The sequence below is a fragment of the Bufo gargarizans genome, chromosome 7 (assembly GCF_014858855.1).
Source record: "Bufo gargarizans isolate SCDJY-AF-19 chromosome 7, ASM1485885v1, whole genome shotgun sequence".
Taxonomy (NCBI): domain Eukaryota; kingdom Metazoa; phylum Chordata; class Amphibia; order Anura; family Bufonidae; genus Bufo; species Bufo gargarizans.
In genome coordinates this window covers 161,605,851-161,872,801 of record NC_058086.1, presented here as the reverse complement: position 1 = coordinate 161,872,801, position 266,951 = coordinate 161,605,851, and the positions used below count along the sequence as shown (strand labels likewise).

At 45.2% G+C, this 266,951-nt stretch overlaps 1 protein-coding gene across 5 annotated transcripts; it reads left to right on the top strand.

Annotated features, from left to right (window-relative positions):
• Positions 1-65,751: 65,751 nt before the first annotated feature.
• On the top strand, positions 65,752-224,120 carry EVI5 (ecotropic viral integration site 5). Of its 5 annotated transcripts, XM_044300502.1 has the most exons (21): positions 65,752-65,983; positions 94,546-94,631; positions 102,299-102,522; positions 117,367-117,559; positions 122,836-123,060; positions 124,253-124,327; positions 125,990-126,115; positions 129,182-129,325; positions 131,658-131,747; positions 131,964-132,061; positions 135,593-135,653; positions 136,813-136,866; positions 140,425-140,457; positions 142,634-142,780; positions 145,682-145,816; positions 155,593-155,733; positions 156,636-156,794; positions 165,732-165,878; positions 171,778-171,873; positions 199,909-200,004; positions 221,347-224,120. In XM_044300502.1, exons 2-21 carry the CDS (start codon positions 94,593-94,595, stop codon positions 221,650-221,652), a joined length of 2,589 nt encoding a protein of 862 aa, XP_044156437.1. In that variant the 5' UTR covers positions 65,752-65,983; positions 94,546-94,592; the 3' UTR covers positions 221,653-224,120. The 5 variants fall into 5 exon arrangements, with proteins under 5 accessions (XP_044156437.1, XP_044156439.1, XP_044156440.1 ...); XM_044300504.1 differs by lacking the exon at positions 142,634-142,780; XM_044300503.1 differs by lacking the exon at positions 94,546-94,631 and having other exon boundaries at positions 65,754-65,983.
• Positions 224,121-266,951: the final 42,831 nt, after the last annotated feature.

The window sequence follows — 266,951 nt, the reverse complement described above, 5'->3', positions numbered from 1 at the left end:
CTGTGGAAGTGCAGGCATCTACATAACTTTGGCACTTCCTCCAGCAGGACGTGCGACAATCTTAAATCTACAGCAGCTCCCTTCCTGGCATAGATTTAAGTAATTTTTTGCACCAAAAACTGGTGTACAAAATAATGAATGAAATGGGCCTGATATAAGCTTTTTTAGACCTGTTAGCAAAGTAGCGCAAGTGGGGTCACAGATTTTGTCTCAAAATGCCTTGCACCAAAATCTGCAAGAGTGCGGTTCCTCTGTCACTACAAAAGTGTCATATACAGCGAATAAATGAGCCCCTAGGTATGTATAGTAAATGTGTCCTCGGTACATTCACTTCCTGACTCTCATTCAAATTATCCATTATGTCAGTTTTCTTAAATATTCTACGATGGGAGAACCACTATAATGTTCCCCTTCTTGCTTATAAAAGTGGTAGTTCGTGCTGCTATTTAACCAGGCTCCGGGGCAAGTTAGACATTTTGTTACTGCTGAGACTGGCTCTGGTCAGGTTGTGGCTCCAGGGGTGGCTACTCTGCATGTCCTCTTGTGGAGACCAATATTGTAGCCTTGAATACTACATCAGCACTCGTTGTACTACCAGCACCTCCGAGGGGAAACCTAAGTTCTAAACACTACAATGGCAAGTACCATATTTTTTGCCCTATAAGACGCACCTGCCAATAAGACGCACCTAGGTTTTTGAGGAGGAAAATAAGAAAAAAAATATTTTTAACCAAAAGGTGTGCTTTTGGTGGGTTTTGAACTACTGGTGGTCTGTGGATGACACTATTATGGGGGATCTGTGGATGATGCACTGTTATGGCGGATCTGTGGATGGCACTGTTATGAGGGATCTGTGGATGGCACTGTTATGGGGGCATCTGTGGATGACACTGTTATGGGGGCATCTGTGGATGACACTGTTATGGGGGCATCTGTGGATGACACTGTTATGGGGGCATCTGTGGATGACACTGTTATGGGGGTGGATCTGCAGATGACACATATATAGCATCTTATGCTATATACTGTATGTGTCATCCACAGATCCTCCCCCATAACAGTGTCCCTGTGTAGTGACCCCCCAATACAGGGGATGGGGGCCGACAACTGGTGCTAAAATCGTGGCGGGGCCTCTGGGATCTGTAGACAATCCATATGTAAAGTGTAGAAATCCTCTGCGTAGGGCAATCCACCTAGTACTCACTATGAAGCTCCCGTACTAGCAGGCAGGCTGGCCGGTCACTCCCTTCGCCATGCACAGGCTCCTCCCACTTGAAGCAGGGGGAGAATGCGCCTGACGAAGTGAGTGACCGGCTAGCCTGCCTGCTAGTACGGGAGCTTCATAGTGAGTACTAGGTGGATTGCTCTACGCAGAGGATTTCTACACTTTACATATGGATTGCCTACACTTTACATATGAATACTGCTGTGTGCGGGGCCCGCCGCGATTCCAGCAGTTGCCAGCCTCCACCCCCTCCTCGCTAATACATTGCAGTCACCACTGTGCAGCATTGCGGCCCGCGATGTATCAGTGTTAGCAGAGTACAAATGGCAGCATTCGCCCCATAAGACGCACTGCCATTTCCCCCCCGAAAAATATGGTATTTGTAAAGTAGTTTATGGTGCACTAGGGGGTATTGTAGGGGGAGATGTCTTCCTGTCACAGTTTGTCATATAACACTATATAAAATACAGTTGTGTCATGCAGTAACATACTGACCTCTTTAATGATGTCTTCAGCGCTGGAGCGTGCTGTATCACATTGTGTAGGATGGTCAGTACACTCACTGGTAATCATTTTATTTAGGATGACACCAAATGAATACCAGTCCACTCCAGCGCCAGTACTCCTCCTTAGCCAACATCTGCCAGAAAGGAGAGAAGAGTTATTACACAGCTCATACTGTGAGACCCACATTGTAATTGCTGAGGCTTTGGCCATTGCCAACATAGTGTATAATGAGTAGCACGAGGTGTTTAGCTGAATGATGTTCTCCCTCCACCCAGCTGCAGACAAACTGCAACCACAAAGTCATCTGCTGCTGTAGGGACAGACATTGCCTTAGGCTCCATTCACATGTCCGCAAATGGGTCCGCATCCATTGCGCAATATCGGGAACGGGTGCGGACCCATTCATTCTCTATGGGGCTGAAAGATCTGGAGAGCACACTATGTGCTCTCCGCTTCCGCATTTACGGAGCGCGTCCACGAAATTCTGGGCTTCGGCCTCAAACTTCCAGGCCGCGGCTCTGCAAAAAAAAATAACATGTCCTATTCTTGTCCGCAGTTGCGGACAAGAATAGGCAGTTCTATGGGGGTGCCGGCCGGGTGTATTGCGGATCTGGAATACACTACGGACGTGTGAATGGACCCTAACAGTGCAAATTTTTCTGATAAACATCTCGTCAAGTGATAGCGACAGAAGGAACCTAACTCTTGTAGGCTCAGTGTGACCAAGTGTTACATGGTGGCTCATTCATTTGAATGGGCACATTAAAATATGAGGTTTCCCCATCAGCACCCAGTGTGGTGGCAGTGGTAACAGGTGATCTCTAATAGATAGAAATGTCATACCCACTGTGTCCTGTTGACTATTGGGGTGGCTTCAATCTAAAATGAGGTGGTCCAGATGGGACAGCCCCTCTAGGTATACTGAGTAAATATCCAATCACAAGAACTGGAAGATCACTTAGCCCTTATACATATGTCTGTAAGTAAAGAAAGTTTCTTGTCCTGGAAAGCAGCCTGTTTCACCCTGTATTGGCCTTAATTCTTCACAATAAATAGAGCTACTTGATGAACACTTGCCGCTGCTACTAAGAGGGGGCCTTCAACCTTACAGAATGGACAGGAAATAAATAATGAATGGTATGACGTTAGAACTAGTCTTAAACAAATTACTTTGCAGGCAGTAATTTTCATGTCTCTTGAATTTGTATTGTCTACATTCCTAAACTTTGCCAGTGCATGGTCCAAAACCATTAAAGAAGTTTTCCTCGTTTAAAATATTGATTATCTTTCATCAGAATAGGCGATCTATATGAGATCTGTGGGACATCCCCACTGGTCAAGTGTTTGTGGAACTACTGTACTACCTGGGATATTGCAGGTTATTGCAGCTTTTTCCCATTCAGTTCAAAGGGTAGAAGCCACAATACGATGCAGATGGCTTTGAAGAGGCTGTAGCCATGAAAGAATCACTGTGACACCTTCAAACAGCTAATCGGTGATGTTGCCAGTAGTTAGACTCCTACCAATGCACTCCCACCAGGTATATTGATACCTAGAAAACCCCTTTGATACAACTGGATCAGTGAAAATGAGGAACATTCTCCTTTTCTCACCTCAGGAGCCACGTAGCCTTCTGTTCCAGCATATTCGGTGGCTGTCCGGTCTCCAAACATGTTCTCAAGTGCGAGACCGAAATCTGTGATCTTAATATGACCATTATCAGCCACCAGGATGTTCTCTGGCTTGAGGTCTCGGTGGATGATGCCCTTAGAATGTAGAAATTGGATGCCACACACGAGTTCGGCGGCATAGAATCTGTCAGAAAAGAAAATAAGTGACTATAATATGGGGATAACACAAGAGACTCACAAATAACAGATAACATGTTCTTCTTATCACTAACACCTGATGGGCCATGTCTGGAGCTGAATGGTGGCTCAAAATCACACACAAAATCACATATTAACACTAATATCACAACACATTGAGGAGATCTGGTTTCCAGTTTTTCATTTAAAGGGATCGTCCCATCTGGACATTTATGGTATGTCAATAGGATCCGCCATAAATGTCCAGTAGGTGTGGATTCTCTTTCTAGCATTGGCTCCTTTTTCAATAATGGGGCCCTGCTATGAAGGAAGAGTACACTGCTCCGTTCACGGCTATGGGACTTTCAAAAATTGTCAAGGGAGAGCGCTCGCCTATGTTTCGAGGTCTCATAGCAGGGACAGAGGTGGGACTTGCACCTATTGAAAATTAATGGCTTAATCCAGGCATGTCCAAACTGTGGCCCTCCAGCTGTTGCAAAACTACAACTCCCAGTATGCCCTAATAGCTGTAAGCTATCCAGGCATGCTGGGAGTTGTAGTTTTGGAACAGCTGGAGGGCCGCAGTTTGGACATGCCTGGCTTAATCTATCGATATGTAATAAATGCTCAGATGCGAATATCCCTTTAATATTAGGAATACCATGGCAGGGCACATGGGAGAGCAGGTCTCATGAGCGTGATGTGGATAAGGCCAGACACTGTATATAATATTTCATGTCATTTTCTGACGGTTTGGCTGAGGTTTTTATTTAGCCTTACCTTGCACTGGGGATGTCAAGCTGCCCCTTCATCTCTAGGAATTGATCAAAGTCCCCGCAGCTCATGTATTCCAGCCCAAGTAGAACAAGCATCTGTGACATAGAAGACACCATTACCAAACCATCTACACATCATATACTATACAGAATACAGCAGTGGCTTCTCTCATCCTTAAAGGGATCTTCCAGTTTCAATAAGTAAAGGTTATTCTTTATACTATATTTAGGGTTACCTGTTGGGTCATTTGATAAAAGTATTCTATACTGTACCTTGGTCTGAAATGCAAAAGGTGCGTGGACGAGGAAGGGGCTCCCAGATGCCAGCCGTAACACCCGGTGCTCCACCAACACATCCGCCTCATCACAGTCGGCAAGCATGGCTTTTTTCTTGATGACTTTGACAGCATACTTCTGATGGTTTGAAGTATCCTCTGCCAAGACGACCTTACCAAAGCTGCCCAGCCCGAGCACATGGTGGAATATTAATCTCTTCCTGATGTTATCGGAGAGTGTGCTTCTAGAGCAGGTTGGCCGAACACCACTGTCCTCGACTAGGGCGAAAATAATAGAAAGACATGAGAAGACATTTAAAGGGGTATTTTTCCATCTAAGGCGTTTATAGCATATGTATTTTCTTGTTGCTTTCTGTAACTCCCATAGACTTCAGTAGAGGGGGCTACATACAAGCACAGCTTCCTTACAGTAGAAGTGTATAGAGAATGTGGCAGCAGGCAGTCAGCAATTGCCAGTCAGCAGGCAGAGGTGGCACCCGCAGCTGTATGGCATTTATGACATTTTCTGTGAACAGGAATATGTTTAACATCTACTTAAACGGATTAACCACTGGAAACATCACACGCATGATATTAGTGATAAATAGTATCAAACCATTAGCACCAATGTCCGATGGTTTAATAGGAATCATTCATGTGTACAGGCAGGTCCGCAAACCCGTCTACCAGTGACGGCCACTAATGGAGGGTTTCGTCCGTCAGCGGCCTCAATTCATTTACACTGGAGGATGGAGGATGTTGATGGATGGAATACTCCATCAGCGGCCATTTGCAGAGCACAGCTCCGGCAGGCAGTATAACGGACCTGGGTGTAAACATGAATTATTCTTAGTAAACCATTGGACATTGTTGCTGATAGGTTAATAATGATTATTATTAGTGGCATGCGTGTGCTGTTCCCACCATGAGCAGAGCATTATATATAGCGGTCAACTTGTTAAAGAGGCCTTTCTGTTTCATGATATTGAAGATCTCTCCTCAGGAAACGTCATCAATATTTGATCGGCGAGGGTGCAACTCCTGTCACCCCCATTCACCAGGCGTTGACCGGCATGTCATCTACATTGTAGCAGTGATACAGGGTAATTACAGCATCTTGTCCCATTCATTAGGAGGGAGATGTACCCCGTAACACTGAGAAAATACTGAGCAAGTGATTATTCTCACAGTGATTACATTCTCATAGGGATCTTACTGTCACCGATCACTCTTGTAGTCAGTTACTTCTGCTTTGCCACCACTGACTGACTGAAGTATAGCGCTCCCTCACTTTATAAAAAGTTCTTCAGCAGCAACAGCAGGTACGGGGCGGCTTTAATACATTGGTGGGCCCAGTGCAAAGTTTCTTGAGTAGGCATCCCCCTCCCGACTCTCCATCTGTCTGGCCTGTGTACTTCAGTTTTCTTTAGGAGTGTGGAACAGCGCAGTAGACGACCCTATCCCATACAACAGAATCCAGCACATCTAAATAAATACAGACTCAGACCAGATCCCAAACTAAATACAGACCCCACACCAGGTGCCTTAAAAGGGTGTCCCACCATTACATGTCACACTCATTTTATAGATGACAAAGTGAAGCCTATGTGCGATTACCATGCTGCTTATCCACTGAAGTTATGACATTTGCTTATACAGAGATCCCTCAAATTACAGTATTAGGGCTCGTTCACGCGAAAGTATTTTGCGTTCCGTATATGGGCCGTTTTCTGCATTCCACATACGGTCCGAATACGGAAGCATTCATTTCAATGGGTCCGCAAAAGATGCGGACAGCACTCTGTGTGCTGTCCGCATCCGTTTCTCTGTCCGTTGCCCCATTTTGCGGATAAGAATAGGCATTTCTATAATAGGCCTCCATGTCCAATGCTGTTTATTGTGCCTATGTCTCTAAGGCTTATTGCACACGAACGTGTGCGCTCCATGGCCGTATTGCGGATCCGCAATACATGGGCACAGTTCCATGTGCATTCCGCATCACGGATGCGGACCCATTCACTTCCATGGGTCCACAAATCCGGTGATGCGGAATGGTGCGGAACGGAAACACGGAACGGAACCCTACGGAAGCTCTACAGAGTGCTTCCATGGGGTTTTGTCCCGTTCTTCCGTTCCACAAAAAGATAGAACATGTCCTATCGTTTTGCGGAACGGCTGGATTAAGACCAGAATACGACATCCCTTGTGGAAAAGACATGCGGATGTTGAAAGCACACGGATAGTGCAGATCCGCGTTTTCAAGCCCCCAAAAAATACAGTCATGTGCATGAGCCCTATTAGGGACCATTAACATAGCAGGTTTTACCTCTGAATTTTGGTGTGGACAGCCCCACCGAAATTTCGCCACCCTATCCTTTCTACCTTTCATTCATTTCAATGGGAGGCAGCATTGAGGATCACAGAGCAGCAGCTCTGAAAAGTCACGGGATCCTCACCGCTGCCCCCCATTGACATGAATAGGAGGCAGAAAGGAGGCAGAAACTGGCTGTAAATTCCGCTGTAAAATCCAACATGTGAACGTAATACTGCACTCCCATAACAGTGACATCCACAGTGCAATCCATAGAGCGCCCCACAGTGCAATCCATAGAGCGCCCCACAGTGCCATCCACAGTGCCCCCCGTGCCAAGTATCCCCCAGTGCCATCCACAATGTGCCCCACAGAGTGCTCCAAAGTGCCAGTCAGAGAGCCCCACAGTATTATCTTCAGTGCTATCCAGAGTGCCTTACAATGCCATCTTCAGTGCCATCCAACATGTGCCCTACAATGCCATCCACAGTGCCCCAAAGTGTCATCCATAGTGTGCCCTACAGTGCCATCCATAGTGCTCCACAATGTCATCCACAGTGCCATCCACTGTGCTCCCCAAAAGTTCCATCCACAGTATGTCCCACAGTGCTCCCTCAGAAGGCCATGCACTGTGCTCCCCACAGTGCCATCCAAAGTGTTTCCCTTATTGCCTTCCAGAGTTCCCCACAGTGCCATCTATAGTGCCCCACATAGTGTCTTCCACAATTTGCCCCACAGTTTTATCCACAATTCCATTCACAGTATTCCCCACAGTGCCAACCAAAGAGTAACCCACAGTGCCATCCACAGTGTCCCCCTAAATGCCATCCACAGTGCCATCCACAGTGTATCCCACAGTGCCATCCACAGTGCCATCTATAGAGCCCCACAGTGTGTCCCACAGTGCCCCCATTTCCATCCACAGTGCCCTCCACAATGCCATCCAGAGTGCCCCACAGTGCCATCCACCATGCCCCCCACAGTGCCTGTCCACAGTGCCATCAACAATGAGCCCCACATTGCCATCCACAGTGACCCCCCTGCATTGCCATCCATTGTGTGCCCCACAGTGCTATGCAGAGTGCCCCACAGCATGGTGACAGCGCAGAGGCTGATCACTATGTGTTGACTTTCAGCTTGGACCCGCCTACAACTTGGGGTTTTTTTCAGGACCACTGTTAGTTCCCAGTCCGCCCTTGTGTGCATGAGTGAGAAAAGTATTGGCGCTACGTATCAGCGTGTGCGCCGACAAGACTGCTGGCTTCCCCGGCACATGCGCAATAGTGTACGGGGGCCGGGAATAAAGAAGGCCGGCAGGAGGAGGTGACGTCAGTGATGACGCGCTGTCTCCTCTTTCACAGAGGAAGAGAAGAAGACGGGCTATCCTTCCCTCCACAGGCAATTTTCAAGAAAGATTTCTAACTTGGGGCTGGAAAACCCCTTTAAGGAAAACAGACAGGAATAGATGCTGGAAGCTGGAAATCACTCTCTATGGTGAGGACATGAGCTTCTTCAGGGTCTTGCATAGTACATAGATGTACCAGACAAGGGGGCAGTACAGAACTTGTAGTACTCCAGAGGAGCTACTAGACAACCGATAAAGGTATTTTACCAGAGAAATAGCCATACTAATTGTTTGGATCTGAGTCTGCAGCATTGGATGTTGAGTCTGGTTTCAACTTACAATGGCCCAGAAAAGACCATTGTATGTGGAAAATACTGTATCCTGAGGCCATTATATCTTGAGGGCTCATTGTATAGTATGGCGCCACCTGGTGCTTAAATCAGCACTTTCATGTACTGAGCTGAGTGCTGCTGGTCGCACGTTCTTCACTGTGATCACTGCAGAGGAGCTAATAAAAAATGGCTTCTTCCATGCAGAAGGTTGTATCTAATTGTCTGCTCTGCAGGGAACAGGGGATCATTATGCAGAGCAGAGTGACTGAGCATGTGTGACCAGCAGCACTCAGCTCAGCAGATGGATCTGCACATTGCTGTATAATTTGAACACCAGGTGGCACCATACTTTCTAAGTAAATGGCATAACTCTTAACTGAATCGTTTATTTGTCTGGTTGTTTCATTTTGGTGACCTATTCTGGAGATAGGTCATCCATTTTAAAATCTGACAAAAATTCCCATTTACCATGTAAAATATGTAAACAATAATAAAATAAACATAATTGTTTTATTCCACACAGTGAACATGAAAAAAAAGCTGCCAGAATTGCTGGTTTTTGGTTACTCACCTTCCAAAAATGATTAAGAGGTGATCAAAAAAATCATACTTACCCCAGAATGGAACCAATAAAAACTAGCACGCAGACTGGAAAAAGCACGTCCTTCCACAGCTCCATGGATGGTGAAATAACAAAGTTATGGGTCTTAGAACACAGTGACAAAGGGTTTTTAAAGCTTTTTATTTAATAAAACATTAAAACTCCACATTTGGTATCACTGTAATTGGACTGGTCACAGAATACAGATAACGTCCGGGGCGGTGTGCGAGGACAGCAGGGCGGTAATTCAGCCTCCGGCCCTGCATTCCTGCACAGCCCTGCAGACATCTGTGTCTTTGGGGATTATTGTACATCACGGTTTCAAACCGCAAAACAAAACCGCGATGTACAATGACCCCCTAGGCCTTGTGTAGATACCACAGTATGGAGGACGTTTGGGATGGAAAGTCAGAAACTCCACAGAGAGAAGATGATGGAAACCTTTGTATTCCTTCTGTATGTTGGGTCTATTCGGAATTGACTTACAAATACTAAACTAAATACACAAGTGTGAAAGTGACTCTTCAAAAAGAAGTTCTGCAGCAGCTGAAGTATCATAAAGAATAATGTTCTCAAATCCACAATGCCGCACCTTTTCCGCAGTGTTTTTTGTACGCAGCTTGCGGAGGAGAATTCAGAATTTCTCACTCACTTTGCTGGTTCTGTACAACGTTGCGGATTTGTCACACGAAAATCAGCGAGATCCAATCTGCAGATAATCAGTCACGTGTGACCGCAGCCTTGGGGCCTTGGGGGAAATCTACATAGATGGATAGTAGAACATTTTTGACATCCTATTCCCTTAAGAAACAGATGTAATCAGTAAAAGCAGAGCCCCCTTTACCTGCCCAGGTATCTGACAGGTGAATAGCGGTGTATTGAGGAGCAGAACATGTCCAGTATTACTGCCTGCAGCAGATCCCCCATGTCTGCAGCGTCTGACCAGAAGCAGATTTCTATCTGGGGGGTTGTTTTTTTCCCCAGTAAACTTTATTAACAACATGACAACTTCACCTAAAGACAAGCATCCATATGAATACACATAGTGATGTAGTAACTGTAATATCCAGATACAATGGTGATTCTACCACTAGTCCTATGTACTGATCACCTGGATGTGTCCTGTGCTCTGACCCAGCACACGTATGTCATGTAACACTGCTGCTTACTGAATGGCAGGGATTATATACATTACACAGGGCTGCTACATGGGCCATACCATTCTACTGCATATAGGGCTCAACCGCCTGATGTTAGAAAGGTATGTAGACATGTGCTTGGTGTGCAGCCTTGTATGTTGATATGGACATGATGGGGGACATTTATCAAACTGGTGTAAAGTAGAACTGGCCTTGTTGCCCATAGCAACCAATCAGATTCCACCTTCAATTTTCCAAAAGAGTTGTCAAAAATAAAAGGTGGAATCTGATTGGTTGCTATGGGCAACTAAGCCAGTTCTACTTTACACTAGTTTGATAAATCTCCCCCGATGACTTCTAATCACTTACAATAGGGGGCAGATTGTCCCATGTCTCAGAATCACTCCCGTGCATGCAGGGTTGTCACTGTGTTATACTATACACAATACAGGCTGCTGTTTGTGACAGCCTGAATTCTCTCCATGCACAGGCTCTGCTGACAACTCATACAGGACACTTTAATAACATTAAAGGAAATAATTGCTGAACATGGAACTGTATAAGGCCCAATTCACACCTCCCTGGCCTAGACCAGTATCTAAATACCCTGACCAAGGCAGAAAGACTTGTTGGCGCTCCCAGGATACATACCCGCTAGCACCCCTCCCCCGCCCCTAGTAACACCCCAGTTATAAATGTGGAATCCCCTTCTTCTGCTTGTCTCAGAACAGATTAATGTGAAGTTAGGGCTCATTCAGAGGGCCGTATCCTATCCGCAAAAAAAAGGATCCGTTTTTTGTGGATAAGGTGCTAACCCATTCACTTCTATGGGACCCTTTTCTATTCCACGGTTCCACAAAACAAATGAAACATGTCCTATACTTGTCCGTGAAAATCTGCAGACAGAATACGGCCGTCTGACTGAGCCCTTATAGCAATGTGTTCAGGATGTGTAGCTTCTGTATTCCTGTATGTGTGCATCTACCTGAGACTCTCTGATCCTCCGGCTTGTCTTCTGCCTTCAGGACGTCGTCATCTTTCTTGATCGGTGACTTCTTTGCCTTGTTTGAAGAGGTCAGGTTGAGTTTCCTCTTCTTGGCACATTTTGACTTCGTAGTCAGATCCTCCTCCTCTGGAACGATCTGTTGTCTAGGAGACATCTTCTCAGAGGAGCTGGGGGTTGTCTTCTTCTTCCTCTTCTTGCTCCTCTTGGGTGTCTCCTCTTCTCCATCTGGTGAGGTCAGGATGGTACGTTGCTTCTTCCATCGTTTCCTCCCAATGATCCTCTCCTCTTCTTCCTCCATCACGTTCTGCTCATCAGCCGATGAGTCAGAAATCTGTCTCCTCTTCTTTCTTCCTCTCTTCCTCGCAATCTTCTCTTTCTCCATTTTTGCGCTTTCCTCGGGGTAAGCAGAAATGTCCACCGTCGCCAGTCAACTCCAACTGCCACTTCCAACTGCCACCTATCATTAGACACACAGTTGCCGTGGCGACACACTTGTGATGTGCCCAGTGACTGACCAATAGCGTTCAGCCTTACGTGCCAGCTTTTTTTTTTTTTTTATATATAAATACTTTGTATGAAAATACATTTCTGATATGAATTATAATGGATTTAATTTTCCATTTTTACTTTGATCTCTATCAAATAAAATGTGCCACTAAGGTGTAGTAATAATTTTCATTTTAAAAATGGCAAGAGAAACAAGCACCAAATATGGAAGAGCTCTGTTTTTATGATAAATCTCTGCATCTTCTACTATTCCTCCTAGAAATTTATGAATAGATTGGCAGCTGGGTGTTACCATTACTCTTGTCAAAGGGCTGAGTCCCTACATCGCCTGATCCTTTGGACAAGGGGAATGGTAACAAGACTTGTCAGTTACGGTTGAGCTGCACAGAAACTTTTGGTAGCACTATTGATTGAGTTTATCACATTTTATCTGCAGTCCACAAGATTTCATACAATGCAATGTATTTCTTCAGACTGTCGCCAAAGTGTGATAGATAAAATCAATTAGATGCATGACAAAAATTCTCCACTGTGAGGGACAATACTGGCAGCAAAGGAGAATTTTTATTACTTCAGACAGTATAAGTGACACTACTAGAGGCACTAATAACATTTTAATACTGGGGCACTATACTGGGATATTTTTTGTAATGGGGACATTATTACTTGGGGGCACTATAGGGGACATTATTGCTACTGGTAGCACTATTACTTCTGCAGTATAGTATTTGTGGACATTGAAGAGAACAGTGGGCACAGTATTTGAGGTAGCAGCAGGATGACACTGTTGGGTCACCATATTGTTAGGAAGGTGAGGAGAATAATAGAAAAGTAAGCAATCCAATATGTCTGTGTGCCAAACTCTGCAGAGACGAGAGGCGGTGGAAAGAATTTGTTATGGCAGTTGTTCCAAGTAATTCACCAAAAACGTAACCGGAAAACACCTGGGGGTGCTGGAGTAGAAATTGCTCAGTGAAATCGGCTTCAGGCTCAGCAGCAGCCATCTTCATGCTGTCCTTCAATTCTCTTTGTATGATTTCTTTCCATGTCGTTTTCACCAAGAAGACATCAGAAAAATAGTCCGCACATTGAATGAGTTTAGGCTTGCATTCTAAAAGTTGGAATGGGTGTGAAAATTTCTCATAGAGCTCTGTAAGGTCCATTATTATCAGCTGTGCCACAGCATTCCCTGTTGAGGATGGGGGTATTTGCACATCAGCAAGGGGCCTGGGCACTTACAGCCATAACACCGGCCCTGGGCACTTACAGCCATAACACCAGCCCTGGGCACTTACAGCCATAACACCGGCCTCTGGGCACTTACAGCCATAACACCGGCCTCTGGGCACTTACAGCCATAACACCGGCCTCTGGGCACTTACAGCCATAACACCGCCCCTGGGCACTTACAGCCATAACACCGCCCCTGGGCACTTACAGCCATAACACTGCCTCTGGGCACTTACAGCCATAACACTGCCCCTGGGCACTTACAGCCATAACACCGCCCCTGGGCACTTACAGCCATAACACCGTCCCTGGGCACTTACAGCCATAACACCGTCCCTGGGCACTTACAGCCATAACACCGCCCCTGGGCACTTACAGCCATAACACCGGCCCTGGGCACTTACAGCCATAACACCGGCCCTGGGCACTTACAGCCATAACACCGCCCCTGGGCACTTACAGCCATAACACCGGCCCTGGGAACTTACAGCCATAACACCGCCCTGGGCACTTACAGCCATAACACCGGCCCTGGGCACTTACAGCCATAACACCGCCCCTGGGCACTTACAGCCATAACACTGCCTCTGGGCACTTACAGCCATAACACTGCCTCTGGGCACTTACAGCCATAACACTGCCCCTGGGCACTTACAGCCATAACACCGCCCCTGGGCACTTACAGCCATAACACTGCCTCTGGGCACTTACAGCCATAACACTGCCCCTGGGCACTTACAGCCATAACACTGCCCCTGGGCACTTACAGCCATAACACCGCCTCTGGGCACTTACAGCCATAACACCGCCCCTGGGCACTTACAGCCATAACACCGCCCCTGGGAACTTACAGCCATAATACCGCCCCTGGGCACTACAGCCATAACACCGCTCTGGGCACTTACAGCCATAACACCACCCCTGGGCACTACAGCCATAACACAGCCCCTGGGCACTTACAGCCATAACACCGCCCCTGGGCACTTCAGCCATAACACCGCCCCTGGGCACTTACAGCCATAACACCGCCCCTGGGCACTTACAGCCATAACACCGCCCCTGGGCACTTACAGCCATAACACCGCTCCTGGGCACTACAGCCATAACACCGCCCCTGGGCACTACAGCCATAACACCGCCCCTGGGCACTACAGCCATAACACCGCCCCTGGGCACTATAGCCATAACACCGCCCCTGGGCACTACAGCCATAACACCGCCCCTGGGCACTTACAGCCATAACACCGCCCCTGGGCACTACAGCCATAACACCGCCCCTGGGCACTTACAGCCATAACACCGCCCCTGGGCACTACAGCCATAACACCGCCCCTGGGCACTACAGCCATAACACCGCCCCTGGGCACTACAGCCATAACACCGCCCCCTGGGCACTTACAGCCATAACACTGCCCCCTGGGCACTACAGCCATAACACCGCCCCTGGGCACTTACAGCCATAACACCGCCCCTGGGCACTACAGCCATAACACCGCCCCTGGGCACTACAGCCATAACACCGCCCCTGGGCACTACAGCCATAACACCGCCCCTGGGCACTTGCCAGACCTAATTTGCACATGTTTCTAACCTCATTTGTGCAGCTTCTCTACATGGGGACAAATGCATGAAAGGTACTGTTTTATTCATGGATATGTGCGCAATAACGCTATGTGAGCAGATTTAAAACATGAAAACGTGGTGACAGACTCCCTTTATATCACCTCGACAGGCTAACCACGTTCACTTTCGCACTCACTTTTTAACACTTAAATGAGTGGTGTAAAAATCAAAGGGCTTGATAAAGCACAGGTCACTGCAGCACTGTTTCCATTCACTTAAATTGGAGCAGCATTGCAGTAACCAAAGCAGTACCCTAGACCTAGGGGTAACACCAAATTGCTTGTTATATTTTGTTTTAGTGTCATATTATGCTTATATATCTGCCGCATGTAGGAGCAATGATAAGGTATGGTTGGCATTAAGAAAGGAACTTACCATTCCATTTCTCCCCTCTTGGTAGGAGTAGGCTAGTTCTAAAGCTATTGCCCGTCTGTGAGGACCAATACTCTAGGGAGACTGCGGGTCCCGGGCCACCAAAAGATCTGCCAGGTGCAGCATTCACAGTCAAAACACCTAAAGTAACAAAATAACACCTTGCAAGAATATAGAAAAACACATCTTTAATAGTATATTTAACAGATAAAATTACAATAAATATGTTGTGGCAGACATCCACCCACATAGACAGAAGAGGGCACCATTGTCATTCGGCAACAAGATATCAAAACTGCTATAACCAGAACAACATCTACTAAAGTGCACAAGCCTGAAAAATGTTACCAATTGTCATGATGAAAATGTATCGGAATACAGTTAAATAAAGTACTGAAATAAAGAAACATAATGAAAGGTACAATAATATAGCGAATAACTGAGGGACACCCTCCTCCCAACACTGTTTCACCGAAAGGCTACTTCCGGGGGTACAGCAGAATAATCAACACTACAGCTATACAGACTCTGCTGCAGGTGAGGGGATAACCAGTTAAGACACCCAACAGCACAGTTCAGGACAGGTACACTCAAAAGCCTGCACAAAAGGACACCAAACGCCACAAGTGCCAGCTTATTGCTGTTAGTGAAGTGAAATCAGGATAGAGAAGGATTACTATAGAGTGCTTTGTCTGCTGTCTTGGCTGCCACCATACCTCATTGCCTGAGCATAGAGACATTTCATTTTCTAAAGACAACAGCTGGATGGACGCAGCTGTGCAGTTCTGGTGCCTATTTCCGATGCCAGAGCTACTGCAGGACAGTTGATTGGGGGGTACAGGATCCCACCAGGTTGATATTGGCCATCAATCTAAAAGTTCTGGAGAATGCCTTCAAAGTCCAAAATATGCAGATTATGTGGTAGTCCACACACAATCGGCAAATTATGATTTCTTATTTGGCCGAGGGTGGGCCCAAGCTACTGTGTTCCTCCAATTTTCTCTGCTGGCCCCTCCCTCTCTTACTTGAGAGATAGGGCCAGAGTCTGGCATTGTCATGTTGCTATGTCAATCAAGAATGAGAGACAGAAGCTGGCAAAGGAAGCAGGAGCAGCGAGGCTGAAAAAATGTGGCTTGGGGCCACCCTTGTTGCACTTTAATGCTCATTTGCATATGGATAAGTAATTTTTCTCCAGAATGGAGCAATGGATCACTAAGTGAAAGCTAGCTCTACAAGCCCCTGTCCCTGGATTCAAAAAAAAAGTGGTGGTGGGGCTAAAAGGAAAGGAAAAATCTTCTTGACCACAGTATTCCCTGAATGTCACAGGGAGGCAGAGGCACAGACAAAGCAGCTTTCCAGTATGAGAACTTCCCCAATATCTTATATAGCTTCCCAGTCGTCTGCAAGTATGACATTGGGGAGTGGGATATTGGGGTTACCTGCTGTCACATATAAAAATGTCAAGTTTTGAGTAGAGTAAAGGCCATTTACATAGCAAGATTATCAGGCCTTATGTAATAGGGTTGTGCTGCCGAGGAGCAATAAAACCGGAGGGCCGCTATATGCGGATGCAGGACTGATTCCCTTGAATGGGGTCTGCAATCCGCATCCGATGGTCCGCACCACAAAAAAAATAGTGCATACAGTCATTTTTTTATGGTGCGGAGGCACAGATCTACAGGGAGTGCAGAATTATTAGGCAAATGAGTATTTTGACCACATCATCCTCTTTATGCATGTTGTCTTACTCCAAGCTGTATAGGCTCGAAAGCCTACTACCAATTAAGCATATTAGGTGATGTGCATCTCTGTAATGAGAAGGGGTGTGGTCTAATGACATCAACACCCTATATCAGGTGTGCATAATTATCAGGCAACTTCCTTTCCTTTGGCAAAATGGGTCAAAAGAAGGACTTGACAGGCTCAGAAAAGTCAAAAATAGTGAGATATCTTGCAGAGGGATGCAGCACTCTTAAAATTGCAAAGCTTCTGAAGCGTGATCATCGAACAATCAAGCGTTTCATTCAAAATAGTCAACAGGGTCGCAAGAAGCGTGTGGAAAAACCAAGGCGCAAAATAACTGCCCGTGAACTGAGAAAAGTCAAGCGTGCAGCTGCCAAGATGCCACTTGCCACCAGTTTGGCCATATTTCAGAGCTGCAACATCACTGGAGTGCCCAAAAGCACAAGGTGTGCAATACTCAGAGACATGGCCAAGGTAAGAAAGGCTGAAAGACGACCACCACTGAACAAGACACAGAAGCTGAAACGTCAAGACTGGGCCAAGAAATAGCTCAAGACTGATTTTTCTAAGGTTTTATGGACTGATGAAATGAGAGTGAGTCTTGATGGGCCAGATGGATGGGCCCGTGGCTGGATTGGTAAAGGGCAGAGAGCTCCAGTCCGACTCAGACGCCAGCAAGGTGGAGGTGGAGTACTGGTTTGGGCTGGTATCATCAAAGATGAGCTTGTGGGGCCTTTTCGAGTTGAGGATGGAGTCAAGCTCAACTCCCAGTCCTACTGCCAGTTTCTGGAAGACACCTTCTTCAAGCAGTCGTACAGGAAGAAGTCTGCATCCTTCAAGAAAAACATGATTTTTATGCAGGACAATGCTCCATCACACGCGTCCAAGTACTCCACAGCTGTCAGGAAGCAGGGGGTGTTACCCCTACTCTGGGACCACGGGCACGGCGCAGGGCACGGGTTCCCCTTCAGCTCGGTAGAACACCTGGTGCCCGAGGTGCGGGTGCACGGCGTGTGCGCAGTACACAGGCTGCTCGCACATTTCCGGGTGCATAGAGTTCCTGCATTATCCGGCTGTCAGGTGTGAGCCTTGCTGAGGGAGATTCCCAGTACACACCTTCCACCTTCCTCGCCTGCCAATGGTTCCTGGGGAGGGTGGTTCCTACCTTCCCTGGCTATAAAGACCTGGCCTGAGCTCTGGTTCATTGCTGAGTTATTCCACCTTATGGTGAACACCTAGCCTCCCTGCAGATCCTTCTATTGCCTGTTGTTTCTTTGTATCCTTCCCGGCTACTGACCCCTGGACTGTCTTCCGCCTTGAACCTTCGCTGCCTGCCTCGACCCGGATTGGACATTGACTACCCCTCTTGGATTATCCCTAAACTTGTACCGCATTCTGGGCTGTCAGCTGCTTACTGCCAGTGGGTTCCTCATCCCACTACTGGCTCCCTGGGAGGTTCTGACAACAGCGTGGCTGGCAAGAAAGGGTATAAAAGAAGAAAATCTAATGACATGGCCTCCTTGTTCACCTGATCTGAACCCCATTGAGAACCTGTGGTCCATCATCAAATGTGAGATTTACAAGGAGGGAAAACAGTACACCTCTCTGAACAGTGTCTGGGAGGCTGTGGTTGCTGCTGCACGCAATGTTGATGGTGAACAGATCAAAACACTGACAGAATCCATGGATGGCAGGCTTCTGAGTGTCCTTGCAAAGAAAGGTGGCTATATTGGTCACTGATTTGTTTTTGTTTTGTTTTTGAATGTCAGAAATGTATATTTGTGAATGTTGAGATGTTATATTGGTTTCACTGGTAAAAATAAATAATTGAAATGGGTATATATTGGTTTTTTGTTAAGTTGCCTAATAATTATGCACAGTAATAGTCACCTGCACACACAGATATCCCCCTAAAATAGCTAAAACTAAAAACAAACTAAAAACTACTTCCAAAAATATTCAGCTTTGATATTAATGATTTTTAGGGTTCATTGAGAACATGGTTGTTGTTCAATAATAAAATTAATCCTCAAAAATACAACTTGCCTAATAATTCTGCACTCCCTGTATAAGGGCTCATGCACACGACCATTGGATTGAACCGATTCGGACTAAGGGTACTTTCACACTTGCGGCAGAGGATTCCGGCAGGTATCACGTATGCAAACTGATGGCATTTGTCAGACGGATCTGGATGCGGATCCGTATGAAAAATGCATTGAAATGCCGGATCCGTCTCTCCGGTGTCATCCGGAAAAACGGATCCGGTATAAAACATTTTTGCATTTTTTTCCGGAATGCCGGGTCCGTTTTGCCGAAACACTTAATGACAGATCCGGCACTAATAGTAAGGCTGTTAACAGCCTGCGTTTGTGGGAGGGGCGTCTGGTACTTAAACCCCTACCAGCCGCTCAACCCAGCGCCCGAGCCTCACGCATTACTTGCGATTCGAGCTCCCTCCTCTTCCGGCCGATACGCACTTCCGGGTTCGCGCTCACGTGCCGCCGGCGTCCTTCGCAACGCACAGGTAATGGAGGCGCAGCTGGCTCCGTCCTAGCTGCGTCTCTCTCCCGACCGGTCTCTCGCCCCCTGGTGGTGCTGTCTTGGTTGCCGCTCTCCCCCAGCGTGATGCGCTCGCACGGGTGCGGGCGTCAGGGCTGGGGGAGCGGCATCCCGGTTTAGTAAACTGCCGGTTACATTCCGGCTCTGCATGAGTGTCCAGCGCACAGGTGGCATTTCAGCGCCAGGATTCTCAGGTCAAACTGTATATGGGGGACAGGACAATCAGCTGCAGCTGATCACCATGACATCACAATATAATACACTGTATACAAGTGTCAGGACAATCCGCTGCAGTTGGTCACCATGTCTCCCTATATGATACACTACATACATGGGACAGCAATCTGCTGCCGCTGGTCATTATGACATCCGCTTTTGGGGGTCATCTGTGGGGAAGGCTATTTCAAGGGCCTTGAGGTATAGTTGGGTTCTGGTTTGGGGATGCAGGCAGCCCTCCCCACTTTTTCAGGAGGGGGCGTAGTTTTCTTTATTTTATCTGCCTTGCATCGTCAAATTAGAATCTGCGGTCTACACCTTACTGTTTCAGGAAGCAGGGGTCTTGTGTCCTAGTTCAGTCCTGCTCCTGTCTCCGGGTTTTGTATGGCCAGGGTCCCCTGGCCCTCCCGGGGGCTCAGGGCCCCCGGGTCACCCAGGTTGCCAGTGTTCCTGGTTCGCCCAGGTTGTCAATGTTCCTGGATCGCCCAGGTTGTCAATGTTCCTGGATCGCCCAGGTTGTCAGTGTTCCTGGATCGCCCAGGTTGTCAGTGTTCCTGGATCGCCCAGGTTGTCAGTGTTCCTGGATCGCCCAGGTTGTCAGTGTTCCTGGATCGCCCAGGTTGTCAGTGTTCCTGGATCGCCCAGGTTGTCAGTGTTCCTGGATCGCCCAGGTTGTCAGTGTTCCTGGATCGCCCAGGTTGTCAATGTTCCTGGATCGCCCAGGTTGTCAATGTTCCTGGATCGCCCAGGTTGTCAGTGTTCCTGGATCGCCCAGGTTGTCAGTGTTCCTGGATCGCCCAGGTTGTCAGTGTTCCTGGATCGCCCAGGTTGTCAGTGTTCCTGGATCGCCCAGGTTGTCAGTGTTCCTGGATCGCCCAGGTTGTCAGTGTCCCTGGATCGCCCAGGTTGTCAGTGTCCCTGGATCGCCCAGGTTGTCAGTGTTCCTGGATCGCCCAGGTTGTCAGTGTTCCTGGATCGCCCAGGTTGTCAGTGTTCCTGGATCGCCCAGGTTGTCAGTGTTCCTGGATCGCCCAGGTTGTCAGTGTTCCTGGATCGCCCAGGTTGTCAGTGTTCCTGGATCGCCCAGGTTGTCAGTGTTCCTGGATCGCCCAGGTCGTCAGTGTTCCTGGATCGCCCAGGTTCTGTCTTTGTTTCTAAAAGTTGTCACACATGTTCTGATGTCAGTTGTTCCTTCCCTTAGATTGGGGCAGTTGTTGTTTTCCTTCCTGTCTTTCGTGTCATCTAGGAATTTCAAGGCAATATCAGGTAAGTCGGTTCAGAAACGGTCACTGGGACGGGGTCAACCGTCAGTTTAATACTCAAGTCGGTTCTTTTTCATCAGTTCCATTTAAACGTTCGGGGGTTTTTTTGGAGCCGTGTTTCCAATCCGTCCTAATCCAGTCAGGTAGGTTCTCACGTTGGCCTCTGTCACACACGTTCAGTCTCACACCTTCTCTCGACCGCCTTCTTCGCATCGTCTGTGTCTCTCTCCGTTATTTAGGTAGGCATAAGTTCGCTTTTGTTTCTCAGGTCGACATGTCTCATATGTCCGAGTTGGATGACAACCTCTCCTTGCCAGGATCGGCCATTTCGGAGCATAATAGCTGCACGTCTCTAAGGAGTTGGACGGTGCCGAAGTTGATCGCCGAGCTCAGACGCAGGGGGATTCGGCATCCCGCAACTGCCCGCAAGGCTGAACTATATCGCCTGCTGATGACTACTCCGGGTTCGTCAGCTGAGCAGTCCGATAACGACTCCATCCGGCTGGCACTAGCGCAGATCCAGTCATCCATCACCGGACTCGTTAGCTCAGTCGCGGACATTCAATCCAGGGTCGCGGTTTTAGAAACCAGGCCAGCGGCTTCACCGCAATATCCGGGTTCGGCAGTCATCCCTGCCATTCCCCCGGACGTTGCAGGTAGGCCTTCTGCCACCCCCCAAATTGCTCCTTCCCATTTTGTGCCAGAACACATTAAGAAGGATATCCTGGCAGGCAAGGACGTCAATTTGGCATCCATTTTGATTGCCTCCCAGGATATTTCCGAAAACCGGGTGATCAATTGCGGAGAGGTTTCCGTGGTTTTGAAGGCCAAGGATGCTCGTCTAAACAGGAAATTGTCCGTTTCCGAGTTTGTCCTGGCCTTCAGCCTCTACAGGGACGTGGTGTGCTCCGCCCAGCCTAACCGCAGGGAGGAATTGGATACCTACTTGTACCGGATTGCGGATTTAGGGCATAAATACGGCGGCTCGGCATTTTACGATTATCATCGTTCGTTCTCTGCCAAAGCCGCCGCAGCCCTGCATCAGTTTCAGTTCATGTCCAATTGGGCAGACTTGGACATGGAGTTATTCTGCCGGCACTTCGCGGGTCTGAAGGCTCCTTTGTGCGCTATCTGCCAGTCCATCTTTCATTCTACGGAATGGTGTCCCAATCCGGTACAAGATCCACAGTCAGCGGCCAATCCAGGTCCTTCCGGGTCCTCCAGGACTTCCTCTTCAACAGACAAACTGGGCAGGCCAATTGTATATCTCGGCAGTAGCCAGGTATGCAACAATTTCAATGCCAAGGGCTGCGCCTTCAATGCTTGCCGAGCACTGCACATTTGCTCCCTTTGTTTTCGGGCCCACCCTCGCCCTTCCTGTCCCAGGAAGTCAGCCAGGGACTCCTGACTAGCCGACCTCAACTTGGATTTACTGGCTGCTCTCCTGCAGGGCCATCCGGATCGTTCCTTTGTCACCTTCTTGTTGGATGGGTGCAGAGAGGGGTTTCACACCGGCATTATCACACGTCCCCAGGGCTGCTGGCTGGGCCCCAATCTGCTTTCCGCCTCCAGTGACCCTGAGGCGGTGACCACCCTCATTCAAGCAGAGGTTGACAAGGGGTTCGTCATTGGTCCCTTCCTAAAAATCCCGTTCCAGTCATGGCGCATAAATCCCATCGGCCTTGTCACCAAATCTTCATCTAATAAAAAACGTCTCATCTACGACCTCTCTGCGCCTCATATGTCCTCCATCCCCAGTCTCAATTCACTCATTCCCTCTGAGGAATATTCCATGCAGTATTCCTCAGTTGATGAGGCCATCCAGCATATCCTTCAAGCAGGTGCCGGGGCTTGGCTGGCCAAAGTAGACATTGCCGATGCTTTCAAGCTGCTCCCAATACACCCTCAGCTTTGGAAGTACTACGGCATTCAGTGGGCAGACAAATTTTACTTTGCCAACCGGCTCACCTTCGGGTCCAAGAGCAGCCCCTGGCTTTTTGAACAACTGGCCAAGGCCCTGCACTGGATTCTCATCCATCACGGTGGCTTATCCAGGGTCGTCCACTACTTGGACGACTTCCTTCTCATTGAAAGACCCAGTCAGGTCCCGTCCATTCCCCATTCACTCCTGGACATTTTTTCCCGCCTTCAGGTCCCTGTGGCCACGGCCAAGACGGAGGGCCCGGCCACCAAGGTCACCTTCCTGGGCATCATTCTGGATACCATCAAAATGGAGGCTAGCCTCCCCAGCGAGAAGTTGCTCAGGATTCGCTCCGCTATTTCCCGGGCGGTCCAGTCTCATTTCCTTACCAGGGCGGAGCTTCAATCCTTGCTGGGGATGCTCAACTTCGCCTCCAGAATTATGCCTCAAGGCAGGGCCTTCCTTTCCAGGTTGTTGTGTCTCCTGCCCTCTGCCCCAGAGCAGGATTCTGTCGTCCATCTGGACGGCCAGGCCTTTGCAGATCTTGACATGTGGAGTAGGTTTCTCTCTGATTGGAATGGCATTTCTTTGTTCGTTCCTCAGTGGGATTCCTCTTCCCCCATGGTTTTCTCCGACGCCGCGGGTTCCTCCGGGTTCGCTGCCATTTTCAGGTCTCATTGGCTGGCCGCCGGATGGCCGCTAGAATTAGTCGCAGACACAGCAGCGCTCAAATCCTCCCCTCTTTTGGAACTATATCCCATTGTGGCGGCTGCTCAGGTCTGGGGTCACCATTGGGCCAACTCTTCAGTAACGTTCGTTACGGATAGCCAGACTTTAGTGGACATCGTCAACAAGGGCAGGGCCCAGTCTCCCAGGATCATGGCGTTGTTGCGCAAGCTAGTCTGGTTATCCCTCCTCCACAATTTTCACATGCGCTGCGTACACATCTCAGGCGAGCAGAATAGGGCCGCAGACGCTCTTTCCCGTGCTAATTTTGCGTTTTTTTTCCAGGAAATGCCCGACGCGGATCAGTCAAGCACGCCGGTGCCCCAATTCAGCACTCTCATCCTGGCTTAAATTCACTCCTAGAGGAGGCCAAGGGTCTGGTCGCAAAATCTCTGTCGCCCAATACGGCGAGGAACTATCAGGCTGGCCTAAGGGCTTTTGAGAAATTCACTAAGAGTCATCCGAGGGGTCAACACTCCGAAATCTCTCACATCATGGCTTTCTTGGCCTATTGTCACTCGCATCTCTCTCTATCACACAGCACCATCAGACTCTATTTAGCCGGCATTCAACATCACGCCATGCTGACCACTCCTCACCGCAAATCCCTCTTCTCCGTTCAAGCCATCAAGGCCACCCTTCGGGGTATTCAAAAGGAGGGGAAAGGGTCCGTGTCCCATAGGCAACCGGTATCCAGCAAGTTGTTCAGGGATCTCTCCTCTTCATTGGACGGCAATCCTTTTGGGCCCTCCACTAGCCTGATCCTGAAAGCAGCCATGTATCTGGCGTTTTACGGGTTCCTTCGGCCCGGAGAGGTTTTGGCCGGTCCAAATCGACATAACCATCCTCTGAAGCAGCACCTGTTATGGGGCCAGGGCCATTTCACTCTCCTGCTGCCCTCCACTAAAACCAATCAGACGGGTCCCCCGTCCGAGGTCAAGTTCTATCCAACATTGAACGACTGGTGCCCAGTTCAAGTGCTGCATCAACTGCTGGTACACATCCGTGATTCATCTCCTGACAGCCCGCTCCTGCCACAGGCAGGCAAGCCTCTCGGCGCCTCACAGTTCGTAGCGTACATCCGGGCCCTCGCCCAGGGTCTAGGCTATGATCCCAAGGTCATTTCGGGGCACTCATTCCGCATAGGGGCGGCCTCCGCTGCTTCTCGGCACCAGGTGCCTGCCCACGTCATCCGGTCCATGGGGCGGTGGCGGTCCTCCTGCTTCACCCGGTATATTCCCAATCCTCAGGTAGAGATTTCACGTGCCTTTCGATCTCTGGCTTTGTAATTGTAATAAAGCATTGTACCTAACCGATGGCTTTTTGCCCCCTTTTTCACTGGTGTACCCGCGCCCGTGGCTCCCGGCACAATTCAGCCACTATGTTCAGGGGCAGGTTTCTCTGCGTACGCCGACGTTGTCCTAGCCCTGACCATAAATAGTAAGGCTGTTAACAGCCTGCGTTTGTGGGAGGGGCGTCTGGTACTTAAACCCCTACCAGCCGCTCAACCCAGCGCCCGAGCCTCACGCCCCTCCCTCCCGCCCTTTTTCTCAGGCTTCCATCAGGTATGCCCCCTTTTTCACTGGTGTACCCGCGCCCGTGGCTCCCGGCACAATTCAGCCACTATGTTCAGGGGCAGGTTTCTCTGCGTACGCCGACGTTGTCCTAGCCCTGACCATAAATACACTTCAATGTAAATGAATGCCGGATCCGGCATTCCAGCAAGTGTTCAGTCTTTTTGGCCGGAGAGGAAACTGCAGCATGCTGCGGTATTTTCTCCGTCCTGAAATGGCAAAAATACTGAACTCAAGACGTCCTGATGCATCCTGACGGATTGTTCTCCATTCAGAATGCATTAGGATAAAACTGATCAGTTCTTTTCCGGTATTGAGGACGGAACTCTATGCCGGAAAAGAATAACGCCAGTGTGAAAGTACCCTAAACTGATGAATTTTAGTATGTCCCTTAATAGTTAATGTATTGGCCTCTCTGAACTTGGAGATTTGTCACCGCACAAACTCAATCTTTTCCATGCAACTGTCTATTGTTACATCGGATTACAGGCGGATATGCCAGGTAATTATATTTTCTTCCATGAGAGCGGGGGAGTCTGTAAGGGGCTAATTGCTTTTGAATTTAATATGTTATAGATGTTTCTGAAGCACACGTGATTAATGACCAGATAAACCTGATTATGAGTCGACTGTGCGATTGTTATAGGAAAAACTACCAGGACATTATGTGCTGGCATTTATGACCAATCTTATTTTAATTAAAGGGGTTATCCCATGAATAATATCAAAATGAAAATCAGACATCATGTAGCACATGACAATCTCTTTCTAACAAAGCTAGAACCAGCCCTGAACCTCCCATGGATCCAGAGATCTCTCCTTTCATTGCTCTGCTAGATTTATATCAAGCTGACAGCTCAGGGGGAGTGTCTGATCTGCTACAGCTAAGGGGGCGTGTCCATGCTCTCCCTATCACAGCTCAGGGGGCGTGTCCAGGCTCTCCCTATCACAGCTCAGGGGGAGTGTCTGATCTGCTGCAGCTAAGGGGGCGTGTCCATGCTCTCCCTATCACAACGCAGGAGGCAGATAAAATATGAAACTGAGCATGTGCAGCCATCCTAATGAGACGGTCAAAGAAATTAGAAATTAAGTGGCACTATACAGATATATTTTATTGAATAACTCAGTGGCTATATAAAAATTTGAATTGCATGCAATTACAAAAGTATTCAGATCCAGGTGCTGGTTTGAAAACTGTAGAATATTTTTCGTGGGACAACCCCTTTAAGGTCCACTTACATGGGTGTATGATTGGAAACAAACACATATAACAGTAACTGACTCATATAAATGTGCCAAAGCTCAGCTGATGCTCACTTGTTGGTCCATTTAATAATTTATGCAGCACAAGGGATACGCTGCCTACAAATGTACTACTGACATTTAAAGGGATGTTCCAGGTCATTAATATCTCAGTGAGGATCTGACATCCCGCACCTCTACTGATCAGTTGTTCCCTGCAGCCTTCAGCTCTGAAACTAGTCCTCTGAATGGAATAGGAAGCACAGCTCCGTTCAAAGTGTAGTGGCCATTCCTGGTTACTGCGGTTTGGTTCCCATTCACTTCAATGTGAGCTGAGCTGCAGTAACACAGTACGGCCACTACACTTTGAACAGAGCTGTGCTTCCTTTTCCATTCACAGGTATAGTTTCAGCCAGGGCCGAAGCTATAAGGGGTGCAAAGGTAGCAGTCGCTACCGGGCCCAGGAGCCTGAGGGGGCCTAAAGACCCTTATGCCACATAAGAAGACACTTGTATTATAGAATGTGCATGCTGGTCAAGTTACACCTCTGGCTGGAGGGGAACGGGTTAGGCCAAGAATTTGGCATGGGGGAATGGAGGGGGTGTTGTTTCAATTTTTGCCTCAGGCTGCACAAAGGCAATGTGCTTCCCTGGCCACAAAGCACTGAGGAAGGGGGGCCCAAGCCGAACTCTTGCACCAGGGTCCATGAACCCCTGATTCCAGCACTGCAGGCTGCTGGTAGCAGCTGTTCAGTTAGGGTGTGGGGTGTCGGACCTTTACCAATCAGATAATAACCGCTTCATTACCAGATGATTTTATGTTTTTTTTGTTTTTGTGTCTCACTCCCTGCCTTTCTCTTCCATAACTTCTTTTTCTTTTCAAATGGCCGTATGAAGGCTTATTTCCTTGCAGAATAAGTCACATTTTCTAATGGCAACATTTAAAGAGGACCTTTCACCTCTCCTGACATGACTGTTTTAATAGTTTCATGCATCCCCATGTAATAACAATTCTGGAGCATTCTGTTCTTATGGCTCTATGTTGTACCATTCCTTTATTATTCCGGCTAGAAGTTATGAATGAATTGCTAGCAGTCTGCAGTAAGGGCACAGAGGGGAGGTAACCAGTTGGGGGGTGTCCCTGCACAGACTACTCTATCCAATCATTGCTGCCATTTTCAGACTGTGCAGGGACCCCCCCCCCCCCAACTTGTTACCACCCTTCTGTACCCAGGGGTGGGATTCAATTTTTTAACAACAGGTTCCCTACTCAACGGTGGACATGCGGCATCACAACACATGTTTACATTTACATATACCATATATATGCAACATAAATATACATGGTACACTTACATAAATACCCCATATATACACTACACACACACCACCCAACTTTTAAAAAGCCTAAGGAGCTAAACTATGGAATGGAAGCGCTCCTCTCCAGCTGCCGCTGTAATTTTAGCAAATGGATCTGGAGAACCTGATGGAACTGGCTGAATCCCTGCCTGTCTGTACCCTTACTGCAGACTGCTAGCAATTTATTAATAACGTCTAGTGGAAATAATAAAGGAATGGCACCACGTAGAGACATAAGAACAGATGTTCCAGAATTGTTATTACATGGGGAATGCATGAAACTATTAAAACAGTGGTGAAAGGTCATCTTTAATATCACATACATTGTAGTGGAAAAAAAATCTAATATGGTAAAATTAAAAAATAAATGTCTAAAAAAATTCTACCACAGTTTTATGGGTTTTATTCATATGGCGCCCCCTATGTGATAACAGTGACCTCTTCCCTTCATTCTCTAGGTCAATACAATTATAGCAATACTTTTTACCTTTTTTAAGTCTCCTCGGACGTTGTCTCCTGGTGTCTGCTGGTAAAAACAGCACCATCTTTATAGACCCTACCACCGACATATATAGTCATATGGCTATCCTGATCATTTCCCAGTGTATTGGCCCCAGTGTTAATGTGTCCTAACTCTCCAGCTGGCATTTAACATAAAGAATTAGGATTTTATTTACCTAATGGACACTTGGAACATCTGTTCACAGACAGCATATTTATTTCAATGATTTATCCAGTGGTGGTGCTGGAGGGTCGCTGAAAACTTTCTGCCGGGTTCCCCTATACCTGTGATGGCTAACCTCCAGCTCTACCGCTGTGGTGAAACTACAACTCCCAGCATGCTCCTTTCATTTCTATGGAGTTCTGAGAACATCCAAGCAAGTAGAGTGCTGGAGGTTAGCTATACATTATAGGTGATAATGGACAGTTCCAGCAGCGTTACAACCTGTGATCATATTATTTTCTCATTTACTTTTCATACAGTAGTGAATTTCTATTATTTTTTATATTTTCTGAGTAATATATTGTACGTTGTGTGGGGACTCGCTCTGGTAGACAGGATTAGCGGACGCAGTATAGAGGCAACAACAAGTTCTTTGGATCAAACGGTTCAGTGTTTTATTCACACTTTAGGCAAGTGACAAAACAAGCAGTGATTATTAAACAAAAAGTCACCTTGCAGTGTTGGTGGTAATTCACACCATGCGGCAATTCTGCATCAAAGAGTCCTCGCTGATAGCAGCACCAACCTGTTTTCACGCCAAACAGGTAGCAAGCCTTCATCCAGACACAAGTCTCCCAGATCCCAGCACACAGACTTGGCTTCTGGGCCCAGCTGCTTATTTAGGGACAGCCAGTTGCTGCCAAAACCCGGAGCGGCACTTAAAATCCGGTCCGGTATTTGACCTCACCTGGCTGTAAATCAGTCCAGCAGCACATGCTGGGAGGAAAATACCTGTTTTCCCAGACTAAACCTCTCACTGTGTCACAATTGTTACTATACAGTGTATATTTAATTTTCTGTATATTGTTACTATGTTTATGGAAATATTCTAATAAAACATTACAAATTTGTTAAAAAAAATTATGACTAGTATGCAACATGCGTCCTGAATGTGGGTCCTGTCATGACCTGTAAGGAATGTCTGTAGGCAAAAAGATATTCATAGCCTGTACTCAGTGCTTGAATATAGGTCCATATATAGGTCCATACTGCATCTTCTGAGAGATTTTCCCAGGGGCTTTTCTTCAGCTTGCCATGGTCTAAATCACCGCGTTATCCCAACCGTACCTAAAAAACAGTACGGACATTTACAATTCATTTGAAAACAGCATCAATTTCTAGAAAAACTGCAAGAAAGCATGATTTCTGGATGCATTGCAGCTTTAGGGTTCATGCACACGAACGTGTACTGGCCGGGCCCGCATTGCGGCCTGCAAACAGCACACTTGAAAGGGTCCACAATCCAGTGTGGTGTGGAACAGAGGCACAGAACCCGTACGGAGTGCTTCCATGCGTTATGTCCGTGCCTGCGCACCGCCAAAAAAAAAAATAGAACTTGTTCTATTCTTTTGCGGTGCAGATGGATCACGGGTCTGCGTCAGCCACAAGGACGGTGCCTCTGCATTGCGGTCCCCAATACGCAGAACGGATGGCACACTGCCTTTACTGTGATCACTACTTTTTGTATAATTTTTGAAGGCATTTTAGTGGCATTTGTAATGGTGCTTTTATATTACAGGGCTGAGATTCAGCCCTGTTTTGATGTTTATATTAGACACATGGTTGAGTGAGTAAAATCACTTTGCCATGTGGTTCCATAGCCATGACCCCGCCCCTTCCTGTGCTTACATCACAGGTACAATGAATTGGGGGTGGGCATCTGTTAATATAGAGTCAATATACCTAGCCACGGGGGCTTTCCTCAGCCAGACCAGCTTCCTGTGAGGTCTTAGATGGAGGAAGTGGGACCACCATACAGTTGAAACCAGAAGTTTACATACACTATATAAAAAGGCACATGTGCATGTTTTTCTCAATATCTGACATGAAATCAGAATAAACCTTTCCTGTTTTTGGTCAATTAGGATTACTATAATTATTATTATTTGCCAAATGCCAGAATAATAAGAGAATGTTTTAAGGCATTTTTATTACTTTCTGCAAAGTAAAAAGTTTACATACATTTCATTAATATTTGGTACCATTGACATTAAACTGTATGACTTGGTTCAAACGTTTTGGATAGCCTCCCACAAGCTTCTCACAATAGTTGGTCGGAATTTGGGCCCATTCCTCCTGACAAAACTGGTATAACTGAGCCATGTTTGTTGGTCGCCTTGCTCGCACCTGCCTTTTCAGCTTTGTCCATAAATTTTCAATAGGATTGAGATCAGGGCTTTGTGATGGCCGCTCCAAAACATTGACTTTGTTATCCTTAAGCCACTTTGCAACCAGTTCTGCAGTATTCTTCAGGTCATTGTCCATTTGGAAGACCCATTTCCGCCCAAGCTTTAACTTCCTGGCTGATGTCTTGAGATGTTGCTTCAGTATTTCCACATAATCTTCTTTCCTGGTGATGATGTCTATTTTGTGAAGTGCACCAGTCCCTCCTGCAGCAAAACTACCCCACAACATGATGCTGCCGCCCCCGTGTTTCACAGTTGGGACGGTGTTCTTAGGCTTCCAGGTTTCTTCCTTTTTCCTCCAAACGTAACGATGGACATTATGGCCAAAAAGTTCAATTTTACTTTTGTCAGACCACAGGACGTGTCTCCAAAAATGTAGGTCTTTGTTCCTGTGTGCATCTGCAAACATTAATCTGGCTTTTTTATGTTTCTTTTGAAGTAATGGCTTCTTCCTGGCAGAGTAATTATGGTAATCCTAATTGGCCAAAAACAGGAAAGGTTTATTCTGATTTCTTGTCAGATATTAAGAAAAGCATGCATATGTGTATTTTTATATAGTGTATGTAAACTTCTGGTTTCAACTGTATATTCTAAGGCTCAGTATCTTTTGTCTATATTATTAGACTATAGGCCAGTTACATGGTGTACGTATACTGATGACCATGATATTGAATGTTAATAGACATTGCCTTTAAGTAAAGGTGTCTTTTATGTTATACTGGCAAAAGGAGTCGGCTTCGCACAGGTATATTTCATCTATTTCATTTAATGCTGTGTTTGTCATTAAAAGATATCGACAGTATCCCCCATAACAGTGACATCTACAGTACCCCGGCCACTCTACACTAGCCTGTCCCTTTAACAGTGAGTTCCACAGCACCCCACCCCCTTAACAGTGATCTCCACAGGGGCCCGCCCCCTTAACAGTAAACTCTACATCATCCGATCCACACCCGTTCCGCATTTTGCGGAATAGATGCGGATCCATTTATACCTATGAGTGAATACAATGTGCGGATAACATTCAGTATGTTGTCCGCATCCGTGTTTCCGCATTTCTCGTCCGCAAAAATATGAAGCTTGTACTACCATTGTTCACATAGATCGGTCCACAGCCCGATTCAAGTCAATGGATCCGCAAATGGCGGAAGACATACGTAAACCATTCCGTATGTCATCCGTTTTTTGCAGATCCGTTTCTGTGTAATTAAAGCCCCTGCTCCCTGACCTTGGTGCAAAATATTCTGAGGCAACATATTGTAGCTGAGGTATAAACTGAGAACAATCCCTCAAGCTAGGGGGGGAAGGGGAATATTGACCATTGTCATCTGATAATTGGTAATATTCTAACAACCACTTTTTGTATCATTTTTTAAGGCATTTTAGTGGTGTTTGTAATGGTGCTTTTTATTTTATTTTTAGATTAAAGTGTGTGTTCCCTGTAATGTTACTGCAGAGCAAACAAATTGCACTTTTTTTTTAAGCTGAAACAAAAAAAAAAAAACAGTGCAGGACTATGGGAAAAAACAGTGTTGTAGGGACTGAAATAGTTAAAAATATATGTAGAAACCTACAATTCCATTAATATCAACCAGAGTGTGAATACTGGATTTCTGCACTCTGATACTCACTATATAAGCACCCTAAAATGCATGTACATTATTTTGCCACTAGGGGGCCCCAGCAACCATTATTTTGAAAATAGATCACTATGGAATGAAAAACACATTCAAAATACTGTATTATTGTAATATACATGCAATAAATTGGTGTTTATTTTTTATGCACATTTCATTACCCTCTCTGGTAACAAACACCCCCCAGCTGTGTCTCTTGTGGCTGAAATTCTGTTCCAATTCCTGCATTCAGTGGTGGACTAATATGTTCAGTAACTTCCTTGCTCCCTCCTTCCTATGCAAAACCCCTGCTGCGGGGGCGACTTCCTTCTATGCCATTGGCATGTAAGGCCCCTTTCACACGAGCGAGTTTTCCACACGGGTGCAATGCGTGACGTGAACACATTGCACCCGCACTGAATCCTGAGTCCTGTTTTTTTTTCACGCATCAGTTCTGCGTTGCATGAAAAGCGCAGCATGTTCTATATTCTGCATTTTTCATGCAGCCCTGGCCCCATAGAAGTGGATGGGGCTTCAGTGAAAAACGCATTGCATCCGAAAGCAAGTACAGATGCAATGCGTTTTTCACTGATGGTTGCTAATATCACGATCGGTGTGACTATCACATACGTGACACAGAGGGAGGGAAAGAGGAAGGCCCTGCCCAAGTGAGAGGGAAGGTGGTGACCCCTGACTCACCTTGCGGCTGGCACCTGGCTGCCCTGACGTCCCTAGACGGGTTCCTCACCCGTACGCCGATCACGTGCCTAAAACCCTGGCTTTCCCTAAGATGAGCCCTAGATAGTGAACAGGGCGGTGGGAACACTAGTCCGCACCACTAGCTCTAAAGGAAAACACCAAGGGGAGGACAGACAATACAGACTCAACATATAATCCCAGGTGGGCGACAACAGGAGACAACAAAAAGCCCAACAGGGATCCGGAGGGTAGCACTCTGGAACAACAACCAGGATTCACAGCTCCAGTGGGTCAGCATAGATGTCCAGGCAGGAAGCTCTATATCTGGCAACTAGAGAAGTGTGAGAGGGGAATATAAGGAGGTTGGGAGTGACAGACAAGAAACAGCTGAGGAGGAGAAGCTACGGATCCCTGAGTGAGACAAAAAGGATTGCAAGGCAAACACAGAAAACAATCACTAAGAAACAACGTGATCTCTAGACACAGAGCGCGCAGCCACCCGCTGCGACTTCCTGACCCCGGGTATAACGGAGTCAGACGTGGCTCTTGACACCCTCGTGACAGCTAATTGATGTTAGAGTGGGTTCACATCTGCATTCTGGATTCCGTTATGGCTTTCTGTTATAACATGGTTATAACATGGTTATAACGGAATCCATATTACGAAACTTGTATTATGACGGAATTAAAAATGGAAGCCTTTAAGAGGCATTCCATCTTAATAGAAGTCTATGGGAATCATAACGGATCTGTCCCATTTCCATTATGCAGAACAGAGAAAAAAGTCCTGTCGACAGGACTTTTTGGTCCGTTCTGCATAACGGGAACCAGACGGATCCATTATGATTCCCATAGACATCTATTAAGACGGAATGCCTCTTAAATGCTTCCGTTTTGACTTCCGTCTTATGGATTCCGTTATTTTCCGTTATAACCATGTTATAATGGAAAGCCATAATGGAATCCAGACCGCAGATGTGAACCCACCCTTATTTGTAGGCCTTCAGTTTTTTATCAGGTGAAAAACGCATCAAAACGCATTACACCCGCGTGGAAAAAACTGAACACAATCGCAGACAAAACGGACTGAACTTGCGTGCAAAATGGTGCAAATTTCCCTAAACGCATCTGGACCTAATCCGTCACTTTTGTGTGAAAGAGGCCTAAGGGGCACTGCAGGTTACAGATTTTCTTTGTGGCCAGTGAGTGATATACGTTTGTCTTTCCACAAGAATGGCGGAGGGAATCAGACAGACACAGTAATACAATTTTTACGGAACTTACGTAGAGCAACAACCGTGACGGCTCCAAGAGTCCATGGGGGAGATTTAACAAGACTGGCGTTCCCATACACATGTCTTGGTCCCTTGTGCGTTGGAGTAAGATGCACCTTATTTATTAGGAAGGAGATGTTTCTGAATATTTTAGGCGCATCTCTGCCGTGCACCAGAAACTGAAGTCTACACAAGCGAGGAGCTGGCTGAGACTTCAGCTATAATTTATGCCAGTCTCTGGCATAAATTATAGCAATTATTTATGCCGTATATATAGTAATTATATCATGGTGGCCTACCCAACACCTGGCACCCCTATCAAACACCTGTTTTGGGCAGTGGATGGTGCCATAGCTCTTGGAGCTGCGGTACACTGTTGTCACAATAGGTAGGTAAGCGGGGAAGTAACTAAACACGGGAAAACAAACAGAACCAACGACTAAGCCCAAAAGCTAGGGAGAAAAGGGTCACCTCCTAGCGATCCCTAAAAGCTTTCCCTAAACTACTGTGCCCATGTGCATACCCTTAGGGTGGATATGCACATGCCCTCGTGACTAAACCTTAGCACCCTGGGCAAACCCTAAGCAGCAGGGAAAAGGGAAGAGGCAACCTGCTTCTTCAAACCAGGAGGAAGCAAGCGTCTCCCTAGAGGCCTAGATAAAACACACGAAGGGAAATGAAGGACAGTACTTATCTTGAGCAGAGCTGGAGCAGACGATCCACCACAAATCAAGAGCTTCCAGGAAAGAACTATAACCCGCACAGGCCACTGGGGGGGGAGGGATAAAAAGCCTCACTAACAATGAAGCCCAGTACACCTGAGGGAAGGTGGATCCAGCTCAAACCCAAATCAAAACAATCAAAGAAGTCAGACATGTGCAGCCAGTCTGACAGATCTCCGCACATTCACAGGGCAAGGCGTGACAACTGTTGCCGGTAAGTACAGATAGTAGGGCATCTACCCAAAAAGATTTGGGGTATATTTCATCAATACACCCTTGCCCACCCATCTAGTTCCCATTGGCTGGTCATCTCCGTTGAGGGGTCCTCAAGGTTACACAACTATATCAGTTATGGTTTGGACCAATTGTTCTATATTTGGTGAATTTCATTTATGTATCAATAAAAGTTACGTTGTAAACCACAGCTCGTTTCGACAATATGTATGGTCACAACTGAGTCTTTCCATTCAGTGGAAGGTATGTATTTGTGTCAGTACATACTGTATGCACTCAGTGAATGTGTCTATGTAGGTGTTTACATGTAATTAGTTTTCTCCTGATATGTGTATGTAGCAAGTAGGTATATCTGCTCATATACACTAAGGGCCAGATTTATCATTACTCTGACAGCTTACTCCACTTTCACCTATGGCTAAAGTCAGATTTATGATCAGCCCTTTAAGACTGTAATAAATGTGGTTTGACGGTAGCAGTTTATCCGTCAGTAAGCAGCTTTACAAAAGTCGCACGTCTTTACGAAAAAGTCGCATGTTCTTTTAAGATCGCTAGTGTCAGTCAGCGAAAAATGTCATACTCTGGTGGTAGAAACCTTTTAAGGTGAATAGGACAAGGGATGAAAAGATCCCAGGTTCTAGCCCCTAAGGGGGGAAATAGTTATTAAGTAAAAAAAAATTATGTAAAAAAACAAACACTAAATTATATAAAGTATAAATCATTAGAAATGGCCTTGCGGTCGCGTCACGGTGAACTTTGCGTGTTCGCGATTCGCCGAACATATGGAGATATTCGCGCCGCCATATTCTTTTACATTGTGAAGAACTTTGACCCATGACACATCCATCAGGTGGTAAAGGTCAGCCAATTGAGACGTTTCAGCTCATAGACATACCCCCTACCTTATAAATAAACCTGATCTGGCCATTATTTTACATTCAGTGTTTTGCCAGTGTAGAGAGAGGTTGCTGTGTGGAGCAGGGACAGGCTGTTAGGGACACCATACGCTAGATAATATGGCCACAAAAGTCCTTTTAAGGACTAGTATAGGTGTGCTATCGATAGGTGTGATACACAGAGGGGTGCGATATACTTATAATATACTTTTATAATGAGTCAAAAACACATAGATCTTTATAGTGATCACCTGGAAGTCGGGGGTCTAGGGGCTTACTAGGGCCATTTTGATATAGGGTAAGGCTCCGGACAGGGTCGCTCTTATCGGGGTGGGTGGTCTGTGGTTAGGCTATCAGGGCCAGAATAGCACCCCCCTGTAGGGCAATATTAGGGACAGTTCTTTTCCCACCCTGTCCTTCAATACCACATCATCATCTATCCCAGGGATAGATGTGTTTTGCCTTTCCTCCGGGATTCATAGATGTGCACTGGAACCCCCCGGATTGTGGTAGGACACATGGTTTCTGATTTAGTGCCGCCGAGCTCTTCTTATTGCCGACCACATCTATGCTTTTTGCTTAACTTTAATCATTTATTTTCATTTTGAGGGATATCTTTTCCATTCACACATCCACAAAATGGGTCCGCATCCGTTGCGCAATTTAGCGGAACAGGTGCAGACCCATTCTTTTTCAATGGGGCCAGAATGTACTGTCTGCATCTGCACTTGCGGATCCGTACTTCCGCATCTGTGCTTCTGTTTCCGCAAAAAAATAGAACATGTCCTATTCTTGTCCGCAATTGCAGACAAGAATAGGCGGCATTTTCTATTATAGTGCCGGCGATGTGCGGTCCGCAAATCGCGGAACGCACATTACCGGTGTCTGTATTTTGCGGATCCGCAAAACACTTACGGACGTGTTAATGGACCCTCATAGAAACATTATTAAAGGTTACGTTTTATCTTTATGTGTATTCTAATGGATTGCCTTCCTTGTACAATGTTATAATATACTTTAAATGTTAGAAGGTATATTATAGTGCATTTGTATTGTGCGGCAGTTGTGTGCGGTTCTGCTGCGATACTGCAGGTATATAGAGGGACAAGCGTTATTGGGACAAATCATTTCTACTGGTGTGATATACCAGTCGTCCCCCAAAAAAACTGATTGAAGTAGGGTGTTATATACCAATATATTTTCTTTATAGTGCATTTGGGTATTGTATAGTGCATTTGCGCATGCGCGTACGCGAAAATTATATTGCCGATATTTCACATTGAAAAAAAATATAGAATGGAGATCGCAAATTCGAATAATACATCTGGTATGTCACTGTCCATGTTGTGGGACTATTTGTGCACTTCTAGTAATTATTTCTTGGCTGCAAATATGAGCTGAAGGTTTTTCAGGTTCGCCTGCCATTAAAATGAATGGGACCCGCCACGAACTTGCGGTTCGCGAACATTTGATCATGTTTGTGCAATCGCGTTCGCGAACCGTCCCGGCAGATGTTCGTCCATCACTATAAATCATCCTCCTTTCCCAATTTTACATATAAAATATATAAACAATAAATAAACATATTACATATCGCCACATCTGAAAAAGTGTTAAAATATAAAAAAAATCTACTATGCGGTGAACGCCGTAACATAAAAAAAAACAAAAAACGTGCAATTCGCCACTTTTTAGTCACCTTGTCCCCCCAAAAAATAGGATCGGACTGTTCGATTATGGGCCGGTTGTTCCATAAAATGCGGAATGCACGCTGCTTCTTTGGTATTTTATTTTTTTCACGTGGTATCGAATATCACAATACTTTTTTATGGTATCGAAATCGAATCTAAATTTTGGTATCGTGACAATCCTAAGTAAAACGTAACCTTTATACACCATAAAAGTCCATTAAAAATTGGGTTGTCTCCGGATAGGTCTTCAATGTCAGATTGCATATACGAAGCAGAAGGCTACGTACAATGTGTAGTTTCCAGGGCTGACATACTGAAGCTCAGCTCCTATCCACTTGAATGGGTGATGAGCTGCAGTACCTCAGTCCGGCCACTACACAGTGTATGGCGCTCTCTGCTTCTTCACTGTACAATGTGTAGTTTCCAGCACTACAGCTGCCCAAAACAGTTGATCGGCGGTGGTGCCAGGAGTCAGGCTCCCTACCAAACTGATACTGATGATCTATATGGAGGACTGGTCATCTATATCTGTAGCCCAGAGAACCAGCAATTTATTGGTTTTCATAGCACCCTGTCAATATTTTTTACTGGCTTCAGCATATAGTTGGGTTCACAGACCCTCACTGTGGACAGAGCTCTGATTTGTACAGGCAGACAATCAGTATGACAGGAAATCTTCCTGCACGCCGCTCCAGCCCCACATACTACATACCTCCCAACCATCCCAGATCCGGGCTGTTGCTGCTTCAGCAGAGACATCTGCCTGTAATGATGAAGCACAGAGTGGTGGGCTCCCTGCTCCATCATTCCTCCCCCTGCTGGCGCTCCACACTGCTGGTCTGTGCAGGGGGCGGGGCTGGCAGTCAGCCGCTGCTCCTCCTCCTCCTTTATCAGAGCAGCCGATCTGGATCCTGCTGCTAAAGGAGGTGAGTATGTAAAGTATTTCTTTACTTTCTATGGAGTGGCACAGTCCTGGGCATATTTCTGAGGGGGCAAAGTCCTGGGCATATTTCTGTGAGGGGGCACATAACTGGGCATATTACTGTGAGGGGGCACATAACTAGGAATGTTACCGTGAGTGGGCACATAACTGGGCATATTACTATGAGGGGGCTCAGTCCTGGGCATATTTCTGAGGGGGCACAGTCCTGGGCATATTTCTGAGGGGGCACAGCTTGGCATATTTCTGAGGGGGCACAGTCCTGGGCATATTTCTGTGAGGGGGCACAGTCCTGGGCATATTTCTGTGAGGGGGCACAGTCCTGGGCATATTTCTGAGGGGGCACAGCTGGGTATATTTCTGAGGGGGCACAGTCCTTGGCATATTTCTGAGCGGGCACAGTCATGGGCATTATTCTGAGGGGGCACAGCTGGGTATATTTCTGAGGGGGCACAGTCCTGGGCATATTTCTGTGAGGGGGCACATAACTGGGCATATTACTGTGAGGGGACACATAACTAGGAATGTTACCATGTGTGGGCATATAACTGGGCATATTACTAAGAGGGGGCTCAGTCCTGGGCATATTTCTGAGGGGGCACAGTCCTTGCCATATTTCTGAGCGGGCACAGTCGTGGGCATTATTCTGAGGGGGCACAGCTGGGCATATTTCTGAGAGGGGCACAGCTGGGCATATTTCTGAGAGGGGGCACAAAACTGTGAATATTACTGTGAGGGGCCTCATAACTGTGCATATTACTGTGAGGGGCACATAACTGGGCATATTACTGTGAGGGGACACATAACTGGGTATATTACTGTGAGGGGGCACATAACTGGGTATATTACTGTGAGGGGACACATAACTGGGCATATTACTGTGAGGGGCACATAAATGGGCATATTACTGTGAGGGGCACATAACTGGGCATATTACTGTGAGGGGCACATAACTGGGCATATAACCGAGGTGGCACAAAACTGGGTATATTACTGAAGGGGCACATACCTGGGCATATTACTGTGAAGGGGCACATAACTGGGCATATTACTGTGAGGAGAACATAACTGTAAGGGGCACATAACTGGGCATATAACTGTGAGGGGGCACATAACTGGGCATATAACTGTGAGGGGGCACATATCTGGGCATAATCTGTGAAGGGGGCACAATGTTTACATAAATACTGTGTGGTGGCATAAAAGGGGAATAATTGGCAGTTTTAGGACTGGGTGGGATTAGGTGCTTAGTTATGTTTTGGGCGGAGTTAGAGGCGTGGCCTAGGGTCCCTCTTTCTTCTTTTCAAATATGGGAGGTATGATACTACACCCTCCACCCAGAGTTGTCCTCCTGGGCACAGAGGCCTACTCCTCCTAACCATCCCTCATGGCCATCGCTTTCTAATCAAAGTGTCCGTCTCTTCTCAGCAAAATGCACATCAGGACAAACACCCAGGGCAAGGGGTCTTGTCATAGGTACTGGTCTCAGAGGTGGTACCCATATAGGTTAGAGCCCTTTGACCCCAATTTCGGAGACCCTGCCGATCCTGAGTATGAACGGGCTGTGGCCCCTTGACAGTTTTCCCTGCACAGCCACACTGTGATAGGGCGACAGATATAAAGCCAGCATAGCAGCCCCTTCCTTCTAAGGAGCCTAGTGATACCGTATTGGCTTACCGCCAAAAGAGGCAGACCAGGCAGCCACTATGGGTTCCAGGCTCGGACTGGCCCTCAGGGATACAGGGAAATCCCCCGGTGGGCCCCTGAGCAAGTGAGACCCTAGCCTCCCACCCGCTGCACAAGTGGCACATAACACAGTAGACCAGGCATGGCCAACCTGCGGCTCTCCAGCTGTTGTAAAACTACAACTCCCACCATGCCCTGTAGGCTGATAGCTATATGCAGTCTGGGCATGCTGGGAGTTGTAGTTTTGCAACAGCTGGAGAGCCTCAGGTTGGCCACCCCTGCAGTAGACTTACTGCACTACATACATATATTCAGTGTTCAGCACCTCCACCAGCTTATGTTCATATAAAAAACTTGTTAAATTATTTATTATATTTGAATGTATCCATTCGGCGGGCCCCCAAAATAAATTTTACTGGTGGGCCCTAGGTACCCCAGTCCGACACTGATGGGTTCTGTGAGGTTAGGGGGCCAGGTGACCTGCCTGGCTGCCTCTGAGGGGGGCGACATTTTACGGTGGGACACAGAAGCCTATGGCTCCCGTCCCTGCTGTTCAGCCTCACTGGGCCTGAAGCCTATGAGGTAGTAGAACAGCGCAGGAGATTGCAATGATATCACGGCAAGCTTCTGCTCCAGGATGTGAGAACCCAGGCTGCATCGCAGAAGGTGACGGAGAGCGGAACACAGGTGTGTATTTTTTTAAATGTATGTATGCTAGTAGTACTGAGGGGGGCAGGAGAGCATTTTATATTTTACAATGGGGGCCATTTTATATAATACTGAACACTACCTCTTTATTGGTAGTGTGTGTGTGTATATATATATATATATATATATATATATTGGCCCCTATGTATATACACACTACCAATAAAGAGGGGCCATCATATACCTGGCCACTACGGGGGTCATTATAACTACAGAGAAAGGTTAGAAACGGCCCTGACACTACTAAACAATTGCCTTGCCCTCGCTAATAGCAATACAGCAGCAAGACCCATTATATATATATATATATATATACATGCACACAGTGGATATAAAAAGTCTACACACCCCTGTTAAAATGTCAGGTTTCTGTGCTGTAAAAAAAATTAGACAAAGCATGGCCATGTGATTGAAAAACTCTATGAACGAGTTCAGCGATTTATGAAACGATCTTTCAGCTACACTCGAATATAACGTGAGAAGAAATTCGGCCGTGATTTCGCATTCAAGTTCTCGTGGGAATTATATACGGAGCCATACACAGAGCGGTTTGAACAACTGCACGCCAGCCGGATCTCACCACAGGTTATTGACCTGCTCCCAGCCAGCGTGAAGATCGTATGTCAGGTGGGGTGAGTGCTCAGTGAGCAAGATTTTATTACCCGCACGTTGACACTTTATGGCGGCTACGAATTTCTTCAGCCTACGGTTCTGAGACAGTTCACATACAAATTGCAACGCTAGACCATAGCCTGCATGAGCCGTTACATATAGGCCACCATTGAATTAGCTGCTATATACAGGTTGTCACGAAATTAGCGGGAATATCAGATGCGCAAATAATGACATTACCTGGAATAATTTCTTCCTTCCGAAGCCTCATTACGATTATTTTAATACGATTTTTTATCGATATTGTGCCATATTTATCGCGATTGCATTGGTATTGTATTGTATTTTATCTATTTTATTGTGCTTATTATTGTTGTTGTCTATTTTATTGATGCAGTATTAAATATTGTCAGCTCCATGATGTTTTGAGAGCTTGCCCACCAGCGTTATTGTAAAGATAAATCATTTCAGAACTTTTTCCACCTTTAATGTGACCTATAAACTGTACAACTCAATTGAAAAACAAACTGAAATCTTTTAGGGGGAGGGAAGAAAAAATATATAAATAAAATAATATGGGTGCATAAGTGTGCACACCCTTAAACTAATACTTTGTTGAAGCACCTTTTGATTATATTACAGCACTCAGTCTTTTTGGCTTGGCAAGATTTGCCCACTCTTTGCAAAAACACTCCAAATCTGTCAGATTGCGAGGGCATCTCTTGTGCACAGCCCTCTTCAGATCACCCCAGATTCAGGTCTGGGCTCTGGCTGGGCCATTCCAAAACTTTAATCTTCTTCTGGTGAAGCCATTCCTTTGTTGATTTGGATGTATGCTTTGGGTCGTTGTCATGCTGAAAGAGGAAGTTCATCTTCATGTTCAGCTTTCTAGCAGAAGCCTGAAGGTTTTGGGCCAATATTGACAGGTATTTGAAACTGTTCATAATTCCCTCTAGCTTAACTAAGGCCCCAGTTCCAGCTGAAGAAAAACAGCCCCTTGGCATGATGCTGCCACCGCCATGCTTCACTGTGGGGATGGGGTTCTTTGGTGATGTGCAGTGTTGTTTTTGCGCCAAACATATCTTTTGGAATTATGGCCAAAAAGTTCAATCTTGGTTTCCTCAGACCATAACACCTTTTCCAACATGCTTTTGGGAGACTTCAGATGTGTTTTTGCAAAATTTAGCCTGGCTTGGATGTTTTTCTTCATAAGAAAAGGCTTTCCTCTTGCCACTCTACCCCATAGCCCAGACATATGAAGAATACGGGAGATTGTTGTCACATGTACCACACAGCCAGGACTTGCCAGATATTCCTGCAGCTCCTTTAATGTTGCTGTAGGCCTCTTGGTAGCCTCCCAGACAGGGGCGTAGCTAAAGTCTCATGGGCCCTGGTGCAAAAGTTCAGCTTGGGCCCCCCTTCCTCATTGCTTTATGGCAAGGGGTAGAGAAGCACATAGTCTTCACGCTGCGCACTCCCACTCCCCTCCAGCCAGAGGTGTAACTTGACCAGCATGCACTTTCTATAATACAGATGTCTTCTTATGCACCACAACGGTCTTTGGGCCCCCTCAGGCTCCTGGGCCCGGTAGCGACTGCTACCTCTGCACCCCCTATAGCTACACCCCCGACTATGTGATTATCAATATAGGCATGCAAGCAAAGGGCCAGTCCGAGTCTGTGTAGGCGGATACAACTTGACAGAAGGCAAGGGCAAAACAGGTAGTCAGGGGCCAGTGATACACAGTGCAGCACAAAATACTGCCGCCCCCACTGCAGTAGAATTCAGGAGGGCACCTGGTGCTCCTAGCATTAAATAATGCTGACAGCACCAGAGTGTTATGTACCCATCCAATGGCTGTGAGGAGGGCTCGGGCGGCCCCCAGGGGTAGGCAACCTCCGGCACTCCAGCTGTTGTGAAACTACAACTCCCAGCAGTCATAATTGCTCTGCTCTTAGAACTGCTGGGAATTGCAGTTCGACAATAGCTGGGGTGGCGAAGGTGGCTGACCCCTGATGTAGGGTCTGTGACAGGTCTGCCCTTACCCCCCCCCCAACGAGTTCTAGCCAGGAGCATGATATGATGGCGGTTAGGGCTCATGCACACAGCTTTCAAATATATATAATGAAAGCGATAATTGGGAGGAATATGCGGTGTCAGGCCATTGCTGAAATACATGAAGCCCACGGGGGCACTCGGGAAAGCGGCATTTGATATTTGCCATTCGGTGTTCTTGGAAAGGAGGGTGACCACTTTTTTGCGCGCAGTAATGGCGGACATATTGCTTAAGACTCATAGTCATTGGTTATTATTTTTTAACTTTTATTTTTGAAGAAAATTTTCCACAGCTCACAGATTACATTTTCCCTCAGAGCCTATGTTCATTTTTGAGGGCTATTTTCCCTCAGCACAGTTCAGTCATTAATCCCAATTAATCCCTGTTTACTAAAAGATCCCCCAACGTTAGTCTCCACACCTCCCCATTGACTGCGACCTTCATCTGTATTATAAAGTACTGTAGAGGGCCCGGCCAGAGGCTATTCAAAACTCACCTCGCGCCGCCAGCCACCGCACGTCCGCACAGCCACTGCCGCCTGCTGCTTCTGAGTGTCTGACTGGGAGGGAGCCGGAGATGCGCGGAAACTACGCCTCCGGGCGGCTCCTCCTCACTCAGACCTCACTCAATGTCTGCTTCCGCGGCCGCCCCCTCTGACACACATGAGCTGCCTACTGCGCTGCGCCGTGCGCACTGTCCCCGGCACTATTAGATCACATTTTGAATAGGAGGCGGTGGGGGGGCCGTGGGCAATTGCGACCGCTGCGACCCCTGTAGCTACGCCACTGCTCCCACACCAGTCTTCTTCTCGTCTTTTCATCAATTTTGGAGGAACGTCCAGTTCTTGGTAATGTCACTGTTGTGCCATATTTTCTCCACTTGATGATTACGGTCTTCACTATGTTCCATGGTATATCTAATGCCTTGGAAATTCTTTTGTCCCCTTCTCCTGACTGATACCTTCTAACAATGAGATCCCTCTGATGCTTTGGAAGCTCTCTGTGGACCATGGCTTTTGCTGTGGGATGCGACTAAGAAAATTTTAGGAAAGAGCAACTAGAGCAGCTGAACTTTATTTGGGGTTAATCAGAGGCGCTTTAAATGATGGCCGGTGTATGCCGACTCCTATTTACCATGACTTTGAATGTGATTGCTTAATTCTGAACACAACTACATCCACAGTTATAAGAGGGTGTGCACACTTATGCAACCACATTATTTAGATTTTAGTTTTTGTTTTCTTCCCTCCACCTAAAAGATTTCAGTTTGTTTTTCAGTTGAGTTGTACAGTTTATAGGTCACATTAAAGGTGGAAAAAGTTCTGAAATGATTTATCTTTTTCTCACAAAAACCTGGCATTTTAACAGGGGTGTGTAGACTTTTTATATCCATTGTATATATAAAACCAAAATTGTACTTTATATTTGGGGAAGGGGGGCAATTCTGGGTCTTGCTATGGGGCCCTATGATTTCTATGTACGCCCCTGGCAATACGCTACCACTTTCTATGATGGTAAAACCGCTTTAAAAGAATAATAGAAAATGAATAGAAAGTATTCTCTAATGAGATGTATTTTTAACAGGGGGAATGCCATAAAAATATGAAATGTGAACACTTTCCTTAGATTCCTGCTGGTAAGACTTTAATCACTACTTTCAATATGATAGAGCACTGAGTTAGAAAGTCTCTGCCTTCATGTCCTAAAGTTAATCGCCAACGGAGCTCTGTTAACATTCTGCTTACATGGCAATGTCAGGCCGTACGCTTGAACGTCAGTCTGGTGAGGAAACAGGAAGTGTCCAAAATCACGCTGACGGAGTAGAAAAGTCCCTGTGTAATAACAAAAAAATACAATTACTTATCTTTCTTCTCTTTTTCTGTAGTTATTGGAAAAACCAAAAATACCTCTGTTAACAAGCCAGGAAAATTTCTTATTTCTGGGTAATATTGCTTAAAGCTTTGGTACAGGGTTTATTCAGTGTGAGTAATATATTTAGGAATTACCATTGTATATCAAATCGACTTAAATATGTACCCATACATTTGCACGCCATTTTTATAGCCTCATGCACACGGTCGTATTAAAGGGGTTGTCTCATCTGGAACAACAGGGACATATTGCTAGGATATGCCCCCACTGTCTGATAGATGCAAGTCCCACCTCTGGGACACACACCTATCTCCTATAAGGACCCCCGAAAATGGTTGTGCACAGCCGACCTCCATTAATTTCTATAGGGGTGCCGAAAATAGCCAAGTGCTAGAAGTTTATGGGAGCAGTGGCCTATGGGGAGAGCGCTTTGTGGTGGCCGGACCGGAGTCCTCCAGCCACCACTTTGCAGGGCTCCATTTAGGAGATAGCCACTGCTGGGATCCACACCTATCAGACAATGGGGGCATAGCCTAGCGATATGCCCCCATTGTCTGAGATATGAATACCCCTTTAAGGGTCCATTCACACGTCAGTATTTTGTAATCCGCATAATGCGGACCCATTCATTTTAATGGCCCGGCAAAAAGTGCGGACAGCACTCAGTGTGCTGTCCGCATCTGTTGTCCCGTTCTGTTATGCGGATCCGCAAAAAAAATAGAGCTTGTCCTACTAGTCTCCGCAAAATACGGTCCATGGTCCCATTGTAGTCAATGAGTCCGCAAAAATGCGGATGACATGCTAAATGCAGATGCACAGTTGGTAAAAACTGTAGGTTTTTGCAGAAACACGGATCCACAAAAAAAACGGAACGAAAATCTGGAAAAGAAAAATACTGACGTGAATGGACCCTTAGGCTCCATTTTATTAGGGGCAGACATAGAGGTATATGAGGTGTCTACTCTACCTAGATGTACCTTCAGTCTCAAAAAGCGGAGGCGTCTGGAGGTTAGTTTCCTTTGGAAGGAGCTGTGATAAATGAAAGGTGGAATCTGATTGGTTGCTATGGGCAACTAAGCCAGTTCTACTTTACACCAGTTTGATAAATCTCTCCCATAGTTTTTCCTTAAGGCCTCCTGCACACGACCGTATGGCTTTTTCAGTATTTTGCGGTCTGCAAAAAAACGGATCCACAAAAAATACAGATGGTGTCCATGTGCATTCCGTTTTTTTTGCGGAACAGTACTATCCTTGTCTGTTATGCGGACACTAATAGGACATGTTCTATCTTCGAACGGAAATACGGAAATGGAAGGCATACGGAGTACCTTCAGTTATTTAAGCGGATACATTGAAATGAATGGTTCCGTATACGGAAAGTAAAAAACGGAACGTAAATGGAAAAAAAAACAATCGTGTGCAAGAGGCCTAAACCTAATTTTTACAATGTCTATGTGTAACACCTCTTAAAGGGAACCTGTCTGTCATGGTAGGGAGCAGTGAACACTGAACTATCCATCCCACTGTCCCTAACTACTTGCACAATCCACCCTAGGCAGTCGACCACAACTGGATGAAAGTCTCTTCCTAAATAAGTGCAGGGGCCTTAATAGAAATAAAACCTATTGACAGATCAACGATCACGATAAAAAAAATTGGCAGTACAAACTAGCCGGGTCAAACCAGGAGAGATTAATATAAGCCGAATCAGAACCATTGAGACAGGAATCAAAATCAGAATAGCAATTAGTGCAAACCAGAATCAGAACCGTTACCAAGCCAGAAGTAAGAACCAGAAGGTCGCGTCCAGATCCAAATCGTCAGCCAAGAATCGGAGGTCACAATCCAAGCAGGGTCAGAATACCAGGAGAGTCAGAATAAGATGAGCCAGGGAACGCTAGTGAGGAATCCAGAAGACACCAATCCAATCACAGGCAACCTGTGCCTCTTTGAATATGTTGCAATTCCTTGTTACAGTATGTGACGTGTCCGGCGCCACGTGACTGATGACGTCAGCGTTGCTGAACGCATCAAAGGCACAGCTGATTGATTGGCGCTTCCTGGACCAAGAAGCCCAGCCCCATCTTCATCAGAGCCGAACACCAGTGGTGCTGCGTACTGAGGAGAGCCAAGCGTAGGCTGTGACACCAGCTCCGTCGTCCTGAAAATAAAACGCCAGCGGTGCTGATAAACCGGTCACAATGTCTTGTAGGGCTGAATGTAATGATACCTTTTACTCAGAGTGCAGGACCTTCGTTCTGGAGAAAAAAATATATTTTTAATCCGTATGCAAATGAGCAGCTAGGTGCACCGAGGGTGGGCCTAAGCCACTCTGTGCACCCTTGCTCTTCCTGTTTTCTTTGCCATCCCCTCCCTCCCCTTCTTAATTGCAGGAACCTGGCCCTGTCAATCAAAAAGGCGAGGGAGGGACTGGCAGAGGAAGCAGGAAGAGCAAGGGTGCACAGAGCGGCCTGGGCCTGCCCTCAGTGCACTTAAAGGCCCAAAGGGGGGAAAACAACTGGGTCAGTTCTGGTAACCTTGCCTGAACAAGGGGCTTCCGTGCTCCAAAAATATGTAGTGATATTTTTTTGGGATTAACCAATATAGGGATGAGTTTTATAATAAATGTCTTCTTTTAGGTATAAGTGGCAAGGCCGATTTATTGGCCTGTATTTGTGGGAGGGGCGTCTTGGCCTATATCTATCCCACAGCTCCTCAGGTAGCACTGGACGGCAGCGATATTCCTGGTTCCAGCAAAGCTTCAGCGTTTCCTAGACTACGTGACGTCACTTCCGGTTCGCGCTCCCTCCGGCGGTCCTGCATCCTGGTGCGGCGGGTAAGTGACTGCTGCCTCAGCGCAGCATCGGCTCGATCAGTCCGGTCGGTGGGGTCGGTCCCTCTAAGGTAAGAGAGGGATATCCCCACACCGGAGCGGCAGTCTGGCAGCACGCCCCGCTCCCACGTGACTTGCACGCAGGTTGCAGGAGTCAGCGAGACTCCGATTTCTTGCAGGGTTTTTCTCCTTTTAGGTCTGGTGAGGGTTTCAGAGTGTCAGCAATCGGCGGCACGGGGGAGAGGGGGGAGAAAGTGACCACAGCGAGGCGTAGTCGGTTAGGGAGTGAGTGGCAGCCGGCTCATGGGTCTAGCGAAGCACTGACATGCTTGTTACTTCTGTCTGCAGCCAGATAGTTTAGCGCATGGTTGTGATGTTACTTAACCTGTTGTTCCGCTGATGTGTAGTATTGACAGGCCAGGGCAGGTGGAGCATGGGGGCTGGTAGGAGCCGCACAGCACCACTGTTTCACCTGCATGTAAGCCATCTCCGAGGGACGGTCTCATGACATCTTGAGCCCGGTTTTGTGGAGGTTAAATAAAAAAAAAAAAAAGGGGTAAAGTCTGGCACGGGCCGCCGTGCTATCAGTTAGGTAGGGGAAAAGAAATGAAAAAAAAAAAAAAAAAAAAAAAAAAAAAACAGAGAGGGGGGGGGGGGGTCATGCCTTGCAATGTGGTGGTGAGGAGTGCTTGGGGGACACACCCCGGTGACATGTGCTCGATAAACGGCGCACGCCAGACCCGGCACATTGCGTGGCATCTCATACGTGGTTCCACCACAGCTGGGTAGCTTCAGGTGCGATCACTCACCATTTCCTGCGTAGTTTCTGGCACAGGCTCGTCAGCCATTCGGCCAATCTCGCGTTCACCACAACACAGGCAGTCGTGACTCGCCGCCCAGTCTGGGCATCTGCAAAAAAAAAAAAATAAAAAAAACAAAAACAAAACTCTTATCTTGTCCATTTATACGTACAGGTTTTTCCTCGGTCGATCCTTTGTATTCTCCTTATAACAGCGTCTTGTCTGGTTTGGTAAGGTTGATTGCTTCTGTTTTCATCCACTGTCGTACGTCCTCCCTCTTTTCTTACCTCAGGTGATCACCAGGGTCAGTTTCATGCATGCTGAATTTGCAGTGGCGGTGGTGGTCTGAGCACGGTTGTTAGTCTGTCTTGGCTTCCCAACACTGTTAGTGACAGTCCGTCAATTTTTGATTATTTCAACAGTCCGGTCATGTCTCACGGCTCAGACATCGTGGATGCCTCCGGCGAAGATCTGGGTTCCAGGGCTTCGGAATCCGGCAGTATTCCCTCTCTGCGTAGCTGGACCTGTGCCTAAACTCATGTCTGAGTTAGCCAAGAGGGGCATTCCTTTTCCGGCTGGGGCCCGGAAAGCAGAGCTGTATAGGTTATTGGTGTCCAACCCCGCAGATCCGTCTCAGCAAGAGGTCTCCATGGCTACAGTACAGACCTCACTGTCCCAGCTCCATGTCATGCTGAACAGCCTTACCTCCTCCATGTCTGGGGTACAATCCAGGTTGGAGTCAGTAGAGGCCAAGGTCGCTGGCTTGTCCTCACCTCCAACTCCCTTGCCAGCCGTGGCGGCGCCAGTTGCCAGTACGTCAGGTAACTTCGTCACGGTACCCAACGTCACTCCAGCTCATTTCATTCCGGCCAACATCAAGAAGGATATCCTCGATGGTAGAGATGTGAACCTGGCCTCCCTCCTGATTGCCACTCGTGACTTATCGGACAATAGGGTCATTGCGTGCGGCGATGTTTCTGTTGTACTGAAGGGACGGGATCTTAGGCTCAGTAGGAAGTTGACAATCCCAGAGTTCGTGCTTGCCTTCAGTCTTTTTCGAGACGTCATCTGTTCGGTACGACCAGATAGGAGGGAAGAATTGGACCTGTATCTCTTCAGGGTCACGGAGTTGGGCTACAAGTACGGAGGCTTCGGCTTCTATGACTACCATTGCTCCTTTTCTGCCAAAGCCGCAGCTGCGCTCTGTCAATTCCAGTTTACCACCAATTGGGCTAATATTGACACAGAAATATTCTGCAGGCATTTCGCGGGGCTGAAGGCACCGGCTTGCTCTTCATGCCAGTCGATCTATCATACTGGAGAGTGGTGTCATAATGCCGCGAGTGCCCCGAGGTCCAATCCTTCTCCTCCTATTCCTGGTCCGTCGGCTGGCACCCAGCAGAATTCGGCGGTCGATAAACTCGGCCGACCGATTAAGTATCTGGGCAGATCGCAGATTTGCAACAACTATAATTTTGCAACTTGCAATTATAGTCAGTGTCGGTTGTTGCACATCTGCGCAAACTGTTTCCGAGCCCATCCGAAAGTCGCCTGCTCATTAAAAACCGATAAACATTGCATGAGCGTGGTAAATGTAGAACTGTTAGAGTCATACTTACAGGGGCACGAGGACGCCTCCTTCTGCGACTTCCTGGTGTCAGGTTTCACCCATGGTTTTCACACAGGTCTGGTGGCATTACCGGAACACACCCATGAGTGTAGGAACTTGCAGTCAGCATCCCTCAACCCCGGGTCCATAGATAGACTTCTCCAGGCAGAGCTAGACAAGGGGTACATCATCGGCCCCTTCTTGTCATCCCCATTCGAACGCTGGAGGGTCAGCCCTATAGGGGTAGTTACGGGGAAGTTCAGCCACAAAGAGAGGCTGATATTCGACTTGTCAGCGCCACACGGGTTATCCACCCCCAGCGTGAATTCACTCATTCCAGCGGAGGAGGTCAGCATGGTGTACGCCTCCATCGATCAAGCCATTGCACTCATCCTTGCCACAGGCCCGGGGGCGATCTTGTCTAAAGCAGACATATCAGACGCCTTCAAGTTGATGCCAATCAGGCCAGAACTTTGGCGGTGGCACGGGATTAAGTGGAATTCTCTCTACTATTTTGCAGTCAAGTTGACTTTTGGATCCCGCAGCATCCCGTGGATTTTCGATCAACTGGCGAAAGCCTTGCACTGGATACTAGAGAACAGGTTTGGTTGCGAACACGTCATACATTACCTGGACGATTTTTTGTTGATCGAATCTCCACAGGGCTCGGCCAAGGATCTTCAGAGCTTGTTAGCATGCTTCGCCCAGCTAGGGGTCCCCGTTTCCCCCAAAAAGGTGGATGGTCCGGCGACCACCATCACTTTCCTGGGCATCGTGCTGGACACGCAAAGCATGTCAGCCAGGTTGCCAGAAGACAAACTGGCTAGGGTCCAGGCAGTCATTCACAGTTTTGTCACCAGGAGGGTCGCCACCAAGGTTGAGCTACAGTCATTATTAGGCATGTTAAACTTTGCCATGCGCGTTATTCCCCAGGGCAGGTCATTTGTAGGTAGGTTACTGCCACTCCTCTCAGCAGCTCCCTGTCAGGACAGCCCAGTTTTCCTGGACAGTCATGCGCGAGCAGACTTGGGCATGTGGGACCACTTCTTGCGTCACTGGAATGGCGTATCCATGTTTGTCCCGGCGGTCTCGCATGACTCCCCCGTCATATTCTCCAGCAGCGGGATCAGCACTGGATTCGCTGCCATATTTGGCTCCCATTGGCTGAACGGGGCGTGGCCGGGGGAGGTATGCGAGACCGCAGGAACCTCTCAGACAACGGAGGCCAGGGACTTGTATCCCATAGTAGCGGCAGCTCGCGCTTGGGGTAACCTGTGGACAGGTCGCACCGTGGTCTTTGCTTCTGCTAGTCCTGCCTCCTTGGCCATCCTCGACAGTGGCAAATCCAGATCTCAGCTAGTCATGGCATTGATGAGACGTCTGGTGCAGTTGTCACTGTCACACAACTTCTTGTTTTGTGGTACCCTCATAGGTGGTTCGCAAGTGGCAGCAGTTAACGCTTTAGCTGAGATGAATTACTTTCTATTTTCTCAGGTTTGCCCCGAAGCCGACGCATCGAGAACCCCGTCTCCTCGTCCGGCCGCACTCTTTCTCAGTTAGACCGGTACCTGAACACAGCCCAGGGGCTGTTTGCCAGGTCGCTCTCAGCCAACACCACCCGGGCGTACAACACGGGCTGGCAGTTGTACCTCAAGTTCCAACAGGAACACCCCCCAGGCGACCTGGGCCACATAGACTTCATACTGGCATTCATCGGGTACTGTCACGAGCACATGCACCTTTCTCCCGGCACCGTGAAAACTTATCTGGCCGGGGTCCAGCACCATTTGTCTCGCTCACAGCCAGAAAGACTGTCGTTGTTCTCCAGTCACGTGGTCAAGGCCACGTTGAAAGGTCTACAGAATTGCACCCCAGGTGTCAACCCCCGTAGACACCCCGTGTCCGGCCCCACGTTCAGGGGCATGTCCGATCTGTTGGACCTCAGGCCTTTCGGGGTTCTGCAAAGCTTGGTGCTCAAAGCCGCCATCTATTTGGCCTTTTACGGCTTCATGAGGCCAGGTGAGTTTACGTCACTGTCGCTCCACGGCCCCTTCCTATCCCGCCGACAGTTGGTTCCCAGACCAGAGGGCTTTGTCCTATCCTTACCTGTCACCAAGACTTCCCAGTCAGGTCCCCCTACCCTCATCAGGTTCTTCCCCACCTATCACAAATGGTGTCCGGTCCACGTTCTACGGGAACTGTCAGAAGCACTAGCCAGTCACGGGGCTGACTCCCCACTGTTACCCTTCGGGACAGCTGCATTGTCCACGTCCCAATTCGTAGCACACGCACGCTTGCTAGCGGCCAATTTGGGTTTAGACCCCCTCTCAGTTTCAGGACATTCGTTCAGGATAGGGGCAGCCTCTGCCGCCTCCAAGAATCAAGTACCAGCTCACATTATCCGCAAGTTGGGCCGATGGCGGTCCTCATGTTACAGCCGGTATGTGCCGAATCCTGTCAGTGAGATTCAAGGTGCCTTTCAGAATTTGGCGTTGTAGATATGTCAATAAATATATGTGTATTTTCATGCTGGACTTTTTGGCCTCTTTCAGGTATACTCTCGTCGGTAGCGGTTATGCCACAACTCAAGCCGCCAGTTTAGTTAGGGGAATTTCAGGGCGGTAGGTTCTTTCACACATAGCCCCGACCACAAGTGGCAAGGCCGATTTATTGGCCTGTATTTGTGGGAGGGGCGTCTTGGCCTATATCTATCCCACAGCTCCTCAGGTAGCACTGGACGGCAGCGATATTCCCCTCCCAGCCCGCCCCATTCTATTCACTCTCCCATAGGGTATACCCTCTTTCAGGTATACTCTCGTCGGTAGCGGTTATGCCACAACTCAAGCCGCCAGTTTAGTTAGGGGAATTTCAGGGCGGTAGGTTCTTTCACACATAGCCCCGACCACAAGTATTCAGTATCACCTACACTATGCAGTGTTATCAGGTCACTCTGCCTCGGCTTATGTGAACACAACCTCCCAGGAGGTTAGGAACAACTGGTTTCATCCCTTTGAAGAGGGACAGCTGGAATGGCATACGGGAGGGGGTTGCACAAGGGTGTTACGTCTTCCCTTACTTATGTCAATTGCACTTATTGATTTGTCCTGAAAAGTCATTGAAGACTACAGCAGCATCAATAAACTAAGAAGGAGAAGATAAGGATAATAAATAAAAAAAGACCAGGGAAGATGGCTGGAACAGATAAGAAAAGGAATGAAAACTCTTTAGCCAGCAGCTATGGTAGGTATGTGATAATCCCCAAAACAAATACTAGCTAAGCAGGTAAGTACAGCCTGGGGTGGAAACTGTCCCATAATTTGTTTCGGAACAAGGAATCAATGCAAAAGGAAGTGTTTTACCTAGAAATCATCTGCAATATACTGTACACTCCTCAACACTGAAATTGTAAGAAGAATAAATTGTGGAATTATGGAAATCGCAGGATTGATCTAATGATATGCAAAAATGAACAGTGCTGACATCTCGGCCTAAGCGATCTGCCGGAGTGATAAACCAAGGTCTCTCGGTTCAAGGATTCTGTCCCTCTAAGGCCCCCTGCACACGATCAGGATTGCGTGCGGATTTTCCGCGCGGATTTGCGTGCGGTAAATCCGCACCGTAGGTCATGTCCATTGTATTCTATGAGAATTTGAAATTCTCAATGCACACGATGCGGATTTTTCGCGCGCGGATTTTGACCTGCGGTGCGGATTTTAAAATCCGCGACATGTCAATTAATTTTTTTTTTCCTGTCCGGATATCTTGCGGATTTTCTCCATTCACTTCAATGGAGAGGCTAAAATCCGGATGGTACACGCACACAGTGCGGATTTTGATGCGGATCCGCATCAAAATCCGCATGTATGTAATAGGAAGGGGAAATGATGTAATAAAGGGAGGAGAATCAGCCACCATTTTGTGTCTGTTCATTGCAGCAAGAGAAGGAAGCAATATACTACATATAGTATATGGAGACGCAATATACGTCTCCATATACTAGAATGTACTGTCGGATTTGAGAATTACTGTACGTTGAAATCGCGATGCGATTAATTTAACACGAAATAATCGCATGGCGATTTCAACTTAGTACTGCTATATTCCATATTCGCCGAATATGGAATATAGCAGTACTAATGGAGCGTCCCCATCACCATGGGAACGTCTCCATATACTAGAATGTACTGTCGGATTTGAGAATTACGTTGAAATCGCGATGCGATTAATATAACACAAAATAATCGCATGGCGATTTCTACTTAGCACTGCTATATTCCATAGTAGGCTAGAATTAACGAATATGGAACATAACAGTGCTTAAGTTGAAATCGCCATGCGATTATTTCGTGTTAAATTAATCGCATCACGATTTCAACGTACAGTAATTCTCAAATCCGATTCTCAAATGATGTCACAGGAAATGATGTTAAAAAAGGGTGTATTTTTTGTTCTAGAGAGATGTTGAAAAAATCTGCATGCAAATCCGCACCAATTAATGCGGATTGACCACACGGATTTGCCTGTGAACACCTGCGGATTTCAGTGCGGATTCTCCGCATATGAATCCTGAACGTGTGCATGTAGCCTAAGGCTGGGTTCACACCTGAGCGTTTTACAGCGCGTTCCTACGCGCTGTAAAACGCTCAACAGGCAAAAACCAATGTTTCCCTATGGGCATGGTTCTCACCTGAGCGTTTTACAGCGCGTACGAACGCGCTGTAAAACGCCCTACGCCCCAAGAAGTACAGGAGCTTCTTTGGGGCGTATTGTCGCGTGTTCCCGCCCATAGACTTCAGCGGGAACGCGCCTAAATGGGCGTTTGCTTGTTTCCGCCCATTAAAAACGCTTGATACAAACGCCCGATAAAAACGCCTGTAAAAAGCGCTTATCGAATACGCTCAGGTGTGAACCCAGCCTCAGTCTGTGACGAGTGGTGATAACTGGCATGTCGATGAACAGGAGGCATTGTACAATCATCCCACACAACTTGATCAGATTTTCTAGGTTTCAGTGGGCTAAAAAACATTGCTTTCAATCTGGCTTTTATGCCCCTCTTACATGCCACCGGATCGGAGCTATGTGCTTGAAAATTGGATCATCTGCAGATCTTAACGACACCTGCTACTTTCTAAATTTGCATAACCTTATGGCTTGTCCTTCTTGGTGCTGCAATTTCATTGTTGAGAAGCGTGGATGTCTGAAAATTAGTTCCATTCTTGGGATCACAAGCCTTAGAAGTCCAACGACAAAAACCCTAACAATCAAATGATGTGTCCATACTTTTTTAGCAACTGAAGATCCCACCCACCTCCAGCTATAAACACCCATTGCAAACTGCTAGTAATTCTTTTATCATTTCTATCAGGAATAATAATGGAATGGCACAACCTGGAGTTATAGGAATAGATGCTCTGAAATTGTTATTACATGGGGAACGCAGGTAGTTACTCAAACAGACATGTCAGGAGAGTGGACGGGTCCTCTTTCAGCATAAATTCTTGGGTGGATCACACCAAACTTACATCTCAAGTCCATTTCAGCATTGCTTCACGAAGAATTCTGAGTTCAATTCTTAAAAGACACATTATCTATCGTCTCTTCAGACTTCTGTTACTTCCAGGTTCTTACACAGTCCAAAAATAGCTGGCTTGCTAACTGAGTGAATGACTTCCAAATAAAACGGTAAATGAGGCTTGTAATGTATGTCAGCCTCTTGAAGAAAATTAGATTGTAGGCTTCACCAAGACAGGACTAAAAAAAAAAGGCTTAAATCAGTATAATGAGCGATGATGAGAGGGACTTGAGGTCAAGGACAGTCATTGGGAAAATGGTGTTGGCCTTTATGGCTTGTGGAGCCAACATGGTTAAGGAGGTGAAGCAATGTTCCACCTGAACAGGTGTGAATTACTGGTGGTGAGGTGGAAACAATGAAGGAAGCATGTTGGTGGATTACACAATTGGTGCGGAGCAACTGGAAGTGATTAAGAAGACTTTTAGGTATTAGCTATTGTAATTCAGAGAAGAACCCACCTAACTGTTTGTAGCAGAGGCAGACACAGACAGCAGAGGGCCCCTGTGCAAAGAATGTACCTAGGGCCCCCCCCCCCCCCCCCAAACCACACTTACAGATATAAACATATATGTGCAAATAAAAAACATCTTGGTAATATGGGCCATTCACACCTTAACTGCTCCAAAGCATAACTATACACACTCAGTCACATTAATGCCCCCACATAGTAATTATTCCCCCTTTGCACCAGCACATAGTAGTAATGCCCACACTGTGCCCCTTCATAGCAGATGTCCACATCTAAAGGGCTGTTTTGTTTACATTTTTACACTGCATGGCTCATCACCGGCTCTGATGGGTGGCTTTACAGGCTAGGGCAGCGCTAAAGCCCGTCCATTAGTGCTGGTGACATCACTGGGCTCACTTCTAGGCGGAAGCCCCCCCCCCCCCCCATAGTACCCCCAGTGGTAATAAGGCTCCCTATAGTGCCCTTAGTAATATGGCACCACTAATAGAAATAAGACCAATTTATAAGGCACTTCTATAGAGCCCTTAGTAGTAGTAATGCCCGCCACCACTGCCCGCAGTATTTATAATGTTCCTTGCAGTGCCACCTGTAACTATAATGCCCTCTGCAGTGCACCCTGGAATTATAATCTTCTCTGTAGTGCCCCCATAAATTATAATGCTGTCCTCTCCCTACAGTCTTCTATACAATACAGTCCTATGTAAATAATATCACTCCTCTTCCTCCAGTCTTCTATACCATACAGTCCCATGTAAATAACACCAGTCCTCTCCCTCCAATCCCATGTAAATAACATCTCTTCCTTACAGTCTTCTATAACATACAGTCCCATGTAAATAACTTAAATCCCCACCTTCAGCCCCCTCAAACACATACTCCCATGTAAATAACATCACCTTTTACCCTCCAGTCTTCTATAATATCCAGTCCCATGTAAATAACACCAGTCATCTCCCCTAAATAATTTTTTTTGCGGTGCGGACGGATCACAAACCCATTCAAGCTGGCTGGGTCTGGATCTGTCTGCAGGATCCATCTGCGGATGTTGCCCATGCATTTGGGACCGCAAATTGCAGTCCCCAACGCACGGAACAGCCAATCAACGGCCGTGTACATGAGGCCTTACTCACTGACTATGGGAATTATACATGAGTACTATATAAATAAAACTGTCTATGAACATAATGGGGAAGATATGTCAATGTCACTGCACCTGGAAAGTGTAGATTTGCACCAGAATTTGTGGTGCACCAAATAATGTATCTGAAGTTTCATTTAGAACATGCTAGACAGATTTAGAAAGCTTCCAAACCAAATTTTTGTCTAGTCCTATTTTGGGTCTTTGACATTTTTTATTTTTTTTTATCAGATCATTTTTATTAAAGATTCTACATGCAGCCAATTGTTCAGATAAACCATACATTATATGACAATAGGATATCAATACAGTAAAATCAAGGGTCTTTGACAGTTTTTAGCATGTTTTGCATAAAAAACTCCACCAGCTCCAAAGTGGTATAAAAGTGGTGTAACATTCTGATAGCTGAAAGCCCTATGGCCCATTGTGCCATATCTTCCCTCAACTATTTTCTGAACATCATAGATATCTGTATGAACGATACATGTCGTCTTTCTCATTTGTTACTATTGCTATGAGTGCATGACTAACTTGTATTGGGACTAAAAATTTCAATGAAAACAGTTTAAAAAAAAAAAAAACATCACAGGTATAGACACGTTTAACAATCTAAATCATAAACTTGGTGCAAATTGTGGTACAGACACAAGATTCTTAGAATTTTTGGAGACTTTTAAAAACATTTTCCATGTCCAAAATCTTAAAATCGGTTGCTTTTTACACTGGCCACTAGGCCTTAAATATGTCAGCACTTCCTGTTCTTTGAGAGCAGCTACATGGACTATAGACGCAATCACCAGGCGATTACCCCATTGACCCCTACAGGAGAGTTTTCTAGGAATGCTTTGTGTCCTGTGGAAAGGTCTGTGCAATACCCCAGAGGTCTACTGCAAAGTGTTAATTATCGCTAAAAGAGTTCATGCCTTCTGTTATGTCTTAAGTGTGATCCCAAGAGCTGTCTGTAGTTGGCGCTCTATTCAGAAGGAGGAAAGGCCCATTTTAGTCCTGTAAGATGCATCCATAGGAGAGCCGGGGAGGACTAAACATGGCGTCAGTCATGTGACCCTCACAAGTATCATGTGACTTTGCTTTCAGTTAACTGCCCAGGTACCTAACAGTAGTGTTTCAGGGAGCAGAACATGTACAGTATATACGGTTTTACAACCTGCATCAGTACCTCAACATCAGGATTGTCAGTGTCTTTGTAGGAGCAGATCAGTTTATTTTTTTTAACACTAAAAGTTATTAACAACATGACATCACCTAGAGACAGGCAGCCATTTTACAACATCACCTAGCGGCAGGCGGCCATCTAAATGCACACAGTAATGTAGTTATTCCAGTAAAGCATTAAATCACACAGTAAACCATTATCCCACCAGTAGTCCTATTTACTTATCACATGGATGTGTCCTGTGTGCTGAGCCAGCACACGTATGTCATGTAACACTGCTGCTTACTGAATGGCAGGTATTATATGATATGAAGAGGGTCACATGACTGATGCCATGTTTCCATTTGGCCATAGATACATTGCACAGGACAGATACATGGGCTATACCATTCTAATGTATATTACAACATTTTATGATTTCCTATTACATAAAGTAATACATTTAAAAAAATAATAATGGAATACCCCTTTAAAAGAGAGACTGTAGGATTTTCAGTATGGATAGTGACATGGAAAATTAAAACCCAAAAAATCTAATAAAATCTTTAATATAAAATATGATGTTCACAATAGCTCATTTTGTGATGACACATTTCCTTTACTGTATCTGCCCCATACTAAGGCCTCTTTCACACGGGCGTCCCGGATTTGCGGCGGATGTGTTGCGTGTGCATTGCGGGAAACCCGCACGAGTGCGCATGCAATTTCAGTCAGTTTTGACTGCGATTGTGTTGCGTTGTTCAGTTTTTATCGTGCGGGTGCAATGCGTTTTGCACGTGCGTGATAAAAAACTGAATGTGGTACCCAGACCCTTGAGGGTTAAAAGGGCCTTCAATCTTCATTCAGCAGGACCTGCGCCGATCGAAGGTCCTTTTGCAGGTCCTGCAGGAAGAAGAAGACGATACCGGCTGCGCGATTAAGTGGATGAAATGAGTAATTTTTTTTTTAACCCTCAAAGAACATTTTACTTGGCATTCTGTATGAAAGAATGCTATTATTTTCCATAATAACCATGTTATAATGGAAAATAATAAAGTGAATGGACCTCATCCCTATTTATTATCATCTCCTTAGCAACCATCCATGAAAATCGCATTGCATCCGCACTTGCGGATGCAATGCGATTTTCACGCAGCCCCATTCATTTCTTTGGGGCCTGCGTTGCGTGAAAAACGCAAAATATAGGACATGCTGCGATTTTCACGCTACGCACAAGTGATGCGTGAAAATCACCGCTCATCTGAACAGCCCCATTGGAGTGAATGGGTCCGGATTCAGTGAGGGCGCAATGCGTTCACCTCACTCATTGCACTCGCGCAGAAAACTCGCCCGTGTGAAAGGGGCCTAAGTGGTTGATGAAAATAGACAGTTTTTTTCTTCTGATTCAAATCAATACAATTTATCTTATATAAAGTATAAAAATTCCAATTAATGCACATGGCAAAATCCTCTCTTAAACTAGGCACGTGTTTTCCTCTTTATTTCAGAAATTGCCCTGGTGCCATATTCAACAATAACCCATTAATAGTTAATAATAAAACACAAACTTTAGGATGGATGAAAAGGCCGCAGTCTTTATTAAATTCTTGGGGGTTACATAACTCAACCACTTTAAACCAATATAAAACCATATTGAATAATATTAAAGTCCATATACTGAAATAATTTAAGTCCACACAGAATTCTGAGCGACTGACCCCCCCTAAAAATGAAACAAAGACCGCGACAAAATGCAGGGAGGGCGGGCGGGGCAAGCTTCTTCACATCTTCTTGACACGGCGACTGATCTCCACAGGTACGATACCTTCTTAAATAGGTAAACTTCCCGCCACACCGCACTATTAGCCAATCGAGCACCTAGATAAAAATAGAACAAGGCCCAGCAACCGGACAGCAACAGATTAACCAATGACAAAGACTGACCCTTCAGCTAAACCGACCAATCCTGAAGCTGCCCTGTATCCAGCTGGCTTACTTCACCTGAGGAGAAATAAACACATACACCACACGACAGAAAACCAAAATGGGGGGGGGGAACCAAAACCTACCAGCCCCATATGTCTCAATGGCACCATGAGGTGCAAAGCCCATTCAGGCCATGCCCCTATCATTCTCTTCAGTGCAGAGCCCATTGACCACTCCCTGGTTATGTAAGTAATGTATGTTGTTCTGCAGAAAGTCATATTTTTTATTTTTTTTGCAGTGATGCCTTGCTGTAAAATGTGTGAGTAGTGATTAGTAAGGGATTTGTAGCGCATACGCAGTGACTTTTAAGCCGCGCTCACGTTTTCTGACTCATTCATACATGTTGAGTGGATGCAGGAGCTTCATAAATATGGAGACAGATGCCAAGCTAGGAAGCTAACATAAGTAAATTAATAAATGTGTTCCAACAACTGTAGAGTCCATGTGATGTCACCTCCATACAATGTTGTAGTCCTCCTGACCTCCGCTGTACATGTACTGTGGAAGTCAGGACTTTGAAGATGGCACCCGCTCCAGAACACAGCAGGTACCATAGTCTCAGGTATCTGCTGTTTTAAACCGCAGACACCCAGGGTTAATGTCTACGATTGGCGATAACGTCAATTACAGACATTTAACACCTCCGTTGCTGTGGTCAGTTGTGTCCACGACATCCCCGGAAGCGCTAAGCTATGAGGCCGTGAACGGCGTCCCCATGCTGAGATTGCGAAAGCCATTCATTCGTAGTAGTAGCTTCAGTTCCTCTGAAGGTTCTGAGGCTACCATAGCAATAGTCCATACAGATCCCAGCCTGTGGCAGGCCTCCATCGGAAAGTATTGAATGTCCCATAGGCTGCAATGGTAATTCACTGCAGTTTATGGGACAATCAATCTAATGATCGCATGTTCAAGTCCCCTAAGGGGACTTAATATGAGTTAAAAAAAAAAAAAAAATATATATATATATATATATATATATATATACAAACATTCAATACATTATAAAAATAAATACAAAATAAAGATCATTTACTGAGAAAATCTAAAGGTATCTATCCCTTATTAACGAAAAATAAAAAAATCTAAATGGCCAATTCGCTGTTTTTGTTTTTCTAAATGCCATTTGCTGAAGTGAGGCAATCCCTTTAAGTTTTCAAGGCGTTGTTTTTTTATTTCCTGCTAGTATATATTAGTAAACAGCGTTAGGCCTCATGCACCTGACCGTATCCATTTTGTGGGCCGCAAACCACTGATCTGCAAAATACTGATGCGATCCTTGTGCCATCAGCATTTTTTTTATTGATTTCAGTGGTTCCGTGGTCTGCATTTTGTGGACATAATCTTTTTGCAGAATGGATATACAGATGATCCGTGTGCTTTCTGCATCTGTATGGCTGTATGGCTGTCTGCAAAAAGACAGAACATGTCCTATACCTAGCCACAAAATGCAGACCACAGAGCCACTGAAGTCAATAAGTCCGCAAAAAATTGCAGATTGGACGTTATCCGTATTTTTCAGATCCGCAATTTGCGGACTGTAAAATAATATGGTTGTGTGCATGAGGTCTTAAAAGCACAGGAACACATACACAACCTAAGGGCTGTTCCACACAAGCGGATGCCGCGCATGTCATCTGCAGAGTGAATGACAGCCAAGCCCCGCACTGGACAGCAGAGACACGACTGATAACGCTCTGTGCCTCTCTGTGATCTTTTTACTACAAAATCATAGTGGTTGATGAAAATAGACTTCTGATTTAAATCAATAGAATATATTTTATATAAAGTATAAAAATTCCAATTAATATACATGCCGAAATTCTGTCTTAGGCCCCTTGCAGACGAGCGTTTCTCCCACAGCGAGTCTGCGGCTCCCAGCGCTGCCGGGGGTCACATATCATTATATTGATTTATGATGCTATGTAACCCTTACAGTTCTGGAATGTATTGGATAAGGCCTCATGCACACGACAGTGTTTTTTCACTGTCAGTGATTTGGCTTCAGTGGTCCGTGTCCGATTTTGCTTCAGTTGTGTTTCCTTGTGTCTTCCTTTTTTTTTGTCTGACAGTGGGAAAAAAAGGAAGGTTAACGAAAAGTGTAATTTTATTGCACCAAGGTCTTGTCGAAAAAAACGGACACGGACGACATACCAGTTGTGAATCCGTTTTTTTTTACGGACCCATTGACTTGAATGGGTCCGTCCTCCGTTTTCCACGGACAAGAATAGGACAGGTTATATTTTTTTGACAGACTGGCATCACGGACGCGGAGAAAAAACGGAGGACTATCAGTTTTTTTTCACAGCTCCATAGAAATAAATGGGACCTCCGCTAAACTGTGAAAAATGACGGAATGGACGCGGATGCACACAGCGGTCGTGTGCATGAGGCCTTAGTCTGTGCACATTTTTCACTGATCATCTTTGCGTTCAGGACAAATCCCAGCATGTTCTATAGTGTGAGTTTTTCACGCAGCCCTGGCTTCATAGAAGTGAATGGGGCTTGTGTGAAAAACGGAAGGCGTCTGGGTACAATGTGTTTTCCACTGATGGTTGCTAGGAGATGTAGATTGTTATTCTTCAGGTTTTTTTTTTAACGCATGTGAAAAACACATGCAATCCGGATGGGAAAATGCAGACACGAAACGCAGTCGTAGAAAAAAATGATTCAACTTGTCTGCAAAACCATGGGTTTTTCCCTGAACAGATCCGGACACAATCCGTATCCCTCGTGCGAAAGAGGCCTAACTTTGTGACATATTTACTTAGTGCAAATCTCTGCCACAATTTATACCCTCTGGCCTTGGTATGAATATTCTCTCAAGATGCGCTAAGCCTATCCCCAACGGGCACCGGAGTGATGGGTTCAGAGCGCCTTTACACTGCCGAGGATCAGTAAATCTGCCCCATATTCACAGTGACCATAGGACCCGGCGCTGGAAAGTTGGTTAAAGATAAACTGAGGGTGAGTTTTTTCCACTTCTTCCTGTAAGGAACTATGGAGCTTGTTGCTGACGTTCTGCTGAGGAGACATTGCTGACCGAGCGAAAAAAGAAAAAGCACACAAAAAATAGAAACAGCTGAAGTGATCATCTTTACTTACAAAACAGTCACATTTCCACCAGGAAACCCTTTGTATTCAACGTCTCTTAGAATTGGCAGACATGAAAGATAATCAGTGAAAAGTATTTTCTCCCCACTAGGGCTCATTCAGACGGACGTATGTTTTTTGCTGTCTGCAAAAAAGCGGATCCGTTTTTTTTGCAGACAATTCAGGATTCAGCATGAAAGCTGGCGCATGCGCGATTCCCCTGGATGAGGCTGCTGCCAGGACATCGCACCGGCCCAGACGTGTGTAACATTGGCGCATGCGCGAGATTACGGCGCCGAAGAGAGGAGTGAATAATTAACAGCGGGGCGGCGCTGGGCTCCAAGATAAGAGGGCGCGGCTGGGCTCCAACGGCCAGAGGGACAGCCCCTCGGGCACCTTATGAAGGTAATTAGCATATAAATAAAAGCAATTTTTATCAAATCCTTATTTAAGGAGACTTAGATCATGATATGAACAGCTCTGTATCGAACATTATCTGCCTGACAGAATCCCTTTCAAGTTAGGAGAGAAAGTGAATACAAGGCGCTTACTAATGTATTGTGATTGTCCATATTGCTTCCTTTGCTGGCTGGATTCCTTTTTCCATCACATTATACGCTGCTCGTTTCCATGGTTACCACCCTGCAATCCATCCCTGGTGGTTGTACTTACATATTATAGAAAAAAGCACTGGTCTCTCTGGTGGCCGGGACCACGGGAGCTCACATAGGCCGGCACTTTTTCCTATAGTGCGCAAACACGGCCACCGCTGCTGGATTGCAGTGTGGTCGTAACCATGGAAACGAGCAGCGTATAATGTGATGGAAAAATGAATCCTGCCAGCAAAGGAGGCAATATGGACAATCACAATACATTAGTAAGTGCCTTGTATTCACTTTCTCTACATGATAAATGCCATTTGCTGAAGTGAGACAATTCCTTTAAATGATGATGTGAGTACAGTTCATCAGACCCACAATCAGATAGGATCTGACTTTATGATATCTCACTGAGACGCAGTCTGTATGGGTCCGGGGACCCGCGGTCGGTCCGGGAGACGCAGTCTGTATGGGTCCGGGGACCCGCGGTCGGTCCGGGAGATGCAGGGGGTACTGGCCATAGACTCTACAGGGGAATTTGACTTCAATGGGTCCAGGATCCACAAGATGCAGCCATTGAGGGGACACAGATCCGTGGTCCCACAGGCATGTCACACCACCGGCTGCCCACACAGCAGTGGTGTCCCCCCACCACCCAGATGCCGCCAGAATTTTGGTGCAGAGTTCCATTGGCATGACCCAGTGTGAGTGGGCCCTTATATGTGGATTTGGCAGCGTATTTGCCATGCGTTCTAGAAATCTGCAGCCGGAACTGACACCCTGCAGATATAGGTGACCGTATATATATGACAGAACCAAGAGGGCAGCAGCCGGGCCCTTCTAGGACAACCCCAGGTGACCCCGGCCTGGGTATGACCCTCAGGCTGTCAGAAAGAGGCGGCGCCAGCGTCCGGCAGCAGCGGAGGGGTTAAAGGGGCTGTGCGCTTGCGCGCCGACGTCACGGCTGGTGTATGGTGGCAGCAGCGGGCGCAGTGTGAGGAGAGGCGGGGAGTCAGCTCAGGGTTCTCGGTGCTGGAGGAGGACGGGACCGGCGCTCTTCTCAGTCTGTACCGCGGGCGGTGTGTTCTCGGCTGACGCCGGCCTGGATGGGAGGAGCACGGTTTCCCTGATCGGAGAGGTTCGGGAAAGGTTTCCAAGGTACCTGGGGGGCACCGGGACCCATCACCGCGGCGGGCTGTGCCGTGCAGACCGGGAATGTTGTTTCCGGTGCTCGGAGAGGAGGAGGAGGCGGCCGGGGGTGTTGTGAAGGAGCAGGGAGGGGGACGTGCTAAGCCTGGGGCCTGTACCGCTGCGGTACCCGGGGGCCACTGCTGCCTCCCCCGTACACAACCCCTGCCCAAGGGCGACAACCAGCAGGGCATGCTGAGACTTGTAGTACCTCCACACATGCTGCAGGCTCCATAAGCAGAGCGTATTGTAACTCCTTGTGGCATTGCACTTAGTTACTGTGTGCATTTAAAGGGGAACTCCATCTGACTGCTGCTGCCCTGGTCCTCAGTCCTGTCATCTCCACAGGAGGATTTCCCTGAGGACCTGTGTTATCCTAATGTATTAATGACGGGTCTCCCTGTGTGATGTGACTGCTGCCATCGCTGGTCCTGGGGCAGCGGTCAGACCCGCAGCTCTGCGCAGCCCGTCCAACTATTGCCATCGGTCACTTGCTTCATTGTGCCCACTGGGCTCCTACGTATGATTTATCGTGATTGGAGCTGTGCCTGCTGGGGTCTGTCTTATGATTTATCGTGATTGGAGCTGTGCCCACTGGAGTCTTATGATTTATCGTGAGTGGTGCTGTGCCCGCTGGGGTCCTACTTATCTGAATTATCAGTGATTGACGCTGTGCCCACTGGGGTCCTACTTATGATTTATCGTGATTGGAGCTGTGGCCACTGGGGTCCTACTTATGTTTCATCGTGATTGGAGCTGCGCCCACTGGGGTCTTAGTTTTCTGAAATATCAGTGATTGACACTGTGCCCTCTGGCGTCTGTCTTATATGATTTATCGTGATTGGAGCTGTGCCTGCTGTGGTATTTCTTATCTGAATTATCAGTGATTGGTGCTGTGCCCACTGGGGCCTTATCTGATTTACGAATGACCTCTCCCCAGTACATGGATTACTATCATGTGAGGCCCTGTTACTTGGTCGCCTCGATAAAAGGGGCTTCCAGAGGGCGGGCCGCACTGTAAATGCATCTGATTGGGGTCTGGCCGCTGTAATCGCCAGAATTCTTATCATGGAGGAGGGGGTTCTAGTGGTTACCTGCAGGGATACTGCGCCATTCATATTGGGATATCAAACCCCCTGATTATAGGTTATATTAAGGTACTTTCACACTAGCGTTATTCTTTTCCGGTATTGAGTTCCGTCCTAGGGGCTCAATACCAGAAAAGAACTGATCAGGCATATCCCCATGCATTCTGAATGGAGAGCAATCTGTTCAGTATGCATCAGGATGTCTTTATTTCAGTCACTGTACGGTTTTTGGACAGAGAAAATACCGCAGCATGCGGTATGAAAAAATGCATGTGGGGAAAAAAAACACCGGATCCGTTTTTCCGGATGACACCGGAGAGACGGATCCGGTATTTTCCAATGCATTTGTCAGACGGATCCGGAAACAAATGGCATCCGTTTGCACGCGGATTCCTCTAACGCTGGCGTGAAAGTACCGTTATATAGATGAAGCCTGGAGACTGTGTGGACTCTTACTTTGTAATATACCCTGAGCTTTAGGCTCGAATAAGGTGGTAGAGGTGCCACTCACAGCCAGATGTGCTCTGTGTTGAGGAAGGGGCGCTTATGCCAGCTTCACACTTTGGGTTTTGGTGCAGCAACCAAATACACCACAATGTTGTTTTTAAAGGGAACCTGTCACCTGGAAAACGCATATTAAACCGACCACAGTACCTTACAGAATCCCCCAGTGTGTTGCTAATCATGTTTTTCTGATGCCGGGATCGCGCTCTTCTAGCGCATGCGCGGTACGCTGCATGTTACAGCGTGACGGCTGGGCGCGAGAGAGTCAGCAAAAGGCAGGCGGGTGAGTGAGGATCGCGCTGTAACAGGCAGCGTACTGCGCATGCGCTAGAAGAGCGTGAGCACGGCAGCACGTCCATCTAATTGTAGAGAGGAGGGGTAAGGGGCGGGCTTAGCTTTACTTGAGGCAAGGAGGCTGCTGCCCCCTTGACTTCAAGCCTGACTCAGAGAGAGCGCCAACCGATATTAAAACTGCGTTTTTAACAAGTATGAAGAAACCCAAAGAGGAAAGAAAAACAAGATTAGCAACACACTGGGGGATCCTGTAAGGTACTGTGGTCGGTTTAAGGGTCCATTCCAACGTCCGTTGTTTCTTTCAAGATCTGTTCCGTTTTTTGCGGAACAGATCTGGACCAGATCTGTACCCATTTATTTTCAATGGGTCCTGAAAAAAAATCTGACATTGTGCTGTCCGATTTTTATTTTGTATTTTTTTTATTTTTTCCCCAGGACCTATTGAAAATGAATGGGTACAGATCTGATACATACTCATCTTAGGTAAATTTGTATCAAATCGTGTTTTTGACACAATAAAAGCACACAGAGCTATGGGGACTGGGTATTGCGGATGTGCTAGCTGCCATCTAGCAACCCATGTCCTCAGCTCTATACCCAAAATCCCGGTGACAGGTTCCCTTTAAGGCCGAGTGTATTACTGTAGTGCAGCGATGGCATGAAGCGCACGGCGTCATAGCAACCAATGACGCCGTGCGCTCCTGCTGTTAGCAGGAATCCAGGCCGGCATACCACGAACTGCTCACGGCCCCGGAACACAGCCGTGTACATTCGGCCTTAGGCTGAGCTCTCATTTTTGCTGGGGTTTCTGGTTTTCTGATGTGTGTAGAAATTTTAAGCAGAGGACGGTTCCATCAATTTTAAGCAGAGGACGGTTCCATCACCTGATAGACACCGATGGATCCAAATGACCATAACTGGGTGCGTTGGATTTTATCATACCATCTTACCGGAAAAAATATTGTAGCGTGCTATATTTTACTTTACAATGAAGCCTCCAGCCAGTTGTGTCCACACCCGAATACATATGGTTTTGTTCTAGGAAAGGCTTCAGAGCTCTCTATGGGAGTCCATGGTGTTACATTTAAAGGGGTTTTCCAGTATTATGGGCTTTTATACCTAGCCCACGAAGCGCGTGGTACCTATTGAAAATTCATACTTACCTGCTCTCCGCAGCTCCATCTTCTGGTCTGTTCACTTCTAGCTGGGTACGTGGAAGAGTCGTGTCTTCTAGTCAGTGACTGGTGTCAGTCATTGGCCAGTGCGAGATAACACTGAGAGTAACGTGTGCGAGATAACATTGAGAACCTGGGGGAGGATATTTTTGGGATTTCTTATCAGTAGTTCCGTGGAGGAACAATGCAGCCAGTCCTCCCCCAGGCTAGGGTTTCTTCAGAATAGGTGGCATTCATCTGCACAGTAGATGTAGATAAGAGGCCAATTGACCGACCTGTTGTCCCTGGTTGTCAGACGCCTTCAGGCATTCGATTTCTGGATGGGGTCTTAATGGTTTTATCTTCCTATTTTCCCCATCATGGGAAATGTCTGGCAGATGATCAGCGCCCCTTCGGAAATAACATGGGGGATTTGCCTAATTGGACATCCATGAAAAAGGCCAGTGATCGGGAACTGTTCGTCCACATGTTCATCTGTCTGTATGTGCAGCGGTCATCCCCTCTGTATGAGGATCCCCACATGTACACGTAGATGATGCACAGCATGTCAGCCCTCAGCATTTTTCATAGGATGCCCTTTTGAAAATTTCTCACGAGCCACATTTAAACTGGATGCAGACATCGGCTATGATCACAATGGCTTCTCTTTATAAAGGATCCATACTGTCACTATTTGCCCATGTTGACTGTAATGGAGTTGCTGAGGTTCCATTATTTTGACGGTAAAAACTGCACTGCAAACTGCCAAAAGTGACAAAATCCCTGATAAAGGTGCTGCGTGGTAGTGTGAACAGAGCTTTATTGTGTCCTTCGCGCTGATTCATCACAAGGCTATAATTTGTTATACAGAGGTCCTAAACACGGGGCTTATAGTAAATTTGGGAATGGGCTCCATTCTGAGCTTCCTAAATTTCACTCCACAGGAGCTGTAGTAAATCTGGGAATAAGCCCCACGCCATAGGGCCAAGGAACTGTCTGCGATGAGCTTTCTGAGCCCTTATCCATGGGGCCTATATTAAATCTAGGAATGGGCTCCACTATGAGCTTCATGAGCCCCACTCCTTGGGGCTTATATTAAGGGTTCATTCAGGCGGCCGTAGTGTTTTGCAGACACGCAAAACACTGATACTGGCTGTATGCGTTCCACAAGTTTCATGTCCAAGTAGTAAATAAGGGAATGGGATCCACTCTATGGGTCCTGTAGTATTAATTGGAATGGGATCCACTCCATGGGGCCTGTAGTAAATCTAGGACTGGGCTTCTCCTTGCTGAGCTTCCTGAGCCCTTATCCATGGGGCCTGTATTAAATCTGACAATGAACTCCACTCCACCATGTGTCCCACTCCTTGGGGCCTGTAGTAAATCTAGGAATGGACTCCTTCCCAGTATGAGCTTCATGAGCCCCACTCCATGGGGCCTGTAGTAAATATGGGATCCCCTCCATGGGGCCTGTAGTAAATATGGGATCCCCTCCATGGGGCCTGTAGTAAATATGGGATCCCCTCCATGGGGCCTGTAGTAAATATGGGATCCCCTCCATGGGGCCTGTAGTAAATATGGGATCCCCTCCATGGGGCCTGTAGTAAATATGGGATCCCCTCCATGGGGCCTGTAGTAAATATGGGATCCCCTCCATGGGGCCTGTAGTAAATATGGGATCCCCTCCATGGGGCCTGTAGTAAATATGGGATCCCCTCCATGGGGCCTGTAGTAAATATGGGATCCCCTCCATGGGGCCTGTAGTAAATATGGGATCCCCTCCATGGGGCCCATTCTACCAGCTTCATCAGCAAATCATTTCAGGACATGCGTGGTCTCACTTTATTCCGGATTTTTTTGTGATGTCCATTAAAACTTTTCCGCATGTTGTCCATGCTATTACTATGGTCTGATACTAAAAATATTTAGTGTTTAGTTATGGCATACCGTAACAACATGCCAGATTCGTACTAACGTTTGCGCGCACATAATGGGAGGCGGCGGGACAAAAACCGCAGCATGCCGGACAATCCTAACGCCAGTGTGAAAGAAGCCTAAGATGCCCCTGCTCTCTGAATTTTCTAATATCTGCTATTGAGGGCTTTATGCCTGTGAAATGGTTTCGCACAGGCCCTGCTGACGGGTTATGCATGTTGCAGCTCTGCTCTTCTTCCTCAAGATAAAATTATAAGGTGATGAAATGTCTTTGCTGCACCCGGATATTGACTCCAGGCTTCCAGCGCGCTGTCCCAGTTCACATTCTGCAGTATCTAAGGAGTCTTGGGTTTCCTGTTTTTAAATGGAATCAGAAGCATGTGAACCTTCTCAGCAGCTCATTTGGTGACAGCCTCCACCTCTAGACAGGTTACGTCATGCAGGTGTCGCCTGTGACTTGTGGACAGGTGTAAGGTGAGGTGCTGGTGTCGTAATGTGAGTTGCCGTGTTGTTTTCATTGCTATGAAAGCCGTCCCTGTATACGTCCTGGCTGCCGAAAACTTGCTTAGTGTCAGGTGTAACTCTGAAAGAGCCGTGTCCTCTGGGAATGTAAGAACACAAGACCTATGAGGGTATCTGCTTCAGAGTCCTGCTTACCACTCATTTATTAAAGGTCCCATTGCTGAATTTCCAAAGAATCTCCTATTAGACTTCAGTGAAGAACGGCTGCATCACGGATACAACACAGATTCCTTAGACTTCAATGGGTGTGCTTGGTCCGCATCGTGCATGTCCCTGTGATTTTCTTACTGACCCTCCTGCATCTTTATTCCACATTCCTGTCTTATGCTAATGAGAATTTTGAAGTCAATGATTCTGGCTCTTGCATCCTTCAAGTCACGTCCTCCGCGCCTTCTTCCTGCCTCCTGCACCTTGATTGACATTTCAGAGCAGAAGTAACGTCCTCTCCTTGCTTAGCGCAGGTGCACTCTGTCTTCTCCTGGGCGCCTGCGCAGTAAAGCTAGATGTACAGTGCCTGGCTTGAGTGCTTCTCTGCTTAAACGCTGTGTGCCGTGATGAAGTGCTCCCAGTCCTTCAGGATGAGCGCGAACCTTCCAGGTGCACACTGTCTCCCTTCTCTGAAGCTAGGCACTGTACACCCAACGTCACTGCGCAGGCCCCCTTCAGAAAACAGAGTGCGCCTGAGAGGTGGGGAGGCAAGGGGGCGACCTTGCCACTGCTCTAAAACATCCATCAAGTTGTAGGAGGCAAGAAGAGGGTGCAGTGAACTTGAAGGATGCAAGAGCATAAGATGGGAGCATGGAATAAAGTTAAAGGGGTCGGCCACCATACACCTAAAAAAAGTGTCCCAGATAATAACTAAAGCCATGAGGTATTTGTATCATGAGATATACTGTGTACATATAATTTTTCTAATGTGTTCATGTGTTTTTTTTTTTGTTTTTGTTTTTTTTTCTGCCTTGTGCATGGGCTCATTTTTTGCGTGAAGAGTTGATTATTTTATTGGTACCATTTTTGGGTAGATTTTTTTAGATCATTCAATATTACTCTATCAGGCAAAGTGACCAAAAATTAGTTTTTTTTTTGCACAGTTTTTATGTTTTACGGCATTCACCTGAATGTGTAGATCATGTGATTATTTTATAGAGCGATACAGAGAATGCAGCGATAACTAATGTCTTATTTTTTATTTTTTTATTCTGTTTTACACACAAAAAAGAATTTTTTGAAAAAAAAATCATGTTTTAGTGTATCCATTTTCTGAAAGCACTTTTTTTATGTTTGGGTGATTTTCTTGTGTAGAGGCTCATTTGTTGCAGTTTTTATTTATTTCTTGCCGTTTTACCTAAGGGGTTGGATCATGTTATATTTTTATAGAGCGTATGGATGCAGCAATTCCGTGTATATAGCAGGGCGGCAGGGTCAGATTCGTTTGCAGACAACAGGATTAAAGTCCAAATTGATGCTTTATTTTATGACACTCCGGCAAATCCAGGTATAATCCACTAGGTACGGTGAAGTTCCAGCACCACAAAACATAAACCAAACGAAATAAACTCCTGCCCTTCTGGGCTCTAACTAAGGCTACTTTCACACTAGCGTTCGGGCGGATCCGTTCTGAACGGATCCGCTCATAATAATGCAGACGGAGGCTCCGTTCAGAACGGATCCGTCTGCATTATTTTTAGCATATAACAGCTAAGTGTGAAAATAGCCTAGTACGGATCCGTCCAGACTTTCAATGTAAAGTCAATGGGGGACGGATCCGCTTGAAGATTGAGCCACATTGTGGCATCTTCAAACGGATCCGTCCCCATTGACTTACATTGTAAGTCTGGACGGATCCGCACGCCTCCGCACGGCCAGGCGGACACCCGAACGCTGCAAGCAGCGTTCAGCTGTCCGTCTGTCCGTGCGGAGGCGAGCGGAGGCTGAACGCCGCCAGACTGATGCAGTCTGAGCGGATCCGCTCCATTCAGACTGCATCAGGGCTGGACGGCTGCGTTCGGGTCCGCTCGTGAGCTCCTTCAAACGGAGCTCACGAGCGGACCAGCGAACGCTAGTGTGAAAGCAGCCTAAGGCCTCATGCACACAACAGTATTTTTTTCACGGTCCGCAAAAACGGGGTCCGTAGGTCCGTGATCCGTGACCGGTTTTTCGTCCGTGGGTCTTCCTTGATTTTTGGAGGATCCACAGACATGAAAAAAGTCGTTTTGGTGTCCGCCTGGCCGTGCGGAGCCAAATGGATCCGTCCTGAATTACAATGCAAGTCAATGGGGACGGATCCGTTTGACGTTGACACAATATGGTGCAATTGCAAACGGATCCGTCCCCCATTGACTTTCAATGTAAAGTCTGGAGTCCCTTTTATACCATCGGATCGGAGTTTTCTCCAATCCGATGGTATATTTTAACTTGAAGTGTCCCCATCACCATGGGATCGCCTCTGTTAGAATATACTGTCGGATATGAGTTAGATCGTGAAAACTCATATCCGACATTATATTCTAACACAGAGGCGTTCCCATGGTGATGGGGACGCTTCTAGTTAGAATGTACTACAAACTGTGTACATGACTGCACCCTGCTGCCTGGCAGCACCCGATCTCTTACAGGGGGCCGTGATCAGCACAATTAACCCCTCAGGTGCCGCTCCTGAAGGGGTTAATTGTGCGTATCATAGCCCCCTGTAAAAGATCAGGGGCTGCCAGGCAGCAGACCCCCCCCCCCCCCTCCCCAGTTTGAATATCATTGGTGGCCAGTGCTCCCGCCCCGCCCCCCCCCCTCCCTCCCTCTATTGTAATAATAGCATTGGTGGCAGTGTGCGGCACCCCCTCCCTCCCTCTATTGCATTAACATTGGTGGCAGTGTGCGCCCCCCTCTATTGTTTTAATACGTTGGTGGCACAGTGTGCCGCCTCCCCCGGCCTCCCTCCCTCTATTGCATTAACATTGGTGACAGTGTGCGCCCCCCCCCCCCACCCGCCTTCCCTCTAATGTTTTAATACATTGGTGGCAGTGTGCCCCCCCTTCCTCCCTCTATTGTTTTAATACATTGGTGGCAGTGTGTGCCTCCCCCCCCAACCCCCCCCCCCCCCCCCCCACACTGGCCACCAATGAAATTTAAACTGGGGAGGGAGGGGGGTCTGCCCCTCTGCTGCCTGGCAGCCATGAGCTCTTACAGGGGGCTATGATGGACACAATTAACCCCTTCAGGTGCAGCACCTGAGGGGTTAATTGTACGGCTCACAGCCCCCTGTAAGAGATCGGGTGCTGCCAGGCAGCAGGGGGCAGTCATGTACACAGTTTGTTGTATATTCTAACTAGAAGCGTCCCCATCACTATGGGAACGCCTCTGTGTTAGACTATACTGTCGGATCTGAGTTTTCACGAAGTGAAAACTCTGCTCTGAAAAAGCTTTTATGCAGATGGTTCTTCGGATCCGTCTGTATGAAAGTAACCTACGGCCACGGATCACGGACACAGATGCCAATCTTGTGTGCATCCGTGTTCTTTCACGGACCCATTGACTTGAATGGGTCCGTGAACCGTTGTCCGTCAAAAAAAATAGGACAGGTCATATTTTTTTGACTGACAGGTCATATTTTTTTGACTGACAGGTCATATTTTTTTGACTGACAGGTCATATTTTTTTGACTGACAGGTCATATTTTTTTGACTGACAGGTCATATTTTTTTGACTGACAGGTCATATTTTTTTGACTGACAGGTCATATGGATCACGGTCTCGGCTGCAAAACGGTGCATTTTCCGATTTTTTTTTTTTCCACGGACCTATTGAAAGTCAATGGGTCCGCGAAAAAAAACTGAAAACGGCACAACGGCCACGGATGCACACAACGGTCGTGTGCATGAGGCCTAATACAGATAAGATTCTAGCTTCACCTATTGAGCGCAGGTCCCAGACAGAGGGCCAGATTTATCATTAGCCCAAGTCAAAATAATGGATTGAAAAAGTCGCACATTTTTGCTCAATCGATAAAACTGTGCAAAAATTTGCAACTTTTATTGGCTCTGCGTTATGCTCGCCAGTTTTCTGAAAGTGGGCATGTTTTCTTATGTAAATGAATCTCTAGACAGATTTAGACTGTCTCTAGACAATTTTATGCAACTTTTTAATAGAACATGCAACTTTTTCGTAAAGACATGCGACTTTTGTAAAGCCACTTACTGAAGGATAAACTGCTACCGTCAAACCACATTCATCACAGTATTAAAGGACCATTAATAAATCTCACTTAGCCAAAAGTGACTTTGGACATATGTAAAAGTGGAGTAAGATGTAATAATAAATCTGGCCCAGAGAGTCTGGTGTCTCTAAGCCAGCAAGGCAGCCAGCTCCCTAGACTTCTTCCAGGCATAACTCTCTCAGGCCTCATGCACACAACTTTTTTTTTTTTCCCCGTTTACGGGCCGTTTTTTACGGTCGTATACAGAACCGTTCATTTCAATGGATCCGCTAAAAAACTGAATGTACTCTGTATGCATTCAGTTTCCATATTTCCGTTCCATTAAAAGATAGATGTCCTATTATTGCCCGCAAATCACGTTCTATTGCTCCATTCAAGTCAATGGGTCCTCAAAAAAAGGAACACATACAAATGCATCCGTAGGTCTTCCGTATCCGTTCCGTTTTTGAGGAATCATCTATTGAAAATGTTATGCCCAGCCCAATTTCTTCTATGTAATTACTGTATATGCCAAACGGAAACAAAAAACTGAACGGATCTGTGAAAAACGGCCCGCAAAACACTGAAAGCCATACGGTCGTGTGCAATAGGCCTCAGACTGACAGCCTGGGATGTGCTTTTATTTCCCCCCCTAACGATCCCAGCTGGCTACACCTGGGGATCCCTCAGGCTAGGGGAAAACCTGGCCTGTAATGGGGGTGGACTGGGGAGGTCCCACTACCAAACCTACCTTCCCAGTCCAAATAAAATCCAGCCCTTGAACTTTTAACAAAACTGTCTCAACAACCTACACCTTGCTGAAACTGCTTTAGCTTTTCTGGATTCTACTTGCCTCAACCAGTTTGTCCCCCCCAAAAATTTGCCACCTGGATTTGACTAGGGAAATAGTTAGGAGCCTCCTATTGGATGGTCCTAGTTGGTCAGGTCTAGGTTCAGCACCAGTATGTGCTCCGCTGTCTACCTGAACATACTGAATGACCAGGTTATTCCATCAATGGATTTTCTTCCCTGATGGCACGGGCATATTCCAAGATGACAATGCCAGGATTGATCGGGCTCAAATTATGAAACAGTGGTTCAGGGAGCATGAGACATCATTTTCACACATGGATTGGCCACCACAGAGTCCAGACCTTAACCTCATTGAGAATCTTTGGGATGTGCTGGAGAAGGCTTTGCGCAGCAGTCAGACTCTACCATCATCAATGCAAGATCTTGGTGAAAAATGAATGCAACACTGGATGCAAATAAATCTTGTGACATTGCAGAAACTTATCGAAACAATGCCACAGCGAATGCGTGCCGTAATCAAAGCTAAAGGCTTTTTTTTTTTTTTTTGTACAGGCAGTGTGTATAGAGACACCATATTTATATAGACTATAGACACACTTATATACACATGTATACATACACGTGTGAAAATATATATACCGTATTTTTCGCCGTATAAGACGCACCGGCGTATAAGACGCACCTAGGTTTTTGGGGAGGAAAATAAGAAAAAAAATATTTTGAACTAATTGTGGTCTGTGGGTGATGCACTGTTATGGGGATCTGTGGGTGACACTTATAGGGGATCCTCTCTGGATGGCACTGTTATGAGGATCTGTGTATGACAGTTATGGGGGGATCTGTGGATGACACATATATAGCATCTTATGCTATGTGTCCTCCACAGATCCCCTCCATAAGTGTGGGGGTCGCATTTGCTTTTATAATGGGGGTGGGGGTCGCATCTGCATTTATAATGACAGCGGGGCCCGTGCAGTGACTGTATTCTACTACACGGGCCCCGCTCACTGTATAATCATATCCCTAATACCGTAGTTAATTGTTGTGTGCATTGCATGTAAAAGCATAATGAGCGATGATGAGCGCTATTACTTACAATTAGAAGCGCTCGCTGTTCGGAGGAGGCAGGCCGGGCGCTGGCAGTGTGAGTCATACGTCACGCGCCTGCGCCGCCTGCTTCATTCATGAAGCAGGCGGCGTGGGCGCATGACGGATGACTCACACTGCCAGCTCCCGGCCTGCCTCCTGCCTCCTCTCTGCTCCGAACGGCGAGCGCTTCTAATTGTAAGTAATAGCGCTCATCATCGCTCATTATGCTTTTACATGCAGTGCACACAACAATTAACTACGGTATTAGGGATATGAATATACAGTGAGTGGGGCCCATGTAGTAGAATACAGTCACTGCACGGGCCCCGCTGTCATTATAAATGCAGATGCCGCCCCCAGCCCCTCCTCCCTCACAGCTGATATACCCGCCGCACGGCATCGCGGTGGGTGTATAATTGAAAACTAAGCAAAATCGGCTACATTCGCCGTATAAGACGCACTGCTATTTCCCCCCCACTTTTGGGGGGGGGGGGAAAGTGCGTCTTATATGGCGAAAAATACGGTATTTACTTTACAGCGGCTTTGGAGTTTGTAAATTACGGCCAGGGGATCAGACATCTTCCAGCTCCGAACTCTGACGGGAATAAGCTGTACAGACAGAACAAGCAGGGTCGGAGCAGGGAGCGCGCTAGTGGCAGGAGCAGACTGGACATGCGCTGCTCTTAGGCAGATAAGGAAAAGAAGCGCATGTGCAGTTACACTACAGGCATGGATGCAGAGGTCACAATAATGCCTGTACAAGCGTCAGACGCTATGTTCAGGCCATTTTACTCGCTGGAAAAAGTCTAAGGTGTACCAATACGCCTTAGACTTTTTCCTGCCATTCATCAGTGCCGTGAGCGCTGTGAACGGCACAGGCAGCGCAGCGATGCTGCTGCCTGAAACAACCAATAACAAGGCTCCTTACAGTGAGGAGCTTTGTTATTGGTCAGTTTGAGCGGCTGCTGTAGTTTATGGCACCCCGATCTGAAGTGAGGAGGAAGGAGGCGCGCAATCCTTACTGGCGGGGTAAGTGGACTTGCTGTGTAGTGGGGGTCTCGGATCTGAGCGCCTTTTTACCCTATAGTGATGAGTCTGAAGCGACCAGCCGAGCGCTCTTCCCTGCTGAGCGCGGTACTGAAGACGGCCTCAATAGAAGGTCTTGGGGACAGTCTTCACTACCGCGCTCAGCATTGGGGAAAAGTGGCTGAGCGCTTCAGACTCCTGCTTATAGAAGTCAGCGAGTGTCCCAGCCCTGGACACGCCAACAGGAGACCTCCATACAACCTCCATAACGGACAGACCTGTCACCCGTAGACCTCTGTCACCAGTCAGCTTTCTTATGAATCCATCAAGGATTCATTGCAGCATGTTCCATCAGACGCTGCTATAAGGATTCCTTCTGTAATGTGGCGGCACATGGTGCTACAAGGACTGCATGTGGCCATTTACAGCCTCCAGGACATGCAGTCCCTCCGCCAACTTGGTCATGGAAGACAAACTCCCCTTTATAGCAAGATCACGCATAACACAAAATGACAGCCTCTAGATCAGGGATCAGCAACCTCTGGCACTCCAGCTGTTCTGAAACTACAACTCCCAGTATCCTCCTTTCACTTTTTTGGGAGTTACAAGAACAGCTGAGCAAGTGTGCATGCTGGGTGTTGTAGTGTCACAGCAGCGCTGGAGTGCCAAAGGTTGCTGCACCCTAGATCAGTGGTTATCACTGCGTGATAAAATCCATATCCACAACATGTGGCGGTGCAAGGTATGTGCCCGGGTCTTTTGTTGTGCCCTTGGCACCAGCATGCACCACCATCCATTGTGCCCGTGTCCTGCTCCGCCACTGCCTCAGGTCTCTTCAGAGTCTACCAACAGCTCCGGTGGCACGACATACTCACCTGAGAGCTCATCTATAAGGACGTAACTTTGGGCAGCAATGGCCATGTGATGGATGACGTACCCCAGTGGCACAGAAACGGCAACAAAAATTAAAGGGATTGTCTTCTGTCAACACTATTTACCTATCCATACTTGACCCAGAGAACACTAGAACATGGTAACCAAGGTGGGGCCCCCAGCGATCATGTACTTGAAGGGGACATGTCTGTTTTAGTAACAACTTGGAAATGCAATAACAATTCTGAGGAGTCAATTCTTGTGACTCTCTATTGTACCATTACTCTATTATTCCTACTAGAACTTATGAACAAATTGCTAGTAGTCTGCAATAAAGGTCCAGCTGGGTGTTACCAGTTTACAGCACTGATTGAATAATGTCAGGCTGTGCAGGGACACCCCCATCTGGACCTTCACTACAAACTGCCAGCAAGTCATTCATAACTAATAACAGGAATAACAGAGGAATTGTGCAACATAAGGTCAGAAGAATAGATGCTCCAGGATTGTTATTACATGGGGGGGTGCAAGTAGTTACCAAAACAGACAAATCAGGAGAGGTAAGCGGTCCTCTTTAACGACAGGTGATACATATCAATCTTGGGACAAACCCTTTCAACCTCATAAAATCAAGAGCAACAGTGACCTCAGTGATGCCGACCCCCTCAGCACAACTGCGACCTCAGTGGTACAGACTACCGCCACCCCCCCCCCCCCCCCCGAGCAACAGTGACCTCAGTGGTACCAACCCCCCCCCCTCCTCTGAGCAACAGTGACCTCAGTGATGCCGACCCCCTCAGCACAACCGCGACCTCAGTGGTACAGACTACCGCTAGCCCCCCCCCCAGAGCAACAGTGACCTCAGTGGTACCAACCCCCCCCCCCCCCTTCTGAGCAACAGTGACCTCATGGGCACCGACCCCCACCCTCTCCTCAGAGCAACCGCGACCTCAGTGGTTTTGCAGACCCATTGACTTGAATGGACCCACGGAACGTGATTTGCGGGCAATAATGGGACATGTTCTATATTTAAACGTAACGGAATGCATATGGAGTAAATTTTTATTAATTTTTTGCAGAACCTTTGAAAAAAGTCGTTTTTATGCATTGTTATATAACATTTTTTGGCCTCCTTTGCACCATTTTGTACATGTGCTTTTTCTGTACTCCCCGTATTGTGATTCCTCGGACGTGCACGTCGGTTACTGTTTTGTTCTCATTGTTATCTCGAAGACATCTCGGGCACCAGTCGAAGCTTCTCGTCTTCCAGACTCAACACTTCTCTAGCGATTGACCTACAGACTACACACTTTTATTTTTTATTTATTTTTTATCTGAAGGCCAGAACACCTACCAAATTGCTCTGGGCTTCGGTCTGTTAAATATGTATACAATAGCCCTTGGTTGCTTAACCAGTTCATGTATGGTTCAGTAGGTTTATAGCTGAACTTTTGTGCTGTGCTGGATCCAGGTTCTGCTTTTTTTTCCTTAATGCATACTGGGGAAACTTCCAGCTAAATCACTGTGAAATACATAAATGAGTAACGTCCTTCCCCTTGAGAGAGACCCATCTCACTAGAGCAGGCATGTCCAAACTGCGGCCCTCTAGCTGTTGCAAAACTAGAACTCCCAGCATGCCCTACTAGCTGTAAGCTATCCAGGCATGCTGGGAGTTGTAGTTTTGGAACAGCTGGAGGGCCGCAGTTTGGACATGCCTGCACTAGGGCCACCTTGTGGGAGTCGCTGCCTGAGTCTGACTTTTTAACAGGTCTTGGAACATGACAAGGGGAAAAAAAGCTTTGGGGTGCTTGCCCCTTACCAGTATGGAGTAGGATTCTGTCTGAGTTTGATGCAGCTTAGCTTGGGTACTGACTCTCCTTAAAGAGCCTCTGTCGGCATGATGAACCCCTATTAAACCAGGTATACTGGGTAGTAGGGTTGATCATGCTGATTAAAACAATACTTATGTTAAACAGCTGCAGAGTTGTATGTATGTATTCATATGTAAATGTTCATATTGGAGCACCAGGGGGCATGTCTGAATCCTTGGAGCACTGCTTTTGTAACACCCCTGTGCTCTACATACTAACCCCTCCCCATGCTTGATAGGGCTTTGATATCAGCATGCTGAAGGCTGAGCTGTCTTAGCATGTACATATCATACATACTACTTAGGCCTCATGCACACGACTTTTTTTTTTTTTTTTTTTTCCGGGATCCGTGTCCGTTTTTTCTTCCGCGGGTCTTCCTTGATTTTTGGAGGATCCACGGACATTAAGGAAAGTCGTTTTGGTGTCCGCCTGGCCGTGCGGAGCCAAACGGATCCGTCCTGACTTACAATGCAAGTCAATGGGGAAGGATCCGTTTGATGTTGACACAATATGGTGCAATTGCAAACGTATCCGTCCCCCATTGACTTTCAATGTAAAGTCAGGAGTAGGGTTGTTGCGGGTATCGAAATTTCGATACCCAATCAATACTTTTGTCCCGGTATCGATACGATACCGGGATTTCCGTTTTTTACGATACTGGGCTGCGCTTCTGCGCAGCCTAGTATCTCTGAACATGAGCGCGCTGCTATCGGCGCGCTCATGTTCTCTCAGCAGCACGGGGAGAAGGAAGCTGTCCTCCCTCCCCCTGTGCTGCTGCCGCTGCCACCAATGAGGAGAGAGGGGCAGAGGAGGGGCAGGCGCACTGCGCCACCAATGAGGATAGAGGGGTGGAGGAGGGGCGGGCGCTCTGCGCTACCAAATAGGACTATTCCCATTTCCCACAGAGCGGCGCCCAGCGATGCCCCAGCACTCACCATTAGTCCTGGGCGCCGCTTCGTTCGCCCGCAGTGCCCCATTACTGTCTCCTCTCCTGCTCCACATGCTGCTCATTACTATCGGAGCGATGGGAGGAGACATCAGCTTCACTAGTGGGCGTTCCTTCTCCCTGCGCTGCGATTGGACAGCGCTACAGCCAGGAAGAAGGAACGCCCACTAGTGAAGCTGATGTCTCCTCCCATCGCTCCGATAGTAATCAGCAGCATGTGGAGCAGGAGAGGAGACAGTAATGGAGCACTGCAGGCGAACGGAGCGGCGCCCAGGACTAATGGTGAGTGCTGAGACATCGCTGGGCGCCGCTCTGTGTGGCCTGATGGTGAAAGTCAGTCTAACACAATACAGGAGGCGGGTGCCGGCAGCAGAATCGCATTGCCGGCACCCTGCCCCTGACGGGGAGCTGCTATGAGGCAGTTAACCCCTTAGGTGCCGCACCTGAGGGGTTAACTGCTGATCTGCCAGTACCCGCCTCCTGTATAAAGGGGTAATTTATCATTGGTGGTTCAGTGTGCCCCCCCCCCCCCCTCAACCCCCCATCCCATTAAAATCATTGGTGGCACAGTGCGCCGGCCCCTCTCAACCCCCCAGTATTAAAATCATTGGTGGCACAGTGCGCCGCCAGCCCCTCTCAACCCCCCCAGTATTAAAATCATTGGTGGCAGTGGCCACAGGGTCCTCTCCCCTCCCCCTCATTGGTTGGGCAGTGGCAGCTTCTGATCGGAGCCCCAGCTGTGTAAGCCTGGGGCTCCGATCAGTTACCATGGCAGCCAGGACGCTACAGAAGCCCTGGTTGCCATGGTAACATCCCTGATGCTGTGTGCACAAGGCACAGAGCAGCAGGGACAGTGTGAAGTCCTATTCACCCTGATAGAGCTGAATAGGACAAGGGATGAAAGATCCCAGGTTCTCGCCCCTAAGGCTACTTTCACACTTGCGTTCAGAACGGATCCGTCTGAGACGGATCCGCTCATATAATGCAGACGGTGGATCCGTTCAGAACGGATCCGTCTGCATTATATTGTAAAAAAAAAAATCTTAACTGTGAAAGTGGCCTGAACGGATCCGTCCAGACTTTTACATTGAAAGTCAATGGGGGACGGATCCGTTTGAAGATTGAGCCATATTGTGTCATCTTCAAACGGATTCGTCCCCATTGACTTCCATTGTAAACATTGTAAGTCTGGACGGATCCGCTTGCCTCCGCACGGCCAGGCGGACACCCGAACGCTGCAAGGAGCGTTCAGGTGTCCGCCTGCTGAGCGGAGCGGAGGCTGAACGCTGCCAGACTGATGCATTCTGAGCGGATCCGCATCCACTCAGAATGCATTAGGGCTGGACGGATGCGTTCGGGGCCGCTTGTGAGAGCCTTTAAACGGAGCTCACAAGCGGACACCCGAACGCTAGTGTGAAAGTAGCCTAAGGGGGGAAATAGTTATTAAATAAAAAGTGTAAAAAAAAAAGTAAAAAAAAAACCCACCAAAATATGAAGTATAAATGACTCCCTTTTCCCAATTTCACATATATAAATAATAAACATATTACATATCGCCACGTCAGAAAAGTCCAAACTATTAAAATATAAAAAAAAATCTAGGTGGTGAACGCCGGAACAGAAAAAAATTAATAAAAACTGCGCGATTCGCCATTTTTAAACATGCGGAATGCACGTGGCTTTTTTTTTTTTCGCGTGGTATCGAATGGTATCGAGTATCGCAATACTTTTTCATGGTATCGAAACCAAATCAAAAATTTGGTATCGCAACAACTCTAGTCAGGAGTCCCTATCGGAGTTTTCTCCAATCCGATGGTATATTTTGACTTGAAGCGTCCCCATCACCATGGGAACGCCTCTGTTAGAATATACCATCGGATTTGAGTTACATCGTGAAAACTCAGATCCAACAGTATATTCTAACAGAGGCGTTCCCATGGTGATGGGGACGCTTCAAGTTAGAATATACTAAGAACCGTGTACATGACTGCCCCCTGCTGCCTGGCAGCATCCGATCTCTTACAGGGGGCTGTGAGCCGCACAATTAACCCCTCAGGTGCCGCACCTGAGGGATTAATTGTGCATATCATAGCCCCCTGTAAAGTCAGGAGTCCCTATCAGAGTTTTCTCCCATCCGATGGTATATTTTAACTTGAAGCGTCTCCATCACTATGGGAACGCCTCTGTTAGAATATACTGTCGGATCTGAGTTTTCACAAAGTGAAAACTCGGGTCTGAAAAAGCTGTATGCAGATGGATCTGCGGATCTGCTAAAGTAGCCTACGGACGCGGATGGCAATCTTGTGTGCCTCTGTGTTTTTTCACGGACCCATTGACTTGAATGTGTCCATGAACCATTGTCCGTCAAAAAAATAGGACAGGTCCTATTTTTTTGACGGACAGGAAACACTGATCACAGACACGGATGACAAACGGTGCATATTCCGAGTTTTCAACTGACCCATTGAAACTCAATGGGTCCGCAGAAAATCACGGAAAACGGACACGGATGCACACAACGGTTGTGTGCATGAGGCCTTACTATGGCCTTGCCTTGTTGAGAATAGAGGATTTCTATGCTTAGAAAGTTAATACATATGATTATAAAGACACTAGTAATATGTATTAGCATTAGCAAGTACAGAAAACCACTCTACTCAATATAAGGCCTCATGCACACAACGGTTGTGTGGCCGTTACATGCATTGGGGACCGCAATTTGCAGTGTGCATGAGGCCTTAGGCTGTAGCTTGGAGGCAAGTGGTCAGCCTTGAATGGAGATGTCCCAGGTTTAAATCCCAAACAAAACTTCTAGATCACCGGAATTTTGTGTAGAGTTGAGGGCATGGGTTGCTAGATGGCCGCTAGCACATCCGCAATACCCAGTCCCCATAGCTCTGTGTGCTTTTATTGTGTAAAAAAACCCGATTTGATACATATGCAAATTAACCCGAGATGTGTCCTGTACGCAGGGCTGTGGAGTCGGAGTCAATTTTGGGTACCTGGAGTCGGAGTCGGCAAAAAATGAACAGACTCCTACTAAATTTAAATTGGAATAAAAAAAAGCAAGTTTAAATGTCCGAATTCATAAACAGTTATAATTAATGACTTCTCTACTGTAAGAATAAAGGCCAATGCATGCAGTGCCTCACGTAACCGCAAAACAAACGCGTTCAGTGATGTGAAGAAGCATGCTTTTCATATGCTTCACTATATGGCACGCAATGCACAATTAAGAGTGGCAATACATATACTTTCCATTGTGTTGTGTTCTAATGTTACAGGGAACACAATGCCCATGGTTTACCTAGCCTCTCACTACAATACAATACTGTTCAATACAGTAGACTGTTGGCTTCCCAGCCAGTAGTCATTTGGTAATGACATGTATGTTGCCTTTCTTTCCTTCAAGGAATGTATAAAATACATTCACATAATAAATACAGAGGAGTCGGAGTCGGAAGTACAAAAAACTGAGGAGTCGGAGCATTTATCTACCGACTCCACAGCCCTGCCTGTACGTGACTCATCTCACGTACAGGACTCATCTCAGGTTAATTTGCATATCTTTCAAATCTGTTTTTTTTTACATAATAAAAGCACACAGAGCTATGGGGACTGGGTATTGCGGATGTGCTAGCGGCCATCTAGCAACCCATGTCCTCAGCTCTATACCCAAAATCCAGGTGACAAGTTCCCTTTAAGAGCTGGTAACCTGCATAAGCTGCATCCCTCCCCTTGAAAAACCTGCCAGGCGGGGTGCGTGTTACCTTCTGCTCAGACAGAGATCTGTCCAATTACCGTATACGCAGTCCTGTGTGCTCCAGGTTACGGTAGACTGTGGCAGACTCCGTCATAAAACCTCCTGACATGCTCAGAATGTCTTCTTTTGTCTTCCCCACCTATAATCCGCTCTTAGCCCTATTTGGTTTTTTTTTGTTTTTTTTTTTTCTCTCCGCTTTCCTTGGCATATGATTTGTAAATTATCACACAACTTATGTCCTGGATTATGTCAGTTTTGCTAATTTATAGATTGGCACTGCTGCTTGGTTTGTACAGATCACTTTACTGCAGTTACCTACTTATCTGTCATTCTAATCCTGCCTGTAATGGTATCACCTCTGTGTATAGAGTGGTGTCCATTAACTATAATGGGGTTCAGTGGTGATCTGCCTGAAATCCTGCAAACATCTGGACAAATACCGCTACACACAGCAATTTTTGTCCAGCCGATTCCCATCATTTGATGCTGGAAAAGCTTGCTGCAAGGCTCGGCAGTGTGACACAGGCCTTAGGCCTCCTTTGCACATTGTTTTTATGCAGCAGTTGTCTTGGTCGTGTAAAAATTAAATGAGTGCATTTTTTACAAGTCTTTTTTCAATGTAATATTTTTTTTATGGTCATACAATTCTGACGAGCATTTATTTCCCTATAGAGAAGTCTGTGTGAAAACACCTTAAAAAAAAAGCCATATTTTCAGAGCATGCTGTAATTAAAAAATAAAAAATCCTGGACCCAAGCAATGCACTTGCAAGTGAAGAAAACCGCCATTACAAAAAAATGTTTGTGCTGCATTTCATAATTCTCAGACATACAGCTAACATCTGGAGTTGGTGGTTTTTGCCCTTTTGAGGGAGCGCCTTGGTATCTGCTTCCTTTCTTCTTGACTGTGAAGGCGGCCTAAGGCCCCATTCACACAACCGTATTTTCGGTCTGCATCCGATCCGTGTTTTTTTTTTATTTTTTTGCTGATCGTGTATAAACCCATTCATTGCGCTGTCTGCATCCATATGTCCATTCCACAGCCCCACAAAAAATAAACATAGGGGAAAATGAGGGATGCACACGGGCGATTCACAATTTGCGAACCGCAAAAACAAATGCAGTTGAGTGCATGGGGCCTAGGGGTGAGCATCCATCTACTAGGGTTTATGCACACCAATTTTTTTATTTATTTTTTCGTTCCGTTCCGTTTTTTTCTTTTTTTTTTTTTCCAGTTCCTATGCGGAGCCATTCATTTCAATAGGGCCGCAAAAAAAATTGAAATTACTCCATGTACATTTAGTGTCCAAATATCCACATGCCAAAAAATAGAACACGTCCTATTGTCCACATTTATGGACAAGACAGTTCTATTAGGGCCCGGCCATTCTGTTCCGTGAAATGCACACGGCCAGTATCCGTGTTTTGTTAATCCGCAATTTGCGAACCTCAGAACACCGGTCATGTCCTTGAGCCTTTAGGGAGGGCGGAATAAGCCCCTGCTGGAAGTCTGAGAACAGAGGGTTGGGCATGTTGGTCTCCAACTGCTTGACCCCTATATCTGCTGAGCACATTAGACAGTTGGCCGCTCCCATGGACGTGTATTGTGTAGGACTGGTATTAGCACTCCTGTACACTGGGAAAGAAGCTATATGACCGTCCTTTCAGTTCGGTTCCATACTCTTAGATGTCATATATGTATAGGATACAGATGATGTTTGGGAAAACTTTTTATTTTTTTTATTACTGTCCATTATACCAGGTCTGACAAAAAACTTGTCTGTGATTCTTTGGCCGTTTCCTATGTGTATTTATGAGATAAATTACCTGATTTTCTTTGGAAACTCCTAGATGCAGCGATGTGGCTTATCTGCATCGGAGATATTTTAGTGTGTGGGAATGAAAGTGGATGATAGGTGTATTTCCGGACTTCGCAGTGTCACCGCTGGTGATGGATATAGGAGGGTGAGAGTAGTGGAGTAATTACTGTTTTGTCTGTTACTTGGACACTCCACGACTTGCACTTTTATTTTTGCCCTTGAAGAATGATGTGACGGTATTTGCCTTAAAGGGGTTGTCTGCTTTATAGAAATTGATGACCGGTCCTCTTGATAGGTGATTGATATCAGATTGGTGGGGGTCTGACGCCTGGAACCGCAACAGATCTTTTCTTTGCGGCAGGTTCCTCAAACTATACAGTGGACAGAGCCGGAAGTACAAGGCTCCATCCACTGTGTGCTGCCATGCCAGGGTACTGCAGCTCCCCTCCCATTGAAGTGAATCCGTAATCAATTCTTAAAAGATGGGCAACCCCTTTAAGGCCTCATGCACACGACTGTGGTTTGGGTCCGCCAAAAATGCGACTCTGATGGAGACCGACTCATTTCAATGGGGCTGCAAAAGCTGCAGTCGGCAAACCATGTGCTGTCCGCATCCGCACGTCTGATCTGCAAAAAAAAAAAAATAATGTCCTATTCTTGTCTATATCACAGACATGGATAGGATTGCTCTATGGAAGGCAATAGTTCTGCAAAATGTGGAACGCACACGGATGGGCACGGCCATGCGCCTAAGGCCTAAGGCGATTTTTACACTTGCGTTGTTGTTTTCCGCTATTGAGATCTGGCAGAGGATCTTAATATTGGAAAACAACTTTTCCGTTTTAGTCCTCATGCATTCTGAATGGAGATCTGTTCAGGGTGCATAAGGATGTCCCCTGCAAGCTGCGGTTTTGTGTCCGGTCATGAAAACAATGTAAGTCAATGGTGACTGATCCGTTTTTTATGGAGCCTAAAAAACCACATCCATCACCCGGTGACGAATCCGTTTTGATTTCACACAACCACATTCTAACGGAACGGTGCAAAATCAAATTGGATCAGTTTAATTCCGGTATTGAGATCCTCTGCTGGAGAGGTCCTCTTTAATATAGTCTACGGGAGTTATGGAAGGAGTGAGCCGCGGCTTGCTTGGCTCTTTCCGTAAATCCCCTAGACTATAGTGGAGAGGGCCACGATAGTATCGAGGGATGTCAGGGGACATTGAGACCCCTTGTATAGCTGTGCCCTGTGTCTCGTTGGCTTGTAATCTTCTCTTGAGCTTGCCATCCTTTGAGGATATGCTTGTGGCATGTGTACTTTGTTGTGTCCTTTTCTCCTTTACTAGTTGAAGCATGTTATTTTATTGTGGCACTGTAATTATTCCCAGGAGCGCAGGATGAGTGGCGTGCGTGTTTTTTGCCTGACTTCAGACATGGTGGTTTGCATTATGGTTGTGCTTCCACAGTTAGAAATGATGACCCTAGTTTAGCAGTATGTTCATACGTGGCGCAATTGCTAGTGGACAATCGTCAATGTATTGCAGTCCACACTCTACAGAAAGAAGTCTGCGGTGCGTGTTTTAAATCTGTCTGTTTATGCTGCTCATTTTCATTGCAAATTTCACCCGTTGTGATGCATAGTGGCAAATGCACATGTAACACATGCAGATTGGTGCGTTGCAGATGTTGCCAGTAATTCCTATGTTGAAATCCGGCCTGTGTGTCTTTGCCTTGAGAACAACCCAATCCGTGGAAAAAATTGTGTGGAACAGTCTTCATCTTGCAGATTTTTTTAATTCGCAGTTTACTCCAGCCATCATTCTTATTACTTTTACTAAAATTCTTAACGGTCCCATTCACACGTATACCACACATCAGTTGGGTTCAGTGCGCACTTCTGTCATGTTATCAACCCGCTATGTCATAAGCATGTGTGAGCACCCACAATAAGAAACTGATCAGCGAATAACTTTTTGAAGAAAAAATGCATTTGTTTGAGCCTGCAGCGTTCTACTGTTCCAGAAAAAATAAAAGATCACCCCTCTGCTGTGGGTAAGTGCTAAAGAGTCCTGCTGCAGCAGTGGAAAAGAACGACACTGATTTGTTGGGGAAGACCGCTACATATACCAGAGATGTATCTTCTTTCCACAAACCCAGGGTCACTGGGCCTCAAGTGGATCTTATTCCTTGGCTGTCTGCCAGGCCCAGGGAATAATGGACTTGGAGGGATAGAAAATGGCGACTCCCCACTGGAACTAGGATTTAATAGACTGGAGCTTCAAGAAGTAGACCCCAAGCTAAGACACTTGGAGTCTGGAGAAGACTATAACATCAGGAAGGTCCACCTTGTGACTGAGTGAATATGGACTGTATGTACACTGACCGAAAATAAAAAAGGAATATGTTGTTCAGCAGCTCCCCTAACAAGCTTAATCACCAGAATCTCCCCCATCGAGAAGGTCTAGGACTGGTAGGAGTGATGGATCTCTTGTCCGTAGCAGCCAACAACCACCTTGGATAAGCTACCGTTCCAAGTTGAAAGATCTTGGAATGACCACAGGAGGATATCTGCATCTGTGTGGCCATTACCATGCCCCAGACTGTATGACAACAGGGGAAGAGCCACCCAGTATTAATGTGACCCTACATCAACCTTTACTCTGCTCTAGAACCCAATATAAAGGGTGCTCCACCTTGGTTGTGTGATCATTGACCAAGCACCACTAGCAGTTTATACTTTTGCAATCTCTGCTCAGTTGCATTACGTTTTTCGGTGGGTTAGTATTAGTAAAGAAGGCGGTGGAACTATTACAGAGGTGCTGGGTGCTGTACACTTTATTGATCAGAGCTTTGAGGTGGACATGTCAGGTAATGCTGGCAGAATGTGTTCATTCAGTTTCAGCTAAATCTTCTCGGACATGGTGTTCTGTACATGTAGGATAATTCTGGTGAGGAGCTGGAGGGGTAGAGAAGTGAAGCTGTCAGCAAAGTCCCAGAAACCATTATTCTGCGGAAGGGAATATGATGTTTGGTGGCGGCAGTGTGGGCTGTAATCTGTGTACTGAGCAAGGTCAGCCGATGGGTAATGTAATATCTGGATGATTATCATGCTTTTCTAGACATCGTTCCCTCAGATGTCTGTATAGTATATTTCTTTATTAGAGGTATGTTTCTTGGAGAACAGAACATTGTGCAGCTCAGTGGAATGGTCAGTTTGGAAACAGAATTTAAAGACAAGGTGGGAATTTACTTGAAGACTAACATTCGGGTTGGTGGAGGTAACGAGAACTATAGGACAGAGGTCTTTTTTTTTTTCTTAAAGGGATTGTGCAGGGGTTTTATATTGATGACTTATCCTTTAGAGTAGGTCATCAATATCAAATTGTGGGAGGTCAGACACCCGGCGCCCCCCGGCCGGCCAGCTGTCCATGTGAGCGCAGCTTCTTCATTACACTATGCATCATCTCCCATCAGTTCTCCACCAATCAGATATTGGTCATCCGTATAAAACCCCTGCACGACCCCTTTAACCCCTCCATATCGGGTGGACTGTAAGTGTCGCAGTGACGTTATGGCCACCCATGGCGTGGGAAGTCCACAGTGTGCCAAATGATATCGATTTTGTTGCAGATTTAAAGGGGTTATCCAGGAATTACTGTTGATGACCTATGCTCAGAGTAGATCATCGGTATCGGATCAACGAGGGACCGACCCCTGAAACTCACACGAATCGGCTGCTCTGAGCACCATGGCCTCTTCCTAGGCCATATGAAATTGCCATCGGTCACATGGCCTAGTTCAAGTCCAGCCTCATTCAAGTCAATGGGGCTGAGCTGCAGTACCAATCACTGACGCTATACAATGTATAGCGCTGTGCGTGGTAAGCGCCCGGAAGATCACCGTGCTCACCAGAGCTCCGGTTAGAACCTCTGCTTCCTAAAACAGCTGATCTGCGGAGCCAGTGCTGGGACTCCGGCCCCCGCCAGTGGGATATTTATGACCTATCCTGTAGATGGGTCATAAGTATTTCCCGGATAACCCCTTTAATGACAGAATTACTGCAGGTTTGCCACATGTATAAATCTCTGCATTGCAACGGGTGAAAGCTGCAACATAAGGGCTCATGCACATGAACGTGTGCTGGCCGAACTGCAAGTTGTGGTCCCCAATGCACGGACATCATCCGTGCGGCTGCCGCAGACTAATTCAGACCCATTAAACTTGAATGGGTCTGTGATCTGTCCGCACCGCAAAAAAATAAAACCTTTTATTTATTTTTATTTTTTTTCTTCAGTTTCCGAGGCACGAAGAGAAACCCCATGGAGCCACTCTGTTTCTCCGTTCTGCACCGCACCTTCCGGACTGTCGCCCACTTCAGATGAATGGGTCCGCATCCGCGATGCAGTGTACAAACGGCCGGTGCCTGTAGATTGCGGACCCTCTAGGCCTTGTGCATGAGCCCTTAAAAATATCACAAATGTTCCTCCTGCGACTTTTTGACTCTTCAGATTATATTACTGTCCACTAAATGTTCAACTGTTGAGACTTGAGGCATTTTGTCCTTAGTCCCCCCCATCCTGTGCAGGTTACGGCAGGCACTAATTATACTTTGCACACAAATATGCTCCTCTGATACGGGTTCTGTCTCCTGGTGGCGGTATGTGAGGTTTTGTACAGACGGGGATTGTTGATGGTGGCATGCAAATTCTGTCTCTGGTTTCTTATGTTCTCTGCTTTAGGACTGCAGATGTGGATGTGAAACGTGAGATTTTCTGCATCGCTCGGCATTGCTTTTTGCATACAGTTTCGGAGAACTCGTGCAGTTCTTTGCAATTTTGTATGTTTTCTAATTGGTGTGTGATCACTTGTGACTGACTCCCACTTACCATTAGAGTTGTCCGCTGTACAAGTCTGCAGGTCATTGAATATGGCACATATTTTGGTAGCTTTATCACAATACCTTTTGACCCAGTTTGTTGGGCACTTTGCAGTTTCTTAGATAATTGGGCATTCACATCAGTGCCTATTCCCAAAAATGTACCCATGTAAGAGCACGCGCTCAGTTGCATCCCCTTTGCATTGCGCTGGGTGAGAGCTAGGGGCAAATCTGCGACAAAATCTGTGAGTAAGGCCTCATGCACACGGCCGTTGGGCAGGCTGGCCGCGTGCACCACGCATCACTGATGTAAACCTATTCACTTGAATGGGTCCGGAGATGCGGAACGGAGTCACGGAATGGAACACCGGAAGCACTACGGAGTGCTTCCGTGGTGTTTCTTTCCGTTGTTGCACAGTGCAAATAAATGACATGTCATTTATTTATTTTTTTGCAGTGCGGAGCGGACAGACCACGGACCCATTCAACTTGAATGGGTCCGGCCCGCTGCACGGATGTTGCACGTGCATTGGGGACCGCAATGCATGTGCAATGAGCAAGAAAATGACTGGTTGCATGAGGCCTTAAGGCCTCATACACACGACCGTTGTCTTGGTCCGCACCCGAGCCTCAGTTTTTGCGGCTTGGATGCAGACCCATTTACTTCAATGGGGCCGCAAAAGATGTGGACAGCACTCCGTGTGCTGTCCGCATCCGTTGCTCCGTTAGGTGGCCCCGCAAAAAAATATATAAATCTGTTTTGCGGACAAGAATAGGCAGTTATATCAATGGCTGTCCATGACGTTCCACAAATTGCGGAACGCACATGGACGCCATCCGTGTTTTGCGGATCCGCAATTTGGCCGCCGTGCTTATGTTGCAGACCGCAAACCACGGCAACCTACAGCAAAAGGTAGGATATGTTTTATCCTTTGCGGAGCGGAGGCAAGGATAGGAAGCCCAGGGAAACGCACGGAAACCCTTCTGTGGGCTTCTTGATCCGTGCCTCCGCACCGCAAAAGATAGAATGTGGCCTCCCTGCCGTATGTTGCAGATTGCAAACCCATTCAAGTCAATGGGTGACAGTGTTTTGTGGACCCCCTGTTTTCGGTACACAACACTGGCATGGTGGCCATATGGTTGTCTGAATGGGGCTAAACGGACAAGGGGTGATCCACATGGAACCTGCCTCCATAAGTAACATACATTTCACCTCTGTGGATTTCTGAATTAAATCAACAGGGGGGCGTTCTGTGGATGGATTTCAGGCAGATGTCTGCAGAGCAATTCCATTGTGTGAACATGCCCTTGTCAGCCACTAGGGGCAGTCACTCAGAATCCCCCAGCTTTCCATACACAGCATTATGCTCCTCCACCCCTGCTTCCCCCGGTTAAAAAGAATATTCTGCCTTGTCGGCTGCTGTCATCTGTAGTATCTGCTGTTCTGAGAGCCACAGCGATAGATTTTGACAGATTGGGGATAGGTTTTGAGGGCTCTTAGCAGTGGTAGCGTTTAGATGGACTCCACAAAGATGTGATTTTCTTGAACTACGATAGCCGTATTGCTCGTGCACAGATCAGTGCTGATGGGGTTAATTGTCTGCAAAAAAAAAAACTTTTTTAAATTGGGATTTTGAAAAATTGAATGTAAATTGTCCCTTGGGAAACTGTCTCACAGACCTACTGGAGGTAGCAGTGTCTCAACAGCCAGAACTCCAGTCTCATCCTCTTAACCCCCCCCCTTTTTTTTTTTTTCTCCTGTTATCAACAGCAACCATGGCATCTTGGTGATTAAACAAAGGAAGTGACTCCCACACAATGCAATTTCTGGATGCCGGAAGTTTTTTATGGCAGCAGGTGAGAACGGTGGCTCTCACATCTTAGTATGGCTGTTATGCCTCGCCAGAGACCAGGCGTAATAGGATTGCCTCAACTTTTTTTTTTTTTTGTTACATTTTAATTCCCCCCCCCCCCCCCCCCCCCCCCCCCCATTTTCAGCAGTGGTGGTGCATAATGTGATGTGTAGCCACCAGCATTTCCATGATGCCTACTATCGCCTAACTCTGATGGTTGAAGGGTGAGGTTTGTGGGTTAAAGATGATCTGTCACCATTCCGGACATGTCCATTTTAGAAATGACTAGCATTCATCAAGTAATAATAATTCTGGAGCATCTGTTCCTCTGACTCTATGATGTGCCATTCCTTTATTATTCCTGCTAGAAGTTTTGCATGAATTACTAGCAGTTTGCAATGAAGGTCCAGCTGGGGGTGTCCCCTTGCACAGTCTGACACTATCCAATCAGTGCTGTCAGACTGTGCAGGGACACACCCCAACTTGTAACTCATTCATAACTCTTAGCAGGAATAAAGCCCATCATAGTCATAAGACTAGAAGCTCAGGAATTATTAGCGTCTTCACGGGCGGCAGATTGTGTTGCTGACAATTTCTGCGACTGAAAACCTGTTCCATTCATTTCAATGGGGTTGTCTTGGCGGGAAGCACATAGATTTCTGCAAGCCTCATTTGGGTGAATGGAACTGATTTTTGGTTTCAAAAATTTCTGCTACAACATCTTCCGCGTTTTGAAGGCAGCCCTGACATTGAGAGTGCAGTTGGCTTCCAAAACAGGCATGTCAGGAGAGGTAGCAGGTCCTTTTAGGATGGTGCAATCTAGCTTGAAAGGCCTTAAAAAAAAGTTTTCTGGGGTTTTGATAGTGATGACCTAGCCTCAGGATAGGTCATCTGTATCTGATCGGTGGGGGTCTGACACCCGGGACCCCCGCCGATCAGCTGTTTGAGAAGGCGCTGGCGTTCCTGTGAGCTACATTGTATAGCGGCTGTGCTTGGTATCGCACTCAGGAGCAGCTCAGCCCTATTGAAGTGAATGGGGCAGAGTGCGATACCAAGCACAGCCGCTATACAATGTACAGCGCGGCGCTGGCTTTTGAAAGCTGCAAGAAGGCCGAGGAGCTCACAGGAGCGCTGCTGCCTTCTCAAACAGCTGATCGGCGGGGATCCCGGGTGTCAGACCCCACAGATCACATACTGATGACCTATCCAGAGGATAGGTCATCAGTATAAAAATTCCAGCAGTAAAGACTTTCGCTGGAAAATCTGCTTTACATGGGGTCTCTGGAGCGTGCGCTTTCTGTGGAGCGTATATTTCACTGGCTTTTTGAAGATCTGATGGCTTCTTCTTACTATTTTGTTCCAGGCTGTGAGCCACACTGAAGTATGACAGGTTGAGGTGAGCCATATCTGGTGTTGCACTGTCAAAGCTTTAATAAAGGGGTCGTCCCATGAAAAATATTCCACAGCTTTCAAACCAGCACCTGGATCTGAATACTTTTGTAATTGCATGTAATACATTTTTTTTTTGTACAGCTACTGAATTTCTTATTTCTTTGACCTGCTCACTGAGAAGGCCGCACATCCTCAGTTCCTTCTTGAAAATCAGACATCATATAGTCCATGACAATGCCTTTCTAACAAAGCTAGAACCAGCCCTGTACCTAACATGGATCCAGAGATCTCCACATTCATTGCTCTGCTAGATGTATATCAAGCGTGTCCATGCTTGAATAACTCAGTGCCTATACAAAACCTTTACATGCAATTAGAAAAGTATTTAGATCCAGGTGCTGTTTTGAAAGCTGCAGAATATTTTTTGTGGCACAACCCACAAGTCATACAGAATACTTTCCCAGCTCCTCCTGCTCTATAACTTGCTGCCTGCAGCTCGGAGGCCATAACAGGTTCCCTTTAAATTTAGGCAAATATCTGCACTCTGTTGCTCGCTAAAGAGCACCGATCTTGTTTCTTCCTCTTACTGGATGCAGGTTTCAGAATATTTGGCTTCTGCCTGTAGAAAGCCGTTCACATGTAGTGCAGATAGTGACCCTGTGGCGGTCACGGTCTCAGAAGCCTCTTTGTTCTGTTGTTCCTCGGATATTTGCTCAGGAGATCATAGCAGAAGCTTCGTGGTGCCATATGCAGGGATGGGCACACACCCCATGCTGGCTTGGCTGCCAAATCGCTCTAGAAATGATGTATGAGCACCACACAGACCTCAGTAGCTATTTTCAGCTTTGTACATTTACATTTGGCTCACATGAAAGAGGCAGCGCATGGGGTTCATGGTGTGACAATGTCTCACTGCAGTTTATTAGATCCTGGTGAGATCTGTCAGCAGATTTTTACCTATGGGACTGGCTGGCTTGTATGTGCACTTGGCAGCTGAAGCCATCTGTGTTGGCTCCATGTTCATATGTGTCTGCAGTGCTGAAATTTTTTTTTTTGTATATGCAAATGAGCCTCTAGGAGCAACAGGGGCGTTACCATTACACCTAGAGGCTCTGCTCTCTTTTCAACTGCTGCACCATCTGCACTTTGACAGAACCGGCAGTGAAAACATAATAATGTCTGGCCCTAACCGTCAAAGTGCAGAGTGCACGCAGTTGCAGAGAGAGCAGAGCCTAGGTGTAACGGCAACGCCCCTGTTGCTCCTAGCTGCTCATTTGCATATATTTAGACGTCATATTTTTCTTTTCTTTCAATAATGCCGGCACATATGAACATGGGAACAACACAGACGTCTTCAGCTGCCGAGCACACATGTAACAGGTCAGCCAGTGTCATAGGGACAAGACTGCTGACAGATGCCTATTAAAGAGGAGCAGTCCCCTCTCCTGACATGACTGTATTAGTAACCACTTGAATCCATGTGTAATCACAGTTCTGGGGTATACGTTCTTATCACTCTATGGCCAGTTTCACACGAGTGTATTCTGTGCAAGAAATTTTCTCCATGTGTCAGAAGTATTTCCAGGCCTGAATGCTGCTCCTGTGACATGGACCTACGGCATAATAATTTATAATGCTGTGTGTCTCTGCCCGACCTCAACTCTGATATGTACTGACTGCCTTATATGAGCACAGATTATTAGAGTTGAGGTTGGGCAGGAACACTCGGAATTATAAATCCTTATTATACTGTGGGTCCATATTGCAGCCGGATCGGCACTCAGGCCGGGAAATACCTCTGACACACAGCGCGCATGTTTTGCACAGAGTACGCTGCTGTGAAACTGGCCTTTTTGTACCATTTATTTATTTATTCTTGCTAGACGTTTGCACTGAAGGTCCAGATGGGTGTTACCAGTTGGGGGGGTGTCCCTGCACAGTCTGACACTGATTGAATAGTGTCAGACTGTGCAGGGGCACACCTAGCTATAAACAGCCACAGCTAGGCTACTTTCACACTTGCGGCAGAGGAATCCAGCAGGCAGTTCAGTCGCCAGAACTGCCTGACAGATCTGGCAAAACGCATGCAAACTGATTGCATTTTAAGGCCTCTTTCACACTTGCGTTGTCCGGATCCGGCGTGTACTCCACTTGCCGGAATTACAAGCCGGATCCAGAAAAACGCAAGTGTACTGAAAGCATTTGAAGACGGATCCGTCTTCAAAATGCTTTCAGTGTTACTATGGCAGCCAGGATGCTATTAAAGTCCTGGTTGCCATAGTAGGAGCGGCGAGCGGTATACTTACAGTCCACGCGGCTCCTGGGGCACTCCAGAATGACGTCAGAGCGCCCCATGCGCATGGATGACTTGCCATGCGATCACGTGATCCATGTGCTTGGGGCGCCCTGACGTCACTCTGGAGCGCCCCGGGAGCCGCACGGACAGTAAGTATGCTGCTCCCCCGCGCCATGGTAACCACTCTAAAAAAGCTAAACGTCGGATCCGGCAATGCGCCGAAACAACGTTTAGCTTAAGGCCGTATCCGGATCAATGCCTTTCAATGGGCATTAATTCCGGATCCGGCCTTGCGGCAAGTCTTCAGGATTTTTGGCTGGAGCAAAAAGCGCAGCATGCTGCGGTATTTTCTCCGGCCAAAAAACGTTCCGTTCCGGAACTGAAGACATCCTGATGCATCCTGAACGGATTTCACTCCATTCAGAATGCATTAGGATAAAACTGATCAGGATTCTTCCGGCATAGAGCCCCGACGACGGAACTCTATGCTGGAAGACAAGAACGCAGGTGTGAAAGAGCCCTAAGACTGATCAAGCAAGTCTTCAGTTTTTTTTTTTTTACCAGAGATAAAACCGTAGCATGCTGCGGTTTTATCTTTTGCCTGATCAGTCAAACTGACTGAACTGAAGACATCCTGAACGGATTACTCTCCATTCAGAATGCATGGGGATATGCCTGATCAGTCCTTTTCCAGTATAGACCCCCTGTGACGGAACTCTATGCTGGAAAAGAAAAGCACTAGTGTGAAAGTACCCTTAGTGGTGGTATGGACTTAATGATGTAGTCCAAACAGTATCACAATAAATATACAACCAGGAGCATGCCTCCACTATAAAAGACAATATCTTTATACTTTTAAACAATATTGGTAAGGTATGAAGCCCAAAATTACCGGTCATAAAATATGACAAATAAAGCGGCAACAGTCTGCCCAGCGATGGTGGAACCCATGAAACATCCAGGTGGGATCTCCTGACTGCCCCTAGTAATCCCTACATATACAGGTGAGAGCAATGACCACCCTTGTGAGAGTGATCCCTCAAGTTCCCCTACTCACTACCCATCGCAGAGCCCTGGCTCCCACGGGCAATATACAGTATTTTTCACCTTTTTATAAGATGCACCTGCCCGAAAGACGCAATTAGATTTTAGAGGAGGAGAATAAGAAAAATATTTTTCATTAGACCTCCGCTCAGACCCCCAATGTTAATAAGACCCTCAATCAGAACTCTGCTCAGATCCCAATGTAAATAAGACCCCAATAACACCTCAGGTCAGACCTCCAATCAGACTCTGTGAATGACCCCCAATCAGACCTCAGATCAGACCCCCAATATGAATAAGAACCCCCCCCACACTATTCAGACTTCAGATTAGACCCCCAATGTGAATGACACCTAGATCTCAAATAACAGCCCCATTATGAATAAACCTTCCCCATTCAGACCGCAGATCAGACCCCTGAATGTGAATGACCCCCAGACCTCCGCACAGACCCTCTTGCTCAGAGCAAATAAAAAATAAATAAAAAAAATCCACTTCCCTCTCCTGCTCTGGATCAATGGAGTTAAACAGATCCGATGGCACTGCACATAACCCCGCTTCCTCCTGCAAGTACAGCTACGGACAATGTTCAGTGTATCCCCGGGTCAGGCGGTGCTCAGCTGGTGTCAGGCGTTAATAATTCACGTGCAACATAAGAAAATAATCCAGCGGCACTCGCCAATTGATGTTTTCATTTACTTTATTCACCACGGGTCAGGAGCAGACACGATACAGTGCAACCAAACAGTAAGCGGCGACGGCCGTTTCGCGCATGAAGCGCTTCCTCTCGCCACAGCTCTCCTGCTCCCGATACTGCCTCCGCTCCCATGGACCAGCTCCATCTCTTCTTGCCGCATGCTCTGCTGTGACCCGACGCGCACAGTTTGAGGTCACAGATCACTGACGTCCTCACGCTGTGCGCAGTCACAGCACAGCCGACTGCAGAGGACTAGGAATCGGTGAGTACAGAGCCCGGGGAGTGCTGCAATCACCGCTTGCCGGTCCTAATGAGCGCTTCTATAATGGAAGCACTCATTAGTATTTACCCCAGAAGATGCACTCTAAAAAAAATATATATATATATATTCTAACAGGACTAATAAAGGAATGGCACAACATGGTGTTGGATAAAAAAAAAAAAAACTCTAAAATGGACATGTCAGGAGAGGTGACGGGTCCTCTTTAAAGGGAACCTGTCACCTGGATTTTGGGTATAGAGCTGAGGACATGGGTTGCTAGATGGCCGCTAGCACATCCACAATATCCAGTCCCCATAGCTCTGTGTGCTTTTATTGTGTAAAAAAAAAGAAAGGATTTTATACATATGCAAATTAACCTGAGATGAGTCCTGTATGTGAGATGAGTCAGGGACAGGACTCATCTCGGGTTAATTTGCATATGTATAAAATCCTTTTTTTTTTTTTTTTTTTTTTTACACAATAAAAGCACACAGAGCTATGGGGACTGGGTATTGCGGATGTGCTAGCAGCGATCTAGCAACCCATGTCCTCAGCTCTATACACAAAATCCTGGTGACAGGTTCCCTTTAAGTCTACCTATGTTTATTGAGCTGCTTAACCAGTTATTGCAGACTGAAGCTGATACGGTATATATTACAACCGCTACACAAATAACCTCAAGCTAGTATATATAGAGCGGAGTAACCCGAATGATGTCTCGTGCACAGCTGTATGCTGCGGCTTGTTTCCTGGGGCATTGTGTATAAGCAAACATTTACAAGAATGAGTGAACTAGGACGCTATATTTTCTCATGCAGACTGGTAGCTGTATCCGAGGCCTTGTGCCCTGAGTGTATTCCCAGAAGGTCTACTTGGCCAGTCTCCAGCAGGCAGATCATAGATGATCTGCATTCCTAAACTCGCCCACAAACATCAGGACTGTCACCCAGTGGGTGAACCTCTTGTTGGGCTTTTGTGTGCAGCTCCTGCCTACATGGACAAAATATGCATCGGGTGGGCGATCCTTTGGTTGGAAAGTCCAGCTGATCAGCAGCGCGGGTCCCGCCAGTCTGAGAGGTCTGGAAATTAGTGCACATCCCCCTTTAAAGTCTGTTGGTTGTTATTACTGTAATTATCTCTAATTGCTGTCCAGGTTTTTTCTCCCATGAAATATTGATTCCATTGCTCCTGTGGTTTGGATTCATTTTCTCTAATGTAGTAATCTTTGAAAAAGGTCAGGACTTTACAATACAGACAATCCTCAGAGGCGGCACATGAAGTCCTTAATATAGACCCATAGCCGCTCCGTGCGCGGTGTACGTAATTACAAGTGCTCATCCCAAGTGAATGGAACAAGTACTTGCAATTACACTGCACTGCCGCCAAGACGACGCGCAGTGTAAACTCGAAAAATAAGGAGCGCTCATACAAGCCCCGTCTCCTCTTCAAACAGCTGGTGGAGGTGCCGGGATACGGACTTCCACCTATCTGATATTGATGACCTAACCTGCAGATAGTTAATCGGTATGCACTGGCTGCACAAACCCTTTAAAATCCACGTGGTGGGTCAATTTACTATTATTATTCTTTTTTTTTTTTTTTTAACACATTGCTCTGTGTGTAAGATTTAAAAAAAAATCTCATCCTATGCTGGTGCCGTACAATGCCATGGGTTTGCTGCACACATCCACAACGGCATGTCCACAGTGTATCCACGATCTGCACTATTTGATGTGGATTTTGGCTATGTATGCTGCAGATTTCCCACCGTGGAAAACCCACATGGGACCTTCCACGTGTGGCCATACCCTTGAGCTCAAGGCAGGCTGTCTTGTTAATAGAGGCAGCTGTAGTTAAGTTAAAGCTCCCAGTGAATAATTTAGTTCTTGCTCGGTAATATATGAGGCGTCAGCAGATCAGGAACATGAAGTGAAATACATCTGTGACATTTTTTATAATTTTTATTTTTTTCTGTTTCAGGTGGCGACAGACAGGGTTGCAGAAAAATTGAGTTCTACTCTCTCATGGGTGAAGAACACAGTGTCACACACTGTCAGTCAAATGGCCAGTCAAGTGGCGAGTCCATCAACTTCATTACACACTACGTCCTCCACCCTGTCTACACCAGCACTTTCCCCATCTTCTCCGGTACAGCTAAGTCCAGACGAAGTAGAGTTGTTGGCGAAGCTAGAAGAACAGAACCGGTAAGTGGAGCGTCAGCTGCTTCTTGTGGTGGGACTTTTTTCTTCGCATTGATGTCTTATTTCAATTCCACGTTTCAGTTCTTCTGATCATCAACCTCTACATTGAAGGGGTTGTCTCACTTCAGCAAATGGCATTTATCACGTAGAGAAGTTTAATACAAGACCCTAATGTAGTAGTAGTGTCCTTTTTGCTTCCTTTGCTGGCTGGATTCATTTTTCACATTATGCACAGCTTGTTTTCATGGTTACGACCACCCTGAAATCCATCAGTGGTGGTCGTGCTTGCATACTATAGCGAAAAGCGCCGGCCGGAACAGTGGGAGGCTCACATAGGTTGAGGCTTTCTTATTGTGCGCAAGCATGACCACTGCTGCTCGATTGCAGGGTGGTCGTAACCATAGACACGAGCCGTGTATAATGTGATTGAAAAATGAATCCAGGGTGTGATTTTTTTTTTTTTTTTTTTTTTTTCCCCACCTTTTTATCCAGAAGAGCATTTGTCAGATCTGACATGGATGTTGGAGGAGAGGGTCTGGATCACAATCTCCATTCTGGTTCATCCCAAAGGTGTTGGATGAGGTTGAGGTCAGGGCGCTGTGTGGGCCAGTCAAGATCTTCCACACCAAACTCTCCCAACTATGCCTCTATGGACGTTGCTTTGGGCACTGGGTACAGTCATGCTGGAATGGAAAAGGGCTTTCCCCAAACTGTCCCCCACAAAACTGGATGCATACAGTTATCTAAAATGTCTTGGTACTTGGAAGCATTAAGATTTTCCTTCACTGCAACGAAGGTGCCTAGGTCAACCCCTGAAAATCAATCCCATAGCATTATACCTCCTAACTTTACAGTTGGCACATCGCAGTTGGCGTTCTCCTGGCATTCCCGAAAACCCAGACTCATCCGTCAGACTACCAGCGAAGCGTGATTCATCGCTCCACAGAGCATGTTTCCACTGCTCCAGAGCCTGGGGCAGTGTGCTTTACACCGCTCCATCTGACTTCTGGCATTGTGCTTGCTGATGTAAGGCTTGCATGCAGCTGCTTGGCCATGAAAACCCATGTTATGATGCATCCGGTTTAAAGTTGGTGCTGATTTTACAGGTTCAGTTTACAAGATAGGTGCTGGTCCCAGGTTATGGCGCACACCATATTTGTACCATAATTGGGACTTATTGAGCTGCTCCACGTGTGGTGAGAAAAAGGACAGGACTTAGGTTCCGCCCCTCCTGCTATCATGGCCTGCCAGATTTACTATAACTTGTGCCAGAAACTAGAGTAAGTTATAGCTCAAGTCTACACCAGCCCCTAACTGGAGTAGATTTGAGTCTCTCTGGCCCATGGATCTCACTCTGGCGAACAGGGGATCAAGGCTGGCGTGTGGGAACGCCAATCTTGAATAAATGTCCCCTATGCTCCTCAGCAGTCGGTGACCTCTGTAACTTTCTGTGGTCTCCACTCACTGTGGCTGAAGTGCTGTGGTTCCTAAAAGATCCCACTTTGCGATAATACGACTCGCAGTTGATGGTGGAATATCTAGGAGAGAAGAAACTTTGTGAACTGACTTGCAGCGGTGGCATCTTATTACAGACTCACGCTGAGATATTTAGAATGACCCGTTCCTTTACAGAGGCAGTCTGTATGGCTAGTGACTGGATTTTATACACCTGTGGCAATGGGACTGAAAACCGCTGATTTTAATGATCACGAGGTGTCCCAGTACTTTTGTCCATATAGTCTATATCAGGCATCCTTAAACTGCGTCCCTCCAGCTGTTGTAAAGCTACAACTCCCACAATGCCCTGCTGTAGGCTGATACCTGTAGGCTGTTCGGGCATGCTGGGAGTTGTAGTTTTGCAACAGCTGGAGGGCTGCAGTCTATATTGTTGTTGTTGCCTATTAACATAAAGGTTTCTGCTTGTGTCGTGCCATGCAGTACATGAAGACAGCAGGGGGACAAGTGTTTTTTATTTTGGAGCAATGTTATTGGTAGACTTGTCGAACAGTCATTGCAAACTGCTTTCATTTGTTATTTCACTACCTCATACAATTACTAGATCCGAGGCGACCAAATGAATCCGTGCTCTGGGAATGGTATTTTTTTTCCTTGTACTGGCTCTTGGTTCTGAATGGGTTTTATATTCACTTTTATGTGGTGCTGATATAGTCCGCAGCACTTTACATCACGCTGTCCCCAATGGAGCTCACAATCTAAATTCCTGTATGTCTTTGGAGTACCCGGAGCAAACCCACTCAAACATGGGGAGAACATGCAAACTTCATGCAGATGTTGTCCATGGTTAGATTTGAACCTAGGACCTCAAGCGCTGCAAGGCACCAGTGCTGACCATTGGTTGCACTGTAAGTGGCAGGCATGTGTACCATTAGGCATTAAATTGCCTGTAATTGGTACTGTAATTTCCATGGCATCATAAATGCCACAGATGTTATGAAGACTAACTTGTGATGATGCTATGAGCGTTGACAGTCAAGGTACTAAAAAGTTGGAGCTCCTTTTTGCAAAAGGTCTTCACATCATCTTTGCAGGTTCCTGGACCCCATTCAATAGGCGCGTTATCAGGGGCCCAGGAGAATAATGGGTTTCCTGAAGTGCACAGACCCCTTTACTTCCTCCCTGTGTCAGTCCATGGAACCCTATAGCCAGGTTGTTTTGAGTGTAGTTGAGTACCCTTATCTCTCCGGGATCAGTAAAGCTTGCCTAAATTACAGAAGTTCTGGACTCTACCTCTTGAGGCTACAAGCAGTCATCAGGCTATTATTCAGGGGGTGTAAAATTTGAGCCCTTTTGACCTTACCCGTTCAGGAACCAATGTGTTTTGTCTCCACTCAACAACATATACATTATACAGTAATATATTTTGTTGCCTACATGATACACATCTGCTCATCTCATTTACTCCTAAAGGGGTTGCTTGAGATTAGAAAAATATATCTGGATATGGTTCCGGTATTGCAGGTCATCCCAGTTCACTCTACTGAGACGGTCTTGCAGCACCTGACACAGTCAATGGACAGGAGTGGCGCTGTTTCTCAAAATAAGCAGCATTGTTTTTTTTTGTATTTTCACCAAGCGAAGCTATGCGGTGTCCGGTGCAGGTAGTGACTGTGGCTTATACCACAAAGGTGGTAGTACAGTAGAGATGCGAAACCAAGCAGCAATGGCTTCTGTGAACTAGTGTTAATTTTCTGATGTGTTGACAGAATGAGTTCAGCAGCGGAGGTTCTGTCTTCTGCTTAGTCATGTATTTTTAAGTCGCGCCAAGTGTTGTGGCATCAAAGACGTCTTTGATTCCTTCCCTTTGACCCTCTGGTCTGAAGACTTTGTTATATAATTGTTGTTTCTGGTTGGATCTTGGATTGTATGGTTTCTGCTGGTTGCCTGTAAAAACATAAACCTATCAGAATAACACTGAGTATCTCGTAACAATGGCATTGATGATCGTAGGACCAGATGTGGTGGCATCGTAACTGAACCAGGGAACAATGGCAGGAGGCCTGGTCTGATGAATCATGTTTGTCGGGTCGCTTACCCAGGAAAGCGATGGCATCAGGATTCACCGTGGAAGCAAGAGAATCTGGCGGAAGTGGTGGGATGCTCTAGGCCAGGGATCAGCAACCTCTGGCACTCTAGCTGTTCTGATGGCCCATGCTACTGGGATATACTGGGCCATGGCCTTCCTGTGGATGTTAGCTTGACACGTACCATCGAACTAAATCAAGTACACCCCTTCATGGCAAGGGTATTCCCTAATGACTGTGGCCTCTTTCTAAACTGTTCAGCAGCAGTGTAAGGCTACTTACATTGGGGGAACAGCCTGTCAGATCCGTCCTGCCGCTAGTGACAGTGTGCCCCCGGACTGCTGCTCCGTCCCCATTGACTATAATAGGGTGGTGCGGAGGCACGGCAGCCCACAGCGAGAGGCTGCTGGAACAAATGTCGGACATGTCGTAGTTTTATTCCGGCAGCCTCTTGCCGTGCCTCCACCGGAACTCCGCCCTCATCCCTATTATAATCAATGGGGACGGAGCGGCAGTCAGGGGGCACACGGTCATTAGCAGCAGGACAGATCTGCCAGGCTGTTCACCTAGGGCTGCAGCTAACGATTATTTGAATAATCGATTAGTTGCCGATTAATTTCTACGATTAATCGATTAATCGGCAAAAACGACAAAATTACAAAACAGAGGTTTATATGATCTTACTTGAAAAAATATATGTTCAAAGGCCATATTAAAACAAATTGTGGACGACACTATTATGGGGGATCTGTGGGTGGCGCAGTTATGGATAGGGGGATCTGTGGACGGCGCAGTTATGGAGAGGGGGATCTGTGGACGGCGCAGTTATGGAGAGGGGGATCTGTGGACGGCGCAGTTATGGAGAGGGGGATCTGTGGGCGGCGCAGTTATGGAGAGGGGGATCTGTGGACGGCGTAGTTATGGAGAGGGGGATCTGTGGGCGGCGTAGTTATGGAGAGGGGGATCTGTGGGTGGCGCTGTTATGGAGAGGGGGATCTGTGGGTGGCGCTGTTATGGAGAGGGGGATCTGTGGGTGGCGCTGTTATGGAGAGGGGGATATGTGCGTGGCGCTGTTATGGAGAGGGGGATATGTGCATAACAGTGCACAGATCCCTTTCCTCATAACAGTGCACAGATCCCCCTTCCCATAGCAGTGCCATACACAGACCCCCCCTCCACCCCATAGCAGTGCTATACACAGACACTCCCCTCCCCATAGCAGTGCCATAGACAGATCCTCCCCCCTCCCCATAGCAGTGCTATACACAGACCCCCCCCCCCCTCCCCATAGCAGTGCCATAGACAGATCCTCCCCCCTCCCCATAACAGCCCCGGCCCCGATGCTTATAAGTCAGACTAATCACGTCTGCATCTTTATTTTACCTTTTACAACGACGCTCCTGTAACAGCCAGGCAGAGCGGACGGCGGCGTAACGTCACTCACTCACGTGACGCACCTGCTCCGCCCACCTCATGAATGAAGGAGGCGGAGCAGGTGCGTCACGTGAGTGAGTGACGTTACGCCGCCGTCCGCTCTGCCTGGCTGTTACAGGAGCGTCATTGTAAAAAGGTAAAATAAAGATGCAGCGCCCGCCCGCATAGCAACGAATCGGCGATTATTCGATATCTGGATTCGTCGACAACGAATCCAGTTATCGAATATAATCGATTAATCGTTGCAGCCCTATCCAGTTCACCCGACGGGACAGCCTGCCGAAGGTTCGTGCCGCTAGTGTGAAAGTAGCCTAAGGAATCAGATCCATAGAGGTCCACCTCAAAGCTTGCAGGACTTAAAGGGTTTGTCCAGCAAGAAAATAATCAGAAGGCTCAAAGTGGGTTAAAAAAAAAAAATGTTCCCTGTGTGATTGAGTCTCTGCTGGTCTCTACTTCCCGTTCCCCTTCCTACAAATGGGAAATTACCAAAAATGCCCTTTAAGCTGATCACTGGCCACAGTGGTGATCTCAAGGTGCGATTGAGCTGGCATTTCCAGTATTGAGATGGGTCCATGAAATAGTGACCTGTGGGGAATTTTTGAAGAGTATTGATTATTTATTTTATTTTTACACCCACTCTGAACCCAGATTATTTTTTTTTCTTTCTTTCTCTCCACTGGGTAGCCCCTATAAAGAAGACATGTTACCTCTTCTGATATGTTTAGTAGCTACTTGCACTCCCCATGCATTAGCAATTCTGGTACATCTGTTCTTATGGCTCTATGGTGTCATTCCTCTATTATTTCTTCCAGAAATTAATGAATGGACAGCGTTTTGAAATGAAATAAAGTGGAGTCCAAGCTTTGATGGCTTAGAGCTGTTTTTTTGGCTCAAGGAGGAACCTACACAATATAGGGCCTCATTCACATGACCGTATTTTTGGTCTGCATCTGATCCACACTTTTTGCGGATTGCACATTGTACCGTTTGTTCTGCAGTCCCGCAAAAATGGTAGTACATGTCCTATTCTTGTCCATCTTGCGGACAGGAATAGACATCGTTACAACGGGTCTGCAAATAAAATGGATGCAACACAGACGTCAACCATACTTTTAGCAGTCTGCAAAACTCATACGTTTGTGTGAATGCACCCTTAGGTGGATTTAATGCTGTGGCATGCTTCTTGATCTGTGTTCACACTCTCGCTTTATTGCAGTTAGTAATGTGAAGCAATGTTGTCCTCGCTGTCATTAGTGTGTTTGATACAGAAGGACAAAGGTTGCTTTTGTGTGTACATACGACGGCTTCCCAAAGTTCAGCCATTGCTTAGTCCATCCTCGTACATCGCACTGTTTGGAAAGGTAAATCATTGCGCACACAAAAACCAGGGGCATAGAGAGCAGCTGAACAGTGAGTGGCACGGAACTGCCCGGGTATGTCCGTACTCAACCTTCTCAGGTAAACCGTTCACTGTCCCGTGAATGACTGTGTAATCCAGTGCTACTTCTGTCTTACTTTTATCATTTTTACTTTGTTTTTGCATCTTGCATTTTTTATAGTTGTTGTAATCTTTTTGCCGTCAGCGGCATTTGTGTGGTATTACAGCTACACATTAGTGAACAACACCAGATTGTTTCCAGCTAGTCTGGGCCTAAGTGCTCATTCACGCTTGCGTATAGCAGATCTGTCTTAAAGGGCATCTGTCAGCAGTTTTGTACCTATGACACTGACCTGTTACATGTGCGCTTTGCAGCTGAAGGCATCTGTGTTGGTCCCATGTTCATATGTGCCCGCATTGCTGAGAAAAATGATGTTTTATTACAATCAAATGAGCCTCTAGGAGCAACGGGGGCGTTACCATTACACCTAGAGGCTCTGTTCTCTCTGCAACTGTTGTGCCCTCTGCACTTTAACAGAGCCAGGTGTAATGCCTGGTCCTGTCGAAGTGCAGAGCACACAGCAATTAGAGAGAGCTGAGCCTCTCGGTGTAATGGCAACACCCCCGTTGCTCCTAGAGGCTCACTTTCATATATAAAATAACTTTTTCTCAGCAATGCAGGCACATATGAAGATGGGACCAACACAGATGTCTTCAGCTGCCAAGAATACATATAACAGGTCAGCGAGTGTCATAGGTACAAATCTTTTGACAAGGTGCCACTTTTTTTTTAATTTATTTTTTATTATTATTATTATTATAGATCGTGGCAGTACATATTTAAAGGGGTTATCTGGGATTTTCAGGATGGGTGATTAGTATAGATTGTCAGGGAGTCTGACACTTACTGATCAGCTGTTTGAAGAGACGCTGCGCTCACTAGAGCTCTGCAACCTCCTCGCAGCTCACATAGCGCCATCCATTTAATATTGGCTATGCTTGGTATTGCAACTCAGGTGCCTAAAACATGGGAGTGTGCTGCGAACAGCTGATCGACTGTGGTGCTGGGAGTCGGACCCCTGCCGATCGGTTATTGATAACCAATCCTGAGAATAGGCTATCTATCAATAAGCTGGACACCCCTTTAAGTGATTTTATTCAAATTTGTGTTTTTATATATTTTATTTACTTGCACTGTATTGTTTTTTTTTACAATGTGGCATGTCCCAATAGATCTGCCGTGGTACTTTCTTAGCCCAAAAAAGTCAATGGGTTGAATTTAAAAAAACAATTACATTTTTTTTGTTACAGTCAAAATGACCCTCTGGTTCAAGAAAAATCTCATTAACTCGGGAATTGGCAGGATGCTTACCTAGTGTCCTCCTTTTCATCTGCAGATGTGTCATTCCCTGGGATCCTCTTCTGTCTTCCAAGATAGCTGCTCCACTTCTAAGATTACCGGATCACACTGCATCTGTAGTCCAAGACGCCTCCCGTAGAAGTGAATGGGGCTTCAGTGAAAAAAAGCATTGCATCGGGATATAATCCGGATGCAATGTGTTTTTCACTGAAGCCCCATTCACTTCTATGGGGCCAGAGCTGCGTGAAAAACGATTCTCACGCAACGCAGAACTGATGCATAAAAAAAAAACGCTCATGTACACGGATCCATTGAAATGAATGGGTCAGGATTCAGTTTGGGTGCTATGGGTTCACTCTATTTGCGCTGAAAACTCTTGTATGAAAGGGGCCTTATGGAGGCCTGATGCAGAACATGGTCGCAGGTCATACAAAACTTGTCTTGGGTTAAAGGAGAAACTTGCATCCTCCAAAGATGTGTACCAGCGAGCGGCAACCCTCTTGGAGTGCAGTCCTGAGCAGACAACGTGCTAATGGTATTAGTTCTAAATGAATAATGTGTAGCCAGATCCCCCTTTAAGGGAGCGTGATTTAAAAAATATATATTTATAGAATATGTAGAAAAATGGCTCTGCAACAAAGCTTGGTACAGTTCTGCAAACATCAATGTTCAAGGACACTGCGGTTACAAACACGAGAGCGTCTCTCCAGCCTCTCGTAATGTGGCCACAAACCCGACCTCTCCGCTCCGCCAATCATCTTGGATTCAATTTTTGTTCTTTCAATGCACTAATACTTTGTATAGGAATAGAATATTTTATGCGTTTATCTAAGTGGTTTTCCCATCTGTGATCCTATTCATAATTATTCCTTATGTAAAGCCGTTTCCACCCCCCCTTTTTTGGCCCCCCTTAAAGTTGACGGTCTTAGTGGAAAGGGAGCGTTCAGCTCATGGTATTTGAATCTGTCACCCGTTTAACATTCCTCTATCTGAGGGCGACATAAATTGGTGACATAGACCTGATTGTAATCAGTCACTTTCCTGTTTTGATCCAGTTCTTTTCTTAAAATCCTTATTGAACAGCCCCAGCACCAGCCAGTTGCTGGAGGTTCATCATAAGCTTGGGAGTCCTTGTATTTTTTGCTCTCCTGGCCTCCCCAGCCCACTGCTGCGGACTTGGTAGCCTTTTTCCTATACACAGCAGAGAAAGAGCTGTATGTCCTCCACAGTAGAGGACCTGCAGCCGGAGCTCACGAGTATTGGACTCAAGCACCTACAGATGCAGGATTATTCTGGGGAGTTCAAGAAAATTACCTCCGAAAGGGTTCGTGACCCAGGGTCTCTGTCACTAGGTTATGCTGCCCTCATGATGGCATATAACTGCCAAGGGAACGGATTCCCTTTTAAATTAAATCTGCCATCCTAAAATTATTTTGGTGATATCTTCTCCCCCCTCCCTGCACAATGATCTTTGCACAAAGCATGTCTAAGAAGCTCACAAGTCCACATCTCATGTCTACTTTGTCTATGGTCCGTGTGACTGCTGTAAAGCATATCTTTGAATGCTTTTAAAGGGGTTGTCCAGGATTTGCATGTTCCTGACCCATTCCCTCCAACGGCTGATTGGTGGGGTGAGCTGAGTTGGACCCCCTACCATTCAGATATTGATGAACATTTCATAAGGATAAGTAATCTGTATTACAAGGCACTTTCTAATGTATTGTGATTGTCCATATTGCTGCCTTTGCTGGCTAGATTCATTTTCCATCACATCATACACTGCTCATATCTAGGGGTTATGACCACCCTGTCATCCAGCAGCAGTGGTCGTGCTTGCATACTATAGGAAAAGACATGTACAGCATCTTCCTTCCCAGACGCCTTGTATCTGCACTGCTGCGGTGGCCGTAACCCCCTGGATATGAACAATGTATGTGATGGAAAAATGAATCCAGGAGGCAATATGGACAATCACAGTACATTAGTAAGTGCCTTGTATTAACTTTCTCTACATGATAAATGCTATTTGCTGAAAAGAGACAACCCCTTTAAGTCCTGCACAACCTCATTAGCAGCTTCTAAGGCAAGATGGCTGCCACCTTAATCATGTATATACAATAAAATAAAATAAATCAACAGTCATAATAAAAACAGATTAGGAAAAAGGTATGTGCATCACAAAATGGTTTTAATGATAATAGGGGATTAATTCCCTTTACGATCTACTTTCTAACAGGAAGCCTTTGTGTACCGTATTGTCCTCCTATCTGATTCTGAAGTATAAAGCCTGTGTTACTGGCACATATTCTGCCAGATCGCTAACAAGCATTTGTAGTAAGGCTTGTTGGAGACCTTCTGTCAGTCTAATACTGCTGCTGAAGATCGGGCATGCTGAAAGATCACGATTTGCCGGCGGCAGATCATGCTGTGTAATCGCGATCCGCTGCCGGCAAACCACTATACAGCAAGGGGACAAGCTATGGCATAACTATCGCCCCTCCCCAAGCTGTGGAGGAGATCGCTGCGTGCAGTCTCCTCTGCTAGCGAGCAGGCGATTGCCAGGAAGGAACGCTTCCCTCCCGACAATCGCCTGTAGAATCGGGCTGTGTAATAAGGCATAAGATGGCACAGCCAACAGTTTGACATGAGTGTTACCACGCCAATTATCTTAAATTTAATTTGGATGAGGCAACCTGCATGGATGACTAATACTCTGGCTGTGAAAGCAAAGTGGTTTACTCCATGACGAATCTGACCCTGAAACTACGACTGTCCAGGTCACTGAGCGCTCAGCTGACGACCTATCCCCATTCCTAACCCAGTGCTCATGTCTATGGACGGTATCCCAATTCCACTCCATGCAATTTAAAGCTTTATTACCGTATCAGTTTAGATACATGGCAAAGAAGATGGGTCGCCACTGCGGTTTGTACGTGGTGAACAAAATATATATATTATAGAGAAGGATCGGCACTCACTTTCTTGACGGTATGAAGAGACTTTTATTCAAAGCATAATGGCCTCATCAAGGACTAGTTTTGGCTCAAGCCTGAGCCTTTTTCAAACTGCAATGTTTAGACACACGTGACTCTTTCAGTTTAGACATACATTTGAAAAAGGCTTGTGCTTGAGCCGAAATGCATCACGCGTATCTACACTGATGCGATAATAAAGTGTTAAATTGCATGGAGCAAGTGCCCTTCATTATCCCCATTAGTTTGCTCAATAAAAAAAGCACTCCATTCTTTAAAAAAATTTTTTTTTTTTGGGGGATATATTACAACTCCTTCCCCAGTATTATAGCAGGGTAATTTGTTCCAGCCTACCTATGTTGCATCCGTACATTTTGAACCTTTTCATTATGGGGCGCTGGTCAAACGTGTAACCAGGAACTCTGTCTCTTCCTGTAGCTGATTTCCTTTAAACTCCTAGATGACCTCACCAATGGCACCTTTCTGGCAGCTCTCAGGCCCCTCTCCACCCTTTGTTCGTCTATAAATCCCTGTATTCTGCTGGATATATAATGTCTCCCCTATACAAAGCACCAGGAGTCCAGATGTATAGTAGATGAGGGTATACAGTGATTACCCGCAGTTACATAAACCTGGTTCTCACTGCCTGTACCATCTGTGTGCTGACTCTCCAGTGTAGTTCTATGAGATGTAGCTTCACACTGGTCTCCCTGCCTCCTGCATGTAAAAGCTGACAGTGAATGGAGATGACAGGGCAGACGGGCTGAAGCGGCATCACATGAAGAACATGGAGACCCTGCTGTGTGAGGGGAGAGCAGTTCTGCGTCACTTCTGTTATGGCTGCTCTGAGCGGTGCAGTGTGGTGAGACTCCGCCCCCTCTGTCTCTGCAAAGCCGGGCATGATGGGAAATGTAGGATTCATTAGGAAAACCATATCTAAGAGGAGAAGGAATCAAGATGGCTGACAACCCACAAATTACATATCAAATAAGACAGGTATACACAAGCCTCGATCATAAACGTTAATAAACACACATTCTGTATTCTATAGGCAAAGAAAAATAAACCCCGGAGTGCTTCTTTAAAAGGAATCTGGTGACTTCTGGTGACTTCGGCCACCCTATCTGAAGTGGAGTATGATGGTGCGATTTGGAGCAGGACGTGGGAGTGAAGCTGAGTAAATGCTGACAGGACTCCTAGGAGCCACAGTGAGAGTCCTAATTAATCTGCTCACACAGGCTGCCTGACACGCTGATACAAGAGGAGCTGTCAGTCCCTGTGGGGGCAGGGTACTCCGGACTCTTACCGTCTCCCCTAGGAGTCCTGTCAGGATTTACTCTGCTTTTTACTCAGAATCCTGCTCCAAACTTCTGGAGCACCCCAGCTGGATTCCATACAGATACTTTCTGTAAAATGCTGCGGATTGTCCGCCCCCTGTTCCGCAGTGAGAATCCTCCGCATGTACCGTATGTCTTGCGTGGATGTTCCCATAATCCTGACTTTAGTTCTCAGATGTAACTACGTTTTTGCCAGTAAGAATTTCCAGCTGGGATTATGTGGTATCTGAGCGTCACTATCAAATTCCTCTGAAAAGTGAAATCCCAGCTGTGGAATTACTGGCGTGTCAAAGGGACTAAATTATGTTAAGGAAATTATCTCAGAGCTGGAAAATGGAGACGTCAACTCAATTTAAATAATTCGTTGTTTTTTTTATTTATTTATTCTGTTACTTAGTTTTAATATAGATTTGTTCCAGGCATTCCCGGTAAAGGGTCTCAATACCAGAAAAAACGCATCAGTTTTGTCCTAATGCATTCTGAATGGAAAGCAATCTGTTCAGTATCAGGATGTCTTCCGTTCTGTCCCTTGTATGGTATTTGACCGAACAAAAGCCGGAGGTATTTTTTTCCGGACAAAATCCCGGAACACTACCGCACTTGCTGGATCTGGCATTAATTTCCATAGAGATGTATAAATGCTGGATCCGGTACAAAGTGTTCCGGAAATTGCCACGTTGCCGGATCCGTTTTTCCGTTCTGCGCATGCGCCGGGACATAGGAGAAACTATTTTTGCTTTAGATCTTTGGAAAAAAAAAATTAATACCGGATCCATTTTTCTGGATGAGACGGATCCGGTATATCACCAGATCTGTCTAACGCAGGGATGCTCAACCTGCGGCCCTCCAGCTGTTGTAAAACTACAACTCCCACCATGCCCTGCTGTAGGCTGTTCAGGCATGCTGGGAGTTGTAGTTTTGCAACAGCTGGAGGGCTGCCGGTTGAGCATGCCTGGTCTAACGGATAGAACCATATTTCTGTTTGCATAAGGTTTGCTGGATTCAAACAACGCTAGTGTGAAAGTACCCTAATTAATACTTTTTCTAGGAGGTATACCAGAGGAATGACACAATGCAGAATTAAAATAGATGTTCAAGAGTTGTTATTTTAAGGGGAATACAAGTATTTACTGGAACGCACATCCTCTAGAAATGTGTGGACTGTTACATTTTGTCGGCGTTAATTTAGAGTTACCCCCGTGCGGCTATTATAAAATAATCCGAGAAACAATTGAGCACAGGCTTCATAAGACTTTTGATAGAACTCAGACTGCCACAGTTCAAAACCTTTTGTCTCTGAGACTCCCCTAGAACGAGGAGAGAGAAGTGCTCTCGTTACGCTCTCCCCGCTGCAGGCGAGGTACAAGACTGGCCCATAGACTTTGTATCGAGTCCGTCTCATAGGATCAGAGTTCAGGCCGGGAAATCGCGCCCCCACATGGAACATGTTTCCCGCAGTCAACTTGCTCGACTAGGACTGTCCTGAGTGCCTATTAGAGATGTGAAGAACTTTTCACTACTTCAAACTTCTATGTAAAGCCTTATTCACACATCCATGTCCATGATGAAATCCGTGCAAAGTTTTCACTGATGCATCCGCGAAAATGTCCGTGTAGGATGCATGTTTGGTCCATGTGCCCGTTTTGTGCTCTGTGTGTCATCCATGTTTCATGGACATTGCTCAGCTGAAAATGTATTTTCATAGAATCTTCTCCTAATGCTTCCGTGCTAAAACACGGATGTGTGAATTCACACATCAAAATGAATGGATAGATGTGCTGTCCGTGGAGAACCCATATAGCGCATGTCTGTGAATCACTGACGTGTGAAACTGCCTTCCGGATTCTTCTGTTGCTGGAACTACCGGCCATCCTGTTATCCACATGCAAACGGATAGAATTTGTATCTGGATGCGGATATGTCTGACAAATGCATTGAAATACCGTATCCGTCTCTCCAGTGTCATCCGGAAAAACTGATCCGGTATATATATTTTTTCAGATGAAAAGGTCTGTGCAGGCGTAGACCGGGAAACCAAATCCGGTTTTCCCGAACACTTGGTACCGGATCCGGCATTAATACATCTCTATGGAAAATGTGTTTCTGAATTTTGGCTAGAGAAAATACAGCAGCATACTGCGGTATTTTCTCTGGCTAAATACCGTAAGAGGGACTGAACTGAAGCATACTGATCAGTTTTATCCTAATGCATTCTGAATGGAGAGCAAACTGATCAGTTTTTTTTACGGTATTGAGCCCCTAGGACGAAACTCAATACCGGAAAACTTTAACGCAAGTGTGACCGTTTCTCTGTTGCAGTCTGCAAAATACTGACCTCTTCTGTGTGCACAACATTTTTCTCACTGAAAGGCCTCATGCACTCGACCGTTCCGTTTTTTTGCAGTCCGCAAATTGCGGATCCACAAAGCACCCGAGCCGGACCAGAATAGGACATGTTTTATTTATTTTTTTGCGGCGCCATGGAACGGAGCAACGGATGCGAATAGCACACGGAGTGCTGTCCGCATCTTTTGCGGGCCCGTTGAAGTGAATGGGTCTGCACTCGAGCCGCAAAAAATGCAGCTCAGATGCGGACCAGAACGGTCGTGTGCATGAGCCCTAATTGCCACAAATGACTGTTGTCTGAAATACGGCCAAGAATAGGACATGTCCTATAGGACACACAGATGCGGCCTGCACTGACATTTATGGCCTAGCAATCCTATCCTTTATCTGAAGAGAAGTGGCCATGCGTGTGCAGGGACGCGTCAGAAGACGCTGATATTCTTGGTGTATGGCTTATATTGATCTATCCATTTTCCAGGCTGCTGGAGATAGACACGAAGTCTTTGCGATCCGTTAATGGCTCAAGAAGAAATAGTGGCTCCTCGCTGGTGTCGAGCTCCTCAGCGTCCAGTAACCTCAGCCACCATCAGGAAGAAGATGCCTGGCTGCTCTGGGGGAGAATCGTCAATGAGTGGGAGGAGGTCTACAAGAAGAAGGAAAAGCAGATCAAGGTAACCTTGCTCCTGACTATCAAAATGGTGGTAATTAGAAGCAAATATTGAGGTGGTATTGAGCTTTGGTGAGGGACTCGTATGTAGGAGTCACCTGAAAAGAACATTCCCTGAGGCCACACAGCATTTCAGAACTGCATTGTGTGAATCTGGCCTTATGATGATGATCTAGCGGGTGCAGTTTTCCCTACTAACTAAATGTGGTTTAGGGGGATGGCTACATGGCGCCATTTCATTTAATGTATTTCCGTGGTGCTGCAGTGCCACATACTGCAGCTCGACACTATAAAAAAAAATATATATATACAATCCGGTGTAGCATGTTCGCAACACCATTGAAAAATACATTATTTCAAATATTGCAGGGTGGATAAAAATCAATATTTTTTATATATATATATATATATATATATATATATATATATATATATATATATATATATATATATAAAAATATCTGATTTTTATTTAAATCGATTTTTTTAAAATATAAAATGCTTTTTGAGGAAAATATATTACAATCCAAAGGTTATTCCATCATGAAATAAAGATTAGTTTTTTTAATTATGTAGAATAAGGCTGTGCGTGGACTCCCATATTGTTGAATGGATTAGGCAGTGGCTGAGGGACAGACAACAGAGGGTTGTAGTCAATGGGGTATGTTCAGAGCATAGTCTTGTTAGCAGGCGGTTACCTCAGGTATCTGTTCTGGAACCCATATTGTTTAATATCTTTATCAGCGAAATTGCAGAAGGCCTCGATGGTAAGGTGTGTATTTTTGTTAATGACACACAGATTTGTAACAGGGTTGATGTTCCTGGAGGGATACACCAAATGGAAAAGGATTTGGGAAAACTAGAGGAATGGTCAAAAATCTGGCAACTAAAATTTAATGTTGATAAGTGCAAGATAATGCACCTGGGGCGTAAAAACCCAAGAGCAGAATATAAAATCAGTGATACAGTCCTAACCTCAGTATCTGAGGAAAGGGATTTAGGGGTCATTATTTCAGAAGACTTAGGCCTCTTTCACACGACCGTTGCGGGAACACCCGCGATTTTTCTGCGAGAGTGCAAAACATTGTCATGCGTTTTGCACTCGTGTGAGAAAAATTGCGCATGTTTGGTACCCAAACCCGAACTTCACAGATCGGTGTTCTGTAGATATAACATGGTAATAAGGGGAAATAATAGCATTCTGAATACAGAATGCATAGTAAAATGGAGCTGGAGGGGTTAAAAAATAAATAAAAAATTAAAATAAAATTGAACTCTCCTTAGTCCACTTGCTTGCGCAGCCGGCATCTCCTTCTGTCTTCATCTTAGCTTTGAGTAGCAACAAGGACCTTTGGTGAGGTCACTCCGGTCATCACATGATCCATCACCATGGTAAAAGATCATGTGATGACTGTGACGTCACCAAAGGTCCTTGGTGCTACACAAAGCTAGGATGACGACAGAAGGAGATGCCGGGCTGTGCGAGCAAGTGGACTAAGGTGAGTTAAAAAAAAAATTTAACCCCTCCAGCGCTATTTTACTATGCATTCTGTATTCAGAATGCTATTATTTTCCCTTATAACCATGTTATAAGGGAAAATAATAATGATCGGGTCTCCATCCCGATCGTCTCCTAGCAACCGTGCGTGAAAATCGCATCGCATCCGCACTTGCTTGCAGATGCTTGTGATTTTCACGCAACCCTATTCACTTGGGACCTGCGTTACGTGAAAAACGCAGAATATAGAGCATGCTGCGATTTTCACGCAACGCACAAGTGATGCATGAAAATCATCGCTCATGTGAACAGCCCCATAGAAATGAATGGGTCGGTATTCAGTGCGGGTGCAATGTGTTCAACTCGCGCATCGCATCCGCGCGGAATACTCGCCCGTGTGAAAGGGGCCTCAAAGGTAGCCAGACAATGTCATAGAGCAGCAGGAAATGCTAGCAGAATGCTTGGGTGTATAGGGAGAGGCATTACCAGTAGAAAGAGGGAGGTGCTCATGCTGCTCTACAGAGCACTAGTGAGACCTCATTTGGAGTATTGTGCTCAGTACTGGAGACCATATCTCCAGAAGGATATCGATACTTTGGAGAGAGTTCAGGGAAGAGCTACTAAGGCTGCTTTCACACTAGCGTTCGTCGGTCCGCTCGTGAGCTCCGTTTGAAGGGGCTCACGAGCGGACCCGAACGCAGCCGTCCAGCCCTGATGCAGTCTGAATGGAGCGGATCCGCTCAGACTGCATCAGTCTGGCGGCGTTCAGCCTCCGCTCGCCTCCGCACGGACAGGCGGACAGCTGAACGCTGCTTGCAGCGTTCGGGTGTCCGCCTGGCCGTCCGGAGGCGTGCGGATCCGTCCAGACTTACAATGTAAGTCAATGGGGACGGATCCGTTTGAAGATGCCACAATATGGCTCAATCTTCAAGCGGATCCGTCCCCCATTGACTTTACATTGAAAGTCTGGACGGATCCGTCCGAGGCTATTTTCACACTGAGCTTTTTTTTGCTATTTTTATGCAGACGGATCCGTTCTGAACGGAGCCTCCGTCTGCATTAATATGATCGGATCCGTTCAGAACGGATCCGTTCGAACGCTAGTGTGAAAGTAGCCTAAACTGGTACATGGATTGCAGGATAAAACTTACCAGGAAAGATTAAAGGACCTTAACATGTGTAGCTTGGAAGAAAGACGAGACAGAGGGGATATGATAGAAACTTTTAAATACATAAAGGGAATCAACAAGGTAAAAGAGGAGAGAATATTTAAAAGAAGAAAAACTGCTACAAGAGGACATAGTTTTAAACCTTTGCCCCTCTAATTTAAAACTAATATCAGGAAGTATTACTTTACTGAGAGAGTAGTGGATGCATGGAATAGCCTTCCTGCAGAAGTGGTAGCTGCAAATACAGTGGAGGAGTTTAAGCATGCATGGGATAGGCATAAGGACATCCTTCATATAAGATAGAGCCAAGGGCTATTCATAGTATTCAGTATATTGGGCAGACTAGATGGGCCAAATGGTTCTTATCTGCCGACACATTCTATGTTTCTATATGTGTAATTTTTGGGGGTAAATAAATTCCATTAATCCATTCACAATGTCATGCTCTTCCAAAGGTTTTTGTAAGATTATTGGGCAGTTTTTCTGCCTACAAGATATTATCACAGATGCTTGGTTTACTTTTGCAGTTCTCAAAACTTAATTTGACTCAGCAGAGATGACATGCCGCCTCTTCACAGCAAAAATGTTATAACATGAACAGAGTTGAGAAAAATACCTTAATCCTAACTTCTGAAAACCTATGAATGCAGAATCCACCCAATCAAACTAATATGAAAAGTTGTTATAATATGCAAGTTGGTGAAGATTTTTAGAATAAGTTATACCAGCAAGAATTAGTCTTTATGTAAAAAACTATGATTTAAATCAATCCTTACTGACTAGTGATTTAAATCATTTTGATTAAAATCAAATCCACCCTGAAATATTGCGTGACAAATGTTGCCATGTAGCCATATCATTTTGTGTCGTGCGTCACATCGCTGAGTAGCCATACCCATAAAGGGGTTGTCCCACGAAAAATATTCTACAGTTTTCAAACTAGCACCTGGCCAGTGAACTATTCTATAGAATTTATCTGTATAGCGCCACCTGCTGTTTGGCCTTTCTTATTTCTTTGACCTGCTCACTGAGGAGGCCGCACATGCTCAGTTCCATCTTTCAACTGCCTCCTGAGCTGTGATAGGGAGAGCATGGACACGCCCCCTTGTCTTCAGCAGAACAGACACTCCCCTTGAGCTGTCAGCTTGATATAAATCCAGCAGAGCAATAAATGGGGAGATCTCTGGATCCATGGGAGGTACAGGGCTAGTTCTAGTTTTGTTAGAAAGGTATTGTCATGGACTATATGATCTCTGATTTTCATTTTTTTACATTAGTCATGGGATAACCCCTTTTAAGGGGTCATGCACAGGAACGCTTTTTTTGTGTGGCCTGTATGCGTAACTATTCATTTCAATGAGGCCGCAAAAAAGGAAATTACGCCATGTGCATTCCATGCCCACATGGCCGTTCCACCGATCAACATATGTGTGTGTGTGTGTGTGTGTGTCTGTGTATATGTGTATATATATATATATATATATATATATATATATATATATATATATATATATATATATATATATATATATATATATATATATATATATTATATCCAAAGAATAGGCAGCACTCCAAATGCGATAAAAGGTGATGACCCTTTTAGCCCACTCGATGGGGCCTTTCAAGCAATACAATAGTGTCACACGTGGGTATATATACCCGAATCAAGTCATGTGATAAAGGTGAACAATTTAACCATTCAGTGCATCAAGTACTTACAACATATAGTTATACAATGAAACTTATCAGAATAATAGTGAATACATAATTATATATAAATAGACAATGTCTCCATGATTAAAGTCGTGATAAAATATAAATACAAAACAGCAATTGTATATACTGTACATAAAGTAAAAGTAAAGTGCCAGTGCCTGGGAATAAACGGGTCATCACCTTTTATCACATTTGGAGTGCTGCCTGTTCTTTGGATATACTATATTGGAGGAAAGGTTGCCTACCTTTTCAGAGGATTTGCACCCTAATCACGTTTTTTTCACTGTGCATATATACACACACACTACTATTCTATAGGGGCCGGATGTTCCGTTCCGCAAAATACAGAAATGCACACGGTCACTATCTGTGTTTTGCGGACCTCAAAACAGCCAACGGGCGGGTGCATGAGCCCTTAAGCATACTCGTCAAATTAGACAGGTCCCCAGCTTGCAGTAATGTGTCTCAGCTGGACAGCGATGTCCACAGCCTCGCTTGACGTGTTCTCCACACTTTCCTGAAGACAAGTCGTTTATTCGAGTCCAAGTGGTGAACAAGCTGACATTGGAGCCCTCTGGATGCTGCTGGCTGAGAGGGCTCAGTGAAGAGAAGACAGATGGTTTGTAAGCCTGTGGGCCGGTTTGGTTCTCTTATCCAATCTCGTAGCTGTAGATGCGCTAAAATGTGAGTGGCACAAAAGGTTATAATTGGTTTAAAATGATCAGGGAAACCAAGAATGTAAGTACTGAAGATTTCCCAGTATTTACCAACTCCTTTATAAATGCCGCCCTGCAGCATCCATCTGATGCTCTGGGCCTGTAAGTGGCCGCACCTTTTTATTTTTTTCCCCCTGCTCTGAAAGATTACATTTTCCTGTTTTTCTTTTCATTGCAGGAACTTGTCAGGAAAGGCATCCCACATCACTTTCGTGCCATTGTATGGCAACTATTATGCAATGCCCAAGATATGCCAATTAAAGAGCAGTATTGTGATCTCCTGAAAATGACCTCGCCGTGTGAAAAACTCATCCGGAGGGACATTGCCAGAACGTACCCAGAGCATGATTTCTTTAAAGAGAAGGATAGTCTTGGGCAAGAAGTTCTGTTCAATGTCATGAAGGTTTGTCTTGTCTTCTTATGACAGGATCCTTATTCTGCTGAATCTTTACGCACAAACCTATGTATCAATCTGCTTATGTCCAGCTACTCTAGAATATGCTGCTGCTGGTGACAGGTTCCCTTTAACCTCTTCCAGGCTGCCCCTTGACTGTATACATCTGTGCCTATCTCTGCAATAACATTTCTGAATGTGCTTGCAGAGTAAGCAGCGGCATGCTAATCATGCAGGGATAGGGAGACGGCTGTCGGTGACAGCCAGGCCCCCCAAAGAGAGGGCTAGGATGTTTTTTTTAGCCATCCCTGCCTTCTCCATTGCTATATGCATAGTGCTCAAGGAACACTGTCTATACAGATTAGGAAGCGGCAATGCTGCTCCCTGCTCCAGTCCAGGCAATCATATGATCTCTGGTATCTGTGTGAGCTGGTGGGTCTCAGCAGATCCATATCTGCTCTGCAGTGAGGCTGTATTACCCCTGTAACTGGGGCTAATATGTCAGTCTCACTTCCAAGAAATCAACAATAAAAGAAATGCAATGTTAAATGCCCTCCGAAAGTCTTGTATGACCTTATGGACGGCACAATGTGTAAAATACAGAAAAAAGTACAATGAATAATAAAAGCCACTACAGCTCCTAGCTCCAGCGACCATAGCCCATACATGGCCTATATCCAAATGACCGTTACAAAAAGGGGACACCTTTTTCAAAAGTATTTGTCGCATGTGGTGCTAGTAAAAAATAAAAATAAAGTGAAAAACAGACAATTTTTTTATTTTATTTTAACATTTTCCTGGATATAAAAAAAGGAATAAAAATTACGGAAAATAAAAGCCTATATATTACTAAAAAGGAAAAGTTATGGCTTTTAAAGATGCATGTAAAAAAAAAAAAAAATGCGTGTGGGTAAAGTGGTAAATGGCCCAGTCTTGAACTGGTTAAACAACGAAATCCTGGCAGTCAGCTAGAAATGCTTTGCCGAGCAATAACACTAAGCAATTGGGGTGTGTGCTGGAAGGGGGCGAAATTATATATATATATATATATATATATATATATATATATATATATATATATATATATATATATATATATATATATATATATATATATATATATATATATAAATTTTATTCTGATATTGTGAGCAGTATACACATGTGTACATCAATGTTGTGACTTTCATGTATTTTCCAGGCATATTCTTTAGTGGACCGTGAAGTTGGTTACTGCCAGGGAAGTGCTTTTATTGTGGGTCTTCTTCTTATGCAGGTAAGGCCTCTTTCACATCGGTATTCTTTATTTCCATTGTTCTGCTCGGTTATAGCAGCAGAACAACGTTCATCGTGCAGTCAGCGGCAGTATTGCACTGCAAGATGATCGCTAACGAGCGCTCATTGGGTAGAAAATTTGCCCATCTAATGCACCCTTTAGACGGTCCGTGCTGAAGAACCTTCTGATGTGTCCAGATTGAAACAATCCTGCGAAGAACAGTGGCCAGAATTCCTTCACACCAAAAAATGTGCTGTATAGAACCATTAACAGTATTTGCTTTCTCTGGTCCTGACAACGACTTCTGCTCTGTTGGTTGGAAAACCTATCGTTCACGCTTCAAACAAATTCTCTTGTCTGCTAGTATACAAAGCGGTACAGTTGTCATGGTGCGTGCAATGCAAATATTTCACACAGGACAGTTTTTTTCCGTAGGAAATGTATTTCTTGTATGTCCAGTTCCTGATCATGATTTAAAGAAAATAAATTGCAATGCTCTATCATGATCTAATCTTTACGTCTGCGGCCCGTGGAGATGGATACTGCAGCCCTGCTCCCATTCACTAGAATTTACCGACTTGTCGTTCAAGTGCCTATTTCCGGCGCCACAGCGGCTAAAAAATAGTTGATCCTCCGCCAATCAAATATTGATAGCCTATCCATCGATATAAAAGTCCTGGAAAACCCCTTTAAAAGAACTGAGCCATTCCAGAGCCTTGTGTACTATTTACAGCAGTCCGTTTTCTTCTGTAATGGCAGTCCCTGTGTTAACAGGCTGTTAATAAAAGGAACACATTTGGCACATCTTGGGCCGCCCTAAAGACAGAAAATGAAATTTACACCTGCGAGGAGGTGTAGTTACGCTATTTTTGCCATTTTCTGACTTCAGTGATAAGTTTGTCACATTGGGCCTGATATCTGTGCTATCTCGCTATACATCAGAGCATGTCTGCCCTACATAGGCCGCCTACACATGTCCGGCTATCCGGCTCAGTCAGCCTCCAGTGTGAAGCAGAGAACACCTTAGCAGAGCTGGGCTAGAACTGATCCCACAGTTTTCTATGGGATCATGTACAAAAACACTGCATGCTTGGTTTTTCTGGCCGGCGCTATCAGAGGGGTAGACGCCGGCAGATCTGTGCGCACATGTCCATAGCTGGCCGGACACAACTGATCTATGTGAAGGTAGCCTTAGGCCCCTTTCTCACGAGCGAGTTTTCTGCACGGGTGAAATGCGTGACGTGAACCCCATAGCACCCGTGGGTAGCCTCAGTGAAAAACGCATTGCATCTGGAAGCAAGTGCGGATGCGATGCGTCTTTCACTGATGATTGCTAGGAGATGTTGTTTGTAAACCTTCAGTTTTGAAAAGCGCATTGCACTTGAAAAACTGAGCACAATCGCAGACAAAACTGACTGAACTTGCTTGCAAAATGTTGCGAGTTTCACTGAACGCACCCGGACCTAACCCGTCACGCTCGTGTGAGAGAGGCCTTACTCCTAATGGTGTATACTGCCTGGAGACCTGCGGGTACCAGAATACAGATGGACCGCAGTAGGCTGTGTCACCTTCAGCATCCTTGTTGCTTCCTAAACTTGTGTAGATGTTCCAGATTTGACGATCTTTGCATTATGTCTTCTTTCACTGTCTTATTCCTTCTAGATGCCGGAAGAAGAGGCATTTTGTGTTTTTGTTAAATTAATGCAGGACTATCGTCTTCGGGAGCTCTTTAAACCCAGCATGGCTGAGCTGGGCCTGTGCATGTATCAGTTTGAGTGCATGATTCAGGTGAGTCGGTCATCACACTACTTGCATTCCATCTTCATTAGATGGCAGAACATGTATAAAATCACCCATGTACGTTGCACTTCTGGAATGTGGTGTGCACCTCCTTTTACTTTAATGTCTTTACAGTCATGAGATGATTGACGTCACTCCTCTGACTGATTCCAGCGAGCACAGGTTACCAGGTACAGCTCGTTACCTTTGGTAGCTACTGTACCAGGGGCTGAGTAGCAATACCAGGTACAGTCCCTACCAAAAGTAAATGGGACCGAGTTGTAATACCAGGTACTGTGACAAGTACAGAGCGGAGACCGCAAAACCTATAGGGGATGCAACACTCCTGGTCAGCTGATTGGTGGGAGTGCTTGTAGTTTTATCCCCAGGTGAATAATTGTTCACTCAATGCATTCTTTCTTCTTCTTTTTTATTTTTTTTCAGGCATTTTTCTAGTCCTGTAAAGATCCATACGGAAAAAATGCCTGAAAAAAGGCATACCAAGGGCATGCTGAGTTTTCCAAAAACCGCATGGTCTGTAGTGAATTACGGGACATAATTCACTATAGACTTTAAAGGGGTTGTCGCACCTCAGCAAATGGCATTTATCATGTAGAGAAAGTTAATACAAGGCACTTACTAATGCACTGCGATTGTCCATATTGCCTTCTTGCTGGCTTGATTCATTCTTCCATCGCATTATATGCTGCTTGTATCCAGGAGTTAAGACCACCCTGCAATCCAGCATTGGTGGTCCTGCTTACACACTATAGGATAAAGTGCCAGCCTATGTGCAATCCCAGCTGCCATAGTGTCCAAGGGAGACAACATGGACAATCACAATATGATAAATGCCATTTGCTGAAGTGAGACAACCCCTTTAAAGTAGCATCTCTCCACATACATAAAACACAAAAAACATGCTGCAAAAAAATGTTAATGATGCCAGAAAACTGTGTGAAACAGTTTTTTAAAGGGTTTTTCTTTTTAGTCAGTTTTATTTTTTTGTGACTGAATAGGGATGATCTAAACTACTACACATTTCTGTACTTTGTATACACGACCTAGGGCAGTGATGGCGAACCTTTTAGAGACAGAGTTCACAAACTGCAACCCAAACCCCACTTATTTATCGCAAAGTGCCAACACTGCAATTTACTCTGAATACCAATACAGTATATCTTTCATGTACTTTATCATTTAGCTATAATAGCTTGCCTAGATTCAATGTGCTGCCTGTGCCGTTCATGGTGCACCCTGCGCTGATAAATGGCAGGAAAAGTCTAAGGCATATTGGTACACCATATGCCTTAGTGCGGGTGCCCACAGAGAGGGCTCGGAGTGCCGCCTCTGGCACCCGTGCCATAGGTTCGCCAGCACTGACCTAGGGTGATGGTGTGTGGCCATGCTACCCATCAGTTAGGATTTCTTGAGTCTCGGACCTGCAGCGGGGATAAGAATCTGCTTGGATATTAAAGGGGTTGGACAGTTTCCTATATTGAGAAGCTATCCCCAGGATAAGTCATCAATATCAGATCGGCGGGGTCCCACTCCCAGCACTTTGTAGTTGCACTTCGTAATTACACCTGCTTGCTGCTGCGTTATCAATATCGGAAACCGGACGACCCCTTTAAAATACGCAAGGCTGCACAGCATTACATGCTGCAATTCTACCTGCTCACCGTCGACATTGCAGCGGTTTGCAGGTGTGATTGCAGCTCCTCTGTCCCCATTCATGTCAATGGTTAGGAGCTGTTGCGCTCCATCTCCTCCATCCCATTAAAGTGAATGGGGATGAAGGATTGGCAGTTAAACCTGCTCGCTGATTGGGGCTGGTGCCGGGAGTTAAACCCTTACGATCTGATATTGATGATCTATCCTGAGGATAGATCATCAATCTAGAAAACTGACCAAACCCTTTAAGGCATGTTGCAGGTTTTTAATCTGTAACATACCTGTAAAGTTGTGGGGTTGGATGCTTTGGAAGGAAAAGATTGAAATTCATGGCAACTAGACATTTACCACCCGCACATTGTAGTGCCATGCTTGATATGATCTCCGCCAGCTCTAGGTGTCCATTCTCATGCATAGTATGTGGCGACATAGTAACATAGTACATAAGGCCGAAAAAAGACATTTGTCCATCCAGTTCGGCCTGTTATCCCGCAAGTTGATCCAGAGGAAGACCCCTCTCTAGTAGCTATAGCCTGTAATATTATTACGCTCCAGAAATACATCCAGGCCCCTCTTGAATTCCTTTATTGTACTCACCATCACCATCTCCTCAGGCAGAGAGTTCCATATTCTCACTGCTCTTACCGTAAAGAATCCTTTTCTATGTTTGTGTACAAACCTTCTTTCCTCCAGACGCAGAGGATGTCCCCTCGTCACAGTCACAGTCCTGGGGATAAATAGCTGATGGGATAGATCTCTGTACTGACCCTTGATATATTTATACATATTAATTAGATCTCCCCTCAGTCGTCTTTTTTCTAAAGTGAATAACCCTAATTTTGATAATCTTTCAGGGTACTGTAGTTGCCCCATTCCAGTTATTACTTTAGTTGCCCTCCTCTGGACCTTCTCCAGCTCTGCTATGTCTGCCTTGTTTACAGGAGCCCAGAACTGTACACAGTACTCCATGTGTGGCCTGACTAATGATTTGTAAAGTGGTAGGACTATGTTCTCATCACGGGCATCTATGCCCCTTCTGATGCAACCAATTATCTTGTTGGCCTTGGCAGCAGCTGCCTGACACTGGTTTTTGCAGCTTAGTTTGCTGTTTATTAAAATTCCTAGATCCTTTTCCATGTCAGTCTTACCGAGTGTTTTACCATTTAGTATGTACGGTTGACTTGCATTTTTCCTTCCCATGTGCATAACTTTACATTTATCAGTGTTAAACCCCATCTGCCACTTATCTGCCCAAGCCTCCAGTCTCTCCAGATCCACAGATTTGTGTTGCGCTGACCATTTTAATATAATATGTCTAGTATGATTATTACTTGGGATTGGTGTCTTCTGTATAAATGTTGTCCTGTATTGATCGTCCCCAATCTTTTCTTTTTCCTACAGGAACAGTTGCCAGAAATATTTGTGCACTTTCAAGCCCAGAGTTTCCATACCTCTATGTATGCATCTTCTTGGTTTTTGACTATTTTTCTTACCAGTTTCCCTCTACCGATCGCCACTAGAATATTTGATATATTTATGTCTGAGGTGAGAAACCATTCATGGTATGAATTACAAGAACCACTGATCTGTCCACCCTCTATCACTCACTTTTATATTCACATATTGGCTTAGAACAGGGATGCAATTGGCTTAGAACAGGGATGCCCAACCTGCGGCCCTCCGGCTGTTGCAAAACCAAAGCTCCCAAAATGCCCTGATAGCTATATAGGCAGTCTGAGCATGCTGGGAGTTGCAAAACTACAACAGCTGGAGGGCTGCAGGTTGGGCATCCCTGACTTAGGCCTCATGCACATGACCGTGGTATGTTTTGCGGTCCGCAAATCGCGGATGGTGTCCGTGCACGTTCCGCAATTTGCCGAACTGCACCGACTGCCTTTAATATAAATGCCTATTCTTGTCCGCAAAGCGGAATGGAGCAACAGATGCGGACAGCACACGGAGTGCTGTCCACATCATTTGCAGCCCCATGGAAGTGAATGGTTCTGCATCCGAGCCACCAAAATGGATGCAGACCAAAACAATGGCTGTGTGCCAGTATCCAAATGGTGGGGATCTGACACCAGGCACCCCACCGTTCAGCTGTTTGTGGCTAGTAAAGTAAACATGATAGTGGATGGAGTTAAAAATCAGAAGGCTCTGTTCACTGTATAGCGACCATGCCCAGGTACTGCAGCTCCGCTCCCATTCAAGTGATCATCGATAACATAAAGGGTATTCTAGGACTTATTGATGACTTATCCTTAGGATAGGTATGTAGTTCCGGTTCTGCATCTGGTAAAGACTGATTGTTGGAGGTGTCAGTCAAACACTCACTGATGTGATATTGAGGATTGGTTTATACCAGGGATGCCCAACCTGTGGCCCTCCAGCTGTTGCAAAACTGCAACTCCCAGCATGCCCAGACAGTCTACAGCTATCAGCCTACAGCAGGGTATGATGGGAGTTTTACAACATCTGGAGAGCCGAAGGTTGAGCATCCCTGGTTTATACTAAAGGCAACTGGGCTAAGTCCTGGAAAACCCCTGTGGTGAGCAGAAATTGCCTAAAAGCAGAGCTTAACCCTGCTTTCACACCTGAGCGTTTCTCAAACGTTTTTGTCGCGCGTTTTTTGTAATAGTAAACGCACGTTTGACGCGCGTTTGTGTGATTGATTGCAGTGTCCTATGGCCACAAACACGCGTCAAAACGCCCCAAAGAAGCTCAAGTACTTGTTTGAGCGTCGGGCGTTTTACAGCGCGTTCGTACGCGCTGTAAAACGCCTAGGTGTGAACCATTCCCATAGGGAAGCATTGCTTTTCATGTCTTGAGCGTTTTACAGCGCGTTTGAACGCGCTGTAAAACGCTCAGGTGTGAACTTAGGGTAAAGGGGTTGTCTCATCTCGTCATTACTAAGGCGAGATGAGACCCAGTCTTGACTACCTCCCGGCCGAGAAACAGCAGAGTGCTCCAGCGCTCTACTGTTTCAGTAGCTCTCATTGCCGTGCATGTCAGCTACGGAAGCAGTGTAGTACAACCAGCTGGGCTGTTTGAGTTATGGATACAGTACAGCTTGTTGTGCTATGCCGTTTCCATAGCTGTCATAAACGTCAATGAGAGCTGCTGGAGCACTCTGCTGTTGCTTGGCCAGGAGGTAGTCGAGACTGGGTCTCATCTCGCCTTAGTAATAACTCAATGAGACAACCCCTTTAAGCTCTGCTTTTGGGCAATTTCTGCTCACCACAGGGGTTTTCCAGGACTTAGCCCAGTTGCCTTTAGTATAAACCAATCCTCAATATCACATCAGTGAGCGTTTGACTGACACCTCCAACAATCAGTCTTTACTAGATGCAGAACCAGACCTACATACCTATCCTAAGGATAGGTCTTCAATAAGTCCTAGATTACCCTGTTACTGATGATTACTTGAAGATTAGTATTAGGTTGACTCATTGCAACAACCCCATGTACCTATGCTATATTATGGAGGCCATGCAGGGGAGCACGGTGCTCTGTTCCCTCTCTTTGAGGGAACAGTGGGTTTTGTCCTGGGTGAGCCAGCGACCACTGCAGTGTAAGTGTATGTCCTTCTGGAGCTTCCCCGCAGGAAAGTCCATAGCCCAGCCTGGTTTAGTATAAAGAGGGTTGTCATTATGAAATAAACCCTTTGTCTTCTCATAGTCAGCCACTTTTATAGTCGGGAAGAGGCTGCTGCTAATGGAGGGGATCCCGAGCAGGGAACCCCCATTGGCCTTACTTCCCAAAAGGACATGCAAAGGAACACGAAAGATGAATCACTCCTAACTGGAAAAATGCATTTGTGTGTGAATTGTTTTCGATGAGCTTTTCAATCCTGACTATTCCCTTTCTTTATCCCCAGGGCTTAGAAATTGTGTTTCGGGTAGGCCTTGCAGTTCTTCAGATGAACCAGGCAGAATTAATGCAGCTGGATATGGAAGGGATGTTACAGGTATTGTATTCTGGACTAAGCTTCATTTTCAATAAACCTATCCGAGAACCCAGTAGAGATTCCTGCAGAGACCCTTCACTTAAATTACTGTATAACTGCATTTTGCTCTCCAGTCCGATGTGATTGGCCTTATTAAGTAAACCAGCATTCGTAGACGTAGGCATCTGTAAATGGCTCTCAGCATGGGTGTAATTGAACGCTCATTTTCTCTTGCAGCACTTTCAGAAGGTCATTCCACGTCAGTTTGACGGCGGTCCTGAGAAGCTAATACAAGCTGCTTATCAAGTGAAATACAATGCAAAAAAGATGAAAAAGTACGTGCTGAAGCAGCCGCCAGCTTGTTAGAGGTGGAAGTTAAGGATAAAGTACAAACTGGAAGTGCAGGATGGCACAGAAGTTCATGCCGTTGCTTTCTAGAATCTTGGTGTTAAAGGGGCGTTCCATTTCAGATGGAAATGCTGGTCATATGTGGTGGATGAAAATAGCTGAGCTAGCTTTTCTATTGCCCCTTGATAGTGAATGGGAGTTACAGAAACATCATTCACACAGCCAGCTAATCGCTTTTCAAATCTCATAAGTTAAAGGGGTTGTCCGGGTTCACAGCTGAACCCAGACATGCCTCCATTTTCACCCCGGCAGCCCCCCTGACTTGAGCATCAGAGCAGTTCATGCTCCGATGGTCTCCTTTGCCCTGCGAAAAGCATTTTCAAGAGTTCTAGTGATGTACCGGGCTCTCCATGGGGCTGCCATGTGGGCATCTTAGCATCTCATCAGGGGGGCTGCCTGGGTGAAAATAAGGGTATGCCCGGGTTCAGCTCTGAACCCGGACAACCCCTTTAAAAGAGCGCAGCTTGCTGTGTAAGGCTACTTTCACACTGGCGTTTCTGGGTCCACTTGTGAGATCCGTTTCAGGGCTCTCGCAAGCAGCCCAAAATGGATCAGTTTAGCCCCAATGCATTCTGATGTATATGCATCCGTTCAGAATGCATCAGTTTGCCTCTGTTTCACTCCGCTCTGGAGGCGGACACCAAAACGCTGCAAGCCGTCTGATGAAACTGAGCCAAACGGATCCGTCCTGACTTAGAATGTAAGTCAATGGGGATGGATCAGTTTTCACTGACACAATATGGTGCAATTGAAAACAGATCTGGCTCCCATTGACTTTCAGTGCAAGTCAAAACTGATCCATTTGCATTATCATGAACCAAAAAAAATAATTTTTTTATTTTATTTTTTTCTTAATGGTAATGCAAACTGATCCGTTCTGAACGGATATAAGCGTTTGCATTATAGGTGCGGATCAGTCTGTGCAGATACCAGACGGATCCGCACCCTAACGCAGGTGTGAAAGTAACCTAATGCTGTTTCCATAGCCCCTGTTCCCTGGAAGTTAGACACAACTTGGACAGCTCACTTGACAGTATCCATAAGCCTGGGCTCTACATATGATTGGTACTGCCATATCGGCCACGTGTGGCTGAGATGGGAATATCCCTATAATAAACCACATTTATCCATACCTTTTTTTTTTTTTTTTTTTTTTTTTTTTTTTTCCTTCTTTTACCATTTAGCCTACGCTGGGCTCGCTTGATGGTTGCAATTAAATGTGTCAAGTGATTGCAATTTTTTTTTTTACAGTGTTGCATTTGTCTTTAGCTGATAGTGTTGTTAGTAGTGGCTAATGTTGTGAGTTAAGGCCCCTTTACAGGTGAAACACAAAAAATGTGAATATCGTGCAAAGTTAATTTCAGTAATGCAACTTAAAAGGTGAAACTAACACGAGAGACTCATTACAGGCAAAGCGAGATATTTCAAGCCTTTATTTGTTATAATTTGGATGATTATGGCTTATAGCCATAATCATCCAAAGTCACAATTTTGAGGTCCCCTTTGCTCAGGGGGTATAGATTAATTAGCGGACTAGTGTGTGACACTTTGAGCCTAGAATGTTGAACCTTTTCACAAAATTCAAATTTTAAGCATGCAGCATTACTGAAATAAATGGACTTTTTTGCACGATATTCAAATTTTTCTAATGTTTCACCTGCACACTGCTTAATTGAGCAAGTGATTGTTGGGAACGAAGTGCTCCCTCCTGACAATCTCCTGCACATCAGTGAAGGGGAAAGCTGTATCACCTCCACAGTATGGGGAGTAGCGATCGCTAATGCCGTTGCTCGTCCCCATACAGAATCCTTGTTTGCTGGCAGCAGAGACTGTTTAGACATCACAATCTGCCGCCAGCAAATGACGATTTACATGACCGCACAAACTATTGTATTGGCTAATGAAAGAGCTTTTCACTGGCAATCGGCGGCCTTTTATAGAAAAAAAAAAAAAAGTATAGAGACATGGAGACATTAAAACATCATTTTTTTTTTTCAAAAATGCTATTGTGTTAAAGTGAAATAAATAAGAAAAAGACATATTGGGTATTGCCACGTCCGTAACTATCTGCTCTATAAAAATGTCACATGATCGAACCCCTCAGGTGAACGCTGTAAAAATAAATAAAAACTGTGCAAAAAAAGAATGTTTTGGTCACCTTGCCCCATAAAGTGTAATAATGAATGATCAAAAAATCATATGTATCCAAAAATGGTACCAATAAAAGCGAGCCCCTGCACAAGACGATCGGCAGAAAAATGAAAATATGGCGTTCAGAAAATGACATAAAAACATATGCTTTTTTCAAAAATGCATTATTATGTAAAACTGAAACAGACAAAGAAAGTAATGATATTTGCTATCATTGCATCTGTAACAACCTGCTCTATAAAAATAGCACATGATCCACCCTGTCAGATGAACGTTGTAAAAAAAATAAAAACTGTGCCAAAACAGCCATTTTTGGTTACCCTGGCTCACAAAAAAGTAATATAGAGCAATTAAAAAAAATATGTACTCCAAAATAGTACCAATAAAACTGTCACCTTATCCCGTAGTTTCAAAAATAGGGTCACTTTTTAGGAGTTTCTACTGTAAGGGTGCATTAGGGGGGCTTCAAATGGGACATGGCATCTAAAAACCAGTCCAGCAAAGTCTGCCTTCCAAAAACCATATGGCGTTCCTTTCCTTCGGCGCCCTGCCGTGTGCCCGTACAGCAGTTTATGACCACATGTTAGGGTGTTTCTATAAACCGCATAATCGGGGTAAAAAACTGAGTTTTGTTTGGCTGTTAACCCTCGATGTGTTGAAGAAAAAATGGAAAATCTGCCAAAATTTGAAATCTTGAAATTTCATCTCCTTTAATACTTGTGGAACTCCTAAAGGGTTTACAAAGTTTGTAAAATCAGTTTTTAGTAACTTGAGGGGTGTATTTTCTACAATGGGGTCATTTATGGGGGGTTTCCACTATTTAAGCCGCCCAAAGTGACTTCAGATCTGAACTGGTCCTTAAAGTGGGTTTTGGAAATTTTCTTAAAAATTTTAATTGCTTCTAAACGTCTAAGCCTTCTAACGTCCTAAAAAAAATAACATGACACTCACAAAATGATGCCAACATAAAGTAGACATATGGGGAAAGTTAAGTAATATTTTATGAGGTATTACTTTCTGTTTTAAAAGCAGAGAAATTGAAATGTTAAAAATTGCAAATTCTTTTAAATTTTTGGTACATTTTGGATTTTTCCATAAATAAAGGTGAAATATATTGACTCAAATTGAAGTACAAGTTGTCACGAGAAAACAGTCTCTGAATGGCTTGGATAAATAAAACTGTTCCAAAGTTATTACCACATAAAGTGACAAATGTCAGATTTGCAAAAAATTGTCTGGGCAGAAGAGCGAAAACTGGCCCGGGGTAGAAGAGGTTAACCTTTACCGAGTGTTTTGTGTAATTTCAGGTTAGAAAAAGAGTACACTACAATAAAAACTAAGGAGATGGAGGAGCAAGTTGAAATCAAGGTATAGTGTTCAAAAATACTGATGAAAATGTTCTACATAGGAGAAAGTTGTATACTGTCCGGCTCAGACTATTTGGGTAGTGGGATAGGGATCGTCCTATACTTTGCCAGCACTTAACACTTCAGTTTTCTGTCATTGCAGCAACACAGTCCATTGCAATAATTACAGGTGTATTCACACTGCCATAGTATATACCAGTGGTTGCTCCTAGCTTAGGCTACTTTCACACTCGCATTTGGTGCGGATCCGTCATGGATCTGCACAGACGGATCCGTTCAGATAATACAGCCGTCTGCATCCGTTCAGAACTGATCCGTTTGTATTATCTTTCACATAGCCAAGACGGATCCGTCTTGAACACCATTGAAGTCAATGGAGGACGGATTCGTTTTCTATTGTGCCAGATTGTGTCAGAATGCGTTAACTCTATCCATAGGCTCTCATTCACCCATTGGAGGCCAAAGTAGCTAATTGACTGTGCTGTTCTACAAGGAGGCATCCCACAAGAAAACATATACCATATTTTTCGCTTTATAAGACGCACCTAGGTTTTAGAGGAGGGAAAAAAAAAAATTATATATATATATATTATGAATAAATAACGAGGCAGCACTTACAGCTTTCAGTGTACGGGTGAAGATCCCAAACTTTAATCCAAGCGACGTTTCGGCCTGCTCAATGAGGCCTTTATCAAGCTCGATAAAGGCCTCATTGAGCAGGCCGAAACGTCGCTTGGATTAAAGTTTGGGGTCTTCACCCGTACACTGAAAGCTGTAAGTGCTGCCGCGTTATTTATTCATTGTATATCGTGGAGGAAGAGCCGACCTCTGTGGGGATTTGCACCCAGTCCACCAACTCTGACTGTGCTGCTGCACTATCTGTGTTATAGATAGATATAATTTTTATTTATTTTTTTATTTGACCTCTGATCTATATCAGACCTTAGATCAAAGCCCCAAATAAGACACCAAATATTAGACCTCAGATTAGACCAAAAAGAACTTGCCTCTCTAGAGGGCAACACCACTACACAAGACAACCCGGTAGATGGTTATGCGGGTGGCTTGCTCTTATTGCTATGTGACAACCTTCTTGCTTTTGCAGTGCTTTCTAATGTGATCCGTATGGCTGAAGTCTGTTGTTCCGTTTTGTCTTTCAGAGGTTGCGCACTGAGAACAGGCTCTTGAAGCAGCGTATTGAAACCTTAGAGAAGGTAAAATGTAAATTATATTTAACTTTAAGCTAGTAGATTTTCCGTTATCACCATTTCTAGAACTATAGACCTTGCTGCAAGTTTCAGAATTAAACTCTGCTCCATCTTTAGTGTTTTCACATACCAGGGTCATTGTATTTCCCCACTGGTCCACAGCACACTTTAGGTCTGTTGGCCCAAACGCAGGGACAACTACTGCTGCATGTTATCAGGCTTTATGATGGCGGTTTCCAAAAGTCTGGCCGGCGCTATGACCTCAGCTCTCACACTGACCTGCTTCCCATGCACATAGCACTGTTAGTACTGACGGCTTTCTGCTCGCTTTTTAGCTTTTTCCCCCCCAAAAAGAATCCAGTAAAATCTGGGTAATTCATGGCATCAATAGCTAGGCTTATTCTAATGACACGAAGAGTAAACTAACAAAGAATGGCAAAGGCTCATTTAAAAATATATATTATTTTGTGTAATTTCTCATATTTGCACCCTTTTGAATGGGTTAGGAATAGTAGACCTGAACGCTCCCCTCACCCCAGTAACACTTGGAATCGGCATGGGTTAGTCCTGTGCCCTAAAAGTGACTTGATATGACTTATCCTTGGACTGATACATAGAGGTACTCCGGTCTAACCTGCTGTAGAGGAGGCAAATTCCTAAAAAAGGACAATTCGTTGGAGTACGACAGAGCGCTTCTGTGTTTGACCGTTCATACGTTGCGGTTAAGGTTCATTTACACTGGCAGAGCGAGCAGGCAATTATTGGAAAGTAAGCGTTTCTTTGCTTGATTGCTGATTGCTGCTCAGTGGAGGTGAAGAGCTGTGTTTCCATGCTGCGATCCCCTCCACTGTATGAGAAAGAGTGACGGCTACTGCTGCTATTGTTTCTAGGCAGCAGATCACTGTTTACTCAGGACAATCTGCTGCCCAGAAACAATGATTGCGGTGTCCGTATAAAAAATTATTTTGCCCGATGAATGAGCATTTTCTCGATCATCGGGTGATCTGCGTTAGGGTCTGGGGAATGTTTTTGTGGCATTCTCTGGCCCCATTCACAAGCCAATTTGGCTATGAATCCATCCTTTGCAGATCACGTACACCCATACATGTTGATTGTCTTCCTTGGGGTGGATGGGATCTTCCAGCAAGAGAATGCATCATGACCAGGATTCCAAGTCCTACCCTGGCTCCCTAATTCCCCAGACTTGAACCCAACTGAGCATCTGTGTGTCCGCCTCGATAGTCATGTTCACTCTATGAATTCTCCCCCATGCACCCTCCAGCAGCTGTAGGATGCACTGCAGTCAGCATGGCTCCAGATATCTGCGACTACCAGGACCTTGTTGAGTCACTTTCTGTCCATGCTGCACATAGCGGTTACTCTGGACATTAGTTGTTGGTCATAATAATGTGACTCGACTGTGTGAGAAATGGCTTATGTTCGACACATGCACAAAGTGTGTGAGTAATTTGCACAATGTTCCAGTGAGGTCCTAGAGCCTGTAGATCCACAGATCTATTGTGGTGCTGATGTACACGTACATTCTCAGAAACACTGACCTACTAGTTTTGTGACCGGATTGAAGAACGGTGTACATTACAGCGTGACATGAGTACAGTTTTCACATTGGAGAAATGGAATTAGTTTATGAAGTTGGCTCCTAAATGTATGGTTACCGGGTAAGGCTTAAAGGGGTTATCCAATAGTACAAATACCCCTCCTATAGACGATAGTTACCCAGTCCCCGGTACCCTCTGCATCTCCCAATTGCCCCGAGCAAAACATCCGGTGGCAGCGGCCAATAGCAGGCCGTGATGGTGAAGAGCTCCTTCGCCGGATGTTTTGATCAGCGCAACGGGGAGATGCAGCGGTGGCCTATTGTCTATAGGAAGGACCCGTGCATTGTGGGGGGTATTTGTACTATTGGATAACCCCTTAAGGGTATGCACACGTTCAGGATTTATGTGCAGACAATCCGCACTGAAATCCGCAGGTGTTTGCAGGGAAATCCCTGCCGTCAATCCACATCAATTGGTGGGAATTTTCCACATGTGGAGTTTACTCTTCCCATTGAAGTAACTGGAGAAAATCTGTTCAGGAAAAATAAAATAAATGGACATGCTGCGGATGATAGAATCTGCATTGTGTACAATATACATGACCTACGGTGTGGATTTCCTGATCGTGTGCATTTAGCCTTAATCTCTCTGCATATCCCTTTGCATTCCTGCACTGTCAGAGCAAAGTGCTGCATGTACAATAGAGCACCTGTTCAGCGTAAGACATGGAGCACAATACAACTTGAGTCAGTCGGAAGTCATCTGCCCGGACTCTTCAGGAATGCCTACTGTATATAAGTCATGCTCTCTACATCACTCGCACATGTCATTGTGAATGAGCTCACTCCTCTGTCGCTTTGGCACGACATTCTGTGCACAAATAATGCTGCCTCCTTTGAATTTTTTTTTACTTTCCACCTGCCTGATCCTTCTACCCGAAGGGAGAGTTGGACAACCTCATATACATTAGATAAATGGCTGAACGCACCAATTTTGGTGGGACCAGCTGACCATCTAATATGTATGACCAGCTTAAAGGGGTTCTCCAAGATTTTTGCCATGCTGCTGTGTAAAATAAAAAAAATACAAAAATAAAAAAAATACAAAAATAAATAAAAACCCTTTCCTTTAAAATGTCCTGTTGCTCTGCTGTTCGCTGTCAGTTCCCTGCTGGAGCTGCAGCGATCCCATGCTGTTTAGCAATCTCGTGAACATTGCAGCACAATGACGTTCCTGCACATGGGACATCACCACGTCACTACAGACCCAGTGGGGACTAGAGCGGCGGCATGGAACCAGAAGGACATTTAAAAGCCTTCTGATTAAAATCCAAGGCATATGAAAGTACAGGAGGGACCCATGGACTTCTATGGTCCATACAAGGTATGGCATGGTGTATGAGCCCTTGGTTAGACTTGGAGAGGCAGAAACATTTTCCTTTTTTTTCCACTCAGAATTATTCAATACATTTCAAAGAAGGTAGCATCGCCTGCTCACTCTGCACATGATTTTTCCTTAAGGAGGACCTGTAACCCCTCCTGACATGTCTGCTTTAGTAACTACTTGCATTAGTAGCATATAATAGTAATTCTGGAGCATCTATTCTTATGGCTCGGTTTTGCCATTCCTTTATTATTCCTGCTAGAAGTTATGAATGAATTACTAGCAGTTTGTAGTGAAGCTCCAGATGGGTGTCACTAGTTGGAGGGGTGCCCCTTCACAGGCTGACACTGGCACCGCTGATTGGATAGTGTGGACACAACCCCCAACTGGTAACACCCATCTGGACCCTCATTGAAAACGGGTAGTAATGCATTCATAACTTCTAGCAGGAATAATAAAAGAATGGAATCGTGGAGACCTAATAGATGCCCCAGAATTGTTGTTACAAGGGGGATGCAAGTAGCTGCCAAAATTGTCAGGAGAGGTTACAGGTCCTCTAGGTATTTTCTTGTTACTTTATTTTTCACCTCTTAAATTCCTTTCTGAATTTTCCCTCCCATAGGAAAGTGCATCCTTGGCAGATAGATTGATCCAGGTATAGTCCTTACATTTTGTCCTCAATAACAACCAATCCCCATTAATACAGCATTTTTTGTTATAACTTTCCTGTTATTTTCTGGGGTGTGATGCATGCCGGATTATTACATGCATCTCTGTGGACAATACGCCCCTGTTAACATATATTAGTCTTAGATTGTCTTTGTCTTAATTACTAAATCATGGTGAACTTGCACGCTGCCTAATCCGGTGTGTTTAACCCATTTTTTATTTTTATTTTTTAAATAAAAAAAAATTCATAGTTCCACAGAATTAACATTTTTCTTAATTTTTCAAACCAAGCTATCTGCATGATCCAGGTTCAATCATTTTGCATGATTCTAATCCTAATGGGAATGTCAGATCATATTCATTGTGCTTGCTCCATTTCCGCTTGTGTAAACCACGTTTAATAACGCAGTCCAGAATGTAAAGTGCGCTTGAGATGATGATGATAAAGTAAAGCGGTCGTATAAATTTGAGGCAGCCATTTTGTGAACAGGACCAAGAGCCGTGAGAAAAACATCTGCTAAATTTGTTAGGAAGTAAACATAAACTTATGGCAGTCCGGCGGCATAGCCATTTTGTGGAATTAAAGAGCTTTTCTCCTTAAAGGGCATCTGCCAGCAGTTTTGTACCTATGACGCTGGCTGACCTGTTACATGTGCGCTTGGCAGCTGAAGGCATCTGTGTTGGTCTCATGTTCATATGTGCCCGCATTACTGAGAAAAATTAGGTTTTAATATATGCAAATGACTCGCGGAGCAACGGGGGCGTTACCATTACTCCTAGAGGCTCCTCTTTCTCTGCAACTGCTTCACCCTCTCCACTTTGACATAGCTAGGTGTGATGACTTTTTCACTGCCTGGTCCTGTCAAAGTGGAGAGGGCACGGGAGTTGCCGAAAGAGCTGGACTTTTAGGTGTAACGGCAACGCCCCTGTTGCTCCGTAGAGTCTCATTTGCATATGATAAAACATAATGTTTCTCAGCAATGCGGACACATATGAACAGGGGACCAACTCAGACGTCTTCAGCTGCCAAGCGCACATGCCCATAACTCAGGAATTTGTACCTAACGATTATTAAATGGGTTGTCACATAATCCGCTTATTTTTTGGCGTAGGGCTTCTGAATCCCCCAGCGATCACTTGACCAGCCGGACACTTTCCATGCAGTGACCTCTACAGGGGAGAAGTAGTATTACATTGGCAGCCTTTCAGATGAATGGCTATCTATGTAATATATATATGGATCCATTGGGTCCTCCACAGCAAGAATCACTGATAGTACAGGTGGCCATACACATAAGAATAAAGTCGGCCATTCCGGCCAACTGCCGTTTTAAAAACTAGCGCGAGCGAGCATTCACAATCGCCGACGGCAGGATCTGTTGAAACTGCACGTTGATGGTATGATTGGCTTAATTCAGCCGATCACTTCCCATTGTGCTCAAGCACCAGGGAGTCTGTTTTTATTTAATTTTTTTTTAACTGACCCCCTGGTCAGACAGTTTTTAGCTGGTGGGATAGTTTATACAAACAATCCCATGGACAGGGGATCGGCCGAAATGCGTCCAATCATTATTTCTGAATGTATGGCCATCTTCCGTGCCTCTCCAGCTCATCGTATAGATGTGCCCCCATAAGGGCTGTGGAAAGGGGCTTCCTTATGGAGGATTTACACGTGACTATTATTGGGCCAATGGTCGGCAACGAACGTTACTGATAAGTAGCCATTTTAAAGGCGCCGCCAGTGGACGACCAAATGCTGCATTTTATGCAGCACATTAAATCATGCCATGTGAATGGCGACCTGCAGCTCAGAAACATTGAACCTGCGTGAGGACGGACAATGGAAGTAGTCATTGCTCGTCCCCAGACCGTGGAGGTAATTGCAGCATGACCATGCAGCTCTCACCTCCTCTGGCGAGCAGTCCGTTATCTGGAAGGAACGGTTCCCTCCCGATCATTGCCTGCTCGGTCTGTGCTTGCCTTCAGTGAGACATCCCTATCCATTAACTGCCACAGTAAATAATGACTTCTCTGACAAAATGGCTGCCCATGTTTAAGCGACGCTTGCACTTTAAGAAGCGCTCTTTGAACGAATGTGCATTCAAACCAAACTCTCAAGGCTTTGTCTGGATTGCTCAAAAACCTTAAAATTATGTCCAAAGGGACAAGTGACAAGGGCCCAGGAGGCAGAGGAAAACTACCTCATTAAGCGGGAGCTGGCTACCATGAAACAGCAGAATGATGAATCCGGCTGTAAGCTGGAGCAAGCTCACCATGCCATCAGCGAGCTGCGGCAACAACAGCAATTGGTAAGGAGGCCGCTGCACTTTGTCTGACCTGTGCTTCACTCTGCTTTCCTCTCTCTGCAGACCTCACCGATGATTTAGTTTCTTGCGGTGTTTGGAAATGATTTTGTTCTTCACTTAATAATTAAACAGCGTGTAGCTGCTGATTTGTACTTTTTTTTCCCACTGTCTGAAAACTGTACCTGTGATTTCCTCCCGTTAGATCCACGCGCAGTTTGCACCCGGAGTCGTGCTTGTGTAGGTTGGGTGCACGTAAGCCATACATCATTAATCCTCTGAGAACATTTATAGCCTTGGAGGGTAATGACTGTAAAACATCAGCAACATCCTCCCCCCACCTTTTTAGATGCTGTTACTCGGTGGGAGTACAGACTGTTGGTCCCACACCAATCTAATGTTGAGGATCTAGAAAAACTCTTTAAAGGGTTATCCTGGAAAAGATGGTGATAATGATGACCTATCCTGAGGATAAATCATTACATCAGCTGTCACGGCATCCCCGGCGATTAGCTGTTTCAGGGAGCCGCTGCGCTAGTGAGCGATGCAGAATCCTGAAAGCTTTCCAAAGACAGTGCTGTACATTGTGTAGTGGCTGTGTGTGGTATTGCAGCTCAGCCTCATTGGCTTGAATGGGACTGAGCTATAGCTAGGCCATGGGACCGATGTACAGTGATGTCACTGGCCTAGGAAGAGACTGTGGCGCTCAAGGCCTCTTCTAACAGCGGATCAGCGGGCGTCCTGGGTGTCTCACCCCTGCAGATCTGATACCGGATCGTGGACCCATTCACTTGAATGGGTCCGCAATCACTTAGATGCGGAACAGAGGCACCGATGGGAAGCACTACGGAGTGCTTCCGTGGTGTTTCTGGCTGTGCCTCTGCACCACAAAAAAGTAGCGCATGCACTACTTTTTTTGCAGTGCGAAGCGTCGGATGTGGATCGCGGACCCCTTTCAAGTAAATGGGTTTGCGATCTGCATGCGGCTGCCCCATGGTCTGTGCCCGTGCATTGCGGACTGCATTTTGCGGTCCGCAGCATGGGCACAGAGCCCTTATGTTCGTGGGCATGAGTCCTTAGTCTGTGGGCATCAATCACCAGAATGAAGAGGTCGGGGAGTTGGCTCTGCAGTGGTAATGTGTTCTAATGACGTGTAATGGAAGATGCTCATCAATTATACATTTGCTCAGGTTCATTACATGGCGTAGATCAGGAAGTGCGTGTAAAGCTCTCAGATGGTTGCAGCGTTAAATTACATTATGTAGTCCGAGGTTCAGAGTGACGCACACTCGCAGAGAAGCAGTGCACATTTCACATCGACTCCATGTGGCAATTTTCATGCTATTACATACTTAAACCAATATTAATATCTAGTATAAAGCTTAATTTAATAATTTATTTTGTGCATTGAGATTTTTTTATACTTCATTAAATACAGGTATAATGCACTTTATTTTTTATTTTTATTATTTAGTACCTATGTTAGTTTGAGCTTTAATGACCAGACTATTTTGCTCACCTACTGGTTAAAGCTTTTAAACTTAACTTAGTATTGTTTTAGCAAAAACATTACCTATTGCTGGGGAACGGACCCTCAGATCAACAAAATAAAACCGTATTCTAATCGGGTGAATAAGGCACTTACTAATGTATAGTGATTGTCCATATTGTCGTCTTTGGTGGCTGGAATCATTTTTTCATCACTGCTCGGTTCCATGGTTATGACCACCCTGCAATCCAGCAGCGTTGTTCGTGCTTGCACACTATAAGAAAAAGCGCCGGCCTCTGGTGGCCAGGCCAGTTGGAGCACACATAAGCTGGCACTCTTTCCTATAGTATGTAAGCATGGCCACCGCTGCTGGATTGCAGGGTGGTCGTATCCATCGAGATGAGCATTGTATAATGTGATGGAAAAATGAATCCAGCCAGCAAAGGAGGCAATATGGACAATCACAATACATTAGTAAGTGCCTTGTATTTACTTTCTCTACATGATGAATGCTATTTGCAAAAGTTGCGGCTCAGTGGTTAGCTCTGGTGCCTTGCAGCGCTGGGGTCCTAGGTTAGATTCCGACCAAGGACAACATCTGCATGGAGTTTGTATGTTTTCTCTCCGTGTTTGCAGGGGGGGTTTCCTCCCACACTCCAAAGTCATACTGATAGGGAACTTACATTGTGAGCCCCATTGGGGAGCAGCGTGGTTGTCTGTAAAGCGCTGCGGAATATAGTAGCAATAAGTGAGACAGCCCCTTTAAGGGGTAGTCCTAGATTAAATATTTATCGGGCAATCTGCAGGGAGGCTGTTAAGATTTTTAAAAGCAATAAAACGCTTTCCAGAGTCCCCGCCCCTCCCCCCTCCTATCCAGTCCTGCTGCTACGTCCTCAAACTTGCACATGCGCTGTGGGCTCTTAACGCCAGGCTGGGATCACGTGCACAATGTATGGCATGTGTTCCCGGACGTGTCCACCGCACGGTTTGATTTCATTCATTTTGATTTCTATAAACTAGATCTTCAAATGTCCATTTTAAGGTTCCAAACCGTAAAGAAGAAATAAGCTGACAACCTGCAAAAAATTAGCATTTTTTTTTTAAGTCCTTGTTTTAAATTGCCTAATTGTCACAATCTAAATTCTATGTTGAAGTGTTTGTTAAAAGCACTAGGTGAAATTTGCATGTTCCAGTATAAATGTTTTTCTGTCATTTCATTTAACTGTTTTTGCTGTGCTGAATATTCCATCTGACACTGAAAACGCCAAAATATTTTTTTCTTCTGTTGGCCATTTAACATTATTGTATAGGATCGTTTTTCGTACAGCTGCGCAGTCAGTTCATTGGACGAATTCCTGTTTTATTCATTTTCCTTAGTGGTCAGTTATGTACACGGCTCATTATTGTTGTTTCCACAGCATAAGTGTAGTCCTCGCTACTCTGAGGAGTTTGTGCTGCAACTAGAGAAAGAGCTGGTCCAGGCACGGCTAAAAGAGGCGGAATCCCACTGTGCCATGAAGGACATGCAGGACAAGATACTGGAAATCGAGAAGGTACTGGCTTGTGTTTAATGTAATATTCTACATTTTGTTCTCTAGCTGACCATTTTTCTTCATTTATGTGGCTATGTAAGAGCTGCGCTCCGAACTGTTCCTTGAGTCACATGTGGGCCCCAAGGGTCGGACCCCTTCAGATACAACTATGGACTAGTGGCATCACAGAGATCATGTCTAGCCTTACTAGGAATTAGTACAAAAAGTACCTTTTCTAGTTTCTCCCTAGTACACACAGCCAGGAAGAGAAGCTTTTCTTTTTGCTCCTCAACTTTTCAAACAAGTGCTGCACCCTGAATATTGCCTGGTATCATTTAAAAACTAAGATTACGGCTTCTTAAAATGGGTTATCTTATGATTGATGTGAAAAAATTCAAATCTGTTATGCACATATAGGATGTCAATCTTCTTCTATCAATGCTAGAACCAGCCCTGTACCTCACATAGGTCCAGAGATCTCCTCATGCATTGCTCCAATTGTTCTGCTAGATTGATTTCAGGCTGGCAACTCGGGGGGCGTGTACTTTCTGCTGTAGCTCTTCCGCCTGTAACTGCCACAGCTTCTAACTGAAGATATGGCTGGTGACAGTTTATTTAAGGGTACTTTCACACTTGGGTTGTTGGATGCCGGAATCCATTGGACTGCCTGCCGGATATCTGTGTGCAAATGGATACCATTTGTAGACTGATCCGGATGCAGATCCGTCTCACAAATGCATTCATTGCAATACCGGATCCATCTCTCCGGTTGTCATCCGGAAAAACTGATCCGGTATTTATCCTTTTCACATTTTTCACGTTTTCCCGGACCACTACCGGCATTAATGCATTTCAAAGGAAAATAATGCCGTATCCGGCATTCCGGCAAGTGTTCTGGAATTTTGGACTGAGAAAATACTGCAGCATCCTGATGCATACAGAATGGATTAGGATAAAACTGATAACTTATTTTTTCTGGTATTGAGCCCCTGGGACTGAACTCAATACCGGAAAAGTTGGACAAGAAATAAGGAAAAGAATAAATAGCGCCACCTGCTATACAGATACATTTTATTGAATATCTCACTGGCTATCCTGAATGTTTAATTACATCCAATTACAAAATTATTCAGATCCAGGTGCTGGTTTGTTAGGTTGCAGCGGTGACATGCCCATACACCATGTGACCTCTTGCAGCATCGCTGGATCAAAGAGGGCTCAGGAAGGAGTTTAAGAGGGCTTTTTACATTTAAGAGCTTCTCTGCAGTTTGCACTTGGACAACCCCTATTAAGTCATGACTTACATTGGGTCTTTGCAGTGAAGGATTTATTCAACTTGAAAACCATCTTAAAACTGGGGTCCCAGTTTTAAATTGGTTCTCAAGTTGAGTAATCGAAGTCCGAAGTTATTTAACTAATTCTCGCAAGACTCCGGACATAACGAATTTCACTTCCACAAAGCCAATACATTTGCATGCTGTACGGATACGGGTCTCCATACTGCATTCAAATGAAGTTTTGAACAAAGTGACTTCTGATCTATAATACGAAGTGCGCTTTGCTCAACACTTGTGGATAACACTAAATATAGTTGCAGAGGCATGAATTAGAGTTTGGCTGGGTTCACATTACGCTTTTTTGTTTTCATCTGTTCAACGTATATAAAAAACTTATACGTTAACCACTTACCGCTACGCTAACGCCGAAAGGCGTCATCTCTGCGGCGCTCCCAGGCTACGCTAACGCCGATTGGCGTCATCTCGCATGAGCCGAGATTTCCTGTGAACGCACACAGGAGCGCGCGTTCACAGGAACGCATAGTGCACAAGTTCATCTGCGGCCTGCCGGCCGCGATCATTGGCTGGCAGGCTGTAGATTTTTGAATCGTCCAATGAAATGGTTATGTCAGACGCTATTTTGAAAATAGCGTCTGATATAACTGCTGCCTGGTCCTCTGGTGGTCCCTTTCGCTTGGATCGACCACCAGAGGACACAGGCAGCTCAGTAAGTAGCACCAAACACCACACTACACATTAGATATTACCCTGTCATTTATTAACCCCTTATTTAGCACCTGATCACCCATATTAGACTCCCTGATCACCCCCTTGTCCACCCCCCTGTCATTGATCACCCCCCCTGTAAGGGTCCCTCATCCCTGCCAGGTAGTTAGCTACTTGCTAGGTAGTTTAGCGCCCACCGCACCGCAGTCACCGATTAGTCGCTGATTAGAGTCATCGCTGTCGCTAATCAGCACTAGTACTATATAGTATCTGTAAGTGATCAATACTGATCGCAATCAGATCTATATAAGTACATTAGGGTCACCTTAGGTTCTACAAAAAACGCAGTGTTCGCCCAATCAGGCCTGATCTTGTGCGCACACTTGCGTTCAGTCCGCCCCGCCGCAGTGACAGAATTTTTTTTTTCTGATCACTGCAAAAACACCGTAAAATCGCTGCGGCGCTATAAAGATCACTTTTGAGCTTTTTGGATCTTTATTAGCGATCGCAGCTTTACTTCGCAAGCACTCCCTTTTACTAGGTAGGTTTGCTCTTTTTCCTGGGTAGTCTCAGAGGAATACCCCCTAAATTTAGTGAACCCAAAATGTCAAACAAGGGGTATTCCGCTGAAGAGGCCTACAGGATTCTGGCCGTGATGGATGAAAGCGATGGGGACGCCTCATCCGCTGAATCCAGTGGTTCAGAATATGAACCTGTAGACAGCAGTGGCACTCTAACGGCTAGTGAGGATGACGAGGTAGAGGTCCCTGCTACGGCCAGACGTACCCGATCCCATGTAAGAGTTCTGCCTACCCTGCATGATGATCCTCATTTGCAGCAGAGTGGTGCTAGCGCTGATCTTGTTTATGGTGCGGCATACACCAGCAGCGCAGCACAGCCTGGACCTTCTACCAGCACTGCCGTATTCCCTGGTGAAGTGGCGAGCACCAGAAGGGCAGTTCCAGCTGGTACGGTGGCACGTGCAATAACTCCCCTGTCGCAGCCACCGCGTTCACAGGCCCGTAGAACCCTTAGTCTCCCAGAGGTGCTGGCAAATCCTAATTGGCAATCCCCTGATTCCGCCGCACCCGTATTGCCCCCTTTCACCGCCCAGTCTGGAGTTCGCGTGGAGACGGCTCATTTAGGATCGGCCCTTCAGTTTTTTGAGCTGTTCTTCACCGCGGATCTCTATGACCTAGTTGTGGCAGAAACCAACCGCTACGCCACACAGTTTATTACCGCCAATCCGGAAAGCTTCTATGCCCAGCCTTTCCGGTGGAAACCAGTCACCGTTTCCGAGTTTAAATTTTTTTTGGGCCTTCTCCTCAGCATGGGTCTAACTAAAAAAAATGTATTGCGGTCATATTGGTCTAAAGACCCAATACATTTCATGCCCATGTTCTCTGCTGCAATGTCTAGGGCACGTTTTGAGGCCATCATGTGCTTTATGCATTTTACGGACAATAGCACCTGTCATCCAAGAGGCCACCCTGCTTATGACCGGCTCCATAAAATTCGGCCCCTCATAGACCATTTGTCATCCAGATTTGCAGATGCGTATACCCCTAATCAAAACATCTGCATAGACGAGTCCCTAGTACATTTTACCGGGTGCCTTGGCATAAAACAGTACATCCCCAGCAAGCGCGCCCGGTATGGGGTCAAACTGTATAAGCTCTGTGAAAGGGCCACAGGCTATACATATCGTTTTAGGGTCTATGAGGGAAAAGACTCAAAACTGGAGCCGGTCGGATGTCCTGACTACCTGGGGAGCAGTGGCAAGATTGTCTGGGACTTGGTGTCACCCTTACTCCACAAGGGGTACCACTTATACGTGGACAATTTTTACTCAAGCGTGGCCCTCTTTCGGCACTTACATCTAGTCGGAATTCAATGCTGTGGCACCGCGTGACCTAGTCGCCGGGGCTTCCCCCAACGGCTCGTTAGTACCCGACTTGCACGGGGGGAGAGGGCTGCCTTGTGTGACCAAGAACTGCTCGCGGTGAAGTGGAGGGACAAGAGGGACGTTTACCTTCTGTCCACCATTCACGCAGACACGACTGTCCAAATTGAACGGGCAACTGGAGTCATTGTGAAACCCCTCTCTGTCCACGACTATAACCTTCACATGGGAGGGGTGGACTTCAATGACCAGATGTTGGCTCCCTATTTAGTTTCCCGCAGAACCAGACGATGGTATAAGAAGGTGTCTGTTTATTTGATCCAATTGGCGATGTACAATAGTTTTGTTCTCTACAGTAAGGCTGGGAGAACAGGATCCTTCCTAAAATTCCAGGAAGAGATCATTTCGGAAATCCTGTATCCAGGAGGGTCCGTGCCCCAAGGCCCTGATGTAGTGAGCCGGCTACATGGCAGACACTTCCCGTCTGTCTATCCTGGTACCCCAACTCAACGTTCCACAAGAAAAAGATGTCGTGTCTGTAGCAGGGGTGGAATAAGGCGTGACACCACCTTTTTTTGTCCTGACTGTCCTGACCAGCCTGCCCTATGCATAGGGGAGTGTTTCCGCAAGTTCCACACTCAGGTACACTATTAGCATAGGGATTGCGTACACAGGACAGGCACACAGGGGTCTTAGGGCCCTTTCACACAGAGCTGCCACAAACCTCTCCTTTCACCTGGGACAAAGTGCATAATGTACTTCGCCGCATCTCTGGGCGATTTGCGCTTTGCACATTGTCCCATGGGGAAGGAGAGGTTTGTTCAATAAAGGTAAAAAAAAATAAAATAAAAAAAAAATCACCGGTAAGCAAAAAAGTTATTGTTCTGTTTCAAAAGTTTATAAAAGTTAATGTTAATAAATTTATTGCGTTGCGGCCTGTTTTTTTTTTTTTTTACCTTCTAGGTGGACCAAGCGATCAAGCAGCTGCAGCACTGATGTGCATTCTGACAGAAGCATTGCGCTGCTGTCAGATTACACAAAAGTCAGTGTATGCGGCGCTGCAAGACGAGATTTCTACTCTGCAGTAACAGATACGTTTGCCGAGGCATACGAGCTGAGGAGGAGGCGGCGTTCCTATGCTTTGGCAAACACTTTGTATATATAAAAAAATATAAAAAATCCCGGCAATGATTTATTCATCCACATCGATTGATGTGAATGGAGAAATCTGGTTTGCCAGGGCATACGAGCTAAGTGGGTATGGATGTAGGGCGGAGCTCCTATGTCCTGGCAGACGCCTTTCCCCTCCTTTTTTTTTTTTTGGGCAGAGATTTTTTTCATCCACATTGATCGATGCGAATGAAGAAATCTGTGCCGTTCATTTTTTTCTTTCAGCCCAGAGGCTGAACGGGAAAAAAATCTCATTACCTGTATGCTCAATATAAGGAGAATAGCAGAAACTCCTAATGCTGGCCATACATGTAATGATTGCGGAGACCCTCAAATGCCAGGGCAGTACAAACACCCCACAACTGACCCCATTTCGGAAAGAAGACACCCCAAGGTATTTGCTGAGGGGCATATTGAGTCCATGAAAGTTTTAAATTTTTGACCCAAGTTAGCGGAAATTGAGACTTTGTGAGAAAAAAACTAAAAAAAAATCAATTTCCGCTAACTTATGCCAAAAATGTTTTTTTCTATGAACTCGCCATGCCCCTCATTGAATACCTTGGGGTGTCTTCTTTCCAAAATGGGGTCACATGTGGGGTATTTATACTGCCCTGGCTTTTTAGGGGCCCTAAAGCGTGAGAAGAAGTCTGGGACCGAAATGTCTAAAAATGCCCTCCTAAAAGGAATTTGGGCACCTTTGCGCATCTAGGCTGCAAAAAAGTGTCACACATGTGGTATCGCCGTACTCAGGAGAAGTTGGGGAATGTGTTTTGGGGGGTCATTTTACATATACCCATGCTGGGTGAGATAAATATCTTGGTCAAATGCCAACTTTGTATAAAAAAATGGGAAATGTTGTCTTTTGCCAAGATATTTCTCTCACCCAGCATGGGTATATGTAAAATGACACCCCAAAACACATTCCCCAACTTCTCCTGAGTACGGCGATACCAGATGTGTGACACTTTTTTGCAGCCTAGGTGGGCAAAGGGGCACACATTGCAAAGAGCACCTTTAGGATTTCACCAGCCATTTTTTACAGATTTTGATTTCACACTACTTCTCACGCATATGGTCCCCTAAATTGCCAGGGCAGTATAACTACCCCACAAGTGACCCCATTTTGGAAAGAAGACACCCCAAGGTATTCCGTGAGGGGCATGGCGAGTTCCTAGAATTTTTTATTTTTTGTCACAAGTTAGTGGAATATGAGACTTTGTAAGAAAAAAATAAAATAAAAAATAAATCATCATTTTCCGCTAACTTGTGACAAAAAATAAAAACTTCTATGAGCTCACTATGCCCATCAGCGAATACCTTAGGGTGTCTACTTTCCGAAATGGGGTCATTTGTGGGGTTTTTCTATTGTCTGGGCATTGTAGAACCTCAGGAAACATGACAGGTGCTCAGAAAGTCAGAGCTGTTTCAAAAAGCGGAAATTCACATTTTTGTACCATAGTTTGTAAACGCTATAACTTTTACCCAAACCATTTTTTTTTTTACCCAAACATTTTTTTTTTTATCAAAGACATGTAGAACAATAAATTTAGCGAAAAATTTATATATGGATGTCGTTTTTTCTGCAAAATTTTACAACAAAGTGAAAAATGTCATTTTTTTGCAAAAAAATCGTTAAATTTCAATTAATAACAAAAAAAGTAAAAATGTCAGCAGCAATGAAATACCACCAAATGAAAGCTCTATTAGTGAGAAGAAAAGGAGGTAAAATTCATTTGGGTGGTAAGTTGCATGACTGAGCAATAAACTGCTAAAGTTGTGGAGTGCCGATTTGTAAAAAAGGGCCTGGTCACTAGGGGGGTATAAACCTGTGGTCCTTAAGTGGTTAAACGGATGCCTCAGACTGATGCCATACAGTGGTATGTGTTTACTATAGAGTTCCATTAATATATATATATATATATATATATATATATATATACACATCAAAACTATGAATTAACACGTGGAATTATATACATAACAAAGTGTGAAACTGAAAATGTCATATTCTAGGTTCTTAAAAGTAGCCACCTTTTGCTTTGATTACTGCTTTGCACACTCTTGTCATTCTCTTGATGAGCTTCAAGAGGTAGTCACCTGAAATGGTTTTTCACTTCACAGGTGTGCCCTGTCAGGTTTAATAAGTGGTATTTCTTGCCTTATAAATGGGGTTGGGACCATCAGTTGCGTTGTGGAGAAGTCAGGTGGATACACAGCTGATAGTCCTACTGAATAGACTGTTAGCTGCTTTTTTCTTGCCATAATACAAATTCTAAGTAAAGAAAAACTAGTGGCCATCATTACTTTAAGAAATGAAGGTCAGTCAGTCTGAAAAATTGGGAAAACTTTGAAAGTGTCCCCAAGTGCAGTCACAAAAACCATCAAGCGCTACAAAGAAACTGGCTCACATGCGGACCGCCCCAGGAAAGGAAGACCAAGAGTCACCTCTGCTGCGGAGGATAAGTTCATCCGAGTCACCAGCCTCAGAAATCGCAGGTTAACAGCAGCTCAGATTAGAGACCAGGTCAATGCCACACAGAGTTCTAGCAGCAGACACATCTCTAGAACAACTGTTAAGAGGAGACTGTGTGAATCAGGCCTTCATGGTAGAATATCTGCTAGGAAACCACTGCTAAGGACAGGCAACAAGCAGAAGAGACTTGTTTGGGCTAAAGAACACAAGGAATGGATATTAGACCAGTGGAAATCTGTGCTTTGGTCTGATGAGTCCAAATTTGAGATCTTTGGATCTCTGGGAACTCCAAGACTGTTGAAAGACCATTTTAGGTGACTACCTCTTGAAGCTCATCAAGAGTGTGCAAAGCAGTAATCAAAGCAAAAGGTGGCTACTTCGAAGAACCTAGAATGACATATTTTCAGTTGTTTCATACTTTTATTATAAGTATATAATTCCACATGTGTTAATTCATAGTTTTGATGCCTTCAAATTATATATATAATTTTTTTTTATATATATTTTTTTTTTAAACCAGACTGTGCAGGATACAAGAATCTAGTGTGCTGCGTTTATTTTAATAACTTGTATGTCAAACGAAACATACAACGTGATGTGAACCCACCCTTACATGAGTAATGCAGTATGAAAGAAAAGGGCTCAAGACTCTCCCGGCCTGAAAATAAATAGGGGGGAGCTAGCAGGCAAGTCCTCCATGGGCAAATGTAGGTATTCAAAGAGACAGGGAAGTTGGGAAAATTTGCCCAGTTTATCCACGGATTCCGTATTTTTGAGCATCCTTTCCTGGAATCAAATTGGTGTCATTAAGTTTCTAATCTAACATGATATGATTAACCCTATGACTGCCAATACAGAAAGTGAGGGAGACCTCACATGGATGCAACATGAATCCTCGCGGACATCGGAATACATTGTAGAAGCTTATATGCAGTATTATTAAATGTTGGTGTTTAAGATCCAGCAAATACACAGGTGCGGACAAGGGAGGATCTCTCCAAACACTTCAAATAATCCTCTTCTGATGTTGGCCCAGAACAGACTCACTATGGGACAGGTCCAGCATAAAGGGTGACATGAAGGGCGTTACCAATTTCTCTTCTACCCTAAAGCATAAAGGGGAAACCATTGGGTAAATAAGGTGTCATCTAGAAGGTTACCATGTACTCTGTGAAGTGTCTGGGAACCTCTCACCTAGAAAATGTATATTAAACCGCCAGCAGTACCTTATTGCAGCCTGTAGCATCATTATAAGGGTGTCTGTGTCTTTTCTGTACAATGCGCCAAGAGTCTGAAAAAATACTTTTATTCAACTGGCCACGCTATGTAAACGATAGTCTTGAAGTCAGGGGGGCAGCTGCTTTCTCGCCTGAAGTCGAGCGTGCCTGCCCCCTTTCCAGTCCCTTAGCAATTGATAGGAATTCCAATTCCTTGACCACTGGACGCCCAAACGTAGTCTTGCGCGTGCGCTGTGTCCCTGCAGTGCTGGCGCCTGCGCACTGTTCTACTCCGCTGTGAGGTAGGCTCAATGATAAGGCACTCGCAGATGAGACTGCTCATGCGCGAGACTACGCTCAAGCGCCCAGCAGTGAAGGAATTGGACATCCTATCAATCAAATACTAAGGTGGCAGGGCACGCTTGACTTCATGCGAGAAAGCCGCTGCCCCCTTGACTTCAAGACTATCGTTTGCATAGAGTGGCCAATTGAATAGAAGTCGTTTTTCAGACTCTTGGCGCATTGTACAGAATTACAATATGCATTTTCTAGGTGAGAGGTTCCCTTTATAGAAGTCTCCATTACGGTTACTTGCCAGCTGTCTGCTGATTGCTGTGCAACATTCATGCCATTGCTCCAGTGTGAGGGTCTCCCCCAAATCCACCTCCCAGCTATGCATACAGTGCCAGTGGTGCGTTTGGGGTAGTATAAAGAAGGGAAATTATTCCCCGCTCCAAGGCTCGATATTTGCAGAATAGTCCAAACGTGTATTTTACAGAGTTTTTTTCTATTGTTTCATTGTTCAGTGTGGCCCATCACCAGCTCCAAAGATGGAGATCTGTGCAGCACGTTACATTTGGAGTATACTGCTGGTTATAGTATTGTTCAGACGGGGCACAATATTCGGCTTGATGATACAATCACTGTGCCCTGATCTAGCTAGAGGTTAATGCCTACAGTTATATAACCTTGATTATCACAATAAAAGCCAAGAGGAATCTTCTAATGGAGTTTGTTGCTTTGGTACTCAGAGAAATAGTTCCTTGCCAGATGAGAACAACATTGCGAGACTTCAAGAAGAACTTATTACAGTGAAGATAAGAGAAGCAGAAGCCATAACCGCCATGAAGGAGCAGAGGCAACAGATCAAAGACTTGGAGGATCATTGGCAGGTAGGACAATCACAGACCTTACCTAAGCTGATCAAGCTAAATATCTGTGCAATCAGGCAATGATCAGGAATGGATGTTCATTCCTGATCATTGCCTATTTGTTAGCTGCATTTACATGCAGCCATGATTGCTTCTGTATGGGGATGAACAATTGGTACTACGATCATTCATCCCCATACAGCATTGTCTGCTGCCCTTCTCAAATTGACTGTTACATTAACAAATTGGCTGATCACCGGCCAATTATCGGGAACAAGTATTCATATGGACGTTCCTTCCCAATAATTTACCTAGCCATTGGTATGTGGAAAAGGGCCTCAGGGGTCCTTGTGCATGGGTATCAAGCATATTGTTGACTGGTGCAAGTCGGTGGGTCGTCGTTAATTTCATTTTCACTGTTAATTGATTCTAAAGGAAGGGTGAACGAGCAATCATTAATGTGACCATCTCAACTTATTCTCCTTATGCTACGTCAGCAGCACATCCCCTGTTTACACAGGGAGAAGTGCTACTGAAAAGCCAAAATTTTTGCTACCACAAACTGGCGTTTGGTTATTTACTGGCTGCTCTTACAGGATAGGTAATAAGTGTTTGATCTCTGGAAACTCCACCAGTCGGTATTCTGGGGCTCTTGAGCAGCGGTCCATCATGTGCACTGCTGCTCTGTTTACATTCTGTGGGACCATGGAGATACTGACACTGAAGTTACCTCTTTTGGTCACTAGGTGTCAGTGCAACCTTTGGCGATATAGAAAATATTGTTATAGAAAAAAAACACAGAATTGAGCCTATATTGTAAACATTGTGTTCTGAATATACCATTCAGGTTTTCATAAATGGCTTTCATGGAAAAATATATAATCTTTTTTTGAGCTCTTAACTTACAGCATTATACATTGCAGAGACATTTAGCGCGCACCACTGGCCGATGGAAAGATCCACCCAGGAAGAACACGGTGAATGAGCTGCAGGACGAGCTGATGAGTGTGCGTCTTAGAGAAGCGGAGAGGCAGGCGGACCTGCGAGAAATAAAACAGCGGATGATGGAGCTGGACACTCAGGTTTGTGTTTGCTTATTGTACCAACTAGAGATGAGCAAATCCATTTTGCTTTATCAACAAGAGTTCTTCACCTGCAAGAGTCTGTCTCCGCTGCTGGAGAAGATCCCTCTGCTGCTTGATGGACAGGGCCGAACATCTCGTCTGGTCCTAACAATCATACGCCCGCACCGCTCCAACTAGTAGCTCAAGCGCAGCGCCACATGCACAGTTGCTTCTGGTGCAGTCTATAGTGTCTGCATGTGTCAGACTTGGCTGTTGTGTGTGCATGCTCACTGTGCCTGTCTGTATTTTCCTGCCCCCATGCCTGTCTGTTGTATGTGTGTGCCCCCATCGCCGGTCTGTGTGTCTGCACACAGCGCCCCTGCCTATTGTGCTTGTCACTTAAAGGGTGAGAAGCCACTACTCTGCACTTGCCCAGGGGAATTTTACTGTGTCTGCCCCTCAGAATCATGAGGTTAACATTTTATGGAACTTTGTGGTGGATTCTACAGTCTGTGTAAAACAAAAGAAAATTGAAAATGCTGCAATATTGCTGGAAATGACTTTATGATTTCTTGAATATATCCTCCCTTATCCGAGATGCAAGAACCAGAATCTTGTGAGTTTATGGAGCTGACCGTTTCATAGTATTTCACTAGTGAACAATATGCAATTGCTATTGTAATGTGTCAAACATCCATGACCACATCCTTCCTTCTGCACCTGATTTATAACTTGTCCTTAGTTGATCCTTGGTTTTGTCACCGTCAGACTAACCACTCTTTCTAATTGCCGCTCTTCTATAGTAGGTTGCACAAAATCATGTACATTGAGTAACGAGAGGCGGTTAAATTGTTCTGTGCAACTACAACTAGAAGCCCAGAAATAGTGCAATTAAGTTTCATAGCGTTTCTATTTTCCGGTATTGAGTTCCGTCATAGGGTCTCAATACTGGAGAAAAACGCTTCCATTTTGTCCCCATTCATTGTCAATGGGGACAAAACATAACTCAACAGAATGGATTGCTCCAAAATGCATTCCGTTCTGTCCTCATACCGGAGAGCAGCATGCTGCGGTTTGCTTTCCGTCCTGGGATGCGGAGCAAAACGGATCCGTCATGACCTACAATGCAAGTCAATGGGAACGGATCCGTTTTCTTTGACACAATAGAAAACTGATCCGTCCCCCATTGACTTTCAATAGAGTTCATGACTGATCCGTCTTGGCTATGTTAAAGATAATACAACCGGATCCGTTCATAACTGATGCAGATGGTTGTATTAGTAACGGAAGCGTTTTTGCTGAACCCTGCCCGATCTAGCAAAAATGCTAGTGTTAAAGTAGCCTTACATGGCACATGGAAATCATAGGAAGGGTTTACCACTTGGGGTCAATTCATTCTGCAAAATGGGTTTGCATCCGTTCCGCAATTTTGCGGAACAGGTGCGGACCTATTCATTTTAAATGGGGCCGGAATGTGCTATCCGCATTTGCGGATCCGCAAAAAATAGAACATGTCCGCAATTGCAGACAAGAATAGGACAAGAAAAGGCATTTTCTATGAGAGTGCCAGCGATGTGCGGTCCGCACAATGCGGAACACACATTGCCGGTGTCCGTATTTTGCGGATCCGCAAAACACATACGGTCGTGTGAATGGACCCTTACTTGCTGCTGACTGAGACACTGCTGTTTGTGTTCATGAAAGGCACAAAAGCACTGGAGCTGTGCTGATAGGTGAGCGCTTGTGAAGGCAGCAGTATCCTGGACGTGTTCAGCATGCTTTACTGGGAGGGACACATCCTCACGAGAAGAGCCAGAAACTAGGAGCAGGTTGCAAACTGAACATCAGAAGTTCTCAGTGACTAAAGGAATGAGCATTGCTGTCTGAAAGTAGCCACTAGCATACGTAAAGATATATTTTTTCCATGTCAAAGATGCCCATAGCTTTAGATGTCACTAGACTAATACATAAATGTTCCCACAAAATACAGTATCTTGATTCTAAACCACATAATCTGCACATAACTTCCAATACTGTGAGGGGTTGTTTTACAAGGATAGCGAAGAATAGATGATTGTAATCGGACCATAATGGTATTTTGTGTATGTAGTGATGTATATGAAATAGAATTTTAGTATGTAATGTGCTGCTTGACCACTAGATGGCGTTGTCTCATTGCCTTCTGATAATGAGAACATGCAGATCTCTCCGCATCGGCAATGTGTTAAGAATTCAAATGCTAAATTGTAAATGTGAATGAGAAAAGATCATTGGAAGATGACCTATTGTTTAAATCACGTTTTTATATTTAACATATTTTTAAAGCATTTTTGGTGATTTTTAACCACTTCAGCCCCGCTAGCTGAAACCCCCTTCATGACCAGAGCACTTTTTACACTTCGGCACTACACTCCTTTCACAGTTTATCGCTCGGTCATGCAACTTACCACCCAAATGAATTTTACCTCCTTTTCTTCTCACTAATAGAGCTTTCATTTGGTCGTATTTTATTGCTGCTGACATTTTTACTTTTTTTGTTATTAATCAAAATGTAACGATTTTTTTGCAAAAAAATGACATTTTTCACTTTCAGCTGTAAAATTTTGCAAAAAAACGACATCCATATATACATTTTTCGCCAAATTTATTGTTCTACATGTCTTTGATTAAAAAAAAATGTTTGGGCAAAAAAAAAAAATGGTTTGGGTAAAAGTTATAGCGTTTACAAACTATGGTACAAAAATGTGAATTTCCGCTTTTTGAAACAGCTCTGACTTTCTGAGCACCTGTCATGATTCCTGAGGTTCTACAATTCCCAAACAGTAGAAAAACCCCACAAATGACCCCATTTCGGAAAGTAGACACCCTAAGGTATTCGCTGATGGGCATAGTGAGTTCATAGAACTTTTTATTTTTTTGTCACAAGTTAGCGGAAAATGATTTATTTTTTTTTATTTTTTTCTTACAAAGTCTCATATTCCACTAACTTGCGACAAAAAATAAAAAATTCTAAAAACTTGCCATGCCCCTCACGGAATACCTTGGGGTGTCTTCTTTCCAAAATGGGGTCACTTGTGGGGTAGTTATACTGCCCTGGCAATTTAGGGGCCCAAATGTGTGAGAAGTACTTTGCAATCAAAATGTGTAAAAAATGACCGGTGAAATCCAAAAGGTGCACTTTGGAATATGTGCCCCTTTGCCCACCTTGGCAGCAAAAAAGTGTGACACATCTGGTATCGCCGTACTCAGGAGAAGTTGGGGAATGTGTTTTGGGGTGTCATTTTACATATACCCATGCTGGGTGAGAAAAATATCTTGGTCAAATGCCAACTTTGTATAAAAAAATGGGAAAAGTTGTCTTTTGCCAAGATATTTCTCTCACCCAGCATGGGTATATGTAAAATGACACCCCAAAACACATTCCCCAACTTCTCCTGAGTACGGCGATACCACATGTGTCACACTTTTTTGCTGCCAAGGTGGGCAAAGGGGCACATATTCCAAAGTGCACCTTTCAGATTTTGCAGGCCATTTTTTACACATTTTGATTGCAAAGTTCTTCTCACACATTTGGGCCCCTAAATTGCCAGGGCAGTATAACTACGCCACAAGTGACCCCATTTTGGAAAGAAGACGCCCCAAGGTATTCCGTGAGGGGCATGGCGAGTTCCTAGAATTTTTTATTTTTTGTCGCAAGTTAGTGGAATATGAGACTTTGTAAGGAAAAAAGAAAAAAAAAGAAAAATCATCATTTTCCGCTAACTTGTGACAAAAAATAAAAAATTCTAGGAACTCGCCGTGCCCCTCACGGAATACCTTGGGGTGTCTTCTTTCCAAAACGGGGTCACTTGTGGCGTAGTTATACTGCCCTGGCAATTTAGGGGCCCAAATGTGTAAGAAGTACCTTGCAATGAAAATGTGTAAAAAATGGCCTGCGAAATCCGAAAGGTGCACTTTGGAATATGTGCCGCTTTGCCCACCTTGGCTGCAAAAAAGTGTCACACATGTGGTATCGCCGTACTCAGGAGAAGTTGGGCAATGTGTTTTGGGGTGTCATTTTACATATACCCATGCTGGGTGAGAGAAATATCTTGGCAAAAGACAACTTTTCCAATTTTTTTATACAAAGTTGGCATTTGACCAAGATATTTTTCTCACCCAGCATGGGTATATGTAAAATGACACCCCAAAACACATTCCCCAACTTCTCCTGAGTACGGCGATACCACATGTGTGACACTTTTTTGCAGCCTAGATGCGCAAAGGGGCCCAAATTCCTTTTAGGAGGGCATTTTTAGACATTTGGATCCCAGACTTCTTCTCACACTTTCGGGCCCCTAAAAAGCCAGGGCAGTATAAATACCCCACATGTGACCCCACTTTGGAAAGAAGACACCCCAAGGTATTCAATGAGGGGCATGACGAGTTCATAGAATTTATTTATTTTTTGCATAAGTTAGCGGATATTGATTTTTTTTTTTTGTTTTTTTTTCTCACAAAGTCTCACTTTCCGCTAACTTAGGACAAAAATTTCAATCTTTCATGGACTCAATATGCCCCTCACGGAATACCCTGGGGTATCTTCTTTCCGAAATGGGGTCACATGTGGGGTATTTATACTGCCCTGGCTTTTTAGGGGCCCTAAAGCGTGAGAAGAAGTCTGGAATATAAATGTCTAAAAATGTTTACGCATTTGGATTCCGTGAGGGGTATGGTGCGTCCATGTGAGATTTTATTTTTTGACACAAGTTAGTGGAATATGAGACGTAGTAAGAAAAAAACAAAAACAAACAAAAAATTTCCGCTAACTTGTGCCAAAAAAAATGTCTGAATGGAGCCTTACCGGGGGGGGGGGGGGGGGGGGGTGATCAATGACAGGGGGGTGATCACCCATATAGACTCCCTGATCACCCCCCTGTCATTGATCACCCCCCCCTGTAAGGCTCCATTCAGACATCCGCATGATTTTTTACGGATCCATGGATACATGGATCGGATCCACAAAACGCATGCGGACGTCTGAATGGAGCCTTACAGGGGGGTTATCAATGACGGGGTAATCAGGGTGATCACCCCCCTGTCACTGATCACCCCCCCCCTTCCTGTAAGGCTCCATTCAGACATCCGCATGATTTTTTACGGATCCATGGATACATGGATCGGATCCACAGAACGCATGCGGACGTCTGAATGGAGCCTTACAGGGGGGTTATCAATGACAGGGGGGTGATCAGGGAGTGTATATGGGTGATCACCCGCCTGTCATTGATCACCCCCTGTAAGGCTCCATTCAGACGTCCGCATGTGTTTTGCGTATCCGATCCATGGATCCGTAAAAATCATGCGGACGTCTGAATGGAGCATGACAGGGGGGTGATCAATGACAGGGGGGTGATCAATGACAGGGGGGTGATCAATGACAGGGGGGTGATCAATGACAGGGGGGTGATCAATGACAGGGGGGTGATCAATGACAGGGGGGTGATCAATGACAGGGGGGGATCAATGACAGGGGGGGATCAATGACAGGGGGGGGATCAATGACAGGGGGGTGATCAATGACAGGGGGGTGATCAGGGGTTAATAAGTGACGGGGGGGGGGGGGGGGTGTAGTGTGGTGTTTGGTGCTACTGTACTGACCTACCTGAGTCCTCTGGTGGTCGATCCTAACAAAAGGGACCACCAGAGGACCAGGTAGGAGGTATATTAGACGCTGTTATGAAAACAGCGTCTAATATACCTGTTGGGGGTTAAAAAATTTGGATCTCCAGCCTGCCAGCGAGCGATCGCCGCTGGCAGGCTGGAGATCCACTCGCTTACCTTCCGTTCCTGTGAGCGCGCGCGCCTGTGTGCGCGCGTTCACAGGAAATCCCGGCCCTCGCGAGATGACGCGTATATGCGTCGTTGAGCGCAGGGCTGCCACCTCCACACCGCACATCTGCGTTAGGCGGTCCGGAGGTGGTTAATTTTCCATGTCAACATCTATATTTAAACAAAAACCATAAAATCCTGCAGTTTTCGCACCGACCGCGGCGCCACTTCTTGGTCTGTACGATTCACTTTACTGCAGTTACCTGCTTATGTCATTCTAATCACCTGTGTATAGATAAGACAGGATCCTCCATTCACAATAGGCGATTGTCACATCTTCTCAAGAGATGTGTTACTATCTGGTTTTAACTGGATAGGTCATCAGTATCTGATCGATGGGTGTCTGACACCCGGAACCCCAGCCGATCAGCTGTTCTGAGAAGGCACCAGCGCTCCATGGCCTTCTCACAGCTTACCAAGCACCGTACATTGTATAGCGGCCATGCTTGGTATTGCGCTTAGCCCTATTCACTTGAATGGGGATGAGCTGCTCCTAGGCCACGTGACCGAAGAATGTGACGTCACTGGCCTAGGAAAAGCTGAGAGAAGGCCGCCATGCTCACAGGAGTGCTGGTGCCTTCTCATACAGCTGATCGTGGGGGTCCTGGGTGCCAGACCCCCACCGATCAGATATTGAGGACCTATCAAGAAGATAGATCATCAGTAAAAGAAAAGTGTTTTTTTATGAAAACACACTGGGGGAGATTTATCAAACTGGTGTAAAGCAGAACTGGCCTTGTTGTCCCTAGCAACCAATCAGATCCCACCTTTCATTTTTCACCACCACTTTGGAGAATGAAAGGAATAATCTGACTGGTTGCTATGGGCAACAAGGCCAGTTCTGCTTTACACCAGTGTGATAAATCTCCCCCACAGTGTCTATTTGCCCTTGTACCTTCAGGAATCTTGTCAGAGTTCTTGTCACATGCTCTCCCTCCCCTCCTCAGCGGCCATCTTATGGACAGGTCCTCTGTTTAGATGGCACATATGACTTTCTGAACAAGGAGGTATGGCTTATAAAGTTTGAAGAGGCCACAACATTCGGGTGAGCGCTACAGCATCCTTGCATCTTGCCAAGAACAGTGCCATAGATTGTGTAGTGGGCATGCTTGGTATTGCAGCTCATGCCCATTCACTTGAATGGGATTGAGCGGCGCCTAGGCCATGTGACGGATAAAAGCAACACCATTGGCCTAGGAAGAGGCCTAATCACTAGTGTTGATCGAGCACCAAAGAGCACAATGGAAGTCTATGGGAGAACCCCAGGCACCCCCTGCTCGGAAGAGAAGAGGGTACCTGGTTCTCAAAAAAAGGTTAGAAGTTGATGGAAACCCCATCAAAATGGTTTGGAACCAGCATTAAGAGGATAGCTGGATGTGTCTTAGACTCCTATTATGTACAACATAAAATAGACAACCACACAAAGGCTATATGCCAAAAGCCAGGTATGTGCAAGCCATCCATCTATCCATGAGACAGGTAACAGCCAGCATACCTTACAATGGCAGACTTGTGCACTATGAGATATTCCAAACCAGCTCTCATCTGACCAGTAAACTTCAAAGTTATTTTGCATCTGTTGTATGGCTTGGGTGGACCTGCACACCTAGATCAATATCATTAGGGCGACAAAAAAAAATTCTTATTGTCCAAACATAATATTCAATAACCTTTCTATACAGTTTTGTCATGTAAAAACTCATTTGCATATACATGGGCATATGGAAAATTGGCGATCTACACTACTCATGAACAGCACCAGCTATTGGATTCATAGTCTTGTCCTAAAACTATGAAGCCAATAGATGCCGCTGTTCAGGAGTCATTACAAGCAGGGCAATAGTCCTCAGATACTCTAGCAAGCTTATATTACCGCAGATAAAGTGCTGAACGATGTGTGAATGATAGCAGCAATCCGATATACACCTCAGTGTTGGCTCAGGCTATAATAGGCTGAGTGCTACATGGTGTGTGGACTCTGAGCAGTGTGCCCTGACAAGATGAACAGTGCCATCTATTGGTTTCATAGTCTTATGACAAGACTATTACTCTTGTCATAAGACTATGAAACCAGTAGATGGCACTGTTCATGAGCAGTGTAGATTGCGAATTTTCCATGCAAATGGTTTTTCAGCTGAAAAACAAGGCACATTATGCTCATTTGCATGTCTTTCCCATATGTCCATGTTTATGCAAATTAGTTTTTACATGACAAAACTGTATAGAAAGGTTATTGAATATTATGTTAGGACAATCAGAAAACTTTTTGTCACCCTAATGATATTGATCTAGGTGTGCAGGTCCATCAAAGCCATCCAACAGATGTGAAGTAACTTTGAGGCTTACTGGCTCTTAGTCAGATGAGAGCTGGTTTGGAATGTCTCATAGTCCACAAGGCTGCCATTGTAAGGTATGCTGACTCAGCCTGTCATCTGTCTCATGGATAGATTGATGGCTTGCATATACCTGGCTTTTGGCATATAGCCTTTGTGTGGTTGTGCATTGTATGTCGTAGATAATAGGAGTCCAAGATGCATCCAGCTATCCTCTTAATGCTGGTTCCAAACCATTTTGATGGGGTATCAATCAATTTCTAACCTTATTTGGGGAACCAGACACCCTTTCCTCTTTAGAGAAAGGGGTGCCTGGTTTGATGCTCGGGTCTCCCATTGACTTTCATTGTATTTGTACTCGAGCACCCGCAGTATTCGGCTAAGCACTCCGACGTGCCGAGCATAGCGATGCTCAGGCCAAACAGTTCGGCCGAGCATGCTCGCTCAACACTACTAATCACTCAAGGAGAGCCAATCAGATCAACATTAGACACTTGGAAAACCCCTTCAACGGTGGCCAGCCGCTTTAATGTCTTCCGTATATACTGATTGTTGCTGACCGTTTTTGTCTTTTGTGACTAAAAAGAAAAAGTATTTGGAGAAGTGTCAAAAGCTGGATGTATTGCAGAGCTGTTACCTGTTATAATGTATCTGCTCCTGGGTGTATAGTAAAGCGCTAAGGTGCGAGCCTTTGACACGCCGCTAGCTCGCCTCATTCAACTTGAATTAATTTTCTTTGACCTCATGACAGAACCAGATAAACAGCAACCATCTCCGACGATCAGAGAAGGAGGTCAACAGTCTACAAGCCAAGGTGCAACATCTGACCACCGAAAACAAGAGCCTGCAACATCAGCTGTCTGAAGCCAAACGAAAGCAGGCAGAGATCGAGTGCAAGGTAACGCACAGTCCCTATAACGGGCGAGATCGGTGTAATATTGGTGGACATTTATTGTTTGACTGATTATATTCTGACAATTCCAAACACACACAAATATATGCAAACATTTTTACTTCAGTTTAATTTTGCATCTTTAATAGCGGGTGCTTTCTGTTTTTATTTTCTTTTGCTCCAAATCCCTTCATTATGTTTTCACTTTAAACATATTTTTAAAGAATATTTGGTAATAGTTTTTTCCATGTCATGTCTATTTTTTTTTTTAAATGCAACTCCTGAAACCTTGCTGTTTTCACACTGGCCTCTGAGGCTTTTTAACAGGCTCTGCAGAGACCACACTTAAAGGGGTTGTCACTTTAGCAAATTGCATTTATCATGTGGAGAAAGTTAATACAAGGCACTTACTAATGTATTGTGATTGTCCATATTGCTTCCTTTGCTGGCTGGATTCATATACACTGCTTGTTTCCAGGGGATACGACCACCCTGTAATCTAGCAGAGGTGGCCATGCTTGAACACTATAGGAAAAAGGGCCTGTCCATGAGCATTTGCGCTGTCCCGGCCACCAGAGAGGTCGGAGCTTTTTCCTATTGTGTACTAGCACAACCACCACTGATGGATTGCAGGAAGGTTGTAACCCCTGGAAACTAGCAGTGTAATCTGATGGAAAAATGAATCCAGCCAGCAAAGGAGGCAATATGGACAGTCACAATACATTAGTAAGTGCCTTGTATTAAAGGGCTTCTGTCACCCCACAACAGTCATATTTATTTATTTTTTTGGCTAGTTACATTCATTATAGCGCGATATATGAGAATATAATGTTGTCACTTACTTTCATGCGGCCGTTTCTTGAGAAAACGAAGTTTTATAATATGCAAATCCGGTCTCTACCAGCAAGTAGGGCGTCTACTTGCTGGTAGCCGCCGCAGAAATCCGCCCCCTCGTCGTGTTGATTGACAGGGCCAGCCGTGATCTCCTCCTCCGGCCCTGTCAGTATTTCAAAAATCGCGCGCCTCTGTTCATTCGGCGCAGGCGCTCTGAGATGAGGAGGCTCGTCTCCTCAGAACTCCCTCAGTGCGCCTGCGCCGATGACATCACCGAAAGAGAAGACGTCATCAGCGCAGGCGCATAGAGACCGAATTTGCATGTTATAAAACTTCGTTTTCTCAAGAAACGGCCGCATGAAAGTGACAACATTATATTCTCATATATCGCGCTATAATGAATGTAACTAGCCCAAAAAAAAAAAAGACTGTTGTGGGGTGACAGAAGCCCTTTAACTTTCTCCACGTGATAAATGCCATTTGCTGAAGTGAGACAACCCCTTTAAAGGGGGTTATTCAAACCCTATAATGACCCTGCCCCAATGCCCGGGCCCCTAATATATATTATATTTACCGGCTCCCCAGCGCCTGTGTCGCTTCGGATCCCTGCACAGCCGCCACTGCATCTCCCTGCTGCTCGGATCAAAACATCCGGGGACGGGGGGGTTAGCCAATCGCAGGCCGTGACTGGGTTGAGCCTCCCCAGCATCGCCTGCAATGCTAGGGAGGCTCGTTCCCGTCACAGCCTGCTATTGGCTGTATCCCACCGTTGCTGGATGTTTTGATTCGAGCGATGGGGAGATGCAGCGATGGCCGCACAGGGATCTCAAGTGACACAGGTGCCAGGATGTATAATGTATACGAGGGGCCCGGGGATCAGGGGGGTTATGGTCACCAATCCGCCCCCTCCCTGTACAATGACCTCTGCACAGAGCACGCCCTCAATCATCTCCATAGAAATCTGTGAGGAGCATCTCCAGATTAGTTTCCTACGGTCCTTGTGGCTACTGTAAAGCAGATCTCTTAGGCAAGATTGCCGCCCTCATAATTATGAACTAGAAATAGAATACAACTGCAATCAGAAAAAAAGTAAAATTGTAATGTTTGGCTAATCACAGATTATTGTGAAGGATAAGATTGTGCCAGGCTTTACTTTACCCTACCCTATTATTTTAAAGAAGGGAATCATCTTACTTTCTTGGGCAACCATGTAAAAACCTATAAATTCTTATCAGGTATCGAGATGCAATAATTAACACTTTGAGCTTTTCTCGGTTACATTCATGTCCTCTATGTATTGTATCTGGTGGTAGCAGTGATGCCCAAGAATAGAAGTAGTATTGTAAGCGCGGCTTCCTTTCCCTGTTGATCTGTTTCTGCCCATGTCTACAAGTAGTTTCCTACTAACTGCTGTATAGAGCCAGGGCTGTGTTTTTGCAGTGATGGAGAAGTGATTACTTTCACAGTGTCCGACCAGATTTTCATGCCAAGATTATGGCAATATTTGAGTGCAAAATTGGCTTCAAACCTAGATTTTTAACCTTTTGATGTAATGGCTGGAAAACTTTGAAGAGTATCCCAAGCCTTTCAGGACATTCACCAAAGAATGGAAAGGTCCAGACGCTCCCTTAGAGTTTGTCCGCACTTAAAGGCTATGGACACCTTCAGGGCTATTTTTTATTATTGCATTTCACTCATTTTGGGCGAAAAAATGTTTTAATTTGGTCTTTATTTAAAAATTTCAGTAGTTTTTGAGATGCAAGAGTTAACAAATGGGTTTGTAGAGTATTACGCCTCAGTCTCCTCAGCTGATGGCTCATGTGAAGCCTTATCTCTGATGTCCTGACCTCTTAAATACTCATTTAAGCCATTTTATCAGTACGATTGTTTAGCTATAATGGGTGTTTGAGGTCAGGAGATCAGATATGAGGCTTCACACGAGCGGTCAGCTGATGAGACTCAGGAGATCAGAGATGAGGCTTCACATGAGCCGTCAGCTGATGAGACTGAGAAGTGATACTCTGCAAACAAATTGATTTGTAACCCTTGTATTTAAAACATTTCTGATAACTTTTACTAAAGACCAAATGAAAAAAAGATTTTTAGCCCAAAATGAGTACAATGCAAGCATAAAAATATTGCCTCAAAGGTATCCATAACCTTAAAGGGCCCCTTAGTGTATTGTCTGCTGAACCAGTGCTGAGAACAGTGGGTTCAGATGACAGTTTAAAAGGGTTATGCAAAACTATACTTTGAGACCTCTTCAGAATGGCTGGACTCGCGGTGGGGTTCTTACCTGGTCCCTGCTGCTGGATTCCGCCTGCATTGCTCCACATCTCTGGGAATGAACATCCTGTTTACAGGTGTCATGTGACTGCTGCAGCCAGTCACTGGCCACAGCAGTGACCTGTCATCTTTGCAGTCACATATGACAGGTTACCGCTACAACCAGTGATTGGCTGCTGTGGTCACGTGACACCCATCAACAGGATGTTGATTCCCTAGGGCCCCTTTTACACAAGCAAGTTTTCCGCACGGTTGCAATGTGTGACGTGAACACCTAGCACTCGCACTGAATCCTGACCCATTTATTTCAGTGGGTCTGTGAGCGTTTTATTTCACACATCAGTTCTGCGTAGCGTGAAAATCCCAGCATGTTCTATATTCTGCGTTTTTCACGCAGCCCTGTCCTGATAGAAGTGGATAGGGCCTCATTGAAAAACTCATTGCATCGGCAAGCAAGTGCGGAAGCAATGCATTTTCACTGATGGTTGCTAAGAGATGTTGTTGTAAACCTTCAGTGTTTTTTTGTTTGTTTTTTTTTATCATGCGCGTGAAAACGCATTGCACTCACGTGGAAATAACTGAACGCAATTGCAGACAAAACTGACTGAACTTGCTTGCAAAATGGTGTGAGATAAGGGGTTGGGATCCCTGGATTTGTCACAAGTCGTACTACTTGATGGAGATCTGCTGTCACCAATATGTGGCTTTAATGGTGATGAACTGAAAGCAAAACCTTAAACGTGGAGGAGAGGGGTGATTCATTGCACACTGCTATTGTGATTGACTGTAACCCTAGTTGTTACCTCTGAGATGGAAAGTTTTACAGTCATAGTGAATAAAGCGGAGAAGTTGACAGTAAAGATCTAAAGCATCAAACAATCGAGTAAAGTTCAAGGATCTTTTCTCCATTTTTTGCAAAGTCTTAACTCTCCTCTGAATTTGACTTGTCTTGCATCCCTCAAGACATGATCAGATGACACCAATGTCTTGCTTTTACAGTCTCTGTACAGCAGTGTTTCTAATGGCTTCTGATCCCCATGGACCCTACCTATATGCCGTGTCTAAGCTGTTACATGCATATTGCATTCCTTCAGTCTATAGTTCTCATAGTCTGTGATGTTGATGGCACAATTCTGGGCACATAGCTTTCAATCAAGATTTGGGATCGATATTATTATTATTATTATTATTATTATTTATATATTACTGCACAACAGTCAAACAGTTTATTTCACTGCTTGCTGCGGCTTGCAGTTTTTTCAGCATTCTGCAACTGCTTCCATGATATGATGCAATTTATACAATTTCTTTTATTTTGTTAGATGCTTCTTTTTTTCACAAGTGTTAGGCCAACTGACAGTCCCTGACAACTTCTATTAGGGCATGTCGAGGACTATCTTTTTTTTTTTCATGGCAGGGATAGAGACACATGTTGCGGTATTCTTGCTGTCAGAATTGATAGAACTCCTCCCGGTGAAGGATCTGTTCACACTTGGGTCCATAAGTTTTCACACACTGTTTTCCAGCATATTGGTGCAGTCTACAGTGCTGTTTTACCTGTAAAAATACTGGGAGCCGGACTGATCTCTTTTAAAGTCATCTGTCAAGATTCACCGGTATCCTTCTGAAAAACTTATACGGCATAGCCACAGTTTCTCCATTATACACTGAAGCTGTGACATTGGTGTGAACAGAGCCTTATCCATCCAGTTTAGAGTGGCTTCTTAGCCTGAGCCAGATGTCGGAATATACAATACACAAACAAGGGCCCAGATTTACTAGTGGCACAGTTTTGGGTTTCTATACTTTTTTCGACATTCACAATAAAGGGACTTAGCAGGAAGGGGACAGAGCTTCACGAGAAATGGGGTGTGTCCTACGATGTACCATTTTGCTAAAAAAAAATAAAAAAATAATCTATCTTACTGTAAGCCAGGGATGCACAACCTGCGGCCCTCCAGCTGTTGCAAAACTACAACTACCAACGTGCCCGGACAGCCTAAAACAGGAATGGCCAACCTGCAGCTCTCCAGCTGCTGTCGTTTTGCAACAGCTGGAGAGCCTCAGGTTGGCCATCCCTGGCCTACAGCAGGGCATGGTAGGAGTTGTAGTTTTGCAACAGCTGGAGAGCCTCAGGTTGGCCATCTCTGGCCTACAGCAGAGCATGGTGGGAGTTGTAGTTTTGCAACAGCTGGAGAGCCTCAGGTTGGCCATCTCTGGCCTACAGCAGAGCATGGTGGGAGTTGTAGTTTTGCAACAGCTGGAGAGCCTCAGGTTGGCCATCTCTGGCCTACAGCAGGGCATGGTGGGAGTTGTAGTTTTACAACAGCTGGAGGGCCGCAGGTTGAGCATTTCTGCTGTAAGCCAAACAATAGTTGGTTAGAGCCAGAGAAAAGTGTCTATCCCCTGAACCAGATTTCCCATCCAGCCTTCACCCTGTGATGAATCTGGGGCAGGTCTGGACAGCCGGTCTATGCTTACACCATCTTTAGGATTAGTAAGTCTGGGCCAAAGTCTTGTGACTTGAACTAAAATTCTAATAATGTTTCAGTAATGAATTATAGCACAATGGCTTCTATTCACTATTGCTCATGAATAGACACATTACAACCACATTTGGAAAAAGTTGCTTTTCCATATTATTGTATCTGAACATTTTGGGGGGTTACATGATTCCTTCTGGAAATATTGGCTATGCATGTTCTAATTGACCTGAAATGATACCTATATAGAAAACTATATGTACATGCTGAATTGTCTGACCTAGTGTCTGTACTTTTTGCAGAACAAGGAGGAAGTGATGGCAGTGAGACTCCGAGAAGCAGACAGTATTGCGGCTGTGGCTGAACTCCAGCAGCGTATAGCAGAGCTAAGATTTCAGGTAATGCATCTTATGCGTCTTAAGATGCCTTCAATAGTTTTCAGGCAAGCACTTGTTCGGCCGAATTTCTCTCTCCTGACTCATCCATACATATACACGCTTGGCTCGGACTTTGTTACCCACCGATCTGTACTGCCTGCTGCAGAAGTAACACGTCCCACGCTTGACACATGTAGCTGCTGCAGCCAATCGCCATTTGTAGCTGGTCTATTCTTAACCAGTGATTGGCTGCAGCAGTCATGTATCTGTGTGTCATTGCTGCAGCAGTCGGAGTGGCAGGGATCGGTGATGTGAGTATGCTGAGCCATTTTAAAGATAGTTTCTTTGTTTTTCCCCACTCGACAACCTCTTTAAATACGTGGTTTACATCAGTTAAGAAAAAGCATCTCTTCCCCTTTCAGTATGTATTGGAGAAACCTGTTTATTGAAGAAAACAAAACGGCTGATGCATGAGATGTAAGGCTCCTGTAAAGAGATCTGATAATGTGACCACCAGATCACATGTTTAGCATCAGATCTATTACTTGTTGTGGTCGCTGAATGGAAAGCTACTGATGGAGGCAGGCTCTGAACAGGCTTAGCAGCTTCCATGCAGGAGGTGATGGGGCCCGTCAGCCAAAGCATCCATTATTTTTCATAAATTGATCAGATCTGTACCTTTTCAAATAAAAAGGATAAGGCCGAGTTCACTCTTCAGTTATTTGGTCAGTTATTTAGATCAGTTATTGTGAGCCAAAACCAGGAGAGGGTCAAAAACACAGAACAGGCGCAAGTCTTTCCCTTCTACCTTGTTTCTGAGTAGGCTTCACTACTGGTTTTGGCTCACAATAAGGTTCCATTCACACATCCGTATTTCTCGGTCCACATCCGTTCCGCAATTTTGCAGAGCAGGTGCGAGCCCATTTATTTCAATGGGGCCGCAAAAGTTCGCAGACAAGAATAGACATTTCTGTCATAGGGCCAGCCATGTGCAGTCCGCAAAATGCGGTACGTACATGGCCGGTATCTGTGTTTTGAGGATCCTCAATTTGCGTACTGCTAAACACTTACGTACGTCTGAATAGACCCTTAGGGCTCATGCACGAGACTGTTTAGCGGTCTGCAAATTGTGGATGTGCAAAACGCTGATACCGGCCATATGCATTCCCCATTTTGCAGAGTGACTGGCCCGTAATAGAACAGTCCTAATCCGTGTCCATAATGTGGACAGTACCGTAATAGGACATGTTCTATTTTCTTCCGAAATGGCCATGCGGAGATACGGAATGCAAAGGGGGTCATTTCCCTTTTTTTTTTTTTTTTTTTTTTTTTTTGCAGCCTTAATGGAACGAACACATTTGTGTGAATGACCGCTTACTGATGGACATAACTGACGAATAACTGAAGTGTATACTCGGCCAAAGTCATATATTGGCGATTTTGAATAAGGATTTTTTTTTGTTCAGTATGCCTCTGTATATAAGGCTGCCTTCACATGGCTGTGGGCGGTCCGTGTGACGGCCACATTTCCTGCCATCGACCGTGGCTGATGTGAACCAAACTCGCTGCACAATAGTGATCTATGAAGTTGAGAGTTCCAGCCCAACTGTGGGTCTACTGTACTCTCAGCGTTATTTCAGTACAGGACTGGTTAGGCTGGAAATCAGTGTCCTAGATCAGTGATGCACTGCGTTTGGCTCACATGAGCAGCGGTCAGTCCAGGAAATGCGAATGTCACACGGACTGCCTAGAGATGACTCTGATGACTTCAGAAGCCAAGGTTAGAAATGGTATATATTCAATATATACAGTATATATTGTCATGTGCCTGTAAGTTATACACAATACGTATTTTCGGTACAAATGCTCTGTCTGCATGCGCTTGAGCTCTTCATCTGGTCAGACTGAAACTTCTTTATTTGACCACCATTCTATTCCGAGATATGTCGATACTTGAAGCTAACCACATGGTCTTTGCAACATATAGGGTATAAGTCTTTGAACAGTGCTTGATATTTGAATATGGTTTTAGAACCTGCATATTATGGTTTCACTTACATATAGACCATAGTAGAACATGCTGATGCCTGGCCACGGCTCCCCACAGCTAGTTTTTTCACACAGTACGTCAAACCAAAACCGTGAGCAGCTCCTTGAGAAGCTAAATAGAATAGTAACATGAAACACTTTGAAGCACAAGCTCACAGACTAGAGCTGGACAAGTCGGACTAGCTTTCCTTGAGCAGTGAGTTTATGCTGTAGTCACACTTTTTTGTATGGAACAATCTGCCACTAAAGCGACAGCCGAAATCCTGACTGTTCTCCTAGTTACCCCCATAAAGATTGAGTGGGCACAGGTGTGAACACTAGGCTTGAGCGAATCGACCTTCAGATCATAGATTCAAAGTCAATTCGTTCAAATACTTACATTTTAATTCTGTACAGAAACGGCATTAAAATCGATCGGTGCCGTGGAGCCAAAGTTTCTCGCCCGAAGTCACGTAAGACTTCAGTGAATTTCTACTGTATTCATATGTAGTATACGGAATCCGAAGTGGGCCTTGGTACCAAGGTACCACCAGCCAGTACCAAGGCCCACTTCGTATTGCTGTTTTTAAATTGTTTTTAAATACGCAGGTATGAAAACAGTAAGAATTCACCAAAGTCTTGTGCAACTTCGGGCGAGAATAACTTTAGCTCGACAGAGCCAATAAATTTTGATTCTGTACAGAAACGGCCTTAAAATCTAGGTATTTGAAGAAATTAACTTCAGATCTATGATCCGAAGGTCAATTCGCTCAAGCCTAGTGAACATCATGCCATTCAAATGGGGGAAACTCAAGCCCAATTCTTGTGATCAGAGGTCACACTACATTTTTTCTGGAAGAGTAAGAATTTTTACCCGAGCAGGAGTATGAAAGTTGCGGTAATTCAAATACGTAATACGTAGACCTGCACTTGCTCACATCTGCGTTGCAGGCTGTGTTTGGAGCCTCTGTTGCAGATTCTGTTGTCAAAAAGACTGGACAAAAAAGCCTTGTATGGTAAAATGACAGGCTTTTAAAAGGAAGCTGAACGGACTCCATCATAGTCAGCGGAGTCTGTTCAGCTCTGTTCCTGTCAGGCTGGGCTCACATAATATTTTTGTACACAAAAAATATATATATGTTAGCAGACGCCTCAAACAGATGCCATACTGTGGCATCCGTAAAAAAAATAAAAATTTTTTAGCTTAGGGCATCTGTCTGAGGAGTCCGTTAATGTATACGTTTTTTGTGTACATTGAATGTATGACAAAAACCCACCCTTATGTACCCGATCCAGCACTTCCGTTATTTTCGTTCTGCTCCGTTAGCTGAGCAGAACAACAGAAATTAATAGCGGTGATGTGAAAGGGCCTAAGAGGTGGGTATTTATGCAGGTGAACTGCAACCACCATCATTCCTTCTGAGCTGCAGACATGACTGTGAGCTTGGGAAGTGATGCCTTGGTGCAGTGACCAGGCTGGAGACTCTTCTACTATAGTTGGCCATTATTTAGAGAGATCTGCGGGATCAGGGAAAATAAGGAAGACAATCTGCTCTGTGGGGGTTGTAGTCCTGTCATCCTGTCCGGCCACAGATCTGCCAGAGCCTCTCCTCCTGTCTCCCTGCCTCCAAACTGCCCACATCTCCACCGCTAGGTGTGACTGCAATTATCGGGTCCAGGCATAGCGCACAGTGTCAACTCCACTGAACCCCGCAATAAATCCGTAACTGATTTTGTTTCCAGGGGGTTATTTATAGAAATCCCATTATCTGCGCTCCGCATCTTGTTGCAAAACTTACTGGTTCAAGTTGTAGGGGAAGGCAAAAAACTGTGGCTTTACATGGTGAAAATATGACATCGCTGTAATACTGGTCATCGCTCCCTGGCTGTAGTCATCAGCTCCACCGCTGCAATGTTTTTGGGTTTCTTGGGCAGTGCGTTCCACTCTCCTCCAACTCCTGGGATCCAGCCTCTCCTCCTTCCAGCTTCTGCCGGCTTCCCCTGCTGCAGGGGCGATGTATAGCTCCAGCGTCTGCCCAAGCCACGCCCGTCTGGTTTTCGCAGGCAGCATCGTTGATCTGCCTGTGCCATTCACAGAGCGCCCTGTTCTGATAAAAAGCAGGGAAAAGTCTAAGGCGTATTGGTATGCCTTAGGCCCCTTTCACATGGGTGAGTATTCCGCGCGGGTGCAATGCGTGAGTTGAACGTATTGCACCTGCAATGAATCCTTACCCATTCATTTCTATGGGGCTGTGCACATGAGCTGTGATTTTCATGCATTACAATGTTTTGCACTCGCGCGGAACAATCGCCCATTTTCCCGCAACGCACCAGCATCTTATCCGGGAGAAAAAACATGACGCCCGTGTGAAAGAGGCCTTAGACTTTTTCCAGGGAGTAAAATGGCCTGAACAGGAGTTAATGACTCTTGTACAGGCTTTACTGTGACCTCTGCCTGTGATGGTGGTTCCAGTGGTCAGACCCCCAGCTATCAATTTATTGCCAGTGTTTAAGCCCTTTCTCTGAAGTGCAGATTACGATGGTAGAGTTTGGTGTTAGAATTCATAAAATTCTGAAGAATTTAAAGAGAAATATGTTGGTAAAACTTCAGGGAATGCATGATGTATTTAATTTTATTTTTATTTTTTATACATTTATATTGAACATCCCTGTAGGCAGCCGTTTTTATGCTTGTGTACCAGCATCAGCAACCTGTGGCACTCCAGCTGCTGTGAAACTACAACTCCTAGCAGGCAAACATCCTCGGCTGTTCTAATTCCCACAGCAGTGAATGAAGCATTCTGGGATGTGTAGTTTCTGAACAGCTGGAGTGCCAAAGGTTGCTGATTCGTAATCTAGAAGAAGGGAAATCCACTGTTGACTCGAGTAAACATTTGTCATAAAGTAGGAACAATTCCTTCATGCCGCCCTCCATCAATATTTTGTTATTAACAGTAATAAGGGGTAGATCTGCTTAGTCTGTCCCAGTCTACACAGCAAAGCTGGAAAATGTAGTGCTGAAAACAGACATGGTCAGTCTATGGTGTGTATTTCAGTGGTAAATAAGTAAACTGAAATATTGGCCACATAAAAAAACACTACCGGGTGGTGTGGCCAGCAGCCAAGGTGGCTGGACGTGGGTGAGATGAGCTCCGTAACAGGCGCAAAACTACTGGATAAATCCTGAGTTTCCCCGGCCAGCAGCAGCAAATAAAGACCTCCTGGAGGGTCCATAATATCGTCAGGAAGCCAGCACAGACCCAATTCACCCTGAAGAGAAGCTGAGGAAGCGGCGCAAACACCAGGAGCACGTGTGCCAGGAGGGACAGCTGCACTTGTGAAGAGGTGAGCGGCACGGGGAGAAGAGCAGGAACGGAGGAAGATTGGGCGCAGTCTGCGCTGCAAGTCCCCGCTGATTTTCCCGCCAGTCTTCCATCTTGCCAGCTCCTCCGGCACCATGAGGAGGAGGGGGAGCCCTGTGCAGGGCAGTAGTCAAGCACAGTGGCGACCCCCATCTCCCCATAAAGTGGTCAGCACGACAAACAGTCCTTTATCATCTGTTCTGGGACGATAACCTTATTGTAGGGGGCAAGACAGCCTCAAGATAACCCCTGCACACTCCTCTGGCAAGCACCATAGCCACAAGAAAGCTAATTGCGCTATTTAAGCGCTCACAGCAGCCCAGCTTCGGATACATTAACCCCTGACTCAATATAATAATGGGGCAACAAAAGACACAAAGTGCTGCAGATAAACTAAACTCCTTTACCAGCAGTGAAATGTGCATACTAGGGCTAGTAAAGTTTACTCCTGTCACAGTAGCAGTCACAACTCCTTAACTAGGATAGACTATGTACTAGGCAATGAACTTGTATTGTTAAACTTACGGTCCGTAACTTATTTGCCCAGAGGAACATCAGACCACTCGCCAATACTAGGCATACTCGTACGTAGTGTTCCCTGAATATACATCCGTTCTGGCTGAACCTCACGGGATCAACAGACGGGATAACATATCGACTACAAGAGTTTCTAAAAACACATGAAAATGAACGCCATACCGCACTTCTGTGGGACACATTAAAGACGTTTTTACGTGGGGCACTAGATTCTAGTATATACTATATTAAAAGGGACCCTAAACGCTCAGAAATGGAGCTGGAGTTCACAGTGCACCACATTGGAACAACAGTACATTAGTCACCCGACTGATGCCAATAGATCTGCATGGCTGCAAGACAAAGCTGACACGAAAATGTTTTTTTATTAAACTGACTGCTTTCGAACTGGGAAATCAAGCGGCCAAGCTACTGGCTCAGTCAATTCGACACACTTAGCCTTCTACGGCAATCCTAGTTGTTAGGAATCATTTGGGACAAAAACTTAGCACTCAAGAATTAATCATCAGTACTTTTACACATTTCTATCAAGATCTATATAAATCTAACCTAACAGCATCCGAAACGGAGATAGCTGCCTACTTGGAGGGCATCCCTCTCCCTAAACTCACTACATAATGCGCCCAATAGGACCCCAACCTATTTGTTTGGAAGAAATACTCCAAGCAATAGATGACCTTAATAATGTGTAATCCCCAGGACCAGATGTATTCCCCAAGGAGGTGTATGCCAGATACACACAGGTGTTGGCCCCCCAACTGTTAGGAACGTTCCACTCAGTGTTGGAAATGGGTCATATAGGGAAGCCACCATAATACTTTTACTCAAACCAGATAAGGGTCCCCTTGACTGCGGATCCTACAGACCCACTGCTAAATGTGGATTACAAAATACTAACCAAAATATTAGCAACTCTCCTTAACCGGGTAGTTCCATCCCTGGTCCATCTGGACTAAAATGGGTTTTATGCCAGGGAAGTCCACCACAGAGAGCATAAGAAGGGCACAGGTGGTCACTCAGCTGGGACTTTCACTGAATGCAGATAGGACACTGGATGTCACCAAGGCATTTGACTCTATAGAATGGGCATATTTGTTTTGCTGCCTACGAGATTATGTGTTTGGTCCTCAATTTCTCAAATGGGTCAGCATCCTGTACAGCAACCCGGTAAGCAGGCTATTAGTTAATGGAGAATTATCAGAGAGCTTCCCCTTTACAGAGGGACGAGGCAGGGCTTGCCCCCTGTCGCCACTTATGTTTGCTCTGGCAATTAAAACCTTGGCCAATAGGGTGAGAAACGGTAACAACACAACCGGAGTGACTATGGAAGAGAGGGAGATTCGTATAGATTTATATGCTGATGCTACGGTCCTGTATCTCTCTTCACCTGATTCGTCACTCAGCAGTGCAGTGACCTTAATAGACTAATTTGGGGATTATTCAGGCCTGAGAATTAACTGGGGGAAATTGGTATTTATGCCACTGGGCAGGACCGATTGGATTGGCCCGTCTCATGTAGCTCAACTGAAAGCAGTGGACACATTTAAATATCTAAGAGTCATAATCGCTAAACGGCACTCTCAGGTGCTGTCACTTAATATAGGCCCACTAATTGAACACATACGGAACAAATAAAAAAAAAAAACTGACATTCCTTACCTATCTTTGTGGCAGGACGCATTAATTTAGTTAAAATGATCATACTTCCAAAGGTGCTGTATGCGGTCCAGCATGCCAAAACAGACACCCAAATTAATGTTCAAAGAATTGGATGCCATGACCAGGGGTTTTATATGGGGCAGATCCCGAGCTAAACTCGGCCTAGATACACTGAAACGCCCAAAATTAGAGGGAGGACTGGCCTTACCGGACTATTTTACACACTACTTAGCCGGCCAGATACGGCTTAACACATGGTTTACAACAGCAGACATGCCAACCTAGGAGTACTTCCTAAAATGCAATAACCCTATGGTCGGTATTAGAGGGGGGTCACATAAATTTCAAAGGGCCATGCTGCCACTGCATAAATTGGCACAGATTGTCTGGAAAGAGGCTAAATCATTGGCCGAATTCAGAGGTTGTCTCAGATATACCTTTATGGGGCAGTCAGTCCTTACCAAACATACAGGTGGTGATGGGAGCGGAGAAATGGAAATTTTCGGGAGCTAATCCCCTAGGTCAGTGATGGCTAACCTTGGCACTCCAGCTGTGGTGAAACTACGACTCCCAGCATGCTCCATTTATTTCTATAGACTTCTGAGAGCAGCCAAGCAAGGGGGGCATCTTGGGAGTTGTAGTTTTACCACAGCTGGAGTGCCAAGGTTAGCCATCACTGCCCTAGGTGATATCTGACCAAAGAATTATGACTTTCGAGGACTTGGCACAAAAGTATGACGTATACCACCTACCCATTTCTTCTCATACTTGCAATTTAGGCCGGCAATACAGAGTAAATTTCCACATAACAGCACCAGAGTATCCACATACCCACTCATAGGAGTTGTCAAAACCCAGGACCCCAGAGGATTAGTATCGGCAATCTATTCGCATTTGGTACACGCAAAGATTAGTGAAAAACCTCTACCAGTAATTGAATGCTAACCCACTCTCACTGATGAATCCATAACGGCTTTATTAGAATCTCATATACAGGGATCTCCCTCAAACAACAAAATGAGCCAATGAAACATTATGCATCAGACATATTTAACACCAAGTAGGATGTATAGAATGGGCAGAGTGTCATCCACAGCATGTCCGCGGGGAGCTGGAGGCGAACTTCTGGCACGTGATATGGACTTGTAATCCAATAGCCATTTTCTGGAGGGAAGTGACTGACTTTCTTTCCCTTCTACTGCCGGTCCAAGTACCTTTCATACCTGAAGTCTGCCTATTAGGGGTACTGAATGAAGACAATTGGGCTCATTATATGACAACACTCTTGAGGGAATCCCTGTTTATTGCACGTAACTGTATTGCTTTGAGATGGTACAGCCCTAATACACTGAACTTGACCATGTGGAAAATGCAGATAAATCAGATTGTAGTCCAGGGTGGATAAATGTTTTTTTTTTTTTTTTTTTTAGAAAAAATCGTTTTTTTTTTATTTAAATCAGATTTTTTTATATATATATATATATATATATATATATATATATATATATATATATATATATATATATATATATATATATATATATATATATATATATATAATATATATACAGACGTGGACAAAATTGTTGGTACCCTTTGGTCAATGAAAGAAAAAGTCACAATGGTCACAGAAATAACTTTAATCTGACAAAAGTAATAATAAATTAAAATTCTATAAATGTTAACCAATGAAAGTCAGACATTGTTTTTCAACCATGCTTCAACAGAATTATGTAAAAAAATAAACTCATGAAACAGGCATGGACAAAAATGATGGTACCCCTAGAAAACACAGAACATAATGTGACCAAAGGGACATGTTAATTCAAGGTGTGTCCACTAATTAGCATCACAGGTGTCTACAACCTTGTAATCAGCCATTGGGCCTATATATATGGCTCCAGGTAATCACTGTGTTGTTTGGTGATATGGTGTGTACCACACTCGACATGGACCAGAGGAAGCAAAGGAAAGAGCTGTCTCAAGAGATCAGAAAGAAAATTATAGACAAGCATGTTAAAGGTAAAGGCTATAAGACCATCTCCAAGCAACTAGATGTTCCTGTGAGTACAGTTGCACATATTATTCATAAGTTTAAGATCCATGGGACTGTAGCCAACCTCCCTGGACGTGGCCGCAGGAGGAAAATTGATGACAAATCTAAGAGACGGATAATCCGAATGGTAACAAAAGAGCCTAGAAAGACTTCTAAAGAGATTCAAGGTGAACTTCATGCTCAAGGAACATCAGTGTCAGATCGCACCATCCGTCGTTGTTTGAGCCAAAGTGGACTACATGGGAGACGACCAAGGAGGACACCATTGTTGAAAACGAATCATAAAAAAGCAAGACTGGAATATGCCAAACTACATGTTGACAAGCCACAAAGCTTCTGGGAGAATGTCCTGTGGACAGATGAGACAAAAATCGAAGTTTTTGCCAAGGCACATCAGCTGTATGTTCACAGACGAAAAAATGAAGCATATCAAGAAAAGAACACTGTCCCTACTGTGAAACATGGAGGAGGCTCTGTTATGTTCTGGGGCTGCTTTGCTGCGTCTGGCACAGGGTGTCTTGAATCTGTGCAGGGTACAATGAAATCTCAAGACTATCAAGGAATTCTAGAGAGAAATGTACTAGCCAGTGTCAGAAAGCTTGGTCTCAGTCGCAGGTCATGGGTCTTGCAACAGGACAATGACCCAAAACACACCGCTAAAAACACCCAAGAATGGCTAAGAGGAAAAAATTGGACTATTCTAAAGTGGCCTTCTATGAGCCCTGACCTCAATCCTATTGAGCATCTTTGGAAGGAGCTGAAACATGCAGTCTGGAAAAGGCACCCTTCAAACCGGACACAACTGGAGCAGTTTGCTCATGAGGAGTGGGCCAAAATACCTGCTGAGAGGTGCAGATGTCTCATTGACAGTTACAGGAAGCGTTTGATTGCAGTGATTGCCTCAAAAGGTTGCGCAACAAAATATTAAGTTAGGGGTACCATCATTTTTGTCCATGCCTGTTTCATGAGTTTATTTTTTTACATAATTCTGTTGAAGCATGGTTGAAAAACAATGTCTGACTTTCATTGGTTAACATTTATAGAATTTTAATTTATTATTACTTTTGTCAGATTAAAGTTATTTCTGTGACCATTGTGACTTTTTCTTTCATTGACCAAAGGGTACCAACAATTTTGTCCACGTCTGTATATATATATATATATATATATATATATATATATATATATATATATATATATATATATATATAATGCTTTTTGAGTAAAATATATTACCATCCAAAGGTTATTTCATTATGAAATAAAGATTACTTTTTTAATTATGTAGCATAAGGCTGTATATGTTTAATTTTTTGTTTAAATTTCATTAATCCATTCACAATGTCATGCTCTTCCAGAGGTTTTTGTAAGATTACTGGGTAGTTTCTCTGCCTACAAGATAGATGCTTGGTTTAATTTTGGAGTTCTCAAAACTGAATTTATAACATGAAAAGAGTTGAGAAAAAGATCTTAATCCTAACTTCTACAAACCTATAAATACAGAATCAACCCCTTCAGTGCTAAGTTTAAAGTTCAGTGAATAGAATATAAACAATATTTTTCTGATTGTTTGGAGTGGAATAGATCTGCACAAGAAGAAAGTGAAACTAAGTGTAAGGAGGAAAAGGCAAGCAGACAAGGAGTACTACAAAATGAAAGTGAAACTTTCTGAGCACAGTACTGCACAGCCACAGACAGACAAGTCTTTGGATCTTTTTGTGTGTATGACCTGAGGTTTATCACATTCTTTCCTTGGAGGAAAAAAACTATAATGGCAGCAGGCCGTAAAAGAGACCCAGTTTGGCAATATTTTAATGAAGTTCCTTTACCTATCGGTAAGGCAGGCATGCGTGCAAAATGCAAACACTGCAACAAAGAAATGCAAGGCCTGGTGGCCCGAATGAGGCAATATCATGAGATGTGCTGTGATGAAGATGACCAAAGAAACACATTTTTCTCCTTCCTAAGTACAACAGAAAAATTGTCCAAATATGAATCTTTATGTAAAAAACTATGATTTAAATCAAGCCTTACTGACTAGTGATTTAAATCGGTTTGATTTAAATCAAATCCACCCTGGATTCTACCATATATATAATACTAGTATATAAACATCGCAATAAACCGCAAAAGTTTGATACTTTGGGGCCTACGGTGTGGGACAGCACAAACCATGTACTTGACCTCGAGATTGCGACAAGCTAGATCGGCAGCTCGAGGTAACGTGGCTCAGTCGGTTTAGTGGTTTATCCACCTGTATGGATTAGAATCTGCAATAAAATATCTGAGGGAATGGCTGAGTGCAAAAAATGTTTAGACTATTGCGGTTCTTTTTCTCTTGTTTGTTTTTAAGATCTGTCTGTATTTAATGAGAAATGGACCACATACGGTAGGTCTTCTGTCTTATTTTTCTACACTGTATTTGGCAACAAAATGTCTAAACTTGTTACACCTGACATCGCTGCCAAACAATTGGATACCTCCTGTGTCGTTATGACACGAATGCGGAAGAGAGAGAGGTCAGAAGGACGTCGGCCTCCTGCCACTCCAAGGCAAGATGGCGCTGCATTAGAAGCAGAGGCTGCGGCCCGCTTGGGTAAATATGCCTGCTCATCCTTGGTACCCCCCCACGCCTGCTGCTATAACTGCTGCTACTACAGACACACCATCAACCTGCACGCACCATCCTGCACACCTTTAAGGTGCCTCCACTGGGAATGGTCATATACCTGCTGGTGAGCCTACTATAAAGGACATATATGCTGCTGTACAGTGTTGCAGCAGTGCATTAAGCATCCTTAGCTCTTACATGGACAATCTACAGGAATAAATCTCCCTTATCAGACAGGATCTGAGAAAAGTCAATGAGAGGATTAAAGTGATGGAGGAAAGAGTGAGCAATGTGGAGGACCAATTACCCCAAGTAAAACTGGATCTTGGCAGGATTATATATAATGTGTCTTTACTGATGTCCAAAACTGATGACCTCGAAAATAGGTTGCGCAGAAACAATCTGAGATTGGTGGGGGTCCCTAAGAGGGCAGAGGGGTCCAACCTAGTGATGTTTTTTGAAGATTGGCTCACATACATGTTTGGCAAGGACTCATTATCTCATGTATTTGCCATTGAACGGGCACATAGAATACCATTCCGAGCTCCACCACCAGGCCCCCCCCCCCCCCCCCCCCCGCATCCAGTCTTGATGAAACTACTATACTTCAGGTATAGGGACTGCAGTCTCTGAAAGCCAGGGATCACCCTGACCTCCTCATCAATGGAAACAAAATATCCATCTTTCAGGGGAAAAACCCGGAAGTGCAACGCAAAAGGGCAAATTTGAAACGCTGCCTACGGGACTTACAACTTCCCTACACCATGCTATATCCCACCAAGCTGAGTGGTTGCTCATGGAGAAGTCTGCATGTTTGATACTCCTTTGGATGCTGCGCAATGGTTAGAGACTAATGAACACTCCCTCAAGGCATTGAAAAACACCAGAGGACGTGTACACCTCTTTACCAGGGGCGGGAGACTTACAAAACTGGCGTAGTGCTGAATGGACGCGCTGGATAAGTTTCACATATAATTTTTTTTTTTTCCCTTTTCTTCCCCGTTTCCTGTATGATGTATTCTATTTTCTCCTGCTTTTTCTACTATCCTTTTCCCCACTTCTTGGAATATTATACTCAGTGTTCTCTTTATATGTGGGGTACTGTAATCTTGTTTGGCACATGAGTACTAATGTACATAGCACTGGTTAGGTGCCCTATTTCTATAATGGCACTGTTCACTGCAGAATCTATTCTTTGGGAGGTGGTACCTTAGTACATGTCTGATTAGTTTCTTGCTGTTGATTTCCTTATTTAGCCGCTACTCGTCTTCAGGAAGATTTTTTTTTTATTTATTTTTTTGCCTCATTCATATTACTTTCCTTTTTTTTTTTTTTTTATAGGATACATGCTTGAGAAATACTGTTTTATGTTTGTAATTTGTTTGCATGGAGGGTTAGGGAGTGTCTAGTTAAGAGACTGTTGGGCTAACAATCTGGACCAATGAGCGGTCATGGCTAATTCCACACTGTTCATGGCATGTCTATCCTGTCACAATATGTCAGCACCCAGATTATGGCTGAAAAACTTAGTTGTGGGATGCAATGTTAGAGGACTGGGAAAGGCAACGAAACGCACAATATATCTTGCACTCCAGCAATGTCAGCCGGCCATTATTTGCTTGTCTAAGACACATTTGGTACCAGCCACTACCCGCCTGCTGAGCAGACCATGGGTGGGGTCAATCCTTTCATTCTACATTTACTACATCTACACACTCGGGGGTGAGCGTCCTCATTCATAGTTATTCTGTTTGCCATTCCTCATGACTAGATCCTATGGGCCGATGTCTGCTTACAGTGCACTTATCACTTTTTTCTTTTGTTTTAATAGCGGTATATATTCCTCCACCATACAATAGTGTGGTCCTAAAGGAGGCGCTTACAGAGGTGTGCTCCCTATGTCCGATCCTTTTAATAGTTGACTTTAACACATGCCCCTCACCGCGGTTGGATAGGTTGGTGGTAACAGACTCCAGGGGCGAACAGTGACACTGTATTTGCTAAGCTTTTAAGGGAATTGGATCTGTCTGATATCTGGCATTTCTATCCCCAAGCTCTCGAGGGAGCATCCGTTCTGCCTGGACCAGACTCTTAGATTGAAGGAACTGGAGTTGGCGCTTCGGTCGTTCCCAAATGAAAAGGCCCCTGGTATAGACAGCTTATAAGCGGAGAGCTTTAAAAAAAATATATATATATATATATAATATATCTATATTAGCACTGTCCTACTACCTCAGCTTTTGGAAGTATTTATAGAGGCCTTTCAGAGGGGGAGACTGCCTGATTCAATGAGCGAGGCAATAGTCGTGGTTCTGCCAAAACTAGGAAAAGACTCGTCTCGTCCTGATTCATACAGACCTAGATTCTAGGAAAGGTCCTGGCAAACAGGCTGTAATTACTACTATTATTCATGAGGACCAAGCTGGTTTTATGTCTAATAAATCAACATCCGTTAATCTTAGGCGTCTGTTTCCTAATATTCAGAGGCGGTCGGGTGTCGGGCAATACTATCTCTGGACACGGCTAAGGCCTTCGATAGCATTGGACTGTCTCTTCCCAATCCTTGGCTTTAATTTATCGCCTCGCAGATTCGACACCTGGGGGCCTGGTGACAGGCTCCTAGAGGAAGCGTGTCAGCAAAATTAGTGGCCCACATTATAAAGTGTAGATCGCCTATAGTCGTATTGAAACAGGGTGGCCTCCCCGCTCATGTTGCGGGAATGCCTACAATTAACTCAGTAGGGTTTGGCACAAGTGCCGGAAGTGGTTGTCCATAACGGGCTTCACCTAGGCTACACCGCTCTGGAGCAACCCTCTGCTCGAGAAGGCAGTGACATTCTTATATCGGCTGCAGAAAGATGGGGAATTCAAGTCATTTGATCAGTTTAGTGGAGGTGTTTTCTCTGCCTCGTACTGCCTTCTATCAATTTCTGCAACTGAGACACGCGTTCCAGTCGCAGGCTAAATCTATCCCAGTGACCTGTGTGAGGGTTCCACTCCTGCAACAGATCCTTACTAGGTCCTCTACGAAGGGGCTGATCTCTTTCAATATATAGGAATCTTTTTGTAAAGTCCATTGGAGAGGGATCCGTCCCGGTTAGGATGGAGGAGGTCGGCCCCATTTCGGATGAACAATGGAATTAGATTGGTATGTGAGAGACATTGCATGTCCCAATTGTTGCTGATCTAGCTAGTATGCAGAACTCCATCCTTTCTGTTCAAAATTGGGGCTAGAATGGATGCCTCCTGCCCACGGTGTGGGTGAGGACCTGCATCTCTAATGCACATGTTTTGGGAGTGGGATGAGCTCTCAAGCTTCTGGGCATGGGTTTTAAAAAGTATTAAAGATGCATACCAAATTAAAGGGAACCTGTCACCCAAAAATCGCCTATTAAGCTGTTTACAGTACCTTATAGTGCTGTATAGTCGTTTCCTGATGCACTTTTTGTTAGTTTTGCAGCATGTATGCTCAGTCAGAAATCGATGTTATATTCAGCTGCTGCCCCGTGCTTCAAGTCAGGCTTGAAGTCACGGGGGCAGCGGCCTCGGCGTCTTACATGGCCCTCTCCCCGCCCCCTGCCTCTGTGACTGACAGCCGAAATCCGATTCCGGGACCGCGCTCAACGGCCGCATGCGCAGTAAAGGGCGGCAGGAGCGCGGTCCCGGCTGCCGCGCGTACTACGCGCCGTCTTACTTTCGCCGCACTGCGCATGCGCCCGACATCCTGTATCAAACGCGCCCGCGCCCGGCATCTGGGCGCGGGCGCGTTTGATACAGGATGTCGGGCGCATGCGCAGTGCGGCGAAAGTAAGACGGCGCGTAGTACGCGCGGCAGCCGGGACCGCGCTCCTGCCGCCCTTTACTGCGCATGCGGCCGTTGAGCGCGGTCCCGGAATCGGATTTCGGCTGTCAGTCACAGAGGCAGGGGGCGGGGAGAGGGCCATGTAAGACGCCGAGGCCGCTGCCCCCGTGACTTCAAGCCTGACTTGAAGCACGGGGCAGCAGCTGAATATAACATCGATTTCTGACTGAGCATACATGCTGCAAAACTAACAAAAAGTGCATCAGGAAATGACTATACAGCACTATAAGGTACTGTAAACAGCTTAATAGGCGATTTTTGGGTGACAGGTTCCCTTTAAGGTTCCGGTTACTCCTGGGGCCTGTCTAGCATGGTTATAAGGGGAAATAATAGCATTCTTAATACAGAATGCTTAGTAAACTGTAGATTGAGGTGTTAAAAAATAAATTAAGTTACCTGTTTCAATTGATCGCGCAGCCGGCATCATCTTCTTGCTTCTTTCAGGACCTGCAAAAGGACCTTTTGGTGATGTAATCGCGCTCACCATGTGCGGGTGCAATGCTTTCACCTCACGCATTGCACCAGCATGGAATTCTCGCCCGTGTGAAAGGGGCCTTAGGCCCTGTGCACGTACATGGGAGGGATATGTTTTTTTTAAATGACAATTGGACAGTATAATGAGATGCGATATGGTTATTACAAATGGCGGACTGTCTCTTTGCTCGGGGGTGGGGGGGATTGGGAGGGTTTATTTCTTAGTTTGTGTGGGTTTTAATAACAGCTCTGTATGTCATTCATTTTATCGTCTGTAATACTATTTGTAAAGGAGTACTTATTGTTTGTGTAATTTTGGAAAAGCTGTTTAATAAAAAAATATCTGATTAAAAAAAAAAACTGGCGCTGCATGCGTGGAAGTTATGGAGAGGCCTGCAACTCTTCAAAACTGCGGCAGATCCTCCGCCACCCTAGGGCTTTATTAATACCGGCATCTAAATAAATGTGCCCCCATGTATTTTTGATTCTTGCCATTCTTTGTAAGCATCTTTAACAGCCTCTCTTGTTTTCATTTTTTGAACTTTGTAGTACTTATTAGAAATTAATAATTTCTCCTTCTCTGTCTTTACGCTTTATTTCCGGCTGTAAAATAGAAACTGTGAAATCTCAGATACTTGTGCTCTACAGAAACTGCATAAGGTTTAGTGAGCATTGGAAGGAATCTTCTGCGCATACAGAGATTATTATAATGTGATGTATTCATTTCTTTTGCTACCTCTCGTTGGGCTGTTTGCGTTCACAAATGACCAACACATTCAGTGGCTTCTGCCATGATGAAATCTGACTGCAGTTACATACTTTTAGATGGCAGACACCGGGTATAGTTAGCTGTTCGTGATTCACTGTGTTTCTTCCTCCTAACCACCACCCCTTCATCTACTTCAGAAATGCCCTTTTTACTTTTGAGAAAGAACTAACCCAAATTTCAGAAGAACTTACAAGAGATAACAGTTTGTATGCATCAGGGTAAAGAGGAGAAGTGAGGGAAGTGTTTCCTAAGCGTTCACTATAGAGGGTATATTTCCATCACGAATGGTGACCAGTGATCTCCAGTGTTATCTGCTCTTATTATGTGTCAGTTTATTAAATATCCAGTGTCCTTTTTTTTTTTACCTAAAACTAGTGGTATCATTGGAGAAAATTCTAAATATAAAAAATATTTACAGGCACATACTTAATTGTACTGAATCATCATACACGGTCAAGTCACATTATTATGACCACATCTTACATTCGACATCGGCAGCTCGTAGCTCCTGAAGGAAGTCCAGTGTGGTGAGCTGGCATGGTGGGTATATACGGTGTGTGATAGGCTGTCTGCTCACACATCCCTCCTTGCTTTCATGGGTAAAAGGGGTGATTTTATCAGAGTTGCGTAAATGGATGATTATTGGCTCTTGGGCCAAGTGTGGCAGTGTTTCTGAAACTCTGCAGTGTGAACTGTTCTTGTCCTGCTGTGGCGAAAGCATATTGTGAGAGGACAAATGCCAGCATTGTGAATAAGTGACATGGAAACAGAGCACTACGCGTCATTGATGTGAGAGGTGAACGTTGGCTACGAAGGTACGCAAGGGTGGACTACAGTAGAGCAGCTCAACGCTAAAGTAACCCAGGGGGCTACCAGATGTGTGTCTAAAACAGTACTGCGTATGGGGCTCCGAAGCAGATGGATGGTCACTGGACCTCTGATAACGACGTTGCATCAGCAAAAAAGGTTTCAATTTTAAACGGCAGGTTCATAATTGGACCTCTGCTGATTGGCAAAGGGTTACATTCTCTGATGAATCACATCTTCTGCTTTATCGCCTGGATGGATGTTGGCATGTCAGGTGAAAAACATTAGAGAACAAACACCCTGCAGCCACTTCTGGAAGAACACAAGCTGGTGGTGGCAGCATTATAGGCTGGAGAATGTTTTTGTGGTATTCTATGGTCCACTGATCCATGTGAAAGGCGCACTCAGCCGATTTGGCTATGAATCCATCCTTTGCAGATCAAGTACACCCACACATTCTGATTCTCTTCCCTGGGGCGGATGGGATCTTCCAGCAAGACCATATGACATGTCACATGACTGGAAATGTACAACATTGGAAGAGCTTGACGATGACTTCCAAGTTCTACCCTGTCCCCTAATGCCCCAGACTTGAATCCAACTGAGCATCTGTCGGACCACCTTGATCGTCATGTTCACTCTATGAATCCTGCCCCACTCACCCTCCAGCAGCTGTCGGATGCACTGCAGTCAGCATGGCTCCAGATATCTGACTATCAGGACCTTGTTGAGACCTATTGTCCGTGCTGCACATGACTGTTACTATGAATATTAGCTGGTGGTCATAAGGTGACTATACATCTTATGAATTCATATACACTGTCAAAAGTCACACAAATTCCTACAGAATTCATAACCTTCCCTCCCCTTATTACACTTGTGTTCACTCTGGAGTATATGCCCGATTGCACGCCATAGTTTTGAGATACTTCTGCAGTGTATCTCTCGACCAACTGAAGGTGCAAAACCAGCTATACCATTATTTCCATGCTCTCTTGAACCAGCTCCGACCCAGTGTTAAGAGCCCAATACTTTTGTCAGTGACTCATCTGAATAGTTCCAAACAAGTGCAAGCTGCAGAAGGTCTCCACACGGGGGGTCACACCTAGGACCCACACAGTGGTACCTTGTTTACATGTTCCACAATGTGGTGCCCCTATATTAGTGTGGGCAATAAGCTGATGCCAGCACAAAAATCATCGTTCTGCTCAACGAACATTACCCATGAATGGTACCAAGCAAATGTCAGTTTCCACCTCAATGACCTATCTCTTCCATCTTGATAGATTCATAGCTTCTGAGACCATCTCCTGGGATTGGGGACTTGGGGGGCCTACACCCTCAGTGTGCCTCAGCTTCATTGTGGCCACCCTCTGAATAGACTTAGCACAAGAGGTCAGCTTATTGAATATTTGAATTCATAGGCATTTTTTCAGTACTATTTAAGGGAAATACTTTTTTTTTTTTTATTTTTTTTTTTTTTTTAAGGCCGCTCACAAAATTTGAGCTCGATACCTATAGGTATGATGAAAAGCCACTGATACTTAGCACAGTGCGTAGCTAGTAAACTTGAAACTGCAAGTGGTCTTGACACCCACCATTCTGCAGCTCTCCAGTCATCACACAAACCCAGAATTTCTGCTGTGATTAGGTTGGTTAAAATTTGCTGTAAATTGCATTTCTCACGCTGGTTAAGAAACGAGAACGTTGTGTGCGTGTGGTATGGAAACGGGGGCTGCAACGGCAGACGGCGCATGTGATTTTCACTTGTGTTTTTACACCTTGGTTGTAAGAATACCCATCGACCTGCCCTCAGATATTCCAAAGGTCTACATTTCTTAAAAGGCATCTCCGCCGATGGTTGTTCATTTAGACAGGACAATATCCTACTTCTTCTTTACCCCAATCAGTGCCTTGGTTGGTTCTGTTTATTTCAGGTCTGTCATGATCTTTTCTAGACCCAGACCTCAAGGTTTATTTTCCGTCCTCTGCCTTACAGGAAACACTTTTTAGCTTTTTATTTTTTTTCTAAATCAACCCCGATGCATGAACTTTTTTTTTTGCACTTAAAATGAGTCACCACAATGTCACTGATAGGACACCTCACCACATTTTCTATACCCTTTTTTGTCATAATTTTTTTTTTAAATCTGGTCTCCATCTCAGAAGACCGCAGAGCAATATAGACACATATATAAGCAAGAGGTAATTCTGTGTGGTCTGCACTTCTTGCTAGCTTGTCAATTGGTAATTGCAGGAACCAATGTGCATATAGATGTCTGAGCTCCTTCAGCAGATTTTCCTAGACTTTAAAGGTAATGGGTCATCAGAAAATGTACCTATTGTTTAAATCACTTTTTTGTCATTTTTCATTTTCCATGTCAAGAAAAAAAAGTAAATCCTGCGGTTTTTGAACTGGCTACTAAGCCTAATGGGCGCCACTTCTCTCTCTGTACAAGCTGCAGTTGTCTCCTTTTTATTATAGTCGGGTTTAGGATGGCATACATCACCTGTGTATAGGTAACACAGTATCCTCTGACAAAGACCTATCGTGAATAAAGCTTATCTACTCCCTCCTGACCTCTGCACAGGTCACAGCATGCCTAGAAAACTCTCCCATAGAAGTCAATAGTCAGCTCCAGACCATTGTGTCTATGGCCCATTGGGCTGCCTTTAAAGCATTTCATTAAATGCTTTCTAAATACTTTTAAGAACCGCTCAGGCAAGATGGCCGCCCCCATAATCATGATCAGGAAGCAGAATTAAAAAAATCTGCAATCAGAAAATAAGGAGATAAGAAAAGTACCGTATGTGTGCTGCTATCTGGTTTTATCTGAGAAAACTATTTTGGTGACGCATTTCCTTTTAAGGGGAATGTTTCATCAGAAAATAACATTGTTTAAATCAAGTTTTTATGGTAAACAGATTTTTTTTTTTTTCTTCCCATGTCCCTATCTAGATTTAAACAAATAGTAAAAATATTCAATATCCTCACGGTCCATTAGGCCTAAGATATAAGAAGACTTCCAATGGACAGGAGCTTACCTCATTGACTTCTATGGAAGAGCTTTCTAGGCATGCTATAGGACCCGTGCAGAGGTCAGGAGGGAGTAGATAAGCTCTGATATCACCTAATATGAATGGTGGATCCTGTGTCATCTGTACAGAGGTGTTATCTGTCATTGTAATCATGCCTGTGATGATGAGATGGGTATTGAAAGGTTAGGCTAATTTCGCACACTCGCGTTTTGTGTGGATCCGTCATGAACGGATCCGTTCAGATAATACAACCGTCTGCATCCGTTCTGAACGGATCTGTTTGTATTATCTCTAACATAGCCAAGACGGATCCATCTTGAACACCATTGAAAGTCAATGGAGGACGGATCAGTTTCCAATTGTGCCAGTGAAAACTGATCCGTCCCCATTGACTTACATTGTGTGCCAGGACGGATCCGTTTTGCTCGGTTTCATCAGACAGACACCAACATGCTGCAAGCATCGGTTTAGTGTCCGCCTCCAAAGTGGAATGGAGACAGAACTGATGTATTCTGAGCGGATACTTTTCCATGCAGAATGCAATAGGGCAGGGGTCAGCAACCTCCGGCACTCCAGCTGTGGCAAAACTACAATTCCCAGCATGCTCCATTCATTTCTGTTAGAGTTCTGAGAAGAGCAGAGGAAGTATGCATGCTGGGAGTTGTAGTTTTACAACATCTGGAGTGCCGGAGGTTGCCTACCCCTGCAATAGGGCTAAACTGATCCGTTTTGGACCGCTTGTGAGAGCCCTGAACGAATCTCGCAAACGGAAAGCCAAAACGCCTGTGTGAAAGTAGCCTTACCTGTACAGAACAGGACGTCTCTGCATATTAGGCCTAGTGGTCAGTGCAAGGACTGCAGCATTTTAGATTATTTTTTTTATTTTATCACCAAAAATTTTGTTCAGATACCGCAGTGGCCCATGAAGAGGACGCACTTGTCAATCCAAAGGCAAGGAGCCCTGTGCTGACCAATGTCCTAGTTCTGCTTCAGCTTTCTTTGGTCATAATTCATTGAAGCGGTCAGTCAGGTCATGCGTTTTTATAGAAGTTGTCAATTTTCTTTCAAGCATACGCAATACAATAAAGGAAGAAACAATCTCGATATTACAATTTTGTTTTTGGCCTCCACCCACGTTCATACGGTATATCATTTTGACATTTATTACAGAATGATTTACGTAATTGCAAAATTACTGAACAGCCCTGCTACCCTTTTTTCAGTGTAATTACAGCTCCTCCATCACAACCGGTTAACAGTGACAGTCAAACGGCAGGAGGTGCTGTGCCGAACCCACGCTGATTTGATATTGATGACCTATCCTGTGCATAGGTAATCCATATTGGAAACACAACAACCCCTTTAAGAGAACGCCTCCTTTGTTGTCTCCCAGGTCCGCACAAAAATCTGCTCACCATTCTATGGGATTTAGATGCAGCTTTTCGAACCCTGTGGAGTTCAGAGGAAAGAATCTGCGGCAAATCTGCACGCGATCCTCAAACTAACGAACCTGCTGCAGAGTTCAAAATGGAGTCCACAAGAAGGAATACCGCACAAGCAAGAAATCTGCAGCATGTGTAAAGTGTGAGCAAAACTTCTTTGACTTGCACTGCGCTGTAATTTCATACAAATTTGCAGCGAGAATCCGCACGAATTCTGAGACGTCAGTTTAAACTTAATTAAATCACTTGAGGTTGATTTTAAGTCTGGTTTATTTTACAAAAATTGTGCAGTTTTTTTTCTTTTTCTTGTGTGTCTGGTATGGCAACTCAGGGAATAGAGTTGAGCTGCAATACCAGACACTGTCCACGGACTAGGGTGGCACTGTTTCTGGAGATAAAGACCCCTTTCTTTTTCTAATACCGTTGCTTACTTTAAAGAGGACCTTTCATGGGATTATGAGTTACCAACTGGTATGCTTACCAGATGGGGCGGCCCCTACAGATGCCAGTAATTTTTTCTAAAATACCCCTCCTGGTGCTGTCCAACACCCCCCCCCCCCACAACCCCCCGCTGTTTTTGGCAGCTCAAATGTTAATTTAGAGCATCTGTACAGGGAGGAGGAGACGCCAGGGTTTCTCAATGGGCGTCTCCTTCTCCCTGGCTGTAGCGCGGTCAAATCACAGCAGAAAGGGAGAAAAAACAGCTTACCATCTTTCTGCCTGTGACGCTCTCTGCTGTGATTGGCCCGCGCTACAGCCAGGGAGAAGGAGACGCCCATTGAGAAACCCTGGAGTCTCCTCCTCCCTGTACAGATACTCTACATCAGGGATGGCCAACCTGCGGCTCTCCAGCTATCAACCTACAGCAGGGCATGGTGGGAATTGTAGTTTTACAACAGCTGGAGAGCCACAGGTTGGCCATCCCTGCTCTACATTAACAGATCAGGCACCAAAAACAGCGGGGAACACAGCGCCAGAACAGTGGGGTTTAAAAAAAAATGTGCTGGCATCTGTAGGGGCCGCCATATCTGGTTAAGCATACCAGTTTCTAACCAATAGTTCCTTCAAAGGTCCTCTTTAAGGTTTGAATGCTATACTTTTGTTGAGTTTTTGGTTGGATGCCATGATTTATTGTGATTTCCATTGATGGGTAGAGCTTACCTGACGTGACTGCCGTAAGGGGGACTTCTGTGAATGGGAAGATTAGCAACTACTTTTGCTCTGATAATCTGCATTGGGGGGTATGCAGTGACTAGGCCAGGCATGGCCAACCTGAGGCTCTCCAGCTGTTGTAAAACTACAACTCCCACCATGCCCTGCTGTAGGCTGATAGCTGTAGGTAGCATGGGCATGCTGGGAGTTGTAGTTTTGCAACAGCTGGAGAGCATCAGGTTGGCCATCCCTGGACTAGGCCATCATCTAGATCTATGTAACAATAGATGTGACTACTCCTTACAGCAGGGTTCAGCAACCTTCGGCGCTCCAGCTGTTGGGGAAACTACCAATCCCAGCATGCATGCTTTCTCAGCTGTTCTCCTGACTCCCAAAGAAGTGAATGCGGCATGCTGGGAGATGTAGTTTCTCAACAGATGAAGTGCCAAAGGTTTCTGACCACTGCCCTACAGTTTGATGGGTTCTTTTTGGGAGATAGCAAGGGTCTTCCTTGTGAATTTTACATTTATAATCTGTCATTACAATGATCCTGTAAATTAAAATCTGACATTTCGCAGCGCCACAAGCTTTATTGTTGAAGTGTCTGTGTTCGAATCACACTTTCTTCTCGACACCTGTTCTAGGAATTAAGTGTCGTTGTTTTTTTCTCTTTTTTCCTTCTCGAATGATGTTCATGTTGTGGCTGCAGCCCCCTAAAGCCCCCAAACACCTGTATTTCCTTTTAAGAAAGCTCAGTGTTAGGGAACTTTGATTGCTTTTATGTGTTGCCAGATGAAGAAAAGCACAGGATGCTAATTTGAAACCTTTGCTTTTGCTTCTTAAGAAATCTTTATAACCCTTTAGCTGAGAAATTGCAAGATTTTTCACCACAATGTGCTAAAACTGACTGTTTTGCAAAGTTACTTAATGCCTTCTGCAGTTGCTTCACTGTACTGAAAAGTTGCACTTGTGTCTATCTGATCAGTGTGTGCCATTTATTTCAGCAGAGAGAGCTTCTGCTAATGGCTACGAAACCCGAACCCAGACATACCCATAATTTCACCCAGGCAGCCCTCCTGACATGAGCGTCTGAGTGTGAACTGCTCCGATGCTCTTGTCAGGGGGCTGCCTGGGTGAAATTATGGGTATGTCCGGGTTCAGCTCTGAACCCGGACAACCCCTTTAAAAAACTATTTGTATTTCCCGTGTGATTGTAGCCAGCCAGCTAGTCATTGCCCATGGGAGACTACAGAAGGCCACAGAGGTTTTATGGTTCCAAATACTTCCCAACAGTATCTGACGTTAAAGGGGTTGTGCAGCCAGTCAGGATAGGTCATCAATCTGATCGGTGGGGGTCTAACTCTTTACACCCTGCCGATCAGCTGTTTGAATCTGTAATTATGAAGTGGATGTGGTGCTTGCACCCTCTTCAAACAGCTGATCGGCGGGAGTGCCAGGAGTTAGACCCCCACCGATCAGATGTCATCAATATGTGCTGGCTGCACAACCTCTCTAAAGTGCTGGACATGGCCATTGAATGGAGCATCTGGATGCATGCTCTACTGTGACTACGATCACAGCCGTGCAGTGGAGAGAAATGGGGTACTCGGGGACCCCCATTCTTGTGATCATTGGGGTTCTCAGAGTTCATACAGTTATCAACTATCCTGTGCATAGGTGATTTAATGTCAATTGTGCTAAAAAAAACACGTTAAGGCCGTTCCATGCATTGGGGACTGCAGTTTGCGGTCTCTAATGCACAGGCTCCATCCGTGCGGTGCTGCAGACGGATGCAGACCCATTCAACTTGAAAAAAAAAAAAAATGTTCTGTTTGTTTTTTCGCGTGGCGGAGGCAGGGAGAGAAACCCCATGGAAGCACTCCGTAGTGCTTCCATGGGGTTCCGTGCCTCCGTTCCGCAATGCACCTTCTGGATTGCGGACCCATTCAGATTAATAGGTTTGCGATGCACAAACGGCCAGGGCCCATGTTTTGCGGACCCGCTGATTGCAGGCCGCAATACGGGCATGGCCGGGCAATGACTGTGTGCATGAGGACTTGGGGAAACTGTTGATTTCTGCTGCTAATAAGAAGTTTATTATATAGGGAGAGTAGTTATAGGTTTGTAGGATTTGCAGCAGGATTTCTGGAAGAAAAAAAGCAGAGTAAAGCCTCATGCACACGCACCGTGAGATACCGGCCTGGGTTCCTGCTAAATGTAGGAGCGCGCGGCGTCATTGGTTGCTATGACGCAGTGTGCTTCGTGCCGCCGTTGATGTACAGTAATACTCGTATAGATAATGTGTATTACTGTACAGCAGCGGGCGCATGGCATCATAGCAACCAATGACTGGATAGGGTGAGTCTGGGGTGAACTGGTTACCTTCCCTCTGTGCCCTTACTGCAGACTGCTAGCAATTCATTCATAACTTCTAGTAGAAATAATAAGAGAATGGCGCTCCAGAATTATTACATGGGGAACACATGCCAAATAGGTGTCTCACCTGATGCTGTCCTAGTCGGAATACAGAGCCAAGTGACATGTCATCTGTACTGCTTCTGTCCTTCAATGGTTTGTGGGAAAGTCAAGGAGAGTAACGGTACCACGCTCGTGGCACCAGAGGCCCTATTAGCATATTTTTAAAAAGCTGAATTTTCTGCAGGGGAGCCATGGATCGTCAAGGAAAACATTGTCATCCGGTGAGAAATATTTGACAGTGGGCTTTGCTACATAGCGGTGACAGACCATTCATCACAAAATCATATTTGCTAATTATTTCAAATGGAAAAAAATATATAGATTCCCTTGCCTGTGTGCCATGCACCTGCATGTGAAGGAAGTCTGTTAACTGACGGCCTCCGTTAAACCTCCCAGCGGTGCAGATTCGTGGAAAATGCTTGTGGCTGGTTTCTCATGATGATTTTAGGAAATGACTAGAAGATTGATGTGTGTGGCAAATGTTTGTCCTCACCGGCTTTTAATAATTCACACAGATATTTACTGTAGGAGAATTAAATCCAAAGGGGTCTTTAATGCACTTCTGAAATCCCTGTTTGTAATGTGTATTTGTCCCGAAATATGTTGGATGAAAAAACTTACTGGAATGTTACCATTGATATTAAAGGGTATAATATTTCTAGGTTTGTTACATGCCAGCAGTTTTTACTGTACTGGACACGGTGTTACTATTTGGTTTAATCTGGCAGCTTGAACATAAAAATTTGATTTAAATAATAGGTTATTTTCTGATGACACGGAAAGCAAAGAGCGCTTCTAAAATGTAGTGTAAGTCAAGGTGTTAAAAAAAACTACTAGATGGAGGTTGCACAGAATGTCTTTCTCCCTGTAAGGCCTCATGCACACAACCATGTATCGGCCTTGTCCGTGCTGCGGACAGCAAATTGCGGTCCGCAATGCGCACATGTCCACCATTCACGGACTCATTCACTTAAATGGGATCCGCATTGCATAAGAGTAGTGAACCTTTTCCGGTGCAGACGCACAGACGCCGTAGTGCTTCCGATCCCTGCCTCTGTTCTGCACCGTACCTCCCGGGTTGTGGATCCATTCAAATCGAAGGGTCCGCATCCATGATGAGGTGTGCACACGGCCGGTGCCTGTATATTGCGGACACTGACCTGCTCTGGACTTGTGCATGAGGTCTAATACAGAGTTAAAGGGGCTCCACGTACACCGCTCTGTCGCGTCCCTAAGGCTGTGGCTGCCTGGCTAGGAAAAATTGCTGTACTTGAGATTGGTGTCCTATTGACAGCACCACTCTATGGCTCAGATTTACTAATCCAAAAGATGGTGAAGACGAAAAGCAGCAGATTCATCACAGGGGCTCAGGCTGGATGGTAAATCTGGTGCAGGGACGGACACTTTTCTCTGGCTTTTACTTATAGACAGATTTTTATGCCAAAATTGAGGAGTAATCGTGGTGCAAAATGTTGCATATTAGGCCCCACTTCATTTCCATGAAGCTCTTAGTTTCCAGCCCTTGTTGAGTATGTCGGAAAAAGTGTGCAAACTCTAGATACGCCAGTATGCACCACTTATTAGCCAGATTTTTGGTGCAGACATATTAGTAAATATGTTCTCCTCTATTATTTTGTGTAGCCAGCAAATAGAAATTGTTGTTCCAGGTTCACAAGTGTTTCTGCTCAGGGCGTGTGCCATATTTTTATGCATAGCTGACTAGACTGCTTGACTGACCACCGAGCCATCTTTTTCCTGTTTTTGTTTTCTCTTTATATAGAAAGAAGAAGGGAAAATTCAAGGACAACTCAACAACTCAGACTCCAGCCAGTACATTCGTGAGTTAAAAGATCAAATTGAAGAATTGAAACAGGAGGTAAGCAGTGTGCGCCCATGTTACTGCCCGATTCTGAACGCCGCCATGTGCTGTAAGGCAAGCAGAGGGCCAACTGCCTGCCATACATAATACTGTGTATGCCATTCTCACCAACGGAGAACTAAAGTAGGTTTAACAGGCAATTTCTAGAATCCGAAGGAAATCCTGAGGATCTAATAGATCTGTAAAGTTTTAATAACTTTTTGAGCGTTTCCAGAATAAAAGTATTCTACCTGGAAAGTAGTAGAAGTAGTAGTTCAGAAGAAGAGAGATTGGGGGAATTTATCAAAACTAACTTTTGCCAAACAGTAGAGAGAACAATCTGGTTGCTGCTATCTTTTTCCCAAGGACCATTCAAAAATAGGTTAGCATCTCATGGGTTCTTGGGAATTTCTCTATTTTTTATGTGATTTTAATTTAAAGGGGTTGTCCACCTTTTTATTAAAGAGGTTATCCTGGAAATAATATTGGTGACTTATCCTTAGGCTGGGTCATCAGTATCAGTTTGGCCGGGGTCTGACTCCGAGGTCCCCTGCCGATCAGCTGTTAGAAGAGGTCGGGTTCTCCGCAGCCTCTATCTGGGCCATATGACGTCACTCTACATCGCTCACTTGGCCTAGTTGCAGCTCAGCCCCATTAAAAGGAGTCGGTCACCTCCATATGGCCATATACAGCGCTTACATGGCTCTGTAGCACACTTATACAGGATTGTAACGGTACCTTTTGTCTTAAGACTAGCACCAGCAGGAAAAACAAAGTTTAATTCATATGCAAATGAGCAATCGCAAGTGCCCAGGGGCGGCGTTCAGTGTGTAGGTGCCCAGGCTGCTCTGCCTTCTTTTCACTTTACTCCTCCCCAGCCTCTGCCTTTGCCCGCCCTCCAAGTCTCTTGCCTCATTGAAAGGTCCGGACTTGGAGGGCGGGCAGAGGCTGGGGAGGAGTAAAGTGAAAAGAAGGCAGAGCAGCCTGGGCACCTACACACTGAACGCCGCCCCTGGGCACTTGCGATTGCTCATTTGCATATGAATTAAACTTCGTTTTTCCTGCTGGTGCAAAGAAGACAAAGGTATTGTTACAATCCTGTATAGATTTGCTACAGAGCCATGTAAGCACTGGATATGGCCATATGGAGGTGACAGACTCCCTTTTAAGGTGAATGGCGCTGAGCTGCAATACCAGACACTGCCACTATACTATGTATGGTGCTGTGCTTAGTAAGCTGCAGAAAGTCTGGGGCTCCCTAAAGCAGCTGATCGGTGTTGCCAGGACTCTGACCCCTGTCGATGTGATAATGATGACCTATCCTGAGGATATGTCATTTTTATTATTTCCTGGATAACCCCTTTAAGTGATGGCCTGTCTTTAAGGGTCTGACACCCATGCTGCGCTGGGAGCAGAGAGCTCCATTAACTATGTAGGGGACTCGGGTTGTGGCTGCAGCGGTGCTCCTATTGACTTCAGCAGCGCTTAGTCAACTACAAAGTAGACGGAACTGTCTGCTTCTGGAGCTATTGCCGAACAGCTTATTGATCGGCCATTGCCTAAAAAGGTGGACAGCCCCTTTTAAAGGGCATTTGCCCGCGGATTAGTATCTATGAAACTGGTTGACCATGTTACATGTGCGCTTTGCAGCTGAAGGCATCTGTGTTGGTCCCATGTTCAAAAGTGCCCACGTTACTGAGAGAAATTGTGTTTTGATATATGCAAATGAGCCTCTAGGAGCAATGGGGGCGTTGCCGTTACACCTAGAGGCCCTGCTGCACCGTCTGCACTTTGATTGACAGGGCCAGGCCTGATCATGTTTACACTGCTTGGTCCTGTCAATAAAAGCGGGTGCAGCTTTTGCAGAGAGAGCAGAGCCTCTAGGTGTAACGGCAACTCCCCCGTTGCTCCTAGAGGCTCATTTGCATATATTAAAACATCATTTTTCTCAGCAGTTCGGGCACATATGAACATGGGACCAACACAGATGCCTTCAGATGCCAAGCGCACATGTAATAGGTCAGCCAGTTACTGCCGATCAGCTGTTTCAGGGAGCTGCCGCGCTCACTAGAGCTCTGGTGAGCGCAACTAGCTCCTGTCAGCACACCAAACACAGTGCCATACATAGTATAGTGGCCGTGTTTGGTATTGCAGGGATTCACTTCAATGGGGCTGAGCTGCAACTAGGCCACGTGACCGGTGATGTCACACGGCCTAATAAGAGGCTGCGGTGCTTTGGCAATGCCAGCCTCTTAAAACAGCTGATCGGCGGGGGTCCCTGTCTATAGAATATTGACCTATCCTGAGGTGTAGGTCATCAATATATATATTTTTTCAGGGTAACCCCTTTACCTATTGAGTCAGTATCGCGAAAATGACATCTCGTGTATTAATTCACACCCTGCAGTTTTATTGGCTTTCCTATAACCCTGCAGCTTGTAGACGCTGGGCTCATAGCATTTGACTTGTAAATAAATGGAGCTGAATTACGGATCCGGACTCTGAGAGATGACTTGTTTGCTGCAGTCTCTTCACACCTGATTAGGTGGAAAGTAACCGTTTGGTTTAGTCTCCTGAGAGCTTCTTAGAGCTTTTTGTTTGCTCTGTTGAGTAGCCTGTCACCTTCAATCCTGGGGTGTCTAAATGGTTGAGGTTTATGTGAAACTCATGTGCTGTTTTGCCTAAAGCACATGTGCTGATTTGTGGTTGCTTACCGTTGTGGAGAAAGTGCGTGCGTTGTGCTGGTATGACCGAGATTGCATAAAAGGATACTTGCCTAATGTCAGTTGAACAATGAATTAGAAAGCAGATTTGTACATAAATGTGTTATATAATAACCGTTCTCCTCATTGACGGCGTTACTCAACGACACCTCTTTCTAGTGCTCTGATGTTACTCCAGCGGAGTGACCAGGTAGCGGTTTATAAGGCACGTGGTTTTTACATGAGCGCGCAGTGTCTGCGTGTGACCAGGTAGCGGTTTATAAGGCACATGGTTTTACATGAGAGCGCGCAGTGTCTGCGTGTGACCAGGTAGCGGTTTATAAGGCACATGGTTTTTACATGAGCGCGCAGTGTCTGCGTGTGACCAGGTAGCGCTTTATAAGGCACGTGGTTTTTACATGAGCGCGCAGTGTCTGCGTGTGACCAGGTAGCGGTTTATAAGGCACGTGGTTTTTACATGAGCGCGCAGTGTCTGCGTGTGACCAGGTAGCGGTTTATAAGGCACGTGGTTTTTACATGAGCGCACAGTGTCTGCGTGTGACCAGGTAGCGGTTTATAAGGCACATGGTTTTACATGAGAGCGCGCAGTGTCTGCGTGTGACCAGGTAGCGGTTTATAAGGCACATGATTTTTACATGAAAGCGCGCAGTGTCTGCGTGCGACCAGGTAGCGGTTTATAAGGCACATGATTTTTACATGAAAGCGCGCAGTGTCTGCGTGCGACCAGGTAGCGGTTTATAAGGCACATGGTTTTACATGAGAGCGCGCAGTGTCTGCGTGTGACCAGGTAGCTATGTTCAGTCTTGTGAGCTGGGTGGTCTGCAGCATATTGGTCAGGCCAGTACATGTCCTTTCCTATGAACTCCTAGATCTAAGGTTTACATAGTGACGTGTAGGTTTATGCCGTATGGACTATGTTCATCCACAGTATGTGATGAAGAATTATAATTGATACAAAGCAATTCCGGCAGGCCATTATGGCAGATAATAGCCTGCTGAAATTCTCCGGATCTGGCACTGATGGATGCAAATGGATCGCCCGACGACCCCGTTAACTATATGCAATCCATCAAATATGCAGCAAATTGGCCAAAGACCACCGCATGCTGCAGTTTGTGTCCGGCCGATTCCCGGCATTCTCTGCCGGATGACCAATGCTGGAGATGTGAAACTAGTCTAATGTGCTCTTTCTAGTTTTGTAACAGATGCATGAAAATTGCAGACAATTACATGGATGCATCTGACAGATGACCTATAGTGGTTATTAGGGGGCATTCACACAGCTGTAAGTGTTTTGCATTTCACAGGCAATGGATCCACAAAGCACGGATAGCGGCCGTGTGCATGCCGCATCAATGGGTCCATGGTCCACATGTTAAGGCGAAGTAAAGAGCGTGTCTTTTCTTTTCACTGTGTACAAACAGGCCATTATCCATGTTTCCGTGCTTAGTGGATCCACGGTTTGCGGACTGCAAAGAACTTCCGGTGGTCTGAATGCCCCTTAATGTGTTTGTTTTTTTAGTTGATCTCGCTAAAAACAGTGTTTGGCAGCCATTTATCTAAAGGCTGGCCATTCCAATAACATTTTTATGAACAGCTGATGTGTGTGGGGGAAGCCTGATACTTCCCCAAAGTCTCCTGGAATGAACAAAGATCAAGCAAGTTGGCTTCCAGTCTATCTGATTCTTTTGGGTTTTTTGTGTTCCTCCTTTTTCTTCGGGTATGTCTGAATATGGCTTTGCTGGAGTTTCACATACAACCCATGTACTGAGTGGTTCTATGAATGGTACAATTTCTGGGGTACAAAAGATGAAGTGTCCATATTATTTCATGAGTTAGTCTTTCATTCTGAAATGCCTTATGATACAAATCATTCATTCTTAGAGTGCCTGTCAGGAGGATCACCCCTATTAAACCAGGCGTACTGCCTAATAATGTTGACGTGCTGATTAAATTGATATCTGAAATCTCTTGTGATGTTCCTGAAAGAATAGACTTTTATTTTTCTGCATATCGCAGCTGCAGTGCACTGAGAGGCATGGTCAGCACTGAAAATCGATGGAGCGAAGATACCCTGCGGGGGCCAGGCCTTGTTCCTTGGTGCATTGCATTAGGATTAGCCCTACCAGACAGAGTATCTGGTTTAATAGCGTTGATACTGCTGATAGGTCTTCTTTAATGGAATTTGGGAATGTAAGTATTTATTGTCTTTTTTCTTATTGTTGCCATTTATTAAAGAATTAAAAAAAAAAATTATAAATATCTTGGTCATTGGTCTAGGGGCACATGGAGATATTTCAGATGGTTATCTGGAGCGAAGGATGTTCTTCACACATTGGACTTAATGTTTGATTTGAAGAACCTGCAACCAACCAGTTCATGAGGGGAGAAATGAAACCATCATCACACTTGGCAGTGCTGAAGCTATAGGTGCTCACTTCATGACCATGCTGTTTCCGCAGTATACAATATAACTGTGAGAAGGTGAAGTGGGATGAACCGTGGTGCAATCGGGTGGGAGCCAAACGATGTGTTCCTATAAAGCAGGCACCCTCAAACTGTGGCCCTCCAGCTGTTGCAAAACTACAACTCCCACAATGCCCGAACAGCCTACAGGTATCAGCCTACAGCAGGGCATTGTGGGAGTTGTAGTTTTACAACGGCTGGAGGGCCGCAGTTTGAGGATGCCTGATTTAAAGAGTATCTTTATTGAGGTTTCTTTTGAAGAAACTAACTTTTATATAAAGATAAAAGTTTTGGATCTTACCAGATTGCACCACAGCTCATCCTACTTCACCTTCTCACAGACCTACAGCTCACACTCACTGCCCGAGGGATCAAGCCTGGCTGCAGCAGCCTCACTGGCACCATCTTCAGACAGTCTTGGCTGCTGCGCTCCTAGCGCACTCGTATAGATATCTGTTAGACTGTATTGCCTTTGGAGAGGAGGCAAAGACCTCCCCAGTACTGGTATACTTTTATGCCAGTGCTGGGTACAGTAGCAAAGACTTTGTATCACCATTGCATCTAGCGGTGGCTTAGTGCCCGTAGATGGAGGCCATGTGGTCCCTTGTATGAAGAACAGTTTTCCAAGATCTTAAATTAGTATTATTGTGCAAAAAATAAATAAATATAAAGCAAAAGTGTCCCAATATCGTGTGCATCAGGGAAAAATGAGGCTTGCTAACTTGGGGGTAAGTTCCATCAAGATTCACCATAGAAGTCCAACATGTGAGAATGTCCAAGACACCACCAGATACATTTTTCAATGTTTTATTGTGTAGCAGAAATGCACATGGCAGTGATGTTTTGGCACGCAATCCTTCCTCCAGTTATACACTGTATAAAGCACCACATACAGGTCCTTCTAAAAAAAAATTGCATATTGTGATAAAGTTCATTATTTTCTGTAATGTACTGATAAACATTAGACTTTCATATATTTTAGATTCATTACACACCAACTGAAGTAGTTCAAGCCTTTTATTGTTTTAATATTGATGATTTTGGCATACAGCTCATGAAAACCCAAATTCCTATCTCCAAAAATTAGTATATCATGAAAAGGTTCTCTAAACGAGCTATTAACCTAATTATCTGAATCAACTAATTAACTCTAAACACCTGCAAAAGATTCCTGAGGCTTTTAAAAACTCCCAGCCTGGTTCATTACTCAAAACCGCAATCATGGGTAAGACTGCCGACCTGACTGCTGTCCAGAAGGCCATCATTGACACCCTCAAGCAAGAGGGTAAGACACAGAAAGAAATTTCTGAACGAATAGGCTGTTCCCAGAGTGCTGTATCAAGGCACCTCAGTGGGAAGTCTGTGGGAAGGAAAAAGTGTGGCAGAAAACGCTGCACAACGAGAAGAGGTGACTGGACCCTGAGGAAGATTGTGGAGAAGGACCGATTCCAGACCTTGGGGGACCTGCGGAAGCAGTGGACTGAGTCTGGAGTAGAAACATCCAGAGCCACCGTGTACAGGCGTGTGCAGGAAATGGGCTACAGGTGCCGCATTCCCCAGGTCAAGCTACTTTTGAACCAGAAACAGCGGCAGAAGCGCCTGACCTGGGCTACAGAGAAGCAGCACTGGACTGTTGCTCAGTGGTCCAAAGTACTTTTTTTGGATGAAAGCAAATTTTGCATGTCATTCGGAAATCAAGGTGCCAGAGTCTGGAGGAAGACTGGGGAGAGGGAAATGCCAAAATGCCTGAAGTCCAGTGTCAAGTACCCACAGTCAGTGATGGTCTGGGGTGCCATGTCAGCTGCTGGTGTTGGTCCAGTGTGTTTTATCAAGGGCAGGGTCAATGCAGCTAGCTATCAGGAGATTTTGGAGCACTTCATGCTCCCATCTGCTGAAAAGCTTTATGGAGATGAAGATGTCATTTTTCAGCACGACCTGGCACCTGCTCACAGTGCCAAAACCACTGGTAAATGGTTTACTGACCATGGTATTACTGTGCTCAATTGGCCTGCCAACTGTCCTGACCTGAACCCCATAGAGAATCTGTGGGATATTGGGAAGAGAAAGTTGAGAGACGCAAGACCCAACACTCTGGATGAGCTTAAGGCCGCTATCGAAGCATCCTGGGCCTCCATAACACCTCAGCAGTGCCACAGGCTGATTGCCTCCATGCCACGCCGCATTGAAGCAGTCATTTCTGCAAAAGGATTCCCGACCAAGTATTGAGTGCAAAACTGAACATAATTATTTGAAGGTTGACTTTTTTTGTATTAAAAACACTTTTCTTTTATTGGTCGGATGAAATATGCAAATTTTTTGAGATAGGAAATTTGGGTTTTCATGAGCTGTATGCCAAAATCATCAATATTAAAACAATAAAAGGCTTGAACTACTTCAGTTGGTGTGTAATGAATCTAAAATATATGAAAGTCTAATATTTATCAGTACATTACAGAAAATAATGAACTTTATCACAATATGCTAATTTTTTTAGAAGGACCTGTATATCTAGCTATACCTTGGACCAAGATCTTATATTGAGGAAATGTGCCCAGTTATCAGCTATGTAAGCATGTGCAATGATTGCAAGATCAGCAAGAATTCACCCATAGGTTATATCCACCCTTGTATCTGCTAGTTAGCATTGCTAGTAGTTTTGAGCATAGGCTCCTAGATCCAAAGTCGATTCGTTCAAAACTTAGTTTGAATGCTGTACAGAGATTCATCTCCACACAGCATTCAAATGTGTGGGCTTCAGGGAGGGAAATGTATTACTACCAATATTAGATTTTTCAACTGTTTTAAAACATGGACCTGAAGTCTGCTTTGGTACCGAGGTACCAGCCGGTACCAAAGCAGACTTCGGATCCATGTTGTAAAGTTTAAAAATCGATGGCCAAAGTTATTTACCGTAGCCAGGAGAAACTTCAGTGATAACGAAGTTTTGATCAAATCGCCTTCGGATCTAGGATCCAAAGCTCGATTTGCTCAACACTAATTGCTAGCAGTTTGCAGTGAAGGTCCAGCTGGGTGTTACCAGTTGGGAGAGGGGGTCTATTCCCTACAGTCTGACACTGGTATGACTGGATAGCATCAGACTGTGCAGAGACATACCCCAACTGGTAACACCCAGCCGGGCTTTTATTCCAAACTGCTAGTAACTCATTCATGACTTCTAGCAGGAATAATAAAGGACTGACATAACATAGTTGTAAGAATATATGCTCCAGATTTATCACATGAGGAATTCAAGTAGTTACTAAAAGGCATGTCAGGAGAGGTGACCGGTCCTCTTTAAATTCACAGCATCTCGATTTATGCTGCATATTTTCAATACAGATTTTACCCTTTTCAATCCATGGTGTGAAACCTGCGACAAAGCCACAGGAAGTTCTGCATTACATCCACATGTAACTCATGTGGATTTTGCTGTATATTTTTTTTTATTATTTTTTGTAGTTTTACATTCACAATTTACATCCGATGTGGAAGTTGCTAAAACTCACAGTTGCAAGAAAAAGTATGTGAACCCTTTAGAATGATATGGATTTCTGCACAAATTGGTCATAAAATGTGATCTGATCTTCATCTAAGTCACAACAATAGACAATCACAGTCTGCTTAAACTAATAACACACATGGAATTAAATGTTACCATGTTTTTATTGAACACACCATGTAAACATTCACGGGGCAGATGGAAAAAGTATGTGAACCCCTAGACCAATGACATCTCCAAGAGCCAACTGGAGTCCAATCAATGAGATGAGATTGGAGGTGTTGGTTACAGCTGCCCTATAGAAAACACACACCAGTTCTAGGTTTGCTTTTCACAAGAAGCATTGCCTGATGTGAATGATGCCTCGCACAAAAGAGCTCTCAGAAGACCTACGATAAAGAATTGTTGACTTGCATAAAGCTGGAAAGGGTTATAAAAGTATCTCCAAAAGCATTGCTGTTCATCGGTCCACGGTAAGACAAATTGTCTATAAATGGAGAAAGTTCAGCACTGCTGCTACTCTCCCTAGGAGTGGCTGTCCTGTAAAGATGACTAAGAGCACAGCGCAGACTGCTCAATGAGGTGAAGAAGAATCCTAGAGTGTCAGCTAAAGACTTACAAAAGTCTCTGGCATATGCTAATATCCCTGTTAGCTAATCTACGATACGTAAAACACTAAACAAGAATGGATTTCATGGGAGGATACCACAGAGGAAGCCACTGCTGTCCATAAAATACATTGCAGCACGTTTACAGTTTGCACAGGAGCACCTGGATGTTCCACAGCAGTACTGGCAAAATATTCTGTGGACAGATGAAACCACAGTTGAGTTGTTTGGAAGAAACACGCAACACTGTGTGGAGTAAAAGAGGCACAGCGCACCAACATCAAAACCTCATCCCAACTGTGAGAATGGTGATGGGGCATCATGGTTTGGGGCTGCTTTGCTGTGTCAGGGCCTGGACGAATTGCGATCATCGAAGGGAAAATGAATTCCCAAGTTTTATCAAGACATTTTGCAGGAGAACTTAAGGCCATCTGTCCAACAGCTGAAGCTCAACAGAAGATGGGCGTTGCAACAGGACAACGACCCAAAGTATAGAAGTAAATCAACAGACTGGCTTAAACGAAGAAAATACGCCTTCTGGAGTGGCCCAGTCAGAGTCCTGACCTCAACCAGATTGAGATGCTGTGGCATGACCTCAAGAAAGCGATTCACACCAGACATCCCAAGAATATTGCTGAACTGAAACAGTTCTGTAAAGAGGAATGGTCAATAATTACTCCTGACCGGCAATTAGGTTCTGAAGGTGCCCAGGGACAGCGTTTATGCGGCCGGTGCCCAGGCCCCTCTGCGCTTTGCTTACCAAACCCCTCCTCTTTCACCCCTCTGGCCCGCCCTTGTTTAATCTGATTACCTCCTCCTCTCCGTCTGAAATCCCGTGCCTCCGCCAGCCGGATCGGGTTGCGCAGGCTGGTGCATGCGCATTCAAAGTCCCTGTTCCTCTGCCCATAATGGGCAATGCAATGCGCACGCGCCAGGAATGTGTGGAGCGGCAAGGACGCGGGATTTCGGACAGAGGGGGAGGTAATCAGATTAAACAAGGGGCGGGCCTGAGGGGTGAAAGAGGAGGGGTTTGGTAAGCAAAGCGCTGATGGGCCTGGGCACCAGCCACATGAACGCCGCCCCTGGGCACCTTCAGAACCTAATTACCATATGGTATAAAAGTGTTTTTTGGAGCAAATCGGCGATGGACTCCAATATGAAAGGTACCATAGTAATCTGGGGAAAGTAATGGAGAACCTGATCTGAGTGGTCTGTAATGGTCATATTCGGTGAAAGGCTCTTTAAGCAGACTGTGATTGTCTATTGTTGTGACTTTGATGAAGATCAGATCACATTTTTATGACCAATTTGTGCAGAAATCCATATCATTCCAAAGGGTTCACATACTTTTTCTTGCTACTGTAAATAGTCGACTAGACCCTTGAACCTCCAGAGCTGATGTACTTGTTGAAGATCTAGACAGAATTTTTTGGGGCTCAGTAACTATTTCTCCTGCTGGCTTTCTGACAGTTCAGTTCCAAAAGTAATTGGATATGGTAAAGAGCTGCACTGTACGACTCGATCAGGTTTTTTGGACATTTATCCATTGGTGAGTTATTTTAAAATAGACAGGCTTGATAGAAGCTCACGCGGGTGGTAAGAAGATCTCGTTCTCCATGCCAAACCCAGCAATATAAGCTTTACGCCATGAATTATACAGCGGCTTGCAATGGATCCTCGCACATCTGTGCCCTGGGAGACATTGAACTCTGCTTCAAGTCATTCACTTTCAGTGTCTGACTAGGGCCCACCAGTAAAATACATACATCTTTTGATTGTTGGGGGTTCCAGCGGTAGAACCCCCACCGATCTAATAGTTTATCCTTTGTTATAGCTATCCTGTGCATAGAGTATAATGTTAAACAACTGGAATTCCCCTTTAAAGACAGGGGGGCCCCACTGTAAAGGCAGGGGATTTAACAGGTGAGTAATGTTTATTATTTTGACATTTACTACTGATACTTGTACAGTCTGGCACACTGGTACAGGGAGATTAGTGGTCTGTGTTAGGTCCTTCCCTGACCTGTGAAGGAATATAGCATGCATAGATCCAGCCGTGCTACATGGGCCATGCTCATGTGCTGTGGTTACTATTTCTAATGTGCTAAAGCACAGAAGAACCAGAAACACTGCACATGGAAGCCGCACCTCTAAAAAATGTATAATTTATTAAGAACACACAGTCATAGACATCTAAAATCAATTGTATACAATTAACAGACCCATGTGTGGACTATAGATCTGTCCACCACACAAACCTACTACCATCGCAAATAACTGCCAGAGTAACAACATTATGTAAATAAGGCAACAAAAAGTACCAATACTCATCAGATATCAGGGCAGGCAGGTAGGCATGATATGTAGGTAAGGCAATATCCCCACGCGCATCGCCAGTAAGATTTGGCTTCCTCAGGGGTCCATGTTCATGAACATGGACCCCTGAGGAAGCCAGATCTTACTGGCCATACTGCCTTACCTACACATCATGCCTGCCCTAATATTAGATGAGTATTGGTACTTTTTGTTGCCTTATTTGCATATTGTTACTCTGGCCGTGTCTATGAATTATTTGCGATGGTAGTAGGTTTGTGTGGTGGACAGAGCTATAGTCACATGGGTTTAATTGTATACAATTGATTTTAGATGTCTGACTTCGTGTCCTTTAAAATTTTTTATAATTTATTGAGGTGCGGCTTCCATGGGCGGAGTTTCTTGTTCTTCTGTGCTTTATCTGTTTTATATTAATACCGCGGCCTGCACTCTTTCTAATAGATCAGGTGTGCCCCCATTGTTATTTCTTTCAATTGTATTTCTAATGTGCTGCCACATTTTTGTCTGTTTGGGACAAAACCTTTAGCTTGCTATAGACCAGAGAGAAATGTCAACTGAACGGCCATTTGTGACTTTCTCCGTATTTACATTATGGGTTCCTTTACGATCCATTTACTGCCTGTTAATGCAGTGTTAATTGGTGCACGCTAAGTGCTATTTAGGCAGCAATGGATTGTTTGTATGGAGGCGAACAATCGTTAATACGATCATTTATTCCCCATACAGTTTTCATTTGTTGGCAATCATTTTGAATGCTGCTTAAAGGGACTCTGTCACCACTTTCTAACCCCCACTTTTAAAACTATAGTTCTGTCCATGGAGCCCCTGTGATTACAATGGTGTTGTTATATGCGAAATCTGCTGGCTCGTTTTGATAAAAAAAACTTTTATCTAACCTGTCAATCATGAGGATAAGGTGCCCAGGGCGTTTCTCCTGGTCTGAACATGCCGCCCGCCGCCGTTGGTGCCCAGCTCCTCCTCTGCCTTGAATTAGCGCCGCCTGAATGTGAAGAAATACGCCTCCGGCTCTCCCTCAGTCCCCCCTCGTTCTTTTCTAAGATCCCGCGCGTGCGGCAGTGTTCGCGTTATCGGGAGGTTGAGCGAAGTGCGCATGCGCACTTCGCTCAATGAGGCTGAATCGAAAAGTCCGCACGGGCGCATCAGGCACAGAAAAGGAGGGGGGACTGAGGGAGAGCCGGAGGCGTATTTCTTCACATTCAGGCGGCGCTAATTCAAGGCAGAGGAGGAGCTGGGCACCAACGGCGGCGGGCGGCATGTTCAGACCAGGAGAAACGCCCTGGGCACCTTATCCTCATGATTGACAGGTTAGATAAAAGGTTTTTTTTATCAAAACGAGCCAGCAGATTTTGCATATAACAACACCATTGTAATCACAGGGGCTCCATGGACAGAACTATAGTTTTAAAAGTGGGGGTTAGAAAGTGGTGACAGAGTCCCTTTAAAAGATCAGACCCCCCCCCCCCCCCCCCCCCCCACCCCCACCCACTCAAAAAAATAAATAAAATAAAAAACAAATGGGCGTTTTCTTGTCGGGTGATCAGTGGTGTGTTTATAGGTGACAATAATCGGGTGAATGAATCTAGCGTATCGTCGGCCATGTTCATCTTGGGTAAAGTGTAACTTTCTAAACTGCTATGACGGTGATTGGTGAGAATGGAGTGAATGCATCATTATAGCTAGGTTTTTCCTTGCAAGTCACTCAGTTAAAGAAGCGGTGCAGCAGCTAGCAGCCTTGTGCAAATGCTTGTCTAAACAGAACTGAGACTTTTGCAGCAATAACAACTTCAGCCGTAACCACTGTTGAGGAAATTGTGTTCTGAATAGCGATGAGGGAGGGAATTTCCCATGTCCAGCCATATACGCTGCCTGTCACTAATAGTCATGTGCACCATCACTTCTTATTGTATTTTATTACATTTCACCCTCTAAAAAATAAATCTGTTTTTGGGAAGTACAATGTGAACCTTTCCAACAATCCTAGGGATATTGCCCTTCCTCTTTCTACGGGATCCACTAGGTGGCACTCTTCTTCAGTCAGTTGCTTGGCAATGGTGATTCTTTCCCCCCTCTCCTCTCATTCTCATCTTATAAACTGATAGCATATCGCTCGGATATGAGCATGAAGGGGTTGCAGCACTGCTTTGTCCTGCACTACAGCTATCCAGGCCACCCAGCTACGCAGGAAACTGCAGCGGCTGAGCTGTAATTCCCTGCACAATGAGGGGCTGTAGCGGGGAAAGCAGTAAAGCTCTGTGTCCCCTTCTTTCTGGGTGCCCCAAAAGTTGTATCTTCACTGGCACAAAGTTTACAGAATATTCAAGCAATACGTTTTAAATTGAGCATACCCTTTCACCAAGACATTGTTTTTTCCTCCCCTTTATGGACAATCGGCCCCAATCAATGTTACCTGCACCGAGGTCTGAACTGCAGCTCCCATGGACGTAACCACTTGCTTTGCAAATCATTTCGGTGCATCAGTTTAAAAATGCCTGCACAGGAAAAGCTGCATCAGATAATGTTTGATGGTTTGTCAGCGGTATCCTGCAATCTTTACTAAACACATTGATTTATGATTTTTATTTTTTGTGTGTGTTTTGTAGCTGCAGGCTTATTCTCAAGTGTATGACCACGCGAGCCCCTTTATCACTCTGCTGGTGTAAGGAATATAGTGATGGCTTCCGTTTTATCCTAATGCATTCTGAATGGAGAGCAATCCGTTCAGTATGCATCAGGATGTCTTCAGTTCAGTCACTCTTATGGTATTTGGCCGGAGAAAATACTGCATCGTGCTGCAGTATTTTCTCCGGCCAAAATTCCGGGACACTTGCCAGAGTGCTGGAAATGGCATTAATTTCCATTGAAATGTATTAATGCCGGATCTGGTACGAAGTGTTCCAGAAAACCGGATTCGGTTTCGCGGTCTGCACATGCGCAGACCTTTAAATCTGTGAAATAAATAAATACCGGATCCGTTTTTCTGGAGGACACCGGAGAGACTGATCTGGTATTTCAATGCCTTTGTCAGACTGATCCATATCCGGAAACAAATGCTATCCGTTTTCATACGGCAGTTCCCGCGACGGAACTGCCTGCCGGAATCCTCTAACGCAAGTGTGAAAGTACCCTAAGCCGACTGCTTCTGTTACAATGTTATTTGCAAATGATACCTTTAGAAACAATTGTATCCTCTTCAGAGCGCTCAGCCAATCCAGGGCGACCAAGTACTGACCGTGATGAGTGATAAGCATGAAGCTCAGCACATGCAAACCAGTACACTAATATAACCTGAAAATGGAATCCCCCTCTAATAGGAGGGACACCCAGAATTGCAGAGAGCAGTAATGCAAAATTACATTTAGTGCAGTTTGGTGCGTATGATAGATCAGGTCTAGGGACCTCTAAAGCAGAACGTTTCAGAATGCTTTTGATGCCATTAGAGCGCTTTATAGAAGTATCTGAGTCATGCATGGCAAGTACATGGGGTACTCCATATCTCTAGATCAGGAGACCCCATCCTGCTTTGGAGGGTAGTCGCACATGCACAGGACGTATGCATTATGCATCCCTTACTTTCCCTTTCCTTTATAGAAATGCCTATTCTTGTCCACAAAACGGAATAGGACAAGAATGTTTAATAATTTGCAGAATGGCCACATGGATGCGGACAGCACACTGATGACATTTGCGGCCCCACAGAGATCAATGGGTCTGCGTCCAAGCCGCAAAAAATGCGGATCGGACACTGACCACAAATAGTAATGTTCATGAGGCCTTATGGCAGCCAGACGCCGGCTCATAGGTGGGACAGGGGCCACAGGAACCCCATATTTGGTAGATGTGCAGGCTCTAGAGGGCCCACATGTGTAGTGTATAGGGATGAGCAAACTTGTGTTTTACAAGTTCGGGTTTTATTACAATTCCGTGATGGATTCCGTTACCACAGGCCATAACGGAATTCTATGACCGAATACATAACGGAAGGCCTTTAAGAGGCATTCCATAATAGGTCTATGGGCCGCATAACGGATCCGTCTGCTTTCCGTTATGCAGGATCCGTTATGCGGCCCATATACTTATGACAGAATGCAAAACGGAATACCTCTTAAAGGTCTTCGGTTATGTATTCCGTCATATAATTCCATTATGGCCCGTGGTAACGGAATCCATCACGGAGTTGTAATAAAACCTGAACTAGAACTTGGAAAACGCGCGTTTGCTCATCCCTAGTAGCGTACCTTATGATGAATTCTACTTTTCCCATTTCTGTCTTTTCCTATTACTCAGGTTGATTCTGTTTTGTAGGGCGATTCACAAATGTTGACATCCTTTTAAAATAATCTTTTGAACCAATGGTTCTACCAGATGGTGTCGGGTCTCAGGGTTGTAGTTTTGCAACAACAGATAGCTACAGGTTGGAACCCACTGGATAAGCTCTTCTGGTACTTGCATAAGTCTGTTTTTGTTCTCACCATAATAAATCTCATGCTTTAGCCTTTCTTTTTTCTTTTTTTTTCCTGCACCCTTTAAACCATTGAAATCCAATGATTTATCAGCCTTCGTTTCGTCCTGTTTTTATGGTTTTCGGTGGTTGCTTAGCATCTGCCTGCTTCCTGTTAGATGTTGCAAGATCTGCCTGCTCTACCTAGATTACAGGAGTGGCTCAAGAGATTACAAGATAAACGTGCAACCCATATGTATCCTGCAGACCACAGAAATGTGACTTTATGCATGCTGGTATTGGTGCAAGCACTCATTGCTTAGGATTTGCCAATATGGAAGAGACTACACCCCCTAGTAAACTAGAATTTCAGCAACTATCAAAACTTCTCTCCTGGGTGAAACATGAGAATCTCTATTTACCTTTTTCTTTCCTTTTTGGATCATCACCTTACTGCGGCTTAGGCTACTTTCACACTAGCGTTCAGAACGGATCCGTCTGCATTAAAATGGCAAAAAAAAGCTAAGTGTGAAAATAGCCTCGGACGGATCCGTCCAGACTTTCAATGTAAAGTCAATGGGGGACGGATCCGCTTGAAGATTGAGCCACATTGTGGCATCTTCAAACGGATCCGTCCCCATTGACTTACATTGTAAGTCTGGACGGATCCACACGCCCAGGCGGACACCCGAACGCTGCAAGCAGCGTTCAGCTGTCCGCCTGTCCGTGCGGAGGCGAGCGGAGCGGAGGCTGAACGCCGCCAGACTGATGCAGTCTGAGCGGATCCGCTCCATTCAGACTGCATCAGGGCTGGACGGCTGCGTTCGGGTCCGCTCGTGAGCCCCTTCAAACGGAGCTCACGAGCGGACCAGTGAACGCTAGTGTGAAAGGAGCCTTAAAAACTCTGCACCAAAAGCAGCACAAGTACGGGGTATGCTTCTCATCTGAAAAAACACTGGAATCAGTTTCAAAATTCGGTGTGTGTTTTAGGCAGACTTTGATACTTTGGATGTAGACTTAATGCGGAAACTGCATGAAGAACATAATATATAGTAAAAATCTGCACACAAAATGCATGCAATCCATCTCCCATTGATTTCAATGAGAAAAATAGCATGGTAGTATTTTTTGTGTGTGTGTGTATATATATATATATATATATATATATATATATATATATATATATATATATATATATATATATATATATATATATATATATATATATAAAAAAATTTTTTATTTATTACTACCATGCTATTTTTCTCATTGAAATCTGCACCAAAATCCATGTAGTCACAACACTGAACATACCCTAATGGTACATCTACATGACGACATTTGTTGTGTGACAATAATAAGTCGCAGTAATGTCACGCAACATTTTTTTATTTTTTTTTATAATGACTGTTTATGGCGTCGCAGTGCAACATGACAGTCACACACGGATCCATCAAAGTTGGATTTTGTGTGACTCTCGTGTTGCAGTGCGACACCATAGACCAGGCATCCTTAAACTGCGGCCCTCCAGCTTTTGCAAAACTACAACTCCCAGCATGCCCGAACAGCCTACAGCAGCGCATTGTGGGAGTTGTAGTTTTACAACAGCTGGAGGGCCGCAGTTTGAGGATGCCTGCCATAGACTGCCATTTGTTGCAAAATTTTTTGTAATGACATTGTGTAAACGTACCCTAGACCCTACCTTAAAGGGGTAAGGGCACTGCGTATGGTATATTTCTGGGATATGATATTTGTGTCAGGTAGGTGCAGGTCCCACTTCTGGGACCATCTCTAGAACAGGGCCCTTGAAGTGAAGTAGAGCACGCCGCACTGCTTGCCCACCTCTGAGACCCGCATCTTAGGCCCCTTTCACACTTGCGTTGTCCGGATCCGGCATAGAGTTCCGTCGTCGGGGCTCTATGCCGGAAGAATCCTGATCAGGATTATCCCCATGCATTCTGAATGGAGAGAAATCCGTTCAGGATGTCTTCCGTTCCGAAACGGAACGTTTTTTGGCCGGAGAAAATACCGCAGCATGCTGTACTTTTTGCTCCGGCCAAAAATCCTGAACACTTGCCGCAAGGCCGGATCCGGAATTAATGCCCATTAAAAGGCATTGATCCGGATCCGGCCTTAAGCTAAACGTCGTTTCGGCGCATTGCCGGATACGACGTTTAGCTTTTTCTCAATGGTTACCATGGCTGCCGGGACGCTAAAATCCTGGCAGCCATGGTAAAGTGTAGTGGGGAGCGGGGGAGCAGTATACTTACCGTCCGTGCGGCTCCCGGGGCGCTCCAGAGTGACGTCAGGGCGCCCCAGGCGCATGGATGACGTGATCGCATGTACACGTCATCCATGCGCCTGGGGCGCTCTGACGTCACTCTGGAGCGCCCCGGGAGCCGCACGTACTGTAAGTATGCCGCTCCCCGCTCCTACTATGGCAACCAGGACTTTAATAGCGTCCTGGCTGCCATAGTAACACTGAAAGCATTTTGAAGACGGATCAGTCTTCAAATGCTTTCAGTACACTTGCGTTTTTCCGGATCCGGCGTGTAATTCCGGCAAGTGGAGTACACGCCGGATCCGGACAACGCAAGTGTGAAAGGGCCCTAAAATTGATGGCATATTCCATTTATTTAAGGAACTAGAGACCCACTTTCTCATATTTGGTGGGATCCCAGTGGTCTAACACGCACAAAAACAAAATTAAATCGATTTAAAAAATCAACCACAAACGAATATCCAGTCCAATTACATGTCCTTGCAGCTAATTTCTGCCATTCTCCTAGGAGTAATAGATTGTACAAGTTATTTGTTAATTCAGGTTAGCCCAAGGGTTAATAGTTTTAGAATCAGTCTTGGGTACTTGTGAAGTTTACTTCCTTTGTAAGTGACACGGGTCTTTGTGGGACACCCCCACGAAAGCACTACACTACTCCACAGCAAACATGCGGACAAAAATAGAGCCGGGGTTCTTCGTTTTTCACAGCTCGCTGAGCTGAGGAGTTCTCAGAAATAATGGTGAAGATTTTTCACTAATCACAAGATACAATCTGTCCTGTGAGTATCGTCTTGGGCCGAACTCTGGTTCACAAATGATAATGACTGCAGGCTTTTTTAAGATGGCTGGAGAAATGTGATTTGTAATGGATAATCTAGTCCTTGAGAAAAGTCAATTCTTCAAGACCAGGATTGTGTGATAGCTCCCGATAATGTTGGGGAAGTGACGGCCATTGGGCTGCTCTGCTCATCACCCGGGTCACATTGTAATTTCTTAGCCAGTTGAGTCTTCACAATTTTTTTTTTTTTCTGTTTTCTGCTTCATATTTCAAAATTAACATTAGAATCCTGGAGATGGTGTAAGCTTAGACCGGCCGTCTAGACCTGCACCAGATTTACCACAGGGGCTCAGGCTGGATGGTAAATCTGGTGCATGGATAGACACTTACAAAAATTTACGCCAGAATTGTGGAGCAATTTTGTCAGTAAACATCTCCTTGTAGGTTACACCCCTCCCGCTAAGCAAGTTGCAGGAATTTGCTAAATACTCTACTTGAGCCAATTTGCGCTCCTTTGTTAGGTTCTATGCGCAGACACCTTAGTAAATATGGGCCATGGTATCAGCAATAGCACAATGTAACAGTCTTCTATCTTAAAATAATCAGATTATTGAAATGAAAAGTCCATTCTGCCTCTTTCTGTTCATGTCTGGCCCTGCCGTCAGTGGTTGTGGTGAGCTAAAGGAGTCTGTGAAGTGATGAGACTGCGTCCTCTTTACGGCTTGTATTTTTGTGCTTTTATCTGTAGGTTAATATAGTTTTATACTGTACTTTAAAAAGTCAAGAAGTAGTATTCGACTAGATTTTAGCTATGGCACGTGTGGGTTATGGCTCTGCTTAAACAGCACCTGGCAGCAGATTTGTCCCTATGACACCGGCTGACCTGTTACATGTGCACTTGGCAGCTGAAGACATCTGTGTTCGTCTCATGTTCATATGTGCAGCATTGCTGAGAAACATGTTTTACTATATGCAAATGAGCCTCTAGGAGCAACAGGGGTGTCGCCATTACACCTAGAGGCTCTGCTCTCCACAAATGTCCCACCCTCTGCACTTTCATGGCAGGGCCAGGCAGTGAAAACATCCACACCTGGTCCTATCAATCAGTGCAGAAGGCGCAGCAGTTGCAGAGAGAGCAGAGCCTCTAGGTGTAACAGCAACACCCCTGTTGCTCCCAGACTCTGATTTGCATTTATTAATACATCATTTTTTCTCAGCAGTGCAGGCACATATGTACATGGGACCAACACAGATGTCTTCAGCTGCCAAATGCACACGTATCAGGTCAGCCAGTTTCATAGCTACAAAACTGCTGACAGATGCCCTTTAAAGAGAACTTTTTTGTTTTGTATTTTTTGTCTTAATTTTGTTTTTGATTTTTATTAATGCGTTCGACAACTAGTTTCAGAGTATTTTAAAAGTGTTTTTCTGGATAATATCCTAATTTTGCATTGCCCCACATGTAATTTGTTGGCGTATGGTAAAGTAATTGATGGGATCACATGATTTACTACTTGCAGTTGATAAAAAAAAAAAAAAGTTAAAGTGACCCCCCCCCCACCCAATGAACTTATCATTCTGCTTTCTTGCATGTCCTGTTGTTGTGCTAGTATACTATTGACTTCTATTAGTTGTAAAAATGTGTGCATTCTTTTTACCTCCCCATTTCCACACATGCCTGACTCAATGGAACAGTCAGCACCAGGTAAGGTCAAAGCCTGCTACAAGTTGGGGGTAGGCTCTTCCCCTGCGGCCAGCTTCTTACAGTCATAGCTCGAGTAGTTATTCCTCATTATGTACTGTACATGTCCCTTTACACAATTCGTGTGTCACGCAGGCCTTTCTAAAATGCATCTATCCATGGCGTGTGCCGTAGCATTGCTGGGAATGTTACCAAATGTCCATCTGCATGTCAGGAGTGTGATGTTGGGGCCTTGGCAAACATGGAGCGGAGTTCGTCTTTGACCTCAGCTGATAAAACCAGAGTACTTTTAATTTGCTAATGTTTGCTTAGTGTGCATGTTACGTGATCAGTCCGCGTGAACTAGATCTTCACTCTGTTGTGGCCTCGTCTTATGTTGTGCAGTCAGTACAGTGAAATCTCTTCATATAAATCACTTACAGCCGCTGTACAGTAGGTCATGATAGCCAGTATTAACCGGCATGAATATGGATGATTTCATTTTTTACAGTTTTCCATTTTTATTAACAGATTCAGTATCTAAAAAGTCAGAAGGGCCTCCAAGGCCAACACGCTTTTGACGGGATCCATATCGTCAATCACATCATTGGAGATGACGTGTCCTTCCATTCCTCCGATGAAGACTTTGCCACCAGCTCACTACAGCGGGGGGGTCACTACGGCCTGGCCAACAAGCACGGAAAGATGGTTTTGGTTCCTTCTGATCTGGAGAGCAGCGACAGTGATCCGGAAGAACTGGCGATCATTACTGATTCCAATGGCGTGGTCCCAAAACCGATGGCAAAAAGAACAGAGTCTTACTCCACTACAGTTTGATCATCACTGTGACTTTTTTATTTTATTTTTGGAACCAGACGGTCATGACGATTGTTACAATACGAGGACCATCTTACAATCTGCAGATGTGACTGGCCCAGCATGTACAGAACTTCTACTTGCCTTCACTTGCCTTTTGCCAAATGCTCATCATTGCCATACACTAGACGAAGATGTTCAATGGACATGTTTGTTATAGCAGTATTATCAGAAAAATGCATTTCCTTTTGAATGTTTCTTATTTTAGATCAAAGCAGGTGTTATTTCAGAAAGTTTAGTACATACCAGATGGAGACCATTGATATTGACCCGTCTGGTCATCCTTTCTTTCACCTGTGCAACTGAGAAACCTGTGCAATATTTGATGCCTGTTGAACAAAATGTATTTTTGTTAATGTGTGGTCAAATGTATGGTTTGGACATATCACACGGTGTAATCCTGAAACCCACCAGCTCATCAGTGCAATGGAGGCTGAAGATGGCTTGCTGCATTACAGCCCCTAGGGCTGAAGTTAGAAAACATGGCTTTGGGCATCATATCTGATGTTTGTATTTGTACTAAAGTTTTGGGTTTTTTTTAAAGTTCAGAGGACACTAAATGAAGTCTTGGATAGAGACGCATACAACACTCCAGTAAAATAATAGAGGTACGGTAAGAGCAGATCTCAGGGTCTTTGGTTCGGCACAGGCTTTTACACTGTCTTCATTTGTGTGTGCAGCTCCCCCATGGGCTGCATACATACAGATGAATGTTCGGCGGCTCATTCTGAAATCTTCATAAAATATTTGCCAGCTGGGTCTGCTACCCCCCCCCCCCCCCCCCCTATTTAGGTGAATGGAACTGAGCTTGACAAAGCTCAGACTAGTGGGACGCTGTTTCTGGAAAGGAAAAAAAGTGGACCCTTGAAGCACAGCTGTCCTCTAACAGAATACCCAGGTTCTGCTTTTGGTGGCCTGGTTCAAAAGTCTTGTTAACTTTTTGGTTGCCCTGTGTAATAAGCCCAAAGTGTTAAAAAAAAAAAAAAAAAAAATGTTCTTCCCTCTAAAAACGGGTATTCCTTGTTCATTATATGGATCAATAGGCTAAACATATCTGATCAGTGCAGGTCCGACTCTTAGCACGCTGCTGATAAGCTGTTTGAAGGGCTTGTGGTGCTCATTAGAAAACTGCAGCCTTTTCAATATTAACCTCCATGCGTCAACCTAGTAGTGGGAGTGTGGGGTTAATATAGCTTTGTTCCATTCATTCGAGTGGGATAAAGCTGTAATTACCAGGCACCTCTGCTACTATGTAGGGGATGTGCGGGTCAACTTTGAAGAGGCTGGAGCACTAGCACCATGGCCCCTTTAGACGGTTGATTGGTGGGGATGTTGAGAGTTGGTCCCAACAATCTCATATTGATGGCCCATCCTGAAGATAGGTCATGAATGGTGTGAAGCCAGCACACCCCTTTTAATAGGTTATCCCATCGGGCCATTTATGGCATATTCACAGTATGTCATAAATGTCCAATACGTGCAGGTTCCACCTTGGGGACCCATTTCTATCTCGAAACCAGACCTTCCACAAAGCATAGGATGGAATTTTCTAATTGTGCTTTCACATAATGTTTGGTGATCCAGAGCCGCTCCAATCGGTAATGCAGGATGCCAGAAGCTGGATGCATTGCACCTGACGTCCCCTTCAGTGCTTTATGGGCTCAAATGGGGCTTGGCGCTGGATCTTTCAACTATTCGGGTTGAAAAATACTGCAGTCAGTGTTTTTTGATCCAGTGCAGCCACGCCAGGGGGAAACTACACTGGATTACCTTAATTGCGAATCTTCAATTCAGCATATCCGTTTCCAGTTTGCCATTCCAATGTCCAGACCATTCCATGTCCCATCTCCCCCAGTGTTTCTCATGGAGTCTGCAAAGAGATTTTCTTTTTTAGTCTATACTGCTACAGTCAGTCTGTTGCAGGTGATTTTAAATATGAACTCTATGGAAATGCATTTGAAGATCACTGTGCAGTAGCATAAAAATGTCTTAAAGCTGCAAAATGAGACCAAATGTCAGTGATTTTATTTTATGCCTTTTTTTTTCTATTTTTTTTTTTTTAGTTGTGTGTTTGTTTTTGATGTTATTAACAGGTCAGTTAGTGTTACTTGTGAGATATTTTGTACATAAATATACATATTTCATGCCTAAGGTGCATAATGCACATTGTTTTTTTTACTGAGATTGTAAATCTTGAATTATAACAGATTCTTGTATCATAAGAGAGGTAAAAAAAAAAAGCCTTTTCTCTTTGTAAATAGAATGATGTACGACACTAATCATATCTTTGTGAAATAGGTCCAGAACCATGCATTGCATTTCACATTAGAAATGTCATCACTTTACAGATGCTCGATAAAACACTATTGACGGAAATCTTTTAACATATAAATATATGTATATGTAACTAAAATAAATTTTTTCATGATTTAAGTCAGTGTTTGGTCTGTGTATATTGTAAATGCTAGGTTTTAGAGATGGGGGGGGGGGAGTTTATCAGACCCCCTCCCCCCAATGTTAGGGCTCATGCGCACTTTTTTTATCTTTTACAGGTCCGAAACCATTGAAAAAAAACAGAAAAGTGCATTTTGCGTCATATTCTTTAGTTTTGCAGACAAGGACAGGCATTGTTACAATGGATCCTCAAAAAAACGGATGCAACACGGACTTTACACGGATGTCATCAGTTTGAGGATCCATGTCTTGCGGACCGCAAAATACATAACGGTTGCGATTGTATGCATGAGCCCTTAATCAGACCTCAGCTCAGAGCCCCAATCAGACCTCCAATATTAATGTCTTTTTTATATAGATAGAGAGATATAGATATATATATATATCTCTCTATCTCTAATTTTTATTATTTTTATTTATTTTTTTCTCAGCTTAAAAAAATAAAAATAAAAAAAGCAAGATCCCGAATGGAAACCAACCAGACCACATTATAGTCAATGGGATCTTATTGTCTCTGTTCAAGTCCGTTATGTGCAGAATCCGGCACTTCCATTATTTTCATTCTATTCCTCCAAGGGTACAGCTACTGTTGTGTGACATTTCTTGCAGTGTATTTTAATGGTGTCGCAATGCAACATACTGACGCAACAGTCCGAAAAAATTCATCCAAGTCCTGTTGCAGTATGTCGCATTGCGTGACTTTTCTGAGACTTGCTGTTGTGCCACACATTTCGCCTTGTAGCCGTACAGGGCAGAGCAATTGAAATATATAGCGGTGATGTGAACAAGCCCTTACGGAAACGCCTAGACCTTCCATGGTTCTGCTGAGCTGAACTTCGATCTCCACGGTGTTGTATGGTGATCTATGCCCAGTAGGACTGCGACCATAAAACAGACATTGAATTGCTGCTCTTCGAACGGCACTTAAAGCATGTTCTCACACAGCATATTTGCGTTATCACATCTTTTATGTCAGAAATCCATCCCATTCAATGGTGTTTGTAAAAATCCCATGCATACACTGTAGGAACAATACTACTCAGATGTACTTAACAGATTTCTGCCACCAAAATTGTCTGCAAGAAGTTGGCCAGATTTGAAAGCTAGAAAGGGTCCTATTAGACCACGGGATTTTCAGGTCAATTAAAATTATCAGGAATGCTCGTTGCCTATAATTGGCTGTATAATCAATCAGCACTAGTTGGCTGATGGGAATCTTTTATCCTAGGTCTCGCGCACACGACTGTAGCCTGTTTTGTGGATCTGCAAACATCAGACCCATAATAGAACAGTCCAATCCTTGTCCGTAATGTGCACAAGACTAGGACATGTTCCATCTTTCTTGCGGGGCCACGGAACAGATACACGGATGTGTCCACAACATTTGCAGCGCGTTAAAGAGAATGGGTCTGCATCCGACCCTCAGGAATTGCAGATGGGATGCGGACAAAAAATACATTTGTGTGCACGAGGCCTTATCGGCAGCACATCCCTGATTAGACAGAGAATAATGAATAGAACAGAATGCGGGAGGAACGACTGCGGTTTGCATCGGCCTGTGTAATCTGGCTCTGTTATCCATTGGCGCTCACACTGCCCAAACATCAGGGCCCTAAGTTTTTTTTTTTTTTTTTTTAACTGTTTTTATTAAGTTTTCAAATATTTAAAGAATAAACATACAAACAAAGGCAGTGTCGCACTGCTACCATTGGTATCCATTCTTACAAGTGCAAAGTAATTTACCAGTTGTAGTGTCCATGAACATACAGGGGCTGACAAAAACCCAACTAAGCTGTCAGTATTAGCCGTCCGCCTCCGTGGGATACAATAGCCGCCATCCCCGAGTGAGCCTTAATATTATAGACTGATATGATCCCCAATGGGCTCCCGGGGTAGATGCCCTGATATTGTCTCATTCCTATTGTACCCTGTAGTAGTGAATTAGAGAACGACACAGACAAATAAAGAAAAGACTAGAACAAAAACGGAGATGCTCGGGACTGTTTGGGCTCAATGATCCCCCCCACCCCCCAATCAGGATAGTAGAACCGGTTCTTCGCCAGCTGTCATCTGTTGCAGAAACCATGTGGTCCCCGAAAAGCATTCGTGTATGGCCTTACGGATATGTAACGGCAGTATATTAATAAAGCTTTCCCACACCTGAAAGAAATGTTCTACTTTTTTGTCTTTTTGGTGTGACGCCTCCACCCAGTCCATGCGCATGATATAAGATAGTTTCTCCAAGAATAATTTAAAAGGGGGAATTGTGGGCTGAAGCCAGACTTGCAAAATTGCCTTGGTGCCCGCCGCTGCCACAAAGTGTAGCAGTTTCCTACTTCCCGGGGTGCAGTTGTATTTGTCTTTATCCAAATAACCGAACAGCGCCCAAAGTGGGTCGCGTGGGGTAAAATTGGTCAAGTGTGCGTTAGTGAAGGTGATGACTCTGTCCCAGAACTTTCTTATCATTTGACAGTCCCATAGACAATGGTAAAGTCCAGCGTCCAAAGTCCCGCATTTAAAGCAATTGGTGGTGTCATATATACCCATTCTAAACCCCCTTCTCGGAGTCAGATATGATCTATGACAGATTTGTAGGATCATCTCTGTGTATCTTGCTACAGGTAAATGTTTGTATGAGAATTCCAGTGCCCGGAGTATCACTGATGGGGTGGCTTGTGGTACCTCTGTCTGCCATCTAGTCATGGGAACTGTGGATGTGGAATAGTCAATTGGTACATGGAGGAATTTGTAATTTGTTGAAATTTGTTTCTTCCCCTCATTGGGATTCGAGAACCATTTTTTAAAGTATGGACTCCACTCACGTTCCGTCAAGGCGGAAATCACTTCATTGATATAGCTTTTTGCTTGTAAGTATGGGAAAAAGGGAAAAACTATGTGTGGGTATTCCTTCTGCAAGTCCTGGAGTGGTTTAACCACTCGTGTTTGCGTGCTTATAAGTTTGTCAATGTTGGTGATGCCTTGCGATTGCCAGCATTTGAACGTTGAGTGGGAAGATCCGTTCTGAAATGAGGGGTTCCTTACTAGTGTCAGATGCACCGAAAATGATGCATGTAATTTACACAGAACTCTTGCCCTGCACCATGCCCGCCATGTTGTCATGAGGAGAGGATTCGTTTTTACTATTTGAGGGAGATTTCCGAATGAGATATGCAGTAGGTTCGGTAGTGCTATATGTGGAATAAAGGCTTGGTCCAGCGTAACCAGAGTGTATTTCGACGTAGAGTGTAGCCAGTCTCGTACCACTCTCATCAGAGCCGCAATATTGTATAATCTAATATTAGGAAAGTTTAGGCCCCCATTTAATTTTGGTTGTTGTAGTATGTGCCAAGCTATTCTAGGGCGCCTCCCATTCCAGACAAACATCCTATATAGATAGTTTATCCTTTTTTCGTCTTTAGGCCTAAGGCAGATGGGCAGCATTTGGAGGATATACAATAGCCTGGGAAACTCTGACATTTTAAGAAGGTTTGTCCTCCCCACATATGAGAGTGTGAAATGTTTCCAGGTCGCCAGGGTAGACTCCAGAGAAGAGAGATAGGGTCCTATGTTACAGTTATACAATTGCGATGGTTTTCTGGGGATAGAAACCCCTAGGTATGTTATGGTCTTATCGTTCCATGAAAATGGGAACGCCCTTGTCCATATCGGCCTCCCAGGTCCGCTCACTAGTAGTGCCTCCGTTTTGTCCAGGTTAATGGTATATCCTGATAAAGTACCAATATCCTGGATCTCAGCCAATAAAATTTCAAGTGAATTTTTGGGGTCGGAGATCATCAGCAGGACATCGTCTGCAAATGCTGCCGTTCTCATTTCCGTGTTACCTATCGTCACCCCACGAAAACTATGCGTGGATTGAAGATGGTATAGGAGCGGATCCAGGGACAGATTAAACAAGATTGGGGAAAGGGGGCATCCTTGTCTCGTACCCCTAAAGAGGTCGAGGACTCCCGAGTTTTTCCCGTTAATAGTTATCATAGTTGTGACATCGGTATATGTATTAGTTATGAATTGCCTAAATCCGTTGCCAAAGCCGCGGATATCTAGGACGGTTTGCAGGAAGGACCAAGACACCTTGTCGAAAGCCTTCTCGGCATCTAAGCCAAGAAGGAGTATTTGTGGTTGTGTGGGGTCCTGGGCCGCGACTGTGGCTGCTACTACTCTGCGGACATTGTTAACTGCATGTCTCCCTTGTGTGAAACCCATCTGGGTGGGGTGGATTAGGGTCGGAATAAAGGTTTGCAATCTATTTGCAATGATTTTAGCAAAAAATTTGTAGTCTTGGTTCATTAAGATTATTGGCCTGTAGGATTGTGGTAGGTCAGGATCCTTATTTGGTTTGGGAATCACTATCACCCTAGATTCGGTAAATCTGTCTACCTCCACACCCTCTTTGTACATTTGTGTGTACAACGTGGTCAGGGTTGGAATAATCTCTGGTGCTAACATCTTGTAATATTCCGCAGTTAGGCCGTCAGGCCCTGGTGTTTTGTGATTGTGAGATTCTGAAATGGCTTGTTTCACCTCATCCTCAGTAATGTCAGCGTCTAAATATGTTTTTTGTTCTTCAGATAGGGAGGGCATGGACAGGGAGTTCAAGAAGGATCGATTTCTCCCCTGGTCTGTGGGGGAGGCCCTATAAAGGTCCTCGTAATATTTAAAAAAGACCTCAGTTATTTCATCTGTCGTAGAGTAGAGGCGGCCAATCTCAGGGCACTTGATTCGTGCAATTGGTTTAGTGCTTTTAAAAGGTTTAGTTAGGGAGGCTAGCAGGGTTCCCGCCCTATTGCCCCAGCGGAAATATTTGTTCTGTATGCACCGGGTAAACCAGTGTGCCTGACCCTGGACGAATGTATCTAATAGTGTTTTGGCATCTATGAACACCTGTTTTGTTTGAGGTGTGAGGGACTCTGAATGGGCTTTCTGAGCCGACAGAAGGTCGCAATGTAACGTGTTGAAGCGATCCCTCGCCATCTTTTTCTTGTGTGCCATGTAAGCTATTACATGCCCGCGCATAACCGCCTTGGAGGTTGCCCATAGCAATGGGGTGTCTTCGAGATGCACGTCATTGTCATCCAAGTAATTAGTCCATTGGACCTTGAGGTACGTCCTAAAGTCCTCTGACTCAGAAAGGTATGTGGGGAACCTCCATAGGCGGGATCTTATTTGCGGTTGCAAGGCTTGAATAGTGACTGTTACAGGAGCATGGTCCGAAATTAATATCGGGTGTATAGTGGTATCCAGCAGATTATCCAACAGAGTGGTGGAGGTCAGAATCAGATCAATTCGTGAGAATGAATCATGGGTTTTGGAGTAGCAGCTATATTCTCGAGTGTTGTCGTGAATCGTTCTCCATATGTCACATAAGTGTAACCGGTCCATTAGTTGTAATATCGCGCGGGAAGCCGGTGAGGTTTGTGGTCTATGGTGTGATCTGTCTAAGTGTGGATTTAATGTGGCGTTAAAATCTCCTGCCATTATGAGCCTGCGTGACACTCGATTGGTGAGTATCCCTGATATTTTGTTGAAAAAAGCCGGGCTCGGGGAATTGGGGGCATATATATTTAGTAAGGAGTATGGTACACCTTCTATCAATACGTCCAGAAGGAGGTAACGTCCCACTGGACCTATTGATGAGTCCTGTATCTCATATTTTAGTCCACGTCTGAACAGAATCGCCACTCCCCTGGACTTAGAGGTGTGTGAGGCTGTCAGACACTCAGAGAGCCAAGGGGCTTTTAGTGTAGACTGGGAGGATTTCTTCCAGTGCGTTTCTTGGAGAAATATAATGTCGGGTTTAAACCGTTTAAGGTGTGTCACAACTTTCCTTCTCTTAGTTGGGGTATTTAACCCTGCCACATTCCATGTGAGCAGTTTTAAATGTGGTGAGGTGTTGTAGGTGGGTGTGGTGGATTCAAGTGTGGTACTCATCCGGCCAAGGGGGTATACGGTAGTCATCGGAAGGGTCAGTCACATTGAGGTCCTCTCCCACCCGTCCCAGCGAGCGAGCAAGAGTGGCGTTACGCGGTAGAGAAGGGGGTCCCAAGTCCCGAGCATCACAGTTAACAATCTGAAACACAAAACACAACTTGTAATATACAAAGATAAACATTAGTGGATGTCAAGTGGCATCCCTTGGTAGGGCATTCAAGTGCAATTCAAAAGGCAGAAACACAGAACAATTGAAATTAGGAGGTTCTCCCCCCAATGTGTGACGAATGTTCATCCCGCATCTGGTTGGCCGAAGAATCTTCTGGCGTCCGCTGGGTCGTCGAACAGGTGCGTGCGTCCCTCGTGTTGGACTCGCAGCCTTGCCGGGTACAGGAGCTGGAAGCGAATGCCACGGTCATGGAGGTAGCTGCATATTCCCACAAACGCTTTTCTTTTCTGTGTCACCAATGCCGAAAAGTCTTGGAAAATGAGTATTCTCTGGCCTTCTATCACCATTTGTCGTTGGTTACGGTAAGCTCTGAGAATCTTTTCTTTGGTGGCCCAGTGGACGTATTTAGCAATTGCGGGTCTAGGGCGACCCCCCCCTGGTCTCTGGGTGGTCCTATTCTGTGCGCCCTCTCTACTATCATAGGATCAGCTGGCAGGTTAAGCTGTAGGGCCTGCGGAATTTTTAGTGCCAGATAAGCTGTTAGTGCCTCCCCAGTCACCGACTCTGGAATTCCCACAAATCGGAGATTGTTTCTCCTATCCCTGTTCTCCAGGTCTTCCAGTTTTTCTCTAAGCAGCGGGCCCTAAGTTTTTTACTTTTTATTATTGGATTATGATATTGCTGACACTTGTTAGTGCTTGATATTGTGGGGGTCCTCCGCTACCAAATCATTAGAGGGAAAAAACTTTTATGCAGACAAAAAAATTAAATAAGTGTATATTTTGTGATATTATATGACGCACAATTAATAATATAATATAGATGGTGGCTCTCAGTGAAAAATCCTGTGTAGGTAGAAGACTCCTCATTGATCATGGTGACAAATTTATCTGTCAGGCACCAGACAGACGAGCGATATCATCTTGAGATATGGCTCCTTGTCTTTGAATGCGCTTTGTCTCACTTCTACAGTTGCCTATCTGGTGGCTACTGTGCTTATTCTGCGATTTGTCTCAAGTGCTACTGTGTGTCCCCGAGCAGCCGGAGTCTTATCACTGGGTGTCGTCAGGCCGGGACACTGCTGAGGTGTTAAATGAGACCGTGCCTCCAGTGAAGGGAAGCAGGATGGAGGATCCTTGGCTCCTCTGTTTGATGTTGACCTGAGTAATTAAGGTAAGCCAAATGAGGTTTTCAAAAATGGAGCCGAGAGTAAAGGGAAACTGCTTACATCTAGTCTGTACTCCAACAGGGCTCCTGTAAGGGAAATGACATGTAATAAAACATGACCACACTAGTATATTAACCTAGAAAATCCAAACATAACACGAATGTCTATCAGTCTCCGCAAAACGCAACGTAGGTTAAGGCAATTAGCCGAAACGCGTCAACCTGACGCTCTGTTTCAGGGTATTTTTAATGTAATTCACAGTATTGGTTTGAGATAAATATGTTGTAATGTAACTTGAAAAAATATACTTTTAATGAGCACCATTACGTGCTGGAGATGTTTTTGCACGTGGATTAAAAGGGTTGTCCAGGATTAGAAAAACAGAAAAGAAGAAAAAAGCACCACCCCTGTCCACAGGTTGTGTGCAGTACTGCAGTTCTGCCCATTGACTCCAATAGAGCAGAGTTGCAAATACCAGACACAACCCATGAACATTGGCGGTGCTGTTTTTGGAAGGAAGCGGCCATGTTTTTCTAATCCCGGACAACCCCCTTCGTGAGGGCTCATGCACATGTGGCTGGCTGGCCATGTGTGTTCCGAATTTTGCGTAGCAGTATGTCTGGCCCTTTCTATCCTTGTCCGTAATGGGAAATGTTCTATTTTTATTTTTTGCAGTGGAACGGACATATGGATGTGGACAGCCCCATTGAAGTGAATGGGTCCACATCCAAAATGAGAAATGGATGCAGACAAAAACAACGGTTTTGTGCTTGAGCCCTAACTCTGCTGCGGGAGTCCGGTGCGTGCTGGTGTCTGCGCTGCAGAGGGAGAGGTGACGTTCTGATTTGTTTTTCAAAATGTCACCGATTTATACTCAAGCCCCCCACCTGTAGACTCCAGACCAGTGGCTATTTCTATAGACACCTAAATTCATACCATCTTCCAGAATATTCAGATTCCTGGAGTTCCAGCACAGCAGTAGGTGAATGACTGTTGCACGGGATTGTGAAGAAGTTGCTGTGGGGCCCAGTCATTTCTAGTTAAACCACTGGAGCCACACCATGGTGCCTCCAGAATACTGCGGCTCTCCAGCTGTTGCAGAACTACAACTCCCAGCATGCAAAGACTGCCTACAGCTAACAGCAGGGCATGGTGGGAGTTGTAGTTTTGCAACAGCTGGAGAGCCGCAGTTTGCCTATCACTGCACTAGAGTATGCAGAGTTCCTCCTCCAGAAGCAATGCTTCTAGATGGGAATTCAGTGGCTGTTTGAAAATGCTATAGTTTTGTTTCTGCAAGATTCATACGTAATATAGCAACAAAAAAAAGTGTCCCCCCATATGAAATGGGTATAATGGAGGTACAGTACAGACCTATGAACCTGTTTGTGTATTAATTATAAAAAGATACGTTGTCAATAAGGTGCAGCTCCCTCTTCTGCTATAATATTTTGTAGTCCCCCTCGAATTCATGCTTCCCAGGGCACCGATGGGGGAGATATGAATAAAACGTATAAAGCTATTGGTTACCTTGTTTCATGTGTATTATTTGAATGTACTAAAGTATATTTTACATTTAGATCCCCTTCAAAATGAATTGATTGTTTAACCCCTTCAAGACCCATGCCCTGTGCAGATAGCACGTATATAAATGTTCTGGCACCTGTTTAATCCAAGCGCTGCAAAACGCTTGGATTAAAGCTTCTGCCGCTGTCAGGGACAGTGTACAGTCCAGTAATGCTGGTACGGGACCAATTAGAGTGGTCTCTTGCCAGCGATCGCTCCAATTGGTTAGTCTGTGCAGACTAACCAATCGGATCGCGGCAGTGTAAAAATCCCGGTTTCAGGCTCTGATCTGCACTCTGATGATCGGAGCACGAAATCAGGCACTTGCTGTTCCATGCCCCGCTTTTTGCCCCCTGATGTGGACTGTCTGCCCCTTGATGTCCCGCCTGCTGCTCCTAATTGTTGCCCACTTCACCTCCTAAAAAATGGAATAAAGGCCGCTCAAAAAGTCATATAGACCCCAAAATTGTGCCAGTAAAAATTACAGCCTGTCCTGCAAAAAATAAACACTCTCACAGCTACATTGACGGAAAAATCTAAAAGTTAGGGGTCTTTGATTCGGTGATGCAAAAAAAAAGTGATTTTATGATATAAAAGTGTTATACCATGAATAAAACCATATAAATTTCGTATCACCATAGCCGTATAAACCCACAGAATAAAAGTATCTTATGTAATAAACCACGTGGAGAACCCCATAAAAAATAAAAATAATAAACACTTGCAAAATTGCAATATTAGCCCACTTCACCTCAAAAAAATTGAATAAACAAGTCATATGCACCCAAAAATTGTACTATTAGAAACTATAGCGCATTCTGCAAAAAAATTGTCCCCACAGCGCAGTCAACAACAAAAAAAAAAAAAAAGCTATGGCCCTTCAAATATATTCCATGTTAGAAAATGCAGATGCCGCTCCTTTCCTTTTGAAATCTGCCGTCTGCTCATACAGCAGTTTACGACCACATATGGGGTGTTGCCGTATTCAGGAGAAAATGGATAACAAATTACACCACGTGACCAAAAAAAGACGTTTCATCTGCAACTGGGCAAAAAACATTTGTCCTATACTAGATAGTGTGTGGATTACAACTCCGAAGTCAAAATTGTTATAACACGTGACGTCTCAAAATTTTGCTCTGCATAAGTATGCCTAAATGAATCAAGCACTTGGAAAGCATTAAATAATTTTGAACAGAACGAGTTTTACTCCAACAATTACTTTATCTACAAAGTTTGCGTAGTAAACGGTGTATGAAAATGTAATGGAATAACAACATTTCAAAAAGTCTTGTTTTTCAGTTTAAAGGGCTTCTGTCACCCCCAAAACACAAATTATTTTTTTGGGCTTGTTAAAATCCTTATTTAACGACTATTCCCTTTATAGGGCTCTTACCTTTGTCTGTGGCTTCGTTTCCTTAAAAATCGATCTTTTAAATTTTAAAATATGCAAATCACTTCACTACCAGCAAGTAGGGTGTCTACTTACTGGTAGCCGCCGCAAAAAAAAATGCCCCCTCCTGCTGTTGATTGACAGGGCGCCAATGACGTCTTCTCTTTCGGTGACGGCATCGGCGCAGGCGCACTGAGGGAGTGCTGAGGAGGCGAGCCTCCTTCTCTCAGAGCGCCTGCGCCGAATGAAGACATGCGCGGGATTTGAAATGCTGACAGGGCCAGCCGGAGGAGGAGAGCGTTCGCTGGCCCTGTCAATCAACAGGAGAAGGGGGCATTTTTTTTTGGCGGCGGCTACCAGTAAATAGATGCCCCCTACTTGCTGGTAGTGAAGTGATTTGCATATTTTAACCCCTTAAGGACACAGCCTTTTTACACCTTAGGACCAGGCCATTTTTTGCAAATCTGACCAGTGTCACTTTAAGTGCTGATAACTTTAAAACGCTTTGACTTATCCAGGCCGTTCTGAGATTGTTTTTTCGTCACATATTGTACTTTATGACACTGGTGAAATGAAGTAAAAATTAGCAAATTTCTAAGTTTCAGTTTCTCTACTTCTGTAATACATAGTAATACCCCCAAAAATTGACTTTACATTCCCCATATGTCTACTTTATGTTTGAATTGTTTTGGGAATGATATTTTATTTTTTGGGGATGTTATAAGGCTTAGAAGTTTAGAAGCAAATCTTGAAATTTTTCAGCAATTTACAAAAACTACATTTTTAGGGACCAGTTCAGGTCTGAAGTCACTTTGCGAGGCTTACATAATAGAAACCACCCAAAAATGACCCCATCTAAGAAACTACACCCCTCAAGGTATTCAAAACTGATTTTACATACGTTGTTAACCCTTTAGGTGTTGCACAAGAGTTATTGGAGAATGGGGATGAAATTTGAGAATTTCTTTTTTTGTCAAATTTTTTATTTTAACCCATTTTTTCCATTAACAAAGCAAGGGTTAACAGCCAAACAAGACTGCATCTTTATTGCCCTGACTCTGCCGTTTACAGAAACACCCAATATGTGGCCGTAAACTACTGTACGGCCACACAGCGGGGCGTAGAGTGAAAGGTGCGCCATATGGTTTTTGGAGGGCTGATTTTTATGGACTGGTTTATTTACACCATGTCCCATTTGAAGGCCCCTGATGCACCCCTAGAGTAGAAACTCCCTAAAAGTGACCCCATCTAAGAAACTACACCCCTCAAGGTATTCAAAACTGATTTTACATACGTCGTTAACCCTTTAGGTGTTGCACAAGAGTTATTGGCAAATGGGGATGAAATTAGCAAATTTCATTTTTGTCTAATTTTCCATTTTAACCCATTTTTTCCACTAACAAATCAAGGGTTAACAGCCAAACAAGACTGTATCTTTATTGCCCTGACTCTGCCGTTTACAGAAACACCCAATATGTGTCCGTAAACTACTGTACGGCCACACAGCGGGGCGTAGAGGGAAAGGTGCGCCGTTTGGTTTTTGGAGGGCTGATTTTTATGGACTGGTTTATTTACACCATGTCCCATTTGAAGACCCCTGATGCACCCCTAGAGTAGAAACTCCCTAAAAGTGACCCCATCTAAGAAACTACACCCCTCAAGGTATTCAAAACTGATTTTACATACATCGTTAACCCTTTAGGTGTTGCGCAAGAGTTATTGGCAAATGGGGATGAAATTTGCAAATTTCATTTTTTTTGTCTAATTTTCCATTTTAACCCATTTTTTCCACTAACAAATCAAGGGTTAACAGCCAAACAAGACTGTATCTTTATTGCCCTGACTCTGCCGTTTACAGAAACACCCAATATGTGGCCGTAAACTACTGTACGGCCACACAGCGGGGCGTAGAGGGAAAGGTGCGCCGTTTGGTTTTTGGAGGGCTGATTTTTATGGACTGGTTTATTTACACCATGTCCCATTTGAAGACCCCTGATGCACCCCTAGAGTAGAAACTCCCTAAAAGTGACCCCATTTTGGAAACTACGGGATAAGGTGGCATTTTTTGGGGACTATTTTTAGGGTAAATATGATTTTTGGTTGCTCTATATTACATTTTTGTGACGCAAGGTTACCAAAAATTGAAATTCTGAAATTTCATCTCCATTTGCCATTAACTGTTGAGGAACACCTAAAGGGTTAATGAAGTTTGTATAATCAGTTTTGAATACCTTGAGGGGTGTAGTTTCTTAGATGGGGTCAGTTTTGGGGAGTTTTTACTCTAGGGTGCATCAGGGGGGCTTCAAAAGGGACATGGTGTCAATAAAAAAGGCCATCAAAATCGGCCTTCCAGAAACCATGTCGGTCCTTTCCTTTTGCGGCCTCCCTTTTACTGATACAGCAGTTTACGACCACAAATGTGGTGTTTCTGTAAACTGCAGTATCAGGGTAATAAATATTAAGTTTTGTTTGGTTGTTAACCCTTCTTTTGTTACCGGAAAAAACGGATTGAAATGGAAAAGTGCCAAAAATAGCGGTTTTGGCACCGTTTTTTATTTTTTTTAACTGTGTTAATCTGGGGGGTTAGGTAATGGGATATTTTTATAGAGGAGATTCTTACGGACGCGGCAATACCTAATAAGTCTACTTTTTTTTACAATTATTTAGGTTTTTGACTATATTATCTTTTTTGATACAAATCTTTTTTTGGGTATCTCTAAAGTCTAAGGGTCATTTATTTTTTTTTTTTTATCCAATTATCTCATGTGGGGACTCATTTTTTGCGGGATGAGCGGACGGTTTTATTGGCACTATTTTGGGGGCTATATGACTTTTTGATCGCTTGCTATTAAACTTTTTATTATGTAAGGTGACAAAAAAAAAACTTTTTTTGCACCTTTTTTTTTTTTTTTTCCTTGACCGTGTTAATCTGGGGGGTTGGGTCATGGGGTAGTTTTATAGAGGAGATTATTACTGACGCGGCGATACCTAATATGTCTACTTTTAATAAATTATTTTTGTTTTTTTAGTCAAGTCTGAGAACCAGTTTTTTTTTTATCCGATGTCAGTGCTAAATTGGGATATAAATTTAGTACTCCATGGAAGTGTGATACTCCCTGAAGCAACCGTCAATGCAGAGGCCCGGATGATCGGGGCAAGTGTCGCACTGAGTAGTCGTGTCCTTCCGTATCCCCCTCCTGCGACACACTCTGCACTTTTTTTGGGTTCGTCCCTTCTTTCCAGTATGGGGGACCACACCTGGAAAGTGTTGGCCAGGGACGATCCGGGCACCTACAGTTCCCGAGGTACTCCGGCCTGCTCTTTCCCGGTCCGAAAAGATCAGGGCCTTGAGGACTGCCTCATAGAACTGGAGGAATGTCCCTGTGCTGCCAGCGCTTCGGGATAGTACAAAAGAGTTGTACATGGCAACCTGCACCAAGTAGACCGCAACTTTTTTGTACCATGCCCGGGTTTTGCGCATGGCGTTATATGGCTTGAGGACTTGATCAGAGAGATCAACTCCTCCCATATACCGATTGTAAGCGACGATACAATCGGGCTTGAGGACCGTTGCCGCGGTACCTCGCACAGGGACAGGGGTGATGCCGTTACCATGAATTGTGGACAGCATAAGGACATCCCTCTTGTCCTTATACCTGACCAGCAACAGGTTTCCAGTGGTAAGGGCACGGGTCTCACCCCTGGGGATAGGTACCTGGAGGGGCTGGGCAGGGAGGCCGCGTTGATTTTTCCGCACGGTCCCACAAGCGGACGTGGATCTGGCGGCAAGGGACTGGAACAAGGGGATACTGGTATAAAAGTTATCCACGTAAAGGTGGTAACCCTTATCCAGCAGTGGGTACATAAGGTCCCACACAAGTTTCCCGGTAACACCCAGAGTGGGGGGACATTCTGGGGGTCGAATCCGGGAATCTCGCCCCTCGTATACACAAAATTTGTAAGTGTACCCTGAGGTACTCTCACAAATTTTGTATAGCTTCACACCATACCTCGCCCGCTTGGAGGGCACATACTGGCGGAAAATGAGTCTCCCCTTGAACGCAATGAGAGACTCATCAACCACGACCTCTCTTCCAGGTACATAGGCCTCCATGAATTTGGCCCCAAAGTGATCGATGACCGGCCGTGTCTTGTACAGACGGTCATGGGCAGGATCACCTCGGGGGGGACATGCTGCATTATCGGAATAATGCAGACATTTCCAGATGGCCTCAAACCGGGAGCGTGTCATGGCTGTACTGTAAAGTGGGGCCTGGTATAGGACGTCCCCACTCCAGTACAGCCTGACACTGGGTTTTTTGACCAGGCCCATATGCAGCACGAGGCCCCAAAATGTCCTCATTTCGGCTGCACTGACCGGCGTCCAGCCACCGGCCTGGCCAAAAAGGAGCCCGGGTGTTGAGCGACGAACTGTTGGGCGTACAGATTCGTCTGCTCCACCATCAGATTTACCAGTGGGTCACTGAAAAAATGACAAAAAAAGTCATATTCAGTGTAGCCCACTGTGGAAATCTGTATTCCTGATTGGCCTACAAAATCAGGAATCAGTATCGCTCTGGGCTACACCAGACAAGTTCACCGGCAGGGGGCTCTGGTGGATTTAACTGGTGGGCCGGGAAACCAGTACGAGCCCCAGAGCTGCTCGTACTAGTGTGGGCCACAGGGTCCCTAACATGGCGGTCCCCTTGCTCCGCCTGGCGGCGTCTCCGCCGCCTTGGGGGCTCATCATCATCGCTAGATGATGAGGAGGATGCGGATGACAACAGGAATGTGGGGTCATCCTCATCCTCACTGGGACTCTCTGAGTCAGAGGCAATCTGGGCGTATGCCTCCTCGGCCGAGAACGTCCGGCGGGCCATAGGGGAGTGTGTGTCTGCGTGTATATGTGCGTGTGTGTAACTCTTTATTTTGTGTGCGTGTGTGTGGGGGCACGGGTGTTCACGAACTCACCCTAAAACTAACAGAAAAAAAATAAAATAAACTAACTAAAAAAAGGGCAAAAAATGTGGGGAAAAAAATTCAAAACCGCTGATCAACCGTCCGAAGTTGATCAGCAGTGGGGTGTGCGATGCGCTAACAGTGGCCGGACACTAAGTGCCGGCCACAGTCAGCGTACACGAAAAAAAAAAAATGCACCCCAAAAAAGGTGGGGGGCAGGGGGTTATCGGGACTTCAGAGACCCGAATAACCCGGAAACGCAGAAAACCGCAGGTCTGAATTGACCTGCGGTTTTCTGCGATCGCATACATGGGGGGGTCACCGGACCCCCCGGTGCATTTGCTTCAAGTGCCTGTACGCCCTGTGTCCTTAAGTACCAGGGCACAAGGGCGTACCTGTACGCCCTATGTCCTTAAGAGGTTAAAAGATCGATTTTTAAGGAAACGAAGCCACAGACAAAGGTAAGAGCCCTATATAGGAAATAGTCATTAAATAAGGATTTTAACAAGCCACCCCAATAAATTGTGTTTTGGGTGTGACAGAAGCCCTTTAAAAGTCTTACTTGAGCAAGGCCCAGGACTTCTTGCTTCAGGCATCTGCTTTTGCATTTGTGAACGGTCCTATTTTCCCATTGCAAAAAACAGCAGTAGTCCCCCATCATGTTGGGATTCCAGCGGCCTTGATACCTGTTATCCATTGTAAAAAATATCTTTATGGAACCGCTCTCTGTTTGTCACTTGCGTGTCCCAAATTGGGTGGGAAAAAGTAATGATGGGAATGTAAGAAATGCACTTTCAATGACATTCGGCAGCCAAGTTGTTCATATGCTGTAAGCATGTTGTCCACTAATTCCGCATAGTTTGCAGCTCGTCTGTTCCCAAGGAAGTTCTGCACTACTAGCACAAATGCATCCCAAGCTGCAAGACGCACTCGCTTTGTCAGATTCTTGCGCTGATCATAAGTAGTGTATTTTCCACATATGTAGCAGAAATTGTCTGCATCGTTAACACATTTGTGTTTATCCATCTTAAGTTTTAACCCCTTAAGGACACAGGGCGTACCGGTACGCCCTATTTCCCGAGTCCTTAAGGACCAAGGGCGTACCGGTACGTCCTGACTTAAAATCGGCATTCCGGCGCCGCGGGGGTTAATCGGAACGGGATTTCGGCTGAAATCATTCAGCCGGCATCCCGTAACAACGCAGGGGGGGGTCATTTGACCCCCCCGTATCGGCGATCGCAGAAAACCGCAGGTCAATTCAGACCTGCGGTTTTCTGCGTTTCCGGTCCATTCGGGTGTCCGGTGACCCGATGAACCGGAAAAAGACTGCGATCGGTGGCGTAATTATACACCACCAATCGCAGTCCGAGGATTTGAGGAGGCGGTGCTGGCCCTGGTGCTGAACACTGCTGTCCAGGGTGCTGATTGGTGCAGGGGAGAGAGGCGCGAGATTCAAACTTCCTGCGCTCCTCTCTCCCCTCCTCTTCCTGTTCTGCACGAGCACCCGGCAGCATCGTCCAGCACCAGCTCCTGTGTCCCCCTAATCGCCATCCATCACCCTCCTGCACCCATCGCCACCCAGGTAGGTTAGGGTCAGTGAGGGAGAGGCATCGTTAGGCAGGGAAAGAAGGGAAAAGTTAGTTAGGAAAAAAAAAAAAAAAAAACTTTTAACTTTTACACAAAACTTTTTTTTGATCCATCTATCAGACCCCAGACCCCCCCCTGCCACTTGCCCCCCCCCTACCAGCCCCCCACCACCACCAGCCCCCCCACCCCCTCCACCCATCCCCCCACCACTCCCCCCAACCCCCCCCCCCCCACCACCACCACTAGCCCCCTCACCACCACTTTTTTTTCTGCGTTCGCTGACTGGTCGGCACTTTTTAGCGTCCGTCCACTGTTAGCGCATCGCCTGCCCCACCGCTGATCAGCGTTGTACCGCTAATCAGCAACTTTTTTTTTTTCCTAACACTTGCCCTTTTTTCCTTTTTTTAGTACGCGAACACCCGTTGCCCCCACACACACGCACATATAATAAAGTTTTACACACACGCACACCTACACGCACACACACCCATGGCCCGCCGGGTGTTCTCGGCCGAGGAGGCATATGCCCAGATTGCCTCCGACTCCGAGAGCCCCAGTGAGGATGAGGATGACCCCACATTCCTCTTATCATCAGCATCCTCCTCATCATCATCGGATGACGATGAGCCACCAAGGCGGCGGAGACGCCGCCAGGCGGAGCCAGGGGCCGCACATGCTAGGGATCCTGTGGCCCACCCTAGTACGAGCCGCCCTGGGGTTCGTACTGGTTTCCCGGCCCACCAAATAAGTTCACCGGAGACCCCTGCCGATGAACTTAGCTGGTGTCCCCCAGTGGACTTTGAGCCTGAGATTCCGGATTTCGCTGGCAATCCTGGAATCCAGATTCCCACAGTGGGGTTTACTGAAATTGACTATTTTAGTTTTTTTTTCAGTAACCCACTGGTGAATTTGATGGTGGAGCAGACGAATCTGTACGCCCAACAGTTCGTCGCTCAAAACCCAGGCTCAGTTTTGGCTAGACCCGGTGGCTGGACGCCGGTCAGTGCAGCCGAAATGAGGACATTTTGGGGCCTCGTGCTGCATATGGGTCTAGTCCAAAAACCCAGTGTCAGGCAATACTGGAGTGGGGACGTCCTGTACCAGACCCCACTGTACAGTATGGTCATGACACGCTCCCGGTTTGAGGCCATCCGGAAATGTCTGCATTATTCCGATAATGCAGCATGTCCACCCCGAGGTGATCCTGCCTATGACCGGCTGTATAAGATACGGCCTGTCATCGATCACTTTGGGGCCACATTTCAGCAGGCCTACGTACCTGGAAGGGAGGTCGCGGTTGATGAGTCGCTCATTGCGTTCAAGGGGAGACTCAGTTTCCGCCAATATATTCCCACAAAGCGAGCGAGGTATGGCGTGAAGCTATACAAAATTTGTGAGAGTACCTCAGGGTACACTTACAAATTTCGTGTGTACGAGGGGCGAGATTCCCGTATTCAACCCCCAGAATGTCCCCCCACTCTGGGTGTTAGCGGGAAACTCGTGTGGGACCTTATGTACCCACTGCTGGATAATGGTTACCACTTGTACGTGGATAACTTTTATACCAGCATTCCCTTGTTCAGGTCCCTTGCCGCCAGATCTACGTTCGCTTGTGGGACCGTGCGGAAAAATCAGCGCGGCCTCCCTGCCTACCCCCTCCAGGTACCTATCCCCAGGGGTGAGACCCGTGCACTTACCAGTGGAAACCTGTTGCTGGTCAGGTATAAGGACAAGAGGGATGTCCTTATGCTGTCCACAATCCACGGTAACGGCACCACCCCAGTCCCTGTGCGAGGTACCGCGGCAACGGTCCTCAAGCCCGATTGTATCGTCGACTACAATCGGTATATGGGAGGAGTTGATCTCTCGGATCAAGTCCTCACGCCATATAACGCCATGCGCAAAACCCGGGCATGGTACAAAAAAGTTGCGGTCTACTTGGTGCAGGTTGCCATGTACAACTCTTTTGTACTATCCCGAAGCGCTGGCAGCACAGGGACATTCCTCCAATTCTATGAGGCAGTCCTCAAGGACCTGATCTTTTCGGACCGGGAAAGAGCAGGCCGGAGTACCTCGGGAACTGGAGGCGCCCGGATCGTCCCTGGCCAACACTTTCCAGGTGTGGTCCCCCATACTGGAAAGAAGGGACGAACCCAAAAAAAGTGCAGAGTGTGTCGCAGGAGGGGGATACGGAAGGACACCACCACTCAGTGCGACACGTGCCCCGATCATCCGGGCCTCTGCGTTATCGATTGCTTCAGGGAGTATCACACTTCCATGGAGTACTAAATTTTTATAATCCCCAACAGTTCACTAGAGAACATAAAACACTATGGCTCTCAGACTTTGGAGACACGAAAACTATTTTTCTTTCCCCCAAAAATATTAGTTTTAGTGCAGGCATCCTCAAACTGCGGCCCTCCAGATGTTGTAAAACTATAACTCCCAGCATGCCCAGACAACCTACAGCCATCAGCAGGGCATGGTGGGAATTGTAGTTTTACAACATCTGGAGGGCCGCAGTTTTAGGATGCCTGCTTAGTGTCTCCAAAGTCTGAGAGCCATACATATTGGGCATCGTCGCGTGCGTAAAAGTCGTCGCTATAAAAATAACTTTTGACCAAACGCCTCGGATGAACGGTGTTAAAAATATAAAATAAAAACGGTGCCAAAACACCTATTTTTGGGCAAAATTTCAATTTAAATCCATTTTGCCGGTAATAAAGCAAGGGTTAACAGCCAAACAAAACTAAATATTTATTGCCCCGATTCTGTCGTTTGCAGAAACACCCCATATGTGGTCGTAAATGGCTATATAGCCGCACGGCAGGGCATAGAACGAAGGGAACGCCATACGGTTTCTGGAAGGCAGATTTTGATGGACAGTTTTTTTTTTGACACCATGTCCCATTAGAAGCCCCCCCTGATGTAGCCCAGACTAGAAACTCCAAAAAAGTGACCCCATCTAAGAAACTACACCCCTCAAGGTATTCAAAAGTTACTTTACAAACTATGTTAACCCTTTAGGTGTTCCACAAAACTAAATAGCGAATGTAGAAACAATTTTAGATTTTAATTTTTTTGTTACATTGCCTCAAAAAAGAGTAATATAGAGCAACCAAATATCAAATTTACCCCAAAAATAGTCCCAAAACAACAACCACCTTATCCCGTAGTTTCCTAGATGGGGTCACTTTTATGGAGTTTCTACTCTAGGGGTGCATCAGGGGGCTTGAAAGGGTACATGGTGTAAATAAACCAGTCCAGCAAAATCTGCCTTCCAAAAACCATATGGCGTTCCCCTTCTTCTATGTCCTGCCGTTTAGCCAAATAGTAGTTTACCACCACATATGGGGTGTTTCTGCAAACTACAGAATCAGGGCAACCCATTTTGAGTGTTGTTTGGCAGTTAACCCTTGTTTTACTCCTAGAAAAAATTGATTATATTGGAAAATTTTCCAAAAAATTGAAATTTCATAATTGTTTCTCCATCTGCCATTAACTCTTGTGGAACACCTAAAGGGTTAACAAAGTTTGTAAACCCAGTTTTGAATACCTTGAGGGGTGTACTTTCTTAGATGGAGTCACTTTTTTGAAATTTCTATTCTAGGGGTGCAACAGGGGGCTTCAAATGGGACATGGTATAAACAAAACCAGTCCTGCAAAATCTGCCTTCCAAAACCCATATGGTGTTCCCCTCCTTCTATGTGCTACCGTTCGGCCAAACAGTAGTTTACGACCACATATGGGGTGTTTTTGCAAACTACAGAATCAGGGCAACCCATTTTGAGTGTTGTTTGGCAGTTAACCCTTGTTTTACTCCTAGAAAAAATTGATTATATTGGAAAATTTTCCAAAAAATTGAAATTTCATAATTGTTTCTCCATCTGCCATTAACTCTTGTGGAACACCTAAAGGGTTAACAAAGTTTGTAAACCCAGTTTTGAATACCTTGAGGGGTGTACTTTCTTAGATGGAGTCACTTTTTTGAAATTTCTATTCTAGGGGTGCAACAGGGGGCTTCAAATGGGACATGGTATAAACAAAACCAGTCCTGCAAAATCTGCCTTCCAAAACCCATATGGTGTTCCCCTCCTTCTATGTGCTACCGTTCGGCCAAACAGTAGTTTACGACCACATATGGGGTGTTTTTGCAAACTACAGAATCAGGGCAACCCATTTTGAGTGTTGTTTGGCAGTTAACCCTTGTTTTACTCCTAGAAAAAATTGATTATATTGGAAAATTTTCCAAAAAATTGAAATTTCATAATTGTTTCTCCATCTGCCATTAACTCTTGTGGAACACCTAAAGGGTTAACAAAGTTTGTAAACCCAGTTTTGAATACCTTGAGGGGTGTACTTTCTTAGATGGAGTCACTTTTTTGAAATTTCTATTCTAGGGGTGCAACAGGGGGCTTCAAATGGGACATGGTATAAACAAAACCAGTCCTGCAAAATCTGCCTTCCAAAACCCATATGGTGTTCCCCTCCTTCTATGTGCTACCGTTCGGCCAAACAGTAGTTTACGACCACATATGGGGTGTTTTTGCAAACTACAGAATCAGGGCAACCCATTTTGAGTGTTGTTTGGCAGTTAACCCTTATTTTACTCCTGGAAAAAATTTATTATATTGGAAAATTTTCCAAAAAAATAGAAATTTCAAAATTGTTTCTCCATCTGCCATTAACTCTTGTGGAACACCTAAAGGGTTAATAAAGTTTGAAAAAACAGTTTTGAATACCTTGAGGGGTGTAGTTTCTAGAATGGGGTCATTTTTGGGAGGTTTCTATTATCTAAGCCTCACAATATGACTTCAAACCTGAACTGGTCCATAAAAAGTGGGATTTTGAAGATTTCTCAAAAATTTCAAAATTTGCTTCTAAACTTCTAAGCCTTGTAACATCCCCAAAAAATAAAATATCATTCCCAAAATGCTACAAACATGAAGTAGACATATGGGGAATGTAAAGTCATCACAATTTTTGGGGGTATTACTATGTATTACAGAAGTAGAGAAACTGAAACTTTGAAATTTGCTAATTTTTCAAAATTTTTGGTAAAAAATGTATTTTTTTATGCAAAAAAAATAACTTTTTTGACCCAATTTTAGCAGTGTCATGAAGTACAATATGTGACGAAAAAACAATCTCAGAACGGCCTGGGTAAGTCAAAGCGTTTGAAAGTTATGAGCACTTAAAGTGACACTGGTCAGATTTGCAAAAAATGGCCCGGTCCTTAAGGTGAAAATGAGCCCGGTCCTTAAGGGGTTAAAACTGATAGCACTATACCAGATCACTTTATCAAAATCTGTCCAGTTTGCCTTATATACTTACTGCTGACATCAGCCTGAGTACGTCCGAACACGTCTGGACATGTCTATTGGCATATCTCCAATATAATGCATTATTATTATAACTGAATAGGCTTTACATGTACTTAATTAAAATCTAGACGTGTTGGGCAAATTCAGAGTTCATATTTGGAATCAGGGCGCTCATTTTAGTATACATCACATGTTTTTCTCTCAGTAGCAAAATCATTGTTGTGCAGTGTTATGGAGTGCATTAGCTACTGTTATCCCTTGTTAAAGTAAAAATTTGGCCTTAAGGGACTTTTTCTTGTAAAAAATATACTTTTTCATTTTCAGCCAAGTGTTTCTAAATATTCTAAAACACCTGTGAGGTCAAAGTGATCAGTAAACCCCTCAAGGAGTTATTTGAGGGGTGTAGTTTCCAAAATGGGGTAACTTTTTGGGGGTTTCTACTGTAGGGGTGCCCCAGTGTGCCTTCAAATAAGATACGACACCCAAAAGCCATTCCAGCAAAATCTGCCCTCCAAAAACCATATGGCGCTTCTTTCCGTCTGAATCCTGCCGTGTGCCCATACAGCTGTTTACGAACATAAATGGGGTGTTTTTGTAAACTGCAAAATCAGGGTAATAAATATTGAGGTTCCTTTTGCTGTTAACCCTTCTTAAAATTAAAAATGTCACTTCAATTTTACTTTAATTCTTATGGAACACCTAAAGGGTTAACATAGCTTGTGAAACCAGTTTTGAATAATTTGAGGGGTGTAGTTTCTAAAATGGGGTCACTTATGAGTGTTTTTTTTTTATTAAATAAGGACCTCAAAGTGACTTCAGAACTGAATTGGTCTTTGAAAAAGTCCGTTTTAAAAATGTTATAGAAAATTTGAAAATTGCTTCTTAAATTCTAAGCCTTCTAACATCCTTAAAAAATAAAATGTAATTTTTTAAATGATGCCAACACAAAGTAGACCTATAGGGAATCCTAAGTAAAAGCTATCTAATGAGGGATCACTATCTTAAGGCGTAGAAATTCAAATTTCAAAAATGTTAATTTTTTCCAATTTTCTGTAAATTTTGATTTTATTTTATTTTTTATAATAAAAAGGTAAAAAATATCGACCCAAATGAAACTACAATTCTCAGCATGCTCCATTCATTTCTATGAGAGTTCTGAGAAGAGCAGAGCAATTATGCATGATGGGAGTTGTAGTTTCATAACAACTAGAGTGCCGGAGGTTGCCTACCTCTGGGATAGATGCTCCAAACAGACAAGTCAGGAGAGGTTATAGGTTGTTTTTAAGAGTCTATAAGCCACAGGACTCCAGAGTTAGTGTACTTTCACACTAGCGTTTAAGTTTTCCGGAACATGTTGTAGTTTGCTTTCCGTCCTGGGTTGCGGAGCAAGACGGATCCGTCATGACCCCCAATGCAAGTCAATGGGTACGGATCCACAATCTGCCACAATAGAAAACGGATCCATTTTGTATATGTTAAAGATAATACAACCGGATTCGTTCATAACGGACGCAGATGGTTCTATTAACAGTAATGGAAGCGTTTTTGCTGGACCCTGCCGGATCCAGCAAAAACGCTAGTGTGAAAGTAGTTGGAACGGTGCCATGACAGTGTGTTCTTGCTGTGACAATGGCATTTTTTAAGAAAAATCTGACCGCTGCTTTTGATTATAATTTGTTTTGCAGTTTCCATCTTTTTCCATCAGTTCTCCATAGGCCTCTGTGTACGCGGCGCGCAGTAATCCGTGCTTTAAGTAGTTTTGTTTGCTGCATAGATTTCTCCTAAATCAGTTTCATTTATTTTTAATTGTGATTCTCATAATTTCCAGGTTCAGAATTAGAAGTTCGGTCACGTACGTTCATATCAACAGTAATTGTAAGAAAAACACCAGGTTGATGTGGGAAATCTGTGGTAACCAAGAAATCACCTGTAGTAATAGTGTTGTGTTCTCTATAAAAACAGGAAATCACTACACTGTCATGGGGTGTCACATGCACTTGGTAAGTAGTGGAAAGAATGACTGTGTGGGGTTGTCACTTCAGCAAATGTCATTAGGACATACAGATGGGGATCTTAGATGGTGAGCCCCCTGGGGACAGCCTGATGCTAATGTCTGTAAAGCGCTGTGGAATTGTCATGGAACCATGAACCAGACGTACAACAAGAGATAAGTGGAAATAAGAAGGCTTTATTGAAAATCAAGCTGTAAGCAAAAGTCCAAACGGATGGCTAAACCGAAGCAGGGTCTTGCGTAGACAGAGGTCAGGAACCAGAAGGGTAGTCAGACGAAGCCTGGATCAGGAACCAGCAGGGTAGTCAGACGAAGCCAGGATCAGGAACCAACGGGGTAGTCAGACGAGGCCAGGATCAGGAACCAGAAGCAGCAGCAGTCTTAGAAGCATGTGAACACAGGAGGACCAAGCAAGGAACTGAAGCCACAGACCTCCTATATATATGAGCTAGGCATCCAGCTCCTCCCAGTGGGAAGGAGAAGCCGCAGGGTGGGAGGCTACAAGAAACCCAGAAACCAAGATGGCCGCCAGCACATGTCAAACGAAGGAGAACAGTAAGAAGGTAAGACCATGACAGTACCTCCCCCTCAAGGGCCCCTCCTCCGCGGAGTAAGGAACGGTTTCTGAGGGAAGCGTGCGTGGAAGGCTCGGAGCAAAGCAGGAGCATGGACATCTGCGGAGGGAACCGAGGAACGCTCCTCTGGACCATAACCACGCCAATGGACCAAAAACTGCAACCAACCGCCGACCAGGCGTGAGTCCAGGATATTGCTCACCTCATATTCCTCACGATTGCCCACTTGGACCGGACGGGGCCGAGGAACCGAGGAAGTGAAACGATTACACACCAATGGCTTCAACAGGGAGACATGAAACACGTTGGAGATCCGCATGCCAGGAGGAAGCGCAAGGGCATAGGCTACCGGGTTTACCCTGCGAAGCACTCGGAAGGGACCAACAAAGCGAGGCGCCAGCTTGGGAGTGGGCACTCGAAGGTTGAGGTTGCGGGTGGACAACCATACGCGGTCTCCGACCTGGTAGGAAGGAGCGGGCGCTCGTCTGCGATCAGCCTGGAGTCTCTGGCGCTGCGCAGAGACCTCAAGGGACCTCTGGATCTGTACCCAAGAAGCACGTAGGACGGAAAGGTGATCCTCCACAGCCGGAATATCCTGGGGAGAGAATACCTCCGGTAACACGGCAGGTTGGAACCCATAATTGGCCATGAAGGGAGACGTCCCAGAGGAAGAGTTCACCGCCGTGTTCCTGGCAAACTCAGCCCAAGGCAGGAGGTCAACCCAATTGTCTTGGTGATCGGAGACATAGCAACGAAGGAATTGCTCCAAGGCCTGATTGGATCGTTCTGCGGCCCCATTGGACTGAGGGTGGTAGGCCGAGGAGAAAGAGAGATGAATCCCCAACTGGGAGCAAAAGGCGCGCCAGAACCTCGACACAATCTCCTTGGGCAAACCGTGCAACCGGAAGACCTCCCTGGCGAAAATCGTGGCCAACTCTTGTGCAGAGGGTAACTTCTTGAGAGGAACACAGTGGCACATTTTGGAAAACCGATCCACAATCATGAGAATGACCGTATGGCCTCGGGATGCAGGGAGGTCCACAATGAAATCCATCCCCAGGTGTGACCATGGGCGCTCCCCGGTGGCTATGGGTTGCAAAAGGCCCAACGGAAGGTGCCGAGGGGACTTACTCTGGGCACAAACGGAGCATGCCGCTGCATATGCGGCGATGTCGGAACATAGAGAAGGCCACCAGAACAGACGTGAAACAGCCCAGGACAGCTGATTCTTTCCAGGATGCCCCACGGCCTTGGAGTTATGGTAGGTTCGCAACAACCGAGTGCGCAACTCCTCAGGCACAAAACACCTGCCGTTGGGTCTCCCAGAGGGAGCACCAGATTGAGCCGCCAAAATCTGCTCACCCAGGGGAGAGGTCAGGCTGGTGCGAATGGCGGCCAGGATCTGATTCGGAGGTATGACCGAAGTCGGAATCGACTCCTCCCCGGACAGCTCGGAGTACTGCCGTGATAAGGCATCCGCTCTGATGTTCTTGGAACCGGGTAGGTAGGAGACCACGTAATTAAAACGTGACAAGAACAGAGCCCATCTGGCCTGACGTGGTGTCAATCTCTTGGCCTCAGAGAGGTAGGTCAGATTCTTGTGGTCCGTCAGGATGAGAACCGGAACCACCGAGCCCTCGAGCAAGTGCCTCCATTCTTTAAGGGCCTGCACGATGGCCAATAACTCCCTGTCACCAATCTGATAGTTGCACTCCGCGGAAGACAGTTTCCGGGAGTAAAACCCACAAGGAAGCAGAGGACCCTCTGGTGTTCTACGCTGAGACAGAAGGGCGCCTACTCCCGTCTCAGACGCGTCCACCTCGAGGACAAAGGGCAACCCAGGGTTGGGATGCGACAGAATCGGAGCCGACACAAAGGCGGACTTTAGAGCCTCAAAAGCTCGGATGGCCTCGAGCGGCCAGACCTGGAAATTACTGCCCTTCCTGGTCAGATCCGTGAGAGGCTTGGCTAGCATAGAAAAGTCCCTGATGAACTTCCGATAATAATTGGCGAAGCCCAAAAAGCGCTGCAGGGCACGGAGACCACTGGGCTGGGGCCACTGTAAGACAGCCGAAACCTTCTCAGGATCCATGGAGAACCCCTCAGCGGAAATGATGTAACCTAAGAAGGTTACCTGGGATCGGTGAAATTCGCATTTCTCAAGCTTACCGAACAGCCTGTTCTCTCGTAACCGTTGCAACACTCGTCTGACATCCATAATGTGGGCCTCCATGGATTCAGAATATACCAAGATGTCATCCAAATAGACCACCACACACTGCTGCAACAGGTCACGGAAAACATCGTTGATGAATTCCTGGAAGACTGCGGGCGCATTGCACAACCCAAAGGGCATAACCAAGGATTCATAATGACCGGTCCTGGTGTTAAACGCGGTCTTCCACTCATCGCCCGCCTTGATCCTTACCAGGTTATATGCCGCCCTCAGGTCGAGTTTGGTAAAGACCGTGGCCCCTTTGAGGCGATCGAACAGCTCGGAAATCAAGGGTATCGGGTAAGCGTTCTTGATCATGATGCGATTGAGACCCCTGTAATCGATGCAAGGCCTCAACTCAACGCCCTTCTTTTTCACAAAGAAAAATCCAGCCCCTGCCGGGGACGAGGATTTGCGAATGTGTCCGCGTGAAAGCGCCTCCCTCACGTACTCCTCCATGGCCTCATTCTCCGCTACCGACAGTGGATAGACTTTGCCACGAGGAGGAACGGCACCAGATTGTAACTCTATGGCACAATCGTATGGGCGGTGCGGAGGTAGGGCAACCGCGCGCACCTTATCGAATACATCCCGGTACTCTTCGTATTCAGGAGGCAACAGAGAGTCCAAGGAAGTACACAGCAACTTGACAGGCCCATGGATGCAACTAGCCCCACACTGCGGTGACCACGAGAGGATCTCGGCCGATCTCCAATCGAAAGTCGGATTATGCTTCTGGAGCCAGGGGTACCCCAAGACCACCGAGTAGTGTGGAGACGAAATCACCTGGAGACAGACCGACTCTCTGTGAACGGCACCAATGGCTATCCCCACTGGAAGGGTCTCATGAGTCACGTGTGGCGGCAGAAGGGGTCTGCCGTCTATCGCCTCAAGAGCCAGTGGGGAACCTCGAGGCTGCAGAGGAATGGAATTGGCGGCAGCGAACACACTATCAATGAACAAACCACCAGCACCAGAGTCCACCAACGCCTGGGTCGTCACCGAGCCCCCGACCCAGGAGAGGACAACAGTGATCAGTGGTTTGTCAACACGGGAAACCGGGGACGAGGAGACTCCACCCAAGATCTGCCCCCGACAGGATCTCAGGTGCGAGCGTTTCCCGGACGGTTCGGACATGCCAACTGAAAATGCCCACCGAGACCACAGTACATGCATCGGCCCTCGCGTCTCCGGAGTACCCTCTCCCCCTCGGACAGGCGAGCAAACCCCAGCTGCATGGGTTCACCCCCAGACAAGTCATCCCCAGGAGGCGTGGGAGGAGAGGGAGGCACGGGTGGGACAGCAAACGTAGGCGCCAATCTGTTAGAAGACCTCCGCAGGCTCTCCTTAAAGGAAGGTCTCTCCCTGAGTCTGGTGTCAATCAAAATCAGGAAAGAAATAAGAGACTCGAGCTCCACTGGTAGGTCCTTAGCTGCAACCTCATCCTTCAAGGCATCCGAGAGACCATGAGAGAAAGCAGCGACCAGAGCCTCATTATTCCAGCCCACCTCTGCTGCCAGGGTACGAAACTCAATGGCGTATTCAGCTACGGATCGTGAACCCTGTCTGATGGACATAAGGAGCTTCGCAGCAGAGGCAGCACGAGCCGGCACATCGAATACCTTCCGAAGAGAAGCAACAAAACCGGAAAACTCGGCAACCACCGGATTGTTGTTCTCCCATAAAGGGCTGGCCCAGGCCAAGGCCTTGTCCGAGAGCAGCGAGATCAAGAAGCCCACCTTTGATCTCTCAGTAGGAAAGGCATGTGGCAGCAACTCTAAATAAATGCCCACCTGGTTAAGGAAACCTCGGCACTGAGTTGGCTCTCCCCCAAAGCGCTGTGGAAGGGGGGCAGAACCGGTCATACCCCGAGACACCGCAGGCGCAGCAACAGGTGTCGGGGTAGACTCTGGCGCAACAACCGGAGCGGCAGTAGGAGCGGGCCCAGGAGCGACAACCGACCCATCGGCAACGGAAGCGAAATGAGCCGTGCGTTCAAGCAGGGTTTGCAACGCCACAGCGAACCGACCCAACAGGTGATCCTGCTGATCAAGTCTGGCAACCAGCGTAGGTAGCGAGGATGGCCCTGTACCGTCAAAATTCATGGCTTGGTCCTAATGTCATGGAACCATGAACCAGACGTACAACAAGAGATAAGTGGAAATAAGAAGGCTTTATTGAAAATCAAGCTGTAAGCAAAAGTCCAAACGGATGGCTAAACCGAAGCAGGGTCTTGCGTAGACAGAGGTCAGGAACCAGAAGGGTAGTCAGACGAAGCCTGGATCAGGAACCAGCAGGGTAGTCAGACGAAGCCAGGATCAGGAACCAACGGGGTAGTCAGACGAGGCCAGGATCAGGAACCAGAAGCAGCAGCAGTCTTAGAAGCATGTGAACACAGGAGGACCAAGCAAGGAACTGAAGCCACAGACCTCCTATATATATGAGCTAGGCATCCAGCTCCTCCCAGTGGGAAGGAGAAGCCGCAGGGTGGGAGGCTACAAGAAACCCAGAAACCAAGATGGCCGCCAGCACATGTCAAACGAAGGAGAACAGTAAGAAGGTAAGACCATGACAGGAATATAGTAGCGCTATATAAGTGTAAAAAATAAATAGTGGCATTTATAATGTAGACCAAGTTAATACAAGGCACTTACTAAATGTATTGTGATTGACCATATTGCTGTGTATGCATGTCTGTGCGCTCCCACAATCCCTTCCCCCAGAGAGACCGATACCTTTTCCTATAGTGTGAAGCACGACCACAACTGCTGGATTACAGGGTGGTCGTAACCTGGAGACAATATGGACAATCACAATACATTAGTGTAAAGTAGCCATCAAGACGTATAGTCTACAACAATGTGGCAAAAAATATCCAAAAACAGCGAAGCTCAGAAAATTGCATATACCTACAAAATATGAGCTTTGTATGTCAAACAGTAAAATATGTATGACGAGCTAAATTCTCCAATACAGGATAAGTTAAATATGAGTCACAGTGGAGAAAGGCAACATCCCCGGGAGAGAAGGGCATTATATCAAGGGGTTCACTATAATAAGTAGTAGTCTTTAGGGTTCGAGGAATTGTACAAGATAGACTGTGTTCAACTCTCTGCTTGTAAAATGCAAGAGTTATAGGACACTGATCCCATTACTTTAAGATATGATACAAAATACGTAACACATATATATGTATACCCCGGGATGACATAGCCATAAATCCTTCTTACACTAGGATGGCGGCATTGCCAACACTAGGCATAGCACAGTGTATTATTTCTGCATTTGAAGGGTTATCCATGTCCATGCACACATTTTATAATATAAATGACTTCTAAATCAATCAAATCAAATTTTATTTAGGTGTTTGTGACTGACTGACGGACCCATTGATGCACGGCACAGGCTCTGTTCACAGTGCAGGCGGCGCCATTGTTCCTGGGAAAACCATCTAACCTGATGGACCTCATTATAAGGACATTATAGGGAGTTACACCACTGTACACAGTGTATTGGTAGATTTTACATGCAGTTGAACATAACACCCCAAAAGTTACTAAAATTATGCAGATAACGTTTGTACATGTGCACTGTGTGTTTATCCATCTGTTATCTATCATCTGTCTAATCTATTATCTTTTATATATATAAAAATTACTTTGTCTGTCTAGACGTCTGGACGTTCTTTATGCGCGACCAAACGACTAGACCGATCTTCACCAAATTTGGCACACAGGTACATCAGGTGGACAGGAAGGTTTTAGACCAGGTCTCAGCTCTCTAGGACCTACCGTTCCTGAGATATTCCCAAAAAATGAGCCTCCCCCAATACAAGCCTGCAAGTCTTTCTCTTCTAATCCCAACTGCCATAAACACAGTTTTACTCCAGGCTTCCATAACAACCCAGCCATTTTGCTTTACTGCATAAAGGGGCGGGTACTGTGAAGGTCACTGTTTTTAAAGGGGTTGGGCACAGTGGAGGTCACGGTTATTAAAGGGGCGGGCACAGTGGAGGTCACTGTTATTAAATGGGCGAGCTCTATGAAGGTCCCTGTTAAAGGGGCGGTCACTGTGAAAGTCACTGTTAAAGGAGCGGTCACTGTGAAAGTCACTGTTAAAGGGGCGGTCACTGTGAAAGTCACTGTTAAAGGGGCGGTCACTGTGAAAGTCACTGTTAAAGGGGCGGTCACTATGAAAGTCACTTTTAAAGGAGGGGCCACTGGGAAAGTGACTGTTAAAGGGGCGGTCACTGAAAGTGACTGTTAAAGGGGCGGTCACTGTGAAAGTCACTGTTAAAAGGGCGGTCACTGAAAGTCACTGTTAACCCCATAGGGACACAGCCTTATTTCACCTTAAGGACCAGGCCATTTTTAAAAAATCTGACCAGTGTCACTTTAAGTGGTTATAACTTTAAAACGCTTTGACTTATCCAGGCCGTTCTGAGATTGTTTTTTCGTCACATATTGTACTTCATGACACTGGAAAAATTAGCAAATTTCAAAGTTGCAGTTTCTCTACTTCTGTAATACATAGTAATACCCCCCAAAATTGTCATGACTTTACATTCCCCATATGTCTACTTAATGTTTGAATTATTTTGGGAATGATATTTTATTTTTTGGGGATGTTACAAGGCTTAGAAGTTTAGAAGCAAATCTTGAAATTTTTCAGAAATCCAATTTTTAGGGACCACTACAGGTCTGAAGTCACTTTGCGAGGCTTACATAATAGAAACCACCCATTCTATAAACTACACCCCTCAAGGTATTCAAAACTGATTTTACAAACTTTGTTAACCCTTTAGGTGTTGCACAAGAGTTATTGGCAAATGGGGATGAAATTTGAGAATTTCATTTTTTTTTGCCTAATTTTCCATTTTAACCCATTTTTTCCACGAAAAAAGCAAGTGTTAACAGCCAAACAAAACTCATTATTTATGGCCCTGACTCTGCCGTTTACAGAAACACCCCATATGTGGCTGTAAACTACTGTACGGGCACACAGCAGGGCGCAGAAGTAAAGGAATGCCATACGGTTTTTGGAAGGCACATTTTGCTGGACTGTTTTTTTTTACACCATGTCCCATTTGAAGCCCCCCTGATACACCCCTAGAGTAGAAACTCCAAAAAAGTGACCCCATTTTAGAAACTACGGGATAGGGTGGCAGTTTTGTTGGTACTAGTTTAGGGTACATATGATTTTTGGTTGCTCTATATTACACTTTTTGTGAGGCAAGGTAACAAGAAATAGCTGTTTTGGCACCGTTTTTTTTTCCCGTTATTTACAACATTCATCTGACAGGTTAGATCATGTGGTAATTTTATAGAGCAGGTTGTCACGGACGCAGCGATACCTAATATGTATACTTTTTTTATTTATGTAAGTTTTACACAATGATTTCATTTGTGAAACAAAAAAAATGTTTTAGTGTCTCCATAGTCTAAGAGCCATAGTTTTTTCAGTTTTTGGGCGATTATCTCGGGCAGGGTATGATTTTTGCGGCATGAGTTGACGGTTTGATTGTTACAATTTTGGCGTACATGCGACTTTTTTGATCACTTTTATTACTTTTTTGGGGAAGTAAGGTGGGCAAAATTTAAATTTCATCATAGTTTTTTTTTTTTATGGCGTTCACCGTTCGGGTAAAGTAACATGACTGTTTTATAGATCAGGTTGTTACGGCCGCGGCGATACCAAACATGTGTAGGGAATTTTTTTTTTTTTTCATTTTTAATCAGTGATAAATGTGTTTTTTTATTTTTACTTTTTTTTCACCTTTTTTTACTTTTTTTTTTACCCAGACCCACTTGGTTCTTGAAGATCCAGTGGGTCTGATGTCTGTATAATACAGTACAGTACTCTATATAGGGTACTGTACTGTATTTTACTTACACTTTGTCTGAACAGATCTATGCCTTTAGCACAGATCTGTTCAGCACCACGGACAGCAGGAAGCCTGAGAAGGCGTCCTGTTGCCATGGGAACCTTCCCCGTCTGCCACAACTTTGCAGACGGGGAAGGGTAAGAACGGGGGCTGTCTGGGGGCTCTCTCTCTATCGGGGAGCTGCAAAGGCACAGCAGCCCCCCGATGGGAGAGGGAGGGAGCTCCCTGAGCTGTTAACTTTTTCCATACAGCGGTCCGTACGGACCACGGTATGGAAAGGGTTAAATGGCTGACATCGCATCACAGATGTCAGCCGTTTATACCAGGGTGTCAGCAATGTGCTGACACCCTGGTATACCCACTGCACACCACCGATTATTCAAGGGGAGCCGCCGCCATAAAATCATTCAGGGGTGCAGGGGGGGGTGAAACATATATATTTTGGGCATTATAAAGTTTCTGACGCGGGGATCAGAAACTGCAAAAAAGGCATCAAACCGCAGGTCTGAATTGACCTGCGATTTGTTGCGATCGCCGACATGGGGGGGTCACGGGACCCCCCCACCCATTTAGCCTAGATGCCTGCTTAATGATTTGAGCAGGCATCTTATTCCGATCACCGCCGGCCGTGCGGCAGTGATCGGAACAACACATGACGTACCGGTACGTCATGTGTCCTTAAGAGGTTAAAGGGCGGCCACTGTGAAAGTCACTTTTAAAGGGGACAGTCAATGTGAGAGTCACTGTTGAAGGGGCGGTCACTGTGAAAGTCACTGTTGAAGGGGCAGTCACTGTGAAAGTCACTGTTGAAGGGGCAGTCACTGTGAAAGTCACTGTTAAAGGGGCAGTCACTGTGAAAGTCACTGTTAAAGGGGCGGTCACTGTTAAAGGGGTGGTCACTGACAGTCACTGTTAAAGGGACGGTCACTGTGAAAAGGGGTGGTCACTGACAGTCACTGTTATAGGGACGGTGACTGTTAAAGGGGCGGTCACTGAAAGTCACTGTTAAAGAGGCGGTCACTGTGAAAGTCACTGTTGAAGGGGCGGTCACTGTGAAAGTCACTGTTAAAGGGGCGGTCACTGTAAAAAACTGTTAATGGGGCAGTCACTGTGAAAGTCACTGTTAAAGGGGCGGTCACTGTGAAAGTCACTGTTGAAGGGGCGGTCACTGTGAAAGTCACTGTTAAAGGGGCAGTGACTGTGAAAGTCACTATTAAAGGGGCGGTCACTGTGAAAGTCATTTTTTAAAGGGGCGGGCACTGTGGAGGTTATTGTTAAAGGGGCGGGTACTGTAGAGGTCACTGTTATAGGGGAAACTCGATGTCTTTTTACGACACACTGAAACATAAAATGAAATCTACCCGTGCGAAGCCGGGTCCTTCTGCTAGTCTATTTTATACTTATATTTATTATAGTATTTCACTAATAATATGATATAATGTACCAGTATTTTAAGATAAGAAATCTGTTCCAAATGAATAAAACAACAATATATAATGTAGAACTAGACAGGTGCATACATTTTCTTTATACAGTAATTTACATAAAACCAGGAAAACCATTTAAAGGGGTTGTCCCGCAAAAAATATTCTACATTTATCAAACTGCACCTGGATCTGAATACTTTTGAAATTACATGTCAATAAAAATTTGGTGTAACCACTATCGTTCAATGAAATGTATCTGTATAGCACCACCTGCTGCTTATTTTTCTGTCCGCTTCAATAAAATCACTGAGGTGGACGCACATGCTCAGTTCCATCCATCAACTTCACTAGTTGTATTTACTGTTAGAAGCTAAGACTGTTACAAGAAGAGAGTTGCAGCGGACAGGACACACCCCCAGAGCTGTAATAGGAAGATAGCTGCAGCAGACAGGACACACCCCCTTGTGAGGTGATAGGGAGCTGCTACAGAAAGGACAGCCTCCTGATGTGCCAGCTTGAAATAAATCTAGTAGATCTATGTAAGGTACAGGACTGGCTCTAACTTTGTTTGGAAGAGATTATCATGTGGTGTATGATGTCTGATTTGTATTTTGTACATGAAGGGGGTTTTATGAGACTTTTTAACTGATCACCTATCCTTAATCTGATTTTTTTTTAAAAGCTGCATTTTTTAAAAACACAAAACCCAAAAACTCCATCTAATTAAAAACACGAGTAACAAAAAAAATATATATATATATATAAATATAAATATTCCAGTGTTTCATATTCCGATAGACTTTCAGCTAACATCTGGAGCTGGTGTTTTTACCAAAAACTGACAAAAACAGCTAGTGCAAAAAATGCCGCTAGAACTGCAAAAGTACAAAAAAAGGCATTAAAAACCTGTGTGTGAACTCAGTACAAACACCCAATTATGAGTTAATAGGAGAATAGACAGGACTCTGCACGAGGAGGCAGCTTCTCGCCCACCTACACCCAATTTAACTGTGCCCATATCCAAGGGAAATAAGCCGTCATTATCTCCTAGCTGTCGCTGTATTTTAAGACCTAAATGTGGTTTCTTTGCCAGAAACCACTAAAGGTTATTTCAGTCTTTTTTATTACACACGTTTGTCATAGGTTTATTGTTGTTGACATAAAATAAATCTGCATTTTTAAATTTAGAAACTGAAATGATTTGTGGACACTTTTTTTCCTAGGGCTCATGCACACGGCTGTAGTTTCAGTCTCAATTCGATTTGCTTTTTTGGGGGGATCAAATGCAGACTCATTCATCTCACTGCTGTCCACATCCGTATGTCCGTTCTGCGCCCCCCCCAAAAAATAAAACATGTCCTATTCATGTCCGTTTTTACGAACAAGGATAGGAAATTTCTACAGGAGTAAAAAAAAAAATGTGGCACGCACTTGGCCGGGATCCAGGTTTTGCGGGCCCCAAATATGCTACCGACAAAGGAGAAATTGTCTGTTTGTCCGGTGATTGCATCTTTCAAGCGGCACCATTTTTTGGCAGCAGTTCACCCTGTGTAATCAGATGTGCCGCCGGTTCTTGGTAAGCACTCCTACTCTTCATCGATTTACCGGTATATCTCCGTCCCTTGCTTCTGACACCAGCACTAGACGCATGCGCTGTAATCCTCTCTTCTGCAGAACACTGCTGCACATGTTCTGCATGCGGGATGATCACAGCGCATGCGCAGGACCTCCGTGGCAAAGGGCATGTCAATCTGCAGTTTGAGTGCTTACTCTAGAATGCTGCCGCACCGCACCTGTGACTCATACGTCAAGTGCCTTTATTAAACTTATTTTTCAGAAAACATGGAAACTAAAAGACTTTAACAGAAGCATGGTTGGAATGCAGTGTCACCGTCCTATGTCCCTTTCACATGGAGATGCGCTTCTATTCCACTCTCCACCTTATTAAGCCCCATAGGAAATGAATGGAAGCTCACATCAAGCTACCTCTTTCAAATGAAGGCAGCCCACCATTCGGCTTCTCAAAACAAGTGACTTCAGGCATATGTAGCATTATAAGCTGGCCAATCAAATGAATGGATCCCCGCCGCCCCAGTCCCTATTGCTCTCCACGTTTCCATTTCTTTTTTTTTGTCCAGCTTCTTAATACATTGTACGTAATATTAAATGGTGCCATTAGAAATTACTATGTGCCCTGCAAATAATGAGCCCCCATGAGGCTATTCGGAAGCAAAAGTAAAAAAAATAAAAACTACTTGGAAGTCGGGGAGTAAAAAGTGAAAAAATAAAATTGGTCTGACCTTGAAGGGGTTAATATGAAATGTTTAAATAATTGCAATACATGTGGAAGAGACGAGAGAGAAAACCAATGCATTTTACGCCCCACTTACTACAGCAGCAGAAGATAGCAGGGCTGGTAAGACGACAAACAATAGGCTGGACTTCCGTTTTATCTCCTCAGCTACAATGGCTGCTTGAGCCGAGCTCTGCTGGGGACGAGGTCTTAGACCTCTTGCACACGACCGTATGGCTTTTTCAGTATTTTGCGGTCCGCAAAAAAAACGATCCGCAAAAATTACGGATGACGTCCATGTGCATTCTGTTTTTTGCAGAACGGAACAGCTGGCCCCTGATAGAACAGTACTAGCCTTGTCCGTTATGCGGACATCGCAAAAAACGGAATGTAAACGGGAAAAAAAACATTTGTGTGCAAGAGGCCTAAGGGTCCATTCACACGTCCGTAAGTGTTCTGCGAATCCGCAAATTGCGGACATTGGCAATGTGCATTCCGCAATTTGCGGACCGCACATCGCCGGGACTATAATAGAAAATGCCTAATCTTGTCTGCAATTGCGGACAAGAACAGGACATGTTCTATTTTTTTGCGGAAATGGAAGTGCGGATACGCTAATGCGGAAGCGGACAGCACATTCCTGCCCCATTGAAAATGAATGGGTCTGCACCCGTTCTGCAAAATTGCGGAACGAATGCGGACCCATTTTGTGGACGTGTGAATGGACCCTTAGGCTACATGCCCACGACAGTTGTTTTTTGCGGTCCGCAAATAGCGGATCCGTGTTTCTGTTTTTTTTTACATCCACATCCGTTCCGTTTGCCACAAATTTTGTAGGTTTTGTTTCCGTGTGTCTTCAGTTTTTTTTTGCGGTCTGCAAAAAAAACCTGAAGGCTGTAATTCTTGAAATTTATTATATACAGGTTTCCCAGCAACCATCCGCAAAAAAAAATGGATGCGGGTGACATACGGATGGCTTCCATTGGTCATCTGCATTTTTTTGCAGACCCATTGACTTCAATGGATCCGCAAAACGTTTATTGCGGACAAGAATAGGACATGCAATACTTTTTTTGCTTACGGGAAACACGGACAGCGGACGCAGAAAAGAAACGGTTGACTACACCACAATTTTAACGGCTTAATAGAAATGCATGGGTAACCATCCGATCAGCCCAAAAAAACGGAACGAACTCAGAGAAAAACAACTGTCGTGTGCATGAGGCCTTATTCAGTGACGTACTGCATGCAATCTGCAACATCTATTATACTCTATGGAGGAAAAAAATCCCATCTTTTTTTTTATTTTTATAATCCACAAGAGAATCTTAACTCCCAATGGTATTCCTTAAAGGGAGTGGCAGAAGTTGCATTTGCCTCCTATCCCTAACCTAAACCTAATTTTTAGGCTACATGCACACAACCGCATGTGTTTTGCGGTACACAAATTAAAAACGGATGACATCCATATGCCATCCGGGTATTTAGCGGATCCATTGTAACAATGCCTAAAATATATTTTTTTGCAGGGCTACGGAACGGACATACGGATGCGGATAGCACAGTGTTTTCTGTCCGCATTTTTTGCGGACCCATTGAAATAAATGGGTCTGCATCCTATCCGCAAAAAAAACGGAATGTACACGGAAACAAAATACGTTTGTGTGCATGAGGCCTTAAGGACGCATCAGTGATGGTAAAATTGAAGCGGGGCATTTATCAACCCCTGTATGCCAGAAAACTGGCGTCACAAAGGTTTGGCGCACGGTTTCTGTGGTGGTTGTTCACTTTAGATGCCATGGACCTGTTCTCAGCTTAGCTCCATTGACAGCTGGCGCGGCTTCAAGTGGCAGCTGTCCGAACATGTTTGGGGCTTTAAACCGCCAGCCTGCGAATTTCAGCGCTGCTTCCCATTGAAAGTAATGGGAGACGGAGACCATGAGTCCGCCAGCGGAATTTTTGTGCATCCAAATTCCACCATGTAAATGGGCGCTAATTAATGTTTTAAAACTGGGGCTAAAAACGGTGTTTCCGGTCATGTCGGATTAAAGGTGCATTTAGACGCACCAATAATCTTCCTGATTATTGGAAACGCCCGTTCCTGATCATCTGCCCGTGTAAATGTGCCGCCGATGCCCGAGTGAAACACTTGTTCAGCTGGTGATCCTGTCGCTCGTGCAGGATCACAGATCATGGCTTCCGAGAAGCAGATTGTGCGGTCTAAACAGCGATCTGCTGCCCAGAAAAAATGATTCTGTATGAGGATGAGGTCTTGTAATAGTGATCCCTCGTCCTCATACTGTGGAGGAGATCGCTGCATGTAAACGCGCAGTCTCTTTCACTGAACAAGCAGCCGACTGTCGGGAAGGAACGCTTCCATCCCGACAGTCAGCCACTCAGTCTGCCCGTCTAAATCCACCTTTAGTTACTGCAGCAGTATAACGTTACTATTCTGCATTGTGTCGATCCTCTGTTATTACTCCTAGCAAAATATGAGCAAGTGGATGTTAACTGGGTGTTACTATTAATAATTGTAAATTGGGTATGTCCTATGTTAGGGTACTTTCACACTAGCAGTAGAAGAATCCGGAACTGCCTGCCGGATCCGGAAATCCATATGCAAACGGATATTATCTGTTTCCGGATCCGTCTGACAAATGCATTGAAATACCGGATCCGTCTCTCCAGTGTCATTTGGAAAAACGGATCCGGTATTATTATTTTTTCACATTTTTAAAGGTCTGCGCATAACCGGCTAAGTCAATGCGGCAATTTCATGAACACTTGGCACCGAATCCGGCATTAATACATTTCAATGGAAATAAGTGTTCCGGAATTTTGGCCGGAAAAAATACTGCAGCATGCTGCAGTATTTTCTCCGGCCAAATACCGTAAAAGGGACGGAACGGAAGACATCCTGATGCATACTGAACGGATTGCTTTCCATTCAGAAGGCATTAGGACAAAACTGATGCGGTTTTTTTTCCGGTATTGAGCCCCTAGGACGGAACTTAATACCGGAAAATAAAAAAGCTAGAGTGAAAGTAGCCTTACTCTGACACTGGCCAGGCGCTGCTGACATAAGTGTGGGGGCACACCCTAGAGACGAGAGGAATAACACCCAGTTACATTTATTCATACATTTCCAAGAAGAATTGCAGATGACCGGTACAATGTCGGGTTCTGAGAAAAGATGGTCTAGAGCTGTTATTTCATGAAGAATACAAGCATTTACTGTCCGACGGGTCTGGTCGCTGAAGTGCGATTAGCAGCCACCAAGAAACGCTGCATGTTTGATAAATGAGGAGTCATTCTCAGCACGCTTATATTACACTTTGTAACTAAGACCATGTTAAAAAAATATATATAATACATTTATATATATATATATGGTCCCACATTATATTTACAAAATTAAATAAATTTTATGTTTGATGTCCATAATGACACCATAACCTTGGACAACACTGTATCCAAAGCAGAGAGCACAGGCGCTGCATGGACAAAAGTAGTTACTACTACACTGCTGAAGAACACACAAAGAAGTGAGAGAGCAAAAAATAAATACAACAGCCGGATAAAATAAAACCGCAAGATAAAACGGCTTCTACGAGTCACTAGGGCAGATTTACTAATGCAGTCTATGGCTACGTACACACAATCGTGCCATGTTTTGCGGTCCACAAAACACCGGGCGGCCATTATAGAAACGCCTATTCTTTTCCGCAAAACTGATAATAATAGAACAATTTTTTTTTTTTGCAGGTCCACGGAACGGAGCAACGGAGTGCTGTCCGCAACTTTTTCAGCCTCATTTAAGTGAATGGGTCCACATCCTAAGGCCTCGTCCACATTTTTCATTTTTTAACTGACGTGTGCTGTCCGCATATTTGCCATGGCCAGCACACGCCGCCCACTGACCTTGAATTTGTCTGTTCACACATCAGTATTTTTTTACTGACCGTGGGTCACGGAGACATGCACTACTTTAGTCTGTGATGCAGACCAAGCATGCCCATTGAAGTCTATGGGTCCGTGAAAATCACGGACACACCACGGATGGCATCAATGGGTGTGTTTGGACCAAAGTAGCGCTCGTCTCCGTGATTTTTTTTTTTTCATTGACTCACGGTCAGTAAAAAAAAAAAAAAATGCTGATGTTTATGCAGACACATTGAAATAAATGGGTACGTGTACGTGCTTATTGTTATACATATACATATTATATCTTTTCTGCGCAACTTCAGAACAGACATACGGATGCGGACAGAGCACGGTGTGCTGTCCGCATTTTATGCAGCCCAATTGAAATGAATGGGTCCTCATCCATGTGGAGCTAAAATATGGTCTTGTGAATGGGGCCTAAGGCAGTGTTTTATCATGAGGGTAATGTTTGAGGTCAGGTATTCTTGAGTGTACGCGGATAGTTTGTGCCAGATTGATCAAACTTTGCATGTTGTTTATTAGAGGTTTTCCAGACTGCAGATATAGACGAGCTACCTTCAGGATAGGTCATTGAGATCAGATCATGGGGAGCCGTGGAGAAAGGGGGTAACCCCCGCACAGCCACTACACTTAGAATACAGTTATTCTTCCAGCTTTGGCTCCTGAGCTCCAGGAAACACCTGATCGAGGGGTGCCGAATGTCGGACCCTCATCGATTTGATACAAATGACCTACAGTATCCTGCGGATAAGTCATTATTATATGGAGCCTAAAAACTCTTTAAATTTGGCCCATCTATAAAAGTAACGCTTTTGTCTAGGAATTGCTACTCCAGTTTTTTTACACCACCCCTTCTGGAGTGCCGTGATAAAGGTCAAGGGAAATCATTTCACATAGCTATCCAAATCCACTTTTCAAAACTGGAGTAATGTAAAAATGCTAACATATGGCACAAATAAGCCCAAAGTGGCACAGAACCAGATTTAGCTATTTTAAATAATTAACAAATTAACATATCTAACCACGCCCACCTCCATAGTAACATAGTTTATAAGGCTGAAAAAAGACATTTGTCCATCCAGTTCGGCCTGTTATCCTGCAAGTTGATCCAGAGAAAGGCAAAAAAAAAAACATGAGGAAGAAGCCAATTGTCCTCATTTTAGGGGGAAAAAGAAATTCCTTTCCGACTCAGAATAACTCCCAGGATCAACGACCCCTCTCTAGTAGCTATAGCCTGTAATATTATTACACTCCAGAAATACGTCCAGGCCCCTCTTGAATTCCTTTATTGTACTCACCATCACCACCTCCTCAGGCAGAGAGTTCCATAGTCTCACTGCTCTTACCGTAAAGAATCCTCTTCTATGTTTGTGTACAAACCTTCTTTCCTCCAGACGCAGAGGATGTCCCCTCGTCACAGTCACAGTCCTGGGAATGAATAGATGATGGGAGAGATCTCTGTACTGACCTGATATATTTATACATATTAATTAGATCTCCCCTCAGTTGTCTTGTTTCTAAAGTGAATAACCCTAATTTTGATAATCTTTCAGGGCCCTGTAGTCCATCCATTCCAGTTATTACTTTAGTTGCCCTCCTCTGGACCCTCTCCAGCTCTGCTGTGTCTGCCTTGTTCACAGGAGCCCAGAACTGTACACAGTACTCCATTTGTGGTCTGACTAGTCATTTGTAAAGTGCTAGGACTATGTTCTAATCACGGGCATCTATGCCCCTTTTGATGCAAACCCTTATCTTATTGGCCTTGGCAGCAGCTGCCTGACACTGATTTCTGCAGCTTAGTTTGCTGTTCACTAAAATTGCTAAGTACTTTTCCATGTCAGTGTCACCGAGTGTTTTACCATTTAGTATGTACGGGTGACTTGCATTATTTCTTCCCATGTGCATAACCTTAGATTTGTAAGGGTTAAACCTCATCTGCCACTTCTCTGCCCAAGCCTCCAATCTATCCAGATCCCTGTGTAGCCGTATACTGTCCTCTTCTGTGTCAATTACTTTACACAGTTTAGTGTCATCTGCAAAAATGTATATTTCACTGTGCAAGCCTTCTACAAGATCATTAATAAATATATTTAGGAGAATAGGGCCCAATACTGACCCCCTGAGGTACCCCACTAGTGACCCAATCTGAGTGTATACCATTAATAACCACCCTCTGTTTTCCATCCACCTTTCAAAACTTTTGTGTAAAAATGCAAATTTTCAGCACAAATAAGATCATAATGGCATGAATAGCAGGATTCTTGAGTACAGGGCTTGATAAATTCCCCCCTTAGACAGTCTTAAAGTCAACCTCCTACCACCTCTGACGTGTCTGTTTCTGTGT

Coding starts and splice junctions, on each gene's coding strand:
- EVI5 (XM_044300502.1), top strand. CDS start 94,593: ATGCAATTTCTGGATGCCGGAAGTTTTTTATGGCAGCAG. Junction 102,523..117,366: donor AAGCTAGAAGAACAGAACCG/GTAAGTGGAGCG, acceptor TCCATTTTCCAG/GCTGCTGGAGATAGACACGA. Junction 136,867..140,424: donor GTATTGAAACCTTAGAGAAG/GTAAAATGTAAA, acceptor TCCCTCCCATAG/GAAAGTGCATCCTTGGCAGA.